Raw genomic sequence first — 221,397 nt, forward strand, 5'->3', positions numbered from 1 at the left:
GGAGAAATCAGCAAGGTCAAGAGCAATCCGGGTCAATAACTTACAGTATACAGGTTCACAGGATCAGGAATGCAGGTAAGACCAGAAGGCAACGAAATGACAGCTCAGGGACCTTTAAATATCCCGCCCTGCGCTGCCATTGGTGCCCAGCGGGCGGCCGCGGCTTCTACTGCGCATGCGCGAACTCGAACGCCGCGGCCGGCCCGGACCTAGTGCCCGTGTACTGGGAGGAGCAGTGCGCCTGCGCCGGGACCATCGAGGGACGGATCGCGGGGATCCCTGACACAGGGCCTGGACGGATTGTTGTCATTGATGGGAAGACATTTTGCTGGAAAACGTATGACCATCTGTCCGCCAACTGAAGCTCCGCAGAGGATGGGTGATGCAACAGGACAATGACCCAAAGCATACAAGTAATTCAACAAAACAATGGCTGCAACAGCACAGAATACGCCTTCTGGAGTGGCCCAGTCAGAGTCCTGACCTCAACCCGATTGAAATGCTGTGACATGACCTTAAGAGAACGATTCACACCAGACATCCCAAGAATATTGCTACACTGAAACAGTTTTGTGAAGAGGAGTGGTCCAAAATTACTCATGATTGTTATGCAGGTCTGATCTGCAACTACAGGAAACGTTTGGTTGAGGTTATTGCTGCCAAAGGAGGGTCAACCAGTTATTAAGTCCAAAGGTTCACATACTTTTTCCTCCCTGCACTGTGAATGTTTACATGTTATGTGCAATTAAACCATGGCAACATCTAATGTTTGTGTAGTATTATGTTCAGCAGACTGTGTTCTTCTGTTGTTGTGACTTAGATGACGTTCAGAGCACATTTTATGCCCAATTCATGCAAAACTCCACATAATCCCAAGGGGTTCACATACTTTTTCTTGCAACTGTACATACAGCAAGTTTAACGTGTACACATAGAGGGAGCTCCCAAAATTTGAGAAGATCTGGAATCGTTGTTTATGGTTAGTCGTTTAATGGCTCCTATTCAATGGCTCCTATTCAAAAATTTTATTTACTGTAAGTCACATTGTTCTGTTCTGTACTTTTTCATTTTTTTTTGTAAAACAAACTATGAAAAACCTTAATAACTGGTCACTTGGGTCAGGATTACAAACATTTTTCAAACTGGAAGTAGTAGGAAAATTGTCCAGGATACACAGCACACTTGTTTATCTTCTTCCCGTCTGGTCCATTTCGATAAACGGCCAGACGGGAGTACTGCCGATGCGGGTGGACATTTCTAAACGTCCCCCCACATCTATTGCCTGTGCGCGCTTCCTAGGAGCCCGCAGCACCGCGAACACAGATCGCTGTACGGGACCTCAGTGTGAGGTCCCGATTCATGTGATCACTGATTGGCTAATCAGTGATCACATGAATAGAAGTAAACAAGATGTCACTTCCTGACATAATTGCTTACTACTTGTGAGATCTATGAATGATCACAGAGGTCACATGGCACAAGGTTATTCACAACAGCCTTGTACCATGTGACAAGCTGTGACCAATCACACAGCTCACACAGTATTTCTCAATGGCTGCAGGAATGCAGCCAGAGAGAACGAAAAATGATTGCTTTTACAGCCTTTATGGGTGTAAAAGCAATCCGTGTAAAAAAAGTAAAAAAAAAAAATCTTCACCCCCCCACAAGTAGTATAGTGTCACTATGGTGACACTGTACTGCTAGGGTTACAGTATGTTAAAAAAAAAACCCATAAATAATATAGAGAAATAAAATAAAATTGTAAAAACAAATTAGAAAAATTTTATAATTTTTAGTTATAAACTAATTTGGGCTATTTTTTTTACTAAAAAGATAGATGAATACATTTTGGCCAAGATTTATGAAGAAAGATTATTTGCAAAATTTTATTAGAAAAACACTTATTTTCAAAAGTTTTGGACTTTCATTTATATAGAAAAAAAAATAAAAATCCCAGTGGTGAATAAATACCACCAAAATAAAGTTTGATCTGTCTCAAAAAAATGCTAAAAAATTCATATGGGTACAGTGTTGTATGACCGCACAATTGTCATTCAAAGTGTGATAGCACTGAAACCTGAAAAGTGGCCTGGACTGGAAGGGGGTGAAAGTGTCCAGACTTGAAGTGGTTAAGCATGTTCATTGAGGTTCACCAGCTTCTGGGTTACCTTTTGGTAGTAATTAGCTTAATAGCGATACCAATCATTAATGAGCTGAGGGCTAGAAGCAATGCAAGTCCCCTCCGGAAAATCAACTGTTTAGTGGACAGGATTTCACCTACAACATTAGTTGTTTCCATTGGTGGATCATCTTTTATCTCCAGTTGCTTTGTATGGTTCCCTCCTGAGGCCATGTCATGCATGGCAGTAGCATTAACGCTGGAATCAGACATTGTTGTGCCCCCTGTAATACAGCAGAGATATACAGATAATATCATTTTCTTAAGATAATTAAATGTGTTAAAAATGACTAACTAGTGGTAAATATGACTGTAATTTAAATATAAACAATGACAAAAAAAAGATTTATTTAAAGCTTTTTTTCTCATTCTTGCTCTTTTTTTTTTTCATCTCCTTTTCCCCTCTCCCCCTCCTAAGCATTAGTCCATTGAACATTCTACATATTGCCTGTTATTTAACCTCTGTTAGTCTGGGTGGATATTACTCACTTTAATGGTTAATAGGAAAGACTTTTACATTCAGTAATTTTTGATGGGGAAATGCTTGCCACAGCTCTATTTTGTTCTGCTGAGGGTGTGTGTTTGGGGAACGCGGGGAGCCTTCTCGGCCAGCAGAACACAATGATTACTGTTTTTCAAATATAAAAAAAATCTGACATCTGGCTTGAATTCGGTACAATCAGCCTGGCTATATGCCTGAATGCAAAAAATAAACTTTCTTCTTTTGTATGGTTACATGTTTGGATAAGAGTTTATCTCAGTTTGTAAATCTCTAATATCTGTTTCAGTGTTTCTGTGTCTCTCCTCTCAGTCTATCTCCCAATTCCTTCCAGGTTCCTTAAGGGTGTGTGCTGACATCTAAATAATATAGTTGTTTGTATATCTTTACTTGAGTGATTGGTAGCAAACGAGTCTAAAAATGTTTGTGGAGATGTTGGGGGGCCAAGGGCAAAGAAAGGGTGGGTGTGAAAAGGCACCTATCTTTGCTCTGTTTTTGAGGTGTAGGGGATAAAGAAGCTCTGTTTACCAGAGTGAAGATTGAGCATTTGTATTTGCCAAGGGTGTGAAAAATGGAGCCCCCCACTTTTCCCCAGTGAGGCTCCACTTTTGCAGGATTAGAGCATACATTGGTAACCATAGAGAGACTTTAGTGAGCCAAATATAAGTGAAATAGTTTATAGGCCCAGAGCACTGCTGATGCACTACACTTGGGAAGTTTTTGGATCCTAGTGGTAAAATATCAGTGCAATGTGAGAACCACATTAAGAGAATCTTAAAGTTATATACAAATGAGGAAACCTGTTAAAATATTTTGTAGATTGCTTGCCTCTATCCCCTTGAGCTGATGAAGAATACAGTGATCTTTGTTTTCTAGGGGATGAGGATTATCAAAAAGATGTCCAATCGAACATTATATTGTTTTCTTACTTACCCTTCCATACATTTAGAAAACAAGAACAGTCATTTACCATATATCAAATAATATAGCAACACAGGGTTCACTATTTGGTCAACTTACCACTTTCCACCAAGCCAAATGTAGATTTCAAAACATCTGTTCTGGGGTCAGGGACTATCAGTGGTTTCACTCCAGCTCTTGTTTTAGCCTGGCAAAGTGAAATTTATAACAGGTGTTATTAGTACAAATAATATCCTAACATACAGTATGTTCTAAGGGGGCAAGGTTCTATAGAAAATGATAATCTTCTGTTTTCTATAGAAGCCATTCATACACAGGGACTTCTGTCTCTGTCCTGAATACTATACATCCTATAAAAATGATGTGCTTAAAAGGAGAAGTACCGTATTTGCCGGCGTATAAGACGACTGGGCGTATAAGACGACCCCCCTACTTTTCCTGCTAAAATTTAGTGTTTGAGCTATACTCGCCATATAAGACTACCCCTCTTCCAATGCACACCAGTGGCAGGAATAGTGCTCCATCATTGGTATCAGTGGCAGGAATAGTGCCCCATCATTGGTATCAGTGGCAGGAATAGTGCCCCATCATTGGTATCAGTGGGCGGAATAGTGCCCCATCATTGGTATCAGTGGCAGGAATAGTGCCCCATCATTGGTATCAGTGGCAGGAATAGTGCCCCATCATTGGCATTAGTGGCAGGAATAGTGCCCCATCATTAGTATCAGTGGGAGGAATAGTGCCCCATCATTGGTGTCAGTGGGAGGAATAGTGCCCCATCATTAGTATCAGTGGGGGGAATAGTGCCCCATCATTGGTATCAGTGGCAGGAATAGTGCCCCATCATTAGTATCAGTGGGGGGAATAGTGCCCCATCATTGGTATCAGTGGGGGGAATAGTGCCCCATCATTGGTGTCAGTGGGAGGAATGGTGTCCCAACATTGGTGTCAGTGGGAGGAATGGTGTCCCATCATTGGTGTCAGTGGGGGGTGGAATAGTGCCCCATCATTGGTGTCAGTGGGGGGGGGGGATAGTGCCCCATCGTTGATGTCAGTGGGGGGGAGGAATAGTGCCCCATCGTTGGTGTCAGTGGGGGGGAGGAATAGTGCCCCATCGTTGGTGTCAGTGGGGGGGAGGAATAGTGCCCCATCGTTGGTGTCAGTGGGAGGAATAGTGCCCCATCGTTGGTGTCAGTGGGAGGAATAGTGTCCCATCATTGGTATCAGTGGGAGGAATAGTGCTCCATCATTGGTATCAGTGACACCAATGATGGGGCACTATTCCTCCCACTGACACTTGCTGACCCTGTTCTCGTATGGTGCTGCTGCAGCCAGCATATGTGGTTGCAGCAGCACCTCTACACTGACCACTTACCTGCTGGTCCTGCACTCGATTTTTGCGGGGCCGCTCGGCTCCACCCCCTCGCCGGTGATTGGCCGCCTGTGTGCCTTTCCTGAGCTACAGTTCTGGCGGCCAATCACTGGTGAGGAGGCGGAGCCGAGCAGCCGCACGAACATCCAGTGGCCGAACTGAAGGCGCAGCCGCGCTTCCTGGACCGGATCGTCGTGGGACCGGAACCAGGTAAGAAACAGCCGCTGCCCACCCCTGTACTTAGTGTCCCTTCCATTGGGGGAAGGGGGGGGGGCGGCGGCGGCAACGCGCCGCCCCCCTAAAAAGTGTCAGTATGCCGTATACCGGCGTATAAGATGACCCCCGACTTTTGAGAAGATTTTCAAGGGGTAAAAAGTCGTCTTATACGCCGGCAAATAGGGTATATCTTTTTTGGCTGTACCTCTACAGCCCTCTGTCAGCTGACATCAGGGCTCAGAAAATATCCCACTTTACACTTTACAGTGAGCCACTGAGAGCCTGAGCTAGCCACTCCCATGCCCTTCACAGTGAGCACTGGAGGGGCAGAGCAGAGAGCCGGAGACTAATAGCTGACTCTCAACATTGGCTCCCGCTGCTGTCAATCAAACTCTGATGAGAGAGTGGGAACTGGCTTGAACCACTCTGTCTGTGCCAGTGGCTTTCTATGGGGGCACTTGCTGAAGAGAAGGAGCCAGGAGCATGGCAGGGGACCCAAGAAGAGGAGGATTTTAGCTGCTCTGTGCAAAATGATTGCACAAAGCAGATAAATATGACATGTTTATTATTTTAATTACTTTAACTGTGAATATTGGCCTAGAATTATTGATCTCACTCAAGCAATATGCAACATGTGTATCACAAGCAACATTTGTGTACATGGGTACCCCCGACAGGTGTGTTTAAGTTTGTGTGTGGGCGGTGTGGGGGGGGGGGGGTTCTTTCACGAAAACGTAATTTGTATCACATAGAGGACAAACAGTCTCCTATGTGATGTAATATTTTAAGACCGGTTCTCTTTATGAGACATCAGGACCTTTAGACCCTTGATGTTTCACCTGCCTTCAATTAAAGCTAATGGAGCACAGATTGCAAGGGCCAGGGAAAGTGTCACCAGAAACCAGACATGACATTTTACAGGTCGCTTCTGGGTTCATTCTAGTTAGGCAAGATCAGCAAATGAACGTTAGCTGGTGTCTCTCCCATCTAGTGGCACCCGTCATGCAAGTCCCAGACCTGCAGGTTGAAAGACGGCGCCTGGGAAGCATGGCGATAAGGGGGGAATGGTGGGAAGGTGGGGTTGGGCCTAGCGGGGCCACACTCTGAGGGTCATAGAAAATGACTGTGACTGTCATTGGGAGCCCCCGCTGCCACCACTGCAACTCTTACAGCAGTGGCACTAAAAGGATTATTGGTTGGCCCGGAATAGAAGATTTCACCAGCTATTGATACTGCAGGTGAAACCTTGACAAAATAGCAAAAACTTCAGGCAAGACACAGGCGATAGCCAAATCCCAAGCCAAGTTGTGTGAGTTAGCAAGAAGTCACATCCCTGTTCACACACTGGAGAAACCGGATACTTTTGAGTATAGAAGTACATTTAACTCCATTTTCTTCTAAAAGCTGAGCTGCAAGTCAGCAGGTCTTAGCCCTGTTGGGTGGAGGCAGGGGGTCCTTAGACAAATTATAAGCTCCAACTTAGTGTTGAATTGGAACTTACACAGCCAATTTTCAGGGGGCTCCATCAGGTGAACAGCCAGACTGAGGAGTACATGAAAGATATAAACCTGTCCTTTAACCTCCACAACCTGTTACTTTTCCCCCAGCCTACAAGAATTAAATCAGATAATCAAACATTAACTGTGGTAGGTGGTATATTAACAGCTAAGTATAATAACAACTGTAAAAATCTCACAGAGAAACTCACATTTATTCAAATGGTTTTTGTAATTCTTTGCAAGCCAAATCAACACATTTACTTAAAGGATAGGTTCACCTTTCGGAACATGTTACATGTTACACCCATTTTCAGGGTGTAACATGTTAGGAACGGCCCGGCCCCCACTGATCCCCGTTGTGACAGCTAGGGGATCTTTTCCTCCTTCTCCACTTGCTGTCACAATTTAAACAAAACGTGACCATGCGGATACATCACTCTTTCACAGTATTCTGTGAATGGGAACACTACAAGTTCCGACAGCCTTTGCGGCTGTCAGCTTGTAGTTTTAAGTGAACTGCTACCACACTGTGGAGCGCCATGGTAGTTTATTGAGCCTTCCTGTCAGTAAGTATCTGCTTGCCCATACGGGATGTACAAGCAAGTAGATACAGTGACAGGTCAGACGGAGACCTTCATGGCACCAGCGATCTGATCGCTGGTGTAATGCTTTAAAGGCTCCAGAAACAAAAAATAATAAATGTACATTTTTTTAACTGCAAACAAAGTGCATGTATTATTTTTTGTTAAAAGGAGAACTTATCCTTTAACTGCCACCCTCCCCTCTACAAATATTTGTGATTTGGGGCTTGCATTAGACTACAAACTCTCTTTCCACCCCTGTGTAAAAGTAGAAGGTACTAATCAGCCAACCACCAGTCTTCCACATGAAAGGAATAAGAGTGATTCAGATTCTCCCTATACCAAGAAGTACCAGGTATTCCTCTTCACTACAAGCTGCCAAATGGAAAGGGGAAAAGAAGGAAAGTTTATTATGTGCTGGTGGGGAGGGAGGCAGTCAAGCTGACTTGCCCTGCATGGCAAAGCACAGCTTCACATTATGTCTAACGTCTTAACTCCGTAAGCTCATTACCTCTTCACAGGTCTTGTGCCAGTTCAAACAAAAGATATAGGGTATGTAGATGCAGTTTTGCAGGAACATTGGACAAAACAATCCAATCCACAGACCTTAAAGACAAAACATACATCTGAAAAATATACAGCTATTAGCACCAAATACTATAATAACTGCTATGCAAAAAGAACCATATTGTGAAATCTATTAGCCAGTAAGAAGAAAATAATTCAAGTACAGTTATTCTCAGGGCAAATTGTTGTCTGATATAAGTGTTGTTGTTCTAACTATTCTGTAGAATGCTGGGAGGGCACGTTGCTAATTTCTGTAGCCAGACAGTACTGACATTCCTGTACCTCTGGGCCCTATAGTACCTGCATGGTCTTGTATGGTTATAGTTATAGTTAAGCCCTTGCAGCTGACTGTTACTATCTACTATTACCATGTGAGAGCATTAAAGAACATTTCAAGCATACCATGCTGCTGTCTACAAGGAATACCCTACCACCCAGTTGCTTTACAAGTGCTAATGAGGTGATGAGGAGTTGATGACTTAGCATACAACTATCACCTTGTTCCTCCTAAGCCAGCCAAATTCAGCATATCTATGTATGGGCACACTGGTAGTACAGAAATCGATCTACTGATCTCAGCAGGAGTGAAATCCCTCATCTGCTTCAAATGTGTGGATGAGGGAATCTGGTCACTTTTTTGTTCAAACCTCTGGCTGAACAAAATACTTATATTGTGTATAATTGATTTTTTTTAGATTTATTTTTGTTATTGTTCAAGTTTAGAATTTCAATTACTTAAATATTCATTGTTAATCAAGCACTGAGGGTTATTGCTGTTGTGTTTTTTTTTTTCTTAAAGCGGAGTTCCACTCAAAAGCGGAAGCTCCGCTTATTTGCCACCTTCCCCCCTCCACTGCCATATTTGGCACCTTTTGGGCAGGAGGTATCCGCTCCTACTTCCGGCTCAGTTTGCCCTGGCGAATTGAGCTGGAAATTCGGCCCTCTCCTTGCTCTCACAGTCTCCTGGGAACTTTCACAGGTCCCAGGAGACTGCCAGACCAATCAGGAGTCTCGCCGCGACTAGTGGGCACTAGGCTGTGAAGCCGGACACTGTCACAGCTTGGTGCCCACAGTAGAGATGCCGGTGCCGTGGAGGACAGAAGGAGAGAAGGGTCTCTTTGGGTGAGTACATTGCTAAACACCGGGACAGGTAAGTGACTGTTTATTAAAAGTCACCAGCTACAGTTTTTCTAGCTGCTGACTTTTAATAAACACAAAAACAGCTGGAACTCCACTTTAAGGTTTTTGTATAGCTCTCTAATTAAAAAATAGAAATGCAATTTGATTTTTGCACCTCCAAAGACACAAAACAATTTAAAAGTAGAAACAGAATCTTTGTATGGAAAGAATGTTACGATAAACCCCAATAAACAGAATTGCAATTTACCAACAAAGTATAACGTATATTAACTATTCACTTATTCTTTTACATGGACAATTATTTTTTTAGTTTTTGTTATAAAATTTTGTAAATAAGTGATTTTTCTCCTTCACTGAGGTGCGCTAATGAGGCTGCAGTGATGGGCACTGATAAGCTGCACTGATGGACAGTGATAGGTGGCACTGGTAGGTGGCACTGATGGGCATTGACAGGCATCACTGATGGGCACTGAAAGGCAGCACTGATAGGCGACACTACTAGGCGGCACTGACTGGCACTGTTAGGTGGCACTGACTGGCACTGTTAGGCAGAACTGGCGGGCACTGATAGGCGGCACTGATGGGCACTGGCAGGCAACACTGACTGGCACTGACTGGCACTGATAGGTGGCAATGACTGGCACTGATGGGTGACACTGAAAGGCAGCTCAGATGGGCACTGATATGTGGCATTGATGTGCACTAGTAGGCACTGATATGTGGCATTGATGTGGCACTGATGGGCACTGGCACGTGGCACTGTTCAGCACTGACAGCTGGCACTAATGGACACTGACAGGTGGCACTTCTGGGGCCACACTGATCATCAGTGCCCTGATGATCAGTGTACATGTCCCCTCCGCGGAATGCCGGTTTCCGGCTCTCCTCTCCGGCATTTCCCTGTTTACATGTGATCAGCTGTGATTGGACACAGCTGATCACATGACCGAGCCGACATCTTTGGCTCTTTCCGTGGATCGGTGATCTGCTGTATCCAAGGGACACAGCGCACCGCCGATTGCCGCGCTGCGTGTTCCCGGAGCCGCGCATGCGCGGTGAGAATGGAAGGACGTCATATGACGTCCTCCCAGAACGAGAGAACCACCTTGTGCCTGTCATTGGACTATATGGTACCAAATAAAATACCAAAATGCATGAAATTATATAAATGGTAAACCCAAATCCCTGCAATCAAACTATTTTGTAGAAAGACATTTAAATGGACAAGTAAAAAAAATTATCCTGGTTGCTATTGCTTTGCCCCAGAATAACTGGCAGTTTGAAGTGCCCTTAACCAAACCCAAACTGATAAAAGCAAACATTCAGCCAAGATGAACATTCATACTTCTAGTTCCATTTAGTGATGGTGATTCTTAAGGGCAATTAGACTGCATGCACCTTATACATACCAGTGCTTGCTGTGGGCAAATTAAAGACACTCAACTCACATGAAACATCCAGACTTAGACTACATTTCCAGAAACTCTCTTACAGTAGGTGTATGGGAAGCCTAAACTTATATACAGAATGACAGAAGATCTTATATCTACAGTATGGGCATTTCTAGATTCCCATTGCCAGCAGATCTGGAGGACAATAGCTTTTGTAATTATTGCTATTGTGTTGACCATGATAAGCCAACATCAAAGCTGTTTGGCAGCAGCTTCATCTCTCTTCGTCTGACCAAACAAGTATATACATGTATGCTTGGTCAGGCTACCAATGGCCATCTGTGGATGAGCATAAATATAATGTCACAGGTTCCCACAGGTTCACTCTTGCCATTTCTTTACAATTCATGACAAAGTTTTCTATCTGTCTTAATGTTGGAAGTATGGGGAGAAAGATGGTGCATCCTAATAAAATATCAATGGCTTTTTGTTTACTTATTAACTAGTTTGAATTATTAATACAATTAAATAAGGAGTATTAGTGTGGCTGCCAACCATTGCTTACTGCTGTTGGGAGGAGTGCTATTGTTTATAGTGATGTCAGTGTTGCTGAAGATCACATGGACTGATATTAGCATGCCAAAGTGGATGCACACTCACTGCACCCTTGCTATAGATACTGTATATTGTAATGGGGCTGCATGCTTGTTTACATTTTTTTTTAATCCAGGAAAATTTTTGTAATATGACAGGAGCATTGCTAAACTGTGTGATACTAGATTTAGAAGACATGTAAGATATAGTGATAATAGTGGCTAGATTCAGCTGGTGGATAATCCTTGTACAATGATTTCTAAAATGGTAAAGGAGAAGCCATTTAGGAGTAATGTTGGGCTAGATGTTTGAGTGAAACGCAAGTTCGACTCGGACATCTGCCGGAAGGGTGTTTGCCGTTCGGCCACTGCACCACAAAATGCACTGTGCCCTGACAGTGCATTGTGATTGGCCAAAGCAATGCACCTGACCATCAGGTGCAATGCTTTGGCCAATCACAGCGCATGATGACACCACAAGGGGCGGAGTGACCCCACCCCTTATGATGTCGTTAATGTATTTAAGAACGGTCAGACAGCCGGGAGCCAGGGTCGGTGGTGGTGGTGGGCATCGGGATTGACGGGGACATTTTTTAAATTTTTGTTTGATAAAAAGGACTTGTCAAAGAAATTGTTTACACTACACTTTTTTTTGTGAATGGGAAGCGGTTTCATGTACCCCATACTCATTCACATGGGGGGGGCAGGATCTAGGGCAGGGGTGGGCAAACTTTTTGACTCGAGGGCCGCAATGGGTTCATATATTGTACCCGGGGGCCAGACCAAGAGTAGATGAATGATGTGTATGTGTCATCCATAGTAAGTATAGTAATATTCCCCCATAGTAAGCATAGTAATTCATCCCCCATATAGTAATTCATCCCCCATATAGTAATTCATCCCCCATAGTAATTCATCCCCCATATAGTAATTCATCCCCCATAGTAATTCATCCCCCATATAGTAATTCATCCCCCATAGTAATTCATCCCCCATAGTAATTCATCCCCCATAGTAATTCATCCCCCATATAGCAATTCATCCCCTATATAGTAATTCATCCCCCATATAGTAATTCATCCCCCATAGTAATTCATCCCCCATATAGTAATTCATCCCCCATAGTAATTCATCCCCCATATAGTAATTCATCCCCCCTATAGTAATTCATCCCCCCTATAGTAATTCATTCCCCATATTAATTCATCCCCCAGATTAAGTCCCCAAGTCCCCCCTGTGTCAATTCACTTACCTTTGCTCTGCGCCGTTCCGGTGTAGCATGAAAATCTGTCTCCTATGAGGATCTGTCCCCCTCGACGTATCTGCGCATGTGCCAGTTTCAGGCATTAGCAGCCGATCGGCGATCTCCGGAACATGCGCAGATACGTCGAGGGGGACAGATCCTCATAGGAGACAGATTTTCATGCTACACCGGTCTTCAGGGCGGACTGTGAGAGGAGCCTAGCGGGAGCCTAGCGGGAGCCTAGCTCCGCGGGCCGGATTAAAAGGTCCGCCGGGCCGTATACGGCCCGCGGGCCGTAGTTTGCCCATTGCTGATCTAGGGGCCCCATTGTTAAAGGGGGCTTCCAGATTCTTATAAACCCCCATGCTTGCAGACCCCCACAACCACCGGCCATGGTTGTGGGGAAGCAGTCCTTACCCCCATCAACATTGGGACAAGGTGCTTTGGGGGATAAGGTGCCCCCAAAGCACCCCCCATGTTGAGGGCACGTGGCCTGGCATGGTTCGGTGGGGGGCCCTCACTCGCCTCCCCCTTTCCTGACCTGCTGGGCTGCATGCTCAGATAAGGGTCTGGTATCTTTTTTAAAGATTTAACAATCCATACTAGACCTGAAGGGTATGTATGGGGGGGACCCCACACTTTTTTTTTATTTTTGTAATTGCTGGGCAATGCCAGCAATTTTTTACATTCATCTGTCAGTGGGGAACCACGTTGACAGCTGAAACATTAAAGAATGCTTTTAGTTGCTATACGGTAAGATGCGGTAAGATACTGCTTAATGAATTGTCCCCTCTGTTCGAAGTTGAACTTTCATTAGGTTTGAATGTTCGACTGCGAACTGAACAGAGGATTGTTTGGTCCATCACTATTTAGGAGCTCTAAAAATGGCTGAAACATTTTCTTCTTTATTTATTCAAGTGAAAACATTGTACTCTTTCTGTAGAAATTTGGAATAGATGTAAGCCCCATGACTAAAATCTCATACAGGTTTTTACAGGCTAATGTAGTTTCAAAGGCTGTTTTCAGCCTTTTCAAATGTGCAAATTTCTATGAATTAATACCTGCTAATTGTTCCGCAAAGATCGTTATTCAGACACTTCCTGTTGAAGTGGTAGTAAAATTGTGGAATGGAAAGTCCTCTGACAGGGAGGGTTTTTATAACAGAAGACACCCTAGTAGTCTGTTCTGCCATAAATGTCCCCCTTGCCTGTTCAAGGTAATGTAATCGGAGCTACACATGTGCAGCTCATACCACATTTACGGCCCGCTCTGCGTCCCGCGGCGATCTGACTCCCATGCAGGTGCATGCAGACAGGAAGTGACCAATGGAGATCAGCTGCACAGAGATGTAGAAAGGATGAAAAACAGTTTGTGATGAACTGTGTGTAAGAGGTGTAGAAAATAGGCAGCCCCATAAAATTTAAATCCAAAGCCTAATACCTAATATAACAGTAATCTATCTTTGTCAACAGAAGATACTAGTGATTGCATTTTTATTGTAACATCACAAGAGGGCAGAACTACTTCCTGTGATAATAGGAAGACACAGAAGTAGGAACCAAAAGTCTAACACTTTGTTTCCTACAGGCCAGTGATTACAGTGAACATATCCAGTCACATGTAATTAAGGGTTTTCTGTGTTTGTTACAGATAAGCAGGAGGCTGTTTAACATGATAATAGGACAAAATGACTTAACATGTGCCCTGGTGGTTAGTAAATGTCGCTGTTACTATTATGCAATCAGATTACTTGTAGCATAAATGTGAATATATATTGCAGCTATGTGATTTGGCGCTAAGATACAGGGAATGTGATTTCTCTATTGTAATACGCTATTGTTATGCAGAATAGTTTCCTAGCATATCTGCAGAGGTCTAGATATTCAGTATTGCAATTAAAGATGTTTATTCAAGTATATGAAAATACTTATTAATGTATATGGAAATATTTAGTAAGGTATAGAGGACAGTGATTACAGTGAACATATCCAGTCACATGTAATTAAGGGTTTTCTGTGTTTGTTACAGCCATTCCTAATAAAACACTTCTGGTTTCACCCAACCCATCCTTCGCACAGTTGAATTATTTACCGTATGTGCAACAAAATTGGCGCCCAACGTGGGGCCGGGTGAAAGGAACGCCAAAAGGTCCGGAAGTGAAAAGGAGTGACTACACTGTCCGTGGTGAAGTTAAAGAAAAACATTAGGAGTATGGATATCGAAAAGTTGCAAGATGAAATCAATGAACATCTGATTCACATGACAGTCGATGATCTCATGGAGACTTGTCAGTTTATAAAGGCCTCCGAAGCAAGTATGGCAAAAGGAAAAACCCGGCGCCATTACATGCGGATAGTGAATGAGGTGTTAGATGAACTGGTAGAGACTGAAAGTGAAGAAGTGGTGACACAATTTCTGCAAGCAACTAAGAAATTCATTGGTGAGTTAGAGAAGAGAGATAACATTGAAGCACCAAGCGATAGTGGCAAAGACCCTCAAGCAGAACAACAGTTAAAGGATTTAAAACAGCAATACTACAGTGTACAGGAAAAACTTCAAGAAACGGCCAAGATGATCGAGGGACAGATGAAAGAACTTAGCACTAAAGACAAAGACTCAAAAGGAAGTCCTGCAAATCAAGACCCTAATCTAGTTGCTCAGAGACTTTCCCATACTAACTTGCCAGAAGTTACAATCAGAAAGGACTTTAAAATTGCTGGTCAGATAGGTGAAAAGGAACAGAAAGATAAGCTGTCCTATACTAACCTCATGCACCAGATTGACATGGGACTGCAAAAGGGATATTCCGAGTCAGAGCTTGTGGAAGCTGTGGTGAAAGCCATTAGTCCTGGGTCAAGTCTCAGAGGTATGCTAGAGCTGAAGAGTGGACTGACCCTAGTGCCACTCAAGAGAATCCTAAAAAGCCATTATAAAGAGGAAAATGCTTCCGAACTATACCAACAATTGATCAATATATCACAGAATAGTAAAGAGACTCCCCAGAACTTCCTATTTAGGGCCATTGCATTGAAGGACCGTTGCTGTTCGTTTCACAAGGGGAAGGTTCAGATGAACACTTCGGCACTGAATTTATACAAAAGAAATTCTTAAGGTCAGTGGGCACCGGACTGAGAAGTGACCATATCAAGTTTCAACTAAAACAACACTTGGACGATCCTACAGTCTCAGATGAGTTGCTCATAGAGAAGATGAATGAGGCTACAAATATGGAGATGGAAAGGGAGCAGAAACAAAAGAAATCTGAGCACAGTAACCTGACGAAGGGAAGAGAGTGCCAGGCCAACATCCTCCATTGTTCTCAGGTACCAGGCACCCTCCCTTTGCTTCCATCACAAACAAGTAGTCTGGCAATCCAACAGCCTTCAAAGAGTAACTCTGACCTTAAAAAGATAGTAATACAGTTGCAACAAGAAATATTCGATATTAAAACACTTCTCCAAGATTCGAGAACTCGACAAGAGCATGGCTTTGGAGGACCTAGAACAACTGTTGGACGAAGGACAGGGACTTGTCAATCTTGTGAAAAGACTGATCAGAGAACTGCATGTGACCATTGCTTTAACTGTGGTCGAGCTGGACATAGGGCGAGACAATGCAGAGCGGCCAAACAAAATCAGTTAAACGGGAGAAGGTTGCTGTTAAGGGACCGACAGTAACCTGTGTCAGAACCAAACCTGCGTCCCAAAGTGCAAATCATGTCAGTAGTAAAGAAACCAGTCCCCAACCTACCATCAGAGCCCCGGCTGGAAAGTTAAACGCAGACTACTGGAGGAAAATGCCAACCTGCCCTGCTCAAAGACTATCCCCGACAGCTGAAAAATTGCCAACCAATGTGAATGGCATCACTTTGAAAAAGCACAACAAGCTACTGGGTCTTACTGGAAAGAGATGCCTCGTGAACTGTGAAATAGACAAAATTCCTGTCCAGGCCTTATGGGATACTGGCTCTCAGGTTAGCATTATCAATGAGGGCTGGAGACAGCGAGTACTGCCACACACTGTGCTCCGATCGTTTGAAGAACTGCTGGGACCAGGGGTACTCCAAGGGAAAGCAGCCAATGAGACAAAGATTCCGTTCTCAGGTTGGATTGAGGTAACCTTTCAGCTTACATCGAGCAGTAATACTACCAAACAGTTATTAGTACCACTAGTAGTCTCTGAGGATGAGAAAGTAGCTGAGAAGCCAATTATCGGCTATAATATAATTGAAGAAACATTCAAAGAGACAGTTGCTGATGGGAAGAAAGTTATCCCAGGTTTTGTGGACATATTAAGAACAGCTTTGGAACTGCCAACCCCCAAAGCAGAAGTCCTTGTAAGCTTACTACAAGCCAACTGTAGGGAAACCAGTGGTGCTATCGTAAAGACTGGTACTAAGAACCAAAGAATCCCTGCAAATACTGTAACATACATCCGGTGTAGTGCTCACACCAAACCGTCCTTGCAGGCTCAGACAGTTTTGTTTACACCGAGTGGCGCTTATCAACTGCCGAGTGGACTGCATATTGGTGAGACACTAGTCTCATTTCAAAGAGGACAATTCTCCAAACTGACCATTCCAGTTTGGAATACAACTAAACGGGACATTGTGTTACCAGGTCAAACAAAGATTGGAGGTGTAGAGCCCATAAAAACAACATATCCGGCTCAAGTACAATTGAAACAATCAGCAAATGTGTTTACTATTTCTGTGACCCCTGAACCACAGACACTCAAGGTAGGACCAAAAGGGAAAATTGGAAATCCAAATGAGACTTATCCGTGGGTGGGGGATGACAATCAGGAGTGCTGGGACCCGCCAGTGTCTTTGAAACACCTCCCTCCTGAAGATCAACAAATCGTCAAAGAAATGCTAAGGGAAGAATGCAATGCTTTTGCCAAAGATGACTCTGATGTAGGATGTATTCCTTCTTTACAGTTACAGATTCGTCTCAAAGACAGTACACCAGTCACGAGAACTTACATGTCTGTGCCGAAACCACTGCACCAAGAAGTTAAGGAATATCTGCAGGATCTGATAAATCGAGGATGGATTGCAGAATCAAAATCATCATATTCCTCACCCATTGTGTGCTTAAGAAAGAAAGATGGCAGTTTAAGACTGTGTTGCGATTATAGAGAGTTGAACCAGAAGTCCATTCCTGACCGTCATCCAATTCCTAGAATCCAAGACATGCTGGACAGTCTAGGAGGAAGTTCATGGTTTTCTGTGCTAGACCAGGGGAAAGCATACCATCAAGGATTTATGGAAGAAGCCAGTCGACCATTGACAGCATTCATTACACCTTGAGGTTTGTATGAATGGATCCGAATACCCTTTGGTCTGAGCTCTGCACCAGCCGAATTCCAACGCAGTATGGAGACATGTTTAATAGGACTGAGAGATGAGATTTGCCTGCCATATTTAGATGACAACCTTGTCCATAGTAAATCATTCCAGGAGCATGTGGAGCATGTCCGGTCAGTACTTCAACGTTACCAACAACACGGAATCAAGTTAACAGCCAGGAAGTGTGAACTTTTTCAAAATAAAGTCAGATTCCTGGGCAAGATTGTGTCAAAAGAAGGCCACTCTATGGACCCAGCCGACACGGCACCTGTTCTTGCCTTAAGAAACAACCAACCAAAGACTGTCGGAGAACTCAGGAAACTATTAGGATTTATTTCCTACTATCGCTCTTATGTTCAAAACTTCTCCAGAATTGCCAAACCTCTCTATGAACTATTGTCAGCAGGTTTGACACCTACCACAACCTCAACACCAGATAACCAGACAAAGAAGAGGAGGAAACCAATCCCAAAGTCAAAAGGTCAACTTCCATCCTATCAGTCTATAGCCTGGACTGACCATCATCAGGTAGTACTGAACCAGCTCATTGAAGTGTTAACTCATCCAGTTATGGGTTACCCCGATTATTCCAAACCCTTTGTTCTTCACTGTGATGCCTCACAAGAAGGACTAGGAGCCGTATTATACCAAGAGCAAGAGGAGAAACTAAAGGTGATTGCTTATGGGTCTAGAACTCTCACACCTGCTGAGAAAAACTACCACATGCATTCAGGGAAGCTCGAGTTTCTAGCAATGAAGTGGGCAATATGTGATAGATTCCGAGATTACCTATATTACTGTCCATCATTTGTTGTATATACTGACAACAATCCACTAACCTATGTCCTCACTACAGCAAAATTGAATGCTACAGGACATCGATGGGTTGCAGAACTAGCTGACTTCAACTTCACTATTAAATATCGCCCTGGGAGAAGGAATGCTGATGCAGATGTACTTTCTCGTATGCCATTGAGTCCTGAACAATACATGCAATAATGTTCACAAGAAGTAGACCCCAAAGTCATCACTTGCATAACCCAAGCAATTCAAGCACATCAAAAAGAAAGGATACCTTGGCTATGTCCAATGACGATTGCCAATACAACTGATGCAGCACCAAAGAAGGTAACTCAAATACCAAAAGAGACAATAAGAACCGCACAGAAGGAAGACTCTGTGATTGGAAATGTATGGAAGTACAAAAGCCAAAACAAGTTTCCATCCAAACAGGAACGACAAGGTGAACCTGTTGATCTTCTGGTTCTCAACTAGTGTTGCCAAGTTGTACCATCACTTAGTATGGAAGGAGTTACATGAAGAGATGGGACACTTAGGAGTAGAAAGGACTGTAAATTTAATCAGAGAAAGATTCTTTTGGCCACATATGCAAAGGGACACTGAGCATTATATCACACGTCAATGTACTTGTCTGAAAGACAAACGGCCAAATAAGCTTGTTCGAGCCCCGTTGAACAATATTGTGAGAACTTATTCTTTTGAGATGGTCTCCATTGACTTTCTTCATCTCGAGAAATGTAAAGGTGGATATGAGTATATCTTAGTGGTAACAGATCATTTTACAAGATTTGCTCAGGCATATGCAACCAAGAATAAGTCCGCAAAAACTGTTGCTGACAAAATATTCAATGATTTTGTCTTGAAATTCGGATTTCCTACCAGAATTCACCATGATATGGGTAGAGAGTTTGAAAATCACTTGTTTTTGACATTAGGGAAGCACTGCCACATCCAAAATTCTCACACAACGCCATATCACCCAGAAGGTAATGGGCAAGTTGAAAGATTTAATCGTACCCTGCTATCTATGCTTCGTACCCTGTCACCGGATTCCAAAAAGGACTGGAAAAATTCACTAGCAAAGGTAGTCCATGCATATAATTGTACTCGAAGTGAAGCTACAGGACAATCTCCATTCTTTCTACTGTTTGGAAGGTCTCCAAGATTACCCATTGATAGTATGTTTGACACTCCAGTAACTGAAAAATACAAGAACTACTCTGAATATGTGAACATATGGACAGATAGAATGTCTGAGGCCTATAAGGTTGCTTCAAAAATAGCTACTCAAGCTGCACAGAGAGGAAAAGAACACTATGACAAGAAAATTCATGGAGCTGAACTTCTACCAGGTAGCAAAGTTCTAGTCAGAAATCTTACCGAAAGAGGAGGTCCTGGAAAATTGAGATCATTTTGGGAAGATACCATACATGTTGTTCTTAAAAAGAAGTGTACAGACAGTCCAGTGTATGAAATCAAACCAGAAACTGTAAAAGGCAGAACAAGGATTTTACATCGCAACTTACTATTGCCATGTGATTATCTACCTAGCGACCAAGGTCAACAGATACCCAAAAGAACCAGTGCAAGGAAGCAAGTGAAGGATCGAAATACAACTCAACAACCTACACAGACATCTGAGGGAGAATCAGAAAATGAATCAGATCACGAACAAAGACACTGGAGATCTTTCATCCCAGTCACCCAGCATGACCACCCAGAGGAAAGTACAGAGCTAAATCCAGAAGCTATTGAGTTCTACCCACATCAGCTGGAAGTAAGTGAGTATGATTTAGAAGGAGTCAGAGAGACTGAGCCTATAGATTAAATTGAACAAACTGATTATGCATTTGGACTTATAGAAGAAGAATGCCCAGCAAGAGAGAACACAGAACAACTTGTTGAAAGTGATGTAGAGGAGAATGAGGACTTTCAGATTCACTTCCTCAATGTAGAATACAACCCTACAGGAACAGGAGACAACCAAAGATTTTGACATATGACACTTTAGGTCAACCCAGTAGTGTTACCAGAGTTTCATCTATACAGGTCATAGACAGTATTCCTACATTACCTGTTGACTCTAGCTGGTATTTCAGTTCAGAATGTTTTGCTGAAGACTATAGAAGTTGGTAGAAGTGATTATGTTTATTGATCCATTGTTTACTATTTGGGACACTATACCAAAGTTAATTACCAAAACCAGAATAATTATATGTTACTTTTCTGTTGGTTCAAGTAAGGAAAAATATAATTGCATTTGTACTGCAGATATTGTAGGTCAGGCAGAAACAGTTTTAGGTGAGGGAACTAGATGTTACAAAGAGACAGAGTCGGCCGATAAAAGTACAGAGCAGTAGATGGCAACGTTATGCTGCATTGTTGATGTACAATGGGTATTCCGCCATTATGATAAAAAAAATAAAAGTAATAAGATGTTCCCTAGTTTCTCATCACCTTTGTCTAAACTTAGTAACCTATACAAATATGTATAGAAAGGGGTTTTACTAAATAGTTGGTTACACGCAACTATATCTTGCCAGGTACTATAGCACTGTGGGCCTGGTGGGAAGCTGTGATGTAATAGGGAGTAGATGTCACAGGGAGGATGTTTCCTCAAGTAACATGGTTACTACTTACCATTGGCTTCCTATGGTTAGTACTAGACAAGTAAAAGAATGTTTTCTTAAAAAAATTCTGCATATGTCAGGGACGACATAACAAATTTGTGGGGGAGAGTGTAAGAGGTGTAGAAAATAGGCAGCCCCATAAAATTTAAATCCAAAGCCTAATACCTAATATAACAGTAATCTATCTTTGTCAATAGAAGATACTAGTGATTGCATTTTTACTGTACCATCACAAGAGGGCAGAACTACTTCCTGTGATAATAGGAAGACACAGAAGTAGGAACCAAAAGTCTAACACTTTGTTTCCTACAGGCCAGTGATTACAGTGAACATATCCAGTCACATGTAATTAAGGGTTTTCTGTGTTTGTTACAGGTAAGCAGGAGGCTGTTTAACATGATAATAGGACAAAATGACTTAACATGTGCCCTGGTGGTTAGTAAATGTCGCTGTTACTATTATGCAATCAGATTACTTGTAGCATAAATGTGAATATATATTGCAGCTATGTGATTTGGCGCTAAGATACAGGGAATGTGATTTCTCTATTGTAATACGCTATTGTTATGCAGAATAGTTTCCTAGCATATCTGCAGAGGTCTAGATATTCAGTATTGCAATTAAAGATGTTTATTCAAGTATATGAAAATACTTATTAATGTATATGGAAATATTTAGTAAGGTATAGAGGACATTGATTACAGTGAACATATCCAGTCACATGTAATTAAGGGTTTTCTGTGTTTGTTACAGCCATTCCTAATAAAACACTTCTGGTTTCACCCGACCCATCCTTCGCACAGTTGAATTATTTACCGTATGTGCAACATGTGCACCTCATTTGCTCCCATGTTACTTGCAGTGGGGCAAAAAAGTATTTAGTCAGCCACCAATTGTGCAAGTTCTCCCACTTAAAAAGATGAGAGAGGCCTGTAATTGGCATCATAGGTAGACCTCAACTATGAGAGACAAAATGAGAAAAAAAATCCAGACAATCACATTGGCTGATTTGGAAAGAATTTATTTGCAAATTATGGTGGAAAATAAGTATTTGGTCAATATCAAAAGTTCATCTCAATACTTCCTGTAAGTCTTCACAAGGTTGGCACACACTGTTGCTGGTATGTTGGCCCATTCCTCCATGCAGATCTCCTCTAGAGCAGTGATGTTTTGGGGCTGTCGCTGGGCAACATGGACTTTCAACTCCCTCCAAAGGTTTTCTATGGGGTTGAGATCTGGAGACTGGCTAGGCCACTCCAGCACCTTGAGGTGCTTCTTACGAAGCCACTCCTTTGTTGCCTGGGTGGTATGTTTGGGATCATTGTCATGTTGGAAGACCCAGCCACGTTTCATCTTCAATGCCCTTGCTGATGGAAGGAGGTTTGCACTCAAAATCTCACGATACATGGCCCCATTCATTCTGTCCTGTACATGGATCAGTGGTCCTGGTCCCTTTGCGGAGAAACAGCCCCAAAGCATGATGTTGCCACCCCCATGCTTCACAGTAGGTATGGTGTTCTTTGGATGCAACTCAGCATTCTCTCTCCTCGTGTTTCTATCTGGTAGAAACACGAGTTGTGTTTCTACCAGATAGTTCTATTTTGGTTTCATCTGACCATATGACATTCTCCCAATCCTCTACTGGATCATCCAAATGCTCTCTAGCAAACTTCAGACGGGCCCGGACATGTACTGGCTTAAGCAGGGGGACACATCTGGCACTGCAGGATCTGAGTCCCTGGCAGCGTAGTGTGTTCCTGGTGGTAGCCTTTGTTACGTTGGTCCCAGCTCTCTGCAGGTCATTCACTAGGTCCCCCCGTGTGGTCCTGGGATTTTTGCTTACTGTTCTTGTGATCATTTTGAATCGTTTTAAATAGGGCACCCAGGCCATAGGTGCCAGGCGCGCGTCCACGATCCCGAGTGTGCATGTGCGACCACCGCTGCCGTCGCGGGTGCCCAGGTCCCAATGCTCGCACGCTAGTGCGGCCGGGCATACCGCGCATGCGCAGACCCGTGCGTGATCGCGGCCAGATCTGAGATCTCTGACAGAGGGAGATTGTCAGTGGTCTTGTATGTCTTCCATTTTCTAATTATTGCTCCCACAGTTGATTTGTTCACACCAAGCTGCTTGCTTATTGCAGATTCAGTCTTCCCAGCCTGGTGCAGGTCTACAGTTTTTTTTTCTGGTGTCCTTCGACAGCTCTTTGGTCTTCACCATAGTGGAATTTGGAGTGTGACTGTTTGAGGTTGTGGACAGGTGTCTTTTATACTGATAACAAGTTCAAACAGGTGCCATTGATACATGTAATGAGTGCAGGACAGAGGAGCCTCTTAAAGAAGAAGGTACAGGTCTGTGAGAGCCAGAAATCTTGCTTGTTTGTAGGTGACCAAATATTTATTTTCCACCATAATTTGCAAATAAATTCTTTCCAAATCAGCCAATGTGATTGTCTGGATTTTTTTTTCTCATTTTGTCTCTCATATTTGAGGTCTACCTATGATGCCAATTACAGGCCTCTCTCATCTTTTTAAGTGGGAGAACTTGCACAATTGGTGGCTGACTAAATACTTTTTTGCCCCACTGTATGTTCTTTTTGCCACAACAACTGAAGGCTGCATGCGCATTAGGAATGGGAAAAAAACTGCTGGAAAAATGGTGGATAAAAAACACTAAATATGAGCATTTTTTCTGGTATTTTTTTCTTTTGTGTGCCAGCATTTTGCCAGCGTTTAGCAGTTTAGCTGGTTGTTAAGGACTTGTCAAAAACCAGCTCTGTGTCTTTACTCACTTTTAACAGTTATGTACCCCATACTCATTGTTAAAAGGGGCTTCCAGATCCTAATAATTCCCCTGCTCAAAGACCTCCACAACCACCACCCAGAGCACCCCCCCATGTTGAAGGCATGTGGCCTGGTATGGTTCAGAACGGGAGGCACTCGCTCATCTCCCCCTTCCTGGCCTGCCATGTTCGAATAAAGGTATGGTATAGATTTAGGGGGACCCCATGCCATTTTTAAAAAACATTTTGGCATGGGTTTCGCCTCAAAATCTATACTAGACCGAAAGGCTTGGTATGGATTGAGGGGGACCCCCATGCTGTTTTTTTTTTCTCAAATTCTCATTGCCAGCCATTCTTTGGTTTATATTCAGTGGGGAATCCCGCTGACAGCTGATGAGTCATCCACTGTTAGGGACACAGCGGCTGGCTTGCCTGCTAGCTCCTTGACAACCAGCTATTCACTGGCTGTTAAGGACACCGGCGGCCGCCGCTCATAGTATAAAAAGGCTGGTAACTTAGCAGCGGTTAGCAGTGTTTAGGAGCGTTATAATCCCATTATGCTGCATATTTAGTGTGTTGGATTCTTTATCATTATTGTTAGAAATCTAGGTGCACGATATCATAGCCATACTACAATAAGTAGTTTTAAGTATGAAATGAAACTTATTTTATATATATACACACACACTGGGGAAAATAATAATTTGATCCCCTGCATATTTTGTAAGTTTGCCTACTTACCAAGAAATGAAGGGTCTATAATTTTTATCGTAGGTGTATTTTAAATGATAGAGACTGAATATAAACCGAAAATCCAGGAAAAACACGATACAAATGTTAGAAATTGAGTTGCATTTCAGTGAGTAAAATAAGTATTTGATCCCCTACCAACCAACAATAATTCTGGCTCCCACAGACTGGCTAAGTGATCATGTGGTACACAGATTAGTCCTGTCAATTTTAAGAAGATGCTCCTAACGACAACTCGTTATTTGTATAAAAGACACCTGTCCACAGAATATCTTTCTTCCGTTCAAACCTCACCTTGCCAGGGGCAAGACCAAAGAGCTGTCAAAGGACATCTGGAACAAGACTGTAGACCTGCACAAGGCTGGAATGGGCTACAAGACCATCAGCAAGAAGCTTGGTGAGAAGGAGACAATTGTTGGAGTGATTATTCACCAATAGAAGAATTACAAAAAACTCATCAATCGCCCTAAGTCTTAAGCTCCATGCAAGATTTCACCTCATAGGGTAAGGATGATCATGAGAAAAGTGAGGGATAAGCCCAGAACTATCTGGTAGGAGCTTGTGAGTGATCTCAAGGCAGTTGGGACCATAGTCGCCAAACAAACCATTGGTAACTCAAGATGCCGCCATCGATAGAAATCCTGCAGCACCCCTCTTCAAGAAGGCACATGTACAGGTCTGTCTGAAGTTTGCCAATCAACATCTAAATGATTCAGAGAAGGATTAGGAGAAAGTGCTGTGGTCAGATGAGACAAAAATTTAGCTTCTTGGCATTAACTGGATACGCTGTGTTTGGAGGAAGAAAAATATTCAATATGACTCTAAGAACATCATCCCTACAGTCAAGCGTGGTGGTGGAAACATTAGGCTTTGGGGCTATTTCTCTGCTAAAGGTACAGGCCGACTTTGCCGCATTGAAGGACCAATGGACAGGACCACGTATTGTAAAATCTTGGATAAAAACCTTCTTCCCTCAGCCATAACACTGAAGATGGGTCAAGCATGGGTCTTCCAGCATGACAATGACCCAAAACATACAGCCAAGGCAACAAAGGAGTGTCTCAAGAAGAAGCACATTAGGGTCATGAAGTGGCCTAGCCAGTCTCTAGACCTTACTTCTATAGAAAATTTATGGAGGGACCGGAAACTTCGAATTGCCAAGCGACAGCTAAGAAACCTTAAGGATTTAAAGAAGATCTGTGAAGAAAAGTGGACCAAAATCACTCCTGGGATGTGTGCAAACCTATAACCAACTAAAAGAAACATCTTACCTCTGTGCTTGCCAACAAGGGTTTCTCCACAAAGTACTAAGCCATGTTTTGCTTGGAGATCAAATACTTATTTTACCCACTGAACTGCAACTCAATTTATAACATTTGTATTGTGTTTTTTTCTGGATGTTTGATTGATATCACTGTTCAACAAATTTTTATTTTTTGCCAGTTTTGGAAACAAAAGGATCCATTTCTTAATGAATTTCACATTCTGAGTTCAAATATAACAATGAAATTTGTCAATTGGCTCTAGTTTTTCTGTAAACGGAAAGTTTTCTACTATAGGCGTAATGACTACATAATGCACAATAATTATATAGATAGATGTCTTTCCACAAATATAAAGCAAGTGATATTGACTACATAACAAAGCCTAAATGGCATAATATATTGCATAGGATTACCAAGAAAAATTATAGCCATAAGCTAAGTTGAATCATTTTAATACTTAGGATTCTCACTAGTTTTGTCTTCAGTTTGTGTCGGTTTTGCTTCTCTTGGCTTTTCTCTTGTATTCGAGGAAAGGGCTATCTCTTACAACTGCACGTGACTACACGCTTCAGGTTCTTCCTCACTTGACTCAACCACGAAGGATTCTGGTGCTTTAGGAATTGGTAGCCCCTCTCCATGAGGAACTGGACGTATTGCCGGTGGAATATTTGGATAGTGCACAGATAACTTTTTCTTCTTATTTAGCCCTTTTACAATTGGAGGCACCATACAAAAGTAACAATTACTAACATGATCTGTTGGCTCTCTCCAAATCATTGGCACAGCGAAAGGCATAGATGCCTTTTTTCCATTCAACCATTGCTCCAGTGCCGTCCCACAAGAATTGCAGCATATATGTGGTGCCCAGCTCTTGTCCTGGTCTCCTATCTTGCAGCCAAAATACAAGTTGTAGGCTTGCTTAATCATTCCTGTTATCCTCCTTTTTTGTGAGATAAAAGTTATTTCACCGCAGATATAGCAGAAATTATCTGCTTTATTCACACAAGTTTGAGGCATTACTGAGTAGCCTATATAAGCATAAAACGAAATGTAAAGACGCTGTCGAACTACAATCAGCTACAGATACTGCAGCTTTTAGGCAGTGAAGTGATGCAATTAAAGGCTAATATTGTATCATCTCAGTATACATGCAATTTTCTATTGGTCACCAGTATCAATTGTGCAATATGCAGCTGAAGTTGCATCATAATTTTGAATGGCTTACGTCATTAGATGGGTGAATATATCATGGAAACTAGAGCCAATCAACATTTTTTAGGGTCATTTTCATTTTCAGCACCCCAAAATTATGTAAGATTAGCTAATTTTATGCCCAAAACTTTTTACCTGCTGAACAGTGTATTCTGTCTCTATCATTAAAAACACTTATGATAAAAATTATACACCCTTCATTGCTTTGTAAGTCGGCAAACTTACAAAATCTACGGGGGATCAAATAAGTAGCAGAGGGGGTTGTTAATCAGTTTCAGCTGCTTTTGTGTTAATGAAATTAATAACAGGTACACTAGATGGGCAACATTGAAAAGACCCCCAAAACAAGTATGGTTTTACAGGTGGAGGCCACTGACATTTTTTTCCCTACTCCTCTTTTCTGACTGTTTTTCACTAGTTTTGCATTTGGCTAGGGTCAGTGTCACTACTGGTAGCATAAGGCGATACCTGGACCCTACAGAGGTTGCCCTGGCAGTCCAACTCCTCCAGGATGACACATCAATACATGCCATTGCCAGAAGGTTTGCTGCGTCTCCCAGCACAGTCTCAAGAGCATGGAGGAGATTCCAGGAGACAGGCAATTACTCTAGGAGAGCTGGACAGGGCCATAGAAGGTCCCTAACCCATCAACAGGACTGGTATCTGCTTCTTTGTGCAAGGAGGAACAGGATGAGCACTGAAGGAGCCCTACAATATGACCTCCAGCAGGCCACTGGTCTCTGACCAAACAATGAGAAGCCCTATGCTCTTTACAGATGAGAGCAGGTTCACCCTGAGCACACATGACAGATGTTAAAGGGTCTGAAGAAGCCATGAAGAATGTTATGCTGCCGGTAACATCGTTCAGCATGACTGTTTTTGGTGGTGGGTCAGCAATGGTCTGGGGAGGCATATCCATGGAGGGACACACAGACCTCTACAGGCTAGACAATGGTATCCTGACTGTCATGTCATTAGGTATTGGAGTGAAATCCTTGGACCTATTCTCAGACCCTATGCTGGTGCAGTAGGTCCTGGGTTCCTCCTGGTGCATGACAATGCCCGGCCTCCTGTGGTGAGAATATGCAGGCAGTTCTTGGAGGAGGAAAGAATGTCCCCCACGCTTGCCTGACCTAAACCAAATAGAACACCTCTGGGATATCATGTTTCTGTCCATCCGACGAGGCCAGGTTGCACCTCAAACTGTTCAGGAGCTCAGTGATGCTTTGGTCCAGACCTGTGAGGAAATACCCCAGGACACCATTCTTCATTTCATTAGGAGCATGCCCTGACGTTGTCAGGCATTCATACAAACACGTGGGGGCCATAAAAACTACTGAGTACCATTTTGAGTTGCTGCAAAGAAATTTCAGCACAATGGACTAGCCTGCTGCATAATTTTTTCACTTTGATTTTCAGGGGTGTCTTTGAATTCAGTCCTCTATAGGTTGATAATTTTCATTTCCATCAAACGATGAGGCTTCCTTACATTCCTAACACATTACGCAGTCCATATCAGTATACATATCCAGCATATTTTTCCCAATTGAGATGTGACGTGTTTTCAAAGTGTTCCTTTAATTTTTTTGAGCAGTGTGTAACTGTGTGTGTGTATATATATATATATATATATATATATATATACATACATACATACATACATACATACATACACACATATATATATACATATACATACTGTGGGGTTAGCTCAGGTGGGGGGATCTCCTTCCCTGGGAAAAAGGTAGACCACACAGCAGGCTTTCGTCAAAATCTGACTGGTTGTCAGTTTTATTTAAAAGGTTTGCAAAAATATCAAAATAAACAAAACATCAAAAATAAACCCTTGCCATCCAGGCACTAACTAAACAGAAGACGTTTCCTCTCTCAGAGGTGAAGGGCTTCTACCTGTCACCAAAACAAAACAAAAGCAAACCTTTTCTTGTAGGTATAGTACACACACAGCTCTCTCAGAATACCTCTCTGAGTCCCAGGCCACAAGCAACTCCTTGCTCCAGCCCTGCCTCCTTTATACCACCTGTTGGTGGTCATCAGTGGAGTACAAACTCCGGTCCGGAACCACCTCTGCCATTGTGGCCCCGAAAACCCGGAGTGGACTCCACCTTACACCTCACAGTATGACCTCATGCGAGGTGACACATAGCGTCCATCCATCACTTTGCCGTTCATACTGTCACATATCCCCCCCCTCTGCTCAAGCCCCTGCGGCTGAGCAACTGACCCAACCAGGCAATGGACCCGGGAGAGGGCATCTACATTGCTTTGCAGTTTCCCCGCTCTGTGTTCCACCGTAAATCTGAACGCTTGTAGCGCAAGAAACCACCTTGTCACTCGGCTATTTTTCTCCTGGTTATCGCACATCCATTTGAGCGGGGCATGATCAGTAACCAACTTGAACTGTCTTCCTAACAGGTAATATTTCAGGGCCTCCAAGGCCCATTTGATGGCCAAACCTTCCTTCTCCACAATGGCATAGTTTCTCTCATGTTGAGCTTTCTACTTAGGAACACCACGGGGTGCTCCTCCCCATCTCTGATTTGGGACAGCACAGCACCTAGTCCCACGTCAGAGGCATCAGTCTGTACCACAAACTCTGTTGTGAAATCTGGGGTCACAAGCACAGGTTGACACAGAGAGCTTGTTTCAGCCTTTGAGATGCGGTCTCCGCCTCAGGATTCCACTTAATCATGACCGACCCCCTACCTTTTGTCAGATCTGTCAGTGGGGCTGCAATGGTGGCAAAATTGGGGATAAACTGCCTGTAGTATCCCGTGATCCCAAGAAACGCCCGGACTTGCTTTTTATTTACCGGTTGGGGCCACTTTTGAATTGCCTCGATTTTATTTATCTGAGGCCTAATGAGACCAATAATGTAGCCAAGATATTTGGCCTCCTCCAAGCCCATGGCACACTTTTTGGGGTTGGCGGTAAGACCTGCTTCCCTCAGCGAATATACTACCGCTTGCAAGCGGGACAAATGAGACTCCCAGTCTGGACTGTGGATGACGACATCGTCCAAATAGGCAGCGGCATATTGGTGATGTGGTCTTAGCGTTTTGTCCATCATTTGTTGGAATGATGCCGGAGCACCATGTAAACCAAACGGCATCCGCTTATACTGAAAGGACCCCTCGGGGATAGAGAATGCCGTCTTTTCTTTTGCAGCTTCCGTTAAAGGAATCTGCCAATAGCCTTTGGTTAAATCTAAGGTGGTTATGTACCGAGCCGTTCCCAAACTGTCAATGAGCTCATCCACCCGAGGCATCGGGTACGCATCAAACTTAGACACACTGTTCAGTTTCCTGAAATCATTACAGAAACAAATTGTTCCATCTGGTTTTGGGACCAACACTATGGGACTCGACCACTCACTGTGAGATTCCTCAATCACTCCCAACTCTAACATGTCCTTTATTTCCTTTGCCACTGCTTCCCGCCTGGCCTCGGGTATTCTATAGGGCTTGACATTTACGTGGACCCCGGGCTGGGTAACTATCTCATGCTATATGACCGTCAGTCCAGGTAGGTGAGAGAAGAAATCTCCATTTTTCCTCACAAACTCCTTAACATCATGTTGTTGGGATACTGACAAGGTTTCTTTTATAGGTACCTGAGGGGCCACGGGAACCACGTCCTTTTGGGGGCTTGGTACTGCCAACAAACTTTCCCTGTCTTTCCAAGGTTTTAAGAGATTAACATGATAGATTTGTTCGGGTTTCCTTTTTCCTGGCTGGTAAACTTTATAATTTACTTCCCCCACTTTCTCCCTAATTTCAAAGGGACCTTGCCACTTTGCGAGGAATTTACTTTCCACGGTGGGGACTAGCACCAGCACTCTATCCCCAGGGTTGAAGGTACGGATCCTGGCACCCCGGTTGTAAACCCTTCTCTGGACCTCCTGGGCTTGCTCCATGTGTTCCCGTACAAGCGGTATGACAGCTGCGATTCTATCCTGCATCTGTGTAATATGCTCAATGACACTTCTATAGGGCGTGGACTCTCCCTCCCAGGTTTCTTTTGCAACATCTAGCAATCCCCTGGGATGTCTACCATACAGTAGTTCAAAAGGTGAATACCCTGTAGATGCCTGAGGTACCTCTCGTATAGCAAACATAAGATATGGTAGCAAAAAATCCCAATTTCTCCCATCTTTGTCCACCACCTTTTTTAACATATTCTTAAGGGTCTTGTTAAACCTCTCCACAAGCCCATCGGTTTGGGGGTGGTAGACCGAGGTACGGAGATGGGAAATTTTGAACAATTTGCATAACTCTTTCATAACTCTAGACATAAATGGCGTGCCCTGATCCGTTAATATCTCCTTTGGAATACCTACACGACTAAACACCCGGACAAGCTCTTTGGCGATATTTTTAGCGGAGGTATTACGCAAGGGGATGGCTTCAGGATACCGGGTGGCATAGTCAAGTATCACTAGTATGTGCTGATGGCCCCGGGCAGACTTTACTACTGGACAAACTAGGTCCATGCCCACTCTTTCAAACGGTACTTCAATTATGGGTAGAGGTACTAGCGGACTGCGGAAATGGGGTGAGGGCGCAGAATATTGACATTCTGGGCATGACTCACAATGCGCTTTGACGTCTCCATGTAAGCCTGGCCAAAAGAATCTCTGGGTTATTCTCTCCTTTGTTTTCTCTACACCCAGGTGTCCACCCATTATATGCCCATGGGCTAAATCCAGTACCATCCGGCGAAAGGGTTTGGGGACCACTAACTGTTCTACCACCTCCTCCCCTTGCTTTACCACTTGGTATAGCAAGTTATTTTTGAGAGCCATGTAGGGAAAAGACACCCCTACCTCATCTTCAACTGGTTCCCCATCAATTATTTTAATGTTTTCACGGGCTCTATTAAGTGTGGAATCTTTCAGCTGTTCCGTACAAAAATCCTCTTTTCTGACCTCTAGGTCAGGCACCACATTCTGTCCACTCTCACTAGAGCCAGCGATCATCTCTTGTTCCATATCCTCAGTGTCTGGGGTTGGATCCAACTCCTCCTGCTCCCCAGCCATTACAGAGAAAGGGAAAAGATCTACACCTTCCTCGGACACACCAACAGTTTCCCCTTCCACCTTGCCATCAAAGGGGTCAGGAGTGAGTTCAGGAGTTTTCGGCGTTTCCCCAGCAGGGGGAGCTCGGTCCTCCTGACTCCCCTCCTTATCCCATTGGGGAAAATCTCTCCCCAATATGGCTTCATGAAGCAGGGAGGGCACCACTCCCACTGACTGTGTCACAGGGCCCCGGGGGGTATCAGTCTCCACCATAGCAGTCTGGTAATTACGTGTATCACCATGAATACAAATAACCCCAATAGTGCTAGGGTGTAACCTTGCAGGGTTTACCAAATCACTCTTAACTAAGGTCACAACACTACCCGAGTCTAGCAGAGCAGTTACTGGCTTTTCATCAATTGCAATCACACACATTTGTTTTTCCATGCGTTTCTGACATTCTGCAGTACATACCACCTGTGCAAAAAGAGACATGCGTTTTCCTAAATAAGCATTTTCACATTGCATAGGTTCATCATTTAAAGGACAGTTTGCAGCAATATGACCTAACGCATGGCAACGATAACATATTATATGTTCAGTACTTAGACCTCTAAACGACTTTGGGGACCTTCCTGACCTATTTGGCCAGTCTCTAGGTCCTAAGCCTACAGTCTCATTATCTGACACAATAGTCTTATCGCTTTTTTCTGAGGCTTTGGCCCATGGAACAGTCTTAACGAATCTTCCGGATAGTTTTCCACCCCTAGTGACATTGGGGTATGGCCCAGGTGAATGAAAAAAGTCCTCAGCGGCTGCATATCTCTCCACCAGGTCCACCAGCTCGTTTGCAGATTTAGGGTCTCCATGGCCAACCCACTTCCTCAAAGTGGCAGGGAGTGCATGTAAATATTGGTCCATGACCACACGCTCCACAATCTGAGGGCCTGACAATACCTCTGGCTGGAGCCACTTTTTGGAGAGATGTATCAAATCGAACATCTGAGATCTGGGTGGTTTGTCAGCCCTGTAATGCCACTGATGCACCCGTTGAGCCCGAACTGCAATGGTGACACCCAGGCGTGCAAGGACCTCAGCCTTCAGTTTCTCATAGTCCTGGGCATCCCCTGGTTCCAGGTCATAATAGGCTTTTTGGGATTCACCCGTCAGAAATGGTGCAAACAGTCCTGCCCATTGCACTTTTTGCCATCCTTCCCGAACAGCAACCCTTTCAAAAGTTGTGAGATAGGCCTCCACATCATCCGCAGGTGTCAACTTTTGCAAAAAATTGCTGGCCCGCGCCATTTTCTTCTCCACTGGCAGCGGATTCCTTCTTTAATTCCAATAGGTGTTGGGCTATCTGCTTAAGGAGCTCTCGGTCTGCTTGTTGGGCTTCATGTTGTGCTTGTTGGGCTTCATGTTGTGCTTGTTAGGCTTCCGACAACTGGCAATTCACTTCCTGTTGTGCTTGTTGGGCCTCTGAAAACTGGCGATTCGCCTCCCGTTGTGCTGCGTCGGCCTGCAGCAAGGCTCTTATAACTTCCTCCATCTTCCCACTTGCTCAGGAAGTTGCCCGCCAAATCCACCATATGTGGGGTTAGCTCAGGTGGGGGATCTCCTTCCCTGGGACAAAGGTAGACCACACAGCAGGCTTTCGTCAAAATCTGACTGGTTGTCAGTTTTATTTAAAAGGTTTGCAAAAATATCAAAATAAACAAAACATCAAAATAAACCCTTGCCATCCAGGCACTAACTAAACAGAAGACGTTTCCTCTCTCAGAGGTGAAGGGCTTCTCCCTGTCACCAAAACAAAACAAAAGCAAACCTTTTCTTGTAGGTATAGTCCATACACACAGCTCTCTCAGAATACCTCTCTGAGTCCCAGGCCACAAGCAACTCCTTGCTCCAGCCCTGCCTCCTTTATACCACCTGTTGGTGATCATCAGTGGAGTACAAACTCCGGTCCGGAACCACCTCTGCCATTGTGGCCCCGAAAACCCGGAGTGGACTCCACCTTACACCTCACAGTATGATCTCATGCGAGGTGACACATAGCGTCCATCCATCACTTTGCCGTTCATACTGTCACAATACATACATATACAGAGAGAGAGAGAGATATTTTTCTTTCCATCCTTGCTATGTTTGTGTACAATTATTTTATTTGTGATATGTAAAATTATGATGCCCCAGGATCTCCGAGATATTCCACACATTTCAGGGAAACTGACATAGCTATAACTGTGCATGAATTTATCATATCAAGTTTAAGCACCGAAAACTCTAAAATGAAACTTAAAGCGGAGCTCCACCCAAAAGGGGAAGTTCCACTTTAAAGACTGGTCCCCCGCTCCCCATTAAGGATTGGCACCTTTGGGGGGCAGGGGGAGCGGGTACCTGAATTTGAAAGGTACCCGCTCCTACTTCCGCTCCAATCGCCTAGGCGATCGGAAGTGGAAGCTGTCCTCCTTCCTCCCTCCCTGTAGGACACGTGACAGGTCCCAGAAGACTACAGGACCATTCATGAAGCGCAGTGCTACTCGCGCATGCACAGTGGATACCCGGCTGTGAAGCCGCAAACTGTTACAGCCAAGTGCCCACACTGAAGATGCTGGTGCCCAGGGAGAGAAGACGGGCGGTAAAACGGGCTGCAGCGGACACAAAGCGGGACCGAGGGACAGGTGAGTGTGTTTTTTAAAAGTCAGCAGTTACAGTTTTTGTAGCTGCTGACTTTTATTTTTTGACAGCCTGAGTGGAACTCCACTTTAATATAGTAATTTCTTATTTGAGGGTGACACCCAGTGGCCAAGGGAGGTAATGCTTGACTAAACAGGGATTTGGTTATTAAAGTGGTGTTCCACTGAAAAGCGGAAGCTCCGCTTATGTGCCTCGCCCCCCTCCACTGTTTTTGACAGGTACCCGCTCCCACTTCCAGCTCAGTTCACTGCGTTGAAGTGAGTCAGAAGTTTGGCCCCCTCCTCCCTCCTGCAGTCTTCTGGGAACTTTCACAGGTCCCAGAAGGCTGCCAGACCAATTAGGAAGCTCAGCGCGACTCACGCATGCGCAGTGGGTACCAGGCTGTGAAGCTGAAAGCTGTCACAGCCTAGTGCCCGGGACAGGTAAGTGTGTGCTTATTAAAAGCAGTTTTTGTAGCTGCTGACTTTTAATAAACACAAAAACCATCTGCAACTCCGCGTTAACCACTTCATGACCGCGTTATATCTGAATGACTGTGATGGACATGCCTGTGTCCAGGTTTTGTGTCCAGATTAATTAGTGGGAGGGATCCCCTAATGCTTTATAAGCGGCTTGGAAGTGGTAATGAGCGTCTTGATAACGCCCTGTGGGTGGGGTGAAACGCGTTGACGCACTTCCGGTTGCCTGGTCCGTCGTCTGACGTCATTTCCGGTGAGTGGAGCGCACGCCGAGCGGTGCGTTCCAAGGGGCCATCTTAGCCTAGTAGATGAGTCTGTAGCTGAGGTCTGCCATCCTGCTGCACACTAGACTGTGGGGTCTCTTATAAGAAGTCGGTGTACCTGAAAAGTGGATCATTTTGGAAGAAAATCATTGTTGTTTTGAATAAAAGGCGGGTTATATCCCGCAAAAGAATGTGAGTGGTCTGGAGAGATTATTTGGAGGAGAGATTACTACGGTATCACGCTATGGTCTTTTATTTTTCCTGATTTTCTTTGGGGGATTCGGTGAGAGGAGTAAGCAGAAGAGGTACCCAAATATAAGAGGAAACAGCATTTGGAGGTCTCACAAAAGTAAAGGGGGTCCAGGAGCCCTTAATATTCCTGAAAGGCGTGTGACTTACTAATATCTGGTGAGTGCGGTTAATGTTGATTTCTGCACTGGTGGATGGTGAAGGGATCAGTAACACGGAAGAATCCAATGATAATTATAAATTGATTTATTTTTGTCACGTGACTGTTAAATATATATATTTTTTTTTGGGACTTTTTCGATTTTTTATCACTTGATTTTTTTTGTCACTGGACTTATGAATTTAATTTAATGTTTTTATTTTTATATTAATTTATTTATATATAATTTATTATATATATCTTTATTAGCAAAAAAATGATTTTTCAAGTTGAGTAATGCAATTGAATATGTGGGTTTGCGCTGGTTTTCATTGTTAAATGTTTTTGACAGGTACCCGCTCCCACTTCCAGCTCAGTTCACTGCGTTGAAGTGAGTCAGAAGTTTGGCCCCCTCCTCCCTCCTGCAGTCTTCTGGGAACTTTCACAGGTCCCAGAAGGCTGCCAGACCAATTAGGAAGCTCAGCGCGACTCACGCATGCGCAGTGGGTACCAGGCTGTGAAGCTGAAAGCTGTCACAGCCTAGTGCCCGGGACAGGTAAGTGTGTGCTTATTAAAAGCAGTTTTTGTAGCTGCTGACTTTTAATAAACACAAAAACCATCTGCAACTCCGCGTTAACCACTTCATGACCGCGTTATATCTGAATGACTGCTACAGTGCAGTCATTCAGTTCTGAGAGGGTGTCATATGATGTCCTCCCAAAACGCACGCCCCTAGTAGGGCACACCCTGCGCTTTCTTGATCGTTGTGTCATTTGGACACAGCTGATCACATGACATGGTAAAGGGCCAATCACAGCGGCCTTTTACCATGTGATCAGCTGTGTCTAATCACAGCTTATCACCATGTACCGGTTACTTACCGGATACCGGCAGTACTTTCCTCATACTGTTACAACATGAGGAAAGTACTGCCAATAATTGGCAATTGTGAAAGGAGACATCTACACTGATAATCAGTGCCATGGTTTTCAGTGCAGCCCCAAAAGTGCCCATCAGTACCTGTCAGTGCTACCAGTCTGTGCCCTTCAGTGCTGCCTATCAGTGCCGCATACCAATGCAGCCTCATCATCAATGCCCACCAGTGTTGCCCCATCAGTGCAGCCTCATCAACGCACATCAGTGAAGGAGAAAAACGACTTGTTTGCAAAATTTTATAATAGAGACAAAGAAAAACTTGTTTGTTTTTTCAAAATTTTCGGTCTTTTTTCATTTGTTTAGCAAAAAATAAAACACCCAGTGGTGATTAAATGCCACCAAAAGAAAGCTCTATTTGTGTAAAAATAAATGATAAAAATTTAATATGAGTACAGTGTTGCATGACCATGCAATCATCATTCAAAGTGTGACTGCACTGAAAGCTGAAAATTGGCCTGGGCAGGAAGGGGGTAAAAGTGTCCAGTAAACAGGTGGTTAAACAGATCCCCCAATCATAGAGAAGGTGCCACTTTCTGGGCCAGATTTATTCAAATTTTATGAGTGTATTATTCACAACTAGATAAAGCAGGGAGGAACACTCACAAAGGGAAGAACATCTACCCATACCATCTGGAAGGTAGACACCACCTCACGAGGACATTCATATCATCTTAAGACCGGGGGCGGACTGACAACTCATGGGGCCCCCGGGCAATAGGGGATCATGGGGCCCCTGTGTCTATGCCCAAACTCAGAAAAGCCTATGAAAAAGGTACCAGGGGCATCTCATGGGGCCCCCTACTGACCCCGGCCCACAGGCAGTGCCTGAGTTTCCAAATGGTCAGTCCCCCCCTGCTTAAGACACTCAACAACTAAAGAAGAAATGCCATTTTAGGGAAGATCAAATCCACCCACTAATTGGCAGCCATCTTTGGGTCTGATCATCAGTTATCTAAAAAGGTTACCTGATACTTGGAGGGTAATTATAATTATTTTCTGTTGATTTTGCTTGATTAGATGGATGTCAGTTGCCATATTCCTGTTTGCAACCTAAACCGTTCTCTACACAATAGCATAGCTACTCAAGCAAGATAATTTTTTGTTTTGTTTTGTTCTTGGGCTGTATAGTCATTCAATTTTATTTAGTTTGACACTTATTCCTACTGCAGGGGAAAAGCAATTGAATTCCAAAAAACACAGATTATAGTCTTATAGTTATCAGTGGGTATGTTGTTTATGGGGAGCAAATAATGACTGCATTTAATTCAAATTAATTTCATCGATTCAATTTAAGCACAATTATCGCAGTATCTATATGTATCACAATCTGACTATTATTAAATGGTGTCCGTAAAGTGACTTTGTGAAACAAATATTAATTGATTTCATAATCTCCAGTCCATACTCACACTGATCTGGTTTGTGTTCTTAAAGAATTTTGCTTGGGTAAAAACTAACTTAGAATAATTAAGTCAGTTAAATTATTTTTATAAATAATTTTAGTATTGGAGGTTGTGTGATTCGATTGATTTAGCTGGCTAAATTAATTGTTCATGCATTCTCTGACAATTTATCTGATAATGCTGATCTACCAATTTAGCTTAGGCAGACAGAAACATTGTATACACATACATATTCTTGCCATATATGCAATATATGATCGTACCTAAAACCCCGAGTTTTGCTGGAAACATCAGTGATAATCCAACTGGAAGACCAATGAGGTAATAGCCCAAAAAAATTGTAATCGCACCAATTTTTTGCCTTCCTGTTCCTCTTAATATTCCACCACAGACTGCCTATAACAGAATATTGAATGTTAATTGTTGTATACGTTTATCTTATGAAAAAAACAGCTTTGTAATGTGAAGAGCAACCAAAAGTACCACATTCCTAAAAATCATACTGTACATTATCAGTCTTTTAGTTGGGGTGAGACTTTTTAGATGAGTCTAAGACCAGTTGAAAAAAATCATACAATTATACTTTATTTCATATTTTGACAAATATTAAAAGACCATAAAAAAAGTCTTGCAATTCCATAATAAACTTTTAATTTATCAGTGATCTTAAAATGCAGGACTATATCTTATCATCTGGTCTCTCGACCACCACTTCTAAATGTGGATATACTGTACATGCATACTTTACCCATATGCTCAAAATTACAAATTATACATTGCTCGTTTTCAGAGTCCACTTTACGTATATTTACATATAAGGTGGCTGTATTCTCAATGCTCTTTGCGATCTGCTTCCTCAGGAGATCAAGGCAACGAAGGTCATAGCATAATATTTAAATAATTACATATTACATTCCACATAAACTCATTTCTACCTTTAACGCTCTACTTCATCCTGCACTGCCTCCACCCACTATCTCACTCACTGCCCAGGAAATCGCCAATCACTTCAAAAATAAGATTGATACAATTCATGACGAAATCTCCACTCTACAGATATCCCCCCCCCCACTTAACACCCCATGTCCACAGGAAAACTCAACACTTCCCTTATTCAACCCTACTACTGTAGACAAGGTTGCTAAACTTTTTTCTAATGCCCACCCAACCACCTGCCCTCTGGACCCTATTCCCTCTCAAATACTGCAGTCAGCCTCTGGCACTATCCTAAACTCTCCAACTCACATCCTCAATCTCTCCCTCTTTTCTGGCATCTTCTCCAACTCTCTAAAACATGCACTGGTCATTCCCATACGTAATAAGCCTTCCTTGGACCCCACCAATCTTAACAATCTTTTCCTCCAAACTCTTTGAACGCCTTCAACTGACTAAGTGACCACTTCATTAAGAATAACCTTCTTGATCACCTTCAGTCTGGATTTTGCCCTCAACACTCCACAGAAACTGCTCTCCTAAAACTCAAACGATTTACTGACAGCTAAAACCAAAGGACACTATTCTATACTCATACTTCTGGACCTTTTGGTTGCCTTTGATACGGTTGACCACCCCCCTCCTGAATAAACTTTACTCCTTTGATCTCCATGCCTGTGCTCTACCTTGGTTCTCATCCTACCTATCCCACCATACCTTCACAATTCTACTTCCTCTTCTCCTCTTCCTTTCTCCGTCAGAGTCCCCCAAGCTTCTTTTCTTGGATCTCTCTACACCTCAGCTCACAACATCAGTCTCCTCATGCATCACTAATTTACTGACCAACATATCAGTCTGGATGTCACACCACTTCCTCAAACTCAACCTGTCCAAAACCAAGCTCATGTGCCCCTTCCCCTGACTCCTCTGTCAAGATCAACGAGTCAACTATTAACCTGTCACCGCATGCCAGGATGCTAGGTGCAAACCTGGACTCTGAACTCTCCTTTCAGCCCTACATCCAATAACTTTCCAAAGCTTGCCGCCTCAACCTCCACAACATCTTCAAAATACGCCCATTCTTAACCAATGACACTGTAAAGCTCCTAATCCACTCCCTGGTTATCTCTCATCTCGACTACTGCAACTCCCTGTTCATTGGCTTACCCTTACATAGGCTATCCCCCCTTCAGTCCATCATGAATGCCGCTGTCAGACTCATTCACCTTACCAACCATTCAGTGTCTGCTTCTCCTCTCTGCCAATCCCTCCATTGGTTGTCACTTACCAAACAAACCAAAGTCAAAATACTAACAACTTACAAAGCCATTCACATTTCTGCCTCCAGCTATATCACTAACCTGGTCTCAAAATAGCAACCAAATCGTTCTCTTCATTCCTTCAAGACCTCCTGCTTCCAAGTCTCCCCCATCCTATGGAATTCCCTACCCCAATCTGTCCGACTATTTCCTAATCTGTCCACTTTTTGGCTCCATGCACACCGGGCTTAAAAAAAACACCAGTTTCCATGGCAGAAAAAAATTCTGATATAGAACTTTTTTTTGCACAAAGTTTAGGCAAGTTTAGCATTTTTTCTGCCAAAAAGCTCCAATCAAAAACGCAAACCAGAATGTTTGTTTTTTTTCCCCTGCCTCTAAACGTTGAGCCTAAAATATGCCTCTAATCTACCTAATGTGTATGGACACATAGGAGAACACTGAGCTGCTTCTACAGGCAAAACATAAAACTCCTGTAGAAGCAGCAATTTTAAGCCAGTGTGCTGGTAGCCCTAGGTGACCCCAGAAAACCTCTCTTCAGAAAAGCCTATCCTGCCTCCTCCTAACAACTGTACTTTTATTGTCTCCATCAGCTCATTCCCCACAGTTATCACCTTTTGTATTACTTGTTCCCCCCTTTTAGATTGTAAGCTCTAACGAGCAGGGCCCTCGGATTCTTACTCTATAAAATTGTATTATAACTGTATTGTCTGCCCTCATGTTGTAAAGCTCTGCGCAAACTGTTGGTGCAATATATTATGTATTATAATAATAATAATAATAATTATTATGTCTTACTATCTCTACATCCATATACAATGAATAATTTTGACACTTACATAAGAATAAAGCAAAAAATAAGAAAATAATGTAGCCCTATGGGACCAAAACATCACACTAACATGATGGTATAGACATTCTGGGGGACCATTGGAGGAAGATAGTATTCAAACTAGCCTTGAAGTCCTTAAATTATCTACAGATATTTACAAAAGATATGCACACCATAAGGTAAGTATCCCTGGATAGAATGGAATTACTATGACATTAACAGAGGTGAAAGTATACAGATACACACCTAAAGATGCTCAAACTATAGCCTCTGAGTTTCAGTTTTCATCCTTTGGGAAAACTGCATTATACGTCATACCTGATATATCTAGTTACTCCTCCAATGCTCTGTTTCTCAAGGGTGCTAGAGGTAAACCGTCACTGGTAACCTATTAAACAGAGGAGGGATACACATTCAAAACCCATCAAATCAGCTTATCCCCATTATCTGTCTTTAAGTTAAGCCCATACACTGAGCAAATTTCTTTCCTGCAACCACAGACAGTATTACCGCCATGCCATTATATTCTCCTCGTGGGGGATGACATCCACATCGAGAGAAGATAGTGAATATTGGCAGTGGCTTTACTAGCCACTAGCAATAATCGCATGTAAAATTCAGCAGGTTGGTTGTACCCAAGTTGATTGATCGATCAACTTGGTATATTCAGCCCACCCATACATGGTTCAAATCTCCTGCTGAACTGGCTGAAATTTGAACCTTCTATGGCCAGCCTTATGCAATTCATTCTACCTCTAGCAGGTGTCTCCTTCACCAGGGAGGGGGCTGGTTAATCACCCTCAATGTAGCAGGAAACATCCTTTTTCTTAAACTCAACCAAATCTGATAATGATATGAAACACCAAGATGTATGTACCAGTCTCCATTATCCTTCCTTGTTGCCAAACATTGTTGCTCACCATATGGCGCATGAGTCCAACTGGTCCCTGGGAACATGTCAGTCTCATGCGTATAATGGCTGCTATTAATCCATGCTGCCTCCCCCAATCCTTGTGTGCTCAGGACACCCATTGTGTGATGTCAGTGAAATCAGCTGCCATTTTGGACTAGGTGCCTTCCAGACATAGGCACACACCATTGTCACAACACAAGCTGGTAACCCACCATTGGTGGGGTGGAAATGTAGAGAAAAACAAGAGGGGAAACAGGAAGCAGAATCCAAAAAAGAGTGGTCCACACTTACAACCTTTACAACATCAAAAAAGATCCTCAGTGGCTCCAAACCCCACACAGATGGGGGCATTCAAAACTACCCCCTACATGTGTTCAAACAGTGCCCACACAAAGTAAGCAACTCCTGCATAGGGCAACATACAGGAAAACCTTTAAACAAAACAACACTAAATACAATTGTACATCATGCTGTGTATATATATATATATATATATATATATATATAAATATATATATATTTTTTTTTTAATGTATAACTTGTATACTAACATGACTAAATATAAGGAGTGAAGTATCATGCCCATAGATATGGTTCAACACCTCTAAGGGGGGGAGGGGGGTGTCAGACAGGTGGCGGCCAGATGCCTCAGAACATATGTACCCCCCCCTCCCCCCAGGATGAACAAACAAGAAATCACAACCTATTCAATGATAATCAATAATTCAGTGTAAAGGAAGCATTTAAAGCCTAAACTGTAATTAGACTCAGAGGGATAGTAGCCTTCAGCTGGTGTATTCATTTGGCCTCTCTCTGTAGCAGGGAATTGCAAGAAACTGCTTTTTTAATAGTCTCCTAATATTTTTCTGAATATGTAATAAACTACAGTAATACCTCGGTTTATGAATTTAATTCGTTCTGCAGGACTTTTCGTATAGCGAAAAATTCATAAACTGAAACGCTGTTTCCCATAGGAATGCATTGAAAACCAATTAATCCGTTCCAGAGATCAGAAAAAAGTAAACACTACTAAAATACCACATGAGTTATTTTATCAAGTCATGCGGTATTTTAGTAGTGACAACCATGTGTTAATGTTTCAGCTGTCAGCAAGGTTCCCCACTGACAGCTGAATCTAAAAGAATTGCCGACAATTAAAAAAATAATTTTTGGCGTGGGGTCCCCCCTCCCATCCATACCAAGCCCTTCGGGTCTGGTATGGATTTTGAGTGGAACTCCCAAGCCAAAATTTAAAAAAAAAATGGCGTGGGGGTCGCCCCCAAAATCCATACCAGACCCTTATACAAGCATGCAGCCTGGCAGGTCAGGAAAGGGGGCGGCGAGCGAGAGCTAGCGCACCCCCCTCTCCTGAACCATACCAGGCCACATGCCCTCAACATGGGGGGGTGCTTTGGTGCAGGGGGGGCTCCCCCCCAAAGCACCTTGTCCCCATGTTGATGGGGACAAGGGCCTCTTCCCCACAACCCTGGCCATTGGTTGTGGGGGTCTGCGGGCAGGGGGCTTATCGGAATCTGTAAGCCCCCTTTACCAAGGGGGCATCCAGATCCTGGGCCCCCCCCCATGTGAATAAGTATGGGGTACATGGTACCCCTACTCATTCACAAAAAACAAAAAGTGTAGAGCGAAAAAAGACAGGACACAATCTTTGTCAAATCCTTTATTAAAAGAATGTCCCCTGCAGTAGATCCAACGTCAATCACGGTGCCAGCTGTCACCGCTGCCGCCGCCGACCCGAAGAAAGAATTTTTTTTAAAAAAGCTCCGCTTCCGACGATGGCTTCCAGCCTTCTGCCTGCTCCGGTGGTTTGACAGTTCTTAAATATGTAAGGGGCGGGGCCACCTGGGGACATCACACATGTGACCCCACCCCATGTGACATTTATTCTTGGTTTGGGGCGGCAGCAGCAGCGGCAGTGACGGTGGGGGACATTCTTTTAGTTTTTTCTTTTAATAAAGGACTTGCCAAAGACCATGTGTCAGGGCTTCGGGTATGACCAGAGGTATGTGAACTGACGCAGGGAAACGCAGGCTTCAGATATGTTATAAACAATATTATTTATTAATACTAACAATACAAAACGCAGTGCAATACTAAAACATAAACAAAGTGCAAACGAACCAAACCAAGCCACCCACAGATAACAATACATACAATGCAAGCATAGTCAGGCAGGCCGGGTCAATAACAGTCGGGCAGGTAGGAACAGGAGGAGCAGGCAGAGAGTAGTCAGGTCACGAGCCAGGTACAGCAACAAACGGGCAGGTAGGTACAGGGGGTCAGGCAGAGAATGGTCGGGGTCACAAGCCAGGGATCAAACAGGAGAAGTCAGCAGAGGTCAGGATCAGGCAGGGTCGGCAACGAGTCAGTCAGGCAGGAACAGGAATGCAGGTAACAAGATACAGGGGCCCATAAAAAAACACACGCCAAGGCCCAGACTGCAGGTCTGGCCATCCCTTAAATACACCTCCGTAATCAGCTTCAGGTGTTTGGCTGACTGCAGGGTTGAGTCTCTGATTGCTGAGAGCACCCGCTGGCCAGCCCTGGTACTGCAGCCCACAAGGCAGGTGAGTCCCACCATTACTGGCAAGTCCATTCCTGACAGTACCCCCCCCTCAAGGAGTGGCCTCAGGACGCTCCAAACAGTCCTAGCTGGGCAAAATGTTCCACCGCCCGGGTCTGGTAACTGGAGGGATATCAAAGACTGGCACATCGGGCTGGACGCCGGGCAGAGGCACATCGGGCTGGACTCCGGGCAGAGGCACATCGGGCTGGACTCCGGGCAGAGGCACATCGGGCTGGACTCCGGGCAGAGGCACATCGGGCTGGACTCCGGGCAGAGGCACATCGGGCTGGACTCCGGGCAGAGGCACAGCGGGCTGGACACCGGGCAGAGGCACATCGGGCTGGACACCGGATCACCAGGCGGAGCAGCAGGCACCAGATCACCAGGCGGAGCAGCAGGCACCGGGGCAGCAGGCACAGGGCCACCAGGCGGAGCAGCAGGCACCTGGCCCCCAGGCGGAGCGACAGGAATCGGGCCCCCAGGCGGAGCGACGGGCATTGGGCCCCCAGGCAGAGCGGCGGGCATCGGGCCCCCAGGTGGAGCGGCGGGCACCGGGCCCCCAGGAGGAGCGGCAGGCACAGGGCCCCCAGGTGGGGCAGAAGGCGCTGGGCCCCCAGGCGGAGCAGCGGGCGCCGGGCCCCCAGGCAGAGCGGCAGGCGCCGGGCCCCCAGGAGGGGCGGGCACCGGGCCTCCAGGAGGGGCGGCAGGCACCGGGCCCCCAGGCGGAGCGACGGGCACCGGGCCCCCAGGCGGAGCCGGGCCCCCAGGCGGAGCGGCAGGCGCCGGACCCCCAGGCGGAGCTGCGGGCGCCGGACCCCCAGGAGGGGCGGCAGGCACCGGGCCCCCAGGCGGAGCGGCGGGCACCGCGTCATCTGGCAAGGCAGTGGGCACCGAGTCACTAGGCACGACAGTGGGCTCTGAGTCAATTGGCACGACAGCGGGCACCGGGTCATCAGGTACCGGATCGTCTGGCTCGACAGCAGGCACCGGGTGATCTGGCGCTGGATCGTCTGGCTCTACAGCGGGCATCGGGTCACCAGGCATGACAGTGGGCACCGGGTCATCAGGTACTGGATCGACAGCGGGCACCGGGTCATCTGGCGTTGGATCGTCTGGCTCTACAGCGGGCATCGGGTCACCAGGTATGACAGCGGGCACTGGGTCATCAGGCATTGGATCGTCTGGCTCGACAGCGGGCATCGGGTCACCAGGTATGACAGCGGGCACCGGGTCATCAGGTACCGGATCGTCTGGCTCGACAGCGGGCACCGGGTCATCAGGCATTGGATCATCTGGCTCGACAGCGGGCATTGGGTAACCAGGCATGACAGCGGGCACTGGGTCTTCAGGCATTGGATGGTCTGGCTCAACAGCGGGCATCGGGTCACCAGGTATGGCAGCGGGCACCGGGTCATCAGGTACCGGATCGTCTGGCTCGACAGCGGGCATCGGGTCACCAGGCATGACAGCGGGCACTGGGTCATCAGGCATTGGATCGTCTGGCTCGACAGCGGGCATCGGGTCACCAGGTATGACAGCGGGCACTGGGTCATCAGGCGTGATAGGATCATCAGGCTGGATCAGTTCATCAGGCTGGGTACAGACATCAGGCTGGGTAGAGACATCAGGCTGAAGTGCGGGTGCCGAGGCACCAGGCTAAACCACGGAAGGCAGGTTCTCAGATGGCAGGCTCACCGGTTTGGATACTGGCAGGATGGTACTGGTTGGAAAGAATTTTTGCTTTTTTCTGGTTTTAACTACTGGAGCACTGCAAGTAAACGCAGGTCTGCAAACGAATGGAGCAGCTGAGGACAGAGAAGAGCTGGAAGATGGAACAGAGGAGGGAGCAGCCGCCACAGAGGACCTCTCCACAGGGCCAAAGAAAGGATAGGTGCAGCGAGTGGGAGCAGGGGACTGGTATGTGGTAGTTAGCAGAGTATACTGGGCCGTCACTGGGGGTGCTGTCGGGGATGCAGGAAGAGTGCCTTGAGCAGAGGAATGACGTTGCAAGCTGACTGAGGCTGGGTGCAACAAGTCTGACCATGTCTGCAGTATGGGTTGAACAAAGCTGAGCTTACACAAAGCCTGTCTGGTCAAAGACTGCACTGCGTTTATACAATCCCTTAATACCTGTGGTGAACATGCAGCATAATGCTCCAAGAAGCAATCCACATCATCCTCTAATAACCATACCAGGGACTCTACCTGGTCTGCACTAAATGGTGGCAAAAAGTAATTCCTGCTTTCAGGGGTACCAGATGAAGCCAACTCTACACAAACCTGAATCAAAGGTTGCACCTCAGAGAACTCTGTGCCCTGATCTACTAGAACATGAGCGATCCGTATACATTCTAGCAGTTGATCCCGGGTATACTCCCTCAGAGTCTGATAAGCATATTCTCTGTCATCAAAAACCAGCAGCGACAAATACACAACCTCATCAAGATCCATCCTTCCCAGCAACAAGCCAAGATGGCTTTCCTGTGCAGCCACTTCTGGTCAGGATTGGCCTTGGTGTAATGTCAGGGCTCCGGGTATGACCAGAGGTATGTGAACTGACGCAGGGAAACGCAGGCTTCAGATATGTTATAAACAATATTATTTATTAATACTAACAATACAAAACGCAGTGCAATACTAAAACATAAACAAAGTGCAAACGAACCAAACCAAGCCACCCACAGATAACAATACATACAATTCAAGCATAGTCAGGCAGGCCGGGTCAATAACAATCGGGCAGGTAGGAACAGGAGGAGCAGGCAGAGAGTAGTCAGGTCACGAGCCAGGTACAGCAACAAACGGGCAGGTAGGTACAGGGGGTCAGGCAGAGAATGGTCGGGGTCACAAGCCAGGGATCAAACAGGAGAAGTCAGCAGAGGTCAGGATCAGGCAGGGTTGGCAACGAGTCAGTCAGGCAGGAACAGGAATGCAGGTAACAAGATACAGGGGCCCATAGAAAAACACACACCAAGGCCCAGACTGCAGGTCTGGCCATCCCTTAAATTCACCTCCGTAATCAGCTTCAGGTGTTTGGCTGACTGCAGGGTTGAGTCTCTGATTGCTGAGAGCACCCACTGGCCAGCCCTGGTACTGCAGCCCACAAGGCAGGTGAGTCCCACCATTACTGGCAAGTCCATTCCTGACACCATGTCTTGTCTTTTTTCACACTACACTTTTTGTTTTTTTGTGAATGAGTAGGGGTACCATGTACCTCATACTCATTCACATAGGGGGGGCAGGATCTGGATGCCCTCTTGTTAAAGGGGGCTTCCAGATTCCGATAAGCCCCCTGCCCACAGACCCCCACAACCACCAGCCAGGGTTGTGGGGAAGAGGCCATTGTCTCCATCAACATGGGGACATGGTGCTTTGGGGGGAGCCCCCCTGCCCTAAAGCACCCCCCCATGTTGAGGGAATGTGGCTTTTGCTCGCCCCCCCTTTCCCCTCAAAATCCATACCAGACCCAAAGGGCTTGGTATGGATGGGAGGGGGGACTCCACGCCATTTTTTTAATTTATTATGGTGCCGGTTTTTAAATTTAATTACCGCTTTTTTTTTCTTCACTATAGCTCAGAAATTCAGCTGTCACTTTCCCCCCAGCTAAAAGAAAGAAAGTTTTATTTTAGTTTATTTCCACGAGTTAAGAGAAACACTTTTCCTTTTAGTTTCTTAAAAGAAACAAACTCCGGGGAAAGTGACAGCTAATTTTGTGAGCTATAGTGAAGAAAAAAAAAGCTGGCAATTGCATATAAAAATCAGCACTGACATATTGCAAACACAATTCGTTAAAAATTCGTAAACCAAGGCATTATTTTCAATGTATTTTCATTCGTAAACCGAAAATTACGTTAACCGAGGCCTTTGTAAACCAAGATATTACTGTACAATTGTATGATTTTATTTATGACTCATATTTGGCACATTACTCGACTCAGGCATTGATTATGTACAACATACTTTAATTTTCCACGGGACCACTATGAAATCTATCATGTATGAATTGCAAATACTGTGGAGCAGCCTATAAATGAACCAATGTTTTTGCATAGATTATGAAAAAAAACAAACTTTTTCCACCCAGTCATTTCTTTACGTTTTAATTAATATTCCCTTAAATTACATATAGCTGAGCTAAATAATGAAATACTTACATTTATACCATCACACAGGTGAGCTGAAGAAAGTATGAAGATAAGTTTTGAAACCAAAGTAACAACATCCCTAAATTTAACAAAAATAAATATATAAAATCACAGCTTCGTACTATAAAATATTTATATAAGACAGTATAATATTAAAAACATTTTCTCCTGTTTTATGTAGGATAGGACAAGTAAATAAAGTAGTCATTTCATTTACTTAAAGTGGAATTACACTCATCTTGGCTCCAGCAATGCGACGTTCTGAATAAATGAAAAATAATCAGGGGTCCCTGACTAAGCCACGTGGGTTAGTGGTGTATTGCATGGGGCGGAGCTTAGTGACATCACTACGGACCCACAGACCAGATGTTCGGAGATTATTTGCTGTTTTACCGCTTTACCTATCCTGATACGTTGTGAGTGTTTACTCTGTTCGTTCTTTTTCATTTATTAAATTATTTTACACTATTGGAGGCTGTTCTCTCTTCCTATATGCTGAGGTTGAGTTTTGAAGAAATGCCTGTGGGTGATCGTGTATTACCATTAGAGATGAGCAAATTATTCAAAAATTCGATTCGGCCGATTCGCCGAATTTGCGGGAGAAATTCGATTCGATGCGAATTTATTCGCCGCAAATTTAACTTATTTAAAGGGTTTCTAGGCTTCAGAGAGCCTTTATATTAGTGCAGAACACTGTACCTTTAATTTAAATGCCCTTGGAGTCTGCTGGGGAAGAGAAATAATACTGTCAGTCAGTATGACATGCAGATGAGTGCCGTCGATCTTAGAATCACCGCACACTTCACTCATTTGGGCAGTCACGGGGCACGACGAAGAAGAAGAAGAAGAAGAATGAAAAGAAGAAGAAGAAGAATGAAAAGAAGAAGAAGAAGAATGAAAAGAAGAATGAGAAGAAGAATGAAAAGAAGAATTAAAAGAAGAATGAAAAGAAGAATTAAAAGAAGAATGAGAAGAATGAAAAGAAGAAGAAGAATGAAAAGAAGAAGAAGAAGAATGAAAAGAAGAATGAAAAGAAGAAGAAGAAGAATGAAAAGAAGAAGAAGAAGAAGAAGAAGAATGAAAAGAAGAAGAAGAATGAAAAGATGAAGAAGAAGAATGAAAAGAAGAAGAAGAAGAATGAAAAGAAGAAGAAGAATGAAAAGAAGAATGAAAAGAAGAAGAAGAAGAATGAAAAGAAGAATGAGAAGAAGAATGAAAAGAAGAATGAGAAGAAGAATGAAAAGAAGAATGAAAAGAAGAATGAGAAGAATGAAAAGAAGAAGAAGAAGAATGAAAAGAAGAAGAAGAATGAAAAGAAGAAGAATGAAAAGAAGAAGAAGAAGAATGAAAAGAAGAATGAAAAGAAGAATGAAAAGAAGAATGAAAAGAAGAAGAAGAAGAATGAAAAGAAGAATGAAAAGAAGAAGAAGAAGAATGAAAAGAAGAATGAAAAGAAGAAGAAGAAGAATGAAAAGAAGAAGAAGAAGAATGAAAAGAAGAATGAAAAGAAGAAGAAGAAGAATGAAAAGAAGAAGAAGAAGAATGAAAAGAAGAATGAAAAGAAGAAGAATGAAAAGAAGAAGAATGAAAAGAAGAAGAAAAATGAAAAGAAGAAGAAGAAGAATGAAAAGAAGAATGAAAAGAAGAAGAAGAAGAATGAAAAGAAGAAGAAGAATGAAAAGAAGAAGAAGAAGAATGAAAAGAAGAATGAGAAGAAGAATGAAAAGAAGAATGAGAAGAATGAAAAGAAGAAGAAGAAGAATGAAAAGAAGAAGAAGAAGAATGAAAAGAAGAATGAAAAGAAGAATGAAAAGAAGAAGAAGAAGAATGAAAAGAAGAAGAAGAAGAATGAAAAGAAGAAGAAGAAGAATGAAAAGAAGAATGAAAAGAAGAAGAAGAAGAATGAAAAGAAGAAGAAGAAGAATGAAAAGAAGAAGAAGAAGAATGAAAAGAAGAAGAAGAAGAAGAAGAATGAAAAGAAGAATGAAAAGAAGAAGAAGAAGAATGAAAAGAAGAAGAAGAAGAATGAAAAGAAGAAGAAGAAGAATGAAAAGAAAAAGAAGAAGAATGAAAAGAAGAATGAAAAGAAGAAGAAGAAGAATGAAAAGAAGAAGAAGAATGAAAAGAAGAATGAAAAGAAGAAGAAGAAGAAGAATGAAAAGAAGAAGAAGAATGAAAAGAAGAAGTATTCCAGTACAGCAAAAAGTGTATCTGCAGAGAGCTCCGCTATTTCTGACAGTTCTCTGACAGTTCCTTCACATTTACAGCGGTTGAAACATTGTATCTATTTATTTCCGAATAAAAACATCTGTATCCTAAATGGAAACAAATAGATACAATGTTTCAACCGCTGTAAATGAACTGTCAGAACTGTCAGAAATAGCGGAGCTCTCTGCAGTGACACTTTTGCCGGCTGATCGGGAAAAATTTGATTCGTGCACCCGAAGTTTGCTAAAATTCGGATTCGATGCGAATCGAATTTTTCCTGAAATTCGAAACGAATTCCACTTCGCCAGGTTCGATTCGCTCATCTCTAATTACCATCCCCGCTAATGTTTATTACAAGCCCTTTGCTGCCATCTGGAGTCCATTTATGGAGTGATTATGCTTGTTAGACCTATGTTGTTATATAGGACCACTATTTGAGGTGAGCAGCCATCTTATTTTCAGGTGGAGGGGCACTGAATTCATTTTGTGGTGGAGCACTGCCAGTTTAAGCATAAGAACTGTTTTTGCTGTGGAGCACTATCTGTGGAGGCACAAGATTTATTCAGTTTTAGGACTGATTAAGCACTTGACTTTATTTACACTCGGGCATTGTATATTTATTGATCATACTAATTATTATTTTCATCACAGTATTATTTTCATCACACTACTATTATATTGTAAGAGGTAGCGCAACACTATTGTATTCTATTTTATTTATTGAGTGTAATCACTTGTGTTTGCAACTTATATTTTATATAATTTTTATGATATTTTTTCTGGTAGTGCACATTATTTTTTATAATTATTAGAATCCTAAAATGTTTTCACAAATGCAAATGCTGATGTCCTGAAGAGCTCAGTCTATTTAATTCTTAGTGAAAGGACTCTACTCTGATTTCTTAAGTTGCTTCTACAAGGCTCAGTCCACTATTCACTTTTGCTAGGAGATGGATCATAGTTCTACAGAAAAGAGATTGTCCTCCTGTTTGCACATAGTTTTGGAGTATCCCACTCAATTCCCTATCCCCATCCAAGTTACCCAAGAATAAAAAAAAACTAAACAAAAAGAGAATACCCCTGGACTGTTTATTGAACCAAAAGAAAAAACCAGGAAAGAACCCTGGCTGTCTACATTGCGGGCTGCTAAGTGCTCAAGGCAGTAGAAAGCCTGTCTTCTACAGAAATACCTCTATTCAGAAATCTTCTTGCTGTTTGTGCAGTGATTTCTCATAAACTTAAATAGGCAATATCTTTACCGTTGGAGTTAACCTCGATGTACACCAAATAAAAAAATTTGAGGGGAGGGTGACACCATGATAGCCACCATCAATAATCCCTCAGGACCTACTCAGCCATCTGTAAAATACTGCGGCCAAAGGCAGAATCCTCTGCGGCTCTAACATAAACCTGGTAGAACCTTGTGAATGTGTGAATCAATGACCATGTAGCAGCCTTTAAAACCTGAGCCACTGACGCCTGATGGTGGATTGCCCAAGATACCCCCACACTTCTGGTGTGCCTTCACCCGAAAGGGTCTGACCTTACCTTTCAAACCAGAGCCTTGAATAATCAATTAGTAGATCCAATGTGAAATAGTCACCTTGGATGCTGCCTGCCCCTTCCTAGGCCCCTCTGGCAGCACGAACAGAGCATCTGACCTTCTGACCTGTGCTGTCACCTTCAAGAAGACCCTTACAGAGCGTACCACATCCAAGGTATGCAGAGATCTTTCTCTTGCTGAGCAAGCCCTAGGAAAGCATGAAGGCCCTGACTGAGATGAAAACTAGAAACCACCTTTGGTAAAAAAAAATGCAAAACCATAAATGGTTCTCTGCAAGAAATAGCTTCCAGCTCCGATACCCTTGTATCTTGTAGAAGTGATTGCCACTAGAAACAAAACCTTATGAGTCAACAGGACCACTGGAATCTCTCTAATAGGCTCTAATGGTGGTTTTTGCAAAACCTCCAAAACCAAGTTCAGGTCCCAAGGACACAAAGGCAACCTGACAGGAAGAGCAATACGCATCACTTCTTGTAAAAAAGTGCGAACCAAAGAGGGAGATGCAATTGGCCTCTGGACAAAAACAGCTAATGCTGAAACCTGGCTCTTAATGGTACCAACAGCCAATTTCTTCTCCAAACCTGTTTGGAGAAGCGACAGAATCCTACCAATCACATACTTTCGTGGGTGCCATTTCCGGACCTCACACCAGGAAATGTAAGCCTTCCAAGTTCTGTAATAAATGTTCCTAGATACTACCTTTCTAGCACTGAACATGATGGGGATGACACAATATGATACTCCCCTATCCTTTAGGATCTGGGTTTTAATAACCATGTCATCAAATTTAGCAACCGTAAAGCTGGGTGCAATATAGGACCTTGAGACAGCAAGTCTGGCTGACACAGCAGGGACCACAGCCTGTCTACTGCCATCTTCACTATGTCTGCATACCAGGCCCTCCTGGGCCAGGCCACAGCAATCAGTATCACTTGAGTAGAATCCTCCTGAATACTGCGTAAAAGACGTGGCAGCAGCTGAATTGGAGGAAAGGCATAAATCGGTGAAAACTGGCTCCAAAGAATCACTAAGGCATCTACCCCTGCCGCTCGAGGGTCCTTTACCCTGGGCACAAAAAGACCAACCTTGCTATTGAACCTGGATGCCAATAGATCTTCATCTGGGCAACCCTATCACTGGCAGATTCCCTTGAAAAGTTCAGGATGCAAACCCCATTCCCCTGTAATCAACCACTGGCGACTGAGATAATCCACCTGCCTATTTTCCACCCCCGGAACGAACACCGCTGACAAAATTGGAACATATCTCTCTTCCCAGGTCAGGATGTAATTCACCTCCTCCTGAGCCCCTTGACTCCTGGTACACCCCTGGTGGTTGATGTATGCCACTGCTGTGGCATTGTCGGACTGAATCTTTAGAGGCCAACCCTGAAGCCTGGATGTCCAATAGCTCAGAGCCACCCTCACTGCCAGAAGTACCAGGACATTGATGGGTAGAACCCTTTCCTGTGTAAGCCATGTTCCCTGAACTGTAGCCTCCTCCAGGACAGCCCCCCAAACTGAGAGCCTGGCATCGGCGGTTACCAATTTCCACACCAAAGGCCGAAATTGAGAGTCATCTACCACCAATTCAGGCTTCACAGTACCTCTGGAGACAGGGACATACAGTAATCCAGGGCCAGAACCTTCTTGTTCCAAACAGTCAGAATGTTCCTTTGCAGTGGTCTGGAGTGGAATTGAGCATAGAGAATAGCCTTGGACGAGGACACCATCTTTCCCAGCAACCTCATACAGAGGTGAATTGAAGATTACGTCTTGGCTTTTAAACTGCAAACCTCATTCCTCAGGGCGCAATGTTTTCCTGGAGGCAGAAATACCTTTGCCTGAACGATGTCTAGGACTATCCCCAAATACTCCAGGCTCTGTGAATCACAAATCCCTGATGAAGCCATGCGACCTGCAGCGTAATGTGTAGGGGAGGGGCTACGACGTCACAGACCATTCGTGGACGGCAAGTATACACCGAGCATGCTGTAATCGGCTATTGATTTTAACAAAGCAATTTTAAATGATATTGAATGTGAGTGCATTTGGGCACATAATAAAGTAAATTAACCTTAAAAGGATAAGGCACTATTTTTGCATTTTTCTCTCACTGAGAAACACCTAAGGAGGAAAACAAGAGAGTAGCAGCAGAAGAAAGAGATCACTGCGGGGATAGGAGTACGGGGAGCAAACTGATTTTATTTGAATCACATCACTGGAGTTGTCACCTTATTTCAGCAGAGACGTCTTTGCATCATTCAAAATGTATTTTTATAGTAGTCACTATATATTTATATGATCACATTGTTTTTTGTTTTTTGATCACATTGTTTTTGGACTTGATCATTAAGATGTTTTTTTGGGGATTATTATTTAGATTATGTTTTAGGGATTTATTGAGCTGATTTATATATATTTTTTTATATTTTCACTCAGATTGGGAGCACGACATATATTAATCATTTTTTGGAACTTACAGTGAGGAACAAAAGTATTTGAACACCCTGTGAATTTGCAAGTTCTCCCACTTAGAAATCATGGAGGGGTCTGAAATTCACATTGTAGGTGCATTCCCACTCTGAGAGACAGAATTTTTAAAAAAAATTCAGGAAATCATATTGTATGATTTTTAAAGAATTTATTTGTCTTGCACTGATGAACATAAGTATTTGAACACCTAAGAAAATCAGTGTTAATATTTGGTACAGAAGCCTTTGTTTGCAATTACAGAGTTCAAACGTTTCCTGTAGTTCTTGACCAGGTTTGCACACACTGCAACAGGGATTTTGGCCCACTCCTCCACACAGATCTCCTCTAGATCTGTCAGGTTTCGGGGCTGTCGCTGAGCAACACGGAGTTTCAGCTCCCTCCAAATATGTTCTATTGGATTTAGGTCTGGAGCCTGGCTAGGCCACTCTAGAACCTTGATATGCTTCTTACGGAGCCACTCCTTGGTTATCCTGGCTGTGTGCTTCGGGTCGTTGTCATGTTGGAAGACCCATCCATGACCCATCTTCAATGCTCTGACTGAGGGAAGGAGGTTGTTGCTCAAAATCTCACAATAAATGGCCCCATTCATCCTCTCCTTAATACAGTACAGTCGTCCTGTCCCCTTCGCAGAAAAGCACCCCCAAAGCATGATGTTACCACCCCCATGCTTCACAGTAGGGATGGTGTTCTTGGGATTCAACTCATCCTTTTTCCTCCAAACATGACGAGTGAAGTTTAGACCAAAAAGTTCTACTTTGGTCTCATCTGACCACATGACTTTCTCCCATGCCTCCTCTGGATCATCCAGATGGTCATTGGCAAACTTCAGACGGGCCTGGACATGTGATGACTTATGCAGGGGAACCTTCCGTGCAATGCATGATTTGAAACCATGACGGCGTAGTGTTCTACCGACAGTGACCTTTGAAACTGTGGTCCCAGCTGTCTTCATGTCATTGACCAGCTCCTCCCTTGTAGTTCTGGGCTGATATCTCACCTTTCTTATCATCAGTGATACCCCACTAGGTGAGATCTTGCATGGAGCCCCAGTCCAAGGGAGACTGACAGTCATCTTTAGCCTCTTCCATTTTCTAACACTTGATCTATTTTCACCAAGCTGCTTGGCAATTGCCCTGTAGCCCTTTCCAGCCTTGTGGAGGTCCACAGATTTGTCTCTGGTGTCTTTTGACAGCTCTTTGGTCTTGCCCATGGTAGTAATTGGCGTCTGACTGACTGTGGGGTGGACAGGTGTCTTTAAAGAGCTCAGACAGGTGCTGCTAAGTTAGATTAATGAGTGGAGTAGAGGTGGACTTTTTAAAGGCACAGTAACAGGTCTTTGAGAGTCAGAATTCTTGCTGTTTCTTAGGTGTTCAAATACTTATGTTCAGCAGTGCAAGACAAATACATTCTTTAAAAATCATGCAATGTGATTTCCTGATTTTTTTTTTCAATTCTGTCTCTCAGAGTGGGAATGCACCTACAATGTGAATTTCAGACCCCTCCATGATTTCTAAGTGGGAGAACCTGCAAAATCGCAGGGTGTTCAAATACTTCTGTTCCTCACTGTATATACACATTAATAGAGGATGTGTTTGATGTCAGCGCACCTGTATTGATTTTATTTAGTGGCTCACAAGTAACACTCAATTCAACACTTAAACAAGAGAGTAGCAGCAGGAGAGAGAGATCCCTGCAGGGATAGGAGTACGGGGAGCCAACTGAGAGATACCCACCACCCTTCATTTGATGCAACACAGGTTTCAAAAGTTCCATAAGTGAACAAAAAGCGCAGTAAGCCTATCATAGGCTAATAAGGAGATGAGCGCACAATTTAATCACACTAAGGAATCACCGGAAATTTATATTTTATTTAAATTACATCACTGGGAGTTGTCACCTTATTTCAACAGACTTTTTTGCATTATTCAATATTTTGTTTTATAGTAGTCACTATATATTTATTTGATCACATTGTTTTTTGTTTTTTTGATCACATTGTTTTTGGATTTGATCATTAGGATGTTTTTTTTGGGATTATTATTTAGATTATGTTTTAGGGATTTATTAAGCTGATTTATATATATTTTTTTATATTTTCACTCAGATTGGGAGCGCGACATTTATTAATAATTTTTTTGGCTTATATACACATGAATAGCAGATGTGTTTGATGTCAGCGCACCTGTATTGACTTTAATTAGTGGCTCACAAGTAACACTCAATTCTGGTAAAAGGTGGTAGTACAGTCTCATTAATGCAGGCCATAGATGGGTCAAAAATCTGCCAATTTTTCGGCCGAAAATAAAATCGGCCGATTTTCGGATCGTTAGTGGGCTATTTGTTTGGCCGTTTTTCGGTATTTTAGCCTTTTTTTTTTTCGGTAAAGCTGGAAAAAAATCGATTTTTGCGGCAATAATGGGCAAATCGGCCGATTTTTTACCGATAAAAAATCTGCGCATGAGCAGTGACCTGCAAGAGGAAGACAAAAAGAAGAAAAAGAAGAAGAGGATGAAGATGATGAAGAGGAAGAAGAAGTAGAAGAAGAGGATGATGATGATGAAGAGGAAGAAGAAGAGGATGATGATGATGAAGAGGAAGAAGAAGTAGAAGAAGAAGAAGAAGAGGATGATGATGATGAAGAGGAAGAAGAAGTAGAAGAAGAAGAAGAGGATGATGAAGAGGAAGAAGAAGTAGAAGAGGATGATGAAGAGAAAGAAGAAGTAGAAGAAGAGGATGAAGAGGAAGAAGAAGAGGATGATGATGATGAAGAAGAGGAAGAAGAAGTAGAAGAAGAAGAGGATGATGATGATGAAGAGGAAGAAGAAGTAGAAGAAGAAGAGGATAATGATGATGAAGAGGAAGAAGAAGTAGAAGAAGAAGAGGATGATGATGATGATGATGATGATGATGATGAAGAGGAAGAAGAAGTAGAAGAAGCAGAAGAGGATGATGATGATGAAGAGAAAGAAGAAGTAGAAGAAGAGGATGATGATGATGAAGAGGAAGAAGAAGAAGAAGAGGATGATGATGATGAAGAGGAAGAAGAAGTAGAAGAAGAAGAAGAGGATGATGATGATGAAGAGGAAGTAGAAGAGGATGATGAAGAGGAAGAAGAAGTAGAAGAAGAAGAAGTAGAAGAGGAAGAAGAAGTAGAAGAAGTAGAAGAAGAGGATGATGATGAAGAGGAAGAAGAAGTAGAAGAAGAAGAGGATGATGATGATGAAGAGGAAGAAGAAGTAGAAGAAGAAGAAGAAGAGGATAATGATGATGAAGAGGAAGAAGAAGTAGAAGAAGAAGAGGATGATGATGATGAGGAAGAAGAAGTAGAAGAAGAAGAAGAGGAGGATGATGATGAAGATGAAGAAGTAGAAGAAGAAGAGGATGAGGATGATGAAGAGGAAGTAGTAGAAGAAGAAGAGGATGATGATTATGAAGAGGAAGAAGAAGTAGAAGAAGAGGATGATGATGATGAAGAGGAAGAAGAAGTAGAAGAAGAGGATGATGATAATGAAGAGGAAGAAGTAGAAGAAGAAGAAGAAGAGGATGATGATGAGGAAGAAGAAGTAGAAGAAGAAGAGGATGATGATGATGATGATGAAGAGGAAGAAGAAGTAGAAGAAGAAGAGGATGATGATGAAGAGGAAGAAGAAGTAGTAGAAGAAGAAGAAGAGGATGATGATGATGAAGAGGAAGAAGAAGTAGAAGAAGAAGAAGAAGAGGAGGATGATGATGAAAAAGTAGAAGAAGAGGATGATGATGAAGAAGAAGAAGAAGAGGATGATGATGATGAAGAAAAAGAAGAAGAAAAGGATGATGATGAAGAAGAAGAAGAAGAGGATGATGATGAAGCAGGAGAAGAAGAAGAAGGATGAAAAATTAGAGGAATTCCAGTACGGCAAAAAGTGTCCCTGCAGAGAGCTCCGCTATTTCTTTGACAGTTCCTTGACATTTACAGCGGTTGCAACATTGTATCTATTTGTTTCCGAATAAAAACATCGGTATCCTAAATGGAAACAAATAGATACAATGTTGCAACCACTGTAAATGTCAAGGAACTGTCAGAGAACTGTCAAAGAAATAGCGGAGCTCTCTGCAGGGACACTTTTTGCCGGCTGTAGACAGGATGAAAATCGGCCGATTTTTTTTACCATTGATGGTAACGTCGGCCGCTTGAACGACCGATTTTTCGTTTTTTAAAAGAAAAATCTGCCGTTTTTCTCCCCGTCTATGGCCTGCATAAGGCTCTGTAATCACAGATACTAGAGAATGATTACTACTTCAGTAAACAGCATGGTACATAAATCTCAACTTGCCCATAGCCTCTGTGACATCATCTATTACATTGAGGTCATTGGTAGCGAAGAACAGGAAGAATCTCTGGGCTGGCACCACAGGCAAGCAGCTAGAGCAGTCCCAGAACTGGTACCAGAGGCAAGCAGGTGGAGATGCAGGACCACCCACCTGAAGTGCAGTACTCGGGTAGCAATTTTTATTTTTTTTTTTAAGTCCGCAAACGTGCAAACTACAACGAAAAACCCGTAAGTGATCACAAAAAAAGTGCAAGTGCGAACACCACACAAAAAAGTGCACTTAGGGGTGTGTTTGTCCTACCCCCGGAGGGGTTGAACCGTTACCCTGATCCCCCGGGGCACGAAGCTCCTGACAGGGACAAGGTTCCCATTTGGTCCTCCTGGCCAAAAGGCCTGGTGGACCACCGTTCCTTATGCCCAGCCGAAGCCGGACATCCAGTACTAGGCAAGGGGGCTCTCCCGAAGAGAAAGCCCCCTAGGGATCAGGGGAGGAAGGAACCAAAAGGCCACACATCCTCCCCCTAGACTTCAGGGTAGGCCCGAGGACCCACACCCTCCATCCGTGAAAAACACACACATAAGTAAAGTAAAAAGTGACAAACGTGGGAGTGCATAATAAATAAATAGAATAGAAAAAATAAAAAAGTGGCCGTGCCAAATTGTTCACAGACCAGGCCCTGAGGCCCGTAGCAAAAATTGCCCTGGACTTAGCCAAAAGACCTGGTCCTTAGGGCGCTGTGCAAAAAGAGGTGAAAAACAGTGGCCATGTGTCATCTTCACACCGTGGGGTCCCACACCGAAGTGTTACTAGTGACACCCCTGAGAGCGTCTTCCCCAGGGGGCACTGAGTTTGCGGACTTTTTGCGTCCTCAGCCCCAGGCCAGACCAAGGCAGATCCGTCCAAACCAGGAGGTACTGGGTCTTTCCAGCTTTCCCAGAGGAATTACTCCCAAGGCCCCAGAACGACTCGGGTAGCAATGGGCACAGTACCATTTTTGGTAACAGGGTCTACTGTGGAAGCTTTATGCTATTGGTCCCCTTCCTTGATGCCTGCATGCCAGGACTAACAGAAGAGAACCAAACACCTGGTGGCAGATCACATGCCCAGCCACCTCTGCCTCTTCAAGTAAGATCTCTCTGAGTTGTTGAGGGAGGGAAGCAGAGAAACTTGTTTTCCCTGAGTATGGCCAGGAGTTCAGGGGCTTGTGGGAACCTAGGGAGTTGTGGGAAAAGGAATTATAAGAGCCTGTGCTAGCATATGAGCATAGGGGTAGATTTACTAAAACTGATGCACACAAAATTTGGAGCAGCTTTGCATAGTAACTAAACAGCTTTTAGCTTCAACTTGTTCTAGTAAGCTTTAACAATAAAACCTAGAAGATGATTGGTTATTATGCACAGCTGCACCAAATTGTGCACCAGTTTTAGTAAATCTCCCCCATAGTGTCCATTTTTGTCTATCTAAATTGAAGTAACTCATATTTTCAACTAATTACACCTTTTTTTAATGTGTTTTGCCTTCCTATACTTTTATTGTAAGAACATAAATATTTTTTCTGTTGGGGTACAGGTTGAGAGCCGCTGCTCTAGAGAACCTGTTAGCCAAGCAATATGAGGAAATTTGTAATATCTGGAATCCTCTGTTAATATGCAAGATACTATGATGCATCTCAGTTACACCTATTTTGGCCATTTATACCCTTCTGCCTCATCAATACAGACTTTTTATATTATTTTTTTATTTCTTTGCAAAACAAAGAAATTGTAACTGACCTCTAATGTAGGTGGGTCGCTGTATACCAAGGTTTCTCAACCAGGGTTCCTCCTGGTTGGGTAGCTAGGGGTTCCTTGAGCAATGAGCAATATCTGCCTCTCAGATAAGTTCCCACTGACACCATTGATCTTTTAGCTATCTGTAAGGGGGTATTTTTTTCCAAGGACCACAAATGTAAGGAACATTCTTCCCACTAGCCATCACACTAATGTATCATGTGTTGTAGATATAATAACTTTTAGAAGAGGTTCCCTGAGGCTAGAAAGTTATTTCAAGGGTTCCTCTGTGTTGAAAAGGTTGAGAAAACCCTTCATTCGTAGAGCACCTCCTTACATGGGTTCATGCTTTACTCATGATCCAAACCAGAGCTCATAAATGCAATCTGATAACTTGAGGCCCATGTTATAGGGTTTCTTGATGTGTGTTACCTGAGGGGGTCATCTCTCACCACCAGGATGGTGCCTCTGGACACAGAGCAAGTGGTTGTCCAGAGGAACAACCAGGTTTGCACCAAACAATTCACAGTTAACACAATTCCAGTCTTAACTGAAAAGGATATACAAAGACTCAGCGAGCGCTTGAAAATAATGTAGCAGCTAAATGCACCATAAAAAGAACCAATGACCTTCAAAATAGCATAAGTAATAAAAAAGTGCAGCGCTATGATATCATAGAGTTAAATACACAACTGATGAATAAATACATAAAGTGCCCAGTGCATTTGAAATCCAAGGAATCATGAGTGAAATAAATAATTAATAAATAAATACTCTGGAGTGGACTGGTGTGTGATTGCAATAAATAAACATTAAAATGGTAAATAAATAATAATAAATAAATGTCCCAAAAAGATGTGCAAATAGTCCTTAGTGGTAGAGAATCTTATCCTGAAGTGAGGAATACAATTTTCCAATATTCCACTAACCCATATAAAGATGATTCGGTGACGTGCGGAAGGTGGGAAAAATGCACACTCACCAGATGCGCATTTTAAATGCGCAGTATGTACAATATGTTGAAATCAGCTAGAGGTCCCCTTTAAGGTGGGATGGATGTGGAGCCTGGTATGGATATCCCTCCTCAGGATTCTGGGGCTGGTTATGGCCTGATGTCACCCGGGAAACTAAAAATGACTCTCCACCTTTAGCTCTTCACTATACTGAGACAATAATGAGACCAGGAATTACTTTGCTTTAACTTTACTGAAATTTTGTAGAAAGTAGACTACAAACGTCCTTAGTGTGGTAAATTGTCCAATTTTGGAATTAGAACATTCCAGACATTGGCTACAAACGAGGCAAGACTTCCTCCAACATAATTTAGCCCCTACATGGTCCTTTAAATTTAAGCATTTCTCTTACAGTTCCAGGAGGGGTGCTACGGTGTACTCACTGTTAAAGCATGTTGCTTAAAGTCCCAGTAGGCCAGAAGCCACCATTAGTTCCTTACCACCCCAAGGTGCAAAAGTGTCACCCTATGGAGAGGCAAATAACTCTCCTCTCCTCACACTGCTGACATTTTCCAAAAGGCCCTGGGAAGACTCCTCCCAAACCTTAAATAGGTAACAGGTACAGCTACCCAGAGGAAGTGACACAATATGGGAATGTCTTGAGAATGAAAGGGGAACACAAATTCCACCTGCCTATACTAATGTGTTTAGCAAAATATACTGGGCCGATAATATATTCTTATCTGGATATACTTTTCTGTATTGAAACTGTATACTATCATGCAACAAACTGTATCAAGGAAGTGAATCCTCATTTAAATGGATTTGAATCTGTTGTTTGTCTCCATATTACTCACCTATCATTTGTAAACATATAACCTATGACATTTTTCAATGCAAGTAGAGTACAGCTGTCCAATAAGCAAGCAAATGCTGAAAAACAAGAAGTACAGATTAGTCTGAAAAAGAATTGATTGTTTGAGCTGCTTGGTATATGCCCACTAATACATCAAATAACAGTAACCAAATCAGAAGTGGTATTCCAAGCCCAAGGATATTGCACAAGTGAAAACAAATGGCGATAAATGCAAGACTAATGTTTATCAAATTTGTTCTAGGACTGGCTATTAATGTGTATCTACATTCATCCATTTTATTTGGATAAAGAACCTTTGTTATTTTTTGGTTTATTTTGCTGCCTAGGACCCATAAATATGGTTATCAGGAAAACCTAGAGGGGTGAATTGCTCTATTGGGATCACAGACAGCAATAAAATCATGGTAGAGGTTCTAACCCTTGCCTACTCTATCTCAGTACTGAAATTATCCCCCTGTTTAACTGCTGACATAAGAATCATTCAGAGCAGTGTGCAAAACACAACCGTTACATAAAGACAGAGGGAATAATAGATAAGGTTTATTATTTAGCTTTATTAAACAATTACAGTGTATGTCTAGTCATAAAATTTGTAGTTGTGTTGGATGGAGTGGGGAAGGATTAGAACCCCTGACAGGTCTTTACTGCTTTTCAAATTTCCAATAGATTTCCTTCACTGTCACAGTGACAACAGTTTCATCACACAGGAAGTGAGGGAAAATAATCAACAGGAACATATACAGCAGTAAAAAGCTAGCAGAGGTTCTAGCATTCCTATCCTCTACTAACAAATGGATGAGGGATCTACACAGAGCAGTTCAGCCTACTCTGCCATTACTACAGTGGGGGTGGGGGGGAAAAGAGAGCAGCATAGGAGAACACTACACAGTGCTCCTCCAGCTGCCACAAAAATGAAAAAGAAATCGTCTTTATTGCAACTACGGTCACATGAAAATACAAACACAAAAATATAGTGTATAAATGAGAAAATGAGAACTGAGAGTTATGTTCACAGAAACCAGATACCTGTGCAGTAAAGTACAACTTTAGTACACTTTTTGGCTTGTTCGATGTCTCCCGCTCCTAAAGCCACTCCAATTCTGACACTGGCAGCTGTGCCAAAGCCAATGGGAAGCTGTTGAGGAAAAGATGATATGAAATATAAATCTGGCCAATGCATTGCTAGTAGTGTATTTTTTTACTTTATCATGGTATATTCCTGCAACCATAGACAATACAGCCATTATCCAAGTGGAAAGATGAGATGAGAAAATAAATATTATACAGAAAAGAGCTGCACCCCTGTTCAGTATTTATAAGAAACAAATTCCTGGTACGTGAACAATCCACCTGGGCTCTCTTTCTGATGTGTTTTGTACAATATAAGTTTAATAATTGAGACTCTGCTATTAAACATATCCTAAGCAAAATGCATCAGAGAGCTCAGCTGGACTGTCTATGTAAAAAGAATTTGTTTATATAAATATATGATTGAACAGAAGTACAGCTCTTTTCTTTCTTGCATAATATTGATATGTGGCCTAGACGAGCTGTGAGCTGGCATCCATGATTGAGTAGCTGTGGGTATAACTATCTGGAGTGTAACATGTCCTTTGTTTTCATATGTGATGATGAAAAAATACTATAGCATCCTTGATATCTGGCATATGTGGCCTAGTTGAATGCATATCTGAATTGAAGTGCTGGCTGTTCCCTTAAACAAGCTTGCAGCAGATTTCCAGCACTACAGTGACAGCCAACATTTCCAATAAAGCGGTTCTAAAGTTAAAATGTTCTTTACCTTAATACATTCCCTGCATTAAGGTAAAAATGTTTCATCTAAAAAAGAAAACTGATGCAGCCACCATGTAAGGGTGACAACGATTGGGCAGCTGTTGGTGCCAAATTCACAAGTCACTAGACTGATTTTTCTTGGATGGGACAACTGCCCACCTGTTGTTAACGGTATGACATATTGTGTCATACTCCTGACCAGAGGCCCGCTCTCAACATCCTGGGCCATAGGCCTTATTATCTGTCACACCTACCCCTAGTGTTGGTGGTCAGGAATTATATCTGGCTTCTGTGTTCCATTGCAGACCCCTTTCCCATATGGAAAGCAGGCCTACCAGTGCTCAGATGCACCTGTCTTATACACAATGCTATAGTGCCTGGCTACCACGCAGGGGCAGGTGCGAACTTAGCACACTGAACAGGTACTTGTTGTTGGCAAACAGGTAGAGTGGTCAGTGACAGTGTGGGTTCAGAGCAGGCTGAGTTCTGAGCGTAGTCAGAATCCAATCTGAGGTCATCAACAAGGGAATACAACCTAGCAGGTAGGGCGGGGAGCAGGCTAAGGTCCAGGTACAGGAATAGGGCAGACAAATACTGAGCTTGAAGCACGTGTTGTAAACACTATCAAATGCAAGACGCTATGGGCTTGACTGCATCAAAACAGATTTGGTCTACACCCAGAGCCTGGTTGCATCAATCACCTTGCAGATGGGGGCAGACAGGGAGGATACAGCTCAGCCAGAACCAGGATGCTGGAATGAGACCAGCAGCTGTCATGGAACACGCTCATGACAATATCAAAGAATAAAGGAATTTTCACACACAAAATGCATTTTCTACACTTTAACTTCACAAAGATTTCCGTGTCATCTGATATCACATATGACACACTAACAGAACAATGCACAACAGTAGATGCAAGCACAAATCTTCCTATTGAACCTCCTCTCCTTGGAAGCAACACAGATTTCGGGCTATTTCTCTATGTGCATTAAGTCCCTAACATTTAGCTTCCATCACAGAGTAGGATCAACGTGCCTTCTATAGCATACCAGTTTCTTCCGAACATCCTTCTACGGCTCTGCCCAGCTAGGCATGCTCCTAGATGGCATATGTGGCCTAAGCTTTCCCCAATACTCACAAATGCTGTTTTATCTTGCTTGGGACTTTAGATCAGCTCTGTAGGGGACTACATGTTAGCAGCTATGAGGTATTTGGCTCCCATGTTCTGACTACTTAGGCTCTACCCACAGCTGGTGTTTATATGGGCACTAATGCCATGCATCACATCACTAAGGAGGGACTTTTCTAACCCCTAGTTCACATCTGTGCAGGTGGTGCCGCTGTGGATCCGCACACAAATCCGTGCAGCCGCAACACCCGCACAGAGGAATGCGGCCCCGCAGGGGGTGCTGTTAATTCTACTTGCATGCTGCCCGCACTAGAAATCTCAACCGTACTGGGAATCGAGGTTCCTGTGCAGTCTGCGTTTTCCAAAGAAGTGCAGGGACTTCTTCCCTGCATGTCACGGCACACGGGAGTCCATTCAAATGAATGGGCTCTCGTGCCCGCGCAAAACATGGCCCACAGGAATGTGGAGATGTGAACTTAGCCTAACACCTGGTTCATATCTGTGCGGGTGGTGCTGCTGTGGATGCGCACAAAAATCTGTGCAATCTGGATCCGCAAAGAAGAATGCGGACCCGTGGGCGGGTGCCATTAATTCTAACTGGAAATCACAACCGTACTGGGAACCGAGGTTCCTGTGCAGGCTGCGTTTTCTGAAGAAGTGCAGGGACTTCTTCCCTGCTAGTCCTGGGGCACGGGGGTCCATTCAAATGAATGGGCTCTTGTGCCTGTGCAAAACGTGGTCTGCAGGAACGCAGAGATGTGAACCTAGCCTAAAGGGACCCAATACACATGTACAACATTCCCTTACTATACTATACTGGGAACAGAGCCATCTAGTGGCAGGCAAGCTACCTGCACCTGCCAACAACCCCATGCAAGGATTGATAAATTGCAATATACATTTTTGTTTTTGGGTTAATACCACTTTAGGTAGACTAATATATGTTAAAATACATAAATGGTGACCATCATACCAATAAAGTCAGTGTTAATAACTGCAATATAACGGAATGTCCTCCCAGGTCCACAACACTTAAAAGCCCTAAAAAAAATAAATGTGTCAGTAGTTGTTCCAACTTTCCATACACATTTTTGATCAGTTACTTGATCAACAATAACCACATTCTTATTATTATTATTATAATACAGGATATATATAGCGCCAACAATTTGTGCAGCTCTTTACAACCACATGATTTAGGGTGCGCTCACACTTGGCCTGGTTTAAGTGACCTGAGCCGGAGTCCCCTTGTCCCCCTCCCTACTGCCCTGCTGGTCTGCACTCACACTGGACATTAAAATGATTGTAAAGCTTGATTTTTTGTTGCTGATTTTTTTAAATTAAAATAACAAACATGGTATGCTTACCTGATCTGTACAATTGAATTGTATTGCACAGAGCAGCCCTGATCCCCCTCTTCTGGGGACCCCTGCCAGCGCTCTGCTCTGGGGTCCAACCCTCCCCCTCTTTCTGAGTGGCCCCCAAAGCAATGCACTTGATGCAGGGACACTCATGTGTGCTCCCTCCCAAACCCTGCTGTGTGTGTCCGACACACAGAACGGGGCTCAGCCCTGACCCCTACTTCTCATAACTGGCTCTGATTGACAGCAGCGAGAACTAATGGCTCCTGCTGCTGTATCTGAACCAATGAGGAATGAGAGAACTTTGGTTCTCATGCACATTGATGAATCGAGATCAGGCTCAGGTAAGTATTGGGGGGGCTGTAGGGGGAACTGCGTGCAGTAGGTTTTTACCGTACTGCAAAGACTGCAGTAAGTTAAAAAATCTTCTGCATTTACAACCACTTTAAGCAAATGATTCTGGGTACACCAACATCATCAGTATGCGACTGTTTGTGTATATGATATGGGAAGGAAACCTTGCTGCCGTAGCACACTTTCCTGGTGCCTCCATGGCGGCATACCTATGGTTGATAGCTCCACCCACAATCAACTCACAGGACCACATTAACTGTATAAAAGAAAGACAAGGATCATCCCCACTTCATTCTCTTTTGCGTACTCAAGCCTTCAGGATCACAGATGTCAGCACATCAGCCCTTACCACACCATCTCAGTGCAGTCATTACAGCTTTTTGTTCTCCTGTATTGAGGTCCCACTATTTGGGCTGCTAAATGTAAGTAGGGGAGATCCTGTTTTTCTGTAGATCTTTTTGGGGGCAAGGAGACATGGCACAAAGTATGGCACCCTCCCTCTCTCACCTCCCACTCCAGGTGGGTAAGCAGGCATTTTTCTATCCCTTCATTCCGGTCTGCACTGTGTGAGGAATCAGGTCCCCCCTCTTCCTAGTATCAGCACTTTGGGCGCTGGCTATGCATAGCTTTTCCAGCTGCAAGATGCGGGCCTTGAAGGGACATGATGAAGTCATCATGCAGACGCAGCAGGCATGCACGGTAGCGCGTGTTATCTTGGTTGCACCATGCATAATGTGGGTATATAAGGCACTCCCAGCATTATGGCGCTGGCTTCCACAGGAATTATCAGTGACAGTTCTGTCCCTCCTGTCACAATATCATGGAACAAGCCCAAGGTACAATGTCCATGGGGAGGAACTGGCTTAAGGGGACAATACACCTTTCCTGATCAAGATTCTTTCTGTCTGTGTATGGAACTGTGGATCTGTTCTCTTGTCTTGTTCTAGCTGATCTCCCCTTTCATTATTTTTTCTTCCCCAGCTGCCTTCCACAGCTCATCGCCACGCAGAAAAGATCCTCAACATGCCCTGCAGTATCCGGGGCAACTAGAGCTTGGACTGACAATATAGAGGTGGCTCTTAGATAAGGCATAGATTATGAGCACATCATCAAGGCTTTGGATTTTGTTGCAGAAGTGGACATAGATATTCTAAAATGCTCTGCATCATCATGCATATGATTAACAAGGCAGCAGTGGTGAGCTCATGATTAACTGTTCACATGTTTCCACCTGGAGTGGCCTCTCTGCGCTCATTTGTATGAGTTTTCCTATCATAGCAAGAAGAGCCCTATGGCTAAAGCTGTGGTCGGAGGATCTCTCTTCAAAACAAACATGGTGTAGAATACCTTTTGATAGCAAGGCTCTGTTTGGCGAAAAACTGGACACAGCAATCATCAGAATCCCTGGGGGGGAAGAGTGTCCTAATGCCCCAGGACAGAGGTAGGAGGGGGAAGTTTACTGCAAGGGTCACATTTCTGCAAACGTCTAGGGAAGCTAGAAGATATAGGCTTGGCATAGAGTACAGAGGGGCTGGAAAGGTTCAAAGGCCACCTTTTTGAAAATTGCAAAGTTGAAAGCAACTTCTTCCATGCAAGACACTCAGAAGTCCTTTTGACTCCTGGCCCACCCAAACCAGTCTGGTGGGTGCCCACCTCAGACCATTCATTCAGTTTTGGGTGGAGTACTGTACAGACCAGCGGGCGGTCTCCACGATTCAGCAGGGCTATTTCTGGAGGTTCAAACATCGTCCATCCCAGGCATCCTTCCTGCCCACCAGGGTCCTGAGATCTTCAGAGAAAGCAGAAATTATATGCCTGTATGTCCAGACACTGATTCAACAACAGATGATGGTTCCAGTCCCAGAGTCAGAGAAATTTTCAGGCTTTTATTCCCTGGTATTTCTAGTACGCAAAACGTCAGGAGGCTGGAAACCAGTGTTGGACATAAAAAGGCTAAACAGATTTATCTCCTGGGACATTTCAAAATGGAATTGAAATAGTCATCCTAACCATGCATCCCAGAGACTGGATGGTCTTCACCTCTAATTCCAGGTTCTACCCTTCGGCATTTCAACGGCACCAAGAACCTTAACAAAAGTGCTAATAGCAATCTTAGCCCCCCTTCAGGACCAGGGAATTCGAGTTCTGTATTATCTGGATAACATCCTAATTCTAACCCAAGACAAGAAAACTCTGACGATTTACTTCCAAGAGGTCATGAATACTTTGGTAGGATTTGCATGGCTAATCAACCATGCTAAGAGCCAGTTCATTTCCATGCTGAGGATAGTGTATCTGGGTGCCCTATTCGACACATAGGTACAGTCAGTGTCACTTCCAACATCCCAGTGATCAGAGAGGAGAGCACTGGTAAGAAAGAGCATGTCAGCATCAGAATGCCTCAGTCTTCTGGGGTCCCTTTCCTCCTGCATTCCGATCATAAAATGGGCTCGCTAGCACCTTCAGACATTCCAATGTGGGTTTCTATCCCAATGAAGGAAAAAGTCTTTGGTGCCGGAGATAATTATAACCCCCTAACAAGAAGTGGTGGTGGTAGACAAGAATACAAAACTTTCTAAGCCACTGCCATCTTGGCCCCACCTCCTGGACCATTCTTACATTCGACACAAGTCGGTTGGGTTGGGGCACCCACTGCAGAGGCAGAATGGTTCAGGGGAGGTGGCAATTCAACACATTGAATGTAGTTTCCTACATTCCTGGAACTGAGAGCTGCCTCGATGGCTATTTCCCAGTTGGCCCCTCATCTCAGACAGAAGTCTCTCCTATTACAGATGGACAACAGGGTAGTGGTTTCCTATGTTCAAAACCAGGGTGGAACTCACATCAGATCTTTATTGAAGGAAATCATCCCAATCTTGTCATGAACAGAGAGGAACTTAACCAGTCTCAGAGCCTCCTATATCCAAGCCTTTCAGAATCAGCTAGCGGACCTGTCCAGAGAATTTGCCGACAACAACTGGTCTCTAAACCAGGGAGTTTTCCAGTTGATCTGTCAGAAATGGGGTCACCCTCAGATAGATCTTTTTGCTTCCCCACTAATGCCAGGATACCCCTGTTCTTCACGAGAGATACCTTCTGGGAATTTGCGGGGGTAGATGCTTTACCCCAACCCTGGAGTTTCCAGAGGTGGTTTGCCTTTCCACCTGTCCTGTTGATTTTGAGGTTTCTACAATGCCTGGTAGAAGGTGACCATATTAGTGGTAATCCCCTACTGGTCAAAGGGACCATGGTTCATGCTCTTGGGTTACTTATCTCTCCACAAACCCCTTCCTCTCCCAAGACTACAGGATCTGCTAACCCAGAGGAACTATGTCCATCCACATCCAGAAGTTCTGAATTTGAGGGTGTGAAAGTTGAGCAGTGAAGATTGGAAAAATTGGGCTGCTCCCACAAGGTAATTCAGACCCTGTTGCAAGCCAGGAAGACATATACTAATAATACATACTACAAGATATGGTAGAAATTTTCAGAACTCACAGAAATGAATCAGTTTGACCCCTTAAAAACAGGGGTTCAAGACATTCTTCTGTTCCTGCAGATGGGCCTAGACCTGGGGTTAGGTCTTAACAACCTAAATGTGCAAGTCTCAGCCCTGTTGGCCCTAAAGGATACCAGGTGGGCACTGAATCCTCTGAAAGAGCATTTCCTAAAGGCAGTATTAAGATTGAGGTCTCTGAGAAAAACTCTTTACCCAAAGTAGAATCTCAATTTCACCCCAACTAAAAGTTGTTCACTTGAAGACATTACACTTAAGCTGGCCTTCTTATTAGCAATTACCTTAGGTTGCAGAGTATCAGAGATTCAAGCTTTAGGAACTCAAGAGCCTTACGTCATGTTCCTCCTAGATAGGTTAGTACCTCAACTAATCCACCAATTTATATCTAAGGTCCCATCCATATATCATCTCAATCAAGAATGGGTCTGTGATACATATGTGACAAGAGTGTATAGGATGTATGGATGAGAAGTGATTGACACTCAACTGTCATAATGCTAACGATTATAACCATTAGATGGGTAACTGGAGTTCAAAATAACATGTTGGAAGTGTACATTAAACCAGTTAAAACCAGTTGAAACCAGAGATGTGGCTGATATTCACCAGATGTGCATTCCATCAAAATAGGTAACTACGCGTGATGGCACAGCCGATCACGCGTTGACTCTAACTACTCCGCAGAATCATACATGACGTTATACAACCAGGAGATACTGCGCATGGCAGTAGATAAAGACATTCCAAACTATGTATATAAAAGACGGGGGATTCTAGGGGAATTTGGGACTCATTGAAGATGCGGCAGACGTGCCTTGCGGTGATTTCCCGGATTCCCCTTTGCTGACTGTTGGAGTCCCCCAGTCACTGGGCAGTGGGTGATGCTACAATATCCGGTGATGTATTGATGCTTTATTCTTGCTATAATATGATCTAAATATGATTTGCAATTCTGACAATTCTTATGTTATTATACTAACAGAACTTATTCAATAAATCATGTTTTGCTTTAATATTTATTAAGCCTAATCCGTGTATTAGTGAGCGATTGTAGTAGTGTTAAAAACACTTTGTTTTGAGGCAAAACATAAATTGGCATAGTCGGCAGGATGCCAAGTAGAAATATTTCCTAATAGGAAGTTTATTTTGAAAAATTTATTTTTGCATGTTGACCCCTAGGTACCAGGGGGCCTCTGTGCAAAATATTGACATTTGGCATTTTGCCAACAAATTTCGGAGATTTAGCTACCTGGCATTTTAGAAAAGAACCAGATATGTTTAAGCGAAAAGCGAAGGGTAAGATTGATAAGGTGGAGATTCCCGGCTGGACCGAGGCTCCATATGATATTTTAGCACAGGAATTGTCAGGTGCAGGGTTGGCAGAATCATGGGATAGTAGGTTTAAAGGTATTGAACCCCTTGATGTTGTAAATGTACTTGAGGGGATCCCTGCCAAGGCAGGTGATGCAGTAGCTTTAGGCAGACGCAGTTGGATTTTGCTAACTGCATACAGGAAGATTCATAAGAAATTACATCAGGTAATGAAGGATTACCATCAGCTAGAGCAGAAGACCATAGAACAAGAAGGTAAAATTGTTCTTCTGCAATGTGGGCAAAAATTGTTGAAAGATAAATTAGAACATTATCAAAATATAGCTGAGATGGCAGCAGTAAAAGTGGCCCAAAATAAGTATAGGAAACGAAGGGGAAGGGTGAACCGTGGAAAAGTGCAGCAGGCAATAGCAGCAGCCACAGTTAATTGGGATCCGGGTAAATGGGATGCTGATGTATGGGATTCCTCATCAGATGATGCTTGGGATGACTGTCCGGGAGGACCCAGTTGCCCGGACCCTGAACCAGTTACTAGGAGAAAGAAAATAGAAACAGGAGGTGTAAAGAGGAAGCTATGAAGGTAGCATTGGTTATGGATGAAACAGATAGATATCTGGATACTTCCATGACCTTAGCTGGCCGAAAAAGGATAATTAGGAATGTATAAACCTGTAATCATGTATAAATATGTAATCATGACATTGTTAATATCATTAAATAACAGTAGATGGGAAGAGATAGTGGATAAGATAGCTGAATTTCAGGATATGGGAGAATAGGTTAAATCTTCCTCCTCCAGAGATAAGAGAGAGCAATAACTCACCTCCCCTTTGACAGAAGGGGAATGTGGATAATCACCTGTCCTGGAAAGATATGTTCCAGGCTTTACTTAAAGCTGGAGTTCCTAAAGAACACATTGATGGGAAAGATATACAAGTATTGTGGAAATTATATAAGCAAAAAGTGCTTTCAGGAAGGAAGGTTGATAAGAAGAGTGCAGATGTCAGGAATGGACTGGCCAGCAATGGTGGGACTCACCTGCCTTTTGATCTGCAGTACCAGGGCTGGCCAGCGGGTGCTCCCAGCAATCAGAGACTCAACTTTGCAGCCAGCTAACACCTGGAACTGATTATGCTGGGGTATTTAAGGGATGGCCAGACCCACAGACTCTGCCTTGGTGTGTGTTTGTCCTGGGCCCTGTATCTGTCCTGCATCCTGTTTCTGTTCCTTTGCTGACCCTCTGTACTACGCTGCTTGCTACCTGTTCTGATCCCCGGCTTGTGACCCTGACCATCCCTCTGCTTGACCCTCTGTACTACGCTGCTTGCTACCTGCTGAACCTGGCCTGTGACCCCGACCATTCTCCGCTTGCTCCCCCTGTACCTACCTGCCCAATTGATATTGACCCGGCCTGCCTGACGACGCTTGCTTGTATGTACTGTTATCTGTGGGTGGTTGGTTTGGTTTGTTTGCACTGTATTATGTTTAGTATTGCACTGCGTTTATGTTTGTATTGTTAGTGTTAATAAATTATATTGTTTATCTCATATCTGAAGTCTGCATTTCCCTGCGTCAGTCACACATCTCTGGTCATACCTGGGAGCCCTGACATTACACCAAGGCCAATCCTGACCAGAAGTGGCTGCACAGGGAAGCCATCTTGGTTTGTTGATGGGAAGGATGGATCTGGATGAGGTTGAGTATTTATATCTGCTAGTGTTTGATGACAGGGAGTATGCTTATCAAACTCTGAAGGAGTATCCCCGGGATGAACTGCTAGAATGTATACGGCTCGCTCATGTTCTAGTAGATCAGGGCACAGAGTTCTCTGAGGTGCAGCCTTTGATTGAGGTTTGTGCAGAGTTGGTTTCATCTGGTACCCCCGAATGCAGGGATGAATTTTTGCCACCATTTAGTGCAGACCAGGTAGAGTCCCTGGTGTGGTTATTAGAGGATGATGTGGATTACTTTCTGGAGCGTTATTCCACATGTTCACCACAGACACTAAGAGATTGTATAAACGCAGTACAGTCATTGACCAGACAGGCTTTGTGTAAGCTCAGCTTTGTTCAACCCCTACTGCAGACATGGACAGACTTGTTGCACCCAGCCTCAGTCAGCTTACAAAGACCCAGTCCTGCTTCTAACTCTTCTCCTGTATTCCCAACAGCTCCTCCAGTTACAGCCCAGTATACTTGGCTATCTTCCGCATGTCAGTACCCTGTTCCCACTCGCTGCACCTATCCTGCCTTTAACCCTGTAAAAAAGCCCTCTGTAGCAACTGCTCCCTCTCCTGTTCCATCCTCCAGTTCTTCTCTGTCTCCAGCTGCTCCATTCGTTTGCAGACCTGCGTTTACTTGCAGTGCTCCAGTAGTTAAAACCAGAAAAAAGCGAAAATTCTTTCCAACCAATACCATCCTGCCAGTATCCAAACTGGTGAACCTGCCTTCCGTGGTTCAGCCTGAAGCCTCTACTCGGCCTGAAGCCTCTACTCAACCTGAAGCCTCTACTCGGCCTGAATCCTCTACTCGGCCTGATGCCTCTACTCGGCCTGAAGCCTCTACTCGGCCTGAAGCCTCTACTCGGCCTGAAGCCTCTACTCGGCCTGAATCCTCTACTCGGCCTGAAGCCTCTACTCGGCCTGAAGCCTCTACTCGGCCTGAAGCCTCTACTCAGCCGGACGCCGGCATTCAGCCTGATGCCTCTACCCAGCATGATGAACTGATCCAGCCTGATGATCCTATTAGGCCAGTTGACTCGATGCCCGCTGTTGATCCAGATGATCCGGTACCTGATCCGGTGCTCGCTGTCGTGCCAATTGACTCAGAGCCCGCTGTCGTACCTGGTGACTCGGTGCCCACTGCCTTGCCAGATGATGCGGTGCCCGCTGGCGAGCCAAATGACCTGATGCCTGGTGACCCAGTGCCCGCTGTCATACCTGGTGACCCGATGCCCGCTGTCGAGCCAGACGATCCAATGCCTGGTGACCCGGTGCCCACTGCCTTGCCAGATGACGCGGTGCCCGCTGGCAAGCCAAATGACCTGATGCCTGGCGACCCAGTGCCCGCTGTCGAGCCAGACAATCCGGTACCTGATGACCCGGTGCCCACTGTCGTGCCTGTTGATTCGGAGCCCACTGCCTTGCCAGATGACGCGGTGCCCGCTGTTGAGCCAAATGACCTGATGCCTGGTGACCCGATGCCCGCTGTCCAGTCAGACGATCCAATGTCTGACCCAGTGCCCGTGGTCATACCAGTTGACTCGGAGCCCACTGCCTTGCCAGATGACGCGGTGCCCGCTGTTGAGCCAAATGACCTGATGCCTGGTGACCCGATGCCCGCTGTCCAGTCAGACGATTCAATGTCTGACCCAGTGCCCGCGGTCATACCAGTTGACTCGGAGCCCACTACCTTGCCAGATGATGCGGTGCCCGCGGTCGAGCCAAATGACCTGATGCCGGGTGACCCGATGCCCGCTGTCCAGCCAGACGATTCAATGTCTGACCCAGTGCCAGCGGTCATGCCAGTTGACTCGGAGCCCACTGTCGTGCCAGATGACTCGGCGCCCGCCGCTCTGCCTGAGGGCCCGAGACCTGTCGCTCCACCTGGGGGTCCGGCGCCCGCCGCTCCGCCTGAGGGCCCGAGACCTGTCGCTCCGCCTGGGGGCCCAAGACCTGTCACTCCACCTGGGGATCCGGCGCCCGCCGCTCCGCCTGAGGGCCCGAGACCTGTCGCTCCACCTGGGGGTCCAGCGCCCGCCGCTCCGCCTGAGGGCCCGAGACCTGTCGCTCCACCTGGGGGTCCGGCGCCCGCCGCTCCGCCTGAGGGCCCGAGACCTGTCGCTCCGCCTGGGGGCCCGAGACCTGTCGCTCCACCTGGGGGTCCGGCGCCCGCCGCTCCGCCTGGGGGCCCGAGACCTGTCGCTCCGCCTGGGGGCCCGAGACCTGTCGCTCCACCTGGGGGTCCGGCGCCCGCCGCTCCGCCTGGGGGCCCGAGACCTGTCGCTCCGCCTGGGGGCCCGAGACCTGTCGCTCCACCTGGGGGTCCGGCGCCCGCCGCTCCGCCTGAGGGCCCGAGACCTGTCGCTCCACCTGGGGGTCCGGCGCCCGCCGCTCCGCCTGAGGGCCCGAGACCTGTCGCTCCACCTGGGGGTCCGGCGCCCGCGCTCCGCCTGAGGGCCCGAGACCTGTCGCTCCACCTGGGGGTCCGGCGCCCGCCGCTCCGCCTGAGGGCCCGAGACCTGTCGCTCCACCTGGGGGTCCGGCGCCCGCCGCTCCGCCTGAGGGCCCGAGACCTGTCGCTCCGCCTGGGGGCCCGAGACCTGTCGCTCCACCTGGGGGTCCGGCGCCCGCCGCTCCGCCTGAGGGCCCGAGACCTGTCGCTCCACCTGGGGGTCCGGCGCCCGCGCTCCGCCTGAGGGCCCGAGACCTGTCGCTCCACCTGGGGGTCCGGCGCCCGCCGCTCCGCCTGAGGGCCCGAGACCTGTCGCTCCATCTGGGGGTCCGGCGCCCGCCGCTCCGCCTGGGGGCCCGATGCCTGTCGCACCACCTGGGGGCCCGATGCCTGTCGCCCCGCCTGGGGGCCCGATGCCTGTCGCCCCACCTGGGGGCCCGATGCCTGTCGCCCCGCCTGGGGGCCCGATGCCTGTCGCCCCACCTGGGAGCCCGATGCCTGTCGCCCCACCTGGGAGCCCGATGCCTGTCGCCCCTCCTGGGGGCCCGGCACCCGCCGCTCCGCCTGGGGGCCCGATGCCGGTCGCCCCGCCTGGGGGCCCGATGCCGGTCGCCCCGCCTGGGGGCCCGATGCCGGTCGCCCCGCCTGGGGGCCCGATGCCTGTCGCCCCTCCTGGGGGCCCGATGCCTGTCGCCCCTCCTGGGGGCCCGATGCCTGTCGCCCCTCCTGGGGGCCCGGCGCCCGCCGCTCCGCCTGGGGGCCCGACGCCGGTCGCCCCGCCTGGGGGCCCGGTGCCGGTCGCCCCGCCCGGGGGCCCGGTGCCTGCTGCTCCGCCCGGGGGCCCGGTGCCTGCTGCTCCGCCCGGGGGCCCGGTGCCTGCTGCTCCGCCCGGGGGCCCGGTGCCTGCTGCTCCGCCCGGTGACCCGATGTGCCTCTGCCCGGAGTCCAGCCCGATGTGCCTCTGCCCGGAGTCCAGCCCGATGTGCCTCTGCCCGGAGTCCAGCCCGATGTGCCTCTGCCCGGAGTCCAGCCCGATGTGCCTCTGCCCGGAGTCCAGCCCGATGTGCCTCTGCCCGGAGTCCTGCCCGGAGTCCTGCCCGATGTGCCTCTGCCCGGAGTCCTGCCCGATGTGCCTCTGCCCGGAGTCCTGCCCGATGTGCCTCTGCCCGGAGTCCTGCCCGATGTGCCTCTGCCCGGAGTCCAGCCCGATGTGCCTCTGCCCGGAGTCCAGCCCGATGTGCCTCTGCCCGGAGTCCAGCCCGATGTGCCTCTGCCCGGAGTCCAGCCCGATGTGCCTCTGCCCGGAGTCCAGCCCGATGTGCCTCTGCCCGGAGTCCAGCCCGATGTGCCTCTGCCCGGAGTCCAGCCCGATGTGCCTCTGCCTGGTGTGCCTCTGCCCGGAGTCCAGCCCGGTGTGCCTCTGCCCGATGTGCTTCTGCCCGGAGTCCAGCCCAATGTGCCTCTGCCTGGTGTACCGCTGCCCGGAGTCCTGCCAGGTGTGCCAGTCTTTGATATCCCGCCAGTTACCAGACCCGGGCGGTGGAACATTTTTTCCAGCTAGGACTGTTTGGAGCGTCCTGAGGCCGCTCCTTGAGGGGGGGGGGTACTGTCAGGAATGGACTGGCCAGCAATGGTGGGACTCACCTGCCTTTTGATCTGCAGTACCAGGGCTGGCCAGCGGGTGCTCCCAGCAATCAGAGACTCAACTTTGCAGCCAGCTAACACCTGGAACTGATTATGCTGGGGTATTTAAGGGATGGCCAGACCCACAGACTCTGCCTTAGTGTGTGTTTGTCCTGGGCCCTGTATCTGTCCTGCATCCTGTTTCTGTTCCTTTGCTGACCCTCTGTACTACGCTGCTTGCTACCTGTTCTGATCCCTGGCTTGTGACCCTGACGATCCCTCTGCTTGACCCTCTGTACTACGCTGCTTGCTACCTGCTGAACCTGGCCTGTGACCCCGACCATTCTCCGCTTGCTCCCCCTGTACCTACCTGCCCAATTGATATTGACCCGGCCTGCCTGACGACGCTTGCTTGTATGTACTGTTATCTGTGGGTGGTTGGTTTGGTTTGTTTGCACTGTATTATGTTTAGTATTGCACTGCGTTTATGTTTGTATTGTTAGTGTTAATAAATTATATTGTTTATCTCATATCTGAAGTCTGCGTTTCCCTGCGTCAGTCACACATCTCTGGTCATACCTGGGAGCCCTGACAGCAGAAGTAACATTAAAAGAACATAAGGATGTAGACAAGAGACAAGAAAGGGAACAGGAGAAGGTGAAAAAGGGTATAGGAGATTTCACTGATTGGGATCAGTTTCAGAAAATCTATCCCTGGGAAGAAATAGCAACCATGGTAGCTTTAAAAAATTCAGACAGCCTCAGCTCCTCCCAAAGATCTGTTAGGATCGCAAGAGGATAATTTGGCATGAGTAGCCAGCCAAGCCCCCATATGGATTAAAAAAGATGATAGGCCGTATGTACAGGTGAGTATCCATTGGAAAGGGGGTAATATACAAACAGTGCCAGCTTTAGTAGACACGGGGGCAGAGGCTACTCTAATTTATGGAAATCCAAATAAATTTAAAGGACCCCCAGTGTAAAAATATCAGGGTTGGGGGGGAAGGTGACTGAAGGTGTACAAACTGAAGTGACCTTAAAAATTAGGAATATACCTCCACAAAAATACCCTGTACTGATAGTTCCTATAAAAGAATATATTATTGGTATGGAGTCCATGATCTTGCCAGCCCAGGACCGGGTGGCTCAATTGCTTTTGATTCCTTTGTATATCGCTAACATTAAAGAAGGCGAAGCTTCCACAAAGTTAACGGTTAGAGGAGACCAAGGCTTTGGCTCTACTAACACAGTTAATGTGGGGGCTAAAATTTGGGTACAGGGGGCATCTGGTCCCCCGGAACCTGCAGAAGTAATAGCCGTTGGTAAGGACCGCACAATACTGATCATGAAACCAGGCAGAGAAAAGTGGGAATATGTCCCACAAGAAAAATGTTACTTGCGGGAATGATTCATACTGTATTGTCTTTCACAGAGCAACGATATACTTATCTTCAGTCTTGGAATTCTTGGCATCGTGTGGTTGGTGGAATTAGAGGTCGGAGCGTGGACGCCGGGAGTTAAAGTAACAGATATCGGCAATGTCAGAATGAGCTGGGGTTGGAAAAGCATGCGTACGAATAGAACTCAAGACGATTTTATATGCCCAGCTAATCAGCCCTGCCCCATTCCAAATATAACCTTCAATGGTACTGTATGGACAGGAGCTCCAATAGAGGGTTACAAGCCAACATATGCGGTTCATGGAAATGAAGGTGTGATAAATGTAATCTCTGAAGTTAGCATTTGCTGTTGCCAACAGGAAGCAAGCTTCATTTATTTGTCAGCTGCAAATAGGAGGTCCGTAACAAGAAACTGTACCACTAAGACTAAACCAACTACTGTCTTTCAGTTTGCTCTTAATGAGACAATCATTATGACTTGTACCAACGCCAGTGAAATCCAAGGAAGATCATGGTGGGGTCAGTACTTAATCTTTGTAAATTCAAACACTACTCATAGCGACCCTGGACATATTAAAAGATTGCCTTCTACATGTGAAAAAGTGGGTCAACATGCACAGAAAACTGTGATGTGATGCTCCATGTAGTAAATGCTTCAAATTATTTTTTAACAGATTTTGATGCTAACATTACAAAGTTGATTAATTGGACGGTATGTACATTGCAGACCATATATGAGCAACAACAGAAAATGAATATGCAGGCTATGTTAATGACGGGAAATGAATTAGTGTGGAGGACCGCATTTAACAAAAGTATCCCAGTAAACATGTGGGTTCATTTAGAAGCTCAGAAAATGATCTGCAATGACACTACTTGTCTTGGAACAATATTAATGTATAATGTTACTAAAACCACTACGATGTGTAAATTTGTTGTAATGCCTTTGATTATTGGTGCACCTGGTGCTCAGCATTATTGGAGTCCAGAGTTTTATGGCACCCATGTAGTCAATAATAACAAAACTCATGATCTCTCATTTTGTGATAATACTCTTGAGGGAAAAATATGTAAGTTGCAGTCTTCTGTATATGAGCCATGTTTGTTGCAGAACACTGTAAATGTATGTAAATGGACCATTCTACCTATGTCTTATTAAATGATGGTAGAAATAGCCCCACAAACTGTGTGTATGGTAACTGACATTCCTGCAGTCAGAGGAATGAAAGTTCCCTTTTCAGGTTGTATCAGTAATATATCTTCTTTAATGTGGCATAATGAAACGTTTATATTACAAGGAGATAAGGATGAGTCGGTTCAGGAATATTGGAAAAGTGATTCATTGGAAATTCCCAATTGGGAATTTAATTTAACAATTTTGAAACAATTAATGGATAAATCAATCGAAGTTCAACAACATATTGAATATTTGAACACTACAATTGCACAACATGTGGTGACTACGACCATATCAAGTGGAAGACTGATAAAACTAGGATCTAGCATAGCTGACGCTACCTCCCATCATTGGTGGGATGTATTTCTGGGTTATTCTCCCTCGGCTACTAAGGTTTTGAATTTTCTAGTGCACCCTCTGCTGGTTATTATGATATTTATAGCATTATTGACATTATGGAATTGTTATATAGCATACAAATTATTTTGCAAAAAACCAACGGTGGTTATGGCAACTTATGTCATTTGAGTTTCAATCAAGGACCGATTGTGATACATATGTGACAAGAGTGTATAGGATGTATGGATGAGAAGTGATTGACACTCAACTGTCATAATGCTAACGATTATAACCATTAGATGGGTAACTGGAGTTCAAAATAACATGTTGGAAGTATACATTAAACCAGTTAAAACCTGTTGAAACCAGAGATGTGGCTGATATTCACCAGATGTGCATTCCATCAAAATAGGTAACTACGCGTGATGGCACAGCCGATCACGCGTTGACTCTAACTACTCCGCAGAATCATACATGACGTTATACAACCAGGAGATACTGCGCATGGCAGTAGATAAAGACATTCCAAACTATGTATATAAAAGACGGGGGATTCTAGGGGAATTTGGGACTCATTGAAGATGCGGCAGACGTGCCTTGCGGTGATTTCCCGGATTCCCCTTTGCTGACTGTTGGAGTCCCCCAGTCACTGGGCAGTGGGTGATGCTACAATATCCGGTGATGTATTGATGCTTTATTCTTGCTATAATATGATCTAAATATGATTTGCAATTCTGACAATTCTTATGTTATTATACTAACAGAACTTATTCAATAAATCATGTTTTGCTTTAATATTTATTAAGCCTAATCCGTGTATTAGTGAGCGATTGTAGTAGTGTTAAAAACACTTTGTTTTGAGGCAAAACAGGGTCATGCCAGCCTTTTCTGAAAAGCAGAATTCATCAAAACTACATGAGTTGGCTATAGAAAAAGGATCAGCACTTATTCATCATCCCCAATGGCTCAAGGAAGGGCCTGGTAGCATCCAAGAGAATAATAGCTGGGTGGATTGTTCGAATAATACACAAAGTATATCGGGGCTTGTGGCCTTCCAGCACCTCAGGTGGTTAATGCTCACCCAACTCAAGAGATCGCTTGGGCAGCTTTGGCAAATGTTTCTCCTAAAATGATCTGTTGAGCAGCTGATCATTGTTTACCACCTTCATGTCACACTACAGCCTGGATCTGGCCTCACTGATGTCCAGAGACTTTAGGAAAAAGAGCTTGCAATTTTCAGTTTTGTAATCTAAATTAAATGTATTTTGGAAATCCCCTGCCTGAGAGCTAGTTATTTACCATAGGTAAGCTGCCATGGAGGCACACGGAAACCGGAAAATTGAATACTTACCTTTCCGTAATTTTCCTTTCCTGATGCTTATCCATGGCAGCATACAACCTTCCTATTTCTCTTCTTGCCAATATTTGAGAATAGTTACAAGAATGAAGCAGGGAGGACCCCTGTCTTTTATAGAGATAATGTGGTCCTGTGGGTTGTTTGTTGGCGGAGCTACCAACCATAGGTATTTTACCATGGATAGGCACCAAGAAAGGAAAGGTATAACATTTTTCTGTGTTTAGGCAGGGATGTGTGTCTATTTTCTGTGCAGTTCAGCATCTTAAATTGAGGCCCTGCAATAGCTCAGTCTGTATGCGCCAAAAAAGTACTGTGGCTCATTTCTGTTCAGTGCAACAGTAGAGAAATTATGCCTTCACATAGCAAAATGGAATTGATGGGGTTCATATTTTGCTCATGGCTTTGGAATTGTTCTAGCAGTGGTAATACCAAACCATCTCACTTTAATTACAGCCTTAACCAGACAACACATGGAATTATAGTTAAAATATTTCTGACAATTTATTCAAAAAGGCAGACATCATTACCCTATAGAACAGAATATAGAATAGCGTGCAGGAGCTGACAAGGCAGAGATCTGTATTGTTTACATACAGGTCTCTCCCCAGTCTGTGACACATGGTGATCGCTGGGTAGTGGTGGGGAATCACCGGCCGGGACCTGGTGATTGACAGCCTAGGCCACCAATGGTGGCACAGATAGGGTGAGCACGCAGCTCGCGCGCCCCCTATCTGGAAATGCAAAATCATATACTGTATATATATTTTTGCACACCCCTGCTGCCCTGTAGCAATATTTCTGCTATAGGGCGGTGGGAAACAGTTAACCACTTGCTGCCCACCCACAGCAGTTTTGCTGTGTGCGGCACAGCCATCCCAGGAGATGTACTGGTACATCGCCTGGTACATGCGGGCCCCCGGGGCACGCAGTTGCTTGATTCTGTGATTATTGTGTTCTGTGTTGTGCTCATCGGGGTATCCTGTGATCGCTATGACCAACCATAGTGATCACTTCATATTTCTGTAAGCAAACTGTCATGAATGGGTTTCCAGTCATGGCAGCTTGATTACTGTTGTGATGATGTGATTGGTCCACAACTATCACATGGTACCTGTACCTTCTGATTAGCTGTAGCCAATCACAGCATGTCAACAGTAAGTAAGCTGTCATGAATGGAAACCCATACATGACAGATAAAACTATTGCTTATAACAGTGATCTTCGCTGTTATACAGTGGGTATAGAAAATAATCACCCCCATTCAAAAGAATCACATTTTGTTGCTTTGCAGCCTGAAATGAAGACAAACACAGTTTTTGTTTTATCCAGCTGTTATTTACTGCAACTTATAACATCTAAGTGAAAGATATAACACCAACATGCAAGAAAAAAAAATCAAAAACAGAATCACTGAGTTGGAAAAAGGATCACCCCCTTGTGTCACTATTTTGTTGAGCCACCCTTTGCTTTAATTACAGCCTTTAGTCTGTTAGGATATGTCTCTACCACGCTTTCACATCTAGACTTTGCAATATTTGCCCACTCTTCCTTGCAGAGCTTGCAGTTCAGTTAAATTTGATGGTGACTGTTTGTGGACTGCAGTCTTCAAGTCATTCCACAGATTTTCAATGGGGTTTAAGTCTGGGCTCTGACTGTGCCATGCAAGGACATTCACCCTTTTCCCCTTCAACCACGGTGTGGTCATTTTTGCTGTGTGCTTTGGTTCATTGTCATGTTGGAAGATAAACCTTCTTCTCATTGAAAACTGTCTGGCAGAGGGCAGCAGATTTTCCTCAAGAATTTGATGATATTTTGCCCCATCTGATTTTCCTTCTCCAGTCCCTGCTGCAGAGAAACACCCCCGTAACAGGATATTACCACCTCCATGCATTACTGGTGTTATTTGGATGGTGAGCTGTATTGGATTTCCTCCAGATATACCGGTTAGTGATTAGGCCAGATAATTCAATTTTAGTCTCATCTGACCATAACGCATTTTTCCATGTGTCCTCAGAATCTTCCAAGGCGCGTTTTGGCAAAGCTCAGTCGTTGCTGCATGTGGCCTTTCTTGAGGAGTTGCTTTTTTCTTGCAACCTTCCAATACAAGCATGGCCGGATCTAGGGGGTGCTGGGGTGGGCTATGCCCCCCTCCTCCAGATATCAGTTGTGCCCACCCAGGCAACCTGTGGATGACGTCCATCAATTGAAGCTGTGCGCAGCAGCTGGCTGCATCTATCAAGTCTAGTGTCTGTGACAGAGCCCAGCCAGCACACTCCCCTTCCCCCTTCCCTACATGGACAGGAGAGGAGAGATAGATGTGCACCTCCTCCCACCTCTCGCCTCATGTCTGCCCCGCCCACACTGCAATTCCCAACCAGGGCTGTACTTGAGGAGATGTGTGGGCGGGACTTGAAGCACTGCAGCTGGCAACTACATGTTGGATGCAAGATTGAAGACTCTGCCTGAGCTACCAGACCAGTGTGGGGTGAATGAGCTGAGCTCTGCCCAATGCTGAACTCTTCCCCTCTCCTTCCCTTCTCTCCCCTTCTCCCCCCCCCCCCTTCATGTCCAGTTAGCACTCAGGGAAAACTTTAGTACTATTGGGTATGGCTGGCAATCTGCTAGTTGGCTAAACTGCTGGGGTTTTCACTCACAGGTTGCTTCTGTTTTAACATCTTTCTGCCCATCCCCAGCATGGCTTTAGGGGCCTGTTTACATAAGCATTGGTCTCTGAAGAGCGATCTGCATTGTGTTCTGACAGCGGAGAGACTTATCCCTTAGCACTGATAAGTGCTGCCAGCTATAACTGGCGGTGCTGATCATGTGGAAATTTTCCTAGAGGCTGGTTCTACAGAAGTCAATCAGTACACTGCCATACAAACTGTTGATTCCTGCCCTCTACTCTGCTAACCCCTATCCTCTGACCTGTTGACCCCCAGTACACCCTGCTATCGATTCCTGTTTTTGTACACTGCCCTGCTGACCTCATATCCTCTGCCCCTCTGACATTTTTTACTGCACCCCCTAATCATACTGGCTTGATCCGGCCCTGCATACAAGCCACATTTGTGATATTGTTGTCACATGCACACAATGACCACACTTTGTCATAAGTTCCTGCAACTGCTTCAGAGTTGCTGTAGGCCTCTTGGTAGCCTCTCTGACCAGCTTCCTCCTGGCTCTTTCATCCAGTTTGGAGTGACGTCCTGATCCAGGGAGGGTCTGCGTTGTATCAACTACCTTCCATGTCTTAATGATAGACGTCACTGTGCTTCTAGGCATAGATAAAGCCTTTGAAATGTTTTTGCATCCATCTCCAGACTTGTGCCTGCCTGTCCACAACTTTATCCCGCAGATCTTTTGACAGTGCCTTGCCATCCATAATTGACTGTTTGCCTCAGTTGCACTATCAGGGACTGAAATGTTCCAGAAAAGCTCTTTTCATGCTGAGCTAATCACAATGGCCACAGCTGATCACAGTTGAAGGTCAAATGGCTTTGTGTGATATTGAGAAGGTGATTAGCTACACCCAAGCCATTTGCAGGAGAGGGTAATCATTTTTCCAACTTTTTTTTTTTCCAAAAAAGATTTTTATTAGAAAAAAGCAGACATAACAGTACATATACAGACGTGAATCCAAAGTCGGACATGTCACTGTATGTCGCCTCCCGTGTCACAGACGGGTCAAAGCATAACAGGCAATACAAAACATAACATTGTAAAACATTGTGTCAACATATTATTACAATCCAGGAGATGTACGTCATATAAGAAGTGAGCAGAGAGATATATAGTCTTTTGACCTTTGAGCAGGATTTTCTGTCAGGGAAGTGTGAAGTATGTGATATTGAATATGAACAGCACATGCTAAAGCTTTAGATCTGTTTCGCGTGTCCAAGAATTTAATGTGTGAGTGATATTGGGCGTAGTACGTCTCTTTGAAGGACAGCGTTCTGTATCAGTTATGGTACGAAAACGAAGATAGGAGTAGAATATAGATGGGAGCTAGAGCTCAGGTAGAGAAAAGATTAGTTAGTAAGTAGAGTAGTGTGGTGATAAAGGTAAGTATATAGAAAGGAAAGGAAGAGGGAAGAGAGAGAGAAGAAAAAAAAAGGGGGGGGGTGGGAATGGGTTGGGAAGGGAGGGCTTGGGGTGAGGTAAAATGGAAAGAGGAATGTATGCTTGCGGATAGGTGGCTCTCAACATGTTAAATGAGTCACATTAAAAATATCTACTTATAGCTTAAGACGTGATGCGTATCAAAACAGTCAACCGGGTAATAAGCGGATACAAGTTCTAAGGGAGTAAGCCTTGGTGAAAGACTAGGGTACGTCTAGGCATATATCAAAAAGTATCGCAGAAAAGAGATTATTCCCAAGTATCAGGATATGTCTGGTCAATCATTACTGCACTAGTAAGTGGTAAGTAGGGGTGGTTTTAAAGTGCCTCCAACAGGCCCAAGTTCCCCTGAATCTCTTGGGATGTTCCTTGGCAACAGAGATCAGTTCCTCCATTTCCTCCATTCTATTGATCCTCGCAAACCTTTCACAGATAGTGGGAATATTTGTCGAGCGCCAGTGGACTGGGACACACTGTTTTGCGGCGTTAACCATATGCATGGCGAGTGATTTACGATATGTCTGGAATAGGAGTGAGGAGTGATGCAGTAGAAATTGTGCAGGGGTAAGCTCTAGGGTTTATGTGGTTACTCGTGCAATTGTGGATTGAACTCTCCCCCAAAATGGCTGCAGCAGTGGGCCGTCCCACCAAATGTGCACAAGTGTACCCTTATCCAGGTGACATCTCCAACAAGAGTCCGAGACATTGGGATCGAAATGGTGAAGCAGGGATGCAACTCTGTACCATCTAGAGTATAGTTTGAAGTTGCTTTCCTGTGTGGAAACACATATGGAGCCCTTGTGAATAAGACTGTGATCCCAGTCTTCCGGCGTTAGTTGGAGTTGTAGGTCAGAGCTCCAGGCTATACAGGCTTTCCTAGATTGAACCTCAATGGTGTTTTCAAGGAAAGAGTAAAGCTGGGATATAACATGTCTCTTGGGAGAGTCTGTAGAACAGAGTTTTTCGAAGGGGGTAAGATGTCAAGTAAATTTGTTTATGTGCGAGGAACTATGAACAAAATGATGTAGTTGTCTATACATCCATGGCGTCAAGGACAGGAGTGGCCACTTGTTTAGAATGACGTTTCTAGATAGAAATGTCCCATCTTTAAACAGTTGGTGCATACTCAGGGTATTTGGGTGGCCGGATCCTGCAAGAAATGCATGTGACAAACCCGGAGGGAAGTCTGGGTTCATAGTAATGGACGAGACTGGGCCCGGGGTAGAAGAAAAGTCTGATGTCTTAATTATCTGGTGGTAACAGGCTAGAGTGGGGCCAATAAGAGGGTGTCCTGTGAATTCAATAGGATGGTGTGCACTTTTCAGCCAAGGAGATGAGGCAAGTGGGGTCTTCGAGAAAGCAGCCTCCAAGTTAACCCACGCTTTTTGACTATGATTCGTAGACTAATCTACTATTCTATTTGGCATGCTCTGTAGTAGCAGGCAATGTCCGGTAGCCCAATACCTCCACTGTTTTTGGGCATAGTGAGGTGGTCAAAACTGATTCTTGGGCATTTGTTACACCATAGGAACGAGGTGCATAAGGTTTTATAAAACTTAAAAAAGGAATTAGGCAGTTTAATTGGAATTGTTTGCAATAGGTATAAAATTCTAGGAAGCAAATTCATCTTAATGATCGCTGCTCTGCCGAACCAAGAGAAGAATGGTTTATCCCAGGTCTGCAGGTCTTTAGTGATGCTGCAGAGGATGGGTAAGAAGTTCTGGGTATAAAGATCTGCAAGATGGGCCGGTAGTTGAATTCCTAGATACCTAATGGCTTCGGACTGCCAGGTAAAGGGAAAATTAAGTTTTGCCTGACAAAGCGTATCTTGTGGTAGGGAAATATTTAGGGCTTGAGATTTATTGAAATTGATTTTAAAATTGGCTAGATACTGAAACAGCTTGAAGTCATGTAGTAGGTTAGGCAATGTAATATGTGTGTCTGTTAAGAAAAGTAAGATGTCGTCAGCAAAGGCCGTGATTTTGTGCGTTTTGCCATTAATTGCAATCCCTTTAATGCTGTCATTTTGTTTAATGCATTGCAGAAACGGTTCAAGTGTGATGATAAATAGGAGGAGGGATAATAGGCATCCTTGTCTTGTTCCATTGCGTATTGAAAAGGCATTTGAGAGGAGACTGTTTACTCTCACTTTAGCTGTTGGTGTTGTGTATAGGGACATAATGAAGTTCAAAAAGCGGGGAGGAAGCCCGGGGCCAGATAAAACAGCCTCCATATAGTCCCATGCCAGTCTGTCAAAGGCCTTCTCTGCATTTAGAGAGAGGAAGAAGCCAGATTGTCTCTTCTGTATCAGCCAATGGTGTATGTTTATAGCTCTGATTGTGTTGTCTCTAGCCTCTCCACCAGGGACGAATCCCACTTGACCAGTGGAAATAATAGTGTCAATAATGCTCAGTAGACGATTGGCCAGAATCTTTGCAAAAATCTTAAGTTCGACATTCAGTAAGGAAATCGGGCAGTAGTTTGCCGGCGATGTCTGGTCTTTATTTTCTTTTGGTATCAATGTAATGTGGGCTTCAGAGAGATAGAGAATGGATTGATCTGGTGTATGTAGCGAATTTAAGGCCTTTAGAAATGGGTGTGCTAGGACATATATGAAGGATTTTAGTATGTGGTTATAACACCATCTGGTCCCGGACTTTTGCCCGGCTTTAGTTGGGCAATGGCCTGTCAAAGCCCCATCTAGTTCTTTCGCTTGTGACTGAGAAATGGCTTTAGGAAGGTATTGGACCAGAAAAGTCTGGATGATGTCCTTGCATGGTCTATCATCCCCTGTCGGTTTAGGTGATAAGAGGAGGTTATAAAGCTTGGTGTAATATCGCTCAAATTCAGCTGCGATATCTGTAGATGTTTTAAGTGGATGGCCTTGTTTTGAGTTAAGTCGATGAATGGTATGTGACGCTTTTTTAGCTTGCAAGGCCCGTGCCAGAAACCTGCCGCATTTATTGCCATATTCGTAGAAGAGTTTCTGGGTTAATATAAAATTGCGTCTAGTTTTCTTTTCCACTAAATCTCGCAATTGCTTGCGTGTTTGATCAAGTTCTGACGCAGAGTCTACAGCCTTCGAGCCCTTATGTGCACTTTCCAGGTCCCAAACTTTTTGAAGTAATGAATTGAAAGAAGCCTGGGCTAAACGTTTACGGGAGGCCGAGATAGAAAGTAGGAGTCTACATATCACACATTTGTGTGCTTCCCATTGAATGCGAGGAGACGTTTCTAGAGACATGTTTTCTTTAAAGTAATTGGTTAGAGATTCCCGTATTTGACGGGTAACGTCGGAGTCAGTAAGGAGGAAGGGATCTAATCTCCATGTTTTGGATGTGTAAGGGGCGTCGGGAAGTTGAATGGTCATCATAATTGGGTGGTGATCAGAGAGAATCATTGGTTCTATAGAGGCTGACCTCAGCGTGTGCAAATCTTTTTGTGAGAGAAAGAGATAGTCGATTCTAGAATGACGTTTGTGAGGAGCTGAAAAAAAAGTGTAATCTTTATCGGAGGGGTGTAGGGTACACCAGGTATCATGTAAGAGTAGGTCATTTAATTCTGCTTTAATCTGCTTAAGTGCTCAGAAGGGTTTCGATGAGAAGCCTGTCAAAGTGCCATCTAGGGGGTTCAAAGCCACATTGAAGTCGCCTCTAAGAATCAAGATATCTGGAGATTTTATGAAAAAATCCTACTTGTGCAGTGTTGGGACTGTATATGTTGGCTAGAGTGATCGGTTTGTCATATAAAGTGCCCTTAAGGAAGAGGAACCTTCCCTCTGGATCCTCGAGAGATTCAGAATTTATGAGCAGGAGCGTTTTGGAGAGTAAAATGGATACACCTTTCGCTTTTACCTCTGTGTTGACTGAATGATATGCTGTTGGGTAATAGATATTGGAAAGTTTAGGAATATGATCCACACAAAAGTTTCCTGAATGAAGAGCACATCTGCTCGTAGATGTTTCATGTAATTCAGGAGTTGTGAGCGTTTTTCGGGTATATTTAGGCCTCTCACATTCAGATATGCCACAGAACGTGTACGGTGCGCTCGTCGGGGTGCCTGATTGGTAGACATTGTTATGTATTAGGGAAACTGAATTGCTTAAGGCTCCTAATCTGTAGCTGGAGGGGAGGGAGAGAAAAAAAAATTTGGGGGGTGGGGGGGAGTGGGTGAGAGGAGGTTAAGGGGAAGACAGAAATAAGAGTGAGGTTAGAAAAGAGAGGATGAGGTAGAGTCAGAAAGCAAGAAAGTAGAAAAGTTGGAGAGTGTTAGTAGTGTATGCTCAAAACTGGGAGTGTAAGGTGAAATATATCCTTAACACTACTCTAGGGAAGCAAAATCCGGTGACCAAGTAGTCCGGCTACACAGTCCTATGTTGCACATCTGAGTTGTCAGTAAAATAATTGCCGTATTTTGTATAATTGTATAAATAAGATCGGAAATGTGTCGGACCCAGAAGTAGATGTAGTGAGGGAGGACAAAACAATCCTAGTAAGATCCTCAGGGATCTACCAGGTGTCGTGTGGGTGGAGAGAGTGTGCAAAATAAGATCCGGTACAAGATGGCGGAGATACACGGAGGCGGATAGATGTTAGCGAATTGTAAGGAGAGATACTCAAATCAAAGTAAGATGGATATCAGAGGAGATTGTAAGGGAAAGGATATGTTATCTGTAATATTATGGGTCAGCATGTGCATATAGCTATAGGGGTGTTATGTCTGGTAGGATGGTAGTAATATATCTACAAGGACGTGGCGCCTTCCCAGGAAGACAGTGTGGTGGTGTTACGTTGTAGAATATAACATAGGCATAAGGTAGACATACAATAATGGCAATAGGTAAATCGAAACTGTTAATGATAAATTACATTCTGTAATCGTACATAAATCCTGTAATGCAATCAAGGAGGAACATTGCAAGTAAAACTCATTCCTACTGTGTCAGGTCAGACAGAAAATATCAGCCCTGCAGGTACTCAAGCAGTGCAGACAAGAATATATAAGGCCCCAGTGTGTGGAAGTGCAGGTCGCGGTCTGACCGCTTAGCAAAACCGCATTCCTACAGTCCTGACCCAAGGGATTTTATTGTCCCGCCCGAGACTCGATACGCTGTACGACAGGTCACTTCCACGATTGTAGGTTAACCTACATTTACAAGAGGTTTGGAGCGGCAGCTGAAGAGGTGTCATGGAACTGTGGCCTGTTGAGAGCGCCATCCTAAGAAATTCAGATACATATAAATAAGACAACCAGAAAAGAACGGCAAACCTGCAATTAACCTAAGGTTATGAAATTCACTTGCCTTAGATAGAACTCAACACTTCGTCCAAGGACAGTAAGTAAGCCAGTGAAAATCACTTGTAGTCTAGTCTGCTAGTGTATTCTACACCCAATTTGGGAGTAATGCGGAGGCAATTGAGATATACGGGGAGGTTGAGGAAATGCCCAGGGGGGAATGTTTAGTGGGAAAACTGGTATTAATGCATTGCGTCTGATATATCAAGCTTCACAACCCAAATCAGAGAATGCTCATGGCTGCTGTGTGAAGCTATATGATCAGTAAAGGGTCTCTGAGTGATCATAGGTACTCAAAAAGCTTGTGAGGAGATGTTATGTGTGCTATAAGAATCGGAATTCTGCGTGGCAGCCCAATACCGACATCCAAGAGTAGTGCTAGAAACAAGCAAACGAAAATATGAAGCTCATGCTGAAGGAGCTATGCACTATGTTTTTGATGAACAATTTAGGAAGGCCTCAATAGACTACCCTATTGTAGATGTAAGATCATGGTCTTGGGAGATTATACAAGGGTACCAATGTTTACATGTACCAAGATTCAGCAAGTCAGGCCAACTTTGCGGGGGATTAGCAGCCCGTGTCACTGGATCCCAGGCTAATAAAGATTCTAGTCTAAATTAAGGCTATCAGGATAGTGTATTAGGCCACCATGAACTAGAAAACCAAGTTTTAAAGTTGGTGAGATTATGGGTCAGAGCTCTAGGGATGTCAATACTATGCAGCCAGGCTATAGCAAAAATTGGTATGATCTCAGTATCTATTTGCAACGGTGGTAAACACAAATAAGAAACATACAATGAGCGTAGGGAGTAAGACCTTCTAATACACATACCCGTATTTCTCGACCCACATACCTGTATTTCTCGACCTCCCGCTGCTCCATTTGAGGTGCCTTGTGATCCCGTTTCAGACAGAGGCCGTGAGACATGAACGTTTAGGTGTGTGAATAACTAAACAAATGGGATGGCAATGCAGAGATATGGAAAAGCAGGGAAACTTAGAAGAGTCAGTCATGTCTTGCCTTACAGTGGGCTGGTGAGGGTGGAAGACTATCCCCGGGGATGAGTCTTCTTCGAACAGGAGAGGATGAGATGCGTGGAGATGTTCTAGGTCTTCTTGCTCCTCTAGGATGCCCTGCCAATTGAGCCTCCATTGGATCTTCCTCTGGCGAAGGAGGCAGGTGGAGATCGCTTGACCAATTGGGAACGACTATAATAGGAATGTCGAGAGCTTCACAAAACGGTATAATGTCTTCCGGGAATTTCAGAAGGGCTGAACGACCCATGTGTGTTGCTGATAGACCAAATGGAAATCTCCAGCAGTAAGCAATCCCTCTGGAGTGGAGTAGTTCCAGCAAAGGGCGCAAATCCTTTCTGCGTTGCAGAGTGAGATGGGAGAGGTCCTGAAAAAGCTTGACTTCCACTCTATTATATAACACGCGATTGCGATCTCTTGCTCTATGCAATATTTCTTCCTTAAGTCGAAAGTCGTCCAAGCAGCATATTATATCTCTCGGCGGGTCAGCGTCTCTAACTCTCGGACGTAGAGCCCTATGGGTGCATTCTAATTGAATTGGAGATTCTAGCGGTCTCTCTAAGAGGTCATTGAAGATGGCCAATACCGTTTGGGTGAGATGGCTGGATTCGATCGTTTCGGGGACACCACGCACCCTTAAATTATGTTGCCTTCCCCTGTTGTCAAGGTCTTCGATGTATAAATAAAAAACCCATTAGTGATTTAATACCACTAAAAGAAAGCTCTATTTGTATGAAAAAAAAAGATAAAAATTAATTATGGGACAGTGTTGCATGACTGAGCAATTGCCAGTTAAAGTAGCACAGTGCTGAATAGCAAAAAAATGCCCTTGTTACAAAGGGGGCAAAACCTTCCGGAGGTCAAATAATTAAAGTGCTTCAAAATTTAAAAAGGCTGTAGTTTACAGAACACATCCACTCCAGTGTAGATATACATTATAAAATTACACCAGTTCACATATATAGTGAAATATATAGAGGACACATGACAGTAACTGTGCCTAGCCACTACTGTATAAACAATGCAGCCTTGTGCATGGGCCTAGTAAATAATCATAAATGTCTCATCCAATGTGCATTTAACATAATAATTAGATTGCTGAGAGAGACTCGTTCAAATGTATCAGGCTAGGTTCACATTTATGCAGGTTGCGGTTGATTAATTTTTCCGGCACATCTTGTGGTACGTTTTTGAACACGTGTTTTTGATGCATTTTGTGGGGGGGGGAGGGGGGAGGGGGATGTCGGCTAATAGGAAAGTGTGACAGTTCTGTTCATGTAGTGCGACTTTGATGCGACTTTACTATCTTGCAGACAGCACCAGCCCTAGTTACAGTAGACAGGCAAGCACAATTTGCGTTACAGGTGCATACATATGAAACTGCTATTTCTTCGGTGTTACTTCAATTACAAGCAGGAATTTGGAGAATCTTGGCATATTTCTCTAGGATTTTAATACCTGTTGAGAGGTTGTGACATGTGTTAAACAATTGGTAGGAGTTCACTATGCAGTGAAGGCAACTGAGCACATTGTAAGATAATTTTGTTAAACCCTACAGACACCTCATTCCACCCTGAAATGTCTCCTTGAGAAAAACATCCCAAGTGTTTCCAATCAAAGATGTTAGCCATATAGAAATTTGGAAAATAAGAGGTTTTATAGATGCTTCAAGCAAGGCCTTGGTACACAGAAATACTGGAATCAATGTTTGCACTCAGAGAAAAATCCTTGTGCCTATGCAATTGTTAAAGTATCAGCTCATAAGAAAGAAAATGATGAACTGAGCATAGGTAATAGGATAGCTGATACATTAGCAAGAGTAGCAGCTGTTAATGATCAATCAGAGATTCCATCTGAACCAGTTTCAGTAAACGCAGTCAGAAAGACAGATACCCTCATTTGCAGAATAACAGGAAAAGAATCCATCTCTTTCTGATTCTCATATTGATCCAAAATTTTCCTTTGTTTGTGAAAACGGGATTTTGTGTCATGACTTAAACAGGGTTCTATGTCTTGTTAAACCACAACATTTACAAGTGGAATTCAGAAAATACAATCATGAAAGCATAGGCCATGTAGGTAAGCAGAGATTGGTAGAGGATCTCAAAGAGAAGTTTTTCTGGGAAAAAAATGGAAGAAACTGTAGACAATATGATTTAATCTTGCCTTATTTGTGCTCAAGTGAACCCCAGACCAAAGGGACATAAACCTCCTTTCCAAAGAATTCCTTCAGCAGATGGTGCACGGTCCATATTACAAATAGACTATATAGGACCACTGCCAACAGGAAAAAATGGATTCAGATATGCTCTCATAGTTGTTGGTGTTTTCAAAATGGGTTGAAATTTTACCTGTACGCAGAGACAATGCACTGACAACTGCAAGAATCATGTTTTTCCAACTTGGGGGATCCCAGTGAATTTCAGTTCAGATCGTGGATCTCATTTTACAGGTAAAGTAATGCAGGAAATGTGTAGAATTCTGGGAATCCAGCGAACATGTCATGTTCCATACAATCTGCAAGCTGCAGGTATTGTGGAAAGAATGAACAGGACTATCAAATCCAGAATTGCTTAAATGTTACTAGACAAAGGAAATTCATGGGTAGATGCTGTACCTTTTTTTTTCTCTAATGAGTATGAGAAGTACAACATCCTCATCTACACAATACAGTCCATTTGAACTGATGACAGGTAGAAAAATGGCACTTGTGTTCCCACATGAAACTTTTTTTGTCTACTCTGCAGAAAGAAGCAATTGGGAAATCCAAATGGTTACAGATGTTGCAAGACAATCAGAACACCATTTTGCCACATGCAGCTTCTCGCATGCAAAAAATAATTCCTCCAACACTCCTCAAAATTTGAGAAAGGTGAAAAAGTCATGATTAAAATCTTTAGGAAAAGTGGGCCATGGCAAAGTAATTGGGAAGACCCTTTTGATATTTTGGATACACTAAGTGTAATGGCACAAGTCCAAAAACCTCTCAATTCTGTAGAAAATGCATGGAGACAACAAAAAATATGGGTTCACACTGATCAATGCAATTATTTATGCCAAGGTAATGATACTATATTTCTTTTGCAGAAATGGCTTCTGATGATCAAACATGGAGGAACAACAAACGCCAAGAATTAATAACGATAACATCGGAAAAACTGAAAGAACATTAAATGGGAAAAAATTCATCATCACAGGACTCCCTTTTTCCTTAATGATATTTGCATTCATAAAAACATACATGACGTTTTCCAGCTCAACAGAAAAGAACAAGTCTGAGATCCTACATCAAAGAGGAACACAGGCACAAGAGACATTTTCCAAGATACAGTGACAATGACACAGCTGTAGATTTATATGGATACACTTGTAAAGGTTATGGAGTTACTTGTTGTATGGAACTGTATATTTTCCATAACAACACTATTGAAATACAAGCCAGAATAAAATGCAAAACAAAATTTGCAAGGATCATATGTACATAATAATAGATCTGGTACATGTCAATGTAATTTAACAGATACAGGATTTTGGTCCATAGTTTTAAAAGGAAATGAGTCTACAAGTTGGACTGGTGATTTAACAAGAGATAGGGTAGGTTCCTCTTCACTAGGAGGATCCAAAACAGATATTTGGTTTTTAACGTAATATTCTTTACAATTTATGGATCCTGAACACTTAAAAATTACAGGACATGTAATCAGAGTGGGATTTTCAAATAACAAAAAGTTTAGCTCACGTTAAAGTGAGGGTGACTATTACAGTTGTGGATTTGAGTATTCCAGACATAAAAGTATCTGCACAATCTCTCAAATTTAAAGAAGGAAAGGATAATTTAACTTTGATATGTGTTATGTAAATATACTTACCTCAAAATGCTCTATTAACCTGGTAGAGAAATGGTGAATTTTTGGGTAGTCTTTTCCATAGCTCAACTAATATAATTCATAAGGGTAAATTTGGAAATATAGATTGGACTAATAATAACTTTATCATCAAAGTAGTCCAAATCTAAATGACAAAGGTATATATGAGTATTGCAAATCAGTAAAAAATTATCCTATGAAATGTGATACTTCAAATGTTATTTCCAATCCAGAAACCTCTTGAGAGGACATTTTGTGATTATACTTTGGAAATGTAACATTTCTGAATGGAAATTTTCATCAAAGTATCCCTAATGTCAAGAATATTTAGTTAATATGGAATTGGGTATGGATAAATGGTTTGGAACTAACAGTAAAAATAATAACAGGAATAAACTAGGTATAGTAGAAGGAATTCTTGGAGGAGTTGGTACTATTGGAAGTATTACTAATAGTATGGGTATTATTATGTTAAAGCCTGATCTAGAAACAGCAGGCTTAGTGGGAAGTAAAAGTATTAAATTTCAGAGAAATCTAAATCAAATATTAGAAAATATGCTAATAAAGACAGCTACGGTTATAGGCCCATCTATAGTCCATTTACAAAATATTACTTTAAATGTAATGGACAGTAAGCAACATTCCCACATAGCCAGGACATGTATAGAGATGCAGGCAGAGTATTCTACCAATTTTAAAGGAATTCCAAAGTAGAATAACTCTAGGTATTTTGCAGAGTTTACCAAATGAATATGTATTTGCAAAAGAATCATACAGATTTATGGGTAAATAAGTGGGCAAGATGTAATCCACATGCATGTTATAGTACCTCAATGATTCCGATAGCATATTAGTTCCAGTTACAATCTTAGGACTGCTAGTTAGTGATATTCAATTGTTAGATTATCATCAACTGTAGTTTACAGATTTTGCTTTGGATACTAACAATTCTGAACCAGAACAACTAGATTTATCTTCTTGTTTGCATTTCCAATCAAAAGTAATCTGTTTGCCTAAAAAGGACAAAGGTATTTTCGTTCTTGTTTCCATAATCATTCATTATGTACAGCAAGAACAGAAAAAGTGAAAACTTCCTATGACTGTCACTCTTGTAGGAAAATGGAAAGTCTGTTTTCAAGTTATGACAGACTCAGAAACAGTTAAAGCTTTTTTCTTCCTTTCCTGCACACGAATAGAGATCCTGAATCAAGGCTTGTACTGCATAGAAGGAGACTCTACAGGAATCAGTGTAAATGGAATTAGAGTAAATTTAACTAATATGCTTATGAAAAATGTAAGTGTTCTTCCTATACAGTACAATATAATATATCTCAAGTAGATGAATTCCCATGGAAGGAATGGGCACAAATCATACAAAAGGATAGGGTTAGTTAAGAAAAGGGTTTGTTAATTACATTATCTGAAGAACCTCAGAAAGCAGAAATTATATTTAAAGTGTTACTAAACCCAGGAACCTGCAGTCACTATATCTGGTCTCCCACAGTACACAGGACATGGAAATATAATTATTTTAGTATATATAAACTGCTAAATACCTTTTCTCATCAGCAGTTAGAGCAGTCTTGTGACTTCTATCAGTGTCCAGCAGAGCACTGGTTACAGCTTGTAGGAGGAGTTTTCATTCTGCTGTAGGAGGATGCAGGACCCCTGACCACTGCCTGAACAGTGCTGATTGGCCATGTGCTGATCACATGCACTCTGCCAAGAAAAAAAAAAAAAAAAACTATCTAGCAACACACACCAAATTGAGCATGTGCACCTTGCCCCCGAGCCTCTGTTCTAGATCGCACATATAAACATTAGCACATAATGGCTGAGAGGAGTTACTGCATATTACACATAATGATCTTGAGAATAGTTGTTAAAATGGACTACTTACGACTCTGAGGGCTTGGTGGTCTTGTGTCCTCCACAATGATATCAAATGGTATAGTTGCCACCATGGTATCAGCTGGTATAAATTGCATACTGTTATCAGATGCCATAATGTTCTCAGATAGTAACGATGGTCTTCTTGAATGTGACATTCAGACCCCTCTTTGGTTTAAGAGCAATTATTTTGTCCAGAGCGTCATACCACTGGAATATATCCTTTTCATTTGCTGAAATGCCAGATTTACGTAGTTCATCTCCCACCTTTAGATATTGAGCCCACAGTTTTTCAGCTTTGCACAACATAGTTCTATACTTCTTTGGTAATCACATTGTTTGAGATCATCACTAATCTTACCAAAGATCTCTGCATTATTGTGTTTTTTCTAGCTGCTTTTGTATGCTGATGTCCGCCCATATGTACAGAAAACACTCCACTTTTTCAATAGACCACAGGGAGCCTTTAGATGCCAAGTTTTGCCAATGTGACTGGCACACAAATGATGTAGGAGTGCTTTACTTCCTGTTTTTAGCAGAGTTCTGGAACCATTTGCACTCACACTTCAGCCAGTCCAAAAGAGAACCATGCCCAGGACCACCTCTTCCACTACATCCTCATTCTTTTAAAGATGAACGATCAGTAAAGGTCCTTACACTCGATGAGAAAATTGGCCAATAAATACCACTTTTGGAGTGATCATCCGATAATCTGATCATTAGTTCACAGCTTTCAAGAGCTGATCACAATAGTTTATGCGACAATATCCAAAGGGACAAACACAAAATTTTTTCTTGCACAATACCAGAACGAACGATTTTCATTTAATCAATACAGTAATTGTCTGAAGAACACTGGAAGACCCAGACCACGCATATTCAGAAACAAAAGATTACATTACAATCCATCACTTCCAAAGTTGTACTCTGTCATATGAGAATTTTCATAACTTTAGTAACCTCTTCGTTTTCTATATTAAACTAGCATGCAAAAAAAAAAAACAATAGACGATCAATCGTTCGATATTCTTGTACGGTGCTTAACTTTACAGCACTATGTAAATAAGAGAGAATCAGCTGTCATTCGGCAAGTGTCTTTCGGTGAGAATTTTTATGGTCGGCGGGTGGCAGGATATATTTTTTCTTCATGTTGGTCAGCATTCATTGTGATTGACTCTCGATTTACATCTGGGAACATGTTTATTTTTTTAATAAAGGACTTGTCAAAAACTGGCAGTGTTTCTTTTTTATTTATTTCTGACATTTGTTTGGTGAAAGAGGAGGGGGGGATCTGGAGGCCCCCATGTTAAAGAGGGCTTCCAGATTCTGATAAGTCATACCCCTTGCATCCCCACAAACACCAGGCCAGGCTTTTGGGGAAGAGGCCCTTGTACTCAACAACATGGGGCAAGCCGATTTGTTGAGGGCATGTGGCCTGGTATGGTTTGGGGGGGTAGATCGCTCATCCTCCCCCTTACCTGGCTTGCTGGGCTGCATACTTGGATAAGGGTCTGGTATGGATTTTGGGGGGAGACCCCATGCCATTTTTTTAAATTTAGGCATGGGGTTTCCCTCAAAATCAATACCAGACCCAAAGGGCCTGGTATGGATTGGGGGGGGGGGCCATGCTGTGTTTAAAAAAAAAAATGTAATGTTGACAATTTGTTTACATTCTGTCATCAGTGGGGATTCCTGCTGATAGCAGATGAGGCATGGTTGTTAAGGACATGGTGGACGTCCGCTCCTTGACAACCAACTATTAACAAATCAATTTGGATCATTTGCTAATTCAGATGCTTCAACCATCTGAGAAACAAATGAATTTCGTTGTTTCATTATCATGTATTTCAGATTCATTGAAAAATGTTACTGTTATTTGGAGATTTGGATACATAATGAAAATGTCCGAATTTGTCGATTTGTAACAAATTGCACATGTCTACGTATGACTAAAATGTATATTCTGTATTCCACATCAGCTCATTCTGAATGCTGTGCACTACAGTCCCTATTCTGCACCATCTCAAGCTGTACACTATACTATGCAACCCATTTCAATACTAGTTCATTTTGTATGCTGTGTTGTAAGTTCCCTATTCCACATGAATTCATACGTCCCAAATTTCTGGGAAAGAGGCACATAGTGTAGCAAAAAGTATATAGGCAAAAGCCACACCCCAATTACAAGGACTGTGAAGAATTAATATTCCAAAAAATTACTGGTTAAACAGATTCTACCACTACTTTTCCTTTGTACCATCTTTTCCTAATAACAGATGCAATACGTAGAGGTTGAAAGGTTTATTTACTTATTTTTGATAAATATTAAATTTTGAACAGATTTCTAGACATCAGGTTAAAACAAAAAGGGACAACTATGGAGGAATAAGGGGCAGAGGGACTTAGTCCCAAAAGAGAGGCTGTCCCTCCTAATGAGGAACAGTAAAGAGCATGGCAATCTTTACAAGATTTTTTTGTTTAAGCAGTTGCTGATAGTGCCTAATATTTTCATTGAAATTCCTCTTACAGGTAGGATCAAACAAAACATTAACGTTCTGTCTATATTCAGTGGGCAAAAAAGCATATAAAATGTAAAAGTTTATATTTTAAAAATGATCCTTTGTCCTAAAGGTTTATGTGTGTCTGTGTGCCTTCTAAAGCACAATTAGACCGATTGATTTAACAGTTTAAAACACAGTTACATTCTAGTATGCTGGGAATGCTAACTGTGCTCGTGCTGTTAACCAAACTGTCAAACCATCAAATAGCTGGTGTCATCACTGACCACATGAGCAGCACCATGGCTGTCGCAGATCAAACAGAGGCTAAGATGGCAGGGTAGAAGGGTTTAGTTCCACTTTAATTTTGGCTTAGTAATTAAATCATATTTTGTGGGTACAAGGACTACAGCAAATGCATGCAGTGAATACAGTTGTATACAGTGAGTACTGTGACCCCAAACTGAAAGCGTGGATACTACTCAGGCTGTTAGGATCCCAATCAATTAAGCCAACAACTGTGAGAGCAAGCTAGGAAGGAGCTCATCCCAGCTCCAGGCAGCAATGTACAGGGACGAAAACTTTCATATGCGCCCCACATCTCTACAAACCCCAGGTGAAAAAGTGTAACAGCCATGCCACACCCCCAACATGTTTCACCCTGCCCCCCAAGGAGTGCTGCTGCATTCTCTGCATTAATGTAAAAAATGCCCCACTACCTGTCCTTTGACGCTTAACTTGCTCCACGTCACGACTCTAGTACTGTCTCTGGCCCCAGCACTGTTCCCTTGACCTCCTGCTTTCACAGGAGAAACCACAGGCTCCTTCTGCCTCCAGTCAAACTCTTGTGAGGAGGCAGTGGGCGCTGTGTGTGTCTGTGGACAAACACAGCTCAGTTTGGGGCTCAATATGATTGCGCATGCGCAGGTTACTCCATAACACCTGGCTTGCTACAGGAGGCACCCTCAGGAATGAGGAGCTGAAAGCACAGAAGGGGACTGCCAGAAGAAGAGAAAAGTTACCTTTCTGTACAATATCATTTTTTTATTAAAAAAAAAATAGTCTTTAGTATCAATTTAACTGTTCCCCTTTCGGATGCTTCCGCTGTTATGCATGATCTAATCACACCCACTATTTGCCACAGTGCATGCCACAGGGATGGACTCTTCTGTGTGCCTGGAGGTGCTCTAGGTCTATTGCATATCTAGCAATGCTCCTGCAACTGCATTTTATTCACTGTGTGTTTCAACTTTATAGTGTTTGAAAAAAAAGCCTTAGTATGACTCCAAGTAAGTAATTCATTCAGTAGGGATACAGTTGGTATATCAAACCTTGGGATGTCAACTAGATAAACTATATAATACATTGAGAGAGTTTAACCCCTTTACCCCAGGAATAGAAAATGATCTATGCCCCTTGACAGATGAATATCTTGGAAGTGCCACCAAAGATAGTTGTGATCAGAGACAAATGTCAATACCAGAACAAGGGATGGACATGTAGTCGGAGAATGCAGCCACTCTCAGGACAATCAGAATACTAGTAAAGTAAGCACAAGCACGTTTAGCAACTGAAGTCAATCTGAAATGCAAAAGGGAGTCATAGCATTGAGTTAAAAAAAATCACTCTGAGATTCATAAGTTGCCCTTAATAAGAAGCTGAACCAATAAGGATGCACACTGATGACCTCTTGATCAAGTCCCTGCAGGTGGACAGGCTACCTAAACCTATAAAGAGATCACTGCATCCAGAGCCAGTAGAAGGCGTAAAAGAGTGTCAGGATCCTGAAAATACATCAGACAGAGGTGAACAAAAGTATCCATATAATGCAGAAACCAACCTGTTAAAAATCCTCCCATTTCAAAGCTCCACCATTCAATGCAAAACATCAGCATGCTGGGAATAGCAAGACGTAAGAATATATCCCACTCCTGAAGACAGTCTTTGGACCATCCTGAGAAGAGAACATTTTCCAAAACAGCAAGATGAGCATGTATATCTAAACAACCATAAACACTGCTATACATTGGATATATTAAGAGCATTGTGTATTAGTCTCTTAGGGGTAGATTTACTAAAACTGGAGAGTAAAACATCTGGTGCAACTGCATGGTAGCCAATCGGCTTCTAATTTCAGCTTGTTAAATTAAGCTTTGACAATAAAATTGGAAGTTGATTGTTTTCTAGGCAGAGCTGCACCAGATTTTGCACTCTCTCTTTTAGTAAATCCATCCCTTAGTGTGTTAACCATTTTATTGTCGAATATGCAACCTTAAAGGAATGCTAAACTCTGGTTTAACAAAAAATATTTTCTATTCATTTATGTACTCTTAACTCAAAAAAGTGCCTACTATTGCTCTCAGTCTCCTCCAAATCTCCACAGTTCTTGTTTTTAACTTCTGTGATCAAGCTTTCAGTTAGAGGGTGGCTATGTTTGTTCTCCATGGTCCCACTGTATGTAGGAACATAGCCACCCACACTTGCTTGCTGCCATGCAAGTGCATGTGCATGTGTCCACAATTAATATACAATGCTCATTTCAAACAAACTGAATAGGGAGGAAATTAGAGGTTTGGAAGCTCCTGGAACAGGTTACAGAGCAATTAAGTAGCAGATGTATATGGATGATTGTGGGGGAATAAAGATATTGTTTAGTGTAACTTTAAGGTAAACCTTGAATCTGTGCTTTGCCAATGCCAAATCAAAGTTTTATATTTACCTAATTTTTGTTTCCTCACCACAGGACAAGAAGCCCTATGCAAGCTCTAGGTACCTGAACAAACAATTACCAGTGCTGTCATATGGGAGTATTCTTCGCTCTACGGGGTTAAACAAAAAGGAAGGGGAATGAGGAGAAAATATGTGGTGCTGATAGATCCACCATTACAGTGAACCCATTGTTTTGATCTCTATAAGGTCAAAGCACATGTTTGTTTTAAAGGAAAACTATAGTTAAGACTAGAAGACTACCGAAAGTAGGAACCCTTCTGCTCGAAAATCAACAACCTTCCTTCAAAAAATGATTTAACTGTCTATCTACATTCAAAATAGGTAGGTGTTTCTTAGTGATACTGCTTTACTTTATTTCTTTGAAAACACAAATATATGTTTGTTCTGCTGGCACCAGATCCTAGATGAACCAGCCAACAAAACTTCCCATCTAAGATGTAATACCTTGGCTCTTGCTCTCTCGATACACTAATCTGGATAAACGTTAGCCATTAACCTATCTGTAAGGATGTCTATTTCCTTAAAACAAAAAAAACAGGTCATGAGAACAGTTCCACCATGCTCTAATAAATTCCTCTGCTGATATGGCCATAATAATAATAGAGGGATGATAATTGCTACCTTCCAGGGTGGTGTTCCCACGGCATACTATTTTAAAAGTGGTAGTCATCACTTCACTTGTCAAAAGGTCCTTTCTTAGAGTAATGTTCAAAAAATCAATTATTTCCAAATTTACATCACTCTTAAACTGGTAAATGAATTAATTGATATTCAGAAACTCAACAAAGGCACCAATTTGTTCCAATGTACCACTCAAGACTAAAAGCAGGTCATCAATATAATGGCTGACTTTTGCAAGGCGTCATACACACACGCTTACTGTTCTGTACACCATTGCCAATGGCTGTAATCCCATTATGGGATCAGGCTGCAATTTGACCTGTGCATCAGGCACCTCTGGATACATACTTTGGGAAGCACTTGGAAATCCATGCACATTTTTGCAGCCATCTGCCTGTCATTGAATTGAACAGGTTTTCTGTATGCAGCTGTGCCTCCCATGTGAGAAAAGACCCAACTATGTACTTCTTTAACATACCTCCCCATGTTTCCACATGTAGTTTTTTACCAACTATATATAAAAAAAGTGTAAGTAACATCATCCACTGAGAAACTGTGTTTGCCCAAGCTGAACTTCTGAAAAAAATATAAGTAAATTATTATCATGGATATATACAGTATTTACAAATACATGTATTCAGAAATTGATTAAGTAAATACAAAAACACTGTTGATTAGATATTTATATTACAACATCATGCAAACCTTAAGCAACACACACAATCAGAATTTGAGCAACATGGCTGCCTGTATTTCCTTACTCATCTCTCCACTTTATATCCTATCTGATTCTGGGGCATCTACACTTAGTCTGTATGTAATCAGTACATCCCAAACTAAAGAGATGTGTTAAAACTTCACTTTATTCATTTAATAAAAATTATGTAATGCACAGAAACAATGCTGGGTCTTGATGACCATGATCCTGCATCTACACCTATACAGTTATAGCAAACTTGCTACATGAGAAACCTCAAGGCTGCCATTGAAAACCTCTCTATCTTAAAATGAAAGTTGTCTGGCTATTGTGCTGAAATGCTCAGTCTTGTTTCAGTACTTTCAGTCACTTACCTGGTATACAGATAAATACTGGCTTTTCTCATTTTACTGATAAGAATATGTAATAAAGTTTTGAAGCCAGTATTTGAAAACCTGAAGGACCCTTTCACACTGATCAGTTTTTCTTCCGTTTTTGCCTTACCAAAAGTGGACGAAAAAGATATGACCATTAAATCCTACAGAGCTCTTCACATCAGTCCATTGTGGGTCAGTTGCATTTTTAAAAGTCCTGCAAGCAGCATTTTTGGTGCATGTTTGGTGAGCACTACAAATACACCCCCCCCCATTAAAATAAATTGAGAATGCATCAAAAATGTGGCTAAAACACATAAAAAATGCACCTGCAATTGTATTTTTGGTTTGTTTTTGGAGCCATGTGTCCTTTTTTCACAGGTGCAGAATGCATTAGAAATGTGGCAAATACCCATATACGTTTTTACCGCATTTATGCAAAGGAGCAGTGTAAAAGCAATTGAAAAGTTATCTGAAAAAATGACAAAGGTTTAAAGCCATCACAGTTATTCAGCTAGCATTTTCAATTGGGGGAAAACAGTGACAGTCACTAATAAAAGGTTTTTTTAAAACATTGTCATTGTCAAATCATTAGTAACACCTCATCTGGAATATGCAGTTCAATTTTGGGCACCAATTCACAAAAAGAACATTGAGGAACTGGAGAAAGTGCAGAGAAGGGCAACCAAACTGATAAGAGGCATGGAGGAGCTCAGCTATGAGGAAGGATTAAAGGAACTGAATTTATTCTTTCTTGAGAAGAGGAGATTAAGGGGGATATGATCAACATGTATAAATACATCAGTGGTTCATATAGTGAACTCGGTGTAGAGTTATTTACCCTGAGGTCATCACAGAGAACAGGGGGGCACTCTTTATGTCTGGAGGAAAATAAATTTAATCTCCCAACACGGAAAGGTTTCTTCACAGTGAGAGCTGTGAACATGTGGAATAGACTCCCTCAAGAGTTTGTTCTGGCCAGCTCAGTGGATTGTTTTAAAAAAGGCCTGGATTCTTTCTTGGATACACAGAATATAACTAGATACTAATACAATTGCAGGTTCTTTCACTCTGAATTTCACCCACCTTATATCTCCCTGCATACTGTTTAAATGGCACTATCACAGTAATCAGCAAGTAGAAAAATCCATCCATCTGTTCCAATACTACTGTTCATTTGTGAAATGACTGGGTAATTTTTTTGTAAAATAATTGGCTTTGGGTGAACTCAAAATAAAAGTGAGACTTAAAAATAAATGTGGCATACTTACTTAAATCCCATCTTGAAGACATACATGAAAATAGCGCAGATAACAGCATTGATGATGTTTGCTGCTACACCTATATAAACCTGAGGCCACATGATACCCTAGAAAAGGAAAATGTATAGTTGTATAATTCCGCATGAAAAAAAATTATGCTTTTTTTAAATCCAGGGGAGGCTTTTATAAAGCCATAAAAGTGCTATTCATAGCACCACAATACTAAGTCCTAAGAATGGTCGGCCAGGCTATTTGGAGCAACACACAGTTTGTAGCACCGCAGTAACTCCCTCCTTATTAGCTTTCATTGTGCAGGGCATGTATTAGCTATGCCAATATTTGGAATTGGGACTCATGATGTTTAAATTGGTTATATTTATGTAAAAAATGTGGACTTGTACTATACCAATAATTTGGATCATCAAGAATTGTTTTATGAATGTGCAAAAGGAGTTTGAGGACAAGGCCTGTTGGTCATTCGATTGGCAGAGGTGCTTGGAGTGAAGTTTTTAAGAAAAGATGGGAGTCATCTGTTATGTATAAATATTAAAGTTTCTTTATTTCACAAAATAAAACACATTTCACTGCTAAAGCTGCCACTTACTCAGTTCAAGGTAAATTAATGGCGTTGATTCTGTTGAGGTGATGTCATCCAGGGAAGGCTTCCTGAGATCCACCCTCACTGAATGACATCACCTCACTGCAATCAACACCATTGTTATCACCTTGAACCGAGGAAGTGGCAACTTTAGCCTCAAAATGCATTTAATTTGTTTTGAAATAAATAAACTTTATGTTTATACAAAATAGATGACTCCCACCTATTCTTAAACACCTTACTCTGTATATACCTAATACCTAAATATATACCTAAAAATCCCACAGAGAACTCAGGATGGGACCCCCCTGTGGCACAGAGAGTGATCATCTCAACCCTCTGTGGAGACAGGTTTTCTCCACATGCTCACTCAGAAAGTTGCATGTTTCCCTCCCTATTGGGTGACTGCAGCCTCAATAGCTGCAAGTCATTTTATATTTCTTTCCTGCCAATTGTGGAAACATTCCCCGAGCAATATGCCTTCTTTATTTATCCTAACCGATATTGTAACAATTTACTACACTATAAGGGCTCTTCCACCCCCTTCTTTTCTTTTCCTTTTGGACACTCTGAACCACACCAGAGGTGTCTGGCCAGCCCTTTGGGACTGTACCCTTTGGACCCCTTTGATTACCACACCTCATTAATGTGTCACCCAAGGTACTAGAATATGCCTTAAAACGGCAGTGAGCACAACAGTTACCTGGGGGTATGATATCAACTCAACTGGCTGGAGTTGGCAGTGGATAGTGATTTGGTAACAGCAGTCATACAAGTGGCATGTTCAGGCAGGCTCCAAGGATGCACCAATGGGTAGTCTGTCCTTCATTTGTGACCAATTTTAGGTCTTCTGGGTTCTTTGGTAAGGAAAAGCACAGACTGTATAACCCAAAGCAACTGATTCATATTTTAATTCAAACTAAATTCTAGGACATTTTAGAGCATTTTTGCATGTTTTGTGCCATTCTTTTCAATAATAAAAAAGACAAGAAAAAAACTGGAAGAAGTGAAAGTTGCATGACTTCAGTGCGACTTTGCCAAGCAATTTGAGTACTACTTTAACTCTGTACTACTTTGAAGCGACTTTGAATCAACTCTGAAGCAACTTTCAGGGAATGCCTGGGTAATCTTTCTGTAATGTTGAATCCAAATCACATCAATATAGATGATGATCCGACTTGAAGGAGACTTCCATTAAAGTCTATAGGCACAAGTCAGATAGAAGTCATCTTGAAGTAGTACAGGAACCTTTTCTAAAGTTGGAGCAACTTCAGTAGTGCTAATTAAGAGAGCTCTCATTGACTAACATTGGATTTCACATGTCATGTGACTTGGGGTCTCACAAATCGGATCCCAAGTCACAGTAGTGTGAGCCAAGCCTTATAGTGATTGTAAAGGATAGTTTTTATTTTTTTTTTTGTAATAACAAACATGTTATACTTACCTGCTCTGTGCAATGGTTTCGCACAGAGAAGCCCCGAACCTCCTCTTCTGGGCTCTCCCCCCCCCCCAGTGAGTGCCCTCATAGCAAGACAGATGCTATTGGGGCACTCATGAGGACTCTCTACCGAGCCGTGCTCTGTGTGTCAATTCACACAAATGGAGTGGCTCGACCCTGCTCCCTCGTGACTGCCTGTGATTGACAGCAGTAGGAGTCAATGGCAGTCTCGGAGTCAATGAGAAATGAGTCATTGCTCATGCACATCAAGAGAGACTAAAAAGATCTAGTGCCTAGGAAATGGTAAGTTAAAGTGCATAAAATGTGTAAATAAATGATTCCTATGAATTTGCCTGCTGCGGATTAAACAACTGCTATATAATCAATATAATCACTGAGTACAAAAACTATTTCATAAATAAACCGTGTTGCTTTAAATTAGCGCTGCTCTAAATTTATGAAATTAGCTTTGTGCTTGTGCACATCCAGGGGCGGACTGACTAATTGGAAACTCGGGCACTGCCCGAGGGTCCTGGGTCAGTAGGGGGCCCCATGAGATGCCCCTGGTACTTTTTCATAGGCTTTTTTGAGCTTGGGCAAGGACACAGGGGCCCCATGATCCCCTATTGTCCAGGGGCCCCATGAGTTGTCATTCCGCCCCTGTGCACATCGCTGCATCAAGATCTGGCTCAGGTAAGTATAAGAGGGGGTGGTGAAGGGGGAAGCTGCACGCAGAAGGTTTCTTACCTTAATGCAGAGATTGCCTTAAAGTAAAAAACCTTCTACCTTTAGAACTACTTTAAAGGGTCAAAGACCTCAAGCACCAAGACAAGAGATTAATGAAAAACCTATAGCCAAACCACTCTCTTTTTATAATGCTAATAAACACATATAAAAAGTTAAAAAGGTTGAATAGGAGAAATTGTCTGCAACTAAAATAACATGTCAGCTAGAGAATGTAGACTTTACAACTTTACAAGAATTTTTACCTGATTTTGCAAATATCTTAATTGCAGTTGCTGAAGAAATACAGCCTGTGATGAGAATTAGAAACATATAAAGTAAAATTTAGTTCATAGATAGTGGAAAAGAAATTAGAATATTATTACTGCCTGTGCCTCTATTGTGTAAGATTTTCCCTCACTTCCTATTTCAGTGATGGTGATCCTTCAGGCCAGACGTGAGGGCAAGGGCTCATGTTGACAGGCATTGTTTTCTTAGACTTGACATGCATTTGGAATATAGCAAATGCAGATCAGAAAAATCGTATTGACTGTAATTTAACAGTTCAGAGAGTGCTGTTTTGTGTTGCATTCCTTTGGATGTAGCATGCCCTGTTAAGGTACATTTCAACTGCAGGCAAAGCAGGTCAATCGCAGCCTATTCTTGTCAAACATTGTTTCCCATTCAAATGCATGCATTTGTTTTCCAATAGCAAAGGCAGCATTTAACAAGAACACCCACCAACATGAGCCCTACATTTTTCCAATAAAGATAGGAGGACAGCTTTTAGTGGAGTGGAGAAAAATTATAGCCCTTGTTGGGGTTTTATTATTGTCCACATCTCCACGGACAACTTTTCCATTACCTTCTGCCCCAGAGCCAGTGGCCAGCATAGCAGGAAGTGAGGAGAAATCTCTCAAGAAAGGCATAGAAAAGATGCAAAAACATATTTTGTGTAACTGAAACAATTAAAAAAAGCAATTCGGGAATAAAAAAAAAAACACACATACTCATCCAGGTGGATGCAATGCAGCATCTGTACCCAGCCACCTCTAAGACCGAGAACCAAGTGATCAAAGACTGCTGATCGCTCAGTTCGCCGTCTTCAATCCTCACTTGAGCGTTGGGCTGTGGAGGGAGTGGGAGCAACTGGCTCAGCCTCTCAGTGGCTCGCTGAGAGGCTGAGCCAGCTGCCAGTCAGGAATCTAGATGGATCCCGACTTTAAAGTCAATATCTCTGTAGACCCTGGACCAGCTCAGAGACATCAGCCGACAGAGGACTTTAGCCCGCTTTCCACTAAATACTGGTCACAGGAGCGCAGAACTAAGCACACTCCTGAGACCCACAGGAGAAGTATGGCCAAAAGAGCTTTGACCCTACTTCTCCTTTAAATAATGAAATAAAAGCAAAAAAAATATGTATACTCTCTAGCCACCAGTAAGGAGCAATCCCACTCAACAACCAACAGTCCTCTTAGTATTTCTCTTTGCATGTTTGTGCTCATTAACTGAAAAAACCCTTGCATAGAGCTTAATCCCTATAGAGTCCACATGAGTAAAAAGTAAGCATCCAGCTTCCTACGGTCAATGCAGGAAAGGGAACTGTAAGGGACCACCTGGCAGCACCTCTAGCAACCCACTGGTCAGGTTTCCCGGAGCGCGGAGTCTAAGTTCCGGAGCACTTGTTCACTAGGGCCCCTGATGGTGTGGATGGACTTGGAGCACCCTGAGACCAGGTCTTGAAGCACCTCGAGACCTTGAAATGCTTCTTATGAAGCCACTCCTTCGTTGCCTGGGTGGTATGTTTGGGATCATTGTCATGTTGGAAGACCCAGCCACGTTTCATCTTCAATGCCCTTGCTGACGGAAGGAGGCTTGCACTCAAAATCTCACAATACATGGCCCCATTCATTCTGTCCGTACAATGCATCAGTCGTCCTGGTCCCTTTGCAGAGAAACAGCCACAAAGCATGATGTTGCCACCCGCATGCTTCAAAGTAGGTATGGTGTTCTTTGGATGCAACTCAGCATTCACGACGAGTTGTGTTTCTACCAAACAGTTCTATTTTGGTTTCATTTGACCATATGACATTCTCCCAATCCTCTTCTGGATCATCCAAATGCTCTCTAGCAAACTTCAGACAAGCCCGGACATGTACTGGCTTAAGCAGAGGGACACGTTTGGCACTGCAGGATCTGAGTCCCTGGCAGCTTGGTGTGTTACTGATGGTAGCCTTTGTTACGTTGGTCCCAGCTTTCTGCAGGTCATTCACTAGGTCCCCCCGTGTGGTCCTGGGATTTTTGCTCACCGTTCTTGTGATCATTTTGACCCCACGGGGTGAGATCTTGCGTGGAGCCCCAGATCGAGGGAGATTATCATTGGTCTTGTATGTCTTCCATTTTCTAATTATTGCTCCCACAGTTGATTTGTTCACACCAAGCTGCTTGCCTATTGCAGATTCAGTCTTCCCAGCCTGGTGCAGGTCTACAATTTTGTTTCTGGTGTCCTTCGACAGCTCTTTGGTCTTCACCATAGTGGAGTTTGGAATGTGACTGTTTGAGGTTGTGGACAGGTGTCTTTTATACTGATAACAAGTTCAAACAGGTGCCATTGTTACAGGTAATGAGTGCAGGACAGAGGAGCCTCTTAAAGAAGAAGGTTTAGGTCTGTGAGAGCCAGAAATCTTGCTTGTTTGTAGGTGACCAAATACTTATTTTCCACCATAATTTGCAAATAAATTCTTTCCAAATCAGCCGATGTGATTGTCTGGATTTTTTTTCTCATTTTGTCTCTCCTAGTTGAGGTCTACCTATGATGCCAATTACAGGCCTCTCTCATCTTTTTAAGTGGGAGAAGTTGCACAATTTGTGGCTGACTAAATACTTTTTTTGCCCCACTGTAAGTGGTACCCCATATGGAAAAAGGATGATTCCAAGTCCCAAACTACCTTGCTACTGCTCCCCATGTAGTCTGGGCATCCAGGGGTTTCCCTCGTAAATCTGAAACTTATATGTATAGCCTGTTGCCCTCACACAGGTCTTCTACATCTTGACCCCATATCTGGCACGCTTGCTGGGGAGAAATTGTTTGAATGCAAGGCGGTCAGAAAAATGAATAAGAGACTCATCAACACAGATTTTTTGTTGGGGAGTATAGACATCTGAAAATTTTTGGCTAAGGTGATTTACGAGGGGCCGAATTTTGTGGAGGGTCACCCCGAGGACAACAGAGTGTATTGTCATTGAAATGCATAAAGCACATTATACTCTCATATCAATGCCTGGCCATGGCAGCAGAGAACACTGGATATGATGAATCGGGTCTGTGCACCAATACAACCGCAATTCATTATTTTTAGTAATTCCCATGTTGAGGGTTAGGTCCAAAAAAAATTTAAATTCAGAAACCGTAATGAGTTTCAACGCGAATGTGCTATAAAAAAAAGACCAACAATTTTGAGAAAAAAAACTATATTTTGGACATTTTGCTATAAAACATGTCCAGTAAAAAAATCAAATTTCGTCATAAATTTAGACCAAAATGTTTTATGTGAAAGTTATAGCATTTACAAATGACGTATAGATACTGGATTTTTTTTTTATACTAATAACAGCGGCGATCAGCGACTTATGGCGGCAATCAGAAACTTATCGTGGGACTGCGGCGGACATTCTGACACTGGGGGGAACTGACTTGGGGTCACTGACATCCCCAGTGACACCAATACAGTGACCAGTGCAAAAAAAAAGCACTGACACTGTACTAATGGCACTGGGGAGGAAGGGGTTAACATTAGAAGGCAATCAAAGGGTTAACTGTGTGAGGGGAGTGTTTACTAGGGGGCGGAGGGTGTGTACTTCACAGTAACACACTGATCCGGAAACCTGAACTCAGCAATCCGGAACAGTGTGCTGAAAACTGACAGGGAGGAGAGCTCCATTGAAAATAATGCAGCTGTGCTCCCTATCAGTGTTTGCCGGCAATCGCTGGGCTCCGGCGGGTAATCACCGGCCAGGACCCGGTGACTGACACCCGCGGCCATGATCGGTGCCTCGCGAGCGCTCCCTACCCCGAAATCAGGATGATGTTTATAAACGTGATCCTGCGCACAGGGGCTGCCTTGCCACAGTATATGTACTGTGGGCAGTCCCCTAGTAGTTAAGTGCAGTACATTAGTTATACTATTATTAAGTGGGTTTTTTTTTTCAGTAAGTGTGAACAGCCAGAAAATAGTAACCACGGCAGACAGACTTGTAGTATCAGTGAACTGTGAAAGCACTGATCAGCATGCTCGGCATACATACACATTGCTTTAGCTCAGGAACTGTCTTCCCATACAGAGGTACGGGCAGAGAGCTCTTTGCAGTGTGTACAGGAGAATGACATTGCATCCGCATTCCACTGATCGCAGGTGCAATGCTCTGCAAGCTCATAAGAAAAAAAATAATAAAAGCAAATTTTTTGCCTGTAAAAATATGTGCATTTATTATTTTGTTTCAAAATGTGAACTTAGCCTTTAACCATTTGCCCACCAGAGGATTTACCCGCCTTCCTGACCAGGCCATTTTTTGCGGTACAGCACTGCATTACTTTAACTGACAATTGTGCAGTCATACAATGCTGCACACAAATTAAATGTACGTTCTTTTTTTCCCACAAATAGAGCTTTCTTTCGGTGGTATTTGATCACCTGTGAGTTTTTTATTTTTAGCGCTATAAACAAGAAAAGACCAACAATTTTGAGAAAAAAACAATACTTTTGACTTTTTGCTATTAAACATGTCCAGTGAAAAAATTTTAAAAATCAAATTTCTTCATAAATTTAGGCCAAAATGTATTTTGCTACATGTCTTTGCTAAAAAAATCCCAATATGTGTAAATTAATTGGTTTACTTGAAAGTTTTAGTGTTTACAAATGGCTGTATATATAATGGAATTTTTTATTTATTTTTTTTTCTACTAGCAATGGTGGTGATCAGCAACTTATAGCAGGACTGCGGGACTGCGGTGGGCATTCTGACACTGGGGGGAATTGCCTTGGTGTCACTGACATCTCCAGTGACACCAATACAGTGATCAGTGCTAATAAAATGAACTGACACTGGAGTTTAATCTGCTGCCATCCAGGTGACAGCGGGCCTTGCACGACCTCCAGAGGCTCTGCGGACCCTGCCTGACATCTAAGGGGGGGCACGTTGTCGTCCCCCCTCCGGCCATTCGGAGCTCCGGACAAGTTGTGGCCTACCGCGGCGTGTAAAGCTGCGGTCTTTCCTGCCGCCGCGACCGGGAAGCGGTCAGGACAGGATGCTGCCGCGTCCGGGTCAGGACGCTGCCACGCTGCCGCTCTGCCCTCCGGCCCCCTGCTATAGGGCCAGCTGCTGGGACAGCCTGTGTGGGTCCCCCTGACTTCTGTGTTGGTCCCGGGGATCACACCAGGCCTACTTGGATTCCACTAGGGCTCGGAGGCTCATTGAAGTGGATGAGCGGCCCTTGATAGGGGTGGAGGCTTCACACATCAGCTCCCCTTCCATAGAGGGTGAATTAGGGGTTTCTGTGGCCCCCCTGGCAGGCCTTCATTGTTGTTGATCACCTGGCTTGATTGTCGTAGATCCTCACGCCCCACCATCTGCTGAGATCTTGGGACCTATGTTCGTTCTACCTGGGATTTCATCATCACTCTATGGAGGGTACTGCTACAGTTACATCAGTTGCCTGTATCTACTCCTCCCTACCCAGTGTAATAATCTTTTCTACAATTTATTGGCTGCGGTGGGACGCATGATATGTTCCGCAGCAATGGATCTTATGTGAAAGTAACCCTGTCGGGGGACACGCACATGTAATCGGGGAAGATGACCAAGTGATCTCCCTGTGCCGTGCCACCGGAACATATATCTCGGCAATTGGGCTTCTACACCCTGGCGTATAATTTCAATTGGTTAAAGGTGTTTGTGAACTACCTGGACTTCTCTAAAAATGCATCGTAGCTCACGCTCCAAACCCAAACACCAGGCCCAGCAGAAATCCCCTCCGCATAACCACACTAGCAAACTAACGCCTAGCCCCCAGAGCCTGATGACACCATGCAGCTTACAGGGGATCCTGAGTCGGATGGCGATAGTCAGCAACAGTTCCCATTGAGCCTGACCGGCCCTCTTGAACAAAACCCTGAAGCCTTGCTACACAAATTCCGCGCCATACTGCGAGAGGAGATTACGGTTGCCTCTCGTAAATTATCTTCTGATCTGGTAAGAGGCCTACAAGAATTGGGCCATCGTGCCCATCAACTAGAACAACGTATGGATCTGGCGACTACGGTCTTGGAGGGCCATGAACAGGAGGTGGATGACCTGCATGCTGAGCTGGAAACTTTAAAAGATAAATTGGAAGATGCTGAGAATAGAGCCCGCAGAGATAATCTACGCATCCGCGGGATTCCTGAGGTAATCACCGATCTACAGGGTACTGCTACCGCTCTATTCCAGGAACTGGCTCCCCTGAACTGAGATCCCCTTGGAACGACTGGAGTTTGATCGTATCCATAGAGCTTTAGCTCCTAAGCCCACAGAGGGCCCTCCCAGGTACATTATCATTAAATTCCACTTTTACCATACTAAAGAGCGTCTACTACAGGCGGCTCGGAATCGTCCGGCTTTGGAATTCCAGGGTCACCCTGTTCAGCTGTTTGCGGATTTGTCCCCAGTCACGATTGCCAAACGTCGTACCCTGAGACCCTACCTCCAGATTTTACAATCAGCTGATATTAAGTACAGGTGGGGCGTTCCTTTCAAGCTCTCTTTCTCCTTCCAAGGTTGTCAGTTCCAAGCTTCTTCACCAGCTGATCTTCGCTGCCACTTTCAGGAACTGAAATTGGAGTTACCACACCCCCAGAACGAGGAGGCTACAGTTTCTACACGCCCTCGGAGTTCCCAGTCTGCAGGTAAATCTTCTCCTCCGAGTTAGAGTAGCTCTCAGGCTCTCCGATCTCTACAGGCCCAGCGTTTCCAGGAGGTTTCTGCGACTTGACATTCTGTGCCCGGTTGGGTTTTTCACATATGTTTTTTTTCTTACTCTTTGAGATGCGGGTGACATCGCCCATATGTGTTCCTATGCAGTTATGCCTTGAAGCACTTTCTCCACAGCGGCTAGTGCCTAAATAACCATGTTAGTTCTGTGTAGATGCATCTACTTATGTCATAGTTGATGGGCGGATCTGGCGGCGGATCTCAGGCCGCGGGTGTGACTCAGCTCACTGGGCGGTCCCGTGGGCGGTTTCACCCCTCCGGCTCTTTTGGAGCTTCTTCATTTTTGAAGTTCTAGCCTAATGAGTTTCCTATTGCCTTACTAGCCATCTATAGGTCAATTGTTCCTGGGTTTATTAGCCTAAATTGTTTGTTTGGTATTTTCTTGCCTTAATTGAGTCGAGTAGTTCCGGTGGACTATGGTGTCCCCCTTCATGCTGGTTAGTGGACTGGATTGGTGTCCTGCCCGCTATCCAGCCTTTTAGTGGGTATTTCACCCACAGTGGATTATTAAGATGTTTGTGCTAATCTTACTGTTTCATATGAATATTGCTCATATACCAGATGGTCTCTTGTTTTCTTCCTTTTTTCCTGTCTTTTTTTCTCTGTTTTTTGTCATGTGTGTTTTTAGAAATTTTTTTTCAGGGCTCTCGGAGATCGTGACAGAGATGATCTTGTTCCCTTCCGATTGCCATGTCGCTAAACTGGTTATCTTTGAATGTTCAAGGCATGAACTCTCCGCAAAAACGGGTAAAGATATTTAAGTTTCTCTGGGCTCGCCATGTCGACATTGCTTGTCTGCAGGAAACTCATTTTTCAAATACCTCTGCCCCTAAATATTTCGATGCACGCTACCCTCAGGTTTTTCAGGCTACTGGCCCTACTAAACAAAGGGGAGTCCTTGTTGCTTTTCACGGCAAAACCCCATTTGTTTGTGTGAAGCGTATTGCTGATCCAAGTTGCAGGTATCTTTTATTACAGGGCATGATTCAGGGTATCGATGTTGCAATACTGACCTATTATGCTCCCAATGTTAACCCTGGACCCTTTCTATCACATATCTGCTCCCTCCTGGCTGTCCATCAACGGGGTACTCTTCTGCTGGCAGGAGATTCCAATTTAGTATTAAACCCATCTCTAGATAAATACCCAGCAGAAAACTCTAATTAGTCCACGTCGGCCAAATCCTTCACCCGTACGTTAAGTAACCATGACCTGGTAGATCTATGGCGTGAATTCCACCCCCGGGGAAAAGATTATACTTACTATTCTCACCCTCATCATTCTCATTCAAGAATTGACCATGCTTTTGTGTTGCGTAAACATTTTCCCTTAGTAGTCAGCTGGAATCAAAGTTAGCTTCCGCGTCAGCTCAATTTAAGCAGGTACCAACCCCATCGAACCGTAGGTCGTTAGATCAGGCTCGCCTGGAACTAGATCTCTGTTTGACTGATGAGGCTGAGCGCTCTTTGCGATGGACATGCCAGAAACGGTATAGTAAAGCAAATAAACCAGATTCCATGTTAGCATGTAGATTGCGCTCTTTCGCGCACCATTCTAAACCGATTTCTCTACGCACTCGTCAGAATGTTCTCACCAGTAATCCTGTAGCAGTATTGGAGGAGTTCCGGCATCGATTAGCCAGACTTTATGCGGATCCTACACGGGCTGATCCCCAATCTATCTCTGACTTTCTATCTCATTTGTCCTTACCTACTTTGACCCAGGCCCATAAGGACCTGATGGACCATGATATTCAAGTATCGGAAGTTCTGCAATGCATTGCAGACCTGAAGACGGGCAAACGCCCAGGTCCAGATGGATACATGGCTTCATATTACAAAAAATTGGCTGATGTGCTTGCTCCTCACCTTGCCGCTATGTTCAATGCGGTGAAGGGAGGTGCAAACTTTTCCCCTGACTCTTTGACTGCTAACGTGGTTATGATCCCCAAACCGGATCGGGATCATTCTTCCTGGGCAAATTACAGACCAATTTCTCTTATTAACATTGCAATGAAAATCCTCACTAAGATCTTAGCCACTCATTTGAATTCTTTCCTTTCTCGCTTGATTAAGAAGAACCAGGTGGGTTTTGTCCCCCACAGACAAGCCGGAGATGCCATCAGACGTATTATACAGTTACAACATTTGGCCCATACTCGCAAAATTGAAATTATGCTCCTATCTCTAGACATCAATAAGGCCTTTGACACCTTGTCCTGGCCTTATCTCATGTCGGTCCTCCGTCATTTTGGCTTTGGTCCCTCGTTCTTGCGTTGGATTTCCTCGCTATATACATCCCCTCAAGCAAAACTCAAATATTATGGTTTTGAGTCTTCAACATTTTCGATTGGCAGGGGAACTAGACAAGGTTGCCCACTCTCTCCCATACTATTTATCTTGGCTTTGGAACCGTTGGCGGAAGCCATTCGTATACATCCTGATATTAAGGGAATAGATGTAGCTTGTTCCCAACACAAGTTATCTATGTTCGCAGATGATATATTGTTATCGGTTGTGAACCCGGGGGTTACTTTGCCAAACTTACTTGCGATTTTGGATTCCTTTGCAGTTCTCCCAGGCCTCCATGTTAACCCTGCCAAGTCCAAAGCTATGTCGATTACCACTCTCACCATCACTTTTGGAGACTCTGAAACATTCGTTCCCTTTTCAATGGCTTTCTGCCTTGCCATATTTAGGAATCAAGCTTACTCTGACTTACGAAGGACTTTACCGGGCTAATTTCCCCACTGTTTTTAATGACTTGACGGAGTTGTTGTCCTCCTGGTCTCATTATCCGCTTCTGTGGTTTGGTAGAATCAATGCAGTCCGCATGACTTACCTTCCCAAATTATTGTACGTGTTTCGAGTTTTACCAGTCCCTGTTCCTTCACATATATTGCGTATTCACCAGCGAAAACTCCTGTCTTTCATCTGGAGCTCCTCTCGACCCAGAATCAGTAAACAAATCTTATTTGCTCGTAAGACTGAGGGTGGGCTATCTGTCCTGAACCTTCAGTCTTACTATCTGGCGGCCAATATTGCCCCCTTGGCCCACCTCCATGCATCTCAGCATTTTCCCTTGTGGGCTACTGTAGACTTGATGGACTCCCACCCGATTCCACTCTCTTCTTTACCATGGCTTCCTTCTACTCATCGACCCTCATCCCTTAGTCCGACGTTGACGTTAACGCTCCGTCTTTGGGACTCCATTAAATATTCTGCTGGCCTCTTTTCTGCTCATCTACCGTTACTATGGTTGCTACACAATCCATTAATTCCCCCAGGTTGTGACAATCCTGGACAGTTTGCTTGGTGGCAAGCAAATGGCTTCCATGATATTCATTCCATGCTCTCTCCCACTCGGATACTCGCCTTTGAAACTCTGCGCTCTTCTTACAATATCCCATTGCGGGAAAATTTTGGATACCTTCAACTCCGCCACTTTATCAGTACTTTAATACAGACACGTTCGGGACCCTACAGGTTGACCCCCTTTGAAAGTCAACGTAGACATAGACCCCATGCTTCGGGCTTAATTTCCCTGGTCTACTCTTCCATTATTTCTCATAGAACTCCTCCAGTCCATTGTTATCATCAGCGTTGGCAGTCAGAACTTGGGGGCACTTTAGATCAGCAGGATTGGCGGATCATGACCCAACAATTATCCAAATGTAGGAATGTTATCATTCTAGAAAACGCATACAAGGTTCTTTATAGATGGTATTACACGCCTGCTCGTCTGGCTCGTTTTATTCCCACATATTCCCTGACTTGCTTTTGAGGTTGTCAGCAGACGGGTACCATGGTCCATATTTGGTAGGCACATGCCCCAAGGTGTGCAGATTGTGGATCAGAGTTTATGCCCTTCTCCGCACTATGTTCCACACAGACATTAAGCGCAACTCGTACGAAGCGCTGTTGTTTAAACCATTAGTGGGACTACTTCATCCTGAACGGCAGCTGGCATCGCACTTGTTCATGGCCACCAAGCTGACGATTGTGAAAGCTTGGAAGACTACCCTCCTCAGCTTCGAGGCTGTCAAAAACCGGATGAACTTTATAATGGTCAACAAAAAGTTGACAGCTATACTGTTAGACACCCATACAAAATTTTTACAGACATGGCGTCCTTGGCTTGATATAGCTCAACCGTCAAGATTCGACCAGTCCCTTTTGTCGATACAAAACTTATATACCAGCTTATTTATATTTTCTTTTCTTTTCTGTGCCGCGGTCCCCCTTTTTTTTTTGTTGGTGTCTGTTTGTTTTTCTCCTTTCTCTTCGCTCCTTTCTTTCCTCTTGTCTAGTCTGTCTTCTTCAGGTTATTTGTGCTGATTGTGATTCCTGTTTTGAGTCCCATACCAGCAATACTGCACCCATGTGCTGGACTTCTTTGAGAGCCCTGCGTGTTAAGTACCTCTCTGTACTCAGAGAGGCTCTTTCTCCTATTCATCTTGCATTCTGCAACAATTTTTCCTGAGGGTTTATTATGTTATTAGTCTCTAAATGTCTATCATTTTTGCAATTTATTGTCTTTTCTTTCTGTACGGCACTTATGTACACAGTTTATTTTCATGTTTTCTCATCAGTACATATTCTGTATTATCCATCGAATCTTTTGTATGTTATACTCCTGCTGGTCATTGCATATGTTCTTGACTGATTCTCTGCTGTTTCCTATTCTATAATAAAATTCTTTGTAACAGAAAGAACTGAGACTGTACTAATGGTACTGGGCAGGAAGGGTTTAACATGTGAGGTGATCAAAGGGTTAACTGTGTGCTGTTTCACTGTGTGTTCTGTTTGAGCTTTCAGTTGTAAGCACACTGCTTTGTATGGCTCTGCTATGCAGAGCCATACAAAATCAGTTTGCAGGAGCTAACAAGGGAGAGATCTGTGATGTTTATACACAGGTCTCTCCCCCGTCGGAAATTTGTGGAGATCGGAGGCCAGGACCTGGTGATTGACAGCCGAGGCTACAAATGGTGGCACACACGTGCCCCCTATCCAGACCTGCAAAATCACATATATATACATGATTTCGCGCACCCCTGTTTCTGCTATAGGGCGGCGCGGAAGTGGTTAACCAAGTTGGCCCAAACAATCTATTTAAAGTGACAAGAAATCTGGCGCTCTGCATTAGGCCCAATAAACCATATCAATGCCAAATCAAAAGGCTGCATGTCCATGTGGGTTTGGGAACATGTATATAAATCCCTGGCCTGGTCACTGATCCATGTTTTTCTGCAGCCTGCCTTGATCTTTTGCCTGCATACAATCTGCCTGAACTATGCCTGCCATTCAGCCCTGCCTAAGGCCTCTTATACATGGATTAAAATTCAGCCAGTTCAGCAGGGACTGTCCAAATTTCATTCCATGTATGGGCAGGCTGGCTGTACACAAGTCAATCTATCAATCAACTTGTGTACCACCAGCCTGTTGGTTTTTCCACTAACACTGATCATTGTATTCTGATGATAGGGAAGGCTCCCCCACTGTCAGAATACTATATCACAACACAAGTGTTCATCCCATCCACTTTGAATATGTGGATGTAGGAATCAGATCATTTTTTTTGTTCAACCTGCCTCCAAGGGGGCAGTGCTACAATTAATTAAAATAAACTACACTGGAAAATGTGAATATATATAAACAGGTCCCAGACACAGGAGACAGGATATAGTACAGTAACAATATAAAACTTACAGGTAGAGCGGGTAAAAAGATCATCACATATTCTTCTGTTAACCTGAAAAAGAATGCATATGTGTTTTAATAGTTTATTTATTTATAAAATAATAATTTATTTTATCACCATACATGTTTGTTACTGCTCTTCCTCACCTATTCAGTGCACAGAAACAAGTGTGATTTCAGTATTGATATCAATAATAGATAAATGCAAAACAGTTGTGCTATAGAGAATGTGACCAGCAATGATTCCCATCATGTTACAGAAGGAGTAAAAATCTACGGAGCATTGAAAAGACCAGAAAACTTGGGCAGAGAGACCATATACGAAATGTTTATCACCATTCATCCATGATTGATATTTTGCACAAACCTCAATTTTTTGTTTTTATTTTCCCTAAAAAAGATCTCCAATTTAATTTTGTTTTAAATACCTTAACATCTCCTTTAAGAATAAAATATTCAGCTATTGTTGTAGACATCACCTAGTCTCCTATGCTGTCTTCACAAAAACCCTGCTGCAAGCCTCTCCTTGACAGCCTCAATAAACCCACTTCTTGTGAGCCCAGGTAGTCATAGTTTCACCATATTGGCCTAGGCCCAGATAGCTCAGTTGATATCATAATATCAGCACCTTTCTGTAGGATTGAAGACCACCCACCATTACAAAAAAGAGAAGAGGATCCTGAGAAGATCTCAGAATATCACATAACCTCTCCCAAACCCCAGGACAAAAACATATGAAGGAATTTTTAAAAAACAGCTGCAGGGGATGTTCGCAAAATTGGAATTATACTTTAACTCAGTAAATGCAATAATTGTTTTCTGCATATTGTTTGTAAGGTAAGAGAAAGAAGTAGATACCACTAACCTGGCAATATCTGGGTGCTGTTTGCAAAGTAGCAATATCCGCTCTACATTAATAAATATTGCCCAGCAGGGGCAGCAACACAGCATTAGAATAAGAATTCCTCTTTGCAGGATTGTTCCCACTCGCTTCAAATTCTTGCTGCCATATGTCTGAAAGAATGAAAATATACATACAGAGATATAATTATCCCAGATAATATTCTGTCTAACTGATGTAAGTTGATGCAAAACTCTAGGCAAATACTGGAACACTGTATACTTTTTTTACCTGATGCCTATCCATGGCAGCATATGAATGGTGGTTGCCAGCTTGCCCCCCATATAACCCATGGGATCAGTTATAACAAAGGATCAATTTATTAATAATAAAAATTAAAATTTCACCATTCTCATACAGTAAATAGCTCCAAGACCAGGGAGAGTCCATATGGTGCTATGGATTGTCACCAGGAAAGGAAAATTACAGAAATGTAAGAATACAATCTTCTGATTTCCTGATGCCTTCATGACAGCATATGAATGGTTAATAACTCATTACAAGAATAATTCTTGCAAGAAAGATACTTAATGAAATCAGGGTGCAAAGAATTCCAGAGCTCTCTTGCCAAACTCTTCAGTAACTCTGGTTGGTTCAACACTATAAAACATCATGAATCGGTGTTACTGGATTATGCAGAGACTGGAATGTATTACTGTAAAATTGCCTGAATGCAGTTCCTTTTTTCAGTCATATGACGGACCTAGTAGAGACTTCGAGCTTCAAAGTCTCAAATATGGAACACTGAACACTGGGATATGTAGTCTCGGCCAATAGTGATGCCATTGCAGTTGCTAGTAAAGGGTCTGTAGCAATCATGCACACAGAGATGGACACGGTTCAACCATTTTGGCTCCAACCTCCATCTTGGTAAAGGATCATCCATCTTGTACAAACATATCTTCCCTCATTCTCCTTCTCTGAGAGTCACAGTGACATTTGGTCAGTGTGTGTGTGTTGGAAGTGTCACCGGCAGGCCAGGGCACAGCAGAAGCTCCGAGCTATAAACCATCTCTGAGCTGGGTTCCAGGCTAGCTGGGAAGCTGAGCAATCTGGCACCTCGTAAAAAGATAACCCAAGCCTTCCCCTGAGTTCAAAGACATTGCAGAGGAGTAAGAAACTAGATAACACTTTTAAAATCCATTTTTCCCCTATGTCTCATATCTTGGAAAATGAGAGACTTACATAAAAACCAGGCATATCTTCAGATTGCTCACGATCAGACAAATCATTTGATAGGTCACACTCCCTGACTGGAATACCTACGAAAGCAGAAATTTGCATCTCTGGAACCATTCAAGCATGTATTTCATATTTCATATCTAACTGTTCTTCAGATGTGTCTGCATATTAATCTACCCGCGTGTGGAATGTTACTTGCACCTAGGAAAAGTTATGAGCCAAAATATGAGCTAAGAGAGATTTTGGTTCTAGTTTGGGTCTCCGCCCAGACAGTCCCTCCCCAAATGAGGCATTGGTCCTTGGCTTCAGAGACACCCCCTACTGGTGGACTACAAAATAGGCTGTCAGGGCTAAGAGTGGGAAGTTGAAGAATTCTCCATTTTAATATCAGAACCACCTTGGGAGACCGTGTCCTTTCGCTCTGAAACTTGATCTGCTTAACCCAAGGTTGATTGGCAAGTACTTTAACCCTTTAACCTCCTTTCTGTTACCTATTTGCTGTGCTATTGTTCTCTGTATATTTATATATATATTGGTTACATCTTTTTTCTGTAAATATTTTTATTGCACCCTTTTGACCTTTTAGTAATAAATCTTTCTTTCTGAAATTGTTGAACTGTTTCTATAGCTTGTTAATGCAACTTACGAATTCCTGCCTCTAAAAGAGCACTACTGTGTTTGTTTAACCCTCTTTATAACCTGTCTGCGGTGACAGTGCTATACAGATGATTATCTCAACCATCATAGTGTTATTGCTGATATTGCCGAGTTTCCTCTTTCTCTGTACAAAAAGGAGGTAGTGGCAGTGTGAAGGGTTAATTGCGTAATTAACCTGACCCAGTAACGATCACATTCAGGCTGCCGCTACATCGATTTGTGGTCCATTAGCTGGAAAATCGTTGTGCAGTATGCAGCTGGGCGTGGCATTGTTACGCACGTGATATCGCAGTTTCAGATTGGCTAGTCCTTCGGTCACGAGTTTGGTCACATATTAGCTGGCAGCGTACGTGGGATAGTTGCATTATAGCTTCAGTGCAGTGTTAGGAATTGGCTCTGCACTGAAGGATTGTAACCTTTGTGGAAACAGTCCTTAGAAACAAGCGGTGCATATTTTTTAGAGTGAGAGAGAGAGAGAAGAGAGAGAGAGAGAGACACACATATAGCAACAGCTCCTTCCTTTTTCTACTTTCTATTCAATCTTTGCTTGCAATTATGCCTGGTGATGCAGAATACAAGAAAATGAGCAACAGTGATTTGAGTGCAGTATGTGCCTGTCAGGGCTCCAGGTATGACCAGAGGTGTGTGGACCGACACAGGGAAACACAGACTTCAGGTATAGTGTGTAAATAAGTTTATTTATTAAGGACAACACAAACATAAACGCAGTGCAACAACCAAACGCAAAGCTAACACAAATATATACAATAAGGTGAAACAAACCCAAACCTAAACTGATATATAGGAAGCACAACGTAGTCAGGCAGGCCGGGTCAATAACTGTCGGATCAGCATGGTACTAGGCAGCAGGCAGAAGAGTAGTCAGGTCACTCGCCGGGGTCAGGAACAGGATTTCAGATCAAGTAGGGATGTCCAGGAGAGTAGTCAAACGAGCCAGGGATCAAGCAGGAGAAGTCAGCAGAGGTCAGGATCAGGCAGGGTCGGCAACAAGTCAGACATGAACAGGAATACAGGATACAAGGTACAGGGGCCCATGGAAAAACACACACCAAGGCCCTGACTGTGAGTCTGGCCATTCCTTCAATACAACCCCTGCAATCAGCTTCAGGTGTTTGGCTGATTGCAGGGGTGAGTCTCTGATTGCTGAGAGCACCCGCTGTCCAGCCCTGGTACTGCAGCCCACAAGGCAGGTGAGTTCCACCATTATTGGCAAGTCCATTCCTGACAGTACCCCCCCCCCCCCTCAAGGAGCGGCCTCAGGACGCTCCAAACAGTCCTAGCTGGGCAAAATGTTCCACCTCCCGGGTCCGGTAACTGGCGGGGTATCAAAGACTGGCACATCGGGCTGGACACTGGACAGAGGCACATCAGGCTGGGCACCAGACAGAGGCACATCGGGCTGGGCACCAGACAGAGGCACATCGGGCTGGGCACCGGACAGAGGCACATCGGGCTGGGCACCGGACAGAGGCACATCGGTCTGAACACCGGATCACCAGGTGGAGCAGCGGGCACCGGGCCACCAGGCAGGGCGGCAGGCACCGGGCCCCCAGGCAGAGCGGCAGGCACCGGGTCATCTGGCAAGACCATGGGCACCGAGTCATCTGGCAGGACCGCAGGCACGGAGTCATCTGGCAGGACCGCAGGCACGGAGTCATCTGGCAGGACCGCGGGCACGGAGTGATCTGGCAGGACCGCGGGCTCTGAGTCACCAGGCACGACAGCGAGCTCTGAGTCAACCGGCACGACAGCGGGCTCCGAGTCAACTGGCACGACAGCGGGCACCGGGTCATCAGGTACCAGATCGTCTGGGTCGACAGCGGGCACCGGGTCATCTGGCTCGACAGCGGGCATCGGGTCACCAGGTACGACAGCGGGCACCGGGTCATCAGACATTGGATCGTCTTGCTGGACAGCGGGCACCGGGTCATCTGGCTCAACAGCGAGCATCGGGTCACCAGGCATGACAGCGGGCACTGGATCATCAGGCATCGGGTCATCAGGCATTAGATCGTCTGGCTCGACAGCGGGCATCGGGTCATCTGACAAGACAGCGGGCATCGAGTCATCTGGAAAGACAGCGGGCACCGAGTCATCTGGAAAGACAGCGGGCACCGAGTCACCTGGCAAGACAGCGGGCGCCAAGTCACCTGGCAAGACAGAGGGCGCCGAGTCATCTGGCAAAACAGCGGGCACCGGGTCTTTAAGCTTGACAGCGGTCACCGAGTCATCTGGCAAGACAGCGGGCACCGAGTCATCTGGCAGGACCGCGGGCACGGAGTCATCTGGCAGGACCGCAGGCACGGAGTCATCTGGCAGGACCGCGGGCACGGAGTCATCTGGCAGGACCGCGGGCTCCAAGTCACCAGGCACGACAGCGAGCTCTGAGTCAACCGGCACGACAGTGGGCTCCGAGTCAACTGGCACGACAGCGGGCACCGGGTCATCAGGTACCAGATCGTCTGCCTCGACAGCGGGAACCGGGTCATCTGGCTCGACATCGGGCACCGGGTCATCTGGCTCAACAGCGAGCATCGGGTCACCAGGCACGACAGCGGGCACTGGGTCATCAGGTATCGGGTCATCTGGCTTGACAGCGGGCATCGGGTCATCTGGCTCAACAGCGGGCATCGGGTCATCTGGCATCAGGTCATCTGGCTTGACAGCGGGTACCGGGTCATCAGGCATTAGATCATCTGGCTCGACAGCGGGCATCGGGTCATCTGACAAGACAGCGGGCATCGAGTCATCTGGAAAGACAGCGGGCATCGAGTCATCTGGAAAGACAGCAGGCACCAAGTCACCTGGCAAGACAGCGGGCGCCAAGTCACCTGGCAAGACAGAGGGCGCCGAGTCATCTGGCAAAACAGCGGGCATCGGGTCTTTAAGCTTGACAGCGGTCACCGAGTCATCTGGCAAGACAGCGGGCACCGGGTCATCTGGCAAGACAGCGGGCACTGGGTCACCTGGCAAGACAGCGGGCGCCGAGTCACCTGGCAAGACAGCGGGCGCCGAGTCGCCTGGCAAAACAGCGAGCATCGGGTCTTTAAGCTTGACAGCGGTCACCGAGTCATCTGGCAAGACTGCGGGCACCGAGTCATCTGGCAAGACTGCGGGCACCAGGTCATCTGGCATCAGGTCATCTGGCTCGACAGGGGGCATCGGGTCATCATGCACGACAGTGGGCACTGGGTTATCAGGCATTGGATCGTTTGGCTCAACAGCGGGCATCGGGTCACCAGGCATCAGGTCATCTGGCTCGACAGCTGGCATCGGGTCATCTGGCATCAGGTCATCTGGCATCGGGTCATCAGGCACGACAGTGGGTACTGGGTCATCAGGCATTGGATCGTCTGGCTCGACAGCGGGCATCGGGTCACCAGGCATCAGGTCATCTGGCTTGACAGCGGGCACCGAGTCACCTGGCATGATAGGATCATCAGGCTGGATCAGTTCATCAGGCTGGGTAGAGACATCAGGCTGGGTAGAGACATCAGGCTGAAATGCGGGCGCTGAGGCACCAGGCTGCACCACGGAAGGTGGGTTCTCAGATGGCAGGCTGACCGGTTTGGATACTGGCAGGATGGTACTGGTTGGAAAGAATTTTCGCCTTTTCCTGGTTTTAGTTACCGGAGCACTGTAAGTAAGCGCAGGATTGTAAACGGATGGAGCAGCTGAAGACAGAGAAGAGCTGGAGGATGGAACAGAGGAGGGAGCAGTTGCTACAGAGGACTTCTTTACAGGGTTAAAGGCAGAATAGGTGCAGCGAGTGGGAGCAGGGGACTGATATGTGGTAGTTAGCAGAGTATACTGGGCTGTCACTGGGGGTGCTGTCGGGGATGCAGGAAGAGTGCCTTGAGCAGAGGAATGATGTTGCAAGCTGACTGAGGCTGGGTGCAACAAATCTGTCCATGTCTGCAGTACTGGTTGAACAAAACTCAGCTTACACATAGCCTGTCTGACCAAAGACTGCACTGCGTTTATGCAATCCATAAGCACATGTGATGGACAAGCTGCATAATGCTCATGGAAGCAATCTGGATCATCCTCCAACAACCATACCAGTGATTCCACTTGATCCACACTAAATGGGGGAAAAAAGTCATTCCTGCTTTCAGGGGTACAGGACCGAGCCAACTCAACACAAACCTGGATCAACGGCTGCACCTCAGAAAACTCTGTGCCCTGATCTACTAGGCAATGAGCGATCCTTATACACTCTAGTAGTTGATCCCTGGGATACTCCTTCAGAGTCTGATAAGCATAGTCTTTGTCATCAAACACTAGCAGAGATAAATACACCACCTCATCAAGATCCATCCTTCCCAGCAACAATAAGCCAAGATGGCTAACCTGTGCAGCCACTTCTGGTCAGGATTGGCTTTGGTGTAATGTCAGGGCTCCAGGTATGACCAGAGGTGTGTGGACCGACACAGGGAAACACAGACTTCAGGTATAGTGTGTAAATAAGTTTATTTATTAAGGACAACACAAACATAAACGCAGTGCAACAACCAAACGCAAAGCTAACACAAATATATACAATAAGGTGAAACAAACCCAAACCTAAACTGATATATAGGAAGCACAACGTAGTCAGGCAGGCCGGGTCAATAACTGTCGGATCAGCATGGTACTAGGCAGCAGGCAGAAGAGTAGTCAGGTCACTCGCCGGGGTCAGGAACAGGATTTCAGATCAAGTAGGGATGTCCAGGAGAGTAGTCAAACAAGCCAGGGATCAAGCAGGAGAAGTCAGCAGAGGTCAGGATCAGGCAGGGTTGGCAACAAGTCAGACAGGAACAGGAACAGAAACAGGAACAGGAATACAGGATACAAGGTACAGGGGCCCATGGAAAAGCACACACCAAGGCCCTGACTGTGAGTCTGGCCATTCCTTAAATACAACCCCTGAAATCAGCTTCAGGTGTTTGGCTGATTGCAGGGGTGAGTCTCTGATTGCTGAGAGCACCCGCTGTCCAGCCCTGGTACTTCAGCCCACAAGGCAGGTGAGTCCCACCATTATTCGCAAGTCCATTCCTGACAGTGCCTCACGAGGAATGGACGTCAGTCGCAAAACTCGTAATGATTTGATTTGTGAACAACTGGAGCATGATAACCGAGCAGATCAGAACTCAGAGGAACTTGACCATGCAGGGGTTCCCGCTATCTCTGATCCCAGTGGCTCAGAGATGGCCTCGCAGGATGGGCATACAGAGACTGACACTGGAGGATCACCAAACGGTATCGTCAAACCACCGCCTGAGCGGGCCAGCACCGGAGTGCCTCTAACCAGCAGAGACTTTCCTCAGATGCAGGAAGCTCTGAAACGCATCCAGGAGACAGATCCTCTGGCCTACTTGCAGTTCCTTGAACGCCAAGCAGCGGCGGAGAGAGAGGAACGCCAGGCAGCGGCTGCCAGAGAGGAATGCCAGGCTGAGAGAGAGGAACGCCAGGCGCAGAGGGAAGCTGATCGTCGGCACAAGCTGGAGATGGTCAGGCTTCAGCAGCAGCGACAGGCTCAGAACCTTGGGTGCTTAGAACACAGGGACGCCTCTCTGACCGTAGGCACAGCCGCCAGGTTTCCAGTGATGGAAAAAGATAGTGACAATGACACGTATTTACTGTCATTTGAAAAAACGTGCCGTCAGTACCATCTGCCCCAAACTCAGTGGGCTCCGTACCTGACACCAGGGCTACAAGGCAAGGCCCTGAATGCGTTTGTTGAATATATCAGTGGAAAAGGGACCTGGAGACTCTTACACGAATGTGGCGAGTCGCTTACGCACCACATTCCGGCAGTGGACTAAAGGACTGAAAGCTGGCTCCTACGAGTCTTTAGAAAATCTCATGATACGAAATCAACTCCTGCATATCTGCCCGGCAGATGTCAGACAGTTTGTCTTAGAAAGAAAACCAGCCTCGGCTAAAGCTGCAGCCGATTTGGCAGATACCTACGCCCACACGCGGGTGTCTGACCCTCGCAAGGCTCCTCTGAACGGCTGGAAAGGAGGGAAATCACCCATAGCAACCCCTACTACGCCGGTGAGTCAAGCTCACCCTCAACCAACACCTGCAGCACTTGGAGCCAAGCCACCCCTGCCTGACAACCGCAGATGTTTCACCTGTGGGAAAGCTGGACATCTCAGGATTCAGTGTCCTGAGCAGAAGCAGATGACATCACCTGGCCAGCCGGCCAGCAACTCTTCTTCCATGCTGTTCGTCCACAGGAAGATGCAGGTAACCCCCACCAACTTGCAGCCAGTCACTGTGGGCAACTGGTCTGTAACTGGTTTCCGGGACACCGGGGCAGAAGTCACCTTGACCCGGCCAGAGGTGATTGAGCAAAGGAACCTCATCCCAGGAAAGTTCCTTACCCTCGCAGGAGTTGGGGGGACCCGTTCACGCATACCCTGTGCAAAGGTATTCATAGATTTGGGTGCGGGAAGGGGGATGAGGGAGGTGGGGGTCTCGGATGAAATTCCCACACCTGTTTTGTTGGGTGCTGATCTAGGCACTCTTGTTTCCTATTATGCCCCTGCCGAGAATACCCGGAAGGTCCCCCTGGAACTCTCTGGAAATGCCAAGGTACTGTATGCAGATGTTGGGGCAATGTCTGGGCAACCTGTGGATGGACAGAAGGAGGGGGCTGGGAATGGAGTGGGGTTGCAAGATTCTGCATTATCTGGAGAAAGGGAAGAAATCCCCTTGCCAGGGGAGGTATCGAACTCGTGTCATTGATATTATAAACGTAACTGTTGATAATGATGACGATAATGATGACGATGATGCTGATAGTGATTGTGATGGATTTGGTAAAATGCCTATTTCGTTTTCTATAAGTTTTATAAATATTTACTTTTATATTTTAATACTATTTCTTTCCACATATTTATAAATGTTTAGCATGAATATATATGTTGTGTGAATATTTTCTGTCTGCTGGGCTTTGTGGTACTTTAAGAAATCCTTGCTTAAGAAATATTTGCTCACAGGAATAGACCCCCTCCCATCGTGTGATTTGGAAGACAAAAGAATGTTTTTCTCTTTTTAAGATAAGACTGAAGAAGATCACACTTATACCATGACGGAGATTGTTTTCGTGTAAAGTGACCAATCAAAGACTAATATAATGCTTATGCTGTTATCACGTGATGTTCGCATCATTTTTCATATATAAACTCACGGTTTCATTTCAATAAATTAGAGAGAAGTTTTCACAGACCAAACGTGTCAGTGTGAGTTTCTTCATGTGCGCACATTCCAAAAGCTGGCCAGCAACATAAATTAGGACAGGAACAGATAAGCACTGGACAATTAGGTCCACTACTAAATCATGATAATGTCAGTAATGTTGATGACAATGTTGGTAATGCTAATGATGATGATAATGGTCATGATGATACAAATGATGCATTTTCATTGTTGGGGGTCAACCACAGTGCTGTGAAGGAGGCAGAGGTACAATCTCTGGGGGCTGAGCAAAGGGATGGTCTGGATAGGCCTGTTCCTTGCCCAGGCCCAGAAGATTCTACCTTGATAAGTGCCCAGCCATTGTCCTTGCATGGTACTGGACAGCCGGCTGGGACTTGTAGTTCCACGCGTAAGGCAGAGCTGAAAAGCAACCCACACATGGACTTCAGCCACCAGCTAGCTGTGAGCTTCCCTGCTGAGAAGGGTAAAAAACAGCTGGCTAGTACTTGTAGTTCCACGTGTAAGGCAGCCCTGAAAAGCAATCACCATATGGACTTCAGCCTCCAGCTAGCTGTGAGCTCCCCTGATGAGAAGGGTAAACAAAGGCCTGACAGGGAGGATGGAATGAATGGTCTATCAGCAGGGGGCTTGGAGACTGAAAGCATGTTATCCGATCTGACCTGTCCTGGTGTGTCACCAGGCAGGAAAACATGTGTCCTAGACAGTGACAGCACACCTGGATTGGAAGTGCGAGGGGTCTCCTTGGAGTGGATCATCGGATCTCAGAGAGGGGGCTGTGGCCTCCAGCTCCAATCACCTTTCCTTTCCACTCAGGTACAGAAGCTGCCGGCAATGCCTATGATAGATGGTGTCTGGGTTCAGGAAAACCTAGGGAGAGTTCAACGTGCTCTTCAGGAGTTGGACGGCAGAGTGTATCCCTCCCTCATGCCTTCAGCCAACCTCATCTCCGAGGAGGTGCAGACTGAATGGGCCAAAGAGACAGAGGGAATGGCGCCGTCAGGAATCCAGGGGTCAGCTAGAGTCTGGGCATCCCTGGTAGTCTCGATCCCCAAACAGGATCAGATGACCAGGCTTTTTGAGGACCTTGGAAAACTGAGCGCTAGCCCTGTGGGTGTGGCCTACCCCATGCCCAGGGGCTATAAGGTAATGAAGCCTCCAGAAGGTGCCTGCTGTTTAATCATCATGGACCTGAGCAGGGGGTATGGGCCACCATCACTAACCCAGGAGGCTCAGGACAAGTCAGCCTTCACCACCCCATATGGCTTGCCTGAATTCACGGGAAAGCTAGTTGGGGTTGAGAACGCACCAATCACCTCCCCAGGGGTCAGGAATGACCTGCAATGTGGAGTGGAACTGGGTGCACTTGCCCACTTTGGGGCCTTGCAGTGTTCGGCTCTGTCTGGGAAGAGCAACTGGGCCCCCTGTCACTAGTCAGGAACAAACTGCCCGTGCCTAGTCTGACAGTTGAGAATGGTAACTGTCAGAGGGGCATGTCAATGGTTCAGCTTTGGGAACCACCGGTAGGAAGAGACCCCCAGAGGTCTGGGCATGGGGAGACTGAGGCAGTTGTGGCCTGGCCTACTCCCCTGGCCATAAAGCAGGTTACGTCAGTCTTGGGTGCAGCTGGCTACGGTAAGACGCCTGGGTGCAACTATCATGGCTCAGCTAGACTTGTGACTGACCTGGCAGACAGGAAACTGATGGAAATGGTGTCCTGGATGCTAACAGGTGAAGAGGACTGTTCATCTTGGATGAAGGTACCTGTGGATACATCTGGGAGGCGAGTTCCAGAATTTGTTTGTCCGGTTCCGGTACACACAGGCGCCACTACCTTTGGGTCAGATGTCGTCCAGGGCCTGAGGAAGAAGATGGGAGAGGGAAATCTCCTTCTCTACCTCGACAAGAAGCTACATCTTAATATATTAGCAGATGACACCCCGAAGTGTTTTGTGAACAGGTGGGCACCCCGGCAGTCGCCACGATATCCGGATAGTCACAGCCAACTGGTGCTCACCCGTGACCACTCACTTGGTTGGTACAGCAGTGTTGCTGGGGAGAACAGCTTCCTTCTCAGAAGGAACCTGGGTCTTCCGCAGTGCATATCACCCCAAGGTGAACCCCTGGGCACAGTGGCTCTGTGCCCTGGTCATGCAAACCCGCTGCAGAAGTCGGTTGCGTCAGCAGGGAAATTGCGGTCTCCTCCCATGCAGCCACCTGAGGGCGGAGGTGTAGCAATCATGCACACAGAAATGGACGCGGTTCAACCATTTTGGCTCCAACCTCCATCTTGGCAAAGGATCATCCATCTTGTACAAACATATCTCCCCTCATTCTCCTTCTCTGAGAGTCACAGTGACATTTGGTCAGTGTGTGTGTGTTGGAAGTGTCACAGGCAGGCCAGGGCACAGCAGGGAGCTCTGAGCTATAAACCATCTCTGAGCTGGGTTCCAGGCTAGCTGGGAAGCTGAGCAATCTGGCACCTCGTAAAAAGATAACCCAAGCCTTCCCCTGAGTTCAAAGACATTGCAGAGGAGTAAGAAACTAGATAACACTTTTAAAATCCATTTTTCCCCTTTGTCTCCTATCTTGGAAAATTAGAGACTTACATAAAAACCAGGCATATCTTCAGATTACTCCCAATCAGACAAATTGGTTAATAGGTCACACTCCCTGACTGGAATACCTAGGAAAGCAGAAAATTGCATCTCTTGAACCATTCAAGTATGTATTTCATATTTCATATCTAACTGTTCCTCAGATGCGTCTGCATATGAATCTACCCGCAGTTGGAATGTTACTTGTGCCTAGCAAATGTTATGAGCCAAAATATGAACTAGGAGAGATTTTGGTTCTAGTTTGGGTCTCCGCCCAGACAATCCCTTCCCAAATGAGGCATAGGTCCTTGGCTTCAGAGACACCCCCTACTGGGGGACTACAAAATAGGCTGTCAGAGCTAAGAGTGAGAAGTTGAAGAATTCTCCCTTTTAACATCAGAACCACCTTGGGAGACCGTGCCCTTTCACTCTGAAACTTGATCTGCTTAACCCAAGGTTGATTGGCAAGTACTTTAGCCCTTTAACCTCCTTTCTGTTACCTCTTTGCTGTGCTATTGTTCTCTGTATATTTATATATATATTGGTTACATCTTTTTTCTGTAAATATTTTTATTGCACCCTTTTGACCTTTTAGTAATAAATCTTTCTTTCTGAAAGTGTTGAACTGTTTCTATAGCTCGTTAATGCAACTTACGAATTCCTGCCACTAAAAGAGCGCTACTGTGTTTGTTTAACCCTCGGTATAACCTGTCTGCGGTGACAGTGCTATACAGATGATTATCTCAACCATCATAGTGTTATTGCTGATATTGCCGAGTTTCCTCTTTCTCTGTACAAAAAGGAGGATCGCATTCAGGCTGCCGGTACATCAATTTGTGGTCCATTAGCTGGAAAATCATTGTGCAGGTTGCAGCTGGGCATGGCATTGTTACGCACGTGACATCGCGGTTTCAGATTGGCTAGTCCTTCGGTCACGAGTTTGGTGAGAAGGTTAGGGGTCTGACGCGCGATCCTCACAGGGTCTATAAGCTCCAATGTGGCTGAGAGCAGGAGGAGTCCAAAGCAGGGATTATAAATGAAAAAGGCTGGGAAAGAGCAGTAGTAGTTGGGATAATGCCACAAGTTTGTGTAGAGAGTGAGGAGCTGCTTCTGGAAGAGACAGAAGCAGAAAAGAAGGGACTGGTTCGTGACTTCATAGCTGAGTGGGCAGCGCAGTCCAGAGAGCCATTTGCAGCTGCTGCTGATCACTGAGATTTTTAAGTGTCCTCATCTATCTGCCATCGCCAGACCCCACTCTAGGCTTCCCTTCTTCCCATCGTGGAGTCAGAGCATACAGCCTTACATAGTGTTCTCATCCTTCTGCTGCACAGGTCTGCTTTAGAGATACCAACAACTCACTGTTATGCCAGTGGGATCACCATCCACCATTCCCGGAAGCCAATTGGAATCATCATCACACTTAAGAGGGCACCTCCAATGGCAAAGCCTGCTGTTGCCAGGGACGAACTGACCATTTGGAAACTCGGGCACTGCCCGAGGGCCCGGGGCCAGTACAGGGCCCCATGAGATACCCCTGGTACCTTTTTCATAGGCTTTTTTGAGTTTGGGCAAGGACACAGGGGCCCCATGATCCCCTATTGCCCGGGGGCCCCATGAGTTGTCAGTCCACCCCTGGCTGCAGCAAATTTGAGGAAGCTGGTAAGAGGGTCATCAAGCCATTATTGTCCTGTTTGCTGACACTGTGCAAATTCCTTGTGAAATTTGATCATATTTTGCCTTTCCCAAGTTCTTGTCACTTGTCCACTAATAGGCATCTCTAGTCCAATTTGGCCTAAGCATGCATTGCAGAACCTTATCACATTACCTGGCCCCTTCTTTTGCAGTGTTCTAATGAACTCATTGTTTCTTAAGACTATCTAACTGGGGTGCAGAACTAGTGAACTGTAAGGGAATTCCTGTATGGCGGCTGACACATAGAAATGCGCATACCTGCAATATCACACATAGAAATGAGCACGGGTGCATTGCTAATAAAAATTAGCATGGGCTCGATCATGAGCCCATGAGTGTATATTTTAATTAGTACACATAATTTGAATTTCTTCACAATTAATTAGGTGAATATATTTATTTTATTTCTTCTGATTTTCACGAATAATATCACAACAATTAATATATTAGTTTCTTTAGTATTATTAACTTTAGAGATATGCTATCTCATTCATCATAATATAAACTGTTCAAGACTATACTGTAGAGAGTACATAGTCACCACCATAAGTGAGTAAGCAATTAGTCCTAAATAGAGCGCGGTACCTTATATTATATTCATTTTGCCAATATTTGACTCACATACAGTTGCAAGAAAAAGTATGTGAACCCCTTGGGATTACATGGAGTTTTGCATGAATTGGGCATAAAATGTGCTCTGAACGTCATCTAAGTCACAACAATAGAAGAACACAGTCTGCTGAACATAATACTACACAAACATTAGATGTTGCCATGGTTTAATTGCACATAACATGTAAACATTCACAGTGCAGGGAGGAAAAAGTATGTGAACCTTTGAACTTAATAACTGGTTGACCCTCTTTGGCAGCAATAACCTCAAATAAACGTTTCCTGTAGTTGCAGATCAGACCTGCACAACGATCTGGAGTCATTTTGGACCACTCCTCTTCACAAAACTGTTTCAGTGTAGCAATATTCTTGGGATGTCTGGTGTGAATCGCTCTCTTAAGGTCATGCCACAGCATTTCAATCGGGTTGAGGTCAGGACTCTGACTGGGCCACTCCAGAAGGCGTATTCTGTGCTGTTGCAGCCATTGTTTTGTTGAATTACTTGTATGCTTTGGGTCATTGTCCTGTTGCATCACCCATCCTCTGTGGAGCTTCAGTTGGCAGACAGATGGTCGTACGTTTTCCTGCAAAATGTCTTGATAAACTCTGGAATTCATTTTCCCATCAATGACAACAATCCGTCCAGGCCCTGAGGCAGCAAAGCAGCCCCAAACCATGATGCTCCCTCCGCCATGTTTTACAGTGGGGATGAGGTTTTGATGTTGGTGTGCTGTGCCTTTTTTTCTCCACACATATTGTTGTGTGTTCTTCCCAAACAACTCAATCTTGGTTTCATCTGTCCACAGTATATTTTGCCAGTAGTGCTGTGGAACATCCAGGTGCTCTTTTGCAAACTTCAAACGTGCTGCAATATTCTTTTTGGACAGCAATGGCTTCCTCCGTGGTGTCCTCCCATGTACTCCATTCTTGTTTAATGTTTTCCTTATTGTAGATGTGTCAACAAAAATGTTAACATGTGCCAGAGATTTCTGTAGGTCTTTAGCTGACACTCTGAGATTCTTCTTTACCTCATGCAGCATTCTGCGCTGTGCTCTTGCAGTCATTTTTACAGGACGACAACGCCTAGGGAGAGTAGCAACAGTGCTAAACTTTCTCCATTTGTAGACAGTCTGTCTTACCATGGACACATGAACATCAAGGCTTTTGGAGATACTTTTGTAACCCTTTCCAGCTTCATGCAAGTCAACAATTCTTGATCGTAGGTCTTCTGAGAGCTCTTTTCTGCGAGGCATGGTTCACATCAGACAGTGCTTCTTGAAACCAGTAAACCCAAAACAGGTGTGTGTTTTTAAGGGTAGGACAGCTGTCAGCAACACATCCAATATCATCACACTGATTGGAGTCAAGGTTGGCTCACTCCTGGCTCCAATTAGCTCTGGGAGAAGTCATTAAGCTAGGGCCTCACATACTTTTTCCTCCCTGCACTGTGAATGTTTACATGTTATGTGCAATTAAACCATGGCAACATCTAATGTTTGTGTAGTATTATGTTCAGCAGACTGTGTTCTTCTATTGTTGTGACTTAGATGACGTTCAGAGCACATTTTATGCCCAATTCATGCAAAACTCCACGTAATCCCAAGGGGTTCACATACTTTTTCTTGCAACTGTATATGAGGGTGAGCAAGGAAGCCAGCGCCCATATTTTATACACTACAAATGTGTTTTGTATAAAGATTTAGAACACACACTCCAGTGGCTCACAAGTAATTTTTACACAATTTCCATCTGTGGAAATATTGTGCCAGACAGATTGTGCAGATGCACATTCAGTAGCCAAGGTGGGGAATTCCTGTGACTTTTGGCCATACTGATAAGACTTGTCTAGATGTGCAGCTGTTAATTAGATTAATGTTTAAAGGCTGCATTGTCCTGTTTTTACTAGTTGTATGTCTTATCTTATCTTATCTATGCTAATATGCCCTAAAGGGGAATGTCCTCCTGGGGGTATAAAGTATGTGTCTGGGTTTTGATAAACAGTTATTCCTTCAGTTTTATCTCAACATCTTTTCTGCATATGATGCTTGGGGTAAAGGGCTGGTATTAGATATTGGTCTGCTGGAAGGGTTTGGAGGGCAGGAGGCACTAATTGGCTGGCCAGACAGTCCATCATAGAATGCATGATGAGAATGTCTCCAGTAGCTTTAGGCTGCAACACTGTAATAAATCTCTTTACTAAAGCCTGCTGGGCTCTCATTCTGACTACCTGTACTTTTTCTCTTATAAGAAGTGTAGGGTATCACACAAGGCACCAAGATAAACCATTCACTGTAAAGAAATCAACTGGGCTTTGTTGATCAACCACTCAAATCAGTTAGGAATCTCTTTTGAAATATGTAGATGTAATAACAACATCTCATCACTCAGGGATGGTCTAGCATTGCCACCATAAATGACCTCTGGCAGTATAATTTCAGCACTTGGTAGATTAGACTTTACTACAACTCAGTGTTGCACTTGAGGTGGACTTGCTACTGTTTATGCTGATCTGGGCACTAAATGTCATCTTATGCCTAGCGCTTACTGTTAATCGCTTTGTATACTAAATTGTGTCATTACCATTGTTAATCCATTTTATGTTTGCCTAGTTATTAAACATATTAAGTGTCAATATATTAAGTTGTTCATTACAATCTAAACAACTTGCCTCTGGAAATCAGTAAAATCTTAACACATTTTTAGATAAATCTTTACGCAGAAGACCTGTTTCATATCTCAATTGCCAATTCTTTTTTTAGAAAAATTTGTTTGCCCACACTAACGCCAACCAAACTAGATAAATTAAATGCGCCCATAACTGCTGAAGAAAATTTTCTCACTATAAAAAGTTTAGCAAACAATAAGTCACCAGGCCCTGATGGGTATATCTTAGAGTTTTTTTTAAATGATACAAGAATATGTCTCTAGTGCACTGTTAAGAACCTATAACACAATGTGGGAGGGTTGCCCATATCTTCCTACAGGCTCACAGGTCTATATAACATAATTAGCTAAGAAAGACAAAGATCCGACCCAACCTGGCTCCTATAGGCCCATTTCATTAATAAAATAGGACAGGAACCTTCTTCACTTTATTATTTATATTATCCACCTCTTATCTCCAATATAGTCACTGAACTGGAAGCGTGGATGAATTTACCCATTTCACTTCTCGAGAGATGCCACCTGTTTAAAATGGTCTCTTTTAGCAGACTTTATATCCTTTACAAACCATACCAATTCTATTGAATCATTCAGATATATAAACTTTAAATAGAGCATTAACATAATTTTTATGAAGATCTAAAAGGCCACGTATTGCTTTATCAAAACTTTAGCTCCCGAGGATTGAAGTAGGGGTGAGTCTCTCCAACATTAGGACATACAATTTAGCATGTTTACTTAGAATAGGAATTGATTGGCTCTTGGAAGGCTCAAATTATACAAATGGCAAGCTTGAAATTGCTTTGATATCCTCCTTTAACTTTACTGCTATTTTCCACAGCAGACTTTCAGCTTTGCCCGATGTTTTACAGCATAGCTTACTTATAAGAGATACTCTTGTCACATGGCGCACAATAAGGAAATCCTTAGGTGTTCCTTTAAATAGCTCCAAATATGTCCCCCTACATGGCAATCCAAAGTTCATGCATGGCATGGATCATGAAGTTTTAAATATTTGGAAATCCAAATGTCTACTTTTGGTGTCATCCCTGTTTCATTCAAAACCTTGTCGAATGAAACTGAGATATCACAGGAGTTTCAATTGCCAAATCACCATGCTCCTTATTACAATCAGTTGGCAAAACGTATTAAGATATGCTATATCTCAAAAAAGGACCCTCACCAACAATCACTGATAAATTAAATGATACAACGTTGACAATACTCCATATCTGATCTTTATTTACCTCTCAATTTACAATTTACAAAGTCACAGAAAAGCTGGCTCAAAGACTTTCCAGATGATACTCTGACGGACAAACTACTTGAGAGATTACATCAAATTTATAATTTAATCATCAGTGAAAACTGAAGAGAGACTCATGTTAAGCTAACGGTGTGGCACACTGCGCCCCACATTGGGTCATCGCAGGTGGAATTGCCATATAATTTAAACATTCTGGGACCAAGTACTTACAGTAATTTTATTCATGGAATCACTTTTAAGATTATTCCTAAAAAAACCCTACTCTGCCTGTTTCAAAACTTTGAACCTTATCTTCTCTATGAACATCTCTTTCTCCATGGATTTTACTATGTTTACTTATGGCCCGAAGAGTTACATTAACCACTTACCCCCCTTTCTGACCAGGCCATTTTTTGCGTTCTGGCGCTGGGTTACTTTAACTAACAATTGCGTGGTCATGCAATGCTGCACCCAAATTCAATTTTTTCCCATGTATTGAGCTTTCTTTCAGTGGTAGTTGATTGCCTGTGCGTTTTTTTATTTTTTGCACTATAATAAAAAAAAAGACTGACAATTTTGAAAAAAAAACCCATGTCCAGGAAAAAAATGTAAAAAATCAAACTGCGTCATAAATTTAAGGAAAAAATGTATTCTGCTACACGTCTTTGCTATTAAAAAAATCCCAGTACGTGTAAATAGTTGGTTTGCGTGAAGGTTATAGCGTTTACAAATGGCGGTATAGACACTGTAATTTTTTTTTTACTAATAATGGCGGCGATCAGCGACTTATAGCGGGACTGCGGCGGGCATTATGGACACTGGGGGGAACTGACTTGGTGTCACTGACATCCCCAGTGACACCAATACAGTGATCAGTGCTAAAAAAAAGCACTGACACTGTACTAATGGCACTGGGCAGGAAGGGGTTACCATGTGCACAGCCATTCAGAGCTGTGTGCCCGAGCCGACAGGGAGGAGAACTGTTAGTAACAAAGCAGCCCCCCTCCCCGTCGGAGATCCTCAGTAATCACCGGGCGCCGGCGGGTAATCACCGACCGGGACCCGGTGACTGACAGCCGCGGCCACGATTAGCAGTGAGGGTAGGGCGTGCATATGGCTTGCATGTGCCCCCTATCCAGAAATGCAAAATAATGCATATATACACGTGATTTTGTACACCACTGCTGCCCTGTAGCAGTATATCTGCTATGGGCTGGCGGGGGAGCAGTTAAAATCTTGGACATCACCATCATCTCCAAATGTTGCTCTTGTGAAGAAAGAACTGAAATCTTTAATCTACATCGAAAAATTGGATACTATAGGCCAGTTCTTCGGCCCTACTAAATGTTTCTTCGACAGAAGGAAGCTTTTCAGGGAACATACCTTAACTAAATCTGAAATTTCCCTCTTACTGTAATGACACCCTTCTAATACACAGAGTAGTACGTAAAGCTTACCTTTTCTAACTCTTTGGGCAGAATAAAACTCCAGTAATTAAACATCCCCTATAACAGGGGTCCTCAAACTACGGCCCACCAAAGGCATTTATCTGGCCCACCAGGCCAGCCGGGCAAAAAAAAAAAAAAAAAAAAAAAAAAACAGACCAACAAATAGCTAGGCTGCTCACTGGGTCTTTAGCGAGGACCCAGTGAGCAGCAACCCATAAGTCCCTGATTTCACCTGCTGCAGCCAGAGGAGCAACAGGAAAGGAGGAGTTACGGGGCGGAGCCTGACCATGGCGGCTGAGGAGGGCTCGATGTAGGAGCTCGCGGACGAGGCTCCGCTATCCGACCTCCCCAGGCCCTCAAGCTCCTTTGAAATGCAGGAGCCCTACAAGGCGAGACCTACCTCTACTTGACGGGTCCCCTTGGATAGGCGGTGGCCTGCTGGAGGGGTGATCTGGGAGATGGAGATCAGCTTTTGTGGAGCCCGGCAGTGACAACGTGTCTGGTTGCCGGGAGACGCGGAGGTGCGGCGTGACCACGTGGTCGGCCGCTGAGCATCGCTGGGAGGCGAGGAAGCCGGCGTCCTGCAGTGAGAGAGAGGCGCTGGTCTGCTTGCCGGTCTGCTCCCCGGAGCCCTGCCTGATTGCTGCAGAGAGGAGGGAAATGCTGTAGCCCAAAGAGAAGGGAGCAGAGGATACCCTGGGGAGTCCCCTTGAGAGGAGAAGAACAACTGACCTGTTAGATGGACTGACAGAGGGAGCCTGCAGCCATCTCACAAGAAGAGAAGTGCGAGGAGGGTGAGTGAGTCTGGCTGAGGCTTGATGTATATCATATCCTGTACTGAGCTATTGGGGAAAGCGGAGTGTGAGAGAAAGGGGGGACCCCCAGGGAAGGTAAAGATGTGGAAAGGAGAAGCAGATTGGTGAAAGAAAAGTTAAAGGACAAGCGATTGGACAGGGCTGGGACTTGTATATTAATAGCTGTCTCTTTCTAACCCCGAGTCTATAAAGGAGAATAAGAGCCACAGAAGAAATGAAAAATAAAAGTGCTAAAGGAAGTGGGCTTAAAGGGACCCAAACCGGCACAATTAAAAAATATATGTCCCAGGGAAGCGTGACCCCAGAAAGGCCCCAGGGTATGAATGAAAAAGGAGAAGTAGACCTTAGTCTGGAAAGTAGCCCTAGACTATCATTAGGCCTGGATATCAGTAGTCAACAAATATCAGGAAATATAGAGATGGAAAAAGATCTACAAATACCAAATAAAAAAGAGATGGCAAAAATGTTCACAGATTTGGAGAAAACAATAAAGCAAGAAATGGTAATTATTCGGAATGATTTGGGGCAGTTGTTGGCGAGAGCGGAAGAAATGGAGGAGAAAGTTAAAAACCAGACCCAAGTTATTTCCGAATTAGAAAAGAAGATAATCAATATGGGGAAAGTTCAGGAAAAATTGGTTTACAAGGCTGAGATACAAGAAAATATGGATAGGAGGAGAAATATCAGGATACGAGGGGTCCCAGAAAGCCCAAAAGGAGAAATACTGCATGAGGTGGTTTGTAAAATATTAAACTCTATAACGGATGGTTCTGATATGGAAAGGACTAAAATAGAAGGAACTTTTAGAAAAGAAAAACTCCAAGGAAATCTTGGGAAGGAAAGGCCAAGAGATATACTTGTTAAATTTTATGAGCTTCAAGATAAAGAAAAAATCTGGAGGAAGACTAAGGGAAAAACAGTAATTAAATATGGAGAAATGGATATTCAGATATTTGTGGATTTGTCACTGGAGACTTTGTGGAGAAGGAGAGCCCTGAGACCTTTGTTAGAACAGATGAAAAAACAATGTGCAATATAGATGGGGGATACCGGAGTGCCTAATAGGATGGAAGAATGGAGTTACAGCTTATCTGAGGTTCCCAGAGGACTTGAGAAACGTCTGTGATAGACTCGAATTGCAAAGAATGGAAATTGCTGGTTGGGAAGAAGAACATGGGGAAATTAGATCTAAAAGAAAAGAGGATTGGCAGCTTGTAGGGGGGAGGATGTAGGGGGAGAGGGGGGGGGAGGAGGGAAGGGAAGAGAAACCTTTTTTCTCTCTCTTCTTCTTCTTCCCTCTCCCTTCTGGCCTTGAGATGTCTCTGCAGGAATTGGGGGTCAGTGGGGGGCCGGATAAAGGGAAAGTCATCCATGGGCGGAGTTTAGCCCTAAGGAATAAATCAAAGGTGGATTTTATTTCCACAAATGATTGATAGGCAAACTGGAGGCCTAAAAAGAGGGGGGGAGGGGAGGAGAGAGATTGGAAAATGGGAGAGATGAGGGATGGGGATCTGAGGATAACTCCCTGCAGCATAGAAGGAGATATAAAAGGAAGAAAAAAGAAAGAACATAGATGTAGGAGAAGAGGGGAGATCCAAGAAAGATGGAAGAGATACAGTTTATAACTTACAATGTAAATGGGTTGAATTGTCCTGGGAAAAGATTTAGATTATTTAAAGAACTACAACACAGAGCAGCTTCAGTGGTATTCTTACAGGAGACACATTTTGAGATAGAATCAAATATTAGGTTGAAATCTAGGTACCACCCAACATGGTATTATGCAGACTCACCGATTAAAAGAGCAAAAGGCGTAGCAATAGGGTTGGCAAAAAATATTAGGTTTGAGTTGGAAGACAGAAAAATAGACCCAGAAGGGAGATTTTTGTTCCTAAGAGGCAAACTACAGGAAATTGAGTGTACATTGGCTAATATTTATTGTCCTAATATAAAGCCGGAGGGGTTTTTGAAAAGGGTGTTGAGGAAGCTGATGGACTTTAAAAAGGGCCGCTTGATACTGGCAGGAGATTTTAATTTCTGTATGGATCCACAAAAAGACGCTACTTCCCATATGCAGAGAGATGGGTGTAGAGCCCTGAGACTATTGAAAAAAGAAATATATGAATATCAACTAGTAGATGCCTGGAGAATTACACATATGCAAGATAGAGACTACACCTTTTTCTCAAATATGCATAAGAAGTACTCAAGATTAGATTATATATTAATAGAGCATCAACTAATTGAACATCTGATTCAGGTAGGGATAGAGACAATGTCTCTATCGGATCATGCCCCGGTCACTATGAAAATAGAGTGGGGAAGGAAGATAGCAGGAGGACTGAGATTGAAGTTGAACGAGGCACTTCTATTAGAAAAAGATACTGCTCAGAAAGTCGGGGAGGAGATTGAACGATTTTTTAAGGAGAATGAGACAGGAGAGGTATCGATAGCCACAGAGTGGGAATCTCATAAGGCATATATAAGAGGAGTACTGATAGCGATTGGGGTAAAAAAGAAAAAAGAAAGAAGACAGAAAATGAGTGGGCTCTTAAAAGAAATAAGTGAATTGGAGCAAATACATAAGAATAGAATAACAAAAGAAATAAAGCTGAAGATAATAAAAAAGAAAGAAGAACTAGAGGCTGTGATGGAAGAGGAGAGGAGGAGAGTTTACAATAAAGTATTAAGTGAGAGGTATAGATGGGAGATAGACCTGGAAAATATTTGATGAGAGCCCTGAGGAAAAAGAAAAATAGGAACTATATAGAAAAAAAAAAAAAAGGCCAAGGGTGAACTGGTACACTCAAATAAAGAAATCGCCAAAGTATTTATGGAATATTATAGAAAATTGTATAATATAAGCCCCCCGGACTTATTAAAAAACACTGAAATTGAAAGAAACCAAAAAAGAAAGATATATCTGGAGAAGACTGGCTTACCAAAATTAAGTGAGGAACAACTGAATTCCCTAGATGCAGAAATTTCACAGAAAGAAATAAAAACAGCATTAAAAAATACAGCGTCAGGGAAAAGCCCAGGACCAGATGGTTACACGGTGAGATACTATAAAAAATATAGCGAAATATTAATACCAAAGCTCAGAAGATATATGAATGCTCTGGGAGGAGGGATGAAAGTAAGAAGAGAATCGTTACAAGCTCATGTGGTACTTATTCAAAAGGAAGGAAAAGACGCCTTTTAATGTTCGAGCTATAGACCTATCTCATTATTGAATACTGATACTAAGTTATACGCAAAGGTTTTAGCAAATAGATTGAAAGAATTAATGCCCGAATGGATACATGAGGACCAGGTTGGCTTTGTCCCGGGGAGGGAGGGCAAAGATAATGGGTTAAGATCACTGATGCTTGTCCAAAAAAGTAGAAAGGGAAAAGACCCGGTCGTGGTACTCTCGATTGATGCCGAGAAAGCATTTGATAGAGTGGATTGGGGATTCATGATGGATACCCTGGAAGCTCTGGGAATCGAGGCTAGAATGAGAGAGTGGATAGGAAAGTTGTATAGATATCCCTCTGCAGTTATTGTGGTGAATGGGGAGAAGTCGAAACCCATTGAGATGTCAAACGGAACAAGACATTGATGCCCACTGTCCCCATTGCTGTATGTTCTATCACTGGAACCCTTGTTGTCAACGATAAGGCAGAATAGAGATGTAAAGGGAATTCAGATAGATGACATAGAACATAAAGTGGCTGCCTTTGCGGATGACTTGCTGTTCTATGTAGGAAATTCCAGGATAACACTTCCAAACTTAATGAAGCTATTGAGGGAATATGGGGAATTGTCAAATTTAAAGATTAATCCAACAAAAACTTAGATTCTAAATATAAATATTTTAAAAAGTGAAAAAGAAAAGATACAAAAGGAATTCCCCTTTATATGGAAGGATAGAGATATTAAATATTTAGGAGTAAAACTTACAGCTTCATATAAACATTTATATAAACTAAACTACATTTCATTGTTAAACGAGATCAGAGAGGAACTAAAAATATTAGAAGGAAGATGCCCGACATGGATAGGGCGTATAAATCTGGTAAAAATGGAAATTGTACCTAAAATCTTATATAGATTTCAAATGATCCCAATCAAACTCCCAGAAGCCTTTTTTAAAGTAATTAAGAAAATGATAACAAGATATATATGGAGAAATAAAAAACCAAGAGTATCTTATGAGTTGTTGAGTAGGAATAAAGAGAGAGGTGGATTGGGGGTTCCAGACTTTAAAAGATACTATAAAGCAGTAATATTGGCAAGAATTATAGACTGGATGTATAACCACGAGAAAAGTTGGGTGAGAATTGAAAATAAACTCAGCGGAACAAATTTAGGCAGAGTGGTGTGGGTGCCAATATATACAATATAGAGGTCTAAAAGATAATGTAAATATATACACTTTAAATGTTTTAAGGGTTTGGGATAACTTGCACAAAAGTATGAAGTGGGACTTCAACTCAATATTGATGCCATTGAGAAACACAGAGTTTTTTCCCCCAGGTAGAGAAGAGATAGCAGGTAGATGGTATAAAAAAGATGAGGTTCAACTGAGGGATATTTTGGTGGACGGTAAATTGGAATCATTTAAGGACTTGGAAAAAAAAGGGAGAGATATTCACTAAGTTAGATGAATGGCAGTATTTCCAATTGAGATGTTTTGTTGGGAATCTTTCAAAACCTCTAAGGACAAGAGATAAGTGGAATTTGGTTGAAAAGTTGTTGGGGACACGAGGTGGTGGGAAACATGGGATTGCTAAAGTTTATAAAATTCTCACTGAATTAGACACAACCACAAAGCCAACGTATATAGTAAAATGGGAAAGTGATATGGGAGTTGTGATAGATGAGGAAAAACAGAGGAAAATATATAAATTAACTCACGAAAATGTAAGTATGAAGGAAGTAGTGTTTAAGTGTTTAATAAGATGGCACATTACACCAAATGTAGAACATAAGATGTGTGGAGAAAATTCACCGTTGTGTTGGAGGGGATGTGGAGAGATAGGTACGGTATACCATGTATGGTGGGGGTGCCCAAAAATCCAAGTATTCTGGAGGACAATAATCTATCTGATAGGAATGATAACTGAAATAGATTTAGGGTTAGACCCAGAATTATGTATCTTGCATAATACAGATATAACAGTGAATAAATATAAAGAATCAGGCATATGGTACTATCTTAATGCTGCAAAAGGTCTGATACCCAAGTTTTGGTGGAAAACAGAAGTGCCGAGAGAGGAGGATTGGATAGAAAGAGTGGAGCAGATTAGAAAGATGGAAAAACTCTACCATATTCAGGAAGACAAGATGGAGGCTTTTTATGTGAAATGGGAGAAGTGGTAAAAAGCCAGATTATACACGAAATATAGGAAAGTATAAAGTGAAAGGTAGGATAAAATCCACTTGCTTTGGTAAGAAGATTGGGAGAAAATGCAGGGAGGGGGGATGGGGGTGGAGAAGGGGGGGGGGGGGAGGGATAGAGAAATATTTTCTGAAAGGGTAAATAAAGAATGATGTTATTTTTTATATAATGTGATGATGATGGAAATATGTATTTAAATTGGAAAATCAATAAATATTTAAATAAAAAAAAAATAAAAAACAGGAGGAGGAGAGTAAAAAATGTTTACATGTTATGTGCAATTAAACCATGGCAACATCTAATGTTTGTGTAGTATTATGTTCAGCAGACTGTGTTCTTCTATTGTTGTGACTTAGATGACGTTCAGAGCACATTTTATGCCCAATTCATGCAAAACTCCACGTAATCACAAGGGGTTCACATACTTTTTCTTGCAACTGTACAGTTGTGGCCAAAATTATTCAACCCCCACTGAAATTGAGTGTTTTGGCCAGTTTGACATTGCTTTTGATCATTCAGTCATCTTGCTTACATTTACATTAAAGAGGCACTTGTAGGTCAGACAAATATAACATAACAGTTATAATGAAATAACCACAAATGTCTTTTCTGTGCTCACAGCATTATCAGTTTTATTCAACCCCCAAGTGACATTCAATCTTAGTACTTAGTACAGCATCCTTTTACAGTTATAACAGCTTTTAAACGTGAAGCATAGCTTGACACAAGTGTCTTGCAGCGATCTACGGGTATCTTCGCCCATTCTTCATGGGCAAAGGCCTCCAGTTCAGTCACATTCTTAGGCTTGCGCACTGCAACTGCTTTCTTTAAGTCCCACCAGAGGTTCTCAATCGGATTTAAGTCTGGTGACTGCGATGGCCACTCCAAAATGTTCCAGCCTTTCCTCTGCAACCATGCTCTAGTGGACTTGGAGGTATGCTTGGGATCATTGTCCTGTTGAAAGGTCCAACGTCTCCCAAGCCTCAGGTGTGTGACGGACTGCATCACGTTTCCATCCAATATCTCCTGGTACTGAAGAGAATTCATGGTACCTTGCACACGCTGAAGCTTCCCTGTACCTGCAGAAGCAAAACAGCCCCAAAGCATGATTGACCCTCCACCATGCTTCACAGTAGGCAAGGTGTTCTTTTCATCATAGGCCTTGTTCTTCCTCCTCCAAACATAGCGTTGATCCATGGGCCCAAACAGTTCTAATTTTGTTTCATCAGTCCACAGAACACTATCCCACAACTTTTGTGGTTTGTCCACATGGCTTTTGGCATACTGCAGTCGACTCTTCTTATTCTTTGGAGACAGCAAGGGGGTACGCCTGGGAGTTCTGGCACGGAGGCCTTCATTACGCAGTGTGCGTCTTATTGTCTGGGCTGAAACTTCTGTACCCACATCTGACAAATCTTTTCTCAGTTCCTCAGCAGTCACACGGGGACTTCTCTCCACTCTACGCTTCAGGTAGCGCACAGCAGTCGAAGTCAGCATCTTCTTTCTGCCACGACCAGGTAGCGTTTCAACAGTGCCCTTTGCCTTGAATTTGCGAATGATGCTTCCTAAGGTGTCTCTTGGTATGTTTAACATCTTTGCAATCTTCTTATAGCCATTGCCCTTCCTGTGAAGAGAAATCACCTCTTCTCTTGTCTTCCTGGACCATTCTCTTGCCTTCACCATGTTTGTAACCACACCAGTAAATGTCTAGAAGGAGCTGAGTATCACAGTCATTTTAAAGCTGCCTAATTGGTGCTTATTATGCTTGATTGCTGCTCGGTGACATCCACAGGTGTTTTCAATACCTGATGGAAAGCACCTGTATGAACCTCTGTTCTTCAGAGTGGTAGTCTTTAAGGGGTTGAATAATTGTGGCAATGAAGAAACCACATAAGAACCATTTACTACTGTATTACATAAACAATTGATGTCATTTTAGTTGCATTTGGGTAGTTACAACGTCCTTGTAGGATTTGATTCTGAATACAATTCCAAATGTACACTATAGTCCCTAAACCCCTTTACAGCATTGGGGGTTGAATAATTTTGGCCACAACTGTATGTATATACAGCATGTATACAGTACATAGGATCACAATAAGAACAAATAAACAATAAGATTAGACAAGGAGTTTAGAGAAGTCCTTAGGCTCTTTATATTTCACCTTACACCAGTGGTTCTCAACCTTTCTAACGCCGCGACCCCTTAATACAGTTCCTCATGTTGTGGTGACCCCCAACCATAAAATTATTTTCGTTGCTACTTCAGAACTGTAATTTTGCAGTGGGAGGAATAGTGCCCCATCATTGGTATCAGTGGGAGGAATAGTGCCCCATCATTGGTGTCAGTGGGAGGAATAGTGCCCCATCATTGGTATCAGTGGGAGGAATAGTGTCCCATCGTTGGTATCAGTGGGAGGAATAGTGCCCCATCACTGATGTCAGTGGGAGGAATAGTGTCCCATCGTTGGTATCAGTGGGAGGAATAGTGTCCCGCCATTAATGTCAGTGGGAGGAATAGTGCCCCATCATTGGTATCAGTGGGAGGAATAGTGCCCCATCATTGGTATCAGTGGGAGGACTAGCGCCCCATCACTGATGTCAGTGGGAGGAATAGTGTCCCATCGTTGGTATCAGTGGGAGGAATAGTGCCCCATCGTTGATGTCAGTGGGAGGAATAGTGCCCCATCATTGGTATCAGTGGGAGGAATAGTGCCCCATCATTGGTGTCAGTGGGAGGAATAGTGCCCCATCATTGGTGTCAGTGGGGGGAATAGTGCTCCATCATTGGTGTCAGTGGGAGGAATAGTGTCCCATCATTGGTGTCAGTGGGAGGAATAGTGCCCCATCATTGGTATCAGTGGGAGGAATAGTGTCCCATCATTGGTGTCAGTGGGAGGAATAGTGTCCCATCATTGGTGTCAGTGGGAGGAATAGTGCCCCATCATTGGTGTCAGTGGGAGGAATAGTGCCCCATCATTGGTGTCAGTGGGAGGAATAGTGCCCCATCATTGGTGTCAGTGGGAGGAATAGTGCCCCATCATTGGTGTCAGTGGGAGGAATAGTGCCTCATCATTGGTGTCAGTGGGAGGAATAGTGCCCCATCATTGGTGTCAGTGGGAGGAATAGTGCCTATCATTGGTGTCAGTGGGGGGAGGAATAGTGCCCCATCGTTGGTGTCAGTGGGGGGAGGAATAGTGCCTATCATTGGTGTCAGTGGGGGGAGGAATAGTGCCCCATCGTTGGTGTCAGTGGGGGAGGAATAGTGCCCCATCGTTGGTGTCAGTGGGGGGAGGAATAGTGCCCCATCGTTGGTGTCAGTGGGGGGAGGAATAGTGCCCCATCGTTGGTGTCAGTGGGGGGAGGAATAGTGCCCCATCGTTGGTGTCAGTGGGGGGAGGAATAGTGCCCCATCGTTGGTGTCAGTGTGGGGAGGAATAGTGCCCCATCGTTGGTGTCAGTGGGGGGAGGAATAGTGCCCCATCGTTGGTGTCAGTGGGGGGAGGAATAGTGCCTATCGTTGGTGTCAGTAGGGGGAGGAATAGTGCCTATCATTGGTGTCAGTGGGGGGAGGAATAGTGCCCCATTGTTGGTGTCAGTGAGAGGAATAGTGCCGCATCATTGGTGTCAGTGGGGGGAGGAATAGTGCCTATCATTGGTGTCAGTGGGGGGAGGAATAGTGCCCCATCGTTGGTGTCAGTGGGGGGAGGAATAGTGCCCCATCGTTGGTGTCAGTGGGGGGAGGAATAGTGCCCCATCGTTGGTGTCAGTGGGGGGAGGAATAGTGCCCCATCGTTGGTGTCAGTGGGGGGAGGAATAGTGCCCCATCGTTGGTGTCAGTGGGTGGAGGAATAGCGCCCCATCGTTGGTGTCAGTGGGGGGAGGAATAGTGCCCCATCGTTGGTGTCAGTGGGAGGAATAGTGCCCCATCGTTGGTGTCAGTGGGAGGAATAGTGCCCCATCGTTGGTGTCAGTGGGAGGAATAGTGCCCCATCGTTGGTGTCAGTGGGGGGAGGAATAGTGCCCCATCGTTGGTGTCAGTGGGGGGAGGAATAGTGCCCCATCGTTGGTATTAGTGGCACAAATGATGGGGCACTATTCCTCCCACTGACACCAATGATACTTACCTTGCTGACCCCTGCTCCAGCCTGGGCTCGCTCTCTCCCTCTCCCATCTACAGCCTGCAGAAGCAAAATTTGCACTTACCTGTCAGCTGTCTTCCTTCTCTGGCCTCTCTCCTCTTCACTCGGTCCTGCAGCTCCCTCGATCTTCTTCGATCTGCGCGCTCTGCCGCTCGGCTCCTCCTCTCCAAGCTCCACCTCCTCGCCGGTGATTGGCTGCCTGTGTGCCTCTCCTGAGCTACAGTTCCGGTGGCCAATCAGCGGCGAGGAGGCGGAGCTGTTGAGTGATCCCGGAGGTGTGGCCAGGTTACAGGGGCAGCATATCATCCCGCCCACAGATCGCGAGACAGAGCAGCGGTGTCTCGGTTCCTAAGACCATCGGAAATATGTTTTCCGATGGTCTTAGGCAACCCCTGGGATATGGTCGTTCGACCCCCAAAGGGGTCGCGACCCCCAGGTTGAGAACCGCTGCCTTACACGATTAAACCATCACTTTTTCTTGTTTAGTGGTCTGTATATCAGATTTTTTTCATATAAAAAGGCAGACCATTCTGTGCATTTCAACAGTATTTTTTTTTCTAAAATAATCAAATGACAAAAGGTGGGAATTAATAAAGGTGTCTGAGACAAACTTTATCTCAATTTGAGCATTTGCCTACAGCGGCCAATTAGCTTTTAAAAAATGTTTGTTTTCTAAGCTATGGGAAAAAAGAAAGATAGAAACTGATTGACAGCTATGTACAACTGCACCAGTTTAGGCAGAATTTGTCTCAGACCTTTTTTAAATTTCCCCCAAAGGCTCCTTTCACATGTGTTTGTCCATTTTTCATCTATCTGTTGACGAATTAAAAACGGACATCAATGCATCTCTATGGAACAACGGATGTAAACAAATGATCATCTGAATACATCTGCATCCGTCAACATCTGTTTTTTTTAAATGGATCTAAGCCCTATTTTGTTCTGTAAAAATACTGAACAGTTGAAAAACAGATGTAGATAGACAATCTGTCCATTTTTGCATCCGTTTTTACATAGGTAGTGGATTTAGAAAACTGATGAAAAACTGATGGATAACTGATGAAAACTATCTGTTTTTCCTTTGAAAAACATGACTGAACTGATGAAGTCAACGGTCTGCACGTGTGAAAGGGGCCAAAGGGTGATACTTGTGCACAAGAGCATCCTCATTCATATTTGTCTAAAGCAGAATAGTACCTGAATATGGCCCTAATAGAGAGATAAACAGATGAAGAAAGGAATGAACAGACAGGACCAGGTAACCACGGCATTCCAATGTGCATATCCAGCTAAATGTCACAGAATTTATTTGCAAACTAAGATATCAAAAAAGAAAAATAATTTAACAAAATACCTGTGAGATTAAAGTATCACATCCAGAACTCATTCCATAACCAACTGATATGCAAGTTATATTTATAACCTATAAAAGAGATAGATTAGTGAACATTCAGACATACATTGTACAACATAGAGGAGCTGTAAAAAGTAATTGCATAATTACTACAATACTTACAAATTAAAAAAAATACTGGAATGCATTCTTATTGCATAATATAATGCATTTTTCTTTCACTTTCTCAGACATGTGGCCTTGATCCCTGTATCAGGGTCTGAGTAAATACCTGCTCACTGCTTATTTATTCAAAACCTGTAGAGTGCAAATATATGTGTACTTACATAAATACAGCAAGAGGTACAGTATAGGTATAAAAATGGAGATTTGACAAAAAAAAACACAATTTCTAAAAATGTGGATAGCTGGGTTACTGGACATAGAATGGATGTACTTGTGTGCCTTGCTTTGTAATGTAGCACCCTAGAGTAGAGTAGGCTGCTAGAAAAATGTAGTTGACTCCACATTATTCAAAGTAGCAGGGGTTGATTAAAGTGGAACTACACTGCTTCTGAGCACCACAAAAATGCTATTTAATTCATTTTTTAATATTCAAAGCAAACTCAGCCATCCATCCATGTAAAAATACCCGCCTAGCATTTCTGTCTGTTGCCATCTTGTGTAAAGGCAGATGATTGATGTAGCACTGACTTCCTGGACTCTATCTGCCCTTAGTTCAAGCATGAGGGCGTGTTTAGCTTAGAAAACCCCTCTTCCCCTCCTGAAGGCTCCTGGGATGTATGACATCATCTGCCTAGGCAGGAAACCAGGAAGTAACTGAAGAAATGTAAAACAAAAAAATTTAAAACAAGTAAATATGAAATACGTTCCTATCTACAGTATTTACTAATACTAACAGCATAAGGATTAAAAATAGTCAACGTTGATTGAGAGAGTGAAGTTCCACTTTAATTAGGGCTGTTCAGTGTCTCCCAGGCTGTTGCTCAGTCAATTCCCCTTGTCTTCTAGAGCAGGGGTCGGAAACCCATTGATAGCAATCTACCAGTCAATTGTGGCCAGGTGATTAGTAAATTGTGCCCTCGGGTTGTTGAGTCCCCCTCTGCAGAACCTCAAAAAACAGTGCATCTGGAGCCCTTATATGAAGCTAAGGGACAATTTCTTTTTCACTTGGAGCGGGGTCGCAGGGAGAGCAGGCGGCCGCATCAGTTGCTACAGCTTCTGTAGCTCCAGCTGCAGTCCCTGACCTTCTTTAATAAAGTAAAAGATGAGCAGTAAAAAAGTGAATACTTACAGCTGTAGCAAGCGTAATAGAATCCAATTCAATTTTTCCTAAATGGCCACAGAACATGGAACTCACCAAGAATATAAGAAATACCGCCAATTGAGATAAGAACTGAAAGAAAATTAAATTTTACATGAAAGTGGTTGTAAATCCTCACATTTACCCAGTAAAGTGGGTGATATACAGAGTTCATACAAATCTTCTGACATACATTCTACCTGTTTATGTGTAGCCCTCTCTACGCTACATCTGTTCAAAGTCCAGAATTTATACAGCTTGTCTGAGCCTCCAGAGTGGTGAGCTGAAGTTACATTCTGTAGAGCTCAGTGAGAGCTGATTGGAGAGAAGGGACACACCTCCCATCACACCGCACACAGGAACAGAGCTGAGGCTGTCAATCACAGGTCGTGTGCTGGAGCTCCCTCCACTGTGATCTTTTTGCCTATTCTTTTGGTGTCAGGAAAAGCTGTCAGGAGTGACTCATGCAGATAGCAGAGGAGTAGCAGACATACAGGGATTCATTTACTAAAACTGGAAAGTGCAAAATCTGGTGCAGCTGTGCATGGTAGCCGGTTAGCATCTAACTTCAGCTTGTTCAATTAAGCTTTGACAAAAAAAGCTAGAATGGTAACCCCTATTAGTAGACATGTAGGTCTATATCATAACTTCAATCTGGGAATGATTAGATTTATGGCATTGGAACACATTCCCCCACATACACGAGGAGGGAATTATGATCAAAAACTTCTACAACTTCTACAGGGATGGATTTATAAGCTCAATGCTACTCATTATCCAGGCCTGAATGAGTCATTGCGTTTTAAACCTTTTTTATGGGTTTCATAATCTCATATATCCTGTCCTAGACTATCCCACATTAAGGACTTATTAATAAGATCTTCATTTACTATTGTGAATTCTATAAGTTGATTCACACAATTTATTATGTCGCTTGTGCATGATATGATATTATTGTATTATGGTTGATGCACAAATATGTGATTTGGGAACAAATACTATTCGGAATGGGGACCCGCTCGGCTCACTGAATGTTATATAGGAATTATATTCATTTTATATTGGTACAATTGTGCCATATTGCGCTCCTAGGTGCAATTGTATGGGCGCCCTGGGTGTAGCTTCCTCGGAATTTAATCCGTTATGCTTGCCTTCATATGAATTGCCTGCAAACCTAAACCCCTCTCCATAATATTGATTTAATATTCTTTTTAATGAGCAGCTACAAAACATAAGATTAGACCTTATCGGCACATGTATAGCTAATGGAATCATTTTCTCATGGTATGAATGTAATTTTTTTCTGTGTTTTCTTATTTTACTATTTCTTGCTGTGATTCCCAAATCTATCCCTAGATGGCAGGTAGGCTTATAGATATCTTGGGTAAGTGATTTTTTTATTTTTCTGATAACCACTCTCAGAGCTGTTCTATGTGGTTACTGTTTCCCTGTAGGGACCAGGGGCGGACTGACCATTTGGAAACTCGGGCACTGCCCGAGGGCCCGGGGTCAGTAGGGGGCCCCATGAGATGCCCCTGGTACCTTTTTCATAGGCTTTTTTCAGTTTGGGTAAGGACACAGGGGCCCCATGATCCCCTATTGCCCGGGGGCCCCATGAGTTGTCAGTCCGCCCCTGGTAGGGACTATATAATGTTGCTAGACGGCTTTGGTTCACGCATGCGCATTGGAGACCTTGCGCATGCGCAGCTGTATATCGGACGTTTGCACCCAGCGTAGAGGATATAAAAGAGGTGGGAAAAAGAATATGGCCTTTTCCTGACAATCATTCCAGGCTGCGGTCATCCCTGCTGCTTGTGCACATTTTTCTTTCACACTTTTCCCTTCCACATAACTTTCTATTAATGTGCTTTGATACAGCACTTTGGAAACATCCAACTTCTTTTGCAATTACCTTTTGAGGCTTTCCCTCCTTATGGAGGGTGTCAATGATTGTTTCTGCACAACTGTCAGGTCAGCAGTCTTTCCTATGATTGTGATTCCTTCTGAACCAGACTGAGAGAGCATTTAAAGGCTCAGGAACCCTTTGCAGGTGTCATGGCTTAATTAGCTGATTAGAATGGGACACTTTGAGCCTACAATATTGCAACTTTTCACGATATTCTAATTTTCTGAGATTGTGGATTTGGGGTTTTCATGAGCTGTAAGCCATAATCATCACAATTATGACAAATCACGGCTTGAACTATCTTGCTTTGCATGTAATGAGTCTATCTCATATTATTAGTTTCACCTTCTAAGTTGCATTACTGAAATAAATGAACTTTTGCATGATATTCTAATTTTTCGAATTTCACCTGTATGTAAAGCGCTGTGTAAATTGACGATGCTATATAAGTACCTGCATTAAATAAAAATAAATACTTTTGTTTACAGTGAAAGTAGCCTGTATGAGAGTGATTGAACAGTACAGCTAGACTTGTCTTCTCTCTAGGTATATTGCTAACTAGCACCTATGCCCAATGCCTTGTAGCAATACCAAAGTTTCAGTAAGCATGCACTGTATGAATAGTTCATCTTTGAATATATGAGGTTATAATCCCTTTATTTTGTGTGAGTTTCTTTAACCACTTGCCCTCCAGAGGATTTACCCCCCTTCCTGACCAGGCCATTTTTTGCAATACAGCACTGCTTTAATGGACAATTGTGCAGTCATTCAACGCTGCAATCAAATGGTATTTTTTTTTTCACGAATAGAGCTTTCTTTCAGTAGTATTTGATCACCTGTGTGTTTTTAATTTTTTGCACTATAAGAAAAAAACGTCAATTTTGAGAAAAAACTATATATTTGACTTTTTGGTATTAAATATGTCCAGTAAAAAAAAATTAAAAAATCAAATTTAAAAATCAAATCAATGTATTCTCCTACATGTCTTTGCTAAAAAAAAAATCCCAATATGTGTAAATTAATTGGTTTACATGAAAGTTATAGCATTTACAAATGGCAGTGTATATATACCGGAATTAAAAAAATTTTTACTCGTAATGGCAGCGATCACTTGGTGTCACTGACATCCCCAGTATATATACGTGATTTTACGCACCCGTGCCACCCTGTAGCAGTACTTCTGCTATAGGGCGGACAGGAAGCTGTTAAAAAACCTTTTTGGGTACATTGAGCAGCATCTGCATTTTTCCACAGGGAATAGAGGTGAAACAACACGTGATACAACTGGCATTTTATTATTCTTTTAGGGGGGCAGTAGGCCTCATGCACACTGAGCTACGCTACTTTTAGGGGCATCTGGATTTTTTTCTTTCTACTGCTAAGTGTCCCTCTATGTTAGGCAATGTGTTCATGCACACATAGGCATTTAGAGGCAAAGAAAACCTCCACTGCCAGCATGTCCAGGAGCAGTAGTGTTTTGGCACTAAAAAAACTCTTGATGCATGTAAATGCATCTAAATGCACGTTAAAGCCAGGCACATCATATGCTTTAACTTTAATTTATTTCAATAGCCAGAATAAATTATTATTCTGGACAATTTCATGAATTAATGCCAAAGCACTTGACATTCCTAAACATGCGTCAAGGGTTTTTTCTGCCATAACCTACATGAGAATTAATGAACAGTACAACTGGACTTGCCTGCTCTCTGTCTTCCAGGGCATTTTACTAAGAGACTCATAAATAATCCCTTGTAGCAAGATCAAGACTAAAATCGTACAATGTTTAACCACTTGCCTATTGGTCACTTTTACCCCTTTCCTGCCCAGACCAATTTTCAGCTTTTGGTGCTGTCGCACTTTGAATGACAATTGTGCAGTCATGCAACACTGTACCCATATGACATTTTTATCATTTTTTTCACACAAATAGAGCTTTCGTTTGGTGGCATTTAATCACAACTGGGTGTTTATTTTTGCTAAACAAATTAAAAAAGACCAATTTATATTTTTTTCCTATTATAACATGTTGCAAACAGGTAATTTTTCTCCTTCACTGATGTGCATTGATGAGGCTGCCCTGATAGGTAGCACTGATGGGCACTGATAGACAGCACTGATGAGGCAGAACTGGTGGGCATTGATGAGGAGGCACTGATGAAGCTGCACTGATGGAAACTAACAGGCGGCAATGATGGGCACTGATAGGCAACATTGATGGGCACTAAGAGCTGATTCACACATATGCGGTGCGGATTGAAGATCAGGTTTCACAGCTAATTGATACAGCAGCTGTTCACAGGTTCATGTCAGGTTTACATTAGGTTCAGGACAGGATTAGCTCAGGATCTTATCCTGTTCACACATATGCGGTTTAGGAACGTTTCCCATAAAGGTCAATGGCCTGTAATCTGCACCTGAACTGGACCACATTGCTCAGAAATCAGACATGACTCTTATCAAAACCACACTGAATCCACACTGAATCTGCACTGGCCATGCACCAGACATACAGTATGTGAACAGCCACCATAGGAAGCAATGTTATTTCACATGTCATGCGGATTAGATACGGTTCAAACCGCATCCATTCCGCATATACAGTTGCAAGAAAAAGTATGTGAACCCCTTGGGATTACGTGGAGTTTTGCATGAATTGGGCATAAAATGTGCTCTGAACGTCATCTAAGTCACAACAATAGAAGAACACAGTTTGCTGAACATAATACTACACAAACATTAGATGTTGCCATTGTTTAATTGCACATAACATGTAAACATTCACAGTGCAGGGAGGAAAAAGTATGTGAACCTTTGGACTTAATAATTTTTTGACACTCCTTTGGCAGCAATAACCTCAACCAAACGTTTCCTGTAGTTACAGATCAGACCTGCACAACGATCTGGAGTCATTTTGGACCACTCCTCTTCACAAAACTGTTTCAGTGTAGCAATATTCTTGGGATGTCTGGTGTGAATCGCTCTCTTACGGTCATGCCACAGCATTTCAATCGGGTTGAGGTCAGGACTCTGACTGGGCCACTCCAGAAGGCGTATTCTGTGCTGTTGCAGCCATTGTTTTGTTGAATTACTTGTATGCTTTGGGTCATTGTCCTGTTACATCACCCATCCTCTGCAGAGCTTCAGTTGGCGGACAGATGGTCGTACGTTTTATTGCAAAATGTCTTGATAAACTCTGGAATTCATTTTCCCATCAATGACAACAATTCGTCCAGGCCCTGAGGCAGCAAAGCAGCCCCAAACCATGATGCTCCCTCCGCCATGTTTTACAGTGGGGATGAAGTTTTGATTTGGTGTGCTGTGCCTTTTTTTCTCCCACATAGTGTTGTGTGTTCTTCCCAAACAACTCAATCTTGGTTTCATCTGTCCACAGTATATTTTGCCAGTAGTGCTGTGGAACATCCAGGTGCTCTTTTGCAAACTTCAAACGTGCTGCAATATTCTTTTTGGACAGCAATGGCTTCCTCCGTGGTGTCCTCCCATGTACTCCATTCTTGTTTAATGTTTTCCTTATTGTAGATGTGTCAACAAAAATGTTAGCATGTGCCAGAGATTTCTGTAGGTCTTTAGCTGACACTCTGGGATTCTTCTTTACCTCATGCAGCATTCTGCGCTGTGCTCTTGCAGTCATTTTTACAGGACGACCGCGCCTAGGGAGAGTAGCAACAGTGCTAAACTTTCTCCATTTGTAGACAGTCTGTCTTACCGTGGACACATGAACATCAAGGCTTTTGGAGATACTTTTGTAACCCTTTCCAGCTTCATGCAAATCAATAATTCTTGATTGTAGGTCTTCTGAGAGCTCTTTTCTGCGAGGCATGGTTCACATCAGACAGTGCTTCTTGAAACCAGTAAACCCAAAACAGATGTGTGTTTTTTAAGGGCAGGACAGCTGTCAGCAACACATCCAATATCATCACACTGATTGGAGTCAAGGTTGGCTCACTCCTGGCTCCAATTAGCTCTGGGAGAAGTCATTAAGCTAGGGCCTCACATACTTTTTCCTCCCTGCACTGTGAATGTTTACATGTTATGTGCAATTAAACCATGGCAACATCTAATGTTTGAGTAGTATTATGTTCAGCAGACTGTGTTCTTCTATTGTTGTGACTTAGATGACGTTCAGAGCACATTTTATGCCCAATTCATGCAAAACTCCACATAATCCCAAGGGGTTCACATACTTTTTCTTGCAACTGTATGTAAACGGGAACTAATAGGCAGCACTGAAGGGCATTGATAAGTAGCACTGACTGGTAGACACTGATTGGTAGCACTGTTAGGCACTGATGGACACTTTTGGGACTGCACTGATAACCAGGACACTGATCAGTTCCCTGATCATCAGTGTAGATGTCTCCTTTTACAGTTGTTGGTCAACAGCAGTTGCATTTACATGGTGATTAGCTGTGATTGGACACAGCTGATCACATGGTAAAGGTCGCTGTGATAGGACCTTTACTGTGTCATGGGATCAGCTGTGTCCAAAGGACACAACAATCACAGAGAGTGCCAGGTGCGCGCTGCTGGGGGCATATGGGGGGAGGGGGGAGCGCATTCTGGGAGGACATTATATGACCCCCCTCCCAGAACTGGTCGACCAACCTGTAGCCATCATTTGGCTATAGCGCAGTCAAGAAGTGGATAACATCCAGATATTTAAATATTAGAGATGCAAATCCAACTGTGTCAAGTGAGTTTCTTTGAAATACCTTATGGGGTACATTGAGGATTATCTGCAGTATTCTGCAAATATTGTGATATAACAACTGGCATTTTATTAAGAAATAGAACGTCCATTTACAGTAAAGTGAGAGCAACTTGTAAGAGAGTGAAAGAATAGTGTAGCTGGGCTTATTTGCTCTCTAGTAGGGATGATCTTGGGCATGTTCGGATCCCAGTCCAAACCCACCAGAGAGTCCGGAAAGTCCAGAAAGCCGTCATCTGTACTGGACCAATAATCTCTGGACAGAGCATTCCCCACCCCACACGCATAGGTATACAAAGGGCATGTACTGTATATCTGAAGCTTCCTCGCGGGCTCCCTCACCTGGGTTCAGACTTAGCTTTGAACACACCCAAGAGCATCCTTACTTTCTAGCCCCAAGGGCATTTTACTAATGAACACCTATGAACAATGCCTTGTAGCAATACTATTGTTAATCTTTGAATATAAGAGACTGTAATCCTATTACGCTGGGTGATCTTCTTCTTTACTTTAACCCCTTGGCGCCGGCGCCTCCCGACCCTTTAAGGGTCATGTGACCATCGTGATTCACCGTCACGGCGGTCACATGATCGAGAAAGGTCCCGATCGAAAGAGGAGATCGGGACCTTTCTGTGAGCAGCGGACATGTGTGCTGGGATCGTGCTCTCAGCACTTATGTTTTTCTTAATTGCACGCAAATGTTCGGCCGCTCGGCGTTAAGGCCCAGACACTAGGAGGCCGCACATTTGCATGTGGCCGGCGCGAAGAGGTTAATGGATACACTGAGGAGTATCTGCATCTTTCCATAGGAACACTGGTATAACAGCTGACACTTTGATTTTCTTGTAAAAAGATTGTTTGATTAACCACTTCCCAACCACGCTATAGCCAAAAGACAGCTACAGCACTGTCGGCTAGTTCTGGGAGGGCATCCATGAATGTCCTCCCAGAACCACGCCCCCCACACACCCCCTGGAACACGCGCCATTCGAGATCTGTGGTTGTTGTGTCCTTAGGACCCAGCTGATCACATGTCCAAGTAAAGAGCCAATCAAAGCCCCTTTTACCATGTGACCACATGTATCCAATCACAGCTGATCACAGTGTAAATAGGAAATGCCAGTTATCGGCAGTCCTCTCCTCACGCGCTGTCAGCCAGAGAGACGGTAAGCGGCATTTCTCAGGGGGCTACACTGATCATCAGTGCCTTGATAATTAGTGTAACCCCATCAGTGCGGCCAATAATGCCCATTAGCGCCCATCTGTGCTGGCTATCAGTGCTCATCTGTGCTGGCTATCAGTGCCCATCTGTGCAGGCTATCAGTGTCCATCTGTGCTGGCTATCAGTGCCCATCTTTACTGGCTTTCAGTGCTGGCTATTAGTGCCTCCTGAGTGATGCCTGTCAGTGTCCATCAGTGATGCTTGTCAGTGCCCATCGGTGCCGCCTATCAGTGCCCATAAGTGCTACCTATCAAAGCCCATCAGTGCCTCTTCATCAGTGCCCATCAGTGCAACCTCATCAGCGTACATCAGTGAAGGAGAAAGACCACTTATTTACAAAACATTATAACAGAAAATAAGAAGCTTTTTATTTAAAATGTTTTGGTCTTTGTTGTTTGTTTAGCAAAAAAAAAAAAACCCCAGTGGTGATTAAATACCGCCAAAAGAAAGCAGTATTTGTCTAAAAAAAAATGATAAAAATTTAGTTTGGGTACAGTGTTGCATGACTGCACTGTTGTCATTCAAAGTGCCTGGTAGGCAAGTGGTTAAAGTGAAACATTTGAACATCTTTTGGACACTTTGAGGGGTCACCAGGAGACATACTAATACTTTTTGATGTCTACACATGCTATAACATCAATATTTTGGTATGCATACAGAGATATGCCTTAAAGGAGGACTCTGCTCTAGAATGATCCCTTAAGCTACTCATTCTAAAAAATATCTGTTGGATTGTGTGTTGTGGTAAAGCGCACAATTTGCATGCGTTCCTGCAATGCACAAATGTGAACCTAGCCTTAGAAAGAACTATTAGGAACTGGTGATAAGCGGCCACAGCAAACCTTGCAATTTAGAAAATGTTCTTTGACTGGTTTGATGCTAAGCATGGCTCAAAGCAATAAACCCCCAAGCTTATTTTATTTGTAAGGTGAATCTTCTGAGCAGCTCGGACAGGAATGTCCAGTTTCAGTGAGCTCAGAACATAATGAACATCACACTTCTGCAAAACCTTTATGTGTGGCCTGGTCAAGTCTAGGTTTTCACAAATCAATTAACTTATCTGTAGTACCAACAACTGTAAGCCCATCCTCTAACACCCAAACTACATTCATTGAGGCACTATTGCCAACTTTCCTTCCTGGCAAAAAAATCTCAGTTGGCTGTGTCAATGATGATGAATAAGGGGATAGGTGTTTAGAAAAATAAATAAATAAAGGTGACACACATTGTGGCCTCATCCCCACCTGCAGCAAGAACACACCTGTTCTCCAATTTTCCTCTAAAATCCTCTGGGCTAAAAAGAGAAATGAATGGCCAATAGTCTTGTATCCACCGATTAGACTTCTCCTAACCAAGATTTTAGTGGTTAAATCAATGCCATCAATGCACATAAAAATGATAAAAGGTTGCCACTATGCTCCAGCCTTTAGAGCTCTAGGGGAGGTAATGTATAATGTCCAGTAGAAAGTCCAGTCTTACTGCAATGATCTTCCATTATTATTGATGGAAGATTTGAGAAATAAGATAAGGATTTTTCTTGTGACATGGGGCATGAGTCTAGGTTTTGTTCCTGTTTCTCAAGACAAGGAATTCAGTAATCCTGGTCCATATAAACCAGTAATTTATAGCATAGGAAGAGGACATGGTGAGTTCTGCTTTCAAACATTCATGTTCATAAGATGTCAAAAGTCTCAGCCAAAAGTAAAAATAAAAATTGTTTCCGTTTGTAATGTCCCAAGGGTGCTAGATCATTATCTAAAGACACCTGAAAGCCAGGTTGAGCAATTTGTAAAATATCTCACTCTGTTTTTCTATGAAGTTTAACTGATTGTGGGATGGATTGGAAATACCAAGGCAGAACCAACTGGAGCATAAAAGAGCAATTTTCTCCAAAGGTATCCATACCTTAGGTTTTCATGTATATAACACGTATTTAACACTTCATGTATATAACAAGGACTAAATGAATAGCACTGTGGTACAATTTGACACCTGATAGGGCCAAGCCTCCTTTATTCTTGAATTTCCATAGTATAGTATGTTTTATTCTGGGTGGTTTGGCCAAACAAATGTGATGACTGAGTGGAAGTGAAAAAAGATTGAGAGATAAAGACAGGTAGTGTTTGCAGGAGATACAACAATCTTGGTAGAACATTTTGTTTGATGATATTATATCCACTTGTCCATGAAAATGTGTTCTGAGTCATACACACTGTAAATCAATTCTTATTTTTTGTAGGAATGGGGAAAGTTAAGATTACAGAATTCAGTAAGTTCTCTAGCTAGATATATAACTAAAAATTTACTTTTTCTCTTTTTTATTGAGGTCAGTGGTTGCTTTAATGCATTAAATTCCACATCATTTAATGCAGTAAAGTAAACAAAGTCCTTTTTTTACAAACTACAACATACTGTTCCATAACAACATGTGCAACTTAAAGGCATGTTTTTTAAAGCATTTGTAATTTCAATGTTGCCCATTAGGCCACATGAAAAAAAAACTCTCCCCCGTACAATATTTTGTTTGATTTATTTCTTTATTTTTTTGGCATCAGTACATATCCACCATGGCAATGCCCAGCTCCCCATACCCTTTCAACAGTGGCTTGTTATTAGCCTTGAAAATGGGCATTACAAATTAAAATATTCACCTCCCATAGAATATATATGGTTTTGCAGCTAGGTTCAGGGATAGTGGATTTTCAGCTGGGTTTCCTGATCCTCCCATGAAACATACCTGGGTCAATTTGCTCATTCCTACTATTAATTAGTTATTTGCCCCTTCCTTGGCTTTTTGGGTAAAGTTTCCACAGTTCAAGTACACTTTAAGGTGTATGTAAAGCCAAAACATTTTTTGTATTTTGATACAGTAAAGAAGGATTAAAACTCCTATCGAGGAATTTTTTTTTTTTGCTACCCTCTTTTTCTGTGTCTTTCTTTCCTGGAGACACAACAGGAAAATCAAGAAATCTCTTCAAAGTTAACAATATTACCATCTTGCAGAGCTGTCACAGATTCAGGCGTGCCTACAGGAAGATTTTCCCTCACCCTTTGTTCTAGCAATAACTCAAAAAGGGTGAATGCCCCCAGTGGGGGGTTATGATGAACCTCTGACTTAAAGGGGTGTATTTACTAAAACTGGATAGTGCAAAATCTGGCTCACTTCTGCATTGAAACCAATCAGCTTCTAACCTAAACTTGTTGAAATAAGCTTTGGCAATAAAACCTGGAAGTTAATTGGTATCTATGCAGAAGTGAGCCTGATTTGTACGGTGGCCAAACATGTAATATATGCTTGTCTTTATTTAAAATAAGGTTTAATTTTGAATAAAGCCTAATATCAGATTTATTAGCATAATTATATATATTTTTTAATTTGCTGGTTATTTTCAGACTTAGGAGATTGAAGCTCTTCCTTTGCTGTATATAAGACATCTTGTAGCATGTAAAAAAACTAAACATATTTAGAGGTGACACACATACTGTACATATATGGCTCAAAATTTCAAGTCCTGAGCTAATAGCCAGGACTTAAGAGTTACACACCACCAGTTGCCTAACCCCTACTCTGCCCGCCCCTAATTCCACCCCTAAACACGCCCTCATAAATTATCATATGAAATGGCACTGCTAAATGTTTTATGCAGAAGGCAGGAAAGGGAAAAGGGAAAAGGAAGGAAGGAGTGAAGGAAGGGAGAAAGGAAAAGAAGGGAAGGAAGGGAGGAAAAGAAGGGAAGGAAAGGAAGGAAGGGATGAGGGAAGGAAGGTTGGAAGGAAGGAAGGAAGGAAGGAAAAGAAAGGAAGGGAAGAAAGGGATGAGGGAAGGAAGGAAGGAAAAAAGGGAAGGAAGGGAGGAAGGAAAAGGAAGGAAGGAAGGAGGGAAGGGAATGGAAGGACAGAGGAAGGAAGAAAGGAAAGGAAAGGGAGGGAGGGAGGGAGGGAGGGAGGGAGGGAGGGAGGGAGGAAGGGAGGGAAAGAAGGTAAGGAATGGAAGGGAGGGAGGAAAGAAGGAAGGGAATGGAAGGGAGGGAGGAAAGAAGGAAGGGAGGGAGGAAAGAAGGAAGGAATGGAAGGAAATAAGGAAAAGAAGGGAAGGAGTGAAGCAAGGGAGGAAGGAAAAGAAGGTAAAAGAAGGGAAGGAAGGGAGGAAAAGAAGGGAAGGAAAGGAAGGAAGGAAAGGAAGGAAAGAAGGGACAGAGGAAGGAAGAAAGGAAAGGAGGGACAGAGGAAGGAAGAAAGGAAAGGAGGGACAGAGGAAGGAAGAAAGGAAAGGAGGGACGGAGGAAGGAAGAAAAGAAAGGAGGGATGGAGGAAGGAAGAAAGGAAAGGAGGGACGGAGGAAGGAAGAAAGGAAAGGGAGGGATGGAGGAAGGAAGAAAGGAAAGGGAGGGATGGAGGAAGGAAGGGAAAGGAAGGAAGGAAGGAAGGAAGGAAGGAAGGAAGGAAGGAAAGGAAAGGAGGGACAGAGGAAGGAAGAAAGGATAGGGAGGGAGGGAGGGAGGGAGGAAGGGAGGGAAAGAAGGTAAGGAAGGGAATGAAGGGAGGGAGGAAAGAAGGAAAGGATTGGAAGGGAGGGAGGGAGGAAAGAAGGAAGGGAATGGAAGGGAGGGAGGAAAGAAGGAAGGGAATGGAAGGGAGGGAGGGAGGAAAGAAGGAAGGAATGGAAGGGAGGGAGGAAAGAAGGAATGGAAGGAAGTAAGGAAAGAAGGGAAGGGGTGAAGGAAGGGAGGAAGGAAAAGAAGGGAAAAGAAGGGAAGGAAGGGAGGAAAAGAAGGGAAGGAAAGGAGGGACAGAGGAAGGAAGAAAGGAAAGGAGGGACAGAGGAAGGAAGAAAGGAAAGGAGGGACAGAGGAAGGAAGAAAGGAAAGGAGGGACAGAGGAAGGAAGAAAGGAAAGGAGGGACAGAGGAAGGAAGAAAGGAAAGGAGGGACAGAGGAAAGAAGAAAGGAAAGGAGGGACAGAGGAAGGAAGAAAGGAAAGGAGGGACAGAGGAAGGAAGAAAGGAAAGGAGGGACAGAGGAAGGAAGAAAGGAAAGGGAGGGAGTGAGGGAGGGAGGGAGGAAGGGAGGGAAAGAAGGAAGGAATGGAAGGGAGGGAGGAAAGAAGGAAGGGGAATGGAAGGGAGGGAGGTTGGAAAGAAGGAAGGAATGGAAGGGAGGGAGGAAAGAAGGAAGGAATGGAAGGGAGGGAGGAAAGAAGGAAGGAATGGAAGGAAGTAAGGAAAAGAAGGGAAGGAGTGAAGGAAGGGAGGAAGAAAATGAAGGGAAGGAAGGGAGGAAAAGAAGGGAAGGAAAGGAAGGAAGGAAGGAAAGGAGGGACAGAGGAAAGAAGAAAGGAAAGGAGGGACAGAGGAAGGAAGAAAGGAAAGGAGGGACAAAGGAAGGAAGAAAGGAAAGGAGGGACAGAGGAAAGAAGAAAGGAAAGGAGGGACAGAGGAAGGAAGAAAGGAAAGGAGGGACGGAGGAAGGAAGAAAGGAAAGGAGGGACAGAGGAAGGAAGAAAGGAAAGGAGGGACGGAGGAAGGAAGAAAGGAAAGGAGGGACGGAGGAAGGAAGAAAGGAAAGGAGGGACGGAGGAAGGAAGAAAGGAAAGGAGGGACGGAGGAAGGAAGAAAGGAAAGGGAGGGACAGAGGAAGGAAGAAAGGAAAGGAGGGACAGAGGAAGGAAGAAAGGAAAGGGAGGGAGGGAAAGAAGGTAAGGAAGGGGATGAAGGGAGGGAGGAAAGAAGGAAGGGAATGGAAGGGAGGGAGGAAAGAAGGACGAAATGAAAGGGAGGGAGGAAAGAAGGAAGGAATGGAAGGAAGGGAGGAAAGAAGGAAGGAATGGAAGGAAGGAAGGAAAAGAAGGGAAGGAGTGAAGGAAGGGAGGAAGGAAATGAAGGGAAGGAAGGGAGGAAAAGAAGGAAAGGAAAGAAAGGAAGGAAGGAAGGAAGGAAGGAAGGAAGGAAGGAAGGAAGGAAGGAAAGGAGGGACAGAGGAAAAAATAAAGGAAAGGAGGGACAGAGGAAGGAAGAAAGGAAAGGAGGGACAGAGGAAGGAAGAAAGGAAAGGAGGGACAGAGGAAGGAAGAAAGGAAAGGAGGGACAGAGGAAGGAAGAAAGGAAAGGAGGGACGGAGGAAGGAAGAAAGGAAAGGGAGGGAGGAAGGAAGAAAGGAAAGGGAGGGAGGGAGGGAGGGAAAGAAGGTAAGGAAGGAAGGAAAGGAAAGGAGGGACAGAGGAAGGAAGAAAGGATAGGGAGGGAGGGAGGGAGGGAGGAAGGGAGGGAAAGAAGGTAAGGAAGGGAGGGAGAAAGGAAGGAAGGAAAGGAAAGGAGGGACAGAGGAAGGAAGAAACGAAAGGGAGGGAGGGAGGGAGGGAGGGAGGGAGGGAGGGAGGAAGGGAGGGAAAGAAGGTAAGGAAGGGAACAAAGGGAAGGAGGAAGGAAGGAAGGAAGGAAGGAAGGAAGGAAGGAAGGGAAAGGGAGGGACGGAGGAAGGAAGAAAGGAAAGGGAGGAAGGGAGGGAAAGATGGTAAGGAAGGGAACGAAAGGACGGAGGAAAGAAGGAAGGAAGGAAAAGAAGGGAAGGAGTAAAGGAAGGGATGGAGGAAAATAAGGGAAGGAAAGGAAGGAGGGAGGAAGGAAGAAAGGGAAGGGAGGGAGGAAGGAAGGCAAAGGAGGGAAGGAAGGGAACAAGGGGAGGGAGGAAAGAAGGAAGGAAGTAAGGAAGGAAAGAATGAAAGGAAGGAAGGTCAGACTCACATGGATGGTTCCAGGCTCACATGCTCAGTCAGAATCATAATAGAGCTGCTGGCTGCTCTGTATAGAATTTCTCGCTCACACATCCTCTTCTGCACGGACTGGAGTGTCGGTGGGCACAGAGGGAGGCAGAGCAGATCCAGCCTCTCTCCTCTCATATTGGTGCAGAGGATGAGGGAGGTGCTGGGCACTGAGGAGCACATGGGGGGACAGGAAACTGAAGGATCAGGGATGATCGGTGCAGTAGTGGGGGCAGTGACAAGCACTGATCCCCTATATGGCTTTCAATGAAGCAGCTAAAAGCCGATTCTCCTCCTCTCCCTCCCGCAGCTTTCAGCTGCTTCATTGAAAGCCATACTGGAGATCAGTGCTTTTCACTGCCGCCTCTCCCACCCACCCCTGGATCTCATTGGTTATTTATCAATGTTTGTTTTGTTGTAGTATGTTCCTCTTTTATCATGGTTTAATATTCAAATACTTTGAGATATGAAATAACAATATACTTATATCTTTATATTATGCAGGTTACTTTTCATATTTCAATTCTGGGAAAACTCGTCCGGGGGATAATGAGCACATTTGATATGAGTTGATGCTTGATGACTACAGGGACCCATTTGTCTTAAGAAAACTATTTTTGTGTTAAGAAACCGTCACAATTTGGGGCCCCAGTAGTTTGGAGCAGACCTGGCTACAGGGCCAGCACCAGCAAAAGGCAGCATAGGCAGCTGCCTTAGGGTGCCAGAATTATGTAAAACCCCCCAAAATTATATATTTTCTGAAAGCAAACACCCTAGAGAATAAAATAGCGGTAGTTCCAATTTGTATGTCACATGATATTACTGCATTAGTTTATGAAGCACAAAACTTCAGTAAAAAAAAGAGTAAAGTGGCATAAAGAGCACATAAACAACAAGATGTGCTTCCTATAGACTTCAATACAATCTGTCCCTAAATTCCTGTTTTGCTGAGTTCTGAAAAACATTCAATAAACCCTTGGTGAATCCAACCTGCACAGATTCACCATTCAATAGTAACAACACAGTTGCTTCTTGCATTGAACCTGAACAGGACCCGGAAGATCACAGCTATCACTGTAGTAGTGATGACTACTACAATGATTTCCAGCTCCTCCAGTGGACCATTAGGTATGAGAAATGCATACTTATATTGTGCCAAGTTGAAGCAATGTAAACATTCTATATAAAAAAATTCCTGGAGTTCAGCTTTAATGATTACTGTATACTTATAAAAGATGGCACCCTTGACAATGTGAATACCACAAGCAGTATAAATACATCAAAGTCTTGTCTTACCATAGGTATGGCCAACCTAAGCTGCTCCTTTACTTCATTACAGAATCCATAAGGTACCAGTTGACGAAACAGTCTCTTAATTCCATGAGGTTTGTCTGATAAAGGAGAGGTCTCCTTGGCTTCCTCTTTGTAACTTGTCATAGTTTTTGGAGATTCTCACTGTTAGATTTACAATTTTGTAGATCTCTTACACTAAAGAATACGGTGAAAGGTCCATTGTGCACTGTCACACTGATCGTTTGAACAGGCTTAACCTGGAGGGGTGAAAGGTAAGAGAATTCATCTCTACATGTTTTGCAGGCTACACTCAATGGGAGGAGAACACACTGTAATCTGACCATCAAGCTATGCATATCAATGAGCAGTGATCGCTCTATGGAAAAAAAATGGAAGCAGTTGATAGATATTTTTACCTAGGCATGGATGCATTGTTTAAACAAATGAATATATTTTTTCTCACTTAAAAATGTTATTGACTTCAACAAAGAGGTGATACAGAGTAATAAAAGTGTTTAGAACTGCTGTAATTACATTTCTGAGCAGATGACATTCAAGTAATACACTATAGTCATATACAGTTGTGGCCAAAATTATTCAACCCCCAATGCTGTAAAGGGGTTTAGGGACTATAGTGTACATTTGGAATTGTATTCAGAATCAAATCCTACAAGGACGTTGTAACTACCCAAATGCAACTAAAATGACATCAATTGTTTATGTAATACAGTAGTAAATGGTTCTTATGTGGTTTCTTCATTGCCACAATTATTCAACCCCTTAAAGACTACCACTCTGAAGAACAGAGGTTCATACAGGTGCTTTCCATCAGGTATTGAAAACACCTGTGGATGTCACCGAGCAGCAATCAAGCATAATAAGCACCAATTAGGCAGCTTTAAAATGACTGTGATACTCAGCTCCTTCTAGACATTTACTGGTGTGGTTACAAACATGGTGAAGGCAAGAGAATGGTCCAGGAAGACAAGAGAAGAGGTGATTTCTCTTCACAGGAAGGGCAATGGCTATAAGAAGATTGCAAAGATGTTAAACATACCAAGAGACACCTTAGGAAGCATCATTCGCAAATTCAAGGCAAAGGGCACTGTTGAAACGCTACCTGGTCGTGGCAGAAAGAAGATGCTGACTTCGACTGCTGTGCGCTACCTGAAGCGTAGAGTGGAGAGAAGTCCCCGTGTGACTGCTGAGGAACTGAGAAAAGATTTGTCAGATGTGGGTACAGAAGTTTCAGCCCAGACAATAAGACGCACACTGCGTAATGAAGGCCTCCGTGCCAGAACTCCCAGGCGTACCCCCTTGCTGTCTCCAAAGAATAAGAAGAGTCGACTGCAGTATGCCAAAAGCCATGTGGACAAACCACAAAAGTTGTGGGATAGTGTTCTGTGGACTGATGAAACAAAATTAGAACTGTTTGGGCCCATGGATCAACGCTATGTTTGGAGGAGGAAGAACAAGGCCTATGATGAAAAGAACACCTTGCCTACTGTGAAGCATGGTGGAGGGTCAATCATGCTTTGGGGCTGTTTTGCTTCTGCAGGTACAGGGAAGCTTCAGCGTGTGCAAGGTACCATGAATTCTCTTCAGTACCAGGAGATATTGGATGGAAACGTGATGCAGTCCGTCACACACCTGAGGCTTGGGAGACGTTGGACCTTTCAACAGGACAATGATCCCAAGCATACCTCCAAGTCCACTAGAGCATGGTTGCAGAGGAAAGGCTGGAACATTTTGGAGTGGCCATCGCAGTCACCAGACTTAAATCCGATTGAGAACCTCTGGTGGGACTTAAAGAAAGCAGTTGCAGTGCGCAAGCCTAAGAATGTGACTGAACTGGAGGCCTTTGCCCATGAAGAATGGGCGAAGATACCCGTAGATCGCTGCAAGACACTTGTGTCAAGCTATGCTTCACGTTTAAAAGCTGTTATAACTGTAAAAGGATGCTGTACTAAGTACTAAGATTGAATGTCACTTGGGGGTTGAATAAAACTGATAATGCTGTGAGCACAGAAAAGACATTTGTGGTTATTTCATTATAACTGTTATGTTATATTTGTCTGACCTACAAGTGCCTCTTTAATGTAAATGTAAGCAAGATGACTGAATGATCAAAAGCAATGTCAAACTGGCCAAAACACTCAATTTCAGTGGGGGTTGAATAATTTTGGCCACAACTGTATACAGGGTGCACACCAGTAAGAGATGGCATGCGTCCTGACCCAGGTATCAACCAAAATACAGATTGAAAAAAAAAAGATTGAAAAAAAAAGAGAGCTACATAAGGTACGTTGAAGCAATTCAAGCCAAGTATTGTCATAATATAATAATAGATGGGGGTGATCAGATGGGCTTTCCCATAGCTATTCTGGTGACAGGCAGAAACTATGTGATGAGAGGGTCACTGGAGAGATCATTTAGCCAGGGTGACCAATTTGCTAGAAATTTGGATCCAGATCCAAGGAGGCAGGATTTGGAACAATTGATTTTATATAGTGAAATTTGACTGAATTCGTTAGGAGATCATATAATTCCAGTAGGGATTGAGTAGCATTAATCATTACGACAATTACATTGTCCGCATATAAACCAATTTTATGGGTAGTATTGCCAACTAGTATGACTGAGATATGTGGGTGTGACCGAATTGCTTCTGCGAGGGGCTCCATCACTAGGGTGAAAATGAGTGGGGTTAGGGGACAACCTTGTCGTGTACAGTTAGTAATGTTGAAGGGGTTTGAGGCGATACCAGAAGTCCAGACTCTGGCAGATGGTTTTGAGTAAAGAGCTAGGATGGCCAGAAATATGTTTCCTGCAAATCTGAATGGTTGGAGCGCCGATGTAAGATATGACCAGTGTACTCTGTCAAACGCCTTCTCTGCATCCAGCGAGAGGAGCAGAGAAGGCGTTTTGTGGTGCTCCGCCCATTGTATGAGGTCATGGACCTGTCGGGTTCCATCTGAGGCTTGGCATTTAGATATGAATCCTACTTGATCAGGGGATATTAGTGAGGAGATAAACAAGGATAAGCGAGTGGCTATAATTTGTGCATACATTTTCGTGTCTGTGTTTAATAAAGAAATTGGTCGATAATTAGCAGGGTCATCTGAGGCTTTTGCTGGCTTTGGTATGGTAACTATTAAAGCCTCAAGGGATTCTTTTGGTATGTCTCCTGTTGACATGAAGTGAATAAAGGATCTACAAAAGTGTGGAATAAGCAGAGTGGAGAAATATTTAAAATACTCGTTGCAAAAGCAGTCTGGTCCCTGTGCTTTATGAAGAGGGAGGTAGTGGATTGCCCGCACCACCTCTGCATCAGAAAAGGGTTGGTTAAGTTCTTCCAGTTGGGATGGGGAGAGAGATGGAAGCCGGAGGGATTGTAGGAAGGTTTGCATCTGAATGGGATCTGGGGTGTTGTTCGCTTGGGGGGGGGGGGGCTAGATTGTATAGTTTATCGTAGAATTTGCTGAAGCAATTGGCAATATCTTTGGGGTTACTAACACTTTGACCTTGCGAGTTTCGCATGGATAGGATTTTAGATAGTGTTGCTTTGCTTTGGACTTGTTTGGCTAAGAGTGCTCCCAGTCTGTTTCCATGTGCATACCAATTAAGGTGTAGTTTTTTAATATGATGATTAAAGAGGTGTGAAGGAATGAACATAACTCTTCTCTAAGTGTGCGTAACCGTGTCGTATTGGTTTCATTGGGACTTGCTTTATTGGTAGATTCTACTTTATGTATTTGATCTAGGAGTAAATTTAGATTCTGTCCTCGGTCTCTCTTCGCATGGGCACCCAGCCTGATAGACACCCCTGACATAAGATTTATGAGCGTTCCAGAGAAGCAGTTCATTTGTCACAGAGCCCATATTAAGACTAAAATAGGACTCAATTTCACTCTTAATCTATTCCCGGTACAGAGTGTGCGTCAGCCTGGAGATTAAATACCTCTATGCTGTGTCGTTGGCCTTCCGGTTTGAGAGCAAGGGAGATGATTACCGTGGCTTGGCCTGACAACGTGATTAAGCCGATGGTTGCCTGGGTTATAGCTTGTAACGTAATCTTATGCACAAGGAAGACATCAATTCTGGAATAAGACTTTTGCGCTGGAGAGTAAAAGATGTAGTCTCTTTCTATGCCGTGGAGACACCGCTATGGATCAAATAGGTCTTCTACGTGTATGAATGAGGAAAGAGCTGAGGGTCTGGATCTATGAGTGTTGGAGGAGTCTAGGGCTCCATCAGGAATATCATTAAATCACTCGATCTTTTGGATATTGCAAATGTTTATTCTTAACCAGTTGTTAAAAGGGTTTACAATGAGTCTTAGGAGCATATATGTTAGCTATTGTAAGGGGCATATTGTCTAGCAGTGCCGACAGAATAATAAATCTGCCCAAGGGATCTACTTCTACATTTTGGAGTTGCGTATAGCTATCATAACTCCTCTGATCTTTTTGGTGGCGTTGGCGAAAAACTAATGGGGGAATACGCAATGATGACAGGTGGGGGCTTTCCCTTGTGCAAAATGTGTCTTTTGTACATATAAAATGTCAGTTTTTTGAGTCAGGGCTTCTTGCCATAATTTCAATCTTTTAAAGGGACCATGAAGTCATTTGGCGTTAATTGTAGTTATGCGGAGTGTCATAGTGATCTAGGTCTGGCGGTGGCAGGAAAAGCAAGAGAGAAATGTTATGATCAAACAAGGAAGATACCTGGGTAGGTGCGAGTGGTTTACAAACAAGAAAATAAAATATGCTGTTAGACAGATGAAATCAACCATAATAATCACAGAAAAAAAAGAGTAGTGTGCGTAGCACACGTGAACCCTGGGACATGTGAACAATAAAGGTAGCAACAGGCTACACTGCCAGGGCGTATGAGAACAGGTGATGCTAATGCATCCAGAACGGCCTGAGGTGAGAACATTAGTTAGGCACTTGAGTTATGTTGTTATGCAGATTATTTATATGAATGGTGATCACGGGCCTTATTGCTCTTATTGGCATTGTTGAAGTTGCTGTTATTCCCCAGTTGTTTGTGTCCATCTTTAGGGGAGACAATTGCCATTTGTTGGTTTTGATAAGAAACTAGTAGCTTGGTCGGAAAACCCCAGCAATACACAATATTGCGTTCCCTCAGAATAGCTGTGATGGGAACGAATTCTTTACGCCTCTGAGCTGTGGCTACGGACAAATCCTAATATAGGGTCACTCTTGCATACAGTGGGGAAAGCAATTTTATGGATCTAGAAGCTCTCATTAGACGATCCTAGATTTGATAAAAATGGACACGGACCAGGATGTCCCTAGGGGCTGCGTCTGGGAGACGTGCCGGCTTAGGTATTCTGTGGGCCCTATCCATCAATAAATCGCAAGGAGCGAGGTCTGGGATAAGCTTAACCACTTGCCTACCGGGCACTTATACCCCCTTCTTTACTAGGCCAATTTTCAGCTTTCAGCACTGTCGCACTTTGATTGACAATTGCGCGGTCATGCAAGATTGTACCCATTTTTATCATTTTTTTCTCACAAATAGAGTTTTCTTTTGGTGATATTTAATCGCCGCTGGGCACTTTACTATTTGCGCTATAAACAAAAAAAGTGCAAAAAATTTGAAAAAAAAAAGTTTCTTTGTTTCTATTATAAAATTTTGCAAACAGGTCATTTTTCTCCTTCACTGATGTGCGTTGATGAGGCTGCACTGATGGGCACTAATAGGCGGCACTGATGGGCATGATAGGCAGCACTGATGGGCACTGATAGGCAGCACTAATAAGGTGGCACAGATAGGCGGCACTAATAGGTGGCACTGATAGACAGCACTGATAGGTGGCAATGACTGGCATCACTGCTGGGCACTGACTGGCGGCACTGCTGGGCATTGACTGGCACAACCGCTGGGCACTGACTGGCAGCACTTCTGGGCTGCACTTATGGGCACTGGTGGGTGGCACTGGTGGGCACAGGTGGGTGGCACTGGTGGGCACAGGTGGGTGGGCACAGGTGGGTGGCACTGGTGGGCACAGGTAGGTGGCATTTCTGGGCACAGGTGTGTGGCACAGATGTGTGGCACTGCTGGTGGCACAGGTGGGTGCACTGCTGGCACAGGTGGGCGCACTGCTGGGCACAGGTGGGCGCACTGCTGGGCACAGGTGGGCGGAACTGGTGGGTGGCACTGCTGGGCACCGATCATCAGGGCACTGATCATCAGTGCCCTGATGTTCGGTGCCGATCCCTGCTCTGACAACTGCCAGTTCCCAGTGATCAGTGTGTCATTGGACACGGCTGATCACGTGGTAAAAGGCCGCTGTGATTGGCCTTTTACCACATCATGTGATCAGCTGTGTCCGTAGGACATCACGGAGATCGCCGGGTGCGCGCCCCCGGGGGTGCGCAGGAGAGCGCGTTCCGGGAGGACGTCATACGACACCCTCCCAGAACTGGCCGGCCGCAGTGTAGCCGTCATTCGGCTATCTGCGGTTGGCAAGTAGTTAATGAATAGCTGCTGTAAGTAGGCGAATAGATCACTATTTTTAACAGCTTCAGGGATACCTCGTAATGTTGTTTTGCGGCGGGAACGATCCTCCAAACCCACAACTTTGAGTTGGAGTTTACAGATTGCCTCTGTTTGCTCATCATATGCATCTGCTCTGTCATCGTGTGCCTTTGCTGCAAATTGAGCTGGGATTCTAGGTGTTCCATATGCTCTTCAATGTTATCTATTCTGTTAGACAATCGAGAAATAGAGGAGCGTAGCTCATGCTGAAAGTCAGCTTGAAGAGTAAGAAGCATAGCTTTAAGAGTGTTTTCTGAAGCAGGTGCATCTGAGGTGGGGAATGCAGCAAGTGATTCAGTGCTCTGTACAGCCAAAAGATTATGACTATGTGTTGTGGCAGTCCCATGTAGTTTTTAGCAGATGCAGGTTTAAGAGGCGAGTGTACAGTGGATATTGCTGCTCTTTTACCTCTGTCAGCCTGCAGGGAAGGAGCGGAGACATTAACTTCCTCCTCCATGTCAGAAAGTGTCTGCTGTGGTGAGTCACCCTCTGTATGTGGTGGAGCAGGAGGGCTCTGTCTGGAGGCCGGCTGCATAAAGTAATCCGTCAGTTGGCGGGGTCCCTGAGCTCCTTTTTTCTTGCGGGACATAACCTGCTGTGTGCCCTGTGTCTGTGCCTCCCTCGTGGAGGTGAAATTGAGAAGCCAGGATGCTGTGAGCCGCTGTGTATGCCCTGGTCAGTGCAGAGGTGCAGAACTAGGCAGCCATTCCTCTCAGCAGCCAGGATACACCCCTAACAAATGAATATTTTAAAGCCAAAGTTTAGCCAACAAATTAAAGCGGAGCTCCACCCAAAAGGGGAAGTTCCGCTTAAGGACTGCTCCCCCGCTCCCCATTAAGGATTGGCACCTTTGGGAGGTGGGGGGGGGGGGGAACGGGTACCTGAATTTGACAGGTACCCGCTCCCACTTCCGGTCTGATTGCCTAAGCGATCAGAAGCAGAAGGTGTCCTCCCTCCCCGTTTTTCGGGACACGTGACAGGTCCCAGAAAACTACAGGACCATTCATGAAGCGCAGCGCTACTCGCGCATGCGCAGCGGGTACCCGGCTGTGAAGCCGCAAAATATCACAGCCGGGTGCCCACACTGAAGATGCCGGGCTCCTGGAATACAGAACGGTCGGTGAAACGAGCTGTGGGGGACACACCATGGGACCGAGGGACAGGTAAGTGGCTGTTTTTTTACAGTTTTACAGTTTTTGTAGCTGCTGACTTTTATTTTTTGATAGGTTGAGTGGAACTCCGCTTTAACAAAAAGGAAAATCAGTTCAAGGGGCATTGCTTCATAGTATGAATGAAAGATTGGCAGTGGAATTAAATATCTGCCTCCTCCATTAATGGATCCTTTTTCATTCTTAGAAGCTATTGTAGAGCTCCAGTTAATAGAGGAGATGGAGGGAAAGTGCAGGCATAGTTAACACTTTTGATGAGTGCATATGACAGGTTGCTTGACTCTATTAAACCCCACTACAACAAAAGATTACGTCAGTTGGGGGTAGGGGAAACGAAGGATTGAATATTTCAACTAAAGCAGGAGATAGCAGAAAAAAGGGACACATCGCATTGACTGTAAGTAATGTTCCTTGGGATGATTTATTTTGTTAATTTTTTTAATAACTTAGGCAGGCCATATATTATGCAATTTTGCTCTATTCCCCCAACAACACAGCCATTGGTGATGGGGGATTCTGTCCTGCAGTGTATTGTGTTCTGATGGTGCAGGGCATCATCCACACCAGCAGAATACAAAGATCAATTCTTGTGTCTATAATTGTCGACAGTGAAAAAAACCCCAACAGTCTGGTTGTCCGGAAGTTGATCAATGAAACGACTTTCGCTAAAAACATGCACAGCACTTTATTGACTGTGTGCAAAAATTTGGATCTCCAGCCAAAACCTTGCATGAGCAGCTTATCTGCTCCTGCTCCAAACAGAACTTGACTTCAGCAGCAACTGAGAGGTGGAAGTGACAGTGGTAGTAGTTGGATGCACTCAGGAGGACCCATTCTAGAAGAGAGATGAGTATATGAGGGGTTTGAAATTTAAATTACAGTAGCAAGAAGGGGGACTGGCAAACCAACCAAATTGTTTGCTTTAGGTCTACTATCAAAAGCAAGTAAATCAACAACCGGTATCCACTTATAAATAAGTGAATATATCAACCCTAGACGCCAAGGTATCACTTTCTCCCTGAAAGTCCAAACAAAAAGTCTTTGACAGCGTCTCTAAATCAAATAATCCCAAAGTGATGAATTATTCCTTCTTCTTTGTTCAATATCTTTCTGTGCGTAATTCCTACTCCATCATACACTTGTTACCCTCAAAAAAAGATAAAACGTACATAGTGTATTATCCTCAACACACGCACAATTGTGACTACGAATCACACTTACAAAATCCATGTAAATGTGCTCCACACTCCACCATGTGTCCACATCTAAATATCTGTTATCTCTAACTACTTGAAAATCGCTTCAAAACACATTCCACCAACAGGATTCTCACACTAGATAGACTTTTCTTCCGTCCTTCCTTTTACAGGTGATGGACCCTCTAAAAAGATCACAATATAATATAATATATTTGATTCCTCAATATTGTGCTCTCTTGTGCTCCCTTCACTCATCAATTATGCCACCAGTGAAAAGTGAATCCATGCTCCACCACCTCACAGACCATGCACCTTACCGGACCAAGCTAGATCATCAGCATGGGATAACACCAGCTCCTCCTGGCTACTATTACTCCAAATAACACATGGCAATCAGGCTACAGCAATCCTCCAGTGTTGAATAGCAACGGTTACTCTTAGCCAATAATACTTCCGATTACAAATGTCAGGATATACTACACTGTTATGTGCAGGATGGTGTATACCATATGTGCATCCACATTAAGTAATGAACGTAAATAGGCTATTATTGTCTCCGTTCATTCTGAAATTTAGAATGGATCACTTGTAGCTTGGATTAATTCATTTAATATTTATACTCATTTAACTTCACTAGAGGGCAGTGTGGTTACCATGCTGCCATATGTTCATAATTATAAGTAAATGAGGGTTTATACGATATATTTATTACTAGTAGATTGTCCCCCTAACGTTGCCTACATTAAATATTGAGGTTATTATACCTCTGTATTTGTTTATCGCTATTTTAGGGCTCCAGTAAGATGTATTAAGGTTTATAAACACAGGAGTGCCCTTTTCCAAGATGGCGACCGCCTCCCACATTAGGACGGAAGGAGAGTATTTAAGTGACTGCTGGTCTGACGAGCACATCCTTTAATAGAGTCAGAAGTAAAAACGCGTCAGAAAGTGACATCAGATGTAGACCGGAATTTGCTGAGTGGCCATCTTGGATGAGGTCTAGAGTGAGCAAACACTGATGTAGATTTTAACCACTTGCCTACCAAGCACTTCTACTCCAGGCCAATTTTCAGCTTTCATCGCTGTCGCACTTGACTGGCATTTTTATATAGTTTCTTTGAATGTTGTTACATTCTGGAAAGTTCAATAAAGCTGGGGCTCTGACGTCACGACGCTTAAGGAGACAGACAACACACAGCAAGTACACAGCAGAGATTACAAATGCACAATGTGGATTGATGTTTATAGCAGTTAAAAGCAGTTTTAACTACAATTACATGTGAGTGCACTACTATTTGTTTAATAAATGTTTTAAAGAAGATAAGGCACTATGTTTTTCATTACTCTTTATGGTACATACATCTGTGGAGGAAGAGTTCTAAGGAAGTGAGGGGATCCTTAACTTTGAAAGAGTGACATTCCCATCCAGCTTTAACTCCAATTAAAGGGACACAAGCCTTATATGACCTCACTTAACGGTTTGGTCATATATACCAGGTGAGAGCACAGCCGGTGTAGGTGCACATTTGGTTGATATCACAACTTATTAATGGTGGATTGCACACAAATCTTTTCTGTTACATCACCAGAAGGATTGTGAAGTCACGGATTAAATAAGGACATTTTTTGCTGCAATAGTGATATTGTATTTTTATACAGAATTTGATATCACATATTTTTGATTGTCAGTGGAGCGCGACACTATTATATTTCTGGATTTGCTATGACACATTGGTATGAGTATGTGTAATGTGTAGGCAACCCACTATTTTTATTTGTATTTTGTTATAATTTAGTTATTCACAACACAGGATTGGTTTAACACCTTAAGAGAATTTTTCTCATACTATAGTAGCTCACAATATCCTACTATTCTAGGTCATCCAGGTGTTCCATGAGAAGGAGGCACAGATAGGGTATAAAAGGCGTTGGAAGCAAGGTTACTCAAGAACTTTGGAAAAGGAATGCTCACCAGGGAAGCCTTCGAAGCCAAGGAGCGGAAGTGGGCGAACTGTGTACGAGAAAGCGAGTCGCCAATAGAATTAGCTACACCGGGGACATATTTTGCCCGAAACCACACATTCAACTGTAGGCATCTAAGCACCAGAAAACGCAACAGGGAGATCACAGGCAGAGAGCGTGTGGAGAGGAGGTTAATCACCTTGACAAAGCTCATGTTATCTGTCCAAAAGACCACAAACCTATCCCGCAATTTCTCCCCTCACAATTCCATGGCTACTACAATAGTGAAAGTCCCAACAGCGTCATGTTACACAGCAAATCGAGTTGGGCCCATGAGGCCAGCCAGGGTTCACAGGACCAAGCACCCTGGAAGAAAGAACCATAGCCCCAGGAGCCTGATGCACCTGTGAAAAACTCCATCTCAGAGTTAGGCACTTCCTCCAGTTGCCAGCAAGAATTACTATTATAGGCTTGCAGGAAAGACAACCACACCTCCAAATCATCACGCAGGGGCCTGGTTATGTGTACGTAATGATGCGGAGCCGATATACCCTTCATAGCCCACGACAGCCACCTGCAGAAGGCTCTGCCCATCGGAAGCATGCGGCATGCAAAAACAAGATGACCGAAAAGAGATTGAAGCTGCTGAAGACGGAGATTCCTGGCAGTCCTCGCGAATTTGACAAATGCCCGGAGTTTAGACAATGTATCCACTGGGAGCCGGAACAGCATCGCCACAGTATCAATCTCAATGCTCAAAAAGGACAGGATATGGGAGCCCTTAGTCTTGTCAACTGACAGCAGGATACCTAGCTCACCACAAATCTCCTGAAAGGATGACAAGAGGCGGTGACAATAGTCACTATCAGTGGGACCTATGAACAAAAAATCATCCAGGTAGTGTAAGACCGTGTGCAGACCAGAGGATTGAGTCAAAACCCACTCAAGAAAACTGATAAACAATTCAAAGTAGTAGCAAGATATAGCGCAACCCATTGGGAGACACATATCTACGTAGTAGCTACTCTGCAAATAACAACCCAGGGAGTGCAAACAGTCAGGTTGAATAGGGAGGAGACGGAAGGTAGACTCGATGTCAGCCTTTGCCAAGAGGGCAGAAGCACCCGCAGACCTCAGCAAAGAAAGCGCTGTATCAAACAAAGCGTATTGTACCTGGGCATCCTCCTTGTCGATACCATCATTAACTGATGTACCTGAAAGAAAGGAGAGGTGGTCGATAAGGCGAAATTTGCCTTGTTCTTTTTTGGGTACCACGCCAAGTGGGGAAACCCATAAGTTGTGGTAAGGAGGAACGTATTCATCCCAAGTGCAGCTCCTTCTCCAGTTTTTGGGCCACCACCGATTCAAACTGTATGGCAGATTTCAAATTGTAGGCCACGGTGGGCTCATCCAATGGCACGAAGGGGATCCAAAACCCCAGGTCAAATCTGTCACAAAGGATCAATGCCTCTCTACTGAAGGGGTATTGGTCAAACCAGTGAAACATCCTTGGGACGTTCAATGGTGTTCTCAGGCTTTGGAAGGTCTGCCTTGGAACATTTGCGGAAACAGCGGACCGCTGGGTGGGCTCCAGTGCAAATGGAACACTTGTGTTTGAAGCAACACACGTTGTACCACTTACAGTGGCTTTCATTAAACAGCCAGCAGACACCTTTTTTGCCAAGAGTGCCGGTAGGTGACTGAAAGAAATTAGGCCTGTGCGAACACATGAGGACCATCCTGGCAGTCAAAACTTAGTTCCTTCTAAGCCACCATCTTTTGGCAAAACTGTGTATCGTAGTTATACCAGCACTGCCCACCATATATTTTTTAGGCCCCCCAAATGAGATCCACATAGATGAAGAGCGAAGGGGCTAACTCTGGGAATCTCTCACAGAGCACTCCCGCATAGGCACAGAAATCCTGCAGTCAGTTCCCAAAAGTGCGATGAAGTTGCTTTAACTTTTCCCCTGGAGCGTTTATGTCAATGCGTCTCAACTTGTCCACCATTTCTTTATCAAAATGTACCAGCGTCAGTACATCAATGAACTCACGGTGCCAAATTTTTTCTTTCTGGTCCTGTGCTAAGTGCAAACCCATAGGAGAGACTGACCATAGGGGGCCACCCAGGTGAAAACCAGACCCCGGGGGCAAGGAAGGCTCCACACCTGACTCAACAAGGCTGATTTTACCGCTGTGAGAATGCAGTCATCTGTGGCAAGAGAACCGGTATTCCTATGCTCACCAGATTGACCCCCAAACCAAATCACAATCATACTCTTGTAGCAGAGGCTGAGTAGTGGAACCCAGCTGAGGAATTTCTGATATCTCTTGTCACAGCAGATGGTCGCCATCAGAAGGCGCTGGAGGGAGATTCTGCAGTCCAGAAGGCGCACTGGCGACTTAGCGATGTAGCGCAAAGGAAAGGGATCGCTGTGCAGAGCTCAAGTCCAAAGCATAATGTAGCTGAGATGAATGTGCAGAGTCAACAGCAGGTGGCAGTGCAGAACAGGAACATGCTGATATAATGGCTGGAGCCTCCTGCAGCAAGTGACCAGGAAGCACTAGCAGACCCGAGGCAGGGTCACTCAGGGAGGCTTGGTGAGCAGGTGTCATCACAGGAGAGGCAGGAGAAGGCAAAGCTGGCATCTGCACCCTAAGGTAAGGCTCTGGGACTCCTAGAGCGGGGGAGATGCTGACAGGCTGCAGAGGATGTCTTGTGAGAGCCGTGGCTGTGGCGGGAAGTGCTTCGGGAGCCACGAGCAGAGTGCCAGGAAGGAGGAGGAGTTGAGGAGCCAGCACCAGTGGCCACAGCAGGGAATCCAGACCTGGCCACCCGAGCTGAAGCCCTGTGAGGTCTGGGACTCAGTCTGGAGGGAGGGCGGGTGGTCCTATGAGCACTGGAATCAGGCAGACTGGCAGCCCTGGAAAGGTCAGTGGGAGAGGGAGCAGATACAAACGTCTCACCATTGGGGAGAGGAAGAAGCCAGTCAGCCTGACCACTTGACAGAAGATCCCTGACCCGAGCGATCAGTGGGTCTGTATCCATCACAAACATAAGCAGAAATGCCAGAGAAGGACAACCCTAGTGATGTGAGCAACTTTTGTGACGTCTGAATCTCCTCATAGCAGTGGGGCATGCCCCTGCATAGCCTTTTTCTATAGTTCAGGCTCCACCCAGTCACCTCATGTCTTGTTTTCCAATCCAGTCAGAGCCACTTGACATCTGTCATGTTTCACATGACTGTCATATTGACTTTCATATGCCTTTAAATGTTTTCAGTGTTTTGTCTCTGCTCCTCCCTTTCCTTTAGTTTAGCTAATGTTGCATAGATAGCCCTCCCCCCTCCCCAGAAAAGCATTACAGTAAGCCTCATGGCATGGAGCAGGAAACAGCATGTTCTTTTGACCTATGGAATTTCATTGTTGTAAGATTCTCTCAGTTTATGGATTAAACTTCACAAGATCTACAAGATGTCATTCTCATTGAGTCACTGACTGTGGTATCCAACTGAGGTTGAAGTTATCGCTATCTCATCACAACTGTAAGTTACAGAGATCACACTATCAATGCTTAGATTGGACACACAGAACAGTCAAAAGAACGGTGGAATGCTTCATAAGAATCCTTGCTAACTAGTATACACAGTGAGATGTTACATGGATACTGGATATAACAGCTATAGAGAGTGCAGCCACCTCTACACAAGTCTGTACATGCCTCCAAGTATATCCCAGCATAACACTCATCAGTGTCAGGACAAATTATTGATGTGAAGTTTATACACTGCATGTGTACACATTACAACACAACTCTTATCTGTGAACTTAGAAGAAAGAAAAAGAAAATATTCCTGCAATTATTGCATTAAAACATGAACTCAGCCACAGAAGAAGTTATACATTTCTCTGTAAGCTTTCTATTAACCCCACTCCTTGCTAACATGATGTTTCAGGAAAGTAATATACACTCTGGGGAAACTAATACACAACCACAATCAGAGCTTCATCCAGAGCAGGATTTACATAAAAGAGAAAAATGCTTAAGAAATCCATCTTGGAAAGTGCAAGAAAATCTTAATGCTGACAAGTCAGAATTGCTGTCTAATATTAATGGTGAATGCTTGTGAGCTATTATGAAATGAGGTGTTCAATATGTGACTTTAGATGTCCTTATTTCTCACGTGAGGTTCGCTGGCACTTGCACTGACTCATATGCTAGTGTATATATAATATTTTCAAAATAGATAGTGCCGCGCTCCCATGTACCAATATGTATATCTTATACTTTCAAAGTGCTAATGAATAGCTTTCAAGATACTGCATGTGTCAAACAATTATTACTAGTGACTCAAAACATCATTGTGAATATTAATCTTCATGCAAGTGACATTAATAACTGATAATCCTAAGGTGATAGTGCCTATTAAAGTACAGTGATATACAAATCAGAGATACTCCTCTATTCTACTGTGATCCTTATATTTATATTGTGCAAACACATATATATTATGTGCACGTGCTTATGATATATTCAAAAAAAAAAAAAAAAAAAAAAAAAAAAAAAGTCTTTCAAAATAAATGTGCAGGTGGATTCTTGGTTCCCTCTCGCCGAGTGCTTAATGGTCTCCCTATGTGCTCACCTCTATATTTGCCTGAATAAATCCATTCAGGCAAATATAGAGGTGAGCACATAGGGAGACCATTAAGCACTCGGCGAGAGGGAACCAAGAATCCACCTGCACATTTATTTTGAAAGACTTTTTTTTTTTTTTTTTTTTTTTGAATATATCATAAGCACGTGCACATAATATATATGTGTTTGCACAATATAAATATAAGGATCACAGTAGAATAGAGGAGTATCTCTGATTTGTATATCACTGTACTTTAATAGGCACTATCACCTTAGGATTATCAGTTATTAATGTCACTTGCATGAAGATTAATATTCACAATGATGTTTTGAGTCACTAGTAATAATTGTTTGACACATGCAGTATCTTGAAAGCTATTCATTAGCACTTTGAAAGTATAAGATATACATATTGGTACATGGGAGCGCGGCACTATCTATTTTGAAAATGCTGTCTAATATTAATGACTTATGGTCTAATACTGTTAAATGCATGTCTGCTCTCTCCCAACAATCTCATGAGCCATTACAACTAGAGGGCGCTATCCAGCAATTGAATGTTGCTTATGAGAATTATCAAAGACTGTGTGTTAAATATATTGCTCTGTTAAAGTGGTACCACACTCAGGAGTCATTGGAAGAATTAAGGAGTTCTGAGGAGCTCAATCTTGAAAGAGACAATTTAGTGGTGCGAACAAAGACAAAGGCAGAAGTGAGAATAGACAGCTCCATGAATCCAGATCTTATTGCTCTGCATCTACTAGACGCTCCTCAAGATCATCCAAGTCCATACAATCAAGGTCCTCAACACTCAGTCAACAACTAATAAAAGCCTGTGCTGATGCTGAAGCTCCTAAAATTCAGGCAGCTTTTGCCCAGAAGAAAGCAGAAATGGAGGCTCAGGCCGCAGAAATGGAGGCTCAGGTCGCACAGAAAGAAGCTAAAGCCACCTGCCAAAAGGCAGAAATTGAAGTTTTGGAAAAACTATGTGAGCATGCCACAGCCATGGCAAGGTTAAGGGTCTTAGAACAAGCCGTTAGTGAAAGCGAAAGAGACAACAGTTCCAGACACTCAGTTGTATCTTATGTTAGATCAGCTCATGGGGGAGATCTCTGATGGGGGGCACAGTCTGGTGGGGGTGCTGCTTCAGATTGAGTGCGGCTTGAACGAGTGCGTAGAAGAAGCAGTTAAACGCAGCAGTTGAACTAAAGCAGGAGAACTCAAGCAGCAGGAAGACACAACAACAGCAAGAAGCTCTACTGCATGCTGGAAGACTGCAAGCAAACACCCTGGGAAACCTCTTACATGCCTGAGACCCACTCCGTGCACCTTTATATAATACACCCCTCTTCTCCTCTTCATATTACTATCCTCTGTTCCCACATCTCATTTCTTTACCCCTCTGCTCCACCCCACAACCTGTACATCTCCCCCTCACTGCTATCATCTCCCTACTACTGCTCTCTTCGCCTCCCCAAAATGTCTCTTCCACTCCTCCTTCTCATTTTCCTCTCCTCTGTTCCCAAAATCCATTCATTATATCCCTCTGCCCCTCCCAAACATTTGTATATCGTGTCCTCACTGCTTCCGAATCCTGGCCCTCCACCTCCCTCACCCGCTCAACACCCTCCCGCCTCCACATCCTACTGCAACCCCCACAACTTAGTATCTGTCCCCCTGCTCCCTAAAATCTCCCCCCCGTTTTCATGTGCACTCCTGAACGCCCGTTCGGTGTGCAACAAGCTTACCGCCATCCACGACCTCTTTGTTTCCCGCTCCCTCAACCTCCTAGCGATCACGGAAACCTGGATCCAGCCCACTGATTCTACCTACCCTGCTGCACTCTCCTATGGAGGTCTCACCTGGACCCACTCACCCAGGCCTAACGGTCGTAAAGGTGGTGGGGTTGGTCTGCTCCTGTCACCGCAGAGCACCTTTGGAGTCCTCCCAAACCCCCCCTCCCTATCCTTCTCCTCCTTCGAGGCCCACTGCCTCCGACTATTCTCCCCAACCCCCCTGAAGATTGCTGTGATATACCGGCCTCCTGGATCCATACCACGCTTCCTGGATGACTTCTCCTCCTGGCTACCCTTCTTCCTCTCCTCTGAGCTACCCACCATGATTCTTGGGGATTTCAACATCCCTGTCAACCTCGACAACCCGGACACAGCCCGTCTCCTCCACCTAACCTCCTCCTTTGCACTTGCACAGTGCATACAATCCACCACCCACTCCGACGGAAATATCCTGGACCTTGTCTTCTCCAACCGCTGCGCTCCCCACAACCTCACTAACACCCCCTTCCCTCTCTCTGACCACAACCTGATCACCTTCTCTATCTCCTCGTCCTCCAACGCCTACCCCTCCAAATGTCACACTACTACCAGCCGTAACCTCCGCAACCTTAACCCTGCCTCCCTCCACTCTGCAGCTGATCAACTCCACGACCGCATCCTCCCCCTGTCCTGCCCCGACTTGGCTTTGACCGCCTACAACAATGCGCTCTCAACAGCCCTTGACTCACTAGCGCCTTTAACCACACGCAACATCAGACCCCGACCGCTCCAGCCCTGGCAGACTGATCACACCAAAACCCTCAAACGACACAGTCGTGCCCTGGAGCGACTATGGCGCAAAACCAAATCCCAACAAGCCTTCACCCGCTACAAATCTGCCTTCCGCACCTACACCTCCTCCCTCCATGCTGCCAAACAGGCCTACTTCTTGACCCTCATCAAGGCCCTCTCCTCCAATCCTCGCCGACTCTTCTCTGCCTTCAACTCTCTACTCTCTCCACCCCCACCTCCACCCAGCACCTCACTCACTGCCCTTGAGATTGCCAATCACTTCAAAAACAAAATTGACACAATTCGCAAGGACATTGCCGCAACTCACACACCCTCTCAACCCGTCCCCTCTCACACAGCTACCCCCTTATCCCCCCTCCCCCTCGACATAACCCGCAGGGACTTCGTCGCTGCTCAAACTCTCTCCAACCCCCTTCACCCTCACTCAGCTACCCCCTCATCACCCCTCTCCCACGGCCCCACCACTGCTCTGACCTCCTCTTCCACCCCACCCTACATTCCTCATACTGAAGCTCCCCCAACACTCCACACCTTTGACCTTACTACCATCGAGGAAGTCTCCAAGATCCTCTCTGATGCCCGCCTCACCACCTGCCCCCTCGACCCTATCCCCTCACAACTCCTACGACCTTCCTCCTCCTCCATCCTACGCTCCCTCACCCACATCTTCAATCTCTCCCTCTCCTCAGGCACTTTCCCCTCCCCTCTGAAACATGCACACATCACCCCCATACTTAAAAAGCCCTCCCTGGACCCCAATGACCCGAACAACCTCAGACCCATCTCCCTGCTCCCATTTACATCTAAACTCCTCGAGCGCCTAGTCTACATCCGCCTATGCTCTCACCTCAACGACAACAACCTCCTCGATCCCCTACAGTCCGGCTTCCGTCCCCTACACTCCACCGAAACTGCCTTACTCAAACTCTCCAACGACCTGCTAACCGCCAAAGCTAATGGCCACTATTCAGTGCTCCTACTCCTTGACCTCTCTGCGGCCTTCGACACAGTCGACCACCCCCTTCTCCTCAAAAAACTACACTCCCTCGGCCTCAGAGATTCTGTTCTCTCCTGGCTCTCATCCTACCTGTCACAACGCTCCTTCAGCGTTACCTATAATGCTACCACCTCCCCCTCACTCCCCCTCTCTGTTGGGGTCCCTCAAGGCTCTGTCCTCGGGCCCCTTCTCTTCTCCATCTATACCTCCTCCCTTGGCCAACTCATACACTCTCACGGCTTCAACTACCACCTCTATGCCGACGACACACAAATCTATCTCTCAACCCCCCACCTCACCCCCTTGGTCTCAGCCCGAATCACACACCTACTGAGCGACATATCAGACTGGATGTCGCTCCACTTCCGTAAATTGAACCTCTCCAAAACCGAGTTTCTTGTCTTCCCCCAGCCCGGACACCACCCCCCATTGATTTCTCCATCACATCCAACAACGCTACCATCAAACCCGCCCTGCAGGCCAGAGTACTGGGTGTCATTCTGGACTCCAACCTATCCTTCCAGCCCCAAGTCCAATCTTTAACAAACTCGTGCAGACTCCACCTCCGCAACATCGCCAAAATCCGCACGTTCCTAACCCCAGAAACCACTAAACAGCTCATCCACTCCCTCATCATATCACGACTCGACTACTGCAACTCCCTCCTCACTGGCCTGCCTCGCCGCTGGCTATCCCCTCTTCAGTCCATCCTGAACACGGCTGCCAGACTCATTCACCTTTCCAACCGCACTGTCTCCGCCACCCCCCTCTGCCAATCCCTCCACTGGCTTCCGATTGCGCAACGGATCAAATTCAAAATCCTAACGCTGACGTACAAAGCTGTCCACCATACTGCCCCGAACTACATCACTGACCTAATATCCAAGTACCGCCCAGCACGCACACTCCGCTCCTCACAAGACCTCCTTCTCTCTAGTTCCCTGGTCTCCTCCTCCCATGCCCGCCTCCAGGACTTCTCCAGGGTGTCACCCATCCTCTGGAACTCCCTGCCCCAACCCATCAGATTATCACCTACTCTCCTCTCCTTTAGGTGCACCCTGAAAACCCATCTCTTCAGGGAAGCCTACCCCACCCCCTGCTAACTTGCCGACCTCCTCCACTCTTCCTACCACTCCATCCCCCACAGCTATCTCCTCCTGTGCCACCACCCCCTCCCTCCTAGATTGTAAGCTCGAAAGAGCAGGGCCCTTGATCCCCTCATGTTTTGCATTGTATTGGTATTGTTCTGTCACATGTTCTGTCTCCCTTTTGTAATGTACAGCGCTGAGCGAACTATTGGCGCTTTATAAATACTGTATAATAATAATAATAATAATAAAATGTCTCAGATTCTTCACACACCTCTCCAGAACGTCAACTCCCTGTCATAGCAACCAAAGTACTCAATCAAAGTTTTTTCTCTGCACCTACTGTACCTCAAGACCATTTTCCCTTATATCCTCCAATACATCAGACTGCAACATCTCAGCTAGCCGCAGACACTGGTGTGCATTTAATAGACAGTCCATCACACTTTGGCACCAACAGAGTACCTCTTAGCAAATGCACTACTCTACAAACCAACATGCCAATGGACTTTAAGCCAGCTCCGGCATTGAATGCAGCAACATATGTTCCCAAATCACTCCACGTAAGTCCACCAACCATCACAACCAACTCTGTTCCACCTGAAGTTATGCACCCAAAATATGAAAACACGGACATGTTACAGTTTGCTAAATACATGCTCCTCAGAGAACTTAAGACAGGCCTCACTAAGTTTGATGACAAGCCTGAAAATTACAGAGGCTGGAAATCCACTTTTAAGGCCACAATGAGTGACCTAGACATCAATGCCACAGAGGAATTAGATCTACTCATCAGATGGCTAGGTCCCCAGTCTACTGAACGCATCAAGAGACTCAAAGAAGTTCATATGGACAACCCTGCTGCAGGCCTTAATGCTGCTTGGGGCAGACTTGAACATACTTTTGGCAGCCCAGAGGCCATTGAAGATGCTTTATTCAAAAGGTTGCAAAGCTTCCCAAGGATTTCTGCTAATGACAATCTAAAGTTTCAAGAACTCAGCGATGTTCTGTTAGAGCTTGAACTTGCTAAAGTTGACATCAACTTACCTGGTCTCAGTTACCTTGACACCTCGCATGGCATCAAATCTATTGTTCTCAAGTTACCATATGGAATACAACAAAGATGGGCAGCACTTTGATCAAAGTATAAAGAAAAACATAGAGTTGCCTTTCCTCCCTTTTCCTATTTCTGCAAGTTCATCAAAAGAATTGCAGATACTAAGAATGACCCAAGTTTCTCATATGGGGACTGTAACCTTCTCAGTACACTTTCTCCAAGACCTATGAACACACGTATGTCGGACAGAAACCATAGAGGTCCAGCGTTAGTGAAAAGGACTAATGTTCTGCCTGCACCTGCTATAGTTCTTAAAAAGACTGATCAAAACAAGAAAACTGAAGACCCAAATCGCCAATGTCCAATACATAACAAACCACATCCACGTAAGAAAAGTATCGGCTTCAGAAAGAAAACCCTCCAAGAACGTAAGGAACTTTTGAAGAAATTTGATGTTTGCTACAAATGCTGTGCCTCCACAGAACACTTTGCAAAGGACTGTAAAGCGATCATCAAATGTATAGAGTGTGACAGCGATGACCATATGCAAGCTCTTCATCAATATTCGCACAACTCTACTACGCTCACAAACAATCTTCCTGAGGCAAAGCAAGGCGGGGAGCACCCAGATCAAGCAGAACCTACAACCCCAGTGTTCTCCACATGTACAAAGGTCTGTGCAGAAGGATTCTGCGACAAATCTTGTGCAAAGATATGCTTGGTCCATGTATACCCCAAAGATCAACCTGAAAAGGCCATAAGACTGTATACTATTCTGGATGATCAGAGTAACAGATCTCTTGCAAGAACACAGTTTTTTGAACTGTTGAACATAACTGGAGATGCTCTGCCTTATACTCTAAGCACTTGTTCCGGTACTACAGAAGTCTTAGGTAGGAGAGCCAGTGGTCTTGTAGTTGCTCCTCTGAATGACAATGTGGAAATATCTTTGCCCACTATCACTGAGTGCAACCAGATTCCAAGCATCAAAGAGGAGATCTCTACTCCTGAAGCTGCTTTCCACCATTCTCACTTAAGGCACATAGCCAACCAAATACCAGCCCTCGATGAAAGTGCCGATATCCTCCTGTTACTTGGTCGAGACATCCTAAGGGTGCACAAAGTTCGTCATCAAATCAGTGGTCCACACAATGCACCATATGCTCAGCGTCTGGATCTAGGATGGGTCATCATAGGCAATGTCTGCCTAGACAAGGACAGGAGGTCCTACTCAGTCGCTTCCTTTAAAACACATGTCCTGCCAAATGGACGAACAACTTGTTCTGCACAATGACCACATAAATATATTGTGAAAGAAAGACTGTTTAACCACTAGCCTACAGGGCAATTATACCCCCTTCCTGCCCAGGCCAATTTCCAGCTTTCAGCGCTGTCACACTTTGAATGGCAATTGCGCGGTCATGCAACACTGTACCCATATAAAATTTTTATCATTTTTTTGAGACAGACAGAGCTTTCTTTTGGTGGTATTTAATCACCTCTGGGATTTTAATTTTTTCTTAAACAAACCAAAAACCACTGAAAATTTTGAAAAAAAAAGTTTTTTCTTAGTTTTTGCTATACAATTTTGTAAATAAGTGATTTTTCTCCTTTACTGATGTGCGCTAATGAGGCTGCAGTGATGGGCACTGATAGGCTGCACTGATGGATACTGATAGATGGCACTAATGGGCATGGATGAGGAGGCACTGGTAGGTTGCACTGATGGGCATTGACAGGCATCACTGATGGGCACTGAAAGGCAGCACTGCTACATGACACTGATATATGGCACTGATAGGCGGCACTGTTAGGCGGCACTGACTGGCACTGTTAGGCGGCACTGACTGGCACTGTTAGGTGGCACTGATAGGCGGCACTGATGCGCACTGATAGGCGACACTGGCACTGATAGGCGGCACTGATTGGCAGCACTGATAGGTGGCACTGATTGGCCTTGATAGGTGGCACTGACTGGCACTGATGGGTGACATTGAAAGACAGCTAAGATGGGCACTGATTTGTGGCATTGATGTGCACTGGTATGCACTGATATGTGGCATTGAAGTGTCACTGATGGGCACTGGCACGTGGCACTGATGAGCACTGACTGCTGGCACTGATGGACACTGACAGGTGGCACTGCTGGGGCTACACTGATCATCAGGGCACACCGATCATCAGTGCCCTGATGATCAGTGTACATGTCCCCTCCGCAGAAAGCCGATTACCGGCTCTCCTCACCTCTCGAGCTGTCAGCGTGACAGCTTGAGAGGAGAGAAATGCCAATAACCGACATTTCCGTGTTTACATGTGATCAGCTGTGATTGGACACAGCTGCTCACATGACCAAGTCGACATCTTCGGGTCTTTCCGTGATCCGCTGTGTCCGAGGGAAACAGTGCACCGGCGATCGCCGTGCTGCGCGCTCCCTTCCCTTCGCGCATGTGCGATGAGAACGGAAGGACGTCATATGACGTCCTATCAGAACGAGAAAACCACCTTGTGCCCTTCATTGTACTATATGGCAGACGGAAGGTGGTTAAAAAAGGTGCACCACAGCACATCATACAAGATAATAAGAAAGCTCTTAATTTCTGGGATGACAACATCGGCAACACAATGTTCGAGGTAACCACTAAAGACAATGAGTTAGCAGCTACAATAGAAGACAAACAATTCTTGAAAATCATGGGTAAAGAGTTCTACCAAGATGATTCCAATAGTTGGGTAGCACCTCTACCATTTCATACCTCAAGAAAGAGACTACCAAACAACAAGGTACACGCAGAATCACGGTTTGTTTCTTTAAATCACAGTTTGAACCAGAAGCTTGAGATGAAAAGGCCCTTTGTGGACTTTATGCAGAAGGTGTTTGAGAGAGATCATGCTGAGCCTGCACCTCCTCTTATGGAAGGAGAAGAATGTTGGTACCTACCATGCTTTGGTGTCTACCATCCTCGCAAGCCTGATCAGATTAGGGTAGTCTTTGACTCAAGTGCTCGTCATGAAGGTGTCTCCCTCAATGACAATCTTCTCACTGGGCCTAATCTGAACAACAATCTCATAGAAGTCTTACTCCGCTTCAGACAAGAGCCAATTGCTCTTATGGCTGACATTCAGCAGATGTTCCATTGTTTCATTGTCCGTGAAGACTACAGAAACTTGCTCAGATTCCGATGGTAATAATGATGTCAACGATGAAGTCATAGACTATCAAATGAAGGTACATGTTTTCGGTAACAGTCCTTCTCCTGCAGTAGCAATTTATGGACTGAGGAAAACAGCTGAAGAGGGTGAGAAGGAATTTGGATCTGATGCAAGACAGTTCATCAAAAGGAATTTCTATGTAGACGACGGACTCAAATCTCTGCCCAATGAAGAAGAGCTATTAACCTTCTTACCAGAACCGAGAACATACTTGCCACTGCAAACCTCAGACTTCACAAAATCATCTCTAACAGCGACAAGGTCATGATAGCCTTTCCTTCTGATGACCATGCTGTCAGTGTGAAGAAATTCCAACTAGGATCTGACCTTTCTGTTACACAACGCAGTCTTGGACTGCTTTGGAATGTTAAACAAGACACATTCACATTTCAAACATCAGCCTGTGACAAGCCCTTCACAAAGCGAGGAGTATTGTCTACAGTGAACAGCATTTATGATCCGTTAGGTTTCATTACACCTATCACCACTCAGGGTAAGATACTGCTGAGGCAACTTACTTCTGAAAGCTCAGACTGGGATACCCCCTTACACAAGCAGAAACAACAAAGGTGGGAATCCTGGAAACAGTCTATAAAAGCATTAGAACATCTCCAGATACCACGCTCTTACACCCAAGCATCCTTAAGGAATGCCACCAGAAGAGAGATTCATGCCTTCTCTACGCCTGAAGAATGGCACTATGTTCCCACAAGCCTCAACCCTGCTGACCGTGGCAGTCGTGCAGTACCTACTACTGCATTTTGGTACACATCTTGGCTATATCCACCATGAAAAAAGGTTCTGCACACCTTTACTTCAGGCCTATAAAGGAACTAGTACTTCTTTTGCCCAAAAAGGAAGACAAGTCATCAACTTGATTTAAAGAAGATATCGTACACATTGCTGCCTTCTCTGAAATTGGATTTTCATGTCTCAGCCTGGACTTTTGAGACCAACATCTGTATTATGCTTAATGTTTTGCATTGTTTTCCCTTGTTCTTCCCTTCCCTCTTGTTTTGCAGATGTACCTGGAAAGAATCTTATTATTATATTGGACTTGAACTAACGTTTATTATAATAGAAATCATAGATTTCGACGGGGAGTGTCATGTTTCACATGACTGTCATATTGACTGTCATATGCCTTTTAAATGTTTTCAGTGGTTTGTCTCTGCTCCTCCCTTTCCTTTAGTTTAGCTAATGTTGCATAGATAGTCCTCCCCCTTCCCAGAGATGCATTGCAGTAAGCCTCATGGCATGGAGCGGGAAACAGCATGTTCTTTTGACCTATGGAATTTCATTGTTGTAAGATTCTCTCAGTTTATGGATTAAACTTCACAAGATCTACAAGATGTCATTCTCATTGAGTCACTGACTGTGGACCCCAACTGAGGTTGAAGTTATCGCTATCTCATCACAACTGTAAGTTACAGAGATCACACTATCAATGCTTAGATTGGATACACAGAACAACATCCCTGTTTTAGGTTTACTCCCACCTAGCTGCCAGGCTTCCAGCAGTCAAGACTCCCTTTCCCTAGAAGGAGGGAGGAAGATCAAGGGGCCTTCATTTCTTTCTTCAAGTGACACTGCTGACACAGGAAACATTTTTTTTTTCTTCATCACTGTTATTTGTACCCATATTTGTGCACTGATTTTAAACTCTTCAATCTAATGCAATGTACCACAACTATTGGTGCTATTTTGCACATACCACAAACGTTACATTGTGCCTCCTGCACTGCTATTAGCCCTGTCCCGTTCATGGGAGGGGGGGGGGAAAGGGAGCACAGTTTGCCATCTTCACCCTGAGCACTGGATGACCTTGACCTGGACTCCCTGACCTAGACTGGACTCATCAATGTAAAGTCCAGTTCTGCAGTGAACTGGAACTGAGCTAATGTGGATTCCAGCTAAATGGGGTAAATGTCAGGCTGCTCAGGTGGCTCCAGTAAGGCACCCTTTCTGTGGGATCTCCCACTCACCAATTCAACCCCTTGCATCTTGGGGAATCAGCACACAGCCTGACCGATCTATCGGTGGGACAGGGGGATCAGTGGCAGATCTCTCTGGTAACTGAGCCATAGCATCCTCTGAACTGCCCAGTAGGGTAGACTATGGAGCAACCTTAGCATCCCCATCCTCATTCAAGTCCTGTAGCTCCTCTACCAGGTTCAATGCCTCAAACAGGGATTACACCCTTTACATTGTGCCCAAGCATCCACCTGCTTGCACACCCTCTGGCATTTTGGACACAAAGGGCGCAGCAATCCGATGGACATGTCTGGGTTTGACAGTTGCCAGGAGAATGGTACTTCCTGACTGCATTGTGCCAAGTATAAAGTTTGATGGAAGGGAATTATGGTGTGGGGTTGTTTTTTAGGGGTTGGGCTTGGCTCCTTAGTTCCAGTGAAGGGAACTCTTAAGGCGTCAGCATACCAAGACATTTTGGATAATTTCATGCTCCCAACTTTGTGGGAACAGTTTGGGGCTGGCCCCTTTCTGTTCCAACATGACTGCGCACCAGTGCACAAAGCAAGGTCCATAAAGACATGAATGAGTGAGTTTGGGGTGGAGGAACTTGACTGGCCTACCAGAATCCTGACCTCAACCTGATAGAACACCTTTGGGATGAATTAGAGTGGAGACTGCACTCGTCCGACATCAGTGTCTGACCTCACAAATTCGCTTCTGGAATAATGGTCGAACATTCCCATAGATACACTCCTAAACCTTGTGGGCAGCCCCCCCAGAAGAGTTGAAGCGGGCGTCTGGAGTCTCACAGTGCAGATCTCAGTAAGGACAGCTCTGAGCCCTGATTGGAGTAAAGGGACACACCCCCATCCTCACAGGACACAGAGAGCATATAACTGAGGATGTTAATCACAGGCTGTGTGCTGGAGCTCTCCTTCCCAGTCCCTTTTTATATCTTGGTTTTAGAAGTAACTCATGAAGATAACAGAGAAGCAAAGCAGAAGAGAGAAATCCCACTCTTTGCATAGAGGCAGCTACACTGTATAGAAGGATATATAGTACTTTGTTCATAATTCATGTCTGAGGTTTACAACTGCCCACACCCAAGGACTGATAGGCTGCAATACACACACACACACACACACACAAACATATATATATATTAGGGGTTTAGATACACTTTATTGTGTGGCCCACAATAGAAGATTTCATGAACTTGTAGACGGGCGCTTACAAATGGGAGTTATTAGAGATTCTGGGCTGCACAGGAGGGAAAGGGTTAATGCCAGTTCAGTGTTTTCCCAGGCTTTTGCTCTGGATCCTGCCCTGCACACTATGGTGCACATAAAAGGGGGAAGGCCATGCTTAGGGAGGGCCCAGGGAGCTCACAGGAAAGGAGTGAAGTTCCACCCGAGAAGATGTGAGCTGCATCTACTCACAAGTTGCCTGCACGGGAACCTACCTCTTCAGGACTTGTACCACTTATGGACTACCACCTGGACAGCCAGAAGTTTGTTAGATAGTTAGGAAACGTTGCGCTTGGAATACAGTCTGTAATGCTGCAGAACCTCCAGTTCTTCAACTGTTTATAAGCCTGGTCTGAAGTTACTACAAAAGGGTGCATGAAGGATCCTGGTGTATTGAAGAACAGGACTTGTAAAATACACATGGGTAGAGGAAGGAGGCCAATACAAAGGGTTAATTCAGCAGGAAAAACAGGGGAAAGTAGTTGCCACGGGTAACCATGAGTAGCTAGTCAGGAGCAGTACCCAGTGCAGTTGACAGGTAATCCAGTAGCAAGGGGGTCAGTGTTCTGGCTTTGGCTCCCTCCCTAGCAGGTGGTTCCAGTGAGCAGTAACTGGCACTGAACCCTGTGGTATGGAGACCCCAGGTGTCTTACCGCATGGTACAGGAAAGAGAAGAGTTAGTTATGTGCACACATGAGGTCCGTGCTAGTGCACAGCGGGACCCCATTTTGTCACCTTTGAGTGAAATGGCAGAGATATGCTGGACTAGTGGAGCAGGCACAGGCTCAGTGGTGTCCCTCCTAAATGTAACATTCATGGAGAAAACGTGTGTAGTGACTACAGGATGAAAAAAATTTGTTTGGGTGCGGATTCATTTGTTGAGTCAACCATTTCATTTTGTCATATTTGTTATTTGTTAGAATGATTCATTTTCAGAATTTATGTTGTATATTTGATTTTGTATCGTATATTTGTCGTTCATATTTCAGAAGTTGTTTCAGAAGATTCAGATTCATTGATTATGTTATATTATTTCAGCAGCGACTTGCTTGTGACTTCATTGCAACTTGCATGTGACAGTGATGTTTTGCTTGACATTGGCTCTAGCCAATCATAACAGTACAGAGTGTGACACATATTATTAGACTTATAAAAATTTCTCAAGTTGCAAACAAATAAAACAAATGACTCCTAATGCATTTTTTGTTATAATAATTTAGTTTGGATTTGTTGAAATTTGTTGCAATTTTAATTTGAAGATTCAGATACATCTACAAAAAATGAAAATTTTGTCCAAATTTTGATTTGTAATGAAATGAATCGCACATGTCTATTAGTATCATGGGACGGCATGTTCACAGAGAGATTCTGTAGGTCATACAGCTGCATACAGTGTATGGCTCATCTCTAAGCCAGGGTGCTGCCTTATGGTACATGTACTCAGGGGGTTTGAAAAACTTTTTTGACCGCTGGAAACTCACTGCTAGAAAATGTAGGATAAAAACGTCAGTTTAGCCGAGTTTACCTACCGAGGGTATGCGTGTTTAGCCACATTTATGCTCGTTTGCATTTAGAAGCATTTTTAAAAGATAACCTCACGAGACCCTCTCAGATGCCCAGAATGCACTGAAAAACAGTAAATAATTAACTATTTCAGACATTTTGTGAGCAATAGAGAGAGCAGAAGCAGAGTGAGCACTACTTTCTGATGGGTGTTGCAAATGTAGCACAAGTGGCTCATGAAACATGCTTGGCACTGTGGGAGGAGCTACATAGTATTGTAATGCCTCCGCATGCATTCTGGAGTGCACACAACACTTCTTGTGCTTTTCTGCTGTGTTTTGATGTGTTCCAGTATAGTTCTGTGCAGCACGTTTTGCTATTTTTTTCCTGCACGCGAAACCTGGAACTGACTGCACTGGTGTACTAGGACCATGTGAATACATGGAAAATGCTGTGCATGCATTTTTGATTAAGAAAAAAGGCATTGGACAACACCTTGATATGGACCAGCCCAAAAACGTACCTAAACGCAAACGTGCATAAACGCGTTTACACGCGGTTACAAGCATTTGGCATTTGAAACGCCGGAAAACTCTACTCCTGAACGCAATTTTTGTGCTTTCAAAAAAATGCCTGTAACCTCAACTGCCTGTAAACAACTATGTGTACATGGACACATAGGAAAACATAAAGGAGTGTTCAGGAGCTGCTGAAAAAAAAAACGCACAACTGCTCCTAAATTTCAGTTTGGCAGTCTGCAGTGTACATGAGCCCTTAATGTTGACTCTCACATGAACGCGGCCCAGCCCCGGGGATTGATGAGTGTGTACATGAGAAAAGGTACCTCCATGTGTGTAGGGTGAGTTGGCTCCACCCACAAACTATTGATGGGTTCAGGCAAATCCAAGACATCAAATTCAGGAAAATCACAGGAGTTGTGTGAGTCACCAAGAGCTACAGATTCCTGTAAGTCTCCTAAAAGATAACCAGTACTTTGTTAATTCAGAACAAATATCAAGTTAACTTTAGAGCAGGACTCTACTTGGTTTATCACATCCTTGTTCACATGCCAGAGTTAAAATGGTTATGTCTGGCTAAACAAGTTGTTGGTGGTTTGCCCCCTAGGGGCAGATGCTGCACATGCAAACCATTATTCCTTGTTTAAAGTAGAACTCCACACTTTGCCACTCTCTGAATAGCAACGTACTCATGCAGAAAATCCAGAGACACTGTGATATTATATAGCATTTAAAAGAGGCACGCTGAGCATATTCCACTCTCCAACAGCACACCGTGTCTTCACATGAAGCCTACTGTTGTGCACATTGAGCAGGATTCCCTTCCATGACTCCCAAGCCACATAGTGGGGACGCTAGCCAGCCCAGTTCCTCACCATATCAGGGATGCCGATACCTGCCCAGTCACTTACTTCTTACACTATCTGCTAACTACTGTATTAGACATCCCAACCTTGAAGGCTTTATGTGTAGTACACTCTGGTATACTTAACCACAATGTTTAACCTGTAACCACTTGTAGTGCTGCTCAAGGTACTCTGCTGGTAAAAAAAATGTGGTGTCTCACAGCGGAGTAAGGGTGCAAACCAGGGGCGGACTGACCATTTGGAAACTCGGGCACTGCCCGAGGGCCCGGGGTCAGTAGGGGGCCCCATAAGATGCCCCATAGGATGCCCCTGGTACTTTTTTCATAGGCTTTTTTGAGTTTGGGCAAGGACACAGGGGTCCCATGATCCCCTATTGCCCGGGGGCCCCATGAGTTGTCAGTCCGCCCCTGGTGTAAACTGTCTTGTGCTTGACCAGAAAGCAATGAAGCATGAGGGGATGAGAGACATCACACACCACTAGCTCAACAGGCAGAGAGCAATGTGAAGCCTTGAGCTTCTCATGAGCCATGCACTGATGCATTTTGCCTCATTTACCAGGGCTTAGTCCTAGGGTGAAGGAAAGGAGAAAGACAAATCTATTTATGCATCATACACCGCATGAAAAAAGTAAGATTGATTGTGAAAGCAACATATGGAAACAGTGCTGAAAAAAGCTTTTAAAGAGATAGCTACCTCCCTTGCCCTCAAAATCCCTCAAAATCTGATTACATCATTGTCAGGAGGCAGCTATCTCTTTAATAGCTTTTTAACCCTGCTTCCCTGTGTTGTTTTCACAATTATTATTATTATTACAGTATTATAAAGCGCCAATAGTTTGCTCAGCGCTGTACATTACAGAGGGGGACAGAACATGTGACAGAACAATACCAATACAATGCAAAACATGAGGGGTTTGAGGGCCCTGCTCTTTCGAGTTTACAATCTAGGAATTAACCACTTGCTGACCAGCCAGTAATAATTTTACGGCTGGCCAGTGGCTCCCCTGGGCAACACGACATACCCATATGGCGCTCTGGACTCCATAGTTTACAGGTGCAAGCGCACACCCCCTGCTGCTCTGTGCTGCAGTTGGTCACAGCACAACTTTGTCAGCAGGCTACAGTCAATGATTTTGGTTGTAAACTTGCTGATCAGTGTGGCCAACCACAGAACAGAGATCTTTGTGCACAGGATCCAGCTGGTTCCTTCTCTCGGGTCTCAGTGACTGTTCAGAACTGAGATCAAGGAGAGACCCAGCCAGATCTATGAGTAAAAGCAGAACACATACACTTGTTAGGCACACAGATAACCCCTTGATTGCCCTCCTGATCACCCGTCACCCAACCAGTGTCATTAGTACAGTATCAGTATGCAGTATTATCACTAATCACTGTATTAGTGTCACTAGACACATCAGATAGTATCAGTGTTCTGTCTCCAGCAGAGGACTTCATCATACTGTCCTCCCTACAATATTTAATTTGGCCACTAGAGGTTGCCCAGAATAAATATACTGTTTTACAAACTGTTTACCTTTAATAAAATTCCCATCATCCTTCATTCTCAGAAAAGTAAACAGGTGCATCCTGCAAACTCAGATTCCATCTTAGAACTCAGGGAGAGAAGCCAGCCCTCACTGCAGCACATATTACAGACTAAACTTGCATCCCCTACAGGCAGCATCACAGGTGAGCATGGATGTATTGCCATCTGCAGCCTAGTTATTTCATTATGTTTCATACATTGTTTGTATGTACTTATGTTTTTCCCATAGCTTCACCCACCCTGTTTTGTTAATAAAGCTTTAAGATTACATTCATTCTGGGATTTTAATAATAATAATAATAATAATAATAATAATAATGTACATTATGTTACCATGCATTCAACACCCATTGCTGTTGGCATTTCTATCTTGAGTAATCAGCCTGCTAACTCCTTTTAATATTGCTGTAAAAATGTATATTGTATGAGGCGGCGGTGCCTCCTTTTTAACAATAAACAGCTTGACTTTTTTTATTATATACTTCACTATGGAAGTGTTTTTTTTTTTGTATCCAACATTTTTTTCCATGCTGATACTGATGCAAGTGCCTCTGTTCCTGGTGGAACTGCTTCTGGATCGAATCATGAGCACATTTGACCATTTATGATTTAATGGTCCACCAAATATAGCAAGGGGAGTCTGTGTGTCTGTGCATCTGGTGGTGGATATCCTGTGGTGGTGGAAGACATCGCACCCTATGTGGCTGGCCATCTTTACTTAAGGATTGATTATTTATTTGACACTTTTTGTTTGATTTATGAACATTATAACTTTTGGTTCACATCACATGGTACAATTTATGCATAAACAAAGACACATTGTAATTTAATTAATTTATTTGTGCATAATTTATGTGGAGCTACACAATTTTGTATGTTTATGAGATTTTTTTCAGTTTCTAATAAGTGCTTTTAGCCCTGTTTTTGTTTTATTGAATGTCAGTTGGTATCACGGTCGTCTAGCTGCTGCTTGTTTAGTATAAACATTTTTTGACCTAGCGCAGATATTAGTTTATAACACAGTCTGGGATATTGCGCAATAGGAGGGTTTAAGCTGCATGTTGAGTTACAACCAAGGAAATGTGTAGCGAGGACAAAACAGTGAACAGCAACTACCCAGCAAGCAGGATACATAGTGACTACACAAGGCCTGCTACACTGTCAGCCCAGCCACTTGCATATGACAACATAATCACTACACAGTCAAGCACTTCCACAAGCAACATGTAGCAGAGTCAGGCACTTTCACTTAAAACAAAGTACCACGTCTCTGGTTCCTCCAGATCCTCATCTGCAAGTAATACCTTAGCTATTGCTCATGAGAAAGCTGAAGCCGCAAAAGTCAGAGCAGCCTTTTCTGAGCAAGAATTGCAGATAAAAAAGAGAGCGTGATTAGAGGCTGAGAAGGTGCAACATGAAGAATCCTTGGAAATGCAGACAGCCCTACTAGAAGCAAACCTAGAGAAACTTACTGCAGAGGAAGAAGTGTTGGTTGCTATATGTGCAGCAGAGTCCTTAGAATTAGTCGTATACCCTGGTAGTGAACACTGAAAAACTGTGCTCTGTCTAGAAGCTGAGCCTCAAGAGGGTTAAACCAGAGACTCTTAAAATGTATGTCTAGCACCTCACCTTTTCAACATGGCAATACACAGACAGAATGATATGAGTTATTTACAGGACTTGAAAAGTTTAATGACTGCTCTGAAAGCTATAAGAGGCTTAGGCCTGTCATGTAGTGAAGAGATAGACTTCCTGATCAAATGTCTTGGAAATTAGTCAGCTGAACATGCAAGGTAAATTAGGACAATAAATATGAACTACCCAGACATTGGCTTTAAAGTGATCTGGGATAGACCTGATGGATGTTATAGCTCAGCAGAAGTGATAGAAAGAGCACTATTCAAAAGACTTGATAGCTTTCCTGAGGTGCCTAACAAGGCCTATAAGAAAATTAGCAAACTAAGTGACTTACTAAAGGAACTTCAGGTAGCCTAGCCAAAGCTGAAGGGGACTTACAAGGACTTGTTTTCATTCACACAACCAGAGGTGTCAACCCCATTGTACAAAAGCTACCCTATAACTTACAAGAGCGATGGATCACACATGGCTCAAAAATAAAAAGACAGCATAAAGTTGCATTTCCCCCTTTTCTCTGTTTTTGTGGACTTTGAAAGCCAGAAAACTAGGACAAGAGATGATCCTAGTTTTTACTTCACATTGTCATGTGCTACTCCTATAGGACTGAACCCTAACAAACCTCCAGTAGCAGTCCACAAAACTAATGTGACTCCTCCAGATTCTTTTCATAGGTCTGCCAGTTCCGCTAACTCAAAGACAAAGATCCTAGTAAACAGTGTCCATTGCACCGGAAGCCACATCCTCTTTTAAAATGCAGAGCCTTCAGAGAGAAGTCCACAGAAAAACACAAAGCCTTATGTATATAAATGGCTGGACGGGAGCAGCGCAGGGGCGGGGGGCCTTTATAAACATCCTTACCGCTTACCTGCTTGTGCGCTCTCCCTGGGAGCGCGCAGCACCGCGATCCGGTGCCCGCTGTGTCTGGAGGACACAGTGGAACACCGATCATTGTACGGGATCTCTGTGTGAGGTCCAGATCATGTGATCACTGATTGGTCAATCAGTGATAACATGGATAGTAGTAAACAAGATGTCATTTCTGACATCATTGCTTACTACGTGTGAAATCTGTGAATAATCACAGAGATCACATGGTACAAGGCTATTCACAACAGCCTTGTACCATGTGACAAGCTGTGACCAATCACAGCTCACACAGTATTTCTCGATGGCTGCAAGAATGCAGCCAGAGAGAAAGAGAAATGATTGCTTTTACAGCCTTTATGGCCAACAGTCCTTCTCCTGCAGTTGCTGTATATAGACCCAGACATTCCACTCAGGAAGGCGGGGCTGAGTAAGAGTCAGATGCTAGACAATGCATAGAAAGGACTTTTATGTAAATAGCTGTTTAAAATCTCTACCTTCCAATGAGTCTGCAATTAGTCTCCTAAAAGAGCACAGCAAATATTAGCCTGCTCCAAGCTTCATAAAATTACTTGCCAACAGTAAAGAAGTGATGGAAGCTTTCTCTTCCTGACATCACTCTAAAGGTCTAAGAGAGTTTGATTTAGGGACAGACTCTTTACCTGTACAACACAGTCTTGGTCTACTATGGGACTTGAAATCGGATTCCTTTACCTTGCAGATAAGCACAGAGGAAAAACCTTTCACTGGTAGAGGCGTCTTGCCCATGATTAATAGCCTGTATGATCTAAGCACTGCTAGAGACCTAACTCCTGAAGCATCTGACTGGGATACCCCACTGCCTCTTGATAAAAGAAACTCTTGGGTAGAGTGGAAAAATTCTCTGATAGCTTTATCTAATCTGCGTGTTTCATACCAATATGGTCCGACACCACTGGTGAGTACAGACTTACTGCCATCTGCCGCCTGGTTATTTCACTGTACTTTTATATGCTTTATACATGGTTATCTGTTATCTACATTGTTACATACTTATCTGTTTTTCACAATAGTTTCACCCACCCTGTTTTGTTAATAAAGATTCAAGATTACATTCAGTCAGGTTTATTGCAGAGTAGGTGAGTTTAGCTGCATGTCGAGTTACACACAAGGAAATGTGCAGTGAGGACAGAACAAGCATTGTAATAGTGATACAAACAGTTATTATTGACAATCCGGTATAAGCTTACATGAAAAATCTCCTTTCATACTGTGATTGCTGTCTATCTATTGGCCATCTCTTTCTACAATTTCCTGGATTCTCTGCATGCTTTGCAGCTTCTCCTCTACTGTTTACTTTCAATTTCTAAGGAATATACTGTATATCCCATGGTACTTTGCTCTCTATAAGCATTGATCAATGTACTATCTCCATCTCCTGTTACTCCTCTACACAGTACCTCTGTAGTTCAGAAGGCAGGCTCTGTGAAATGTGTGACACAGCAGTGCTGACTCACAGTGCATAGTGACTACATAGCACAGAATTCAAGGAAGTAAATGGGTTGAGATCTTTACAAGGTAAATTCTAGATCTTTCAGATTAACCGAAATAGGCTTAAGGAGCATCTAGAGAGATCAGGGATGACTTGTGTTAAAGCTCTTTTACTGTTCGGTAAGTATATGTAAATCATTTAATGTTCATAGTCCCTTTACATGGCCACACCCATACAGTGTATGAAGGAGTAGGATTTCTGTGCCCAGGAGTCACAGGTATATAAATCCATGACAGACTGACAGATGCTACAATTGTATGACCATTGACATGTTTACATCTGTACAGGTGGAGATACACTATATTGCCAAGCGTATTGCGACCTCCAGTCACCTCCATGGACACAGGTGTATAAAATCAAGCACCTAGGAATGCAGACTGCTTCTACAAACATTTGTGAAAGAATGAGTTGCTCTCAGGAGCTCAGTGAATTCAAGCGTGGTACCGTGATAGGTTGCCACCTGTGCAATAAGTCCATCCATGACATTTTCTTGCTACTAAATATTCCACGATCAACTGTTAGTGATATTATAACAAAGTGGAAGCAACTGGGAACAACAGGAACTTGGCCATGAAGTGGTAGACGATGTAAAATAACAGAGCAGGGTCAGCGCACAGTGCGCAGAAGTTGCCAACTGTCTGCAAAGGCAATAGCTAAAGACCTCCAAACTTTGTGTGGCCTTCAGAATAGCACAACAACAGTGCATAGAGAGCTTCATAGAATGTGTTTCCATGGCCGAGCAGCTGCATCCAAGCCTTACATCACCAAGTACAATGCAAAACGCTGGATGCAGTGGTGTAAAGCACGCCACCACTGGACTCTAGAGCAGTGGAGATGTATTCTCTGAAGTGATGAATCACACTTCTATTTCTGGAAATCCGATGGACTTGTTTGGGTTTGGCAGTTTTCAGGAGAACAGTACTTACCTGACTGCATTGTGCCAAGTGTAAAGTTTGGTGGAGAGGGGATTATGGTGTGTGGTTGTTTTTCAGGGGTTGGGCTTGGTCCCTTAGTTCCATTGAAGTTCCAGCTCCATTGCATATGCTTTTATGCACACAAAAAAGGATATCATTTAGTCTAACGGAGCCTATCTTAAAGAAGAATTTCCTTAAAGGGGAATTCTGCAGACTCTGATGTAGGAATGAACCCTGTAGATTCTGATGTAAGAGGGAACTCTGTGAACTTTATATCAGAGTCCCCTCTTACATCAAAGTCCACAGAGTTCCCTCATACATCAGAGTTCTCCTTTACATCAGACTCTGAAAAGTTCTCCCTTACATCAGAGTCCACAGAGTTCCCCCTTACATCAGAGTTACCCTTTAAATCAGAGTCCCCAGAGATTCCGATTACATCAGAATTCACAGAGTTCCCCCTTACATCAGAATCTGTAGGGTTCCCACTTACAGTGCAAGAAGGAATTCTGTGGATGTAAAGGGAAACTCTGATGTAAGGGGATCCCTGGTCACCAGAGCCCCCTTTTCTTACACAAGAGTCCTCAGAGTTGTCCTTTACTTCTGAATCTGCATGGTTCCCCCTCACAGTGCAAGGGGGAACTCTGCAGACCCTGATGTAAAGGGGAACTTTGATTTAAAGAGGAATGCTGAAAACCATGATGTAAGGAAGAATGCTGCAGACTTTGCTGTAAAGGGGAACTTTGAGTAAGGTGGTATCTGGTCACCAGTCCAAAGTATTCCCCATTACATCAGTATCTGCAGAGTTCCCCTTTACATCAGGGTCTGCAGAGTTTCCCCTTGCACTCTAAGAGGGAACCCTGCAGACTCTGATGTAAAGAGGAACTGTGTGCACTCTGATTTAAGGGGGAACAATGTGATCTCTGATTTCAGTATCTCTGACAGTGACCTGTTTAGTGTGACCACTGTCCCCTTCCCCTCCTCTGTGTGCATGACAGGTATAGCTGTGTCATACTGACAGCACACTACCTGTACCCTCTCCGGTCCGACTGTCCATGGCTCGGAAACCTCACTTCCCTCTTTAGCTAGTACCCTCACTCACAGCCACCATCATTGTCCCGTCCTGAACTCCGATTTATCCCAGGCTGGTCAGCAGGTTCCCTCTGAGACTCTGACTGTCCCAACTTCATTCTCAGCAGGCAGAACAGAAGCTGCGGTAGGCAGCACGACAAAGTGGAGCAGCTGGAAGAGGAAGTTAGATCTTACTCCTGTGAATGCTGAGGCCTCTGTGCACCTAATTGGTTGCTAGGACACTAGGTGGACCTAGCAACCAATAGTTTTATTCTGACTCAGATTGTTGTGATAGCAATTTATCCCCTGTGAGACCTCTATGCCTAGCCTGTATAAGCAGATATAATCACTGTGGGCAATCCTTATCAGATAGTTGAACTCACCAATACATCCAGAAGTTTCTTTATTCTGTACATGTGACAACAGGATACAGCAGAATGAATGGTTTCCAGTATTATGCGGTCAAAAGATGATACTTTCTGTAGCGTACTATGCAGAATACATGTGTCCCTGTTACATGTGGACTGTAAGCTGCATCCATGACACAGGAAATGCTGTACTCAAGAAGAAGGGAGGAGCTTCATGTGCAAAGGAATTGTGTCATAGATCTCAGGGAGGTAATATGAAAAACAAGTGCATTACCAAATAAGGCCACTGGATGGCAGCATATAACTAACTATAGAAATGGTACAAAGAATAAACTATATGAATTCTCATGTACATTAACATAAATATTAAGTGTGTAACAGCATACTCCCCGTCTGGCATTGGAAATGTCACCATTTAAACCATAACGGTAGTTATACAATTGCAAATTAACAACAGCGCAATTTGCTTAATGTCTTGAAGACCTGAAAGACATAAAAAAGAGAACATGCATATAGTGCAACAATTATAACGTAAGGCTTCAAGTTGTATCAATTAAAGTTCAAGACACTTCCTTCTTGAAGTCACAGGTTGGATCCAGCAGCATACGCAAGCAAGTTCATTCTCCAAAGGGCAAGAGCAGAACAAGTTCCGTCATAGATCTGCTGAAAGTCTTTACAGTCCCTTGTCTGGCAACTTTCACCTCCACCTTGCGTACCTTGCTGTCATCACTAGGAATGCTCATTACAATGAGTCCCATAGGACACTCCATTCTTTCAGCTTGCTGATCCTTCAGCAGAACGAGATCTCCAACTTTAATGTTAGTGTTCAGGCGTTGCCATTTTCTGCGTCCTTGCAGAGTAGAAATATACTCCATTCTCCAACGATTCCAGAAGCAGTTGGAGAGGTGTTGTACTCGCTTCCACTGGTCATAGCACAGATTTCCTGCTTTAAAGTTTCCAGGTGGAACAGGAACGGACCCAAGCTTCTGGGTAAGTAGAGTAGCTGGGGTAAGGATAATTGGGGTCTCTGGATCTGTAGAAACTGGAACAAGTGGTCTTGAATTGATTATGGCAGATACTTCTGCCAGGAAGGTGGTTAGAATCTCATGGGTAAGTCTTGTGGAGTTCAAGTCCATAAGCATAGAGTCCAGTATTTTTGTGTGATGCCTATCATTCTCTCCCAAGAGCCACCCATGTGGGAAGAATGAGGAGGATTGAAAATCCATGTACAGCCCTTTTCAGCTAAAAGGTCTTGGATTGGCCTAGAGTTGAGCTGTAACTCTCGACAGGCTCCAACGAAATTAGTTCCACAAAGTTCAAGCCTAGGAATTGTGTGCTCAGGCTTAGGTGCTAACTTAGCTTTCCCAAACAGAAACCCTATGTGGGTTTGATTAGAGTCTATTACCTTGAGGTAGGCAACAGCTGCTATGGCCTCAGTAGATGTATCTGAGAAGATGTGAAGCTCTTTTCTCTGACTTGTAGCAAGGGAAGCTGAGGTGTAACAGCGTGGTATACTGATTCCATCTAAGGCATGTAGAGATTGTTTCCAAGACTCCCACTTTGGAAGCTTGTCTGTAGGCAGTGGAGCATCCCAATCTTTAATAGACTCTGAGAACTGTCTAAGTAAGGCTTTACCTTGTATGGTGATGGGAGCCACAAATCCCAATGGATCGTATAAGCTGTTCACCACTGACAGAACACCACGCTTGGTAAATGGTTTGTCTGCAGAGCCGACTTGAAAGCCGAAGGTATCTTTTAATAAGTCCCACCGTAGGCCCAGACTTCTCTGTACAGGTGGCATGTCCACCCAGTGGCATGATCGCCAGGTTGAAAGGCTTTCATAACAGCGACACTATTCGAGGCAATCTTGTGTAGTCTGAGGTTAGCCTCGGAAAGCATACCTTGTGTCCTTTGGAGCAGGTCTATGGCTTCTTCGTCTGTAGGTAAAGACTTAAGTCCATCGTCAATATAAAAGTCTCTCTCAACGAAGTGTCAAGCATCCGCACCATACTCCTTTTTACCATCAAGGGCAGTCCTTCGTAAACCATATGTTGCAACAGCGGGTGAGGGACTATTTCCAAAAACATGTACCTTCATGCGGTATTCAATGATCTCTTTGTCCATGTTGTTGTTACGGTGCCACAGAAACCTTAGGAGGTTCCTATGGTCTTCACGTACAATGAAGCAATGAAACATTTGCTCAATATCAGCAGTTATGGCAACTGGTTCTCTTCTAAATCTCATAAGTATACCTACAAGATTGTTGGTTAGATTTGGGCCAGTGAGAAGAACATCGTTCAGGGATACGCCTTGATGCTTGGCACTGGAGTCAAATACTACCCTGATTTGTTTTGGCTTACGTGGATGATACACTCCAAAGAAAGGCAGGTACCAGCATTCATCTTTGAAGTGGTGGCGCTGGTTCAGCGTGATCATTTTCAAAGATCCTTTTCATAAAAGCAATGAAATGCTCCTTCATTTCATGCCTGTTCTTTAGTGTTCGTTGAAGTGAGTTGAATCTGGATAGAGCCTGTACATGATTGGTTGGGAGTGTGGCCCTTGCAGCACGAAGAGGTAATGGTGCGATCCAGCTGTTAGACTCATCCTGGAAGAATTCTTCGTCCATTATTTTGATGAACTCTCTATCTTCAACTGACAAGGCTATTTTGTTGTCATCACTTGTAGTACAAAACACTGTGGTATCTAGGTTGTCATCACAAAGAAGAGGAGTAACATCAGGTACTTGGATGATGTCAAGAGGCTTCTCCTTTACTTCATAATGGTGAGGGCACTGTTTGAAGTGGGATGCACGTCCATTTCCCAACATGTAAATTTTGAAGGAGTGGATCTCAGATGACGTTATGTTCAGGCATACATCGCCCACTATTACCCAGCCTAGGTCAAGTCTTTGTGTATAAGGGGCATCGTCAGGTCCATCGCATTGGTCGCGTACTTTATGTACTCTGAGAATGTCTCTTCCTAGCAGGACCAAGATTTCAGCACTCTTTTCCATCTCATCAGCAAGGTGCCTTAAGTGAGGATGATGATATGCAGCTTCTGGAGTAGGAATCTCTCCTCTTTCGTCTGGTATCTGATCACACTCAACTAATGTTGGGAGGGGTATGCCTTCTCCATCCTTGATATGAGAGACCATGAATCCATCGACCCTTCTGCCAAAGGTCTCTACACGACCAGAACAGGTTCTGAGAGTATACGGTGTGGCATGACCTTCTAAGCCAAAGATCTCAAAGAATTTAGGCTTAACCAGGGATCTGTTGCTCTGTTCATCTATTATGGCATACATCCTATCAGCTTTCTCAGGATGATCCTTTGGGTATATCTTGACGAGGCATATCTTGGCACAGCATTTGTAATCCAGTCCCTCTCCACAGACTTCTGTGCATGAAGAAGAAACATTACTTTTGGCTAGAGCATGACTTTGTTGCTCCCCGCCATAATTTGAGTCAGGGGTTGTTGACCAAATCTATGGAATATGAAATATAATATTTCCTGATATGATTTGATTAACCTTAATGAGAGTTCTTTGACCAAGAGTGAAAGGTTTAACACAACAACCAATATTTATTGGTGAATAGTAGGGAGGTCTAAACTAACATACCACAATCTATCGATTTAACAATAAGAAAAAGAGAAACAAAATGTATATGATTCAACCAATGAATTAAAGCATATACTATTCATACCCTAAACCCACAAACAGCAAGACAGACAACACATACAACAATCATGTATACATGTAAGTGCCAGAGAAAAGTCCTGATATTTACCAATTTTTGATTGAAAAAGATACTTTATTACATACGTATAAAAAAACATGATACTCGTTATCGGGGTACATCTCACCCTATACTACGACGCAGCGCACCACATTGCAATATAGTTCCAAGCATACGATAAATACATTCAATAAATAAATACATTCACTCAGCGGTATGATGCCTGACGTGATGTGCGTGGCGGACGAATCCCCAGACCAACACGTCATGCATAACGCCGCTTACCCCGAGACCATAGCATCCTAAAACAAAGAACATTTCCTAACATTACAGAGTCATGCAAAAAAACGGATGTTACACTTTACAATAAGCATCGGGTGTGTGGGGGGGAAGGGGAAAAAGAAGGGGACACAGGCCCGAAGCTTTATTAAAGGGACAAAGACACGCAAGGGGGAGTAGGGGGAAGGGGAGATCTTCAGACGTCCTCTTCCTCCTTAAAGTTCATCAAGGTATAGTCTCTGAGCAGACTGAGGATCAGTCTGCGGCAGTCCTCAATGGACATCCTCTCCCGCTGGTGGATAAGGCGCTTCCTGGCGCACCATAAAGCGTCCTTAAAACAACACAGCACCCACCAGGCGCTGTCAATGTCCTCCAGAGAAAAAGTTCCACAGAAAAGTCCATTCAACACCCCAAAGTGTGTGATGGCTGTCTGTGGCACAAAGTCCTTGAGTTCAGGTTCCAGGGCCCTCAACAGGTCCTGAGCAAAAGAGCACTCCCAGAAAACGTGATGACCCGTTTCCTCCTGGATGATGCAGAAGGGGCAGTGTCTGTATCTGCTCAGGTTCCTGGCATGCATAAATGTCCTGAGAGGCAACCCCCCTTGGATTGCCATCCATGCCAGGTCCTTGTGCCTGTTGGTGAGGATGTTTGAAGAAACATTCCTCCAGACCACCTTGCAGGTGTCTGAAGGCAGGCCTGGAACCGACTCCAAAATGTCATTTACCAATGGTGTAGCATGGGGGCCCCCAGGATCGGTGGATCTTCTCTCTTGTCTTCCCCCAAAACCTACCCTGATATACACCTATCTCCCATACACTTGCATGGGGCCATCCTGATTGGTAGAACTATCCAATCCATCTTCCATATCTGACGCATTTCATCCAGGATTGGACAGTTTCCCCATCCCATATCGCTTACATAACTCAGCCCCATCCCAGAGCCTCCCCTTTTAGTGATAAAATTACATATGCCAGGTCATGGCACCGAGGCGTCCGGATCCAGGCTTTCTCATCAAAATTCCCTCCATTATTGAGAGTTTGGAGGGAACCTTAGGTCATAGCCTGGTAAAACTGCATTCCCCAGATAGCCATCACCATTGCATATCTAAAGAGAGGGTACTTTGAAGTGGTCCTCATACAAACAGATTTAAATGGCCTGGTCTAGATCGTTATGTGGGCCCCATAAAGTCTGAGATAAGGTAGTTAATTTAGTGGTTGCCTCCTCTCACATAATAGAACATTTCATGTGGCATGCACATGTTTACACACCAAACATTCCTCCAATACAATACAAAGCTATCTCTACAACTTGATCACTTGTTTCAATGTCTATGTACAACACACCTCTATCAAACCAAGCTCTGATATTTCCAGCTTTGTAACTTGGTTAACACATAGTTAGAAAAATATCTATTTACAGTTGCTGATGAAGATTATACATAAACCCCCCATAAGTCAACAGGGTTGAGGTAGGTAGCTGCTGCGGGTTGTCTAGAAGTGGAGTAGGATGCATGGCTGTAACATTTCTGTCGCTACCGCATTCTGTGCACTTGATGACAACTTTACAGTCTTTAGCAAAGTGGTTATAAGAAGCACAGCACTTGTAGCATATTCCAAGTTTCTGGAGAATCTCCCTGCACTCTTGTAAAGTCTTTGCCCTAAGCCCATGACATTTCTTAAGAGGGTGAGGCTTCTTGTGAATAGGACACTGACAATTAGGGTCTTTATCTCTGGCATCCACAATGCCTTGGTCAGTAGGTGAGGTTGTGGAGGGTGAGATGTCTGTCCTTTTAACAGATATTGCTCTAGTACAGTCTCTACGTTTAGCTGCTGTGTTATCATACCTTGAGGATGATGAGGATGAAGCAGGCAAGTTTGGTTCACTGAAGCTGAAGCTGGGATCGTTTCTCATCCAGGCTTGATCACTAATAAACCTGCAAAAGTATAAGAATGGAGGAAAGGATACGTTATAGTCTCTTTAGTACCTTGAGCCCTGTTGTGCCCATTTCTCTTTCAGGCCGTATGGCAGTTTAGACACCACTGGGTTGACACCATGAGCGGTGTCCAGGAAGCTTAGTCCAGATAGACATGGGTCTGTCTTTGCCAACTCTAGCTCCATGAGGAGGTCACTTAGATCTTGGAGCTTGCGATAGTCTTTGTTTCCTATTTTTGGGAAGTTTTGCAGTCTCTTGAATAGAGCACTCTCTATGGCTTCAGAGCTACCATAGGCTTGCTCAAGTCTTGCCCATGCAGCAACAAGATCTGCGTCTGGGTGGTCAACATGTACTGTTCTCAGTCTTTTAACACGATCTGCAGATTCTGGTCCCAGCCACTTTATGAGCAAATCAAGTTCTTCCTTAGTAGTAAGGTTGAGATCAGCAATAGCAGCCTTGAAGGTTGCTAGGGAAGCTGCTTCCTCCCCTTCCATCTGCAGAATCTTTATTTGGGAATCTGCCTCTGCTTGTTGAGAAGCCATTTGTGCTTGGAGAGCTTTGCTTTGAGCTTCCATCTCTGCTTGCTGAGCTACCTTGCGTGCTTCTATCTTTGCTTGCTTTCTGGTAAAAGAGCTTTGTGCCTTTTTTGATTCAGCATCAGCGCGGGCCTCTATTAGCTTATCGCTTAATGTCGAACTTCTGGAGCGAGAGGATCTAGAAGAAAGTGCAGTGCGCTTGGTTGAGGTGGATCTGTGAGATCTGGTCTCCTGCAGTTGAGTAATGTGGAGTTCTGCTTTAAACTTAGCATTTTACACTGCAAGATCCCTTTGTTGGTTTAGTGCATCAGTTCTGGTCAGTTCTGATGAAGAATCCTCTATATTAGAGTCCTGCAAGAAAGCTGAGTATTTTACAGACAGCCGCTGGTAGCGTTCATACGCAGCAGATAGGCGATTTATAGAGTCTCTTAATTCAGCTGGTTGATCATTAAAGTGTGACAAAACTGACATGCATTGTGAACTTCGGTCCCAGAGGTCTGACAGATTACTGGAGAACTCATCTCTAGTGGCTTCATAGTTTTCCCTGAGTTTCTGTTTCAGTTTTATTGTACGTTTGGGTTTTACGCTCTGTTCAGGAATGTCTGCAGACTCTGCTCCCTGTACGTCTGCTGGTTCAGAGGAATGATGTATCTGCGTTGGTTCGGCCATAAAGGAGGGTTCAGAGCCTTGTCTAGACATTTTTACTGTTCTGCAAAAATTGGTACTGTCTCTTTAAGAAGACAAACAGCAGCTTAGACAGGTGGGGTAACGCAGTTCAATGCAGAGAAACAGTTTTCAACATCCACATGAAGTGCAGTAAGCTTGTGCGACCATGTGCTTTGCAAGATGGCGGATGGCACTGAGCTTGATTGCAGATTAGGCACACACATATACACAGCAGGCTGTAGGGATTCTATGCATCTTTTGACTATTCTGACTCAGATTGTTGTGATAGCAATTTATCCCTTGTGAGACCTCTATGCCTAGCCTGTATAAGCAGATATAATGACTGTGGGCAATCCCTATCAGATAGCTTGAACTCACCAATACTGTGTTCATTCAGAAGTTTCTTTATTCTGTACATGTGACAACAGGATACAGTAGAATGAATGGTTTCCAGTATTATGCGGTCAAAAGATGATACTTTCTGTAGCATACTATGCAGAATACAAGTGTCCCTGTTACATGTGGACTGGTAGCTGCATCCATGACACAGGAAGTGCTGTACTCAAGAAGAAGTTGTAAAACAAGTCCTTGTTTGCCTGTGTTATAATTCACCACCTATTGGAATGTCATCTCACAACAGGTTTCCCCTATGGATAGCCTCCAAGGTACACTTAAACTCAGAAGACACAGGTAGGCCTTGCCTGAAAATCTGTCTCTTTGGTCTCAGAGCCATAAGTGTCAACTTCTTAAAGCTATAGTTTAGCTATATCTGCCCCATTTAGAGGTCCTGTTATAGGCAGTGTAAGCAACAAAGAATATTTATCAATGGAGTGAAGATTTCTACAGCATCCAGCTGCCTGCACTGAGTTGGACACTCTTCATTACAAATAAGTAATGTCACTAAATCGAAGAGTTTAAAAAAATGCAAATCTTCAGCTTTAGGCTTGTATCACCACTTATAGGCATATTTTCGGATTGGATTCTACAAACCAATTTTATGGAGTATGGGTAAGCATAGTAGGTTGGACCACCTTCAACATCAGTTCCAAAGACCAAAAATATTGGACATGTTTGGCTCCGGTTGGAATTCAGGAGACTGGTTCTGGCTGGCGATCAGGTTCTGCTGACACTGTACTGCTGTTGCAATGATCAGAACACTGTTGCTAATTTGAATGACACTGGCACTGGTGTGGATAATGATCAGGATAATGTTGCTGTCTTCACTGTCTCTGCTGGTTACACTTTAACTTGTTTGGTTGTGATAAGGAATACTGTTGCCAGCTGCACTGGTCTGGTAACCCTAGAACTGGAGTGGCAGCAAGTTTAGAACACTCTTGCCTGGTTCATACTGGTGTGGTGATGATCAAGAACACAGTTGTTCGCTCACACTGGTCTGGTGACACTGTGACTAATGTGACTAACAATTAGCAACATTACTGAAGGCTTATACTGAAATGGTGACACCTAATTGGTCTGGCAGAGATCAGAAACACTGTAGCTTGCTCACACTAGTCTAGTAGTGATCAAGAAAACAGTTGCTGGTGTACACTGATCTGGCATCATGGACACTGGCCTGGTGGTGATAAGGAACACTGTTGCTGGTGTCAGTGACATAGGTTTGGCATCAATCAGGGAAATTGGCTGACTGCACTGGTCTGGTGACACTTACTTGTGTGGCTAATAATCAGTTGCTGGCTGCACTGCTGACACTTGCAACTGGTGTGGCAAATAATCAGTTGCTGGCTGCACTGGTGACATTTGTAACAGGTGTGGCTAGCGATTAGGTACACTGTGGCTGACTGCACTCATTTAGTGACCCTGGGATTGATATGTATAGTGATCAGGGACACTGTATGTGGCACTGTGTTACACGGTAAAACACTGACCAAGTCACTGACAGTAGACATGGCTCTGTTTCCTCTCACAGGTGTCTGATCTGTGAAAGGTAAACAAAGCCAATGGCTGCAATATGCAGCCTTTGTTTACTTTTGTGATCGCTGTAATTGGTCACAGCAATCACATGGTACAGAAGGACACAACAATAACAGAGCATGCCACTATATGCCCTAAAGGGCGCACCTGAGGCATGGGAGGACACTTCAATATGCCCTCCCACCATGAGGAGTGAGCCAAACAGGCATTTTTATAAATCCCTCAGAAGACAACTAGTTAAGACAATAGTAATACATAGTGTATATTGTTTTTTAAAGCGGAGTTCCACCCAAAAGGGGAAGTTCTGCTTTAAAGATTGGTCCCCCGCTCCCTATTAAGAATTGGCACCTTTGGGGAGCGGGGGGGGACCGGGTACTTGAATTTGACAGGTACCCGCTCCCACTTCCGCTATGATCACCTAGGTGATCGGAAGTGGAAGTTGTCCTCCTACCCTCCATCTCCTTAGTCTTTTGGGACACGTGACAGGTCTCAGAAGACAATGGGGCCATTCAGGAAGCGCAGCGCTACTTGCGCTTGCGCAGTGGGTACCCAGCTGTGAAACAGCAAGCTGTCACAGCCGGGTGCCCACACTGAAGATGCCGGCGCCTGGAATACAGGACAGCCGGTAAAACGGGCTGCGGCGGAGGTAAAGCGGGATCGTGGGACAGGTGAGTGGCTGTTTTTTAAAAGTCATCAGCTACAGTTGTTTTACAGTGTAAGTGGAACTCTGCTTTAAGGACAAACAAGACTTTCTGTTTGTGATATCATCTTACAAAAATGAACTTTTATTGCAACATTTAGACAAAAAAAGTAACAAAATGAAAAACACTTTTTTTTCTTTTTGATCAGAGTTAATTAAAAAAAATAGTGTTACCATTGATAAAAAGTAAATTTATATTCCATAATTTGTCTTGTTTGAAACAACACAAAAATTATGATTTGGGGAAAAAGCGTACAACAGAGAAAAATATTTCTTTTTGTTTTAATTTTGCACGTTTTCTCAATATGACACAAAAAAAAAAAAAAATTAAAAAGTTTAAATATGATTGGTTAATGAAACAAATAAAGGAAAAAGTACATATTTGATCTGCAGATGAATGAAACAGATTAGATACAAAAAGTAAGAATGCCTGCTGAGGAAGCCCTAATCTGGGGCATAACACGTATAGGTGGAAGGAGCTGAGCCCTAGAAATTTTGAACTGATGACCATCTGGGAGAGCGTGGTGGTGAGCCATGTAACGAAATTATACATTATATGCTTGCCTGTTTCGTACATTTTGTAAGTGTTTTTTATATTTTGTAATACATTTTTTTTATAAATAGAGCATTATGGTTCCACTTTTCTGTTTTCCATAATACATATTATATGAGCGCGTCAGCTGGAGGAGTGTATACTGTAGCGGTGCCAGGAGAGGAGCTGGAGGAAGACCACAGAGGGTGTACACAAGTCTGTCCACATGTTGAGTGCATAATGACCTATTGATGAGGTCATAAAGTGAGGTGAGCAGGTGTTTCACCTAATGGTGGTGGCACGGTTGGCACTGAAGATATTTATCTTATACATATTGCACAGTGGTGTTATAAGAGACTTTTTCATGGGACTTTAATTATTGTTTAATATTTATTTTTATATGAGATATTAGTTTCTTGTGCTACACTTTATTGTTATTCATTTTGGTACAGGTGTTGTGAAGTCACTAACAGTGTTTTAGCAGTACCTATTTAGAACACTATCATATTATTTTAGGATGTGTTGTGCTGATTGAATAGGGGTTTATAGATATACTATATATCTGGAAACTACAGACAAGTTAGTCTAACATCAATATGTACACTATTGGAGAGGATGATTAGGGACCACATCCAAGAATTTGCTGATAAAAGTAATGTCATCATTATTAACCAACAAGGATTTATGAAAAATAGTTTTTGCCAGAGCAACCTGTTAACATCATTCAAATTGAGACTATAATATACTTCCTCTGCAATAAAAAGCCTTCCTGCTTGAAAACGTTTTTTTTAACTTTAAGAAATCTGCATACACTAAAACGAGATGCCAAACAAACTGAAAAAACGATTGGTATTTACATACTTGTTAATGCTTTCTTTTTCAAGGACCTAAAAGAATCATACAGATCTGGAAAATCAGAACTCCTAATCTAAATGCTTTTTCCAGATCTTTGACATAGAAAGCATTGAATCCA

General features: G+C 44.0%; 1 protein-coding gene and 1 pseudogene across 2 annotated transcripts; one reads left to right on the forward strand and one right to left on the reverse strand.

The window, feature by feature from the left end:
* Positions 1–2,108: 2,108 nt before the first annotated feature.
* On the reverse strand, positions 2,109–171,741 carry LOC149469843 (multidrug and toxin extrusion protein 2-like). Of its 2 annotated transcripts, none has more exons than XM_089668441.1 (17): positions 171,601–171,741; positions 155,683–155,784; positions 154,389–154,457; positions 123,328–123,476; positions 122,472–122,514; positions 110,004–110,048; positions 106,988–107,085; positions 105,124–105,221; positions 103,135–103,248; positions 66,930–66,997; positions 64,057–64,165; positions 63,011–63,086; positions 48,863–48,932; positions 38,433–38,565; positions 7,779–7,873; positions 3,699–3,786; positions 2,109–2,403 (listed from the first exon to the last, which is right to left on the reverse strand). In XM_089668441.1, exons 1-17 carry the CDS (start codon positions 171,739–171,741, stop codon positions 2,165–2,167), a joined length of 1,737 nt encoding a protein of 578 aa, XP_089524567.1. In that variant the 3' UTR covers positions 2,109–2,164. The 2 variants fall into 2 exon arrangements, with proteins under 2 accessions (XP_089524567.1, XP_089524568.1); XM_089668442.1 differs by having other exon boundaries at positions 38,433–38,561; positions 48,859–48,932.
* LOC149469844 (uncharacterized) lies at positions 79,517–82,025 on the forward strand (annotated as a pseudogene).
* Positions 171,742–221,397: the final 49,656 nt, after the last annotated feature.

Source organism: Staurois parvus, unplaced genomic scaffold, assembly GCF_062004578.1.
Source record: "Staurois parvus isolate SC_StPar_1 unplaced genomic scaffold, SC_StPar_1.0 ptg000058l, whole genome shotgun sequence".
NCBI classification, from domain to species: domain Eukaryota; kingdom Metazoa; phylum Chordata; class Amphibia; order Anura; family Ranidae; genus Staurois; species Staurois parvus.

Bases quoted from the DNA above. Each gene is read 5' to 3' on its own strand.
- LOC149469843 (XM_089668441.1), bottom strand. From the start codon at position 171,741: ATGACAAGTTACAAAGAGGAAGCCAAGGAGACCTCTCCTTTATCAGAC. The intron at 122,515-123,327 runs GTTAGTGGTATC...ATTCTTTTTCAG, and splicing joins CAGCACCCAGATATTGCCAG to GTTAACAGAAGAATATGTGA. The intron at 48,933-63,010 runs GTGAGTAATATG...TGTTAAATTTAG, and splicing joins TATATGTTTACAAATGATAG to GGATGTTGTTACTTTGGTTT.